The 243,793-nt window shown below is 39.2% G+C and overlaps 1 protein-coding gene and 1 pseudogene across 1 annotated transcript; one reads left to right on the top strand and one right to left on the bottom strand.

The window, feature by feature from the left end:
• Positions 1–11,428: 11,428 nt before the first annotated feature.
• On the bottom strand, positions 11,429–194,787 carry P3H2 (prolyl 3-hydroxylase 2). The gene is made up of 15 exons (XM_066347194.1): positions 194,172–194,787; positions 53,118–53,270; positions 51,971–52,160; positions 44,645–44,776; positions 43,222–43,364; positions 42,807–42,896; positions 40,493–40,533; positions 38,844–38,938; positions 31,689–31,816; positions 31,031–31,126; positions 30,350–30,500; positions 28,800–28,917; positions 27,579–27,654; positions 22,796–22,936; positions 11,429–12,867 (listed from the first exon to the last, which is right to left on the bottom strand). The coding sequence occupies exons 1-15, from the start codon at positions 194,652–194,654 to the stop codon at positions 12,778–12,780; spliced, it is 2,127 nt and encodes a 708-aa protein (XP_066203291.1). The 5' UTR covers positions 194,655–194,787; the 3' UTR covers positions 11,429–12,777.
• On the top strand, positions 101,948–102,287 carry LOC136379689 (metallothionein-1E pseudogene; annotated as a pseudogene).
• Positions 194,788–243,793: the final 49,006 nt, after the last annotated feature.

Genomic DNA, 243,793 nt, shown 5'->3' with positions numbered 1-243,793 from the left:
GACTAGATTACTTAAACTCTTTGAGCCTCAGTGTCTTTACTTGAAAAACGAACCCCATGGTACCGGCTCCCAAGGTGTTAGAGCACAACAAAGCATTCAGTGCAATGTCTGCCATGAAGTAGGGGTGTGATGGCTACTAGCTGGCTCTAAATCCAGTCCATGGCTACTTCCCTGTAGTGGGATATAATTTCCCAGAGCCTTTCTGAAAAGACCGAGGGGGACAAAACATACACACACACACACACACACACACACACACACACACACACACACACACCTAGAACCACCAAGAGGACATTTCAACAGCAACAATTACACTTGCAACATTTACTATTGCTGTGTTACCAAACAAGGTGAAGATAGCAAATCCTATTCAACCACAACAGCGACAGAGATCACCCTGATAATTACCGCAACACCACAGATTTGGTTACTGCAAGTAACTCACTGACCTGACTGGGCTCAAGTTCGTACCTACACAGTAGCTGCACGGGAGAGGCTGAATAACCGGTCTGGTGCCTGGCACTCGAGGTGTGGCAGCCGTAGCACTTGAAAAGTCTTCTTTAAGTTCACTTATTCAGCCCCCTACACCATCCCTCCAGGTACCCTCCCCAAGGTGGTGGCCACGTTTCTCCACCCAAGACAGCATGCAATGGACAGAAAGTGGTGTGCATCGTGAATTACTTTTCTTTTCTGAAGCAATGATACCTTTCCAAGTGAAACAGCCTGGAAGAGCCTAGCATCTCTGTTCTATTAAACCTCTGTTCTCACATGACTAATTAGAGAGTCCACCCACTCTGGAGGCCATTAGGCGGGTGCAAGGAAACATTTCCAAGCAGTGTTCTAATCACAAATTGTATCAGATAGGGCTTTGTAATCAGATGGGGGTTGGCCCGCCCTCCGTGTCATTTTCCAGGTTGTTGGGGCAATGAATCCTTGGGTTGAGTTCAATCCCAGCCCTTAATGAATTGTCTATGTCAGCTTGGCTCAGTCATCTGCCTTCTTTGCATTTCCTCATAAGTGAAATTGTCATGTCTCAAACATTTTTTTTCCTTCATTAGAACTTGTGCAATGTTTCTCTCTCTCTTTTTCCCCCTTTTATTGAATTTATTGAAGTGGCACTGCTTAACAAAATTATACATGTTTCAGGTGCACAATTCTGCAACACATCATCTGCACACTGTATTGTATGTTCACCACTCCAAGACAAGTCTCCTTCCTCCGCCATTCTCTTTCCCTAGTTAATGTTTTCTTGTTTCTGAGCCCTGTTTGATGACAAATTTGTATTCTAGTTTTTACCTATCATTGCCTGGTAGACTTTGAAAATACCACTGCTAGTGCATCCTTAAAAAGAACTGAGTTCAACACCTTCATTTTATAGTTGGAGAAAAGAAGAACTAGAAAGAGAAAGTAGTTTTATCAAAATCATTCAAATTCCCAGTGGGTGGGCTAAAACTTGTGAGTCAGTCAACAGCCCCTTCCACTGTGTTTGTTCACTCCTTCATGTAGTCATTTGCACATGCATCCAATCAGTATTTCTGAACTTCTCTTCCATGTCATGTACTATTCTAAACTCTGGAAATAAAGCAACGAATATAATGACTGCCCTAGAAACTATAGCCTGAGTGGATGTAGACAGACAACAGACAAAATAAATTAGATGAAATGTGCAAAGGAAGTTAGACGGTGGTAAATGCTGTGAAAAAAATAAAGAAGAAATGGAGAGTGGGAATGTCAGGTGGAGGAGCTCAACTATAAAGCAAGGTCATGGAAGACCTCCCTAAGAAGGGAAGAGTGGGTCTTGACTTGATGGACAAGATAGATGAGCCATGAGGGAAGGAGAATTCAGGCATAAACAACAGCAAATGGAAAGGCCCCAAGGCAGAAGCACACTGGGTGTGTCGTAGGAACAGTAAGCTGACAGGAGGAGGTAAGAACAGAGAGGTAATTGGCTCAGAGATCCATGGGCCACTGTAGACTAAGCCAGCAAGATGGAAAACCAGAGGAGTGACATGATCTGGAAGTGGCACAATGACAGCTACTGTGGATAGCAGGGCAGATGGACATACACACTCAGTAATTAGGAGAGTGAGAAGGGTCATGGAAGGGGAATGAAGGGTGGAGCTGGACTGCTCTGCTCTGCTCGGCAGGGAGAAGGAACTTAGCCTGGAGCTCTATTGGGTCAGGAGAGGCTTCCTAGAGGAAGAAATTCACAAGAAAAAAGTGACCACTGGATGGATATAAGGTGACCAACTGTCCAGGTCTGCTGGGGACTCCTGGTTTACAGCACCCTTCTGTCCCAGGAAAACCGAGAGAGTTGGCCATTGTACTATGAGAGTTTCCTGGGAATGCCAGACAGGTGGTGGGTAGTACAAGGGTGTTCTGGACAGAAAGAAAAGATTGTAAACATCTGAGAGGCGGAAGAAGATGATGCTGAGGGTTGGCAGTAAAGGGGAGGAGATGGCAACAGGTCAAGGAGGTAGACAGGGCCTCAAAGTGCACAGCTCTGTGAGCCATGAGAATAAACAAGCCACGGAATCCGTTTTAATGTCAATGGAAGGCTTTTAAGCAAGGAGTGGTAACACTAATAACTTGGCAGTTTTATCCCTTCCCTCAGTTTCCTGACTTGTAACAGAGCTATAAACAGCCCTCATCATTTACAAGTTTCAAATAAAAATGGAAAAGCAAGAAACCAATAAACAGAGTAGGAAATAAATTTGCATCAAAACATTCCAACTGAGTGTTCAGTTGTTCCTTGGAAGTCCTTCTGTCCGATAAGGTCACATTCCCTATGAAGTGAGTTTCATTTTTCACTTTGCTATTTGTATTAATGATGTGATTGTTTTGCTGACCTCAAAAATCTCAGACTCATGATTTTTATGACCTTTCCTTGGTGGTTCTGTCAGCCACTGAGGCCTTATTTATTTTTCCTTCAAAATATCTCTCCTTGGATTTTAACTCTTCCGTCCCACCACCATGAGCCTGGTCAGGCTGTCCTCACCTTGTTCTTGGCCGTGGTGGGCTGAGGGTCTGTGTGTGGGGGAAGGGAGGTGGGGGGTGAAATCAGACCTCCCTGGGTGCAGGCAATAAGTAGTGTGCTGTCTGCAGTGAATAAAATCTCCTCCCCTTTGTATCAGGCTGATCACTCCCACCTCGGCCTGTAATCCTGTTGTATTTCCTTCATTGGTCTCCTGATTCCTGTCCTTTTTCTTCCAATCCCTCGCATCCCAACTTTGCTCTGTAACTGTAGTAAAGAACCACCCACCTGTAGCTTCCCCAAGCCTCAGAAGCTTCCCTGAGGTTGACAAGCTCAAGCCCCAGTACCGCAGCCTAGCTTTCAGTCAAGCCGTCAGTAACCTGAAGCCAGTCCATCCGCTGAAACTTATCCTATTTACCCTGCGTCACGGACCCCATTGGCTGTGAGAATCTGTGCCACAAGAGCTGTGGCTTCCTGCAGCATTAGCTGGAAGGAAACTGCTTTTGGATCTCAGCACTGCCAGAGACTGCTTGTGTGACTTTAAATAAGTCACGTTCTCTCTAATAAACTCAATATTCTCATGAGCCAAATTAGGTTAATATACCTGAGAGCTGAAGTAACAGGATTGTAGGAAGCGCCAAATGAGATCATCATTATGAAATCGTCTGCCCACATGAGCCATGACTTTGATTGTTAAGTAGTGGAAATATTACTTGTCAGACTAGTGGCTGTCACATTTCTAGTGTTGACGTTCATGGCAATGCATGGCTCTGTTTCTGCTGTCCGTTTTTCCTTTTACCTCGTTCATCCTTGCCATTCCATACCCAACTTAAAATTTAAAGAACAGTTTCAGACCAACTGTTTCACAATTCTTCCCTTGCTATTTAAGTCCGCTTTGAACACTGCTCTGTTCAAAAACCTCAAAAGCATACTTCCTTTGTTTACACAGGTACCATGCATATCAGGCAGTCTTCCCCCTTAGCTGTGTTTAGCATTCCCCTCAATGCTGACCATAGCATGGATGTTAAACCGGGACTTGTCAAAATGAATGAATGAATGAATGAATGAATGCATAGAGGCACCTCTTTTGTACCCCTTAAAGCAATATATGCTGATAGTGCCCTCTGCTGCTTAGCAATGACTGTGTTTTCTATACAGTAGAAAAGTAAGTGGGAGAATGATCAGTCAAAGAAATAGGTAAAAAATTGCCCCTTTCAAAATGCTGGGGTAGAGAGGACTAGGCAAGCTGCTGAAAGTCCCGGTGCAGGGACACTAGGACGTCAGACGGGCCAGAGAAGGTGGCTGCAGGGAAGCTGGTATCTTCTTTCTAGATTGGTGATTGACAACCAGATTGGAATTAAACACACCTCTTGATTTTCTATGACAATTTTATCTTCTTTTGTGCCCCTACCTCAGTAAGAAGTGTGTTATTTATGGCCAGAGATGATTTTTTTAAATCTAATTGTATAAAAGTTAACTTTGAAGATTCTAAGATACTTTTTGGGAGAATGCATTAAAAAAAAAAAGTCATGAAAGCTGGAAAAGAATTTCTGGAGAAATCACAGTCCTGTTCGTTTTTCTTCTTTTTAGGTGTTCTGATGGATAGTAAAAATGCCAATTGCCTGCCGTGCATTTGGCATTTTTCTTCTGTTGTCTAAGTTGAATCTCATGACGACTCATCAGCTAGACATTACTAGCCCTCTACAGATGAAGACATGGAAAGCAGGACAGTTAGAACTGTGTCCATTATGACTGAGCTAATAAGGAGCAGTAAGGGAACTTAAGACTGGGTGGCGAAAGCCTGCCCGCTTCCCTGCCACTCTACCCTGACTCCTCTTGTGTCAGGCTACCTGGGTCTAAGTCCAGATTCCACCAGTAACTTGTAGTAAAGTTGAGTAAATAAATTTCCTTTCTTGGCCTCAGTTTCCCTGACTCTAAATAAGAGGTGGTGAACCAAATGCTCTCTAAGGCCCCTTCTGCCTCAGAGTCTGGTATGGCCGTCATTGGCTGACCTCCAAATACAAAGCCTTATTGGGATAATGATTCATTCTTGAGGGCCCACCCCAGGCTCGATCTCCCCCATCTAACCAGCTCCGAATATAGTTTAATGTTGACTTCAGAGAAACAATAACCAAAAACACTCTATGCTTAGCTTTGTAGGACATTTAAATATACTGCTCACAAAAATTAGGGGATATTTCAAAATGAATATGAAGCGATAAAATATCCCCTAGTGTTTGTGAGCAGTGTGTCTTCCTATTAAATTTGTATATCATTCTGCATGTCAATGATACATTTTTTTTTCTTTACAAGAGTCCACAGCATGGTGAATAGTCTATGCTGATTCTGAAGGCAGGGCAGTATGATGTTTTCAGTATGCCCACTGGTCACATTGGACATAATGACAACTACGCTTTAGTTGGTAAGTGCATTGGTGGTCAATGTGTCCCAGGTTGATGGGCCCACCTTGACAGGGCAGGGTCCCCAGGAAAAGCATCTCTGAGTGGTGCTAAGCCTTTAAAGTGGCTCACTGGTGCTGCAAAGTGAGCTCATGGTACAAGGAGCAACATTTGATGTGCTTTTATTACCCTTAGCGACAAAAAACATTACTCAGAAGTCAAATGTCTGGAAGAAAAACTACCCCGTGCTCAGCCCTGCGGCCTGGAAGTTCAAGAGAAGGCTCAAAGCACTCCCTGCGAGGAAACCAGCGTGTCTGAACAGAGCTGTATTCATACCTGGCACGCTCCATGCACTGGCAGCAACTGTCTTGTTGAAGACAGTAGCCTCCCTCTGAATTCCCACTGTGGTGTGGAGGAGTGCTGAGGCTTGGGGTCATGTAAGTTTATAATTCCTCCTGCCTCCTAGCTATTCATTAAAAATTGGTCAGAACTGCAAATTGTCCTTGAAGAGGACAACCACCTATTTTTTTTTTTTTTTTTTTTACTCACGAAACACATCTACTGTGACTTTAAGTCAAATTGTTCGTCTGCCCTGGGTTTCTCATTCCCAATATGTGGATAATGATCCAATCTACTGTGGTGCTGTGAAATGCCTAGTAACCACCATAATAACCAATGAAGGAAAGTGGATCTTCTAAGGAATCTTGGTTGTTTCTAGTCAATGCCTTCATGCATGTTTTTCACTTGGTGCTGAGTAGCTAAAGGTAGAATGAATTGAAAATGAAAACCACTCAGAATGCAATTCTGCTAAAAAACGTTGTTATTCTTTTATCTTGGATACAGGGGGGAGAAAACAACTAAATTGTTTATATTTAATTATCAATATTAACTTCAAGGAAGTATGATTCTAATTCATATTATCCTGTGAGAAAAACATGTCCTAAAACTCTGAACTTTGAGTACAATAGAAATACTGGGGTCTGGTCAGTCAACATTGCTAAACACTGGAATATTATGAAAGCCCAGAATATTACTCTGGTGACCAGAAGCCTTGAAGTTGGCTTCTAAGCCTCAGGGACTCTTATTTATTTGGGATCTAAGCAGTAAAATTGCCAAAGACCTTCAAAGGCATTTGCAAGGTTTAACAAACCAAAAACAGGTACAGAGAACAAACACAGTAAGTGTGTTGGACACGTATTGCTTGGTGTCCTAATAGCTCTCTGGTTGTGAGGCAAATGGACCCATTAACTCCTGTTGGAGATGATTTGCTTCTAAGCATTCCCAAAGCTTCTGACACCTTATTTTGTTGGATATTAGGAAAATATGTCCTTACTAAAGCATTACATAGCTTTCTGGTTTTACTAAAAACTTGACTGATTATACTAAATGCTTTAGGTTCTTCAGACAACACACCTGAATATCCTCAGGTTGTAGAGCTATCGTAATTATCTTCATTTCTGAGATAAATGTGTAAGGGTTGGAGTAAGCAGACTGGTTGCAGGGCATGTGAAGTTTCTTGGATGCAGGGGCAGAAGGAAATGCCACAGGGAGGGCTCACTGGCTTCAGGCTGGATGCTGGGGTTTACTTCCGCTTTCTCTGACAGCTGCTGCTCGTCTGCTTCTCAGTGAGAAGTGCAGTCCTTGATAGCTACACCCCACCCACTGAAATATACCTCCTCACAAGGGAAGAGAATAAAACTTCATTATCTGGATTTTTACTGCCTTCCTTAAAGTGTGCTTCCCAGGGTGATCTCCGTGAATATCCCAATCCACCTCATCTCCAAAAGACTGATTTTAATATGAACTCTCCCAACTTTTCTGAAAGCTTCATATTTTAGATTCCAGTTCAGAGTCAACACATTTTCAGTTGAGGACACTGTGGTAAAATGAGAGGTCATTTGGCTCATTTCTGTTTTTTGGTGGCAGAACAGGGACTCGACACCCAGCTTAACTGTAACCATCTTGGTAAAGCGTTCTCTAGCTCCAGGCACTCCCTTCTCTGCACTAACATGGCCTTTTCGTAGCTGCCTCTGTCAGAACCTTTCTGTCTCAGCACTTACCTCATTTTATGTTTTTCATTTGTTTACATCTATTTCTTCCGGTTTACTTTTAATTCCACAAAGAAAGGGTTCAAGTCTTACTCACTTTTGAATACCTCCCCAAAACCACTACTGAGTAGCCACTCAAAAATTGTCTGAAGACTTAATTCATGAATGACCAGAGTCTTACTATACCACTTTCTCTGTGATTGTTCATTTTTTCTATTCACAAAATGAACATTGCACTGATGTGTCTCTCAAGATAATCGTGCAGTTACGTATGATTGCCAAGTGTCTCAAGACCATAAAAGAGCTTTATAAATGCCTACCATGATTACAGCCTTTTGAAACAATGGGATGTGTGATTTACCAGTGGAAAAAGATGAGACATAGCAGGTCATGCTTTGTGCTTGGTTCTCATTTCTATCCCCACCCACCATCAGATAGTGATTCAGAGGTAAAAACATTACCTTGGGAAGAGCAAGGAGGGGTTAAGTAGAGTCCAGACAGAATTTCCAGGAACCATGCCATTACACTGTCATCAGGAGGGAAGGCACCTAAATCTGACAGAAGGGGTCGAGGGCAGGAGTTCCCAGATAGATCACTGATATTCGATTCACTTCTGAAGTGGAGACTCAGATAAAGAAGGCAGTTGATTGGCCCTTCCAGAGCAGAAGACTTAGGCCAAGGACCAGAAAGGTTGTCCAACTCTGCTGTATGATTGTTCCTTTCGGTGGTGACCTATCAAGGAAAAAGAGGGCTAGGATTGCCTCGTTCACCTTTTTTCCTGCCTCTCATACCGGTGTATCACTTAAAGTGGCCAGAAAAGGTATGTTTTATATTAATTGAACAGAGCACTCTCATTTCCTCCTTAATAATGTGTGCCAAGAAAAGAGAGGACAGGAATGTTTAGTTTGGTTATTTTTCATGTGGGCCCTGAACAAGAGCTCTGAAGGAAGAGGTGACTCTCTAAGCCAACTTCTCACACGGCTGATGTCATCATCCATTGTACAGCAAGCCAGAATGGATCCGATTGTTCCAGACTTGACGTCATCTGGCCTCAGAGGTCAGGAGCAGGCACAGAAAACACTGTGATCTACCAGGGGAGGAGGAATGGGGGGAGCTCTGACGGCAGTGAGCTCTGAAGTGCTTGACATTACTTGTCTCAATGTGTCTGAAGAAATCAACCAGGTCCAAAACAAAATGAGTCCTTACGCCTCATGTTGGAAACAGCAAATTACCTGGGAATAGAGGATTTGTGGGTGGGCTGTGGGACTATGTGGGAAGGTCACTTCACGTCACAGGCTTCTTGGCAGGAGTTAGAGAGGGATCATTAGCATGAGCCCAGTCTAACTTATGGTTTAGGATATTTTGCCAAATGGCTTCTGTTTCCCCAGAGAGTTCTGGATGTGGCAACAGTTCAATTTCTTTTTTTTCCTCACTTCTCAGCCAGACCACTGTCAGTCACCTCAGCTTTTTAATCCTTTGGCATAAGGAACTGGTGAGGTGGGCCCCATTACCTCCACTCTTGACGTCAGTGAGGGAGTTGTTTGCAGTGGCTCTTATGTGAAATAATTCATCATTTGTACTTCAATTAAAATTCATAGGAATGTATTAGTAAATGGTACTGACTCATTCCATGGCTTCTCCTCAGGTGTATAAGTGCCAACAAGTGCTATGTCCACAGACTGCATTAAACTCAAATTTCCTTGCCAAACAATTCACATTCAGGGCTCAGAGAAAGCATGTTACATATCCAAGAATATCACTGTCCTATGTCAGCGTTTCCTCAAGAGGAAATTTAAGTTCAAGATTCTTTCTGCTCAGAGAAAGAGGAAAATGACTCTTGACTAGAAACTTCTTCCCTTTTGGGAGTTTCACGAGAGCCGTGCCTGGCTCGCAGAATTTGCTAGAAACTGGGGCTGATCTAATTGAATTATGCAACCCATATTCATTATATCTCAGAGGAGAGGGGAAAACGTGCCTTCACACACTATTCAGCAGGGCAATAAAAGAGAGAAACAGTTTAAGTGTTATAAAATCACCCATTATTTTATTCACATTAATGCATTATTTAATATTGGATATATCTGCAAACATGGCCAAGAGAGTAAACCAGGCTGATGCTTTATTTCTCCCCTCCCGTTCAAAAAAACTGTGCTTCTGCCCCAAACATGAGCACCCAGCGTTCGCCAATCATGGGCTCTCGCTTGACTTCTCTCTATTTCCCCATCAGCAAAATGGGCATCCTAACCCATGCCCAGAATGCCCCCGAGGTGCCCACTGGTGTGTAAACAAGCTGTGTGTTAGCATTCAACACAATCATGTAGGTAAAAACAAAAGCTTTGTAAAACTTTAGGTTTTTCACACTAGGGCTGGCTAGTCACACAAAGGATAATTCCCGATGAGATATAGATGAAGAGCCCTAGATTTGAAGTCATAAAAATCAGGCTTTATCGCCTGGGCTGCCTCAAGCTCACACAGTACTGCTGAGTGATTAAGAAGGCACCGCTCTGCAGGTCCACAGATTGGGGAGCAAGCCCCATATTCGCCAAATTCTAAAAGGCAGCCCTTCCTCTTGTGGATGCTGCCTGGGCCAGGATTCCTGAGCCTACAGGCCCCCTGGCCAGGTATTTTCATGTCACTCAAATTCTGTAACCAAGAGATCAGTCATTGTGCTGATCTCTGAGCCTCGATCTCCTCCCAGGGGGAAAGATAGAATTGAACTGTGCCTTCTATGGTGTTCCTTCACGCCTTCGGTTCTAAAACCTACCAAAAATTCGAATGGGCTCTTCCAGCACACCGCTTGTAATTTGAGGTCAGATTTTTAAGGTCATCTGATGACACACTCAATTTGAATGAAATTATGGTTTGATGTGGAGCAGATGAAAAATATAAATGCTCTCCTGGATACATGATGTCGCAGGGTAAAACAATATTGGAAACCTACAAAACAGGTATAACTCCTCCACAGCCAGCAGAGGGCGGAAGTGAGGGTCTCCCAGCAGGACATTTATGGAGGCCTTCACCTGCTTTCTGTGGGGCTGAACATTAGAATCCGTGCAGAAAGCCCTGCCTCTCCCAGACCAGCCACAGCACCCAGGATTCACAGCCTTGAAATTGGGTTTAGTTCTAAAATTCTGGTATACCTATAATGTACCCATTTACAAGTTTCAAAATGTTAATAGGAACCAATGTGGTTGTATTTGTGCATATTTCCAAAATCAGGATTTTTTATTTTTATTTTTATTACTTTGTTTTGTACTTAGAGCAAGAGGGAGGGCTTTTAGAAACAAGCACAACCAATTATGTCACTTGCAGAAAAGAAAACAGAAGCCCAGAAAGGGAAGGAGAGGAGCTCCAGGTCAAACAGCAGGGCACTGATTGGGCTGCGGTCAGGATCTAATGCTCATGCTCCTCTCCCATGATGAAAGCACAGCCGGGCGTCTGGGTGCAAAACAGCATGGAAATCACTACGACTCACCGTGTTCAGTGTTCTCACTGCTAACCAAGATCATCAAGGGCAGGAAGTACATGCAATTTTATTTTTATTTAGACAACTAAATTTAACAAGGTGACACTGATCAACAAGAGTGTAAATGAGGCCCTGGCCAGTTGGCTCAGCGGTAGAGCGTCGGCCTGGCGTGCGGGGGAACCGGGTTCGATTCCTGGCCAGGGCACATAGGAGAAGCGCCCATCTGCTTCTCCACCCCTCCCCCCTCTCCTTCCTCTCTGTCTCTCTTCCCCTCCCGCAGCAAGGCTCCATTGGAGCAAAGATGGCCCGGGCGCTGGGGATGGCTCCTTGGCCTCTGCCCCAGGCGCTGGAGTGGCTCTGGTCGTGGCAGAGCGACTCCCCGGAGGGGCAGAGCATCGCCCCCTGGTGGGCAGAGCGTGGCCCCTGGTGGGCGTGCCGGGTGGATCCCGGTCGGGCGCATGCGGGAGTCTGTCTGACTGTCTCTCCCCGTTTCCAGCTTCAGAAAAATACAAAAAAAAAAAAAGAGTGTAAATGAGATTTTTCGAAACATTTTTTGATGTACTGCTTTTATGAAAGGCTACGACCTCTAGCACTGCCTCTCCCAGAGGCCGGCAACCCCCCACCGGCTGGAGGGACAGGACCCCCTCGGCTGGAGCAACCACAGCCCAAATCATGTCTTTGTGGGGTCTTAAAACAGGCACCCAGGACCAGACGGCGTCTGCAGGAACAGCTCCATTCATTCCCCACTTCCTGTTTCTTCTCACGCAGTGTCCCCACCTGCCTTGCAGCCCTGGAGAGTCTGCCTACAAAACCAGCTATCACCCTGCTTCGCCCCTGGGCTGTCCCCAAAGCTCCCGTGGGACCACAGAACCATTACCTGAAGAGAAGCCACCTATTTGGGAGAAGAAAAGCAAATGCCAGATATTAAAATAAGGCTCCCTTTATTAAACAAACCAGACACAGGAACACGTCTGCAGGCTGGACAGTAGCAAAGAGGAGGGTACACCAAGATCTATGCAGATGGAGATTGGAATCACTCAGAAATCCGTTTTTCTTCAGAGCAAAATGCGCCTGCTCACCCATGGGCTCCACTCTCAGGTGACAGATGTGCTCAGATTAAGATGGGATCCCAAGGTTTCTTCTAAAGTCACTGGCGTGAAGAGCCATTCTTCAAACCCCTAAACAACCTTTTTTTAAAGACACAAGTCACAGGGCATTCTTCCGGGAGCACTGTGGAAGGTGAACCGAAGCTTCCAGTGTAAGTTTGTTCTCTGGTGAAAATACCAGAGCCAAAACCTCTGCCACGACCCCGGCAAGGCTGGGCCCGTCCGTCTCAGGTAGCACTCGTCTGAGCGCTTCCTTCTCCGAGCCTGGGGACCCTCCGGCCAGTGACAGGTGAGGCCGGGCAGACCCCGCAGCCACCAGGGCACCTCAGATTTAAACTCATGGCCATCTGCAGTATGAGAAGAGGTGGCGGAAAGGCTCAGAGCCAGGAAGTCCTTCTGAGGCCCAATCACACGTCCTGGTTTTAGAACGACAACGACAGTACACCCGAGGGCGGGTTCACCAACAATGAACTTGTTTTTTCTTCTTGAGCTTTTGGATCTGCAGCCAATAAAGTATGTGTGGTGGTGGTGGTGGTGGTGGTGGTGGAGGTGCTGGTGTGCGCGCACGCTAGGGAAGGGGTGACTGAGCTTCAAGAGATGAACTGATGAAAAACCAAGACAGGCAGACAGTGAGTGGGGCAGAGCAAACATCCTCAGGAACAGAAGGGAGATCTGGTGACTCATATTAACCTGTTAATTTATACCACGGCTCTGTACAAAAATAAAAAGGTTCTCATAAGATTAACAATTTAAATAAATATCTGATAGAACGCTCTCATGTTTATAGCTCATCTTTTGGGTTGATATTCAGTTCATGCTTCCCTCGTTCTTGATCCAGGATTGCGATCACTTCATCGGCCTGTATTCGCTCCTGTGTCAAAAACAAAGCAAAACAATTTCAGCTTTTTTGTTACAAGCATCAGGATCAGCAGTCCCGGTGGCAGGTGCTTCCCAAACACTTCCAGGCATCCATCCGTACAGGGAGTAGGTGTTGAAGCCAGTAAGGACTGAACCTCACCGCATCCCTACACAGGCGCCCACTCCGGACTTCCCTGTGTCATAGCCATTCCTTTCCAGGATTTCTCTTTTGCCAAGAAGTCTTACATATTCAATGGCTCCCTATCCTCTCTGGGTGGTGGTCATCTTGTAGACATTTCCAAGTCAGTTCTCCAATTCAGTATTCAAACTGAATTCACCATTTTCTGTACAGACCCTACTCTTCTCCTCTTCATAAATTCTCTCTCTCCATGAAGACCACCACTGCTCCACCATGTTCCCTAAAAGCCTGACCCATGGTTTCTTGGATTTAATAATTCACCTCATTCTCTCTGCTCTGCTTCCTGTGTCTGCCCCTTTATTTTTAGGGCACACTACTCTTGTTTCTCTTCATATTGTATAAATATTTCGCCTTTTATTTTCAGGGCACACTACTGTTGCCTTAGTTTAGGCCAGGATTCATCAGCCGTGGCACTACTGGCGTTTTGTACCAGATCATTCTTTCCTGTGAGAGCTGTCCTGTGCATTGTGGGATGTTTAGCAACATATCTGGCCAGTAGCACCTCCTCCTAAGTTGTGAGAACCAAAAATGTTTCTGGACATTGTCAAATGCACCTTATGAGGCAAAATAGCTCCCACTTGAAAGCCAAGTTGAAGCTTTCATCAGCTTTCAACTCAATTGCTACAGCAGCTTCCAGATTGATCTGTTCCACACCCCAGTCCCACATGCTTCTAAATGACCCCTGCACTTAACTTATGACCATGTCACTTTTCTGCTCACTGCTTGCAACCCTGGCAGGGGTTCCTATTGCTTGAAGTTCCAGGTCCAGTCTTCTCAGTGTGTATCTGATTTATACCATTCTCTTTTTTTGGCTTACCTGTCCTCTCACTTTTCCTTGCACTCCAACCTCCTAACTCACCTCAAGGTCACTGAATCCAGTACTGTCAGGAGTATTCCCCAGTTGTAGTCTAGGCTAAATGCCCCTCTGGATGCTTCCATTATATTCTGTACTTTTTCTTACCCCCTCTGTCAGTCAATCAGCAGGGCCAGTTGGTCTATCTCCGAATAGCATCTCAATCCTTCTACATTTTTTCACCTTTCAACTACCTTAGTCTACAACATGTTAGCTAAAGCTGTGGGTGGAACTCAGAGCACATTCCTAGCAGCTACAGCTCATGCAATGCTGTGAGAATACTCCAGCTCCCAGAAGCCTCCTGGGCATACCCAGGAAGGAAGCTCACCTGCTATAAGGAAGTGACTTAGCGCCAACCATGCAGCTCCCTGATCTTTTCAGCCATTGGCTATGAAGGACATGCTGTAACATCCTATTGGCTGAACCCATGTATATAAGCTAGTTTACTTCCTGAATAAAGTGGATCTGTGTCAAGGAACGTGGTCCCCCGAGTCAGGTCTTTGAGCCTCTGTCGTCCTCACCCCCAGCAGGCCTTGTCCACAACTGGCGCCCGAACGTGGGGCAGGGACCTAACCAGCATCCAAGGGACGGGTGAGTGACCCTCTGCAATGGGAAACCTTCTCCCCCACTCTGGAGCCCCACAGGCTCAGCCCTGCATGCCCTATTGCAGAGTAGGCAAGTTGAAGTTAGTGAAAAGGATCTTTGTACCAACTGGGAAATCCTCGCAGGTTTCAACCCTTGGCTCTGGGATGCGCCTCTTTGGGAACCCAATACTTGGGCCCAAGCCTTCTGGCATGTCTGTTCAGCGGAACCTTCCCTCTCAGCCTCATTCCTGCCCTGCTAGCAATACATGCCTGCCTGACCAGTGCTCCTCCTGGGGACCCTCTGCCAGTGCCAAAGATATTGCAGGCTGCCTCTCTCTCTGGGGAGCCCCCACCTCCCTATTTGCCCCCTACACTGAGGAGAAAAGTAGTTTAGCCCAGTGGTCCCCAACCCCTGGGCTATGGACCGGTACCAGTCCTTGGGCCATTTGGTACCGGTCCACAGAGAAAGAAGAAATAACTTACATCATTTCCATTTTATTTATATTTAAGTTTGAACAATGTTTTATTTTTAAAAAATGACCAGATTCCCTTTGTTACATCCGTCTAAGGCTCACTCTTGATTCTTGTCTCGGTCATGTGATACATTTATCTGTCCCACCCTAAAGGCTGGTCAATGAAAATATTTTATGACATTAAACTGGTCCGTGGCCCAAAAAAGGTTGGGGTCCACTGGTTTAGCCATTGAGTTTGATGGACTTGCAGCTGAGCGCACAGAAACGAAACCAACCAAATTGCTAACTGCGCCATCAGCTCTGCTACCGGAAAAAGCAGAAGTCGCTACTTCCGCATTCCCTGCCGGGGCTCAGTGCCCCACCCCAGCCTCTCAGATGCCATTTTCTACCCCAGCTTTAACTCCAACACATGTTCCTGCTGTGGACCCATGGGCCAGCCTATATGCCCCCACGTGTCAGCAAAGAGATATTTCCCATGCAGCATCAGGACTAGAGCCCCCTCACCTTTTTCCCGTCAATATTAACCCAACTGCTGAATGGCTGCAAGTATGGTATCCACATGACCAAAAAACTGTCATTACTCTCAGAAAAGCTATCCAGGAAGATGGCCTTCATTCCCCCTATTTTCAGCAATTACTTGAAAATATCAGTGTTGATTTAAATTGTCCCCATGATTGGAAAATGTTAGCTTGAGCAGTCCTTACCATGGGAGACTTAATTCAATGAAAAGCTTTATACAACGAGCAATGTGAAATAATAGGTGAAAGAAATCAAAGGGCTGGTATTAACCTCCCCCTGGAAGCCCTCAAAGGAGAAGGGCAATTTGCTTCCCCTGCCGTACAGGCTTCCAGACCCCCTCGGTATTTTGATCAAGTGCACCTGTGTGCCACTAGAGCCTTTACTCAAACTAATGCTCCTGGAAGGTCCTTAAAGCTTTCCAAATTGCTTCAGGGTCCCAATGAACCTTTTTCAGATTTCTAGGAAGGGTCCAAGAAGCTGTAAAGTGTAAAGTTACGGCCCTGGCCGGTTGGCTCAGTGGTAGAGCGTTGGCCTGGCGTGTAGAAGTCCTGGGTTCGATTCCCGGCCAGGGCACACAGGAGAGGCGCCCATCTGCTTCTCCACCCCTCCCCCTCTCCTTCCTCTCTGTCTCTCTCTTCCCCTCCCGCAGCGAGGCTCCATTGGAGCAAAGATGGCCTGGGTGCTGGGGATGGCTCCTTGGCCTCTGCCCTAGGCGCTAGAGTGGCTCTGGTCGCAACAGAGCAATGCCCCGGAGGGGCAGAGCATCGCCCCCTGGTGGGCAGAGCATCGCCCCCTGGTGGGCGTGCTGGGTGGATCCGGGTGGGGCGCATGCGGGAGTCTGTCTGTCTCTCCCAGTTTCCAGCTTCAGAAAAATACAAAAAAGAAAAAAAAAGTGTAAAGTTACACACACTGATGCGGTCGATGTTCTAACTAAAGAATTGGTGTGGGAAAGCGCCAATGGAGAGTGTAGACAGGCAATAGGGCCAATTAGAGCTTAGATGATTGGGTCCTTAGATGATTGGGTCCTCGCCTGCCGAGATGTGGGCAGCAACTCAGTGGTGGCCCTCGCTACCGCTCTTGCAGCCCAGTTAAGTGTCTTCCATCAGGGAAGCCAACTGACACAAGAAGCCTGCTTTGAATGCAAGTGCACAGGGCCAGCAGCCAATTTAAAGCCTTTTGTTCCCAATGGCAAATCACACACTGCCTTGGCATTCCTTTTAATCCCCAAGGACAAGCCATTGTAGAACAGCGACACAGAGACATTAAGCTTCAAATTCAAAAAGAAAGGGGGGATATACCCTGGGACTAACCCAGAGAAGTACTCCTCAGTGCTTATTCACTCTCAATTATTTAACTTTTGATTCTGAAGGAATAACTCCTGCTTATAAACATTGGGAAGACCTTCATAGCCAACCGACCCCATTGCCGTTAGTACGGTGGAAGGACCCAGCCACAGCTCAGTGGCAGGGACTGCACCCTCTTCTAACACAAGGGAGAGGTTTTATGCTTGTGTTTTTCCAGAAAATAGCCCACAGTTTCCAGCAGTATATTCCAGTAACTGTTCCCTTAGTCTCCCTTGTGACAATAGTGGCTGGGAATCCCAACAGTGGAATGGCACTATATGGGGTAAACTCAGTGACCCAATGCTACTTAAATTTACTCCGAATAATAACACCGTCCCCTTGGAGGGATGGGTCCTCCTTCGAAATCATACTATGGGGGACTTTGCTAAAAACGGTACTAGCAACCAAAGGTCAATACTTGGCCTACAAGCCCTCCTCCCCTAGCTACCAACAGCTGGGTCTGCCCCACTAACCTTGCCTTCCCAGGGTCGCCTCTTTGCCCATTCCTGTATGACGAACATCTAAGAACACTCCCGAGAGAAGGAATTCCCTGGAGAGACTGCTGCATTGCCTCTGGCCTGGATGCACAGACCATCAACCTCAGAGTTTGGCATTGGAGGCTGAGAGATGGAATGCAACCATATGCAGTACGCAGCCCGCAGCAAGCCATCTATTCCGTGTTTGGACGCTGGGACCTTTGTGGGAAGGGGGTGTGCATGGACCTACGTCCGTTTTTTGCAATCAAAATGAAACTGTGGTTAATGGCACCTGGGAGGTCTCTGTAACACAATGGGAGGGAAATGACATCCCAATCCCTAGGAAGAATCCCCCTGTTTAAGACCCCTGCTCTATTTCCTAACTAGTCCAACATTACAGAAGCCTGCCTCATTGTTTAATCTAGCTAATTTATTAGCATATAGTATAATAGGTATTATAGTTGTTTTAGTTCTACTAGGGTTCCATTGCATAATGCGTAGCATTCAGAAGCTACAAGAACAGCAAGCTGTCATTTATCAAGTCCAATTGGCCTTAATTAAAAGAGAAGGGGGAGATGTGGGTGGAGTGCAGAGCACATTCCTAGCAGCTGCGGCTGATGCAATGCTGTGAGAATACTCCAGCTCCCAGAAGTCTCCTGGGCATACCCAGGAAGGAAGTTCGCTCTCTATAAGGAAGTGACTTAGCACCAACCACGCAGCTCCCTGATCTTTTCAGACATTGGCTATGAAGGACATGCTCTAACATCCTATTGGCTGAACCCATGTATATAAGCTCGTTTACTTCCTGAATGAAGTAGATCTGTGTCACTGAACCTGGTCCCCGGAGTCGGGTCTTTGCCTCTCTGTTGTCCTCACCCCCAGCAGGACTTGTCCACATAAAGCTATTCTGCAACCCCTTCATATCCTGTAACTGCCCAGGACTGGGGGAGGCAGGGTGGGTGGGGCACATGGCATACCCTCTGCACCCCCAGTAAAAATACAATTCATATTCCTTAACCAGCTTGTTGAGTCTGACACCTGACTCCTCTGTGGCCTCTTTATACACCAATGTCCATCTTGCTTAGAACATTCTGGCTACTCTGGCTTTCTTTGTTTCTTGACCACTCTAAGTTCCCTCTTCTCCATGGGCCTTATAACCTGTTCTCTGCCAAGAATTCTCTCCCCAAGGCCTTTATCATAGTTGACATTTTGTCACTCTGATGGCAACTTACATGTCCTCAGTCCAGAAATCCCTCAGTGCCCACCCCTTCCCTTTGAGTCTCTAATCAGTTACCTTGTTCTTTTTTCTATACAACACTTCTTACTATCTGAAAATCTCTCAGTTATATATTATTTTACTTATTTGTTGTCTTTTTCCATCAGAAGATAATGCTTCATCAAAGCAGAGAATCTTATTGTTTTGGTCAGGGCTGTATTTCCAATGACCAGAAAAGCTACTGACATTTAGCAAGGCCTCCATGCCATCTGATGAATGAATGTGAACGTGAAAGCTATTCAGACAGAGAGAAAGTCTGTGGAAGGACTCTCTCTCTGTCTAAACTCTCTCCCCCTAAAGAAACTACTCATCCTCTGAGACATAGGTCAAATGTCATCTCTCCAACAAAGCCTTTCCTGGTTTTCTGCTCTCCCTTAAGCACCATGCCTTTGCCTCTAATAATTCTTACTGAACTGTGCCTTGTGTTTAAATTACTCATGTGTGGCCCTAGCTGGTTGGCTCAGAGGTAGAGTGCTGGCCTGGTGTGTGGATGTCCCAGGTTCGATTTCTGGTCAGGGAACACAGGAGAAGCAACCATCTGCTTCTCCACCTCTCTCCCTCACCCTTCTCTCTTTCTATCTCTCTCTTGCCCTCCTGCAGGCATGGCTCAGTTGGAGCCTGTTGGCCCCAGAAGCTGAGGACGGCTCCATAGCCTTGCCTCAGGAGCTAAAATAGCTCAGTTGCTAAGCAACAGGTCAACATCCTCAGATGGGGCAGAGCATCGCCTGGTAGGGGGCTTGCAAAGTGGATCCTGGTTGGGGCACATATGGGAGTTTGTCTCTGCCTCCCTGCTTCTCACTTAAGAAAAATAAAAACAAAATAAAATGAAATGAAATAAAATAAAATAAAATAACTACTCAGGTGTCTGTAATAACTCTCCACTTTGACCTCAAGCTCCTTGAAAGTAAGGGCTATGTCTTACCTAGTTCGTATCTCCTATAGGTAGTCTTTAGCACAATACCTTGCACAGTATACTGAAAAAATACTATTTTGTGACTTAAAACCAAAGCCCCTTTCATTCACAATCTTGCAAATGAAATTGATGTTGATATAAAAGCAACTAAAAGAACCAAATATACAAAATAACAAATCTAAATTGCTGTCATGATGTCTACATAAAATGCCTGAATCCTGAATACCACATTATGAGTATGGGAACAGCCTGCTGCTTAGCAAACTAATGCGCACACAAACGTTCCCACTGGCCTGCCACAGGAGAGAGCTGCAGACAGGTCACTCCCAGAGGAAGGAAGTTTGGGAGCTGGAACTCTGTATACAAGGAACTGAAGCTTTTATTATTGGGCATCTTTAAGAGTTTATGATGCAAAATACCCTTTAAGAATTAAATGCCTTTAAAATAATCTGTAATAGACCCTGGCCAGGTAGCTCAGCTGGCTGGAGCATTGTCCCAACATGCTGAGGTTCCAGGTTCAGTGCCCGGTCAGGTCACATACAATGACGGCATAAATAAGTGGAATAAGAGATATCGATGTTCCTCTCTCTGTGTCTCTCTCACTTTCTCTCTAAAAATTAATCAATAATAAATAAATAAATACATAGATAGCTAGATAGAGAAAATAATCTGTGACAAGCATGGGAGTTGCCAGCTCTGATGATTTATTCATAGGCAGACTTCACTCAGAGATTCAATCTGAGAAGAGATGCCCAATTCAGGGACTCTCAAACTCTGCTGAACATTAGAATCACCTGGGCGCTTATAAAACTTCCAATAGCCAGGTCACACCAAGCACAGCCTGATGTCAGTGGTTCGTAAAATTCCCCAGCTGATTCCAATGTGGAGCAAAGTCTGGAAATCACATCACAGGCTCAATATTTTCTGGTAGTTACGTTAAGAGGCTCTGGTCATTTTTGTTTGCGGCCACTAGATGCCGCTACTGCCCAGAGACTGGAGGCATTTCCCAATACTTGCCCTTCAGAGGAAGGGCATTCCTATTGATGTTTACCTATTAGGAAAAAACAAAGAAAAGGTTTTTTGTGTTAGCTTATTCTGATAGAAAATATCTTGGAAGAGAGGGTTGGGACAATGAATAATGAAACAGATTAACTGCGGAATGGAAGACTAAAGAGAGAAAACAAACAGTAAGGCAATTTTTCAACAAGTTATCTTCCCAGGCTGCTCCCTCATCAAGGTTCCTTAGTGCTGCGGGGCCATGCTGGTGTCTGGAGGCTGAGAGCACAGAGAAGAAAGGAATGACAGATGAAGGACATAGCTCAGTGGCCCTTCAGGGTTTCAGAACTCTCTGCTCTGTTCCCCCAACCAGGACTACGCTTATCTCCTGTGCCTGGCTGTCATCTTCTGCTTCAGAAGTGTGCTTTTAGCCTGCCCTGTGGTGGCGCAGTGGATGGAGCCTCGACCCTGGAACACTGAGGTTGCCCTGGGCTTGCCTGGTCAAGGCACATATGGGAGTTGATGCTTCCTGCTCCTCCCCCTTCTCTCTCTCTCGCCCTCTCTAAAATAAAGAAATAAAATCTTTAGAAAAGAAAAAGAAGTGTGCCTTTATATGCCTTTCTTGATTCTCCTACAGAACTGATACTGCCGTCTTCTCACTATTCCCATGTTGAGCTCCTCAGCTCCTCCTGGTCAGGACTGTGTTTCTTCTCCTCTGTGTCCCCAGGGCCTGCCTGGCAGAGCTCCCCAGCACTATCACAGCTCTTACGTACACGTTTGTTAAGTATATGAAAGAATGCTTAGGAAATATGTGAGTTAGGTTTGATGGCAAAAAGTATAGGAGAAACCGGCTTAATTTTCAACACTTTCTGATCAAACTGGATTCAATTTAGGGATCTAAAGAGGAAAGCTAGATGGAATGTTATTTTAAAGACTAGAATTACATAGCTTCATTAACACTGGGGGCTGGAGAAGACTTTGAAGTTATCCAGTCGAGCCTTTGCTGTGAAATTTCCTTTTCAATTTCAGCATTCAATGCCAAGCAGTTCCTGAGGCTTCGGATGGGAGCGCTCCAGGAACTCACTCCTTCTGAGGCAATTTCACCGAACGGTGGTGACGATTTACAAGGTATTCCTTATGTTGAGCCCAAACTTTTCTTCCAGGGAATTCTATCTATTGGTCCCAATTCAATTCCCTGCAAGTTCACAGATAGTGACTATAACCTCTGCCCAAGCCATCCAGAAGAATGAGATCATGGTCTATTATCCAGGCTAAGTGTCCTCAACTGCCTTTTATTATTTTTTTTTACATAGAATAAGAATAATATTTTAACAATTAAGATTAAATTTGGCCATAGCCGGTTGGCTCGGTGGTAGAGCGTTGGCCTGGCGTGCAGAAGTCCTGGGTTCGATTCCCGGCCAGGGCACACAGGAGAAGCGCCCATCTGCTTCTCCACCCCTCCCCCTCTCCTTCCTCTCTGTCTCTCTCTTCCCCTCCCGTAGCCGAGGCTCCATTGGAGCAAGGATGGCCCGGGCGCTGGGGATGGCTCCTTGGCCTCTGCCCCAGGCGCTAGAGTGGCTGTGGTCGCAACAGAGAGACACCCCGGAGGGGCAGAGCATTGCCGCCTGGTGGGCAGAGCGTCGCCTCCAGTGGGCGTGCCGGGTGGATCCCGGTCGGGCGCATGCGGGAGTCTGTCTGACTGTCTCTCCCCATTTCCAGCTTCATAAAAAAAATACAAAAAAAAAAAAAAGATTAAATTTAATAATAATAAATAATAATGAACGTTCAGGTTTCCTCACCACTTCTACATGTTTCATAAATTACTTAGTGCTCCTTTTAATGATTTGTCGGGAGCGCCTAATCCTAACTACTAGGCCACCAGGGACAGCTATTGAGAAAACAAATCATTCATCCCAGTAACCAGTAGAAAATAGTTCATCTCCCCTGATGCTACAGTTTTCAATAAAGCTTGAGACTAATTAAGGACTGTCAAACACCACTGATGCATCGACTAATGCGAACATTCACTTATTAGAAGCCCATGATTAGGGCTTGTCTTCATAGTCCCTTTTCTTGCCCTCACATTCACACTACAAACATTAGGCAATCAGGAAATTTTTTCTGGCGTAAAAACCAGTGTTAGAAACAAGAGAGAAGGGACTCTGTAAAAGTTATAAAAGGTTTTGGTTTGCTTTCAGTGCTCTCTAAGATTCTTGAAGATTATGAATCAACTGATGTTTCTGATAAACAGTTTATAAAGCAGGTTTATGGGGCATCTAACTGGCCTTCTGGGTGGGTCAGGAACTCACCAGTTCTCTGTAAAGTGGGTCCAGAGTGAACCACAGGGCCACGGCACACCTCTGGCCCCTGGTGACCGCCTTCACCCCGTGCGGGTTCTCGCCTCCCGAGGAGAAGCTGATCATCCGTCCACACTTCGGTTTGATAGAGGCCTGAGGGAAAGAGGGAACGTGAGACTCTCAGTTCCTATGTCACGAACATCTCTATAACCCCCTGTTCTTTATCCATCTGTGGGGTTATATAGATCAAGTTTTGAATAAAAAAATAATGGATCTTGAGGTTGGAGAAGACACAGATTATCTCAATCTCCTCATCTGTAAAACAAAGACAAGCTCAAAATAATAACCAATGCAGAAAATAAAATTATTTAGATAAACTGTTTAGCATAGCCTGTAGCACAGTAATTGTTCAATACACAAAAATAAATTGAGTGGACACCTAGACTGATGAAAAATTACTTTATTACTGATCTAGGTTGTGGTTCTATGGGTATAGCCCTTTAATTCCTTAATGGTACATTTAGGGTTTGTGAACTTTTCATACTGCAAAGATTTCAGAAAGTCAAGTCTAATCCTGTATGATCCTTGAATTTCTGTTACAATAGTCCTGCCCAGTACTCCTCAGCTCCACCAGTGCTTTAACAACGCCAGTCACAAAAACACGCTACCTCTTGGGGTGACCCATTCCACGGCCTCCAGGGTTCCAACATGATTGATGCAGTCCTCTCAAACTTGTGCATCGTTCAGATGGAGCTGTCCAGTAATGTTTAGGGTCAGGAGGGTAGAAGAGGAAAGGGACACGGCTGGGGAGGCCCTGAGCCGGGGTATTAGATCAAACAAGTGGGTTTCCCCAGTCGAGCAAGTTTAAGGATCTGATTATGGGCCTTGCTTCCATGTTTAAGGAAGTGTCTGAGTGTAAGTCAAGTTCATTTTCCTTTCTTGAGAAACAGAGAAACCTTACTCATTCCATAGTAGAGCTTAGGGAAATAAAGTAAAAGCAAATAAGTGGTCGCAACCATCCAGTTTGATAAGATGGGACAATTCTAACTAGCTGTTTTCTGAATTGACTTGAGTGGAGAGATGCCCTTGAGAAGAATCTTTGGTTTCCTTCACCACAAAATGGGAAGGCTATGTTTTTTTTCAATGACAGTTTCTGGAGAAATATTTGGAAAAAGGCCCGAAGTCTAGAAAAATATGAGACCCAGGATAGTGAGTGTGTGTGTGTGTGTGTGTGTGTGTGTGTGTGTTTTCAAGGGAAGAGCAGAAAAAAGCAGTCAGTTTCTGGGTATATGTCTATTCACAACAATTAAGGGGAGTGACTTATCTTTGCTAGCGAGAGTTGCTTTTGTTAATCAGCTTTACCAGGGTGACTTTCTGATGTAAATCAGAGAGTTTAGTAGTTACTGGTTCCCTCAGTACCAATCTGACTTTGTTTTTCTGAAGAGGAAATTTGTTGTACATTCCCACATAAAACAGCAAATAACACGTGACACATATTACATAGAACGGGAAAGCCTTCTTGTACACATGGCAGTGGGATCTTGTCTCAAGTCTTCTGGCTGCTCATTCTCCAGTGCTGGTCAGGGCTCAACCACAAGTGGCTGCCATGGCTTCTGTGTGATTACTGAATCTCGGCAACAACATCTGATAATACTAGAGAAAGGGCGTGGGAACAATTAAATGCTTCCCTTCTACTGGAATGGGAAGAATGGAAAGCATTTCTACACATGAAGAACTTTGGGAGAAGTTCTCAACTGCCTGAAGCACCTGGAATCCATTAAAGGTGCATGAGTCCACAAAAGTGTCTAGGACTAATCTTATCCTGCAGACAGCCTCACCTGTTGTACATGAGGACAGGGAGGAGTAAACCAGCTCCACTGATGACATTGCTTCTACAGGAAAAGTTTGGAAGGATGGATAAATGATTGTAAACACACTTATGGAACACAGCTCCATAATAATTTTAATTTTTCATGAAGCAAATGGAACTCATTAAATTTTATCTTTTGGAAACTTGCAAAGAGAAATCCAGATCCCTAATTACCTATGTTTCACAAATAAATGCTGCTGTTGAAATAATCTGTGTATCTTCCAAGTATGATAAAAGAAAATTCCTTTTGCTCTTCTACTTATGGATAGTTAAACATTCGAGAAGCCTTTTCACTGTACTTGTCTTGAATAAATGTAAGCCTTCAGGTACTATTCAGCTTATTATATTGATATAATTTCCAGATTTTTTAAAAAATAAAGGACTTAGAAGCTTTTGCCTCCTGTGGAGCCCCAACCTGGGTTAATTGCCTGTTCCTCTGTCCCTCCAGGGTCAAGGAAGGGGATGCTGAAAAGGAACGCTGCCCATTTCTCTGTTGTTAGGACTGGGGCCCTAGGGATTTTGATTATCTAATAAATGCCCTAAGAACTCTACTGTATAAATTAATCTAAAGTAGAAATAATTTGAAAAAAATACATCTTCCCACTTGGAGCTTTTGAATTAAGAAAAAAGTTGTTTAAATCGGGTTTTTCTTTTAGTTTGAAGGACAAAGAATGGTTGTATCCAGTAGTTTTTTAAATGGTTGCACCTTTATATTAAAAAGAAAGAACTATTTTTTAAAAGTAGGACGAGGGGAGATAGACAGACTCCCGCAGGTGCCCCGACCAAGATCTGGGGCTGATGCTGGAACCAACCAAGCTAATCTCAGGACCCGGGCTGACACTCCAACCAATCGAGCCACTGCCTAAGAGAGGAGGAGAGGGAGAGAAGGGGGAGAGGAAAGGAAAGAGAAGCAGATGGTCACTTCTTATGTATGCCCTGACCAACAAGCAAATTTGGGATGTCACACCGGGCCAACCCTCTATCCACTGAGCCCACTGGCCAGGGCCAGGATATAACTGTTAAAGTAGAGTATTATCTGCTTTCACATCATTAAAAATCAGAATTTCAGTTAACTTATATGTGGAATATAATGAACAACATAAACAAGCAAAATAGAAGCAGACTCATAGGTACAGAGAACAGACTGACAGCTCTCAGAGTGGGAGTCTGGGTGAAAAAGGTAAAGAGATTAAGCAAAGAAAAAAACTCATAGACTCAGACAACAGTGTGGTGATTATCAGAGGGAAAAAGGGTGGGGGAGATAGAAGAAGGAAAAAGAGGGACAGATGATGATGAAAGACTTGACTTGGGCTGGTGAACACAATACAATATACAGGTGATGTGTTGTAGAAATCTATATAATTTTATTAACGAACGTCACCTCAATAAATTCAATAGAAATTTATAAAGTAAAATATAAACAACAAAATAAAATAAAAGCTCTCAATGTTAAAAAAAAACAAATTCCAGTTAAGTTGCATTCAATAATTAATGAATTACTGACTCACACAGTATTTCAAGCTTCAGTTTCAAACACTGAACATTTCTAAATCTGGCCACTAGATGGAGTAGAAGCAAAGAAATCTTTTCAACCACCTGTGATTTTTTTTCCCCCACTTGCGAGAGGTAAGCGTTTTTAGCCTCAGTTTCCGTGTTATAACACAGAAACCAAACCCTTCTTGCACAGAAGCTCTTCAGAAAATTAGAATTTTGTATAGCGATTTTAAACTCCAATCCAGACAATCAATCTTGTTTGAATTTCTCAGAAAATGAAGCATCAAACTACCCATGTTAGTATTTAAGCTTTTTACAAAAAAGTGTACGCATCGTAGCCTTTGATCAAATGATATAAAATATTATTTCTTAATTATAGCAATGTTTTTGGGCAATTTTGACCAGAATCATCATAGGTTTTCTGTTTTTACAGTAAGACACAGTTTTTTTTATTATCATCTGTTTATACTGTACTAGTGTGTCATGAATGATAAATGGCTATTCCACTATTAAGAGAAAGATGCAAAATATAAGAAGAAAACCATAAAATTAAGAAAATGTTGTGGAAGTTGCTTATATAATGCAAAATCCTTAAAATTTATTACACACATGGCCCAACTATTTAGATTCTGGACAGAGAAAAGAGATATCTGATCATCTATTCATTATTCGATTATCTCCTCAGTAGGAAAAACCTGCTTTTCCACTATAAGCATCTTCTTTGGCTTAAAGACCAAAGGATGCTGCCCATGTCATCTATACGTTCTGCAGGCTGGTTTTCCAAAGGCATGTTTGCTTAGAAAAATGGTTGAATTTAAGTTTTTATTTTTATCTATGAAAGTATGTTTAGAATCTCATCCAAAACATGTCATGTGAAGAAACACACAAACGTGTGTATGTGAATGTGTACATATAAATTTTCAGGTATGGGTTTATACATAAATATAAACATTCATACACATATACACTCACACATACAAACATACGTACAAACACATACATCCCACATATATAATAATTGGGAGAAGTAAGGGTCTGGAAGCCAATGACCAAGCATGTACAACACCAGGCTGCTTGAAAGTCAACGTGTAGAATCATTTGACTTTTCATAGGCTTGGGTGACTTATGTATTAGTGTTTTTATGTTTCCACAAATAATCAGGAGACCAAGGTCCTGGTTCCAAGTCTGTTAATTAGCTATATGAAGATTAGGAAACCTTTAATATCTCTATGCTTTACCCATCTTTAAAATGGACTAGAAGACTTTTATGGATGGTTCCATTTTTAACATTTTATGATGCATAAATTTACTGGGCATCTTTGCACTCCTTGAATTTCTGAGATCAAAAATGTTTAAAATCCAACAGACCAAGGCCTTAGAAAATGGCGAGACTGAGATAAAATATAAATTTGCAAGAACAGGTTTACTTACAGTCACAGTCTTGGCATCCATTTCGGTGAATATGAACTCTCCCCCTTCAAAATCATCATTCATATATAGGAGAGCACTATAAGGAGAAAGGGGAATTCATCGGTACTATTATAATATTGCTTAGAGCAATATTACCACAGAATATTGAAAACTGGTGATACGTTTCCTTTGAAATAGACATTGAAATAATTGACCCTTCTAACCCTCAAGAGTAAGATCAGATATACTTTGTATCATGCCCTTGACATATTTATTTATTCCATTTGGTACGTTAAATCTTTATAGTTTGAAACTCATCTCACATTTCACTTCCTTTAAAGAAAACCAACCTGGATTTAATCTAGCCCTTTGAACCTGCGCACACTACTTAAAACTCTCTCCTTCCTGGGCATGCTAGTAACTCTGAAGAATGTCTATTTGCCCTAACTAGCTGGAGAGCTCCAAGAGGTGTAGCCTCACGTTGAAGATAGGGGGCGCTCAATAAATGTTTCTGCATAGAGAACAGAGAAATAACACTGTCACTTACATCATGACTACAACTCCGGACTCTTCTCTTTACACATTAAAATATCTTTTTTTTTTTTAATACAGAAATATCAAGAAGTGTCTGCTGGATATTCTTTTTCTTTTTTATTCATTTTAGAGGGGGGGGTGAGAGAGAGAGAGAAAGAGAGAGAGAGAGAGAGGGAGAGAGAAACTGAGAGAGAAGGGGGAGGAGCAGGAAGCATCAACTCCCATATGTGCCTTGACCAGGCAAGCCCAAGGTTTTGAACCAGCGACCTCCACATTCCAAGTCAACTCTATCCACTGTGCCACCACAGGTCAGCTAAAATATCTTTCAAAAATAGAAAACATGTTTCCATCCTAAGTTTATCACTTCTTGCTTATAAAATGTAGACATAAATAAGTGATATGATAAGATCCCTATATATAAAGATACGTTTTAGTGAAAGCTAAGCAATATACATAAACTTTTATATTAAAATAAAATGGATATTCTGTGAAATAAGTTATAAAAACCATGCATGGAATTTTTAAGATGAAAATATGAGATGATGAAGTAATTTCTCAGTTGTAAGAGTTGCTTCAAAAAGATTTGAGAATATCTGCTTCACAGAGATGAATGTGATGACAAGCAGAAAAAGGTCAGCTTTCTAGTTTCCATGGGTTTTTGATAACCGCTGGGCAAAAGCTTGGCTTTAAAGCAGGTGCTGGCTGTACCTATAGTCCCGGAATGTGTAAGCAGGAGGCTCCTTCCAACATTCATTGGCCTCTGGATCCAACAGGCAGTTGTCAGCATGGATGGGATGACTGAGGTCATTTCTTCTATCCTGTTGACCTGCCAGGAAAGGGAACAGGGAAGAATGAAAGAAGGAGGGTAGTAATTCCAACAGCAAAACTGACAATCAGACTGTCTTCTCCCATTGCTGCTGCCCTTGCAAATTTAAGGAGACAGAAAGCCGAACAGAATAGATGAAAGAACACCGGGTGAGCATTCAGGAGACTCCGGCTCTACTTTGATATATACTTAGTGTAAAACTGTGAGTGCAGTGTCACACCTGCCACTTCAGCTACAAAAGTTATCTGATTGATAGATATAGACATATAGATATCTCATGCATTTCATGGGTTGTACTTCATGTGGAGCAGTAATAGGAGGAGGATGAAATGAAAATACTATAAAAAAGAAGCTTTGATTCAGCTGAAACTTCCCAAGTGTCAAAGTCTTGTCCTGTGACCTGACGCCTCCTACCCAGTGGGTGTAGAAGAGATGATACAGAGGAGAAATAATGACAGCAGGGAGTGAGGGGTCTCTGGCTTTTTAAGAACATTTATTGGCCCTGGCCGGTTGGCTCAGTGGTAGAGCGTCGGCCTGGCGTGCAGAAGTCCCGGGTTCGATTCCCGGCCAGGGCACACAGGAGAGGCACCCATCTGCTTCTCCACCCCACCCCCTCTCCTTCCTCTTTGTCTCTCTCTTCCCCTCCTGCAGCCAAGGCTCCATTGGAGCAAGGATGGCCCGGGTGCTGGGGATGGCTCCTTGGCCTCCGCCCCAGGCGCTAGAGTGGCTCTGGTCATAACAGAGCGACACCCCGGAGGGGCAGAGCATCGCCCCCTGGTGGGCAGAGTGTCGCCCCCTGGTGGGCGTGCCGGGTGGATCCCGGTCGGGCGCATGCGGGAGTCTGTCTGACTGTCTCTCCCCGTTTCTAGCTTCAGAAAAATACAAAAAAAAAAAAAAAAAAAAAGAACATTTATTGTGGACATAATAGGGGACTGTAATTTCCAAGTTCCTAGGTCCTTAAAAAGCAAAATCTAGAGCAGAAAAGTATTTTTCTGTGTGACTTAAGAAAGTAGAAGAATTTGGCCCTGGCCATGTAGCTTGGTTGGTTAGAGCGTCATCTGGAAGCAGAGATTGCCGGTTCAATCCTTGATCAGAGCACATACAGGAACAGATCAATCTTCCTGTTTCTTTCTCTCCTTCTCCCTTCCTTTCTTAATAAGACCAATAAATATAAAATAAATTTTAAAAAGTATGAGAAGTTGATTTGAAAGGGAAAATAGGCAGAGTAATGGTCGTCTGCTGGTACTTTAGGAGAACAAAAAAGGAGAAAAAGAGGGAAAGGAAAATAAGACTTAGTGAGCTTCTTTTATTTTAGAAATTTAGAATTCTTCTAAACCATTTGTCTATCATGCAATAGGGCGTTGCTTGTCATTGCTTTCTTTCTAATCCCATTGTGGGTAGAAGGGAACAAGTTCCGATTCTGGAATCTCACCAGACAGGGCTGTTCGGCAGACCATGTGTGTATACGAAAAATACAGGGTTGAGTTCAGCATGAAATAGGATTCTACAATCTTTCGGGCCTTCTCGCTGATGTCATAAAACAGACGGGCACTCTTCAGTGGAACTCGGCCTTCATAACCAAACTGAAGGAAAAGGAGAACATCAGATACCACAAGGTTGATTGGAAAACTTAAGAAAAACAGATGCTAGGTTTCAGTAAGCATGCTTGTGGTTTCGGGTCAGAAAACTGAACCATTGAAATAAACCTTCCTAATCATAGAGAAAACATTAAAAGCTAATCACTCTCTCTTCTCTTCTCTCATAACACTCCCCTCATTCCTATCTAACACTGCTTGCAATAGGGAATAATTAGCTTTTTGGGTATGTTTTCACCATTGGACTATAAGCTCTTTGAGAAGTGAGTCGGGAGGGGGGGGCCCATATATTATTTGTCAAGATACTAATTTAGAAAACATTCAGTTTGATAAATTAATGATTGAATGGAAAAAATAAAGAGATGATTAAAAACAATGCAGGTGCCATTTCATACTTGGCCCCTTCAATTGTCCTGATAAAACTATATTCTAAGCTCTTCTCTTTCCTATGTCTGCCATTCACACAGGGTCCCGGTTCAACACTGAGGAACCCAACCCAGAACAGGGTAAGACTTTACTTTGAGTGCTTTCAAGACAGTCGCGCCTTCAAACTTCTCATTGGGTGTATGAGGTGAAGTTTTTCCTCTGTATCCATCACCAACAAGCATGATTCCCTGGAAGGACATAAAGGTGTTTTCTTAATTGTAACCACAAATTCATCAGGTCTACCTTTCTGCCTCGCTTGACAGAAAGCTAAGAACCACAGTCAATACTCAGAATCATCCCCATTTTGTTCCAAGATCCTCGTATCATTAGTTTTTCCAATCAAAAAAGATACATTATTTTAATTTTTATGCTACATTTTTACTATAAAATACTACCACTTTTTGGAGAAATACGGAGAATATAAGTGATTAATATATTGGTTATTATTGATTAAAAGAAAGGGATTTTTCTCAGTGATTTTGTATGGTAAACAAGGGCACATGCTGGATGGCTGCTGGCATAAGAATTAAGCCACTAACTCCTCCAGGTCCACTACTTATATCCAGATCTGGACAGAACTAAAATCATCTCAACCCCAAGGCTATGAAAGTCCCTTCACAAACGATGTCCCTCTCATAAGAAAGTGAAATTTCAGGTCTGGTTCTCTGGTTCCAAGTGAGACCGGAACCAAAGCACTTCCAGGCTCACAGCAGACCGGCAGAGTCGGGCCCCACCCATTCTGGTCCTCACGCTGGCCACACTGTGGAGCTCCCGGCACTGTTCTTCCGACAGGACGTTGTCCAGGAGAACCCGCTGAGTCCCGTTCAGCTGCTCCGAGTTGTAGACGAACGTGATGTTCTCATAGAGCAGAGGGCCACCTGCAGGGGACAGAGCACATTGCTTCTGTTACCTCTGTCCTCAAGGAGGGAAACACAGATCACCCAACAGCAATCGGCAAGGTGCAGCTCAGGAGGGTCAGTTTCCCCGTGAACATTTAGGACTGCTAAGATAAATGACAAATTTGGAATTTGATCATCACAATATGGATTCAGGAAAAAGGCAGCTCCCTTTTTTATCTGACTACCAGGTTTTTCCAAAATGTCATGATAATACATTACATTTGAATAGTACCTTCAGTCTGACAAACTATCTTTTCATTTGATTCCAGTGAGGATCCTGAAAGGCAGACTGGCCATCTCGCAGGATTCTCCTCGGGGAAGACTTTCCAGAAGTCGCTCGACAATTGGACCCACCCTTCTCCTCAGCCCCTGCTTCCTGCCGCTGCTATAACATCACATGCAATTATTTGACTACATGTCTGTGTCCCTAAGAATGAGAGAAACCTCCCAGTTCATGGGTACACAGCAATGCATTTACCAGGAAACGCAGGTAGTAAATGCACCATCAGGACAGTCACACTCAAGTCACCCAACTCCATCCTAGTCTTCTTTCTACCACTGTTTGACTCTATATGGTCTTGCTTTTGGAATCTTTGGTCTATTCTTCTCCCTTCTGTTTCCTGCGGGTATTTCTTTCTCCCTGGATAGTCCACAACTTTATGAAATTAGCCCCACACAGGATCTTCAGAGAATGATGCATCTAGACCATGTTTTAGGTGGTAAAATTATAAAATCTAGACATGACAAGGTCTTTCCTCACAGAAAATAGGATTAAAGGACAAAACCTCTAATGGTGAGGAAATCAGATTTAAGCAGAGTGTGATCATCTTGAACCAGAAAACTAAACAGAAAACACTGTTTTTCTATTCTTTATAATACTCCTAAGGGACCTGGTATGTGCCTGTCAGTAACAACAGTTCAGCTTGAGCCTAAAGGTTGCTGTCTTGAAGCCCAAGGTCGCTGGCTTAAGCTTAAGGTCACTGGTTTGGCCTGAGCCCCTACCCTCATCCCGGTCAAAGCACATATGAGAAGCAATCAGTGAATAACTAAAGTTATGCAACTATAAGTTGATGCTTCTCATTTCTCTCTCTTCCTCCTCCTCCTCCTCATCTTCCTCCTCCTCTTCTTCTTCCTCTTCTCCAACTCCTCCCCCTCCTCCTCCTCCTCCCCCTTCTCTTCCTCCTCACTTCCTCCTCCTCCTCCCACTTCTCCAACTCCTCCCCCTCCTTCTCCCCCCTTCTCCTCCTCCTTTCTTCCTCCTTCTCCCTCCTCCCCTTCTCCTCCTCCTACTCTTCTTCTTCTTCTTCTTCAACTCCTCCCCCTCCTCCTTCTCCTCCTCCTCCTCCTCTCCTCCTCCTCCTCTCTTCCTCTTCCTCCTCCTCCTCCTCCTTCTTCTTCTTCTTCTTCTTCTTCTTCTTCTTCTTCTTCTTCTTCTTCTTCTTCTTCTTCTTCTTCTTCTTCTTCTTCTTCTTCTTCTTCTTCTCTCTCTCTCTCTCTCTCTCTCCCTCTCTCTCTTAAAAAAACCCCCAAAACAATAGTTCACCCAGGAGAGGGTGATAGAAAGTGCATAACTTCTCCCTTCCTCCCCATAGTCAAGCAACAGTCATGAACACACTGATCTCAAACATGTCAGTTGAAGAAAGGATACAATTGAAATTCATATTTGCTATTTCACTTTAACATAGACTTGTCAAATTAAGGAGTAGCACTAAGTGATTATTTGTCTAGTTATAATAAAAGAGTCACTACAGCCTACAATTAATGAAATATAAAATAATGAGGCAGTGTTTCTCGGTCTTTAGTAAGTATGGTTATCTGTTAAAACAAAAGTTCCTTAAGGAACTTAGTGTTAACAAATTATTTGTGCCGTCATTTTACTCCCATATTTGAAATTATAAAATTATGAATACAGTATTTTTATGGTTTCATATAACTATAATATCAAAACCCACTTACAAGGTTAAATAAAACCAAAGCCATAAACCAAATAAATTAAAATTAGCAATATTAATGAAATGGTCAATGCTATTCTGCAGAAACTAAAAAGCTACATTCCACATGAATATTCTATTAACTGATACTGCCCAGGTTCTTTGAGCCAACATTCATTCATTCTTCTAGTACTTCTGTTGGGCAATGACTCACCTTTTCTGTCATATCTTTCCTCTATTGAAGCTTCTACAAAAATCTTTAGTGTACCATGGTGAATTTGGGCCTTCATCTGGTCCTAATGCATTATTCATAATTTGTACTACTTTATTCTTGTTAGTCTTCAACCATTGAATATATTTAACTGCTGCCAATGTATTGGTAACTGCACTCATACCCACAGAGGTATGAAATCTCATGGAAGCTATAAACTGGTTATGCAGATGATTCACTAGTAACCCCTCTTGAATTTCAGGAATAGACCCACAAGTCGCAGTATCAGTACCAAATCTTTTGGATGAAAAGAAAAACTGTATTTTTTCCTATAGTTCAATGTTCATGAAACTTTTTTCTATAGAAAATATTTTTGTTGTTTGTTTTTTGGGGGTTGGGGGAGAGAGAGGGGGGGGACATTGAGCTGCTCCTGTATGTGCCCTGACGAGAACTGAACCTGAACCGGCAACCTCTGCACCTTGGGATGATGCTCCAACCAACTGAGCTATCCAGCTAGGGCTTAATTTTTACGGATTTTTAGAGACACAGAGAGAGAGAAAGGGAGAGAGAGGAGAGTGGGGAGAAAAGCATTTGTTGTTCCACTCAGTCATGCATTTCTTGGTTGCTTCCCATCTATGCCTTGACTGGGGATTGAACCCACAACCTTGTTTCAGGATGATGCTCTTAACTGACTGAGCTAACTGGCCAGGACCTCTACAGAAAAGCTTTTGATTAAAAAGAGTTTCTTGATCAAATGAGTTTGGGAAGAACTGGGTTAAAAAAGTTTAAGATGACTTCTTAGGACAAGCATTGTGAATAGCCTAAGTATCAACACTAAGTAGTACATCTCACCCTTAATTGAGCATAAAATCCAGCCTGCCTTCCTTCCTCCCTTCTTCCTTCCTCCCTTCTTCCTTCCTCCCCACAGCAGGTCCCTCTAGGACCCCCCCTAGTGATCACTGCCTCCTGATATAGGCTCCTTCAACTTGCTTCTCTCAAGTGTGGGCAGGGCCTAGATCTTGCTTCTAACCAATAGAATATGGACAAAGGTGATGGGAGATCACTTCTGTGATTTCACCAGATAAGATTGCAACTTGTATCTCACTAGCAGACTCAGTCTATTGCCTTCTCAGCTTCGAATTTGATGCAGCAAGTGGCTCACATGGCAAAAAAAATTGAAGGCATCTTCTAGCCAGCAACTAATTAGGAACAAAGGACCACTGTCCAATAAGACTTTAAGGACCAAATTCTGCCATCTGAACTTGGAAGAAGATAGTTCCTCAGTCAAGCCTTAAGGAGGTTCCAGCCCTGATCAGCCTATAACAGACCTTGAAGCAACAGACCCCAGCTAAGCGACCCTCAGATTCCTGACCAAGAGAAAGTGAAACAGCACATTCATCATTGCAAGTCACTACATTTGTGTTAATATTTTTCACAGCAATAAAAAAGTAGACTTTTTCTTCCTGCTATAGAACTTATTAACAAAAACACAGTTTGCTTGACAAAGTTGATTGAAAAGCTATCTAATCAACTCTATAGTTGATTATAATACATAGTCAAATTGAGGCAGTCCCTCAAATATTTGGGAGAGTCAACTGAGTATTCTACTCCGATTTCAAAATATAGAAAGAGATTTTCCTTTAACAAGAAAGACAAGACCTCACATGTTCACTGAAAAGCATTTTCCAATATAAAATTCAAATAGAAATGGAAGACAGACCAAGAGTTTAGTGAAGCAGGATAGTTTGTACTCTGCCATGTCTTTTTTTGTTTTCTATATTGACAGCATATTACTTTACATATAATTATCTTATTTTAAAAATATAACTTTAAAAAAGTTTAGTATAACTTTAAAAGTTACTACAACTAAAATATTTAGAATGATTCCTACCACTCTTAAGCTCTGTATAAGCATTTACTATTATTATTATAATAATTATTGAATTTGTAATATATGCCTGATATATTGTGTTAAGCTCTGACTGAGGCATCTTAAAAAGTATAATGGAGTATAGTTAAAAGAGAGCTACTGAGATACTGACAAGTTCCCAACCACATGCCATAGATCAGGTGACAGAGCAGAATGGAGACAGTCTTCAATACCTACACCCTAACAAGAACAGGCAGAATCTGTGCTGGCAATCGGCCTTTCATGTAGCTGACACAGTCACCATGACGCAGAGTTTTATACACAGCGTTACCACACATACATTTAACAACAGCAACAAAACCATGACTCACTAACCAAAAGGGAAAAAAAAAGGCAAATAAACCCTGCCATTCAAAAATGCAAGCTGACCAGCCTATGAATGACTAGTAGCACACCAGACAGAGAAGAACATTAAAATAAAAATAAAAATGTAGTCCAATAAGTTGTGGTTCCTAGGGCCTCATTTGACAGCTTGAGCCAATTCTTAACCACAGCCCAAGGAGATTTCATTCAACAACTTAATTCTTCCCTCTTTCATAAAACATGTGCCTGGCTCTGACTCTCCAGTTGCAATAAAGAGGGGTCATCTAGGAAAACACTCCGTATGCTCACTGTCTGTGGCTCACAGAAGAATCACTTCACTGTAAATATCGCAATGTCAGAAAGTCATGATGGGGGTTTGCTGCCTAACGAGTCCTTATATGAGCACAAGCCTCTAAAGTTTACAAAAGACTTTTCACGTTCATCCTCTCTTACATTGCTGTCCTAGTTTCAGAGATGAGGGGCACAGGCCCTGGGAGATTGTGTCTCTAGTTATCTGTCACTTCAGAGCACGTCAGACTAAGGCAATCCAGGAAACCTGGCCTTCTGATTCCAAGTCCAAAGTTATTTCTACTCTATCTCCACTGACTCTGGGACTATTATCAAGCAGTACTTTTGGAAAATTGATGGCTGAAAGGAGAATGAATAAGTGACAGAATTTTTTTTTTGGAAGTGACTTGTATTTTCCATGGACTGGAGTCATCCTGGGCCATTCCCATCTTAATACTTGGGAGCCATTCAATATTAATATGACTAACTACTGTTAGGTAACCAGAGCCAACGGCAATCTCTTTGTGGAAAATGAGAAAAACTGATGTACATACTCTGTGAGGCACGCATCCCTGCTTGTCTCCCTGACATCTGCTTCCAGCCAGACTAAGATAGGAAAGTGTTTTCTGGTTGGGGACTTTGTCTACCGCTGTTCTTAATTTAGACACTATTTGGGTCCCTAGTGACTGTACAGAAAGCTCTCCAGTGGATTCTCAGAGAACATCCTAAGATCCATTAGCCTAATTCCACTAAGTAAATTCTGCAGAAATGATAGAATTTGGTAACCCAGCCAATCGTAACCTTTTTCCATCCTGTGTAATCTGTTCAACTCTTCCCATTCATCTTCCTAGTCAGTTACTGGACATCAGATTCCTTAATAGCCAGGAAAAATAACTGCTTTGAAATTTGGCAACTGTCCTGGAGTTTCCCAAACCCTTACAACAAAGTTCTGGCTTATCGTCATGTGCTTCCTGGGTGAATTCTTGGCTGAAAAAGCAACATGAACTCTGGCTGACCACGAAGCTCTATGGCACTTATAAAACAGCGTGGGCTTTGTGGCTACAAATTAAGGTCCAGGTCAGACTAGATGAGCGTATTATCCTGTTTACTGCCTCAAACTGACTTGGAAGCTAAGGAAGGAAAGGGCTGGGAAATATGAGTTGTAGAGAGCCAGTAATTTTCAAATCAGCTAGAAGAATGTGCTGACAAGCTTCTTGTCTGAGAGAGGAGTGCTGTACTTTTTCTCAAAGCAGGTTTTTGAAAAACTCTTCTTATCTTGCAGTTATTTAATCCATAGGGTACATTTTTGATATCTAGACACTTCCATGTTGCATAATCAGGTGAAAAAAAAGTGGGGTTTGGAGTCAAAAGCCAGAGTTTAAATGGCTCTTCAACCTATTATGAGCTCTGAGACTTTGGGCAAGTTACTAAATCTCTATGAGTCTCATTTTTCTTGTTCATGAAACGGGGATGCTTTTCTCATGTGGAACGCTGCCAGTGTTAAAGGAATTGCGTGCATTGTAGGCAGTGTGGTTGTCTAACCACTGTGCTACATACCTGAAAGTAATATAATACTGAATGTAAAAAACAAACAAACAAAATAAAACGAATCGTGTATATATTTGTTTAAGAAATTATCAAACATAGAAATAATAAGTGTTAAGGATTACTTCTGCAGTTAGTACCCCATTGCTAATAATTTATTATAACAATGTTTGAATTGATTTAAAAAATGACTTTTGGCAACTCCCCGCTTATCTCCACTAGTTTTGATCTTACTTATGCAGGCATATGATGTTCTGCTCTCTCCATTCCATGCTTTTGTGTCATTTCTTGTATCTAATAGAATGGCTCCCTCTGCATCTCTGTCCATTTAACCTCAATTCTACTTACCTCTTATAACCCTGCTCAGATATGTGTGCCTTAAGCACCTTAGATTTACTAATCTATTATCCCATGCAACCTGTCTCTTCAAGTGCCTCTAATACTCAGTCTATTTCATACTACCTAGCACCCACTTACTTACTATGTGACAGAAGTAATCCACGTGACCTCTCTAAGCCTCAGGTATTCAATTAATTGAGAATGGCTATGATCATATAGTCTCCACCTGGCTCACAGGATTCCTTTGGGAAACAGAGGTCCTTTGGCTGGGAACCGAAGGTAATGATACACAAACCTGGGACATTCTTGGTTTTAAGCCTTGCTTTCAGAATTGTGTGAACTGTACTAGCTTAGCCCTTTGCTTTGTTTTTCAGAGAAAGTGGGTTTTTGCCTTGATCTACCCTAATTCCCATCCTACCCTAACACTACCTCTAAGAGTAAAAGTGCATAGATACTCACCCTCTCTTAGGTCTCGGTCTATCTTGGGTGATGATTTTTTCCCCACTGACAATCCATGAACTTCTGTCCCCTCAACATTCACTCCTGAAGGGACCCTGCTTATTCAAAAAAGTTGAAATAGCAATTTCCCATTGAATAAAAGGTACTCAAAGGCAAAGGATACCTTACCCTAGTAGTCTATGACTCCACATTTTATATGCTTGTTGTACAGAAGTCTACTTATCCTTCAAAACCAAGTTATATGATACCGCTTTCATAAAGTTCTATTCAATTTCTTCAACGAGTGTGCTCTATTTCACTTCTCTAAATCATCTTAGCAACCTTTATTATAGTTTATTGAATCTATAACTTAACCTCCTTAATTTTAGACTTTGAATCACAACAGAGCAGGAAAAACTTCTCATGTGCATCTGTATAGTGCTCAGATTGTCACATCATATGAATTGAACATAGAGTGTTTACCACTGAACAATGGTTGAAGTAAAATAAACTATGTCCTAGTGTAGTGATTCTCAACTATTTTGAGAAGGAAGACACAAGTTTGTGTCAAATTTTCCAAACATACAAAGGATAGCATAATATTCTTTCAATCTACACAGATAGAACATATCCAAATATGCACATCCATTCTTGGGTCTCGTGCAATAATTCTAGGGCACCCAGAGGTGGAGTCCTTGAAGTCTAGTGAAAGACCACAAGATTTTGAATAAGACGATCTATATGCACCAGTGGCGTGGAACACTAAAGGAGAGTCCTTTGCCTTGTCAAGCCTTCAGCTTAGAATTTGAAAACAGGCTACTCCATGTGATCTCAGACATGTAACCCCAACATTTTATGATTCCTTAAATTTTTCATAAAATTAACTTTTGATTTCTATCATTTCACAAAATAAGTTATCCTGATTTCTAACTGGATTACTGACACCCAATATTTTAGCTTGCGATAAAGCTTTCTGAGCTTCTTACTCTTAAATTAACACAGTGAAGGAATTCAGCATTAACCAGAAAATGTCAGTTTTATAGATTAAAAAATCCAATTTTCTCTACTTTAGAATTACAGAATATTTAGCCTTCAGAGATCACCTGATTCAATTCCTTCATTTGAGGAAAAATATAAGACCCAGGGAGGAAAATTAATTACTTAAGTTACACAGATGTGACAGGAACAGCTAGGACCAGGATGGGGAGCTTCCAATTGCCCATTAGGAACTCTTTTAACCATATCTTTTTGCTTATTCATAGAGCTAAGTTCCTTATAATAGATAAGACATTAAGATTTTTTTTTCACCAAAAATAAACAGTTGACATACAGTATTAAATTAGTTTCAGGTGTACAACATAATGATTAGACATTTATACAACTAACGAAGTTATCCCCCAGAGAAGTCTAATATCCACCTGACACCACACATAGTTCCTACAATAGTATTGGTTATATTCCCTACGCTGTACTTTACATCCTCATGATTGTTTTTATAACTGGGGATTTGTACATCTTAATTCCTTTGTCATTTTCACCCATCCCCCCAAACACCATCCCATCTAGCAACCCTAATCAAAAAATTAAAAAAAAAAACACAGAAAACATTGTATACCTTTGAAAAAAAATTTTTTTAAATAAGCAGTTGGTGTACTGAATGGAGAACTCACCGATTTTCATCCTGTCGCCCTCCATATCGAATCCAATAATTCTGTTTTAAATTTATATAAAAGAAAAAACTGTAGTTTTCTCACTACAACATCACTTAAAGAAATAAAACACCCTTAAAACAGTCAAAAGACTTAAAATATTACACAACCTGCATATTATATATTAGTTAATTTATTTATTATTTTTATTTTTTTAATAAATAAATTTTTTATTTTAATGGGGTGACATCAATAAATCAGGGTACATATATTCAAAGAAAACATTTCCAGGTTATCTTGTCATTTAGTTCTGTTGCATACCCATCACCCAAAGAGAGATCGTCCTCCGTCACCCTCTATCCAGTTCTCTCTGTACCCCTCCCCCTTCCCCTTCCCCCCCCCCCCCCCCCCCCCCCCCCCCCCCCGTAACCACCCCATGCCTGTCCATGTCTCTTAGTCTCGTTTTTATGTCCCACCAATGTATGGAATCCTGCAGTTCTTGTTTTTTTCTGATTCACTTATTTCACTCTGCATAATGTTAATTTAAATTATAAAAAGAAAGGCTAAGTTTGATACAACCTTGACAAAAACAAAATAATGCACAGATTTAAAAAAAAAAAAAATATATATATATATATATATATATATATATATATATATATATATATATATATATATATATAGCAGGGAATTATCCCAGACATCCATTCTTTTGTCCAAGCCAGTGATTTAGAATTTGGTGTCAGAAAGACATTTTAAAAAACCAGTCAGTATAACCCTCCTACGTTTATGAATAAAACGAAGAGAAACTCCAGTGTGACTGTTTCTGCAGGACAATAAAGTGACCACGTGGCTTTTGCTGATGTCTATGGGGACAACACAGTCTTGAAAAAAGAAATCATAGGTAGGACCAGATAAAACTATCAGAAATGGTACACTAGGATTGGTAAATAAAAATTAACCTAATTCTTTAAATGTGCCAATAGAACATGACATAATTAAGACAGAAATGAAAAAAATATGTTAAAAATAGGATATTTTACAAATAGTGCTTTTTATAAACATAGGACATGTAAATCCTGTAAAAAGCATATATAATAACCAACAAATATATGAACAAAAAGTATGCCCAGACAATCCAAATTAGAAAAAAGTGATTTATAATAATATGTGAAGTGGGTTTTTTTGCTGGACATCAAAGGATACAAATTACAGCAACAATACTGTATCCATTTTGTATATAATATATGGTTATATACAATATATATATAATATATAATGCAAGTGATTTTAAAATGTTATTTTCATTGCTGAGATGTTTGTAGTAAAGTGGTGCTTTTATGCATTACTAGGGGCAATAAAGATGTCAGAAAACAGTCTTAGAAAAGCAATTTCAAGAACTTTAAAACTACTCATATCCCTGATGGCAGAGTAATCTCACTCCTGGGAATTTATTCTAACAGTATAATTTAATGGAGAGAAAAATGCTTAATGCCGTAAGTATGAGAAAACAAACCAAATGTTCAGCATCAGGAGAAGAGCTTATTTATTATACATCAACTGTATTTATGTGGCTAAAATAATTTTAGGAGCTATAAAAATATAGAAATTGCTTATAGTTTCTAAATTAAAAATCAAAGCAGAAAGCTATCTATACACCACAGTACTAGTTTTGCCAAAAGTACGTTTTCATATGGAGAATGATTAAATGACAGCACGGACAAGTGCAGAAAAGTCAGCGTGCTGGGTAGTAAAATTGTGATGGATTTTTTTGAAGACTTTTAAATGTTTAAATGAAAATACAAAATATTGCATCCATAATATAGGAAATAAAACAAACCTGAGGCAAATTCATCATGTACAAAATACTCCTCTTTTATCCAAATATATTTGCTTTTGACTTCGGATCTCAGGGATATGGAAATCTTTAAAAATCTTTTAAAGTTTATCACTTGTATTGAGTAAACACCACCTCCCCACAGTCACGCACATTCCCAGTTTTTGTTAAGGTAGGGGATTAGAAACTTCAACAAATGAGGCTGGGTGATAAAATTATAAATAAAAAGTTCATTGAATAATTCTTTTGAAAATACTGCCTAGCCCCTTGCTGGGTTGTTCAGTTGGTTAGTGCAGCATCCCAATATGCCAAAGTTGTGGGTCTGACCCCTGGTCAGGGCACACACAAGAATCAACCAGTGAATGTATGGATGAGTGGAGCAGCTGATCTCTCTCTCTCTCTCTCTCTCTCTCTCTCTCTCTCTGACTCTGTCTCTCTCCCTTCCTCTCTCTCTGAAAATCAATAAAAAACAATTCCCTTTTTCCTCTTTGTTCTTACCGGTTCAGTGTATGAAAATCCCAGGCCCTCTGCAGCTGATTTTATTAGTTCTGCTTCCAGTTTATGACGCTTCACAAACATTGTCAAATCCTACAGAGAGAAAAAAAGAAAAAGAAAAATTTATATTTAAATAATAAGAGATATGGTAAATTTTCTAGTGGAAATAGTTTCATCAGACAGTGAAAATAAGCCAAAAAAACATTCAGAGTTGTAAAAAAGTCTCCATCACAACAGATTTTACAAGCAGGCACATATGAGAAAAATACGCTTTTGAAATGAATAAAGTTTGAAAGAACTGAGTTCTAGAACCTTTACTAAATTGTGAGCTATGTTTAAGTGCAGTGTGATGTTTTTTACTAACTCTCCCCAGAGCATACAGCAGAACGCAGCATTTCTTCTCAGGACATTGGCGCACCTCTCTGGCCTCGATGGATGCTGGGTCCACGCTGTCGTCCAGCAAGCTCTCATAGTAGTCCACGTTGTCCAGGACATCCTCATCATCCGGATGGAGCAGAAGATAGGCCTTGGCACACTCCAGGGCTTTCACATATTCACCAACTGAAAGACCAAGGACTGAAGCATTAGAGTCAGCCTAGGTCTGTCTGAAGAAGTTTGAAGGACACTTTCCATGTCTGTGAGAGGTCAGCATTACATGTCAATAAGGGAAGAAAAGCTAAGGATGAGTAATCAAAAATAGTTACAGGTAAAAGAAAGGAAACAATTTGTTTTGCACAAATTATCAAGTTTCCACCTGAAGATGTATTTTGACAACTTATATTATTTAACACATATAAACCGAGTAGATGTTTAGAAGTTAATTCTGATTTTCATACTAAATTTGATGTGATAGCTAATACTAATTTCAGCCATCCAAATTCTATTCATTGCTCTTAAATATAAGGAAAATGTGCTAAATTTCTTTTTCTTAACAAGATAAATGGAAATGACAACTGTATGGAGAAATCAATTTTTACCTAATGAATTGGGGAATATCTGACAATATGATAATATATTTTGTTGATGAGCAATTAAAAATATACTCCACGGAGAAAAAATTGGCAACATCTATCAAAATTATAAATGAATAAACCACTTAATTCACAGAAATCCATTTTATATTTATGTGCAATGTAACATGATATATGTAAAATGTTATTCATTCTTATCATAGCAAAAATTTATAAACAACACAATGTCCATCAGTAAGGTGTCACTTGAAATACATTAAAGTACGTACAATGATATGAAGATGTAAAGAAAAATTAATGAGAAAGGTCACTATGTGCTGATACAATTAGGTTGAATCATACACAATTACCAAAATTTGACCTAAGAAAATGGTAATTTCATAGGTCCAACCAACTAAAAATAAATCTGATATATATTGTTAAGTGAAAAATAAAACAATGTAGAGAACAGTGTAAATAACCTGCTATCTCCTTTGTGTAAGAGGCAGAAATGTCAGTGTGTGTGTGTGTGTGTGTGTGTGTGTGTGATTTCCATGTAAAACTTTTGGAGGGATCAATAAGAAACTGAGCTGCAGGACATAAAATTGGGTTGTGGGGAAAAGGAAGAGAGGGAGTCTTTTATGTATATGGTCTTTGAACCTATGAATATATTACCCTTTAAAACTAAGTTGAAAAAATTAAATAAAAAATTCATATAAAACGTCAGTCTAATATAATTTTCAGAACATCCTCACAGCATTTGCCCATCTATAGTTTTACCTCCTGCTGTTCTTGTCCTGAGTGGAGGTGATACGAGATCAGAGATCAATTTTGTAATGATGAGCACCAATCCCTGCCCCCAAAGGTCTTCACGGATAACCCACGCTTTACCTCGATAGTAGGCAAACTGTAGGTAGTCATAATGCAGGGGAAGAAAGTTCTCAATTGGTGAGAGGCGGCCGGGACGGGTGGCAAGTTCCCTCACGCATTCATGCTGACAAACTAGCACCTGGATGTAGTGATCTAGAAGACAAGAGCCAAGAGGTGGGTCCCTCCAGTCAGTAGAATGTCCAGACTTCAAAGTCAGAGCCACAGTTACCCAGGGCATTCCTCCCCTCAGCACATTCTGAGAACCAAAGCATCAGTCTCCTCACTCCATGACCAGAGATCCTTTACACCAAGAAAGTTACGTGACTTGTCAAGGCCTCCTAATCAGTGATCACTAGAGCAATGAATACGTCCAAGAAAGTTACGTGACTTCAAGGCCTCCTAATCAGTGATCGCTAGGACAATGAATACGTAATAGATTCCAGATCTTCTGGTTTCTGGTCTTTTTTCTGTACTGCCATCTTCCCTTTCATGTATTTTTTTTCCTATATATCTCCTGAAAGTGACATAAGCCATCTCACCCCGCTCACACCTAGCTAAATAAACTTCCCCATACTTAACAACTTTGTTTTGGATATCTGATAGCCTCAAGTGCCCCAGACCCTGGATCATCATCAGTTCAGGTCCTGGTTTTGTTAAGGACCAGTTGAGAGTAAGGAAGAGGCTGCCCTGTCGGTGGGGAGCTCACTGCACAGAAGTCAAGCTTTCTGCTTTTAACATTTTCAGGCAATTTTTCTTGAAGGGAAAATAAAAACAATATTCCTTTACACCTATTGATTAAGAACCCGTTCAGCTCAGTTAGAATTTTGTCCATCACCTGAGATACATTTATCTATAATAAATCCTAATGCTGTGGGGACTGGTAAAATAAGAGAAGGATGAAAGCTGAAGAATTTAAATAGCACTTTGCCTCTTTGTTCTTGTTCCCCTTTCTTTGTGCTCATTCTCCTCGCTTGCAATACAGGTCAAGATTCTGAAGTACGGCATTCTCTTGCTTTCTCTGATTCTGGGCTCTAACTCATCCAAGCATGAGCTGAGGAAACATGAGTGGCTAATGAACCAGAGAAAAAAAGAAAACGCTTCCTATGTTTTGCCCGCACTTTGGTTTTTACAATGAAGATGAAGGTAGTAGTTTTTTGCAGCTGAGTGAGTGGTTCTCTTGAGAAGGATGATGAAACCATCTAACTTTATGACTCTGCACCTGAATTCACCAGAACTGCCTTCTTTCAAAAGGTACTCTGTTAGGCAGAGTTCAAATTGTATCTCAACAACCTTGAAAAAGAACCCCAGAACACAACAGGGAAGAAATGTACATTTTCTGGTGTGTAAGGAAATGTGCCAATTTTCATATAACCTGGCCAACCTAATCCAATATAGCACAGGTAATAGAATTCCTAAAATCCTTAGATTCTTAACTTCAGTTGAGGGACTGCAAGGGAAAAAATGAGTTGTTTATTTGATTAACATGTTAGAAATAAATAGCAAGCTATTTTACTTATTTTATTTATTTTAGAGAGAAAAGAGAGAGAGAGAGGGAGAGAAGGGATTGGGGAGAAGAGTGGGAAGCATCAAGTAGTAGTTGCTTCTCATGTGTGCCTTGACCGAGCAAGCCTAGGGCTTCTAAACAGCAACCTCAGCATTCCAGGTCAATGCTTTATTCACTGTGCCACCACAGGTCAGGTGCAAACAAGCTATTTTATTTCTTAAGAAAACAACAAGCCTGACCAGGTGGTGGCGCAGTGGATAGAGCGTTGGACTGGGACGTGGAAGACCCAGGTTCAAGACCCCGAGGTCACCAGCGTGAGCATGGGCTCATCTGGTGTGAGCAAGGCTCACCAGCTTGAGCCCAAGGTTGCTGGTTTGAACAAGGGGTTACTCGGTCTACTGTAGCCCCCCTAGTCAAGGCACATAGAGGAAAGCAATCAATGAACAACTAAGGAAACTAAAGAGCCGCAAGGAAGAATTGATACTTCTCATCTCTCTCCCTTCCTGTCTGTCTGCCGTCTGTCCCTATCTGACTCTCTCTGTCTCTGTCACACACACACACAAAAAAACAACAACAGGCTCAGGCCAGCTTGCTCAGTGGATGGAGCCTCAGCTCAGTGTGCAGACATCCCTGATTCAATTGCCAGTCAGAGCACACATGAGAAGCAAACATCTGCTTTTCTTCACCTCCTTCTCCCCCTTATTTTCCTCTTTCCCTCTCATAGCCCGTGGCTCAATTGGTTTGAGTATTGGCTTCAGGCACTGAGAATAGCTTGGTTGTTTCGAGCAACAACCCCAGATAGGAGTTGTGAGGTGGATCCTGGTCAGGGCACATGCAGCAGTCTGTCTATCTCCCCTCCTCGCACTTGAAAAAAAGAAAAAGAAAACAGCAACAAAAAACCCTCTACTGTTTTCTCTAGTTAGCTAGTCATTTACATACTCTTTCTAATTCCAAGTGACCAGCAAAAGAAAAAGTTGGAAAACATACCCACTAAGAACCCAAGATCTGAATAAAAGTATTTTTAAAGCAAGATATAAATAGCAGTAAAATAAGAGTGATACAATAATATCCCTTAGGGCTTTGGCAAACATGGCTAGTAATATATAATTGCATTCAGAAACTATTTGTATATTTCTCCAATTTTTAATATTTTTCTAACTCTAAAATTCAAGTAGTCTCACTTTCTAGATATATTTGTATTTTAAAAGCCAATTGTTTTCCAAATTTAGGACAGTTTTGAACCAAACAAGAATTTACATAGTTATAATATGTTAGTTAGTTGTCTTTCTTACTTCTTTTCTATACCAAATGTTATTGTGCAATTAATATGTTTCTAATAAGTTTAGATCCAAGACACTGTGTGCTAATACTTTTCAAAATTTCCATCTCATAAAATATTGAATATGGTTCAAATTCCCAAGACTTACCATATTTCTTTAATATATAATATTTGGCTTTAAAAGACTATGAATTTTTTAAAATTAGTTTTCTTTACTGGAATTGGGAGTCATGGTGCTGGAAGATGTGTTAAGTATTAAGAGCCTGAGTTAGGAGATCTCTATTCTTTCCCAGCAACTAACTTACTATGCTGACCTTGAGTAAATCATTAAATGTTAATCTGTGGGGAATTGTTAGTCCTTTTCCTAAACCAGATCTGGGACATCTGCCAAGGCTGTTTAGTGGTCACTGGTAGACAGGTAGACAGGCAAATGTGGGAGTGCAGGCAGTACACATATCCTCACAAACCACAAGATAGAAAACTATAATAAAGTAAAACATTTCTTTGTAGAGAAATAGGCAGCAATTGAAATATAAAATGCATGAAACTGACATTCAAATGAGCGTTGCTCAGGAAAATAGCAGGCAAATGGCTCTGGCAGAGGCCCAGAGAAACACAACTTTGGGGTGAAAATCCTCAATAATTCAGATATTGGTATTGATTTTAGGTGAATTTAGTTAATTGTATAACAAATTAGTCATTAGACAAATTGATTTCAGTCTAACTTCGTTGTCTAATTTAATATATTCCCCAATCGCCCATTAAAGGACCTTAACAATTTATGACCAGTATTTTCACAAATATGGAGTATTATTAACCCTTTTAATCTCTGCAATATAATTGATGGATATGTCATCTTCTTTGGTCATTCAACCTAGGCATTTAACAAATATTTACTAACAACCTACTATTTGCCAATCACTGTATTTAGGACCCAAGGACTGAGCACTGAACAAGATGAGGCATTAGCCAAGTGACAGAGGAAGAAAATATTTTGAAGGTCTGTAAGTGGAAATGAGCTTGGTATATCCAAGAAATTAAAAGAACTGTAATAGGAGCTTGACTGGTGGTGGCTCAGTGGATAGAATGTTGACCTGGGATGCTCAAGTCCCAGGTTCAAGACCCCGAAATCACTGGTTTAAGCACAGGCTCACCAGTTTGAGCACAGGGTAGCTGGCTTGAGTGTGGGATCATCAATATGATTTCATGGTCGCTGGCTTGAGCCCAAGGTCTCCGGCTTAAGCAAGGGATCACTGGCTTGGCTGGAGCCCACCGGTCAATCATGTATGAGAAGCAATAAACAACTAAAAATTGCTGCAACTATAAGTCGATGCTTCTCATCGCTCTCCCTTCTTGTCTGCGGGTTTATCTGTCTGCCTCTCTCTCTCTCTCTCTCTCACCCTCTCAAATAAATAAATAAATAAACAAACAAACAAACTACAGTAAGAATGGGTCACAAAGAAAAAAAAGGATGAAAACATACACAGTGTGAAGTCATAAAAGTCCTTGTTAAAGGTTTTTTTTAGTTTTATTCCAAGTGCAATGGAAGCCAATGAGGGATTTTAGCATGTCTTTGAGCAGACTTTCTCTCTCTCTCTCTCTCTCTCTCTCTCTCTCTCTCTCTCTTTCTCTCTCTGTCTCTTTTAGGAAGACTGCTCTGTCTGCCTACTGAGTAAAACCTGAAGAGGACATAAGGAGTAGCAAGGCGGCTATCATAGTGGCTTAGTTAAAATACAGGGGTCCTCAGGTTACAACCGTCTTGATATAAAATGTTTTGAGTTTATGATGCTCACTCCCATAAAAACTTTAAAAAATTGAGATGTGAGTGAGTGTTTTGGCTTATGCCAGTAGTGTTGTACTTATGGACTGCATGAGTGAATTGTTTGGTTGTGTGCTGTGGAAGAAGATGCAGTAACGTGGCATGTGATTGAGGGAGCTGGAGTCCCTCAGTAGGCTACACCATTTGGGGCTGTTAAAAGCACAAGTGTTCCATTTGTGTTTCTTTCTTTGGAGACTTGCCTCCTCCCACAGGTCACCCTTTCCCATCTTGCAATGCTCCTTCCAGTGTGCAAGCCAACCACAGGAATAAAGGTCAGGATTGTTTTACACTCATTTTTTGACATTTTTTTCCTGTTATTACAGTACAGTGCACAGTACAGTATATTTATGTCCTTTTACTTTTTCTGTGGCTTAATTGTGTTTTTATGTTCTAGATTATAATTTTACAACTGTGTTAGGATAGGTAAGTGACTTAGGCTAGTGTGTGTTTCGACTTACACCAAAATTCAGGTTACATCACTGTCATAGAAATGGAACTGTATAATAACCAGAGGACCCCCTGTATACTATTGATTTGAACAAGATGGTAATAAAAAGGGTGGAGGAAACCTAAGTGCTACTAGAAGGTAACATCTATCCAAGTCTCCTAACAAAACAGGGGGATAGGAATAGAGGAACATTTTGGATTGAAAGGCTACTATTTTTTTTTAAGTGAGAGAAAAAGAGACACAGAGTCAGACTCCCACATGTGACCGGACCAGGATCCACCTGGTGACCCACCCCTCTGAGGCTGATGCTCTGCCCATCTGGGGTCCATGCCTACAACTAAGCTATTTTTAGCACCTGAGGTGGAGGCTCCAAGGAGCCATCCTCAGAACCCGGGGCCAATACACTCAAATCAATTGTGCCATGGCTGTGGGAAGAGAAGAGAGAGAGAGAGAAGGGGGAGGTGGAGGTGGAGGGGGAGGGGAGAAGAAGCAGATGGTAGCTTTTCCTGTATGCCTTGACCGGAAATCAAACCCAGGACCTCCACAGGCTGGGTTGGTGCTCTACCACTGAACCAAACAGCCAGGAACTGAAAGGTAACTTCTTAAGATTTGGTTTGAGCTACTACATGAGTGATGCTTTAAATAGAGAAAGAAAACATTGGGAGTTAGGGAGAGCATTTTGACTTCATTAATATGCATTTCTATGAGTATCTATAAAGGCAAACATTGTTTTTCATATATTTATAACTTGAAACACACCATATACTCAACATTTATTGGTTAAACATTTATTATTGAATAAATTACCCTTTGCCCATTTTTCAGTTGTGTAGACTTTTAAAGTATGGTCTCTAGGTGAGAAAAGCCTAGCCTTTGATTACAAGTTTCACTTTAATCATATTACTTAAGCTTTGTGAGGTACAGAGTCCTTATTTAAAAAAGAAGAGGGTTAATAACAAATGTATCTATATAAGAAGTTGTCTAGAAATTAAGAGATATAAGGAAGTGTCTAGTATATGGTATCTGCTAAATAAATTTTATTATTACTACTATAGTAAATATCAAATAAATTGCTACTAATAAACTTTTTCATGGTCCATTTAAATATTAAGTATATTAGCTTATTGCCTATAATATTTTGCAATTTTTTGTACTTGTTATTTGTAAATCAGCTTGATTTATTGTATCTTTTGTGACAAGTCTTATTAAAGTCTATCTTTTTCTTTTTTGTGTGTGGCATAGAAATAGAGAGAGGGACAGACAGACAGAAAGGGAGAGAGATGAGAAGCATCAATTTTTCTTTGAGGCATCTTAGTTGTTCATTGATTGCTTTCTCATATGTGCCTTGACCAGGGGGTTACAGCAGACTGAGTGACTCCTTGCTCAAGCCAGCAACCTTGGGCTCAAGCTGGTGAGCCTTACTCAAACGAGATGAGCCCACGTCGAGCCAGCAATCTCGGGGGTTTCGAATCTGGGTCCTTTGTGTCCCAGTCTGATGCTTTATCCACTGTGCCACTGCCTGGTCAGGCTAAGTCTATCTTTTTCTTTATATTTCTTGTTTTTGTCATCCAAAGAACTTTTCCTCTTCTACTATCATACATATGTTCTCCTGCATTTTCTAACAATTTTGTTTTTTACACTTAAAATTTTAATATAAAGAGAATGCATTTTTGTGCATGTTTTCATATACTAATGGTTAACTAACCAATCTCTTCTATCAGTGTAGAATGCACATTACCTATTTTAAATACTACTTTGTAGCACATTAAAATCCCTCATACAATGAAATACTCTTAAATAATTAAAAACTATACAGAAGTATTCACTACTACATTATTTATAATAATAAATTGAAACTTCCTTAACATTCATCAGTAAAGAACTATAAAATAAATTGTGCTGTCCTCATACCATGGAACATTATTCAATCATTAAATACAGTAAGGTAGATCTACATGTACTCACTTGAGAAGAAGTCCACACTGTATTGTTAAGCATAAAACAAAAACAAAAAAAAATACTGATAATCAGTCTTTATAGTATTGTCCTATTCTTATAAAAAATAAAATTATCATAAATAAATACATAAATATTTAGATATGCATCTGAAAATGTTTGGGAGCACAGTCACCAAAACTTAAACTACATAAATTTATCTATAAAAAATAGAATTATTTAGATATATGAGAATCTTTCACCTATCACAATATATACTTGCATATTGTTGAAATATTTTTACATATTGCACATAGCATTTCTATAATCACAAAATAAATGAAAGAAAAAATAAGCTTTACCTGCAATGGTTTCATAAAGACCACCTTTATACCCTAAATACTCATACTCTTCAAATCTCTGAGGCCCCTCACACAGTGTTCGGCACTCCATGTCTTCATTGAAGTATTCTCTCAAGGCTTGTTCAAAGTACTTGATAGCTAGCTCAAAGTCATCGACCTCATAATGTTTGACTCCTGTACTGTAACTCTCCTGCAAAGAAGCAGACAACGTTTTATTTTCAAAGAGCACCCACAGGGCACTTAAATAGCAGGGTCCATGAAGACTCGAGATCATTTAGGTAGGTAGGGTATTGAACTCTTCCGCTGTGAAGTAATAAAGAAGGGTTGCATTGGGAGAGAAAGTGTAACTTCCCTAGCTTCAACTCACTGTAAAGAAGAAAGAACTTGCTAAGCAAGCCAACTATTGTGGCATCAATCAATTTCATTTTCTTCCTGAGCACTCTAGACTATACTTTCTAACAGCTTTAGATGTAGGCAGGGTCATGCACCACAGTGCAGGAAGATTAATGTAAGTGGGCATGACAATCATTACCAAGCATGGCCCAATTAGAAAAAAAGAAGGCTTCCATTTAAAACCTTCCTCTTATCCTTTCCTTCAATCATTTTGGAGGCTACATAATGAGAATAGCAGCATCTCTAATTGTAGAAGCCCTTTCCACATATTGTGATTGTAAGATTTTACTTAAACAAATAATTACCTGGCTTGAAAATTTGTTTTAAAGTAGGTACAATGGAAAAACCACTGGACCCAGAACTGAGAAACTATCCAGGGTGACCTGAGCAATTCACATTAGCTGTAAGCCCCAGGAGTAAAATAAGTGCCAGAGAGGGCTGAAGCTCAGAAAGGGTTATAGACATTTGCATTGTATTGTACTTTTCACCATATCATACTACTTTTCTAAATTACTTTTCATTGTCTCTCAATTTTTTCAACCCTGATAACTATAATATTTCACCTAATAACTCTAAACATATAAAAATGCCACTGTAAAAATAAATAAATAAATAAATAAATAAATAATAAAAATGCCACTGTATTGGAAATCAGGAGCCAATCTGAGGTAGTCATTTCCAGGAATCTGCTTTGAGCCAAATGAGACTTAGGAACACTTAGCTCCTCCTGGTTGGGCGGGTCCGTGGAGCTCACCAGGTGTGGTTTGGCCTCGCGATCTACCAATTGGAATGCTTCACCACCGGCCATCGTTTGGTAATTCTCAATGTTCTGCTGCATTTCCATGTGCTCAGGGTTGGCCATGAAAAATGTGTGGGCTGCTTCCACTGCCTTTTCCAGCTTGTTAAGCTATAGAGACAAACAAAAAAAAAAACATGGATCAAATAAAGGCAAGTATTTCTAAACCAGGTTTAGTACTAAGCCAAGGTATGATAGCTTGAAAGTGGCTGGGCTGGGCTGCAGAGGACCTATGCCCAACTTCCATCCCCAAGAGTGAGAGGTTAATAACTAGTACTCCTATAATGGATGTGGATATGTTGGATATTTTGGCTTTAGTAAGAATGGATAGATGTACTTGTTCCAAGTTCATTTCCCCCTCTCATTTCTAAGCTGTCTTTTTCTGGGAAATCAAATTGGTATGCTTTTGTTTGTTTTATAATTAATAAGAAAAAGTTGCGCCTGACCTGTGGTGGCGCAGTGGATAAAGCGTCAACCTGGAAACGCTGAGGTTGCCGGTTCAAAACCCTGGGCTTGCCTGGTCAAGGCACATACGGGAGTTGATGCTTCCTGCTCCTCCCCCTTCTCTCTCTCTCTCTCTCTCTCTCTCCCCTCTCTATAATGAATAAGAAAAAGTTGCTATGTCTAATTCATATTTTCACATCTTTGTCTTTTATTTTTCTCCTCACTTGTTTTTGTTTCTTTCGCTTTAATCTTGACAATGAAAATTTAACAAACCCATGACTTTCCATGGATGGGATGGGCATACCACTGACTCCACCAAATTTCTTACCAAGTTTTAGAATGTGAAGAACACAAAGTTAAAAAGGGTGAATTATTCCAATAAGAGATGCTATTGATAAATACAGCACACACAAAGTTCTACCACACCCCTTTGATTGAGGTATTTGATTCCAAATTTACGACTGATTCTCATTAATACAAAAAAGTTTTTAGTAACCACTACATAGATACTATACCACTTAATACACTGTTTTCCATGTAACATGCAGTGATGCACTTTTTAACCAAACTGGAATTAAATTTACTCAGTTTAAGACATTTCCCTATGCTTTAATCATAAACAATGTCTGTGGACAGATTCATTAGCCCATATCAGAAAACTGAATATTTACATTAGTAATTTTTTCATGGTAAATTCAAATTATGTTTCATCTATTTTAAAGTATAAAGACATAAAAACTCATTGTTCCTAAACAAATAAATGTAAAATCCTAGAACTGGCAGATAAGATTTAAATGAGTATGTTTTGACAGTCTGGCCACTCAGGTATGAGTAAGGTATAGAAAGAAATGGTAGTTTCCCATGTCCCTGTTATTGCCATCTTGTGATATATAAAGAATCTTAACCCTCACCACAGAAAACATACACTGCCCTATTCTAAGACCTGATACCCTTAACTTTGTCTAATAATAGTAAAATGTTCCTCTTTTGCCTTGAATTTATATATCCTTACCTACTGGTCTTCTTGCCATTAAATCTTGTCTGAAATCAGCTTTCCCTGCCACGTTTATCTTTGTTCTCAATTCTGTGCTCTTCTAATTATTTTGGCTGTCAAAAATCACTAATTTTGGAACAGGTTTCCCTCAATTTAAATCATGGCCCAACTCCAATAAATACAAATTTTGTGGACATCTACATAGTAACAAGTGTATAACTATAGAGGAAAAAGAACAGATTGTAAATTGGGTGTGTGTCTACACATATTGATCAAGTGGATCTTGGAAATGGCATCTAAGCATTTGTGCCTCAGTTCTCCTTTTTTAAAAATGCCCATAAAACCCCCATATCACCATCTACTATATAGTATTTTGGAAGGAATTAATTGTGTAATACATATCAATGTGCTTTCGAAGTCTGTAAAACCCTAATAAAATAAACAATAGAATCCAACTATAAATGATCTTTCAGTTTCAAGGATGTAAATATGTTCTCCTTAATGACAGGTATGGTCTATATGGATACATAATTTACAAAGATTCTTAAGATTCGTTGGTGAAAACTGCTTCCAATGACAAGTCAAATCATAAGTTATGAACAAAACAGATTAGCATTGACGGACTCCAGTTCTATAGCACCAGCCATGACAGTTGATGGAACATAAATCAATATATATTTTTTCACTTTCTTACCTTCATGTTTTGCTCAGGCTGTTCCACTGACCTAGAGATCCTTCATCCCCTGGTCTTTTCTTATTAAAATCTAACATATCCTATAAAGCCAAACTTCAATTCTGTCTTCTCTAAGAGATCCTTTCTCAACCCTACAGCTGTAGTCAAGCACTGCAATGTCATATCGCTTTTCCTCTACTGGTGCGTCTGTGCTGCCATACACTGTATCTACCTGAGAGTGTTTGTTTCTTCAGTACAGGTCTCTGAGGAAAGGGAACACACCACTTATTTATCTTTTTGTTTCCCATCTACTTTACATAGAGATGATATTTATGATATGTCTAAGAAAAAAGAAACTTTTAGCAAGTAAATCTTTTACTCAGAAATCAGAAGGTATGTTAGTATATTCCATGTGACTGTGCATCATAAGCTACACGGTACTAACAGAATGTAAATGTAGCAATACTTCAGAAGTCATTCTTCCTACTGAGAACTTCTAATGCTGATTATCATCGATGAATGTGAGCCAGGAGTTCACACTGTCTGAAAACTGTCAGACAACGTTGATACACTGGTTCCTTTTCTTACATTTAACCACATTGTTTTTTGGGTTTTGTTTTATTTTCTTCTTTGGTGCTTTCTCCATTTATAACCTGGTATTAAACATAATACCATCATCTTCAATACAGTATAAAAATATTCCATGACTTAAAGTTAAACCATAAAACTTATTCATGAACTGGCCAAGGCTTTTAAACTATTGTGAACCAGTTCAGGAAACTTGAATTGGCTGCCAGAGTCTATAAAACAGGCTGTTATTTTAACTGGAGGCTTATATCTTTGTACTCTATTTTAGAAACTAGATACACACATCTAAAGTAGTAAGAAAAGTCCAGATGACCATGTGCGTGCTACATATAATGCCATATTATTGGCTGGAGATTACTATAAGGCTTGTAAGTACTAAGTTTCAACTAAGGAAGGATCTATCCACTTCTCCATTAAAACACACAGAAAGCAAACTGCATTCAAGGCTCCAAACTTGATTTTCTTTAAGACCAAAATAAGACAAACCACAGAAGAGGATAACTCTAATGTGAGGGTAATTCTATGCATAAAAAAATAGTTGCAAAATAAAGAACAACTGAGGAAAAGGAAATAATTTGACAACAAGACGGTAATACTGATATATGAGAAACGGGTAGGAAATGCTTTCAAGAAGCACCAGGTCATGTCACCTCAGGCTATGCAGAACTAGGCAAACATTTTCTCCTGCCAGACCAGAAGTGCGACTGTACGTGGCAGTCATGCTGCATGGAAAAAGAAAGGAATTCTGATTAAATCAATGCCCTGCTGGCACTCAGAAGTGACTCTGTCCACTGGTGAGTGAAGGACTCTTCTGAGACACAAGTGATTTTCCGCAGCTAACACCAATGGAGCATTTCAAAAGTACACATTCACTACTCCAAAACCTTCAGGAGCTATCCATTAACAAAAGTGATTCCAGAAATTGTGTACATGACATTCAAGAACCTTCAGGATTTGTCCCTCACCCTATCTGTATAGCTTAACTTTCCACTATCTGTCATTATGCAAACTTTTCCCAAAAAAGTTCTAAAAGAACTTCTAGGAGTTTTCTAATTGATCATTCTTCTATTCAAGAAAATACACATAGACCCAGAACTCCATTATGCCCAAATTCTTTCTTTAACTCATTCACTTATCCAGCAAATATTTATTTTGCACAGAATCTGTGCCAGATACTGTGATGTCAATGAGAATACTTACATGATCAAAATAAATAAGGACCTCACTTTCTAAGTGTTTACACTCTCATCCAAGGAGACAAATATCAGGTAAATAAATCATTAATGAAAATTACTTCAGACTGTGCTAAGGGCTACAAAAAAATAAATGAACAAAATACTGTAACAGCCTGACTGGTGTTGGTACATGAATGATAGACATTGACCTGGTCTGCTAAGGACCTAGGTTCAAAACCCTGAGGTCACCAGCTTGAATGTGGGATCATAGCTATGATCCTATATGGTCACTGGTTTGAGCCCTAGATCGCTGGCTTGAGCAAGGGGTCACTCACTGGTTCAGCTGGAGCCCCTGGTCAAGGCACATATGAGAAGCAATCAATAAACAAGTAAAGTGACTCAACTATGGGTTGATGCTTCTCAACTCTCTCCCTTCCTGCCTGTCATCTCTCTGTCTCTCTTTCTGTCTCTCTTTCTCTTGCTAAAAAACAAAACAAAACCTCCAAAAATACAGTAAGAGCCTGCTGGGGTTGGAATGAAAGCAGAATTATCATTCAGATAAATTAGCTAAGGAAGGTCTCTCTGTAAAAGAATTTTTGAGATGAAACTAAACTTTTTAGAAGTCAGTCATGAGCAGAACAAGAGAAAGAGTGTTCCAGGCAAAAAGAATGTAAAGTGAAATGGACCTAAAGTGAGAAAGTCTGCTGGTGGGGTTCAGCCTATTCTTGGCAGTTCAGCAGAACCAATATCTAATTTTTTTAATTCAGCAAACTAATTGTTAAAATGGCACTTGTAATCAGGGTTCTCTCTAAGATGGGCGCCTTCCCAGGAATGTGGAAATCACAAATTTACATTCCTTACTCTTTTTTAGTGTTCATCTGCACAACAGAGTATTCTAAGTGTCCATAGTAATGTCCATTCCACCCATACGTGAAAAAAATTGAAAGTGACGATGCCAATCAAGAAGTAATATGGAAATACCTTAAATAACAGTTTTATTGTTTTTTGTCAGGTATTATTTAATTTTTTTCATTACTATTTTAAAACCCTTTCTTATGATCTAGTTTTGTGTACCTCTTTTATTATTCTTATTTAAGTATTAAATCCATGAAATAATAAATTACTTTTCTGTATACCGTTTTTTCATACTTAAAATTGTCATTGGGGCAGAGAACCAGTTGTTAAGTTATTTGAATCCCACCACTGGAAAACTCTTAATATTTTTTTCTTAAGAGCAGAAACTAAGAAGAAAGATTTGAGAAGTTGGAGGAGGACAGGTCAGTCAGATGCTAAAGTAAAGAGTTTGAATGACCTTCTAAGTGTAGGAGAAAATGATAAAAGAATTTTAAACACTGATATGCATTTTAAAATAATAATAATAGTAGAGAATCAATTTTAGGCTGCAGGTCGAACACTACAGTAATCCAGGTCAGAGATAATGTTTTTCCTTTGGAAAAGAATAGGACAGAATAGGTCAGTTTCCATCCTTTTTTCCCTTTCTTTCATTCCTTTCTCTTCTTTTCCATTCTGTTCATCTTTGCTATAGTAATGTTTCTCAATTCTGAGGACAAGCACATAATACAAAAGAAAACAATTCTCAGCATTTCATATTTTAGGAAAAATGTACAAGTTCCCTCTCTTCTGAATTAGAAGAAATATGAACCTCAAATATTTTGAATAAGAAACTTATAAGCTTATAAGACACATGCAAGGAAAGAGAAAGACATTCTAAAGCATATTAAAACATGCTTTCACTACGTATTTCTGAAATTGAATATTTAGGATCACTTTCTATCTTCTGAAGTCTTTTTTATGCAATTAGGGCAAAAACGTCAAGCCCAAAGTCATTTCCATTCTTCTACTCAAACATCAACATGCTCAGGAAGAAAGGGAATTCTTCTCCCCTTTCATCACCCTCACTTTTGGAATTCATCCAATATCATGCATTACATTCTGATAAAGTGCTATAATTTTTGCCTTGGCTCTTTACTTAAATTTCACAATACAGCAACTTTAGAGAATTTTTAACTCCATATGAGGGTTCTTAGCAACTAACAAGAATGTAAGTAGGCACTGAAGACATTGTTTCTAAGCCACAGCAGAATTTTTTTAAAGATTTTATTTATAGATTTTAGAGAAAGACAAAGAGAAAAATAAGATAGGAGAGGGGAGTAGGAAGCATCAACTCTCATATGTGCCTTGACTGGGCAAGCACAGGTTCTTGAACCAGAAACCTCAGCGTTCCAGGTCGACCCCTTATCCACTGGGCCACAGCAGAATTTCTAAGTTTTACTTAGCAGCATAAACACACTGGCTGAAGAGAAAGAAAGTCATCAGATTACAGCATCTACATTATGCTAAACACTAAAAATTTATTGGCTAAAAACTTTATAGTTTTCCTTTTATGGAACAGTAAGATTTTTGTTTTTAGTAATGGTGACACCAGATATATAGTTTTAAGTTTTATCCTGGGCCTGACCTGTGGTGACGCAGTGAATAACCGTTAACCTGGAATGCTGAGGTCACCAGTTTGAAACCCTGGGCTTGCCTGGTCAAGGCACATATGGAAGTTGAGGCTTCCTACCCTTCTCTCCTTCTCTCTCTCTCCCCCTCCCCCTTATCCTCTCTAAAATGAATAAATAAACATTTTAAATTTTTTTAAAAAAATAAATTTTATTCATTTATTTATTTATCCTAGAGAGAGAGGAAGGGAGAGACAGAAGGAGACTGAAACACCTATCTGTACCTGTTTGTGCCCTGACGGGATCAAACCCACAACCTCTGCATATTGGGACAACGCTCTAACCAGCTGATTTATCCTGCCAGGGCAACAGCAGATATTTTTGTAGATATTTTAGCACATGTTAATATCTGCAAATATACCTCAAATTTCTGTCACAAAACCAAGTAAGTTAATTAATTAAAATTAAATTAAACAATATATTAAAGTAATACTTTAAAAATAAAGACCTATCAAATTTTGAAACAAAATTTAGAAGCAGTTTGAACTACTAGATTAAACTAAATTCTACAAATTATAGTATTTCAAATGTAAGCACTAGACTGGTTAATCAGAATCCAATGTTATTTTTGGAAATTCCTAAACATTCCCATATAACGGAGTCAGATTTTTAGAAAGTCAAAAACTAGCTATATGAAAATATGAGACAAAGAAGGATATTTCATAATGATAAAGGTATTAATCCAATAAGAGGACATAACCCTTGTAAACATGTGCGTATGTAATATAGGATCACCTAATATATAAAGCAAACATTGAGGGGCATAAAGGAAAACATCAACAGTAATACAATCATGGTAGGAAACTTCAACACCTCGTTTTAATCAATGGATAGATCTTCCAAGCAGAAAATCAACAAGGAAACAAGACTGTTAAATGACAAATTAGACCATTTAAATTTAATTTATATTTTTAGAGCATTTCACCCTAAAGCAGCAGAACACATATTCTTTTCAACTGCTCATAGAACCAGCATTATTTACAATAGCCAAGATATGAAAGCAACCTAAGTGCCCATGAATGGGCGACTGGATTAAAGAAGTAGTGGTACATACATACCAGGGATTTTTACCTGGTGTGCTGCCAGAATCTTTAAAACATGCAATACCTGACTACCTAGTCAGGGATACTGAACTCTTTTCCCTTAAGTTGTGAAATAAAAAAATGACAAGAGCCAACAGAACAATAGCCATCCAGTGAGAGAATGAATCAAAATTATACTTATTTTATTGATCAGATTGGCAATATATATACATATTTTGGTGTGCCACAGAATTTTAGTAATTAGTTTCTGTGTGCCATAGATAAAAAGGGTTGAAAATCACTGATATATACAATGCAATATTACTTAGCCATAAAAGGAAAGAAATTTTAGTATGTGTGAAAACATGGACATACCTAAAGGGTATTATGCCGTGTTTTTCAACTGCTGGTCCAGACCAGCACTGGTCTGCGGATTGGCTGTTGAAAAACATTATATTATGCTAACTGAAATAAATTAGACAGAGAAAGACAAATGCCATATAAATTCACTTCTATGTGGAATCTAAAGAATAAAATAAATGAATAAACAAAACAGAAACAGACTCAGATACAGAGAACAAGCTGCTGGCTGCCAGATGGGAGGGGGTCCTGGGGGTGGGTGGGGGTGAAGGGATTAAGAAGCACAAATTGGTAATTACAAAATAGTTACAGGATGTAAAGTACAGCTTAAGGGATATAGTCAGTGATATTGTAAAAACTATTTATGGCGCCAGGTGGGTACTAAGCTCATTGGCGCAACACTTCATAAATTATATAAATGTCTAAGTATTATGCTATACACCTGAAACTAATATAAAGTAATATTTAATGTCAACTGTAATTGAAAAAGAAAAAAAAAACATTAGCCATTTGAAAAACAACTTTGCAGTCTTATTTCACAATTTCTGGTGATGGTACTATCCTTTATGCTGTTAATATAACTTGCAGAAAGATTCATATATTGAGTTATTTTAATAATTCAGTTATGGAAAATAACTGTTTTTCTTGACAAATTTATAAAACTAATCTTCCAGACATTGAGGACTATATAATATGCTGTGTTGTCCTTTTTGCCTTGACTACTAGAAAGCTCAGAACTAAGTTGTATTTTTATTGTTGCTAGTATATTTTCCCCTTTTTAGTTTTATTTTTTCATTTCAAAAATCTAATTATGAAAATAATTGTTTTTTTTTTAATTTATTTTTTACAGAGACAGAGAGTGAGTCAGAGAGAGGGATAGACAGGGACAGACAGACAGGAATGGAGAGAGATGAGAAGCATCAATCATTAGTTTTTCATTGCACGTTGCAACACCTTAGTTGTTCATTGATTGCTTTCTCATATGTGCCTTGACCGCGGGCCTTCAGCAGACCGAGTAGCCCCTTGCTGGAGCCAGCGACCTTGGGTTCAAGCTGGTGGGTTTTTTCCTCAAACCAGACGAGCCCGCGCTCAAGCTGGCGACCTCGGGGTCTCGAACCTGGGTCCTCTGCATCCCAGTCCGACGCTCTATCCACTGCGCCACCGCCTGGTCAGGCTTAAATTATCATCTTTTTTTGAAATTTTTATTTATTCATTTTAGAGAGGAGAGAGAGAGAGAGAGAGAGAGAGAGAGAGAGAGAGAGGGAGAGGGAGGAAAGGCAGGAAGCATTAACTCCCATATGTGCCTTAATCAGACAAGTGCAGGGTTTCGAACCGGTGACCTCAGCATTCCAGGTCAACGCTTTATTCACTGCGCCACCACAGATCAGGAAAATAATTGTTTTAGTGAAATAATTCATAGACCTTTTGAATAAAAGAAAGGTACAATTTAATCAAAAACTAAACCTCTGTAGTAAAGAAAATTTCTAGTAATTCAATTCTTTCCTATATTTCAATGTAGAAAATTTAGAAATTTCTAATTCTAAAGAACACATATTAATTCACAAGTTAGATGTTCATACTAAGAAAGTCAACTTATTTTTGCATTTATGGAATGTTAGCATGAAATGTAGTCATGGTTAGAAGTAAATATTTATAGCTTTCAAAACTCTGTTTGGTAAGGATCAGATGGGAAATGACATTTCTGAAGAGAAAATTTTCTCTGTAGAAAAATTGGAAAGGAAGAATATGTCTTTTTAAAGCACTTTCTTTTGCCAAACAGCTCATGCTCTTTTCTTCTATTACTTAGGGTCCTAAGCCTGTAAACATCTTCCTGCTCTTGATTGATATCTTCCCGCTTTTTCTAAACACTTAAGTGAAGTTTTAATCCGATGTTTACAACTTAATGTTAAACAGTGATGGTGCATAGCCACTGTGAAATGAGGTTGCCCTTTTAAGCACAGTGGAACTGACTCTATCAGCTAAATTTGCTAGAAGGTTTCTATCTAAATAAAAACCATCTTCAGGGTAAGTAAAACACTAAAGTGAAGAGGCAGAACTTTTAAACATGGTATTTCAGGTTAGAGACTATTTAAAACAAAAAGTCCCTGAAGTTTTTGAAAGAAAACAAACAAAAAACCCTCAATGTGTCAGTCAAAACATAAGTGCGTGCTTAATTGGACAAAATCCCTCAAGCCATCTGTGAATCGTCTAGTTTCCTAATTAGAGATCAGCCAAGACTTGAAAGCCTGCTGGGTAAGGAGGAGGGAATACTATCTTTGCAATGGAATGTAGGCAAGTAATATCTGCCAAGGATCAAATGAAATTAGTGTGTGTGATTTATTTGTCTGTTTCTATTGTTTTTGGTTTTAAACATTAGGATAGGGTAAAATTGAACAACTCAGCAGGCATCTTAAACTCTGCAGTGTTGTCCAGAAGTCTCCCTTGAGGTGTTGGATGACTAATCGTTACCGAAAAGAAGATTTGTGCCAAGACCTGTCTGACATATGCTTCCTGCTACTGTTTTTGGAACTACAGCTTTAATCCTCTTCAAAAAAAAATTTTGGCAGGTAAATGTCATTCAATTCGTACTCCAGTTTTGCCAGCATCTCATGACTATTGCAGGAGTCATCAGTTTAATTTGTAAAAAAAATCTTCTTTGTGTCAGATTTTGAGATATAAATAAATAGAAGTTCCAATGTCCCCTTCTTTGCAAGCTCAGAACTGTACTCCTGTCCTTTGGGACCCTCATATTGGTGACCATGATATATACATGAGGTTAATAAGAATTTACCCTTGTATATTGTTGTATAGTTTATAAATCAATTAAAAATACTATTAATGAAAAAATGATCGCTTATTGAGGTTCTACTCAATTCCCATTACAAAATTTTTCAAAAAGCTGCAAAATGAACCCCTACCTCACTGTGGGTCCAGGTGACCATTATGTACAAGGGCAATGATGATACAAACAATGAGCAATAGCACTAATGTTGGACAGACTGAGTTGCCCCTAATGAACTTCATGGTACAAAAACAAATTTTGTTATTCTAACCATTCACTCATGCTTTGCTTCTGCCTGGTTTTCATTATGATAAGTGGAGATGAATGTTGTCTTTCCCAAGTGACCCATTAAAAAAGTTCTATCTGGCCATACTTCTCTAGAGCCAACAGCCAGCTCCCTAATTGCTTACTACCGGAATTATGTCTCTGTAGCCATCAGTGGCCAGATCACATTTTCCCTCCACATTCTACAAAGTTGCAATCACTTACATTTACTTGTCAGATATGGTTGCAAGATGGCAATTAATTGTGGATTTGGGTTTTCTGCTTCTAAGACATTCTTAAAAAAAAAATTGGTAGTACAATAGCTTAATATAGACCTAGCACTACTTTTTATGCTCTTGAGCATATAAAAATTTCAAAACTGTTTTGTGTGTCTGCAACATTGTTTTGTGAAATAAAGTGACAGGCCTAAAATATCAGTCATAGGCAAGAAGGAGTGAGAAGCCAGAGGACTGAGAATCAAAATGCTGGTTTATGTCCTGTTTCTCTCTTAGGCACCCATCCTTCCTGAGCGGTTTGGAGATGAAGGCATGTGAGTCAGGGAAAATAAATAAATAAATTGGGCCTTGCCTTGCTAAAAATTGTAATAGTGCTAGGCTAACTCTGGGAATAGCTTGGCAAAATTGATGATTTGGGGAGGACTTCAGGGTTTAGTGAGCATACAGAAAACTGCTGTCATTACTATCTCTAACACCTACCTTTCATTTTTGCCTACTATTTTTTGTTTATGAAACAGATTTAACATGCCACCAAATCACTCTACTGTGAGAAATATAAGAAAAGCAAACAAGCAAATCAGAAGCTTTTCTAGTTGTGCCATTTTGGTATAAAAATGCCATGTTCCCCTGTGAAATACAAACTTTCTCTTGCTCTTATAAGGGTGGGAGATGCACTTCAAAAAGTATTTATAAACATTCACTTCAGCTCATATAAAAGAATGCACCATGGCTGCAAGCCAAAGTGAGTTTCACTCCAAAGATCCTTCTTGGAGGGGACTTTAGGAAGAGACTAAGGTCCCTTCAGGTGTTTAACCCATCAAATTGACCAGTGGGGGATCTTAACCTGACAGGTCACATGGTCTTATAAGAGAGGTAGTTTTGATGACAAAGTTCTTTCAAAGTTTCATGAGCTCCTCTGGCAGCACACCTGCCCTTTTTAAGCATTCAGCCACAGCAGTAAACCTCGGGCTAAAAATTAAATGTCCCAGCTATATACACAGGTTAAATATAAACCCAAACATTTTCTCTGTACCTTTGCCAACAAATGGTACTGGAAAAAAGTTCCAGGGCATCTGAATTTGTGAGGAGGTTAAACGGACAAAATCCACTTACTGGACATATCAGGTAGCACTGATTCTTGTGTTACTTCTGGGGCACCTGCATCAGTCTTATGAATGCTTTTTTTTAACTGAGAAGAGGGGAGATAATAAGACAGATTCCCACATGTGCCCGGCTGGGATCCATCCAGCAACCCCATCTGGGGATGATGCTCAAGAGAACCAAGCTATTTCTAGCACCTGAGGCCAACCTTTGGACTAACCGAGCCATCCTCAGTGCACAGGGCCACACTCGAATCAATCAAGCCATTGGGTGTGGGAGGGGAAGAGAAAGAAGGGGGAGAAGCAGGGATGGAGAAGCAGATGGTCACTTCTTCTGTGTGCCTTGAACAGGAATTGAACCTGGTATGTACATATGCCAGGCCAACAATCTATCCACTGAGCCACCAGCCAAGGTCAGTCTTATGAATACTAACTTTCATTAACCATGGGTAACTGGAGCTAGAAATTCAATTATCTAGTGTCACTGTTACATTTACAGCTGGAGGGAAGATTTGCACTGAAAATTAGTGGCAAGACTATGGTTTCAATCAACATTTTTTATTAAAACATGCATTTGGGATTTTAATCTATTTCAAAATAGAGGTGAGTTTGTGCATATCTGGTCCATGTAACAAGTATTTGCTCATCACTTCTGCCATAAAAAGAATTGTGATAGATGCTCTCTGAAGATATAAAATATTTGCAATATAGTCCTTGACCTTTTTATTAAAACATAGGCCAGTAGAGCAAGGAGATATACACAGACTATTAATATCAATAACTAAGTTCTACAGGATTAGAGGGCAGAGTGTATGGTTAACAGTCAATACAGTGCATTAGATTTTGAGAGAAATTTGAAATCACAGTAACCTGTGTAGGCCCTGAGGAATAAGATACTAAAAAGGGATCTGGGTGGCTAACTTGGCTCAAATTAAACAACAACAACAAAAACAATGAACAATGCAATCAATCCTAGCATCCATTTCTACACAGAACCTCTCATGCAAATTGCACTTCATGAAGAAGCCTGCACTGAACTATCTGCCTCTGCACTGAACTGCCTGCCTGCACTGCACTTCTGCCATCTAAACTGAGACTTTCTGCATCCAATTGGAGCTGTGCAACTATATCCCCATCAGCATCTTCACCAACCAATCAGAGAAGCTTCATTCTGACCAACTGGGCAAGTGCCTTTTGAACCAATCAAACTGTGAGGATTTAGAATCCTCATTTGCATAAGAGCAAACCAATCAGAGACCAGGGATGGGTACTTATCTATAAAGCCAGTACCCACTCCGGCTCTGGGAGTGTATTTTCCCTGCCGATTGAAGACCAAAGATTGTGTTTCCCTGGCTGAGCTGAAACATCAAAGATGGCTTGCTGGAGCAGGGTGGAGCAGACCAGTGCAGTGCAGAACAGACCAGCAGAGCAGTCCAGAAAGGGGCAGAGCTGAGCTGCAGGGGTGGGGCCTGGCCCCAGGGCTGCCCACAGCTGTGCTGTATCACAATTGAGCTGTTCCACAGCTGTGTTGTTTTCACAGCCATGCTGTATCACAATTGAGCTGTTTTTACATTTAAGAAAGTTTTCTTCCTCACTGCACCCTGAATTGGTGATTCCTGTTAGCACTGAGTTGGCACTCACAACCACAGGTTGATAGCTGGAAGGTTCAGGAAGGCCTCACTGAGAAAGTGGGACTGAGGCTGGGTCCTGAATAACAGAAGACATGTAGACATCTCAGATGTAGAAAAGGGGGAGAAGGGAGAAATAGGAATGACTCAGATGTTTTTACAGAATAGTGATTTGACTGACCTGGCTCATCTGGAAGGTCTAGATTGCAGAGCAATGGAAAATAAGATTGAGCAGGGCTGGATTATGGAGATCTTTGAACACTAAACTGAGGTGTTTTGATTTTTATTCTTGGAAAAAGAGAAACAGATGTATCCATGTGTGCATGTATGTGAGTGTAGTCATGAAAATCTCCACTACCTCATTCTATAAAAGATTTGAAAAAAACACTACAATATTTGAGATAGTTATGAAAACCTTTTTAAGTCTCTTTTGTGAGCAATTTTAGATTCATAGCAAAATTATAAGGGAAGAACAGAGATTTCTGATATGTCCCCTGCCCATAAGCACAGTTTCTCCCATATCAACATCACTTCCCAATCAGAGTGGTCTATTTGGTGCCACTAAGAAACCTATGCTGCCACATCATAGTCACCTAAGGTCCATAGATTCCACTCATGCTATTGAACATTCTGTGGGGTGGGAGAAATGTTTAATGACAAGTATATCATTCTTGTGTCACACAGAGCATTTTTATGCCCCCCCCAAATCCTCTGTTCTCCATCTATTCATCCCTTCACACCCCCACCTCTGATCTTCATACTCTCACCATAGTTTTGCCTTTTAAAAAATGTCAAATATTTGGAATTAAATAGCATTGCACCTTTTCAGATCATCTTCTTTCACTTAGTATATGTATTTAGTTTCCTCCATGTCTTTTCATGGTTAGATAACATTAATTTTTAGCATTAAATGATATTCCATTGTCTGGGTGTATCACAGTTTTTCTGTTTACCTACGAAGGACACCTTCATTGCATCCAAGTTTAGCAATTACAAATAAAGCTTCTAAAACATTCATGTGCAGGTTTTTATGTGAACATAAGTTTTCAATGCCTTTGGGTAAATGCCAAGGGATAAGTTTGGTAGACGGTAAGATAAGAGTTTAATTTGTTTGTTTATTTATTTATTTATTTATTTATTTAAACAGAGACAGAGAGAGAGTCAGAGAGAGGGATAGATAAGAACAGACAGACAGGAATGAAGAGAGATGAGAAGCATCAATCATTAGTTTTTCGTTTCAACACTGTAGTTGTTCATTGATTGCTTTCTCGTATGTGCCTTGACCGGGGAGGAGGGGGGCTATAGCAGACCAAGTAACCCCTTGCTCAAGCCAGCAACCTTGGGTCCAAGCTGGTGAGTTTTTGCTCAAACTAGATGGGCCTGCGCTCAAGTCGGCAACCTCGGGGTCTCAAACCTGGGTCCTCCGCATCCCAGTCCGACTCTCTATCCACTGCGCCACCACCTACCTGGTCAGGCGAGTTTAATTTGTAAGGAATTGCCACACTGTCTTCTGCAGTGGCCTCATCATTTTGCATTTCCACCAGCAATGATGAGAGTTTTTGTTGCTTAATGCTCTTGTCAGCATTTGGTGCTGTTAGTATTCTGGATTTTGGTCACCCTAATAGGTCTGTATTGGTATCGCATTGCTTTAATTTGCATTCCTTGATGATATATGATGTGGAAGAATTTTTTGTATGCTTATTTACCAACTGTATATCTTCTTAGGTGAAGCATCTGTTAAGTTCTTTGATTCATTTTTTAATTGGGTTGTTTGTTTTCTTGTTTTTGATGTATAAGAGCTCTCTATATGTTTTGGACAACAATTCCTTCTTTCCAGTGTGTCTTTTGCAAATATTATTTTTTCCTAGTCTGTTGCTTATCTTCTACTTTGACATTGTCTTCCACAGAAGTTTATTTTTTTTTTTAATATTGTGTCCTCACTTCTTTTAGTAAACCCTAAAAAAGGTACTGTTTTTTAGTCTGTTCAGCTTTTTACTTGTTGCTAGAACAGAATGGCAACACGAAACCTCTAATAAGCAGAACCAGGAACCAGAATTCTGAAATACTTTTTATTTCTCAGCAGGAAGAATGGTTGAGAAAGGATTTGTACTATTGAATTGCTAATACTCTCTCATAGAAAGGTTAGCCTAGTTATTGTAGGATAAACTGGAAGTAAGGGGAGACTAGAGAAGAGGCAAAATTCTAGGAACACATTGTAATTCTGTTTCACACATAAAGAAAAACAAAGTTGATTATCTTAGGAAGCTGGGGCTGCCATAATGAAATAACATAGACTGGATGGCTTAAACAACAGCATGATGGTAAGAGCTTTCTTCCAGGTTTGCAGATGACCACCTTCTCACGATGTCCTCACGTGGTAGAGAATGAGAGAATGAACAAGCTCTCTGTGTCTCTTCTTATAAGGCACTAATTCTAATTCTCACCTTCACTAACTCAGCTAAACCTAATTACATCCCAAAGGTTTCATATGCATCCACTGAAGGTGAAAGATTCAACATAAAAATTTGGGGATGGGAGGGGGGGACAAACAATTCAGCCTCTAGTATTAGTCAAAACACATGCAAAAATTAAGGACATCCTTAAAATTTCCAAACTAGTCAATTAAGAATATGATGGAGCCTGACTGGTGGTAGCACAGTGGATTGAGCATTGGTCTGGGACATGAGGGCTCCAGTTTTAAACCCTGAGGTCGCCAGCTTGAGCAAGGGGGTCATTGGCTCAGCTTTAGCCCTGCCTTGGTCAAGGCACGTATGAAAAGCAATCAGTATACTACTAAAAGTGAACTATGGGTTCATGCTTCTCATCTCTGTCTTCCCCCACCTCTTTCTGTCTCTCTCCCTTTAAAAAAGAAAATAAAAGAAAAAAGAATAGATGGAAACAGCAATGCAAATCAGTATTTTTAGGTGGTTCCAAAATTTGGTTGTGGGTTGGAGAAAAGTATCATTCCATTTTGAACTAGTCTGTGTTTGATATACTGAGAAGGCTTGCAAAGGAATACATCTTAGTAGTAAAGAATCTTGACTTGAGAGTTGATCAATTGATTACTGGGCAGGGTCTTCACCTGAGATACACTTGTGATCTTTGGCTCAAAGAAAGCAAAGAAGACTTTCCAGAATGAGGGCATGATCATTTACATATTATTACAAATAACTCAGAGCAGTCCAGAAGGACAAGGGAATTTGTTTTGGGGGCTGTAGTTAGCCCTTATCTCACTAAGAAGTTTATTCCCCTGAGTGGCCATAAGACATAAATAAAAAGTTTTTATAGTTAAGTGTAAGATAAACAAAATTAAAAGTTAAACATTTATGATAATATTTTAGCATATTTACTATGCTACTCTGATAGTTAATTTCCATGAATGAAATATGGTATTCTACATTTTCCTTTTTTTTTTTTTTTTTTTTTTACCAAAAAACAATCCTTCCTGCTTCAGAGTGGCTTAAAAGACTAATTACCCTTCCGAGACTCTACTTTATTGGTATACTACTATACTGATATATAGATATCTATATATGTATGGATACACACACACACACACACACACACACACACACATATATGGCAACCTGCACTTTCGGTAAACTTCATTAATTCTGATGAAAGTATGGCTTTACTTCTAAAATCATCTAAGTGATCCCAAAGTGAAAAGACTGAAATGGTCCTTGAACATCATTTGGTTTAGACTCCCTCCTCTACAAGTAAAAAATTGTACTCAGGGCCACATGAGTCCTAATAGAAGTGCTTAGTCCCACAACCTGATCTTCTGATTCCAAAGTTAATGATTTTGGTAAACTTCATTGTGTCTAGGACTAAGTGGCCAATCTTCCTTATTCAGCAGGAAAATGAAGAATAGACCACTGTGGACAAGTGCATATCAAAAAGTTACACCCGCTTGACCTGTAGTAGTGCCGTGGATGAAGTGTGGACCTGGGCAGCTGAGGTCCTCAGTTCAAAACCCTGGGTCAAGGCACATACAAGAAGAAACTATAATTTGATGCTTCCTGTTCCTCCCCCACTCCTTTCTCTTTCACTTCTCTCTTTAAAATCAATAAATAAAATCTTCAAAGAAAAGTTACATCCAAATTTATCTCTCTAAAAGCCATAACTTTTCTCCATGCCACCCAGAATAAGCCGTATTGAAGTTGTAAAGTGGCTGCTAATGAGTAAAGAAGAGAATTATGATTGTGTTCAATTGAAGAGCCTTGTTTGAACTGAACCACAGCCTAGAAAAATCATATCAAATAGACCATAAAGTTATATTTAGTGGTTAAAAAACAGGTTTCTGATTTTGTAAACCACATATTGTGGTTTACATTGGCTTACTTGTCCTTGAAACGTTATACTGTGGCAGAGTTTACTAGCTGCATGTTCGGTCTGTGCTAAGAAAAGACTGCCACTCTGATCTTCCGCATATGGAGTCCAATATTCCCACTTCATCCGCATAGGGTATTATATACTTTGTATTTCTAGGGACCCTGAAGCTAGGTTACACCACTGTCTTTTTTTTTTTTTTTTTTTTTTTTTTTTTTTTTTTTTTTTTTGTATTTTTCTGAAGTTGGAAATGGGGAGGCAGTCAGACAGACTCTCGCATGCGCCCGACCGGGATCCACCCGGCACGCCCACCAGGGAGCGATGTTCTGCCCCTCTGGAGCATCGCTCTGTTGCATCCAGAGCCATTCTAGTGCCTGAGGCAGAGGCCACAGAGCCATCCTCAGTGCCCGGGCCAACTTTGCTCCAATGGAGCCTTGGCTGCGGGAGGGGAAGAAAGAGACAGAGAGGAAGAAGAGGGGGAGGAGTGGAGAAGCAGATGGGTGCTTCTCCTGTGTGCCCTGGACAAGAATCGAACCCGAGACTCCTGCACGCCAGGCTGACGCTCTACCATTGAGCCAACCGGCCAGGGCCACTTTGTCTTTTAATTCAACCTGACCAACATTTAATCAGAGTCTTGTGCTAAGTATTGAATGGGTGGGGATGGTGGAGAGAAAACTGAGATAACTCCTATTTTTTAGAAGCTAATCTGGGGGATGGAATGGAAATCAAATACCTATAATTCAGGATTAAGTAAGGGACCATAAGAGAAGTAAAAACAAATACTATAAGAATTCAAAATAAGAAAAAGCACTTCTAAATAGGTAGACTGGATCTAGAGAGTTTTTCTGGAGATTTTATTATAAATACATAGGATTCATAACGAGCACTGAGGGATGGTTGGAATTTCAACAGGCAGAAGTTCCAGGGAACGCATTTCACCATGAGTAAGACACTGAGAAAAACTGTCATCCACGTGTGAGGATTAGTTTGTCAGGAGTACAGATGTTGAGACTGGGGTATAGAGAAGCTGAGAATACTTAAAAAGTAGGCTGGTACCACAGTGCTGTGGGTTTGAATCCAAGCAAATATGATGTCATACTTGAAAGAGCACTTGATCATTTCAGAGTATGGAGTAACTTGAATCTTCTGAAAATCTTTTCCAGAATCATCTCCATCTCATTAGAAAGGAGTAAATCTAAAGTACTAGGTTATACTAGCATAGCAGAATGATCTGTCATGACACAGACCGGTTAGGTCAATCCCATTAAGCTCCAGGTACCCGTATACCCAACAACCTCCAGTCAGTCTCCACCTGGCCTCAAAACGGGAGTATTATGGAACCCGGCCACATACTCGCCCTCCAAACGTACTGTTCAGTTGGGCATGCCAATAAAGTGCTATAATGCCACAATTCTCTTTTTTTGGAAAACCTAAGTTCTGTCAATCTAAAACCTTTTATATTTTAAAGACTTCATAGCAAGTCCAATTTTCAACCAGAGAGAAATCCCAGCCAAGTCATTAAAATGAACATAGCCTTCCATCTGGAAGTTGCCAGCTTTACTCTTTCTACCCTGAAGAACATGTGGTCCTATTATTAACTAATACAAGCAGCATTCATTCTTTTCATTTGAAAACACTCCCATGAGGCACTAGAGGATTTCTCACCTGCCTCTACTTGGAGAGCCTCTGTCTACTGTTACACTTTCATTAATGTTTGCTTCCTGCTCCATATGAGTAGAGTGAGTCTTCATGGGAAAGACTACATGAATTGGTAATTATTAACCTTTGCTTTTCTGTTCAGGAAGTGAGAATGCCCAGAACTCTGTGAATAAAAGGGAGATGAATGGGAGCCTAAATTCTACTCTTCCAAATTCGAGCTCTAATGGAAAAGAAGCTAAAAGCAAATGCCTGAGTGAAATGTGCATATTCAGAAAATAAAGAGAGTAAGTATGTATGTATATATCTAGAATGAACAACAATCTCCTACTACTTATTTTATAAATAAATTTAACTTAAATTATCTCAAATTATCATTATATGCAGGTTGGGGGATAGTAATATCCCAATTTCACAATGAGAAAAATTAAGCTCAGAGAGGTTAAATAATAATAATTGCTACTTCTATTGAGAATACAATATGGCAGAGAACTAAAATAAATGTTTTAGATCTATTGCCACATGTTATGAGCTAAACTGCATACCCTAAAATGCATATGCTGAAGCCCTAGCACCCAGTACCTTGGGATGTGACTATATTTGGATATAGGGACTTTTATTTTATTATTTATTTAGTTTTTTTATTTTTTTATTTTTAAAATTTTTACTTATTCATTTGAGAGAGAGAGAAGAAGGGAGAGAAAGAAACATTGACTTGTTGTTTCACTTATTTATGCATTCATTGGTTGATTCTTGCTGTACCCTGAGTAGAGATCAAACTTGCAACTTTAGTATATGAGGACATTGCTCTAAGAAACTGAGCTACCCAGCCAGGGTAATTAAGTTAAAATGAGGTGTTTAAGGGAGGCCCTAATCCCTAGTCCCATCTGACTGGTGTCTTTATAAGAAAAGGAGATGAGGATACAGAGAGACACACTGAGGACTCTGGCACCCACAGGGAAAGACCACACGAGGACACAGTGAGATAAGTCAAGAAAAAGGTCTCAGAAGAAACCAATATTACAGACACTTTGATCTTGAACTGTGAGAAAATAAATGTCTGTTGTTTAAACCACCTGTCTGCAGTATTTTGCTACAGCAGCCTTAGCAAACTAACATACCACATTAAAAAAAATGAAAACTGCTAAGTAGGAATAAATAACTTCATTTACAATTAAGAAAATCATGAGTAATTAAATCTGACTCTGAACCAAATAATGTCTTACACCAGAACTCAAGCTCTTAATGTCTAGGGCAGGTGTCCCCAAACTACGGCCTGCGGGCCGCAATGTGGCCCCCTGAGGCCATTTATCCAGCCCCCACTGCACTTCTGGAAGGGGCACCTCTTTCATTGGTGGTCAGTGAGAGGACCACTGTATTTGGCAGCCCTCCAATGGTCTGAGGGACAGTGAACTGGCCCCCTGTGTAAAAAGTTTGGAGACCCCTGGTAGGGTATATTCACTCAAGTAATACACTGATCAATGACAATGCTAACAACTAAATTGAACATTATAACTTTTAATTCAGTATTCTTTGTACAAAGGTATCATGAAATTACCTTGGTAGACACCTTTAGACATCAAAACAGGCTGGGGAACAAGGTTTGAAGAAACAGAGTTCCAAATGAAAATAAAAATACCTGTTTTCCCTTATAATTTCTTAGAATAAGACTTAAAAAGTCAAGGCAAATGAATCTTCTCATCTAGGCATTTTGAAGTGAGAAGTCTGTTTTTATTTATGGTACATAAACCTCCCATTTTGTTTATTCTAAAAAAGAGTTTGATCAAGATTCTTACTCTGCCTGGCCAGGCAGTGGTGCAGTGGATAGAGCATTAGACTAGGACCCAGAGGACCCAGGTTCAAAACCCTGAGGTAGCTGGCTTTAGTGCGGGCTCACCAGCTTGAATGCAGGGTCACTGGCTTGAGTCCGGGGTCGCTGGCTTGAGCAAGGGGTCACTCGCTCTGCTGCAACCTCTCGGTCAAGGCACATATGAGAAAGCAATCAAGAACTAAGATGCTGCAATGAAGAACTGATGCTTCTCATCTCTCTCCCTTCCTGTCTGTCCCTATCTGTCCCTCTCTCCATCTCTCTCTGTCTCTATAACAAAAGCAACAAAAAAAGACTCTTATTTTAAGCATCTACTTTCATTTTATTGTAAGTAAAAGTTTTCCTGATGCAGAGAACTCCCAAAGGGACATTACTTTCTTGGTATTATTTTAATTAGTGGTAAAGTTCCCCCAAAATACTGAAAATCTATAATACCAAAGAAACAGAGAAATCTGCCTGGAAAATGTCATCTTAATTTTGTGAAAAATTTCTAGGACTCTAACCTGATCAAATTAAAAGCGAAGTTTCCAACAACAGGATGTACTAAATTACAGCACAATCATATAGTAAAATATTATATGCCCACTGATAAGGCACGCAAAGATACTCATGACATATTCTCGAAAGCAAAGCAGATGTATCACACTATGTATAGTATGAATCCAGTTATGTAATATGAATTCATAACACAAATTTTATACACCAAAGTTAATAGTAGCTGCGTTCAAGTGGAGGCAGGGGATTTAATTTAGGACTTAATAATTATTATTTTTTATCTTATTTTTTATTTTCAAAAACACGGTATATGTGTGTTATGAAGAAATAAATAGAAGTTGAGAGAGAAAGTAAACAAGAATCAAGATTTATCATGATTTCCTGAATAAGAATGTATTTTGGGAGAGAAAGAGTTTAATTTTTGAAAATGTTCTGTTACTGTCACCAGTGAACTTCTTTTATATGATTTAAATAAATGTGTGCACATGTGTATGTGCAAGCATGTGCATGAAGGGGATCATCATATTTAGACACACACAGGAAAATAGCTGCGGGAAACTTTCTTGTGAACCCTTCCTCTTAATCTGTTTACCACACAGAAACCAGAATGATCTTTCCAAAATGCAAATCTGATCTTATCTGTCCCTGACTTAAACTTTCAAAAGCTCCCCCTTAGTCTGAAGCTAAAGTTCAAATTCCTTAAGTGACTCAAAAACTCCTTGCTGGCTGGTCCCAGTTTACCTGCCAGACTCACTGCTCGCCATTCTTTGTTGCTTCCAACTATTGTCCTGCTGAATTTTTGTCTCAGTTCTCCTCACTCACTCCCTTTTCTTAGAAAATTCTCCTTCCCAATCTTTGCCTCATTATTTCTTATTCATCTTTAGTAGTTTGCTTAGATGTCACTTCCTCTGCCATGTCTGCCATGAACAACCAAACCCCCAGACTACCACACATAGTGTCTCCCTTACAATCATCTATCTATTGACATGCCTGAGTTCTCCGTAGGTTCTCTGGGGACAGAGTTCGGAAGACATCATTTACCAGTACACAGAAGATTGAGATTTTGCAAGCTAAAATAATAATAATAAAATAAGTCATTTGTAGAAAAACTAAACAGAACTATCTTCTCTTTTTTAATTGAAAGTTATAACCAACTCACAAAAAACTGTGTTCCTATGTCTCTCTGAGTGGCTCTTTGAATAACACTCTTTGGTATATGTTGGGTCTTAGTAAGAACTTGAAAGGCTGTGATGTTCTTGTCCACTCATCAAACACTTATCAAGAACCTCTGACATGTCACTGATTATGCATGATAATCACACAGGGCATGAGTGTATCTCTCAATCCATATCAATATTAATATAATAAGAGATTATAGCATTGTGAAGGGTATAGTGAGTAAACAGACAATAATCAAGTAGTGAGTTATGTACAAAAGAGAGGGGTGTGGGAACACAGAGAAAGGGCATAAAACTCAAAATAGATGCCATTTATCACATTGTCAAGTTTTCAAATTATGGTAGCTGGTTAAAAATTATAGTACTTTTTTGATAGCTGTTTTGCAAAAGGAGTCTGGTTAAACTGGAACTACTGAGTCATTCTTAAGCATTGTTTTAAGATTAAGATAAACTAATGATAATGTTAAATTTTGATTAACTGAAAGGCATTTACTTAAATAGGCATAGACTTAACTAGGCCAGTTACTAGATGATAAATTTATCCATGGAAAGACAACTGGATCTGTCTTCTTGCCACGTGAAATGAGGCAAAGGTGAAGACATGTCTAAGAAGAGGAAAATAGACAAATAAAATCTGTAAATTCCAAAGAGAAAACAGATTTTCCTTGTAAATATTTCCCCTTAGGATTTCTCACATCCTTTAAGGAAATGATGATTTTAAAAACCTTAGCTTTGAATGTTGCTGGGTTTTCAAATATCTTTTCCAGAACCAGAGGGTAAATGGAATAGTTTTGTCTGCCAAGTACTGATGGCCTGAAAGTTCCCAATGAAGAAAAAAATGAGAGAAACAGTCAATTTAATCATCACCTCATCTTTTTTTTTGCATATGACTTTGTGCACTGAGACTAATAATTTAGTGTGGTCAGCTATCAGTAAATATCTGATTCAATCCTATTTTTTTATTGATTTTAATTTATTGTGATTACATAGATTCTAGTGTCACCCTGAATGCATCCCCCCTTTTCCTCATATCCTATTTTTAAAAAATAGGAAAAAATGTGTTACCTTATTTTGGTATTTTTCTTCAAGAAAAATACTCCTCTGGGAATTTACTGTCTCCTGGAGGGGGAAAAAAAGCTTTCGGTTGCAAAACACAGACAATAAATAGCTGATTTATGAGAAGCATTCATTACTTACTGGTGAGGAATTAGGGAGAAATTCCTGAAGAATATAACATTTATGCTGGTCTTTGAGGAAAAGATGTGATTTGGATATGAGAAGTGAGTGCTCAGTGAAGATTGATTATACTAAAAGATAATGAATGAATACCTACTTAAGATCTTCATGAAGTTAGAGGATTTCTTGTGTTTTTTTGGTCATTGAGATTACTTTTTCCAATTTCATCCAATAATTATTATTTCTGAGAAAAAACAACAGGTGACCAACAGGTATGGCTATGTAAGAAAGCACATTACTGGGGAGAGAGAAGTAAGAGTTCATAAAAGAGGGGGCACTTGGGATCAACCTCGATAGATGAGCAGGGTTGGAGAGCTGAAGATGGATAGAAAAAGGTATTCTGGGAGAAATAATCATAACTGACTAAAGCTGGGTGTTCTAAAAGTACAGGTGACGTACAAAGGAGTGTGCTCAAATGAATGTCAACATCAGCCCTGAGCCCATATCATCTTCTGTGGCTTGAGTCAAAATGAGGAGCTCCCTGTCTTCACCATTCCTTGGGCCTTGTATCTTCTCCACTTGGGTATTAAGAAAAGTGTGAGACCAAGACATGGACTCTGGTTCTGGCTCTGCTGGCCACTAGGGTAACTTTAAGCAAGTCAATCCATATCTCTGAATCTGCCCTTTAAGGTAACTTCAAGCGTGCTGTGTTTACCTATTTATATTATATAAATTCCAGGAATGGAAGGCATAAATAGCATAATCAGCTTAATCCATTTAAAAAACTACAGTGTACGCCCTGGCCGGTTGGCTCAGTGGTAGAGCGTCGGCCTGGCATGCGGAAATCCCTGGTTCGATTCCCGGCCAGGGCACACAGGAGAGGCGCCCATCTGCTTCTCCACCCCTCCCCCTCTCCTTCCTCTCTGTCTCTCTCTTCCCCTCCTGCAGCCGAGGCTCCATTGGAGCAAAAGATGGCCCAGGCGCTGGGGATGGCTCTGTGGCCTCTGCCCCCCCCCCATGGGCAGAACATCGCCCCCTGGTGGGCGTGCCGGGTGGATCACGGCCGGGCGCATGCGGGAGTCTGTCTGGCTGCCTCCCCGTTTCCAGCTTCAAAAAAATGCAAAAAAAAAACAAACAAAAAACTACAGTGTAAAAAATTTGAGAGGGTGTTTCAGTACATAACAAGCTTTATTCACAGACCCTTTGGCTCTCCCCACCTGGCTTCACTCCCTGAAGAATAAATCATCCCCATCCCAAGACCTTCCTTTCCTGCCAATAAGAGACTGCATTCTACAGAAGAAATAGCACTGATCTAGAAGTCTGACATGTATTCTCCTTGTCTGTCTTGCTCATCCCCTTTGGACCAACCTTGAAATACTCCTCAAGATGAAAGATCTACTTTAAAAACGGGTCCAACATTTCTGATCTTTCCCAAGCTGGTATTATTAGAGTCTGGTTTAGATCAGCGTCACTGCACTCACCATGGGCTCATCCTACAGAAGGCAGACAGGGGCCCTGAACACTTCAATCTTTTGGGTATTTCTACAAGGAACTAGGATTCAGCCAGTAACTTTGGAGAACTGCTTTTAAACAAAGTCATTATTGCTACATTCTTCCCTGGCTTGCAACTTTCCCCAAAGGATAGGTCTGGAGATAAATGGCCCACTGAAAGTAAACAGAGGAAATCTGGGTGAAGAAATATATGTCATGGGGTAGAGAGTGCCTGCATGCTGCTTCTTGACGATTGTCCCTTTAAGTTGAGGCATGATGGTAGGTCTCTCAATTCTCTGCCTTAGTCATCAGCACTGTATCTATGGCTTACTTATCCTGAAGGGAGAAGAAATATACACTAGTAGTCATTTAGGGAATTTCTTGTTCTTTTGCTGCTTTTGGTATGTGATAAGTCTTAATCTCTCTTAATTCAGTTGCCTCATGTATATAATGGGAAAATGGTGACGCTTACTTTTTATTTTAAATTTTATTTTTCATTAACAGTTTACAGTCCATATTATTTTATATTAGTTTTATTTATTTTAATCTGAATACGCTATGTGGAAAGAATGACAAGTTTGTAAATTACACATCAAACATAAATTTACTATAGATATTCCCACTACTTTTTCCATTGACTCAGAGATCAAAAAGACCTTGAGAATACAAACTTGGCCAAACCCTCACCTTCTCTTCTGGTGCTTGAATCCTTTGAAAAGTTCCATCAATGGTCATGTTACTTCTTCTTGAATGCCCCCAGTGACAGCTTTGAGCATTCTAACATCCTGTCTTATGCTGACTAGAATCTGTTCGAATGTGTACCAGCTGGTCTTCAATCCACTCATCACAACTATTCCAAATAGGGTTCAGGTAGACTTTCAACTCTAGGTATACTCAATTAATGAGCCCTTTCAGTGGAAAATGTTAAGAATATTTTTCGGGTTCGATTCCCGGCCAGGGCACACAGGAGAAGCGCCCATTTGCTTCTCCACCCCTCCGCCGCGCTTTCCTCTCTGTCTCTCTCTTCCCCTCCCGCAGCCAAGGCTCCATTGGAGCAAAGATGGCCGGGGCGCTGGGGATGGCTCTGTGGCCTCTGCCTCAGGCGCTAGAGTGGCTCTGGTCGCAACATGGCGACGCCCAGGATGGGCAGAGCATCGCCCCCTGGTGGGCAGAGCATCGCCCCATGGTGGGCGTGCCCGGTGGATCCCGGTCGGGCGCATGCGGGAGTCTGTCTGACTGTCTCTCCCTGTTTCCAGCTTCAGAAAAATGAAAAAAAAAAAAAAGAATATTTTTATCATGAGTTCTCTATATCTTAGCTCTGAAGCCAGCTGGGTGGCAGCACTCACTCTCATGGAACCTGCCCTCTCTTCTCCTCTGTGTTCTTTTACATTTGTTCTCTAGTCCCTTTCCAGCCGTCCTGTCAGTCAGGAATGATCCCCACATATCCTAAAGAATTTTGTTCAAGGAAGCCGTGTATCATGTGGCAATGTCATTTCTTTTTCCTTCATAAATCAGGCAGCCATGACTCGAGCAGTGAAATTCTACTTAGTAGTTTAAATTCAAGCCACCTCAGCTGCTCTCTCAGGAAAGAAAAAAACACACACACACACACACACACAACCAAAAAAACTATTTTACTGTTGGTTCTCCAGTTACAAAAGTTTGGGAATCATTCCAAAAAAATATTTCAAAAAGAGATATTATTTCCAGGGGCTAAATAGCACACACATGGGATACAAAAGATTTGTTGACTGCATGGAGCCAGCAACAGCATGGTAAATATATCTGACTCCTGACAATAACCAAAACAAGTCCCAAAGACAGCTTGGATAATGGGAAATGGATTTTAAAAGAAATTCTCCTCTGGATTTCTCCTTAGCACATTCTCTGCCAGCAGTACACAGTTATGCCTTTGCCCTGAGTCACGCCCCTAAGCCACAATGCATTATGCATGTGGTATGAGATGTTGAGAGCTGCTGTTGAATCTATGGCCTCTGTTAGTCTTGGAACAGGAGGCAAGCTTTGTGGATCCACACGCAAACAGAGAAACATTAGATCTCTCTACAGTTTAGTTCCTGAAAAATGTCTCTATTTAACTTGAATGATCTTGTCTTTGTAATTAAAGCCAAATTCCTTGGAAGATTGGAATGGTGAAAATTGGATCCAAAAGGGTAGAGAAGTACTTTAATGCCAGAGAAAAACTTGTTAATGCCATAGACACATACACCCTAGATATACACAGACATATTAACCTAAGTATAATAGATTATCTTTCTCACAAATTGTCATAGGAGTGAAGATACAATGGCCAATTCTATAGTTCTTTATGAATCCATCCTCTTATAAATGAAGGCTTTTATTGGAAGTCAGTCAAGAATTATATGAACCTTTTTGAAGAAGTAAAGATCATTTCTCATAAGAGGACATCTACTTGAAGTTAGTTTCTCAGTTATTATAGTCTGTCTTGCTGAACTCCTTATTCACATTTCCTCGCAAGTTGATCTCCTTTGCATACTGATGCACATTTTCGCAAAGATATAATAATAATAATAATAATAATAATAATTAGCACATATTATATTATTGTGCTAAACACTTTAATTATCATTAATTTAGTCTTCTTAACACTGTAAGGTAGGTGCTAATAGTTCCATTTTACAGATGAGAAAACCATGCCTTAGGTAAATTAAATATTTCAGGTCTTTCTAGCTCTACTACTTCATGCTGCTAGTTTATTTTTATATGGGAATAAGGACGGAATGAACTGTAAGTGACTGTGGATATATTTCTGCATGTATCACTTGAGATTGTTGTACTGCTCTATTTTATTTATTTATTTATTTATTTATTTATTTATTTATTTATTTATTTATTTATTTAGAGAAAGAGAGAGACGGACAGGAAGGGAGAGAGATGAGAAGCATCACCTCATAGTTGTGGCACTTTAGTTGCTCATTGATTGCTCCTCATACATGCCTTGATGAGGGGAGTGATCCAATACAGCCAGTGACTCCTTGCTCAAGCCAGCAACCTTTGGGTTCAATCAAGCCAGTGACCATGGGGTCAAGTCTATGATCTTACACTCAAGCCAGCAATCCCCTACTCAAGCTGGTGAGCCTCTGCTCAAGCCTGCAACTGTGGGGTTTCAAACGTGGGTCCTCAGCATTCCAGGTCAATGTTCTATGTGCTGTGCTACCACCTGGTAAGGCTATACCCCACTCCTTAAATTGTCTACTATTGGCCTGTTCAAGTCACTCAGTTGGATAGACTGTTGTCTTGATAAGCCATGTTTGTTTGTGGGTTCAATCCCCAATCAGGGCACATATGAGAATCAACCAATGAATGTATAAAAAAATTGAAACAACAAATCAATGTTTCTCTCTCCCTCTTCTTCTCCCTTCTTTTCTTTCTAAAATTAATAAATAAAAATGAAGTAAATAAAGCAACAACCAAAAAATGTTTTTAGTAATTAAAAATATCGTTCACTATTTTATTTTTTTTTATTATTATTTTTTTTCTTTTTTCTGAAGCTGGAAACAGGGAGAGACAGTCAGACAGACTCCCGCATGCGCGTGACCGGGATCCACCCAGCATGCCCACCATGGGGCGACACTCTGCCCACCAGGGGGCGATGCTCTGCCCATCCTGGGCGTCGCCATGTTGCAACCAGAGCCACTCTAGCGCCTGGGGCAGAGGCCAAGGAGCAATCCCCAGCGCCCGGGCCATCATTTGCTCCAATGGAGCCTTGGCTGCGGGAGGGGAAGAGAGAGACAGAGAGGAAGGAGAGGGGGAGGGGTGGAGAAGCAGATGGGCGCTTCTCCTGTGTGCCCTGGCCGGGAATCGAACCCGGGTCCTCCGCACGCTAGGCCGACGCTCTACCACTGAGCCAACTGGCCAGGGCACTATTTTAAAACAATCAATATTTCTATATTTTCTCTGATATAGATATGTCTACAAATTTATTATGTGGTAATGTATCAAACTGTCATGGAAATACACGTGGAGAACTTAGTGTAACTGTGACTGATATAAAAGAAACTACTGGATTGTACACCACCCTTGTACAAAATACACATGGAAAATTTGAAACACAGTGTGACCAAGGCCTACCTTGAGAAAAGCCAAAAGAACTGCCACTCATTTCAATAACTGAAGAAGAGACCCCTAGGGCTGGGCCTCCTAGTGTCTGTGAATGCAGACTCCACTGTGACAGTGGAGATTAATGATACTGGTGTTACTTTTAAGCATATATTCCTCTAGAATAAGTGCTTATTTTATACCCAAGTATAACGTATTTTTTTCCAATCCAGAAGTATAATGTGAGAGCTTCATAATCAGAATACCGGAAAAAGATAAACTTAGTTTCCAAAACTGAAAAATGGTCAAATCAATGGTATTGATTCAGTGACTTACTGATTTATTCTTACAAGAAAATATCCTGCTATTCCTACATCCATTCCAAAATCTATACATATCAGAACGCTCGTGGTCACTTCCAATACCATCAATTTAGCACTCTGTAATATAGTAAGCAGACAAATGACCTTGGGTCTTTCTTCTACTTGTGGAACCTCAGTGAAGTGACTGTACTGCCCTCCTAGTTTTAATAATCTTATTAATAAAATAGCAATGACTGTCCCTGCTTGTTTTACCTCAAGGGATTGCAGTTAGAAACAAATGGAAAAATATAAACATACACAAAAAAGGCATATTCCCACAATCCTACAATTAATGTCGATACAATTATTTCTATGTAAGTATATATAGCTTCTCTCTATTGTGACAAGAACTTGTCACGCTTCTTGCTATCTTGGGACTTCAGAACGGGTAGACTTTCAGTGGATGTGAATGATATTGATGAGAATAAAACTTAACATGCTTTCTTCCCAGTGGACACAATTCTGCCGATAGTCACTATCACTGGTAGCAGGAGATGGCATAAGCCCGGGGGCTGTGATTAGGAAGTTTCACAGTTGGTTTACTTCTGTAATAAAGTAGGAAGCTATCAAATTAGCTCCAAGTTTCTTCCATTAGCTGAGGCGGCTGCCAACTCCAGAAAGGCTAAGGCATTCAATACCAGGTTTCTGGTAAAAAAAAAAAAAAAAGAAAAAAAAAAAAAGGTAGTGATTTAAGAAATCTGCATCAGATATCTCAACAGCACTGGCCATGAAATCAGGGATAAGTTTCAGCACACACTATGTCATCTTGATAATGCAAACGAGACGTAGGAAGAAGTAAAATCAATTTAAATGTGCCTTTTGGGGAGGAGTGGGAAAACTTTCCTAATAGCCAAGCCTGCCTCTTCTTTAAAATCTTAATACAACATTTTTTCCTTTTTAAAAACATTTAAGCAGTTTAGTGGATCCCCAAATATAGCATCAGCAGTAACTTCAAAGTAGCCACGATGAGTCTTTCAAGGGCCTTCCCTTATAAGCATCTTTTTTTATGGCTTAACAGGCCTGACCTCCAAGTCTCATCTTAAAAGTCAGAGCTTTTCCCTTTCATGAAAGCCTTCTATGTTTGATCAGTCCCAGACACATAGCGAAATTAAATAGGGTCACAGTAAAGTGTGGGTCTTTAATATGAAGCCTATCCAAGGGTGGGGTGACTTTTCCTGTGCATGGTTTGCATGAGTGGCTGCCACAGACACATGTTGATTATTTTAAGTCCACAGAAGTGCATGGTTACTGGCCTAAAGGTTCCTAACAAGTCATTTTCCAAGGAGTGGACTCTGTCAAAAATGTGAAACAAAAGGAAACAATGTCTACAAAACCCCAGTTAAAATGCATAGTGAAAACTGGCAGCTTACGGAGCTGCAAGGAGCTTTTAGGCATACATTAGTCCCAACCCCTCAATTTTATGAAGGAAGAGACTGAGATCCAGATTAGGGAAATGATTTTCCAAAGTCACTTGGGAAGCCTCAGTCCCCAGGACCTGAACTGACCATCTTTGCCTTACATCAGGCTAGAGTCTTCCAGATGTAAATAATGCCAAATTACAGACATCTGGCAACATATGTTTAACAACCCCCAACATGAGATGGTTCCAAATAATCAGAAATTTGGATTGAAAAGTGAATTTAAAAACAAAAAATATTTGGGTGGTTTCAGAGATTTCACACCATTTATGTAAATGTTTTAATCTGGTGGAGATATAAACACAATCAGGAAGCACAAAAGTGGTTCCCTTTCTCATGCATCATTGTAGCTCATTAAAATCATAATAATTTGCCTCTGTCTCTGTTTATTTTTTTGGCATTTCTTAAGTCTGGAAAAGTAAAATTTAATTGGCTTGTTTTTCTTTGTTTTTAAACTCTTCCTTTTTTGATATTTTGGTTTTATAACAATTAGATTTTCAACACTGTTAGAATGCATGAATCCAAACCAAACACATGTTTTCTTTCATAATTTCCTTTTTCCAAAGAATAACTTTCTCTTTTCTGCAAACATTTTATTCTTAGATTATGTAAACTCTTTCTCATCCAGTTTTTGAAAATTAAATCCAGACTTAAAGCTTATATTAAATAAATTTGTGATAGTCATATCACCAGATGCCTATCCGTCAGGCTGCCCATTTGCCAGTCCGTCCATCCATCCATCCATCCATCCATCCATGTAGCCATCCATTGACTTCCTTTCTCTTAGCCTAGTTAGATAAAAATGACATTCTTGAGAATTCTTACATTCCTTCCTCAAAGTACTGTAACATTAAACTGAACTAAGAAGAGCTTTGTACATGTTCCAATATCTGGGTCTCGTTATTCAATAGAAATTTTCTGGGTGTATAAAGCAATAAGATGAAAAGTTTAGGTTAACAGAGAATCTAAAATTTATTTCAAACATCAGTGCTTTCTACAAGCCAAGAACTGTTTACAGGTGATTTACAAATATTAACTCCTTTAATCCACATAACAATCTTAAAAAGTAGGTACTACTGTCATTCTAACTTTACATATGAGGAAAAGGAGGAGCTGAGAAGTAAAAGGAACGTGCACAAGCTAATAGGGTTAGAAATAACAAAGAACATCATTCAAATCCAGGCAGCTGGTTCTGTAGCACGTGATTTTAAACATGACACCTAACTAAATCCTTACCACTTAGTTCTGGAGAGAGAAACTCCCAAACATGTAATAACTTATTAAGTAGGGATGTCATAAATTACCTCAATGTTCTATCCATAATGGCAACCAGACAAAAGTATCACAACTAGCTAATTCCCTGCGATGTAGAATATAGTACATCTGTTAGCATAGGTAGCTAAATATTAATAAGGGAAGGAAGGAAGGAAGGAAGGAAGGGAATCAGACATTGAGCATAATAAACCAGGGAAGAGAAATTAATTAAGCTTAATAAAACTGGAAAGCCTGCTTTAGTAGGAAGTTATAGCATTCCATTTACTAGGAAGTTATAGCATTTATATTTCCGGATACCTCAGGGAATGGCAGTCTTGCCCCTAAGGGGATGAATACCTGCCCCTCTCTCATGTAGGGATGATGGACCAGTTTTTCAGTCTCCCCAGGGTACAACTTGACCATCCCCAGACTATGGGGAGATGTTTCTATACTTCCACTTTAAGGCATGCATAGTAGAAGCCAAGATAACAATGATGGCAATAGAGGCCTGGCAGTCTAGCCTAGAAGAAGGATCTGATTGGTTAGTGGGAGGAACCAGTAGAAGCCTTAAAAAGATTAAGAAGCTGATTGATTGCTTTGAAGGAAAGCTAGTCCTTTCCAGCCCATGTTGATATAAACCCAAATTTAACAAAGAGGTTCCCTCTTCTCTTCTCTCACTTAGAACCACAAACTTGCCTCATTTGTTTGTGTGCCTTCCAAGAAGTCATGCAACTCAAGAAGCTGCCCAAACCTAGCTCGGCTCCAAGCAGAGACTCCAACAACACCAGACTGGGCACAACTGAAAGTCAATGCTGGCCAGATGAGGGCAGGGACAAATTAGATTGAACCATGATACAGAATATAGGGGGTCCTTGGGTTATGACATAGTTCCATTCCTATGATGTAACCCAAATTTTGTGTAAGTCAAAACACACCCTAGCCTAAGTCACTTACCTATCCTGTCACAGTTGTAAAACTATAATCTAGAATATAAAAACACAACTAATCCACAGAAAAAGGAAAAGGACATAAATATACTATACTGTACACTGTACTGTAGTGACAGAAAAAAATGACAAAAAGTGAATATAAAAAAATTCCTTGCCTCTATTGCTGTGGTTGGCTCACACACTGGAAGGGGAATTGCAAGGTGGGAGACAGTGACCTATTGGGAGGAAGAAGCTGGAGAGGCAGGAGAACCTGCAGAAGGTGCTGGAGATACTGGGTCAGGTGAGTCAGGATTGCATAAGGAACATGCAGGAGACACTGCAGAAGATCCTTCCTGTACTACAGGTGTTTCAGCTTAAGGAGAAGCTGATGTAGAAGGTACAGGATCTGCTGTAGGCCTCTCTACCTTCTTAAAGAATTGTTCCAAGCTAGTCTGGAAGGTTGATGACTTCTCTTCCAAAGTCAGCCTATAGCACTGCAAGGCATCCATAACAGCTCTGTAGACCTTACTGAATCTGTCATTGCTGTACGACACTAACAGTGTAAGCTGAAACATTCACATCTCAATTTTTTAAAGCTTTTATGGGAGTGAGAGTCATAAACTCAAAAAAATCCTATGTCAAGATTGTCATAACCTGAGGACCCCCATACCTGGATTCTGGTCTCTGTACTAGGCATAATAAAGACAAGATTGGACTTTTCCCAAAGTGGGACAAATGGAAATGAGACATTGGAAACCTGTGGGTTGTCTTCTATTTCAACCTCAAATCAATTTTACTATGAAAGCCTCACTCTTCCCATACATGAGTTTGTGAAATGCCATTCCTGCAACTCCATAAATTAACACCATTCCCACCAGCAACAAATCCATCCTTAGCCAAGGTGAGAAAGAGTGGTGGAGTACATGAAAAGTCTGAGAATAGGCCCTGGCCGGTTGGCTCAGCGGTAGAGCGTCGGCCTGGCATGCAGGGGACCCGGGTTCGATTCCTGGCCAGGGCACATAGGAGAGGCACCCATTTGCTTCTCCACCCCTCCCCCTCTCCTTCCTCTCTGTCTCTATCTTCCCCTCCCGCAGCCGAGGCTCCATTGGAGCAAAGATGGCCTGGGCGCTGGGGATAGCTCCTTGGCCTCTGCCCCAGGCGCTAGAGTGGCTCTGGTCACGGCAGAGCGACGCCCCAGAGGGGCAGAGCATCGCCCCCTGGTGGGCAGAGCGTTACCCCTGGTGGGCATGCCGGGTGGATCCCGGTCAGGCACATGCGAGAGTCTGTCTGTCTCTCCCCGTTTCCAGCTTCAGAAAAATACAAAAAAAAAAAAAAAAAGTCTGAGAATAAAAGAATTCATTCTGAGGAATTATGACCTGATAATAAAGCACCAGCTTATAGGGAAGGAGGTCACTATAAATATTAGTGATATCTTCACTAAAATAAAATAAATATTGCAATGAAGTAGATAAAAAGTAGTTAATATTTAATAAATTTTAAATACATAACTGATTCATATACTATTAATTTCCATTCATAATTCTCAGCTCAGGATTTTAATTTATTCTTCTCTCCACCCCACCTCCATGCTGGTACCTGTGTTTTGTACACAGATGGTCCTCTGTGCTAGCTCTGAGCATCACCCCCCCTCTACCATTTCAGAATACAGTTCTAAGACCAGGCTCGGTCACCATCTTTGCTCATATTGTTCCCTGAGCCCTCTGAATTCTAGTCCTTGGCCTTTCATTTGAGTGGCTTTTCTACTCCTAACAAAAAGTTTTCTCTATTTCCTTACATTTCTGGAACAGCAACTAATAATTCTTATGATCTAGAAGCCAATTTACAGTATCATTTTACATCATGATAAGATACAAATAATAAATGTTACCCCTATTCATAAACGGATGATTACCATCTTTAGCAAGAGGCTAGGAAAGCATCTTGCTCAGGATACCCTAAAGTGAAAACATGTGATTGGTGTTCCCTTTGAGTCTCTAGTAGAGTACAAGGCCAGTGTGAAGGGACTAAAGGGAGGATTTGGAGGAACAGGAAAATTCATCTTTAACGGCTATTCTAGCTGTACTCTGGAGACTATAAATCCTCCATTCTTCTTTCTAATTGATACACTTGAAGGGGGATGTTCTTTGCTGAGATGCTCTCGTAACCGTGCACCCAAATGAGCAGCCACAACTCATACCAAAGGGGTTTTTTGTTTTACCACAGCTATCTGGGCATAATCTCTGCAGTGCCCTCAACAGAGGTTGATACTCAGTGAATACTGCCAGAGTTAATCAAAACTCTTCATTCTAAATTCTTAGAATAAAGACCCTATGTTCTACTGTGATTTTATTGTTATTTTAATTTTTGTTTGGTTGTCTTAGTTTGCTTACAAGGTTTATTCTTTAAAACAGTGGTCAGCAAACTGCGACTTGCAAGCCACATGTGGCTCTTTGGCCCCTTGAGTGTGGCTCTTCCACAAAATACCATGTGCAGGAGCTACCTCGATAAGGGATGTACCTACTTATATAGTTGAAATTTAAAAAATTTGGCTCTCAAAAGAAATTTTAATCATTGTACTGTTGATATTGGCTCTGTGGACTAATGAGTTTTCTGACCACTGCTTTAAAAGATCAGGTGCATCTCTGCTAAATATAAGGAAATGATGATGTACCTGAACCTGGGATTAACAAGTCTAAGAAGAAGAGAGAGAGAAAAGCACAGGAGAAATTTCCAGAAGCCAAGATGAAGATTGAAAGTCGGAATTACTACTGACTCACAAAATCATTTATATTTGATTTCTTTAGGCCCCGGCCAACTTTGAAAGTGTTGGCCTGCATTTCTTCAGTAAATATCTGATTATCTCTTAAAAACTGGATTAGGGAAGGTTAATATTTACTGAGCATCTATTGTGAATTCAGCGTCTTGCTGGCAGCTCATGTGTATTATCAAAGGTAATGGGACTTTCACTATCTGCAGAGAAGCCAGTGGTCCCAGCAAAGGAGACCGTTGATTTCACTCATCATGAAGTCCTTATGTCAGAAGTATACCTCTTATTTAATCTCTTGCTGGTAATTACAAAGAAGATTTAGGAGATCAACGGCATCCAGAAAAATGTTAAAAATTGCATATAGTTACCTGTATTCAATCTCAGACATCCCTGACTTGACAGTTTCATTTGGTGAGAACTGTGTATTCACATGTCAAGTTGTGGTCAGTCTCTTACAATGATCACTCTCTAGAATGCCCATAAGCAAAAGTAAATTGGTGGCTTTCCATATTTTTTCTTTTTATTATTAAAGTGTCTGATCTGTGCCTTACATTCAACAGAATTACTGACTCAAAATCACACTAGTGACAGAATATTAGAAAAATCCTTATCCAGTGTTAATTAACCCTATTTTAGAAAGTCAATCAAATGAGGTATGACAAAAACTATTATAAAAAGACATAAATTTATATTATTTGAAGAATCCAAGAAAACATGCTGAATTATTAAACTTATTAAGAGTTTTATTAAGTATCTGTATAAAAATTATAATTATATAAAAATGTTTAGCTTTTCTGCATTACTATGTTAAGCAATTTAAATATATGAGAAAATATAACATCTACAGATTCAGTAGGCAAAACTTTAAGACAGTGACTTTCATAAGTAATGTGTTATTGATACACAGAGAAACAAAAATTTCACTAAAAGATCTAAAAAATTAAAAAAATAATTAGAATCTCTTAGAACTACAGTGAGAATCTCTTAGAACTATATAGATACAAAAAAACTAAAATTTCACTAAAAGACCTAATTAAAAAAAAAAACAATGAGAATCTCTTAGAACTGTACCACCAAATGATTCTGATGTTCACGTGAAAAAATAAGAAGGCAAAAGAGATAGCACTTTGGAAAATAAAAAATAATGAGTAGATTTGCTAGAATAAAGCCACAGTAATCAAAAATAATCAATTAGTGAAATAAAATTGGACATAAAATCAAAGAAACAAACCAGATAGATCACAAACAGATCTTAATGTAGACACAAAGAAACTTAATGTAAAAAGGAGACAATATCTATTTATATAAAATCAATAAATCATATTTAAAAATGGTTAATTATTTAGAAAATATCACTTTCATATCATACTAAATAATAAACTACAGAAAGACTAAAAAGTTATATGCACTAAAATGTTTTTCACATTATATACATTTTAAAACTATAATAAAATACATGTGAGTATTTCTGATACCTGCATAAGGATGATTTCTTATTCTTAGAAGTGATAGAAAACATCATCACTAAACTACAAATCAATTAAAGTACTGCCCTAAGATAAACTATAAAACTAGAATATAAAATATGCAGATATTTCTTATTACTAGATAAGAGAGAAGTTTTTTATTAAATTTTCTTCTCACTGATTTGAGAGAAAGAGAGAGGAACAGAAAGAAAGAGGAAAAGGAAAAGAGAGGGAGAGAGAAAAGCATCAATTCATTGCTCTACTTATTTGTTCCATTTAGTTGTGTACTCATTAATCGCTTCTCTGACTGAGGATGGAACCTGAAACCTCAGTGCACCAGGACATTGCTCTAGCCACTGAACCACCCGACCAGGGCCAGGAAAGGTTTTTATGGTTCAAATGACAGAAGATATCACAAGGAAAATGTTTGTCAGTATAAACACACATAAACTAAAAAACAAAAAAACAAAAACAAAACAAGAATAAACCTTTCTATATTTCAAATGACATATTCATGATGAAAAAAATATTTTAAACGTAGGTTATTTATGTTAATATTTTAATATATAGGGAACTTTTAACTTTTAAACAAAATCACTAAAATTCCAATAAGCATAATTAGATCATTCACAAAGTAACAAATACATATTGGTAACAAACATTTAAAATTTCAGCTAAAATTTATGACAAGAGTATTTTAATGACCAGTGCTCATCAAAAGTGCCAAGGTCTTGAAAGACAAATATTGACCAAGAAATTGTCACAGACTCAAGGAGACGAAAGGGACACAACAAAAAAAAAAAATGCAGTGTAAGATCCTGGATTGGATCTTGGAAAAGGAAAATAATAAAAATGGAAAAAGTGGTGAAACTTAAGTAAGTTCTGAAGTTTAGTTGAAATAGTATGGCAGCGCATGTTAATTTTCTGGTTTTGGACCATTGTATCATTGATATATAAGTTAATAACATAAGGGAAACTTGGTAAAGAACATGTTACTTTGCTAGATTTTGGTAATTCTAATATTTTTTTCAAAATATAAAGTTAAAATTAAATTTAACTTTCTTCTCCTTGTGACACAAGGAGAAGAAAGAAAACAATAAAATTGTTGCATATTATTAAAATTTTTCTTGAGAGAAGAAAACTATCTCAGTTACAGAAGATTCAAAGAATAACAAACTATCTATGAATGTCTCAGAAAACAGGAATAAAAATAACTCTACCACAAAAATTATGAACAGGGATTATGTTTTCTTTATTTTTTAAACACCATGTCAATATTATTTCTATAGTCAAGAAAAAAAGTGTCAATACATTCTTTAAGAGAAGAAGAATGAAGTTGCAAAACATATGGACCAACATTTTGGAATTTTTCAAGGAATAAGGACAAACGCTGTTTTTTTGTTTTTGTTTTTTTTTATTTTTTTTTTTTTTTTCCGAAGTTGGAAACGGGGAGGCAGTCAGACAGACTCCCACATGAGCCCAACTGGGATCCACCCGGCACGCCCACCAGGGGGCGATGCTCTGCCCATCTTGGGGCGTCGCTCTGCTGCAATCAGAGCCATTGTAGCACCTGAGGCAGAGGCCACAGAGCCATCCTCAGCGCCCGGGCAAACTTTGCTCCAATGGAGCCTCGGCTGCGGGAGGGGAAGAGAGAGACAGAGAGAAAGGCGAGGGAGAGGGGTAGAGAAGCAGATGGGTGCTTCTCCTGTGTGCCCTGGCCGGGAATCAAACCCTGGACTCCTGCACGCCAGGCCGTTGCTCTACCACTGAGTCAACCGGCCAGGGCCAGAAACGCTAATGTTTAACCGTATGAAGTGCTAGTGCAAGCTTATACTCTCGTCTAGTACAACATAAAAGACTTCTGTCAACGTGTGCCATCAGTGCTGTGGGCCAAGAAGAGGATATCTTTTAATTGAAAAGAGGAAATGTATTTAATTGAACAGATCAAATAATAAAATGAAACGTTGCTAGTTATAAAAAACAAGAAAATTTTAACAAAATATAGAAAAAAATCTTTTTTTAAAAAAACTCTATATTTTCAGATAGAAAAAGCACAGCAATTCAGTTGCTATATAGTGAATCTCACAAGGAGTTAATGTGATCAGACAGGGACTTAAATATCTTGCGTTGATGTCCTCTTCCAAGAATGGTTAGGACAAGTCCCCTGTCCATGAGGAAATAACAGTGTTTAATTGACATTAGCTGACATCCCAGAAACCTATGTCCAGTAATGGAGGATGCATTTTTTCCCCCACACTTTATTCTGAAGTGGGTATTTATAAATAATTTTTTATTTCTTCAAGTCTAGTAATGTTTATGGTAGAACTCCCTGGTCCACATTACTCATTCTCAAAGATAAAATAATTCTTTCAAGTGACTATAATCCTGTGGTGTGGTATCACAATGCTGGTTCATATGCTCAGTGCCTAATTTAACACATGGACTGTCTTAGAATTTGGGGGAGATTTTAAATTCTTTGTCTTAAGGTAACATTTGAAGATTCCATAGTTTCTGGGATTTAGCCTCAAGAAATTTAGAACAAAAATTCAGTATTAAAGTTTTGGTCACACCATAAAAGGAGAAAAAGAAAGAGGAGTAAGAAGAAAGAAGGAAAGAAGGAAGGAAGGAAGGAAGGAAGGAAGGAAGGAAGGAAGGAAGGAAGGAAGGAAGGAAGGAAGGAAGGAAGGAAGGGAGGGAGGGAGGGAGGGAGGGAGGGAGGGAGGGAGGGAGGAGAGGGAAGGAGGGAGGGAGGGAGGGAGGAAGAAAGATAGGAAGAAGGGAGGGAGGAAGGGAGGGAGGGAGGGAGGGAGGGAGGAAGGGAGGTGGAGGGAAGGAGGGAGGAAAAAAGAAGACAGGAAGAAGGTTCAAACATATAGAAGTAAATGTTGGACATTGACTCAGGAGCGTGAAAATGAGTAGCAAACCATTAGCATTTACATGGTACATTTGGAGCTTTGGATTTGCAAGATTAGAATTTGAGGCTTTCTTATTTCCTCCTGGAAACATTCCTACAATTAGATTAACTGTCACTAGATTACAGAGGGCACCTAATCACCAAGATAGACTATTAAGTTTTGGCTTTTCTAGTAAGTGTGATTTAGCTAAACTAGTAATAATGTGAGGTTTACTTTTCATTAATTAAAACCATCAGAATATAAATCTTTATTAAAATTGATATTAAAAATTATAAAGGCATACAAAGAAATCTATACAAGAAAATAAATATCTAGTCCAATTTGGTACTTCTCTCATACTCCCTGACTGTAAATCATCTGATTTTTTTTTTTTACTTTTTGCTATTTATGACTGTCAAGAGAAATTCTTAGTGCTTTCTTTCAGTGTTTTTAGTACTTGTCTACTGCTTCACTGCCCAGCATCTACTCTGTCTTGTTTTAGCAGGAACATTTCTATTTTTCATCTGCAAACCATCCCTTTCTAACTCTTAACAGTTCCCAAGGAATAAAGGCTATTCTTAATCGAGTTACCTGTTCCTGGTTCTACTGGCTTTTAATCCCCATGATTTAAGCAATTTTCAAAAGACTGTAGAAGCCCATCTAGCCTGAAATTCCACATTTTTCTTTTTCCACATTTTTGCAGAAGAGGTAATACTCATATCCTATCACTCATGATGAAATAGGTCTCCTGACAAATTCAAGCTCATGTTACAAAATTCTTTCTAAAGCAATGTTCAACTGAGAACAAATTTCTAAAAGATTTAATGTAACAGCAACATAACACTCTGCATGACATAAGGGCATCTATAAAATTTGCATAGATCTCTTTTATAATTAAAATTGTTCAGAAGGCTTATTAAAGAAGTAGTTGATGTATGTAATCACATATCAATAATTACTCCTCATAATTTCAATTGAGGGCTGTATTTAATAACAATACAGATACTCAAAGAAAATGACAGCCAGACATGCAATTTCAGTGGTGAAAATTATTTCTGTAATTACAGTCTGTAAGCAGTGTAATTTGAAACTGATTTGCTTCAGAGTTTGGACATCAAGTTTTACAATAAATATAGGAATCCAGCAGTTTCTACAAGATTGCACTGTTTCAGATATAAATAAAATAATAGGAAAATAATCACATATTTTCCATGTGATTCCGATCACTCACTTAAAACATTGGAAACACGTAAAGCAGACAGACTCAGAAGGTTTCAAGCTGTTTAATTGCATTTATAGACATCCTGGAATCAGCAAAACTTGAGGAACAAAGATGAGATCAATAGTTATCATGAACTAGGAGCAAGGGAGAGATGACTGTATACAGGCAGCATGAGGAAATTTGGGGGAGGGGTGGTTACTGCATCTTAATATGGGGCGGTTACATGACTCTTTGCATTTGTCAAAAGTAATACAGCTATATACTAAAAAAGTAAATTATACTGTATGCAAATTAAAAATAAACAAGTACATTTTAAATATTTGAAAATATTGGGCTGAATGGCTATTTTCTCCTATTTTTAATTTGCTTCTTTGGCAACTGGGAATAGTTGGTAGAATAAAGAACTTGACATCAGAAGACCAGCATTTGAGCCTTGACTTCTCTATGATTAGTTGCATGACTTTAGGGAAATATTTTCACTTCTCTGGATTATTATATATAAAACTGGTATAAAGACAATTGACACCCTACCACCCAACTGTATTTGGGAATTGAGTGAGTTAATCTATATAGCATGCTATTAGAAGTATCAAATTTTATATAAATATAAAACTTATTAAAGATATATAAAAAAACTTTTAACTCCCTAAGTATTAATTTATTTTTTTTAATTTTTAAAAAATTGTATGATTTTAGAGAGAGGATTGGAGAAACAGACAGACAGAAACATCTATTTCTATAAGTGCCCTGGTCAAGGATGGAACCAGCAATCTTTGCGTGTTGGAGTGGCACTCTAACCAACCAAGCTATCTGGCCAGGACAATATGACAGTTTATATCCTTACAAAATGTTTCCTCTTTTCTTTGTCATTTCTTTTCTTTTTTTTTTTAAGAGAGAGAGACACAGAGAGAGGAAGAAAGAATGAGAAAAAGAGAAGCATTCGTTTCCCACTTAATTGTACATTCATTGGTCTCTTCCTTTATGTGGTCTGACCAGGTATCAAACCTGCAAGCAATCTTGGTGTTTTAAAGATGACACTTCAATCAACTAAGCTACCCAGCCAGGGCCTGTCATTCTCTTTGATCTATATATCAATTCTCTGTCACCCATCAAGGATCCTATGGGTTTCCTTTCTACTTCTGCCTTTTTAATGATACTGTTATCATGCCCTTTGCCTTAATTTACACTAAAAGACAGCAGGGTGGGGGTGTTATACTATTTAAAGAAAAAGCAAATTGCCAAGCACCATCTGTTGAACTTTAGGGGACTTGGGGAATTGAAGCAAACTCAGATCTCATGTTGGAATGTCTTACTGGACTTCCCTAAACACGTGTTGCTAATTAGCAATGAGATTTAGAGTGGGGGCAGTGAACAAGAGGTACATCAGGAATGTGTCCAATTGTTAAGAGTTTAGTTTAAGTCAAACAATAAATGTAGTGAAAAGTCCCTACAAAAAATATCAGTTAGATGAGTACTTCCTACTAATTATTGTATTACAACCACTATCTGTACTGAATCATATTGGCTTCCTATTTTTTCCACGCTCAGAATAAAATTTATTTCTGAAAGTCCCTGTTGCCACCACCAGTTCCTTCCCACCTCTGTTGTTTCCTAATGTTAAGTGGTAATTTCTGTCTTTTTTACCACCTAATTATCCCTTTTCTTCCAACTTTTTTCTCACTTTTTATTTTTTTCTGATGTCTCATTTTAAAAGTTTGCTCTTAACTAATGATGCATTCTATGTTCCCAAATAGTATATTATACATAAGTACAGAATACATATATTTAAATAAATAAAGTACTAGTGAAATTTTTATCAGAATGAACTCCTAAGGGAGTGATCTTCCCTAAAAGGACAAGCAAATCATAAGTCAAAATCTGCATTAGTGATTCTTAATGTTACTAGAGTACTATTTGTGAATCTAGTATAAGTTTTACATTCCTCCCCAGTAAGCTACTTTTATATAGACAATTCTGCATACAATATTTTAGACTTCACAGACCCTTGAGCCTTAACAAAAATATAGACTTCAAGGGAGAATCGGTACCGTGGAGAGTCTGCAAAAAATAATAAGATACTGTGATTTCAGATTTCAGCAAAAAAGCTTTTTCATGCCTATCAATCCTCTTTCCTCTGTCTCAGTACCTCAGTTTCCTAAGACCTATGCATCCTATTTGCATGGTATTGCTTTCTTCATGTATTATAAATCAGCATGCTTTTACAGGTTACTTTAAATTACTAATGCACATTACTTGTTGGATATGCAAAAAATTATTGATTCTATGGTATGATATTTTGATAAAATTAAATCATAAGTAATTTAAATATAGATGCTGTTTCTAATTTTTTGCATCTTTCAATGTCAAATATTACAGACAATGTTTGTTAAATGAAATCATGAGTTTTAATAAGACAATGGATTATTTACATAGCAATGTAAGCTTCAAAATATGGGTTCAAATAATATTACCAATGTTATAACCAACATTTATTTTCATAACAAAGTCATTTTCCAGAGTTTGCTAAAGTTGTACTTCTTCACTGACTTCAAATATCTCCCAAATCTAAGAACACACCTGAGAAAAGCTAGCTCAAACTGGTGACAGAAACTACAATGTGTCCATAAAGTCATGGTGCACTTTTGACCGGTCACAGGAAAGCAACAAAAGATGATAGAAATGTGAAATCTGCACCAAATAAAAGGAAAACTCTCCCAGTTTCACACCTATTCAGTGCAGTTCGATATGGGCTCATGCACAGATTTTTTAGGGCTCCTTAGGTAGCTATCCCGTATAGCCTCTACCACTCATCACTGACTGATGGCCTACCAGAACGGGGTTTCTCCACCAAACGGCCGGTTTCCTTCAACTGCTTCTCCCACCGAGTAATGTTATTCCTATGTGGTGGTGCTTCGTTATAAATGCGCCGATATTCATGTTGAACTTTGGTCACGGATTCGAATTTAGTGAGCCACAGAACACACTGAACTTTCCTCTGTTCACATCTCAACTGGCATGGCCGTGGGCCGCTCCGCTGTATACACAATGTTATGTTATCATCTGCACATGCACACATGCTGCCACATCATCCTACAGAAACTGGGAGGGTTTTCCTTTTATTCGGTGCCGATTTCACATTTCTATCGTCTTTTGTTGCTTTCCTGTGACCGGTCAAAAGTGCACCATGACTTTCCGGACACACTGTATTTTTGGGAGGAAATAAGACTAAATGTGACGCCAAGTTGGTACTGAGAGATATTTAAATTTAGAAACAAATTAGAGCATACCTTCGTTGACACTAGCACCATATTATGAATTTTAAAACTTTATACACTGCTGTTTCAAATCCCCACAAAGAGGCTGTGAACATCCCAGCCAGGTGGCCAAGTGCACTGATGTGATATGGTTGTCCCCTGCCACAAGTTCCCCTTCTTGTCTTCCTCTGACTGTGATCTAGTGACATTCAAACATACTCGCTTGATGACTCTTGCTTATGTACTCTACCCTACCATCCAATAAACTCACTTGTTCATGGGTTTTACACTCTCCTGGTTCCCCAATTGCTTGGTTGAATAAGCTCCCTTGGGGCTCCCCCAACATGGCTGTCTCACAGCGTGCTGTGACTCTCTCTCTAGAATCTGTGAATATAATAAACTTTGTTTTGCATCTCCCCTTGTGGCTGCACCTGACTCACCACTCATAAAAGAATACAGAATATACTCAAACAGTATCATAAGATGCTCATCTTCTGTACCCAATGACCCAAAAAACCAAGGCCTAGAACAGAGAATCCTGATTGGTCCTGAGATTTCTGAAACTGTGAGTGGGTAACATGGTAAGACATGCAGAACCTTCTAGCACTAGAGCCCTAGGCACAGCCCTTCATTATCTCCATCATCTCGGATGTTGTCCTGGATAAAAATCTTTATTATATGCAGCTTAAGTGTCTGTTTGTCTCCGATAACTTATTGGTTGCTTGCGTAACTGTACTAGCCAATGGGGTGAAGTTGCCACGGCATTCAAATAGTCCCGCCTTCTGGCATGCCACTTCACAAATTGAGGTTAAAGATTGGAACAATTATTATGCTGTTAAGAAATCTTAACACCAGAAGGGGTCTTTGCAATGGTACAAGACTAGAGGTTCTTCAATTGAAAAATAATGTCATAATAGCTAAGTCTTTGGCTCCTCTAAAGGTGAAATACATGTCATTCCAAGAATTGATTTGGCTCCATCTCAAACAGGGTTGCCATTTCAATTGAGATGTAGACAATTTCCTGTAAAACTTGCCTTTGCTATGACCATCAATAAGTCTCAGGGCCAAACATTTAAGTGTGTTGGCATTTTTTTACCTGAGCCTCCATTTGGACACGGTCAACTTTATGTTGCCTGTTCAAGAGTTCGTGAAAGAACGGACGTAAAATTAAAAATAATTGATGGTCCTCTGCAAGGCGAGCTTAAAAATGATGGAAAGATCTACACAAGAGGCCTAGCGTGTGGAGGACCCGGGTTCGATTCCCGGCCAGGGCACACAGGAGAAGCGCCCATTTGCTTCTCCACCCCTCCGCCGCGCTTTCCCTCTCTGTCTCTCTCTTCCCCTCCCGCAGCCAAGGCTCCATTGGAGCAAAGATGGCCCGGGCGCTGGGGATGGCTCTGTGGCCTCTGCCCCAGGTGCTAGAGTGGCTCTGGTCGCAACATGGCGACGCCCAGGATGGGCAGAGCATCGCCCCCTGGAGGGCAGAGCATCGCCCCTGGTGGGCGTGCCGGGTGGATCCCGGTCGGGCGCATGCGGGAGTCTGTCTGACTGTCTCTCCCTGTTTCCAGCTTCAGAAAAATGAAAAAAAAAAAAAAAAAAAAAGATCTACACAAGAAATGTTGTGTACAAAGAGATCTTTGACATGTGAATTAACATTTTATTATTTAAATCACCTTTATTTATTGAGCTAGCGGTGGCTCTTAAGAAATGTACCACCAATGGTTTCCTTCATTGCACTCTACTTTAAGCAATTAAGCAAGTAGAAGGGGGAAACCCCGTGGGGCAGTAAGCAAAGGGGCGTCCTTGCCGCCTGCCCTGGATAATTCAGTTTGAATTAGCAGACACCTTTGCACAAATCATTTTAATTACAATTTATAATATCTAGAACAGCGGTCATTTCGTATGACCGCCGGGCTTTCTAGTCTATATATAAACAAGAAGAGCTCATTTCAGAATGAGAAAAGAAAACTGAAAGATATAAGCAGGAGTAGGAAAAAAAAGTTGTCTAAAATAAGAGCTGGTTTTCTTTTCCAGTTTACCTTCCATGTAAAAAATTCCAAAGATGAAATAAGGATAGAACCTGGCATTGTAGGTTAAAGGAAATTGTTCCTTTAGGATGCGTTAATCACTGAAACCGAAAATAGAAATGACTGAATAGGCCATTTATTTCTTCCTCACAACAAGCCAGAAACATACCTTATAGTTTCCTTCCCAAAGCACATACAGTATTTATCGTACCCTGAATGAAACCATATGCCACGATAATTCACATTTTATGGACAAGACAGAGGTTAAAAGTTTTGAAGAATAGACTAGACTTAGTATACTTCATAAGAACCAACTTTTTTATTTTTTCATAACAATTGAGCATTATAAGGAATAAAAGTTTTATGAGACATGTCATTGAGTTCTCTAAAGTACGGCCCCTCAGATTTCTTCACACATTATTGCCATTGTGGTTAAATGGCAACTAATGGTTCAGTCACAGCAGAATTGCAATTTTAGTAAGAGTGCTTCACAGTTTGCAAAATTTAATTAATCTTATTCTGATGTCATAACTTTATAAGATATAACAACTTACAGATGAGGAAAAAAGATCCAGAGATATTAGATTACCAGCTAAATTTCCATAGATTGCTAGTGTCAAAACCATCAATCATTCATTCAATTTAAAAACATGTTAAGTTCATAGTATGTATGCAAAACTATATTGGGAACCAGGCATACAAAGATGAGGAACATAGTAACACACAGTTTTTCCCTTACAGGACTTCCAACTCTACCAAGGAGCATAAACACACACACGTGCACACACTCACACACAGTAAGACAGATTATGGTAAATTTCCAGAAAGACTTTCAGAATTGCATGGAACTCTGCAAAGGAGAGAGGAATCCAAAGAAGACATTACTTCAGTTTATTTTCTACTGATAATGAACTTGTCAAGGGTAAAAAAAAAATAGGACTTATTCATTCTTGTTTCCTCACACAGCCTAGAACATTCTACTGGTGTTTAGCACATGTTGGTTAGAAGGAATCAAGTGAATGCAATAACTTGTTGCCCCTTTATTTCCTTTATATAATAGAGCTAAAATGAGTACTACGTACTCTAGGAATAAGAAACAGAACAAAAACTCAACAGACTACAAATAAATGAAAACAGTGACTACAGCTGCATTAAATATTTATTAAAGGGACTAAGACTCCTCGAAGTCCCAGCGATCAGCTTTGCAGCTGTCCCTGGACTCCAGCCACCACTTGAGCTCGCCATGGATCCCAACTGCTCCTGTGCCACCGATGGCTCCTGCACCTGTGCCGGCTCCTGCAAATGCAAAGAATGCAAATGCACCTCCTGTAAGAAAAGCTGCTGCTCCTGCTGCCCCGCGGGCTGTGCCAAGTGTGCCCAGGGCTGCATCTGCAAAGGGGCATCAGACAAGTGCAGCTGCTGTGCGTGACGTGGGGGAGAGCCGCTCCCAGATGTAAATAGAGCAACATGTGCAAACCTGTAAATTTTTTTTGTATAACCCTGACCCGTTTGCTACATATTAAAAAAATAATACATCATGATCAAGTGGGATTCATCCCAGAATCTTAAGGATGGTTCAACATACGCAAAACGGTTAACGTAATACACCATATCAACAAAACAAAGAACAAAAACCACATGATGTTATCAATAGATGCAGAAAAGGCTTTTGATAAAATACAACACAATTTTATGTTTAAGACTCTCAACAAAATGGGTATAGAAGGAAAATATCTCAACATGATAAAGGCCATATATGATAAACCATCAGCCAACATCATTTTAAACGGCATAAAACTGAGGACTTTCTACCTTAAATCAGGAACAAGACAGGGTTGTCCACTCTCTCCACTCTTATTTAACGTGGTGCTAGAAGTTCTGGCCAGAGCAATCAGACAAGACAAAGAAATAAAAGGCATCCATATCGGAAAAGAAGAAGTAAAGGTATCACTTTTTGCTGATGATATGATCCTATACATCGAAAACCCGAAGGACTCCACAAAAAGATTATTAGAAACAATAAACCAATACAGTAAGGTCGCAGGATACAAAATTAACATACAGAAGTCCATAGCCTTTCTCTATGCCAACAATGAAATATTAGAAAACGAACTCAAAAAAATAATCCCCTTCACGATTGCAACAAAAAAAAATAAAATACCTAGGAATAAACATAACAAAGAATGTAAAGGACCTATATAATGAAAATTACAAAGCATTGTTAAGGGAAATCGAAAAAGATACAATGAGATGGAAAAATATTCCTTGTTCTTGGATAGGAAGAATAAATATAATCAAAATGGCCATATTACCCAAAGCAATATACAAATTTAATGCAATTCCCATCAAAATCCCTATGAGATTTTTTAAAGAAATGGAACAAAAAATCATCAGATTTATATGGAACTATAAAAAACCCCGAATAGCCAAAACAATCCTAAGGAAAAAGAATGAAGCTGGGGGCATTACAATACCTGACTTTAAACTATATTATAGGGCCACGATAATCAAAACAGCATGGTATTGGCAGAAAAATAGACACTCAGACCAATGGAACAGAATAGAAAGCCCAGAAATAAAACCATACATATATGGTCAAATAATCTTTGATAAAGGGGCCAACAACACACAATGGAGAAAAGAAAGCCTCTTCAACAAATGGTGTTGGGAAAACTGGAAAGCCACATGCAAAAGAATGAAACTCGACTACAGCCTGTCCCCGTGTACTAAAATTAATTCAAAATGGATCAAAGACCTAAATATAAGACCTGAAACAATAAAGTACATAGAAGAAGACATAGGTACTAAACTCATGGACCTGGGTTTTAAAGAACATTTTATGAACTTGACTCCAATGGCAAGAGAAGTGAAGGCAAAGATAAATGAATGGGACTACATCAGAATAAAAAGTTTTTGCTCAGCAAGAGAAACTGATAACAAAATAAACAGAAAGCCAACTAAATGGGAAATGATATTTTCAAACAACAGCTCAGATAAGGGCCTAATATCAAAAATTTACAAAGAACTCATAAAACTCAACAACAAACAAACAAACAATCCAATAAAAAAATGGGAAGAGGACATGAATAGACACTTCTCCCAGGAAGAGATACAAATGGCCAACAGATATATGAAAAGATGCTCAGCTTCATTAGTTATTAGGGAAATGCAAATCAAAACTACAATGAGATACCACCTCACCCCTGTTAGATTAGCTATTATCAACAAGACGGGTAATAGCAAATGTTGGAGAGGCTGTGGAGAAAAAGGAACCCTCATTCACTGTTGGTGGGACTGTAAAGTAGTACAACCATTATGGAGGAAAGTATGGTGGTTCCTCAAAAAACTGCAAATAGAACTACCTTATGACCCAGCAATCCCTCTACTGGGTATATACCCCAAAACCTCAGAAACATTGATACGGGAAGACACATGTAGCCCCATGTTCATTGCAGCACTGTTCACAGTGGCCAAGACATGGAAACAACCAAAAAGCCCTTCAATAGAAGACTGGATAAAGAAGTTGTGGCACATATACACTATGGAATACTACTCAGCCATAAGAAATGATGACATCAGATCATTTACAGCAAAATGGTGGGATCTTGATAACATTATAAGGAGTGAAATAAGTAAATCAGAAAAAAACAAGAACTACATGATTCCATACATTGGTGGAACATAAAAATGAGACTAAGAGACATGGACAAGAGTGTGGTGGTTACCAGGGGTGGGGGGAGGGAGGACAGGGGGAGAGTTAGGGGGAGGGGGAGGGGCACAGAGAACTAGATAGAGTGTGGCGAAGGACAATCTGACTTTGGGCGAGGGGTATGCAACATAATTTAATGACAAAATAACCTAGACATGTTTTCTTTGAATATATGTACCCTGATTTATTAATGTCATCCCATTACCATTAATAAAAATTTATTTAAAAAAAATAAAAAAAAATATTTATTAAAGGAATACTTACCCTTTAATCCTTTTCCACATAATGATTTGACATGTGCAGGGGTGGACAAACGTAAGTTTACTGCTGTGAGTATGGGAAAGTTTATTCTTGTATTATTATTTATTAATTATCATTATTTATTTGTATTGCACCTGTAAATCTACTTCTGCCCCCTGTATGTCATAATGTCCATAGTCTTATACTTGGTCAATGGGCATGCAGGAGACCACCAGCTCTAAGACAACTACATATTTGGTAGCATAGATTTCAGGGAAGAATGGAAAGGCCTGGGGCAGGAATGTTTGCAGAGCACTGCCAGAGCACTGAAATAGTTTTTATTGGGTCAAAAAATAATTGTGTTGCTAATGTTGTCCGTGAATCTGTGTGCAAAAACAAGTTACTTCAGGCATGTAAGGAGAGAATGCCAACTAACAGTTATTGAATGTGCCACTTACAGACTAACTTTGGAAAATCAGCCTGTTCCATCGGACTCAAAACACAACGTGGACTGTTTTTACATAAGACACAGTAATGATTCTGATTCTGATTCCAACTCCAATGTATGTGTTTGGTGGGGAGGGGAGGGTCTCCACACCACAAGCAATACTCTGACATCAGCGGGGTGTCCTATGATTCAACTCAATTCTGACACTACCTACCTGGAGATCAAGTCAGATCCCACCGGTTAAAGGTTCAGCCCCACAGAACTCCCTTCTGATCTGCCCCCCTCCACTGCCCACTTCTAGACACCAATCAGAAGTCCAGGTTGTTACCTGTGTTTCTGACTTACTGGCTACAGATCAGAGGTTCTAACAAACCCCTCTAGAGATTTGATTAATGTGCTATAGTGGCTCAGAGAACTTGGAGAAACATTTTATTTACTAGATCACCAGCTTATTATAAAAATATAATACAATAGATGCATAGGGTAAGTTAGGGGAAGGGGCACGAAGCACCCATGCTCTCTCTGCAGTTCACCACTCTCCCCAAATCTGTCTTCATCAACCAAGAAGTTCTCCAAAGTTCATCCTTTGGATTTTTATGGAGGATTCATTACCTAGATACACCTGATTAACTCATTGTCCATTGGTGATTGATTTATCTTCCAGGCTCTCTCCCCTCCCCAGAAATCAGGGGGTGGGCCTTAAAGTTCCACCCTTCTATTCATCTTTAGTTTCCCTGGCAACCAGCCCTCATCTTGGGTCCTTTCCAAAAATCCTCTTCATTAACACAAACCCAGTTTGGGTAGAAAGGGGCTTTTTATGAAAAACAAGACAGGGCACTTGTTTCAGCTTCCTGGTTTTGAAGACATTTCAGGAACTGAAGAAACCAAATTTTATTTTTTTTTAATCTGTTATATTTTTGTTGTTGTTCTTTATTTTATTGATCTTAGAGAGAGAGGAAGGGAGATAGAGACACAGATAGAAAGGTGGATCTGTTTCTGCATGTGCCCTGACTGGGAATCGAACCAGCAACCTTTATGCTTCAGGACAATGCTCTAACCATTTGAGCTACCCAGCCAGGGCAGAAACCAATTATCATAATGAAAGATGCTACCATTGCTCTTATCACTCTGGAAATTCCAAGAGTTTGAGGAGTTGTGAGGCAGAGCTCTGGACAAAGACCAAATATATGAGAAATACATATTTCATCATCTGAATGACCTAATATAATATAATATAATATAATATAATATAATATAATATAATATATATCTCAAAATCTTGCATGCGGGAATTAATCTAAGTGATCATCTAAAGACACACACATATGGGTTACAAAAATTCATATTCATAGCCTAAAAAGGCAACACTTTCATCTTCATGATCATAAATATGCAAAGTAGCATTTCTCTAGGCGTGTTAATGGTTTTGATTTAAACCATCCACATATTTCACTTTGTAGGCTGCATACAAAATGGCCCTCACTTAGGACAAACTGAATTATCATCTGTGGAAAGCTCCTCACCTTGCACATAGATTGTATACATTTCTATTCTGTGCAAAAACTGAGCTGATGTGATCTATTCAACAAATATTTATTGAGCATCTACTTCAAAGCTAGTATTTGTGTAACAGTCATAAACTAACTTCCATATGGCGAGTTGTATGACCTTTAGGTAAGCACTAAAATCTGTGTTTAACACAAGTTCTTCATTTATTTTTTTCATATCCTGTTTCCTTTAAGCTTATTAAGAGTGTGTTTTCACAAAGAGTGGGAGTGAAGAGAAAAAAAAATAACTTTACCACCTGATCAGCCAAACATTCAAAAACCTCAGTTCAATAAGAGGGTCTTGGGAGACTCACAGCTGGCTTCTACTTGGTACACTTACGAATTTAATCCAGCACTTTTCTCAGAGCTTGCTTAAAAGTCTCCATGCCTGACTGCAAATGCTTAAAGAGAGTAATAGCTATTCTGCAACCTGAAAGGCCCCATAGACCTAGGTCACTAAGCTCAACATCTGGTCTGGTCATTGTTTGCCCTCTATTAACATTTTAAAACTTAAATTAAATAATTTCTCCTAATTGCTTTTATATGACTTTGCATGTCCTCAAGTACTGGGAGAAAGAAAATCTGCCTTTACTGGCTACATAGACAATTTTTAATTGTGAAGAAGAAAGAAATACTGTAAACAGAACTTTAAAATTCATGGTCATGAGAAGTTCAACCTTTAGAAATTTCTCAACATTAAGAAAACTAATTACTTCATTTTTCTTACTAGCTTTTCCACAGTTTTCACATCTAGTCCCCAAAGGAAAAGATCTTAACGAGTAAAGTCTGTAATTGCCTCAATGTCATCTGGCATTTAGCTGTTTTAAACACCCTAAACTGGCCCCTATTGTCTGAATGCAATGGTAGAGGAGTGAGGGGGCAGGGAGGAAGAAAGAGATTAATTTTGCTGAACACGTTTCTGGAGTAAGACCCCCTGACAGACATGAATAGGAATCTCAGATTCTGAACTGTGTTTGGGGCTGAAAGGTCACTGCACATTTGATACCTTTTATTTTCAACTGATCCAGCCCATAAAATTTGTTGCAAATGTCCATGAAATTGCAGTGTAAACAACAGAAGGAGTCCAGTGTTAGTAATTAGATAATATGATTTAAAATTTTTTACTTGTTGGCCCTGGCCGGTTGGCTCAGTGGTAGAGCATCAACCTGGCGTGCAGGAGTCCCAGGTTCGATTCCCGGGCAGGGCACACAGGAGAAGCACCCATCTGCTTCTCCACCCCTCCCGCTCTCCTTCCTCTCTGTCTCTCTCTTCCCCTCCCGCAGCCAAGACTCCATTGGAGCAATGTTGGTCTGGGCGCTGAGGATGGCTCTGTGGCCTCTGCCTCAGGCGCTAGAATGGCTCTAGAGTGGCGCTCTAGGTGGGCAGAGCATCGCCCCCTGATGGATCCCATGCCGGGTGGAGTCTGTCTGACTGCCTCCCCGTTTCCAACTTCAGAAAAATACAAAAAAATAAAAAATAAATGTTTACTTGTTTACTCTCTGTGTCTTTGGTCAGAATATTCTACAAATTTCATTGTTTCATATATACAGGGTGGGGCCAAAGTAGCTTTACAGCTGTGAGTATGCAAAGCAGAGTTTATTCTTATATCATTATTTATTAATTATTATATTATTTTCCATATGAACAACTGTAAACCTACTTTGGCCCTACCCTGTATATATACAATATTTGTATGTATATACCCTGGCCATCTATCTCATGGGAGTATTGTGGGATATATCAAAGTATACCAGAGTAGACTATAAGCTTGTAAGCTATCTAAGCAATGTGAGAGTATGTTTCAATGGTGAGGAAAGATTTTTAAAAATTAATGTAGCATCTTCTTCAGAACAACAGTTTGGAGAAAAAATGTTGTATTTTCTATTTTATATCATTTCCAGTCCTTACACTAAACCTTATGGCCTGAAATCAAAGGAATGTTTCCTATTTTATATTGGCATAGTTACTATTCTGTTTTAAGAGTAAGTGGGATTCCAGCATGCTGACTATTCTTAGTAACTAGAGGCCGTGAAAATTTGTCCCCAGAGCTCCACATTCTGGAGGAAACTAGTGAACCCTTCTGTTTGTTTTTCACTCAAATAAAAAAATACTTTGGTAGGAAGCCAGAGTAGGAAAGAAGGTCAACTGCATCTAATGCAGAAAATAAAGGCAGATAGAGGTTTTCATTTGAAATGTAACCATTAAAGATGGTCATTTTACATTTTTTCCAAGAATATTCTCCAATAATAGAACAAAGCCAAATACACTGTGTGTGCATGTGCGCGCGCGTGTGTGTGTGTGTGTGTGTGTGTGTGTGTGTCATGATGGAGCACTGCATTTATCACATTTTCAGTTAATTACAGTAAGACCACGTATGAGGCTTACTACATGACTTCATGGAAATGTAGGCACTTTTCATCCTTTAGGAACCAAAGCAACAGATCAAACATCCTGAAGCCCGTTTGGGGCACCCTGATGAATGGACATGATGAGGCCAGAGAGAGATAAGTGGGAAAAATTCTGGTTTGCTGTGGGTAGTTCACAACTCCCAGTACTTTTTTATTCTCCTTGAACTAGTACCTTATGCAGTGGAAGGGAGGATGGCAGAATGCAGGTAGACTGTAAGAGCTTGGTACAATTTCATTCTATAGAAATTGTCCATTTTTAGGAAACTACTATACTTCTATCAAGCCCTTATACTATCTTTTTGGTATTAAGCAAGAGTTTATATATCATGATTTGGAGCCCTAATTAGAATAATGATAACCAACCTTGAGGCAACATGTTCCATAAGTGCTGACTCTTGTTTCCCAGAGTTCGATGGAGAAGCTTGGGGTTGCAGGTGACACTGTTTGGGCTGAAAGGAAGCACAGAGGTCACCCAGTGTGACCTTCTGACAGGGACCCTGCAGCTGAGAGATGAATGGGACAGAGGTGGGAGGCATGTTCAAGGTTCTCGAGGATCCAGAGCAGAATCAGAGCTAAAACTCCGCTTTCTGACCCATTCTTTGCAGTGTATTCAAACTCTCTTTAATTTCTCCAGCAACTGCAGGCAGAGGAAGTAGGAGATAAGGAAATCTAATTAACTGGACTACTAAATCAGCAAGTTCATTCTGACAGAAAAGGAAAAAACAAAAACTGAAACCAACAAAATATGCTTTGAAGTCAACAAGGCCTCCCTTTGAATCCCAGTTGTCAGAACACTAAGCCTCTATGATCCTTACTTGCTTATCTCAAGTGTAACTAGGATATAGCATATGTATATATTCTGTTCCTAGTTGCTAGGACAACATTTTGCATTCAATAAACAATCAGTAAAGGGCAGAGCCTGAAGGCGGTGTGAAGAAAGAAAACACACCCAGGGCTCTATAAATACTACAGTATAGTCATTCTTTTTCACGTACATTTGCATCAGCACTGTCACTGGACAGTCCAGGCTGCGTGTGAACTCCTTACAGGGTGAGGAGCTCACTGGGTCAGATTTGACTCTGTTGAGCTGCAACCCTGTAAAATCCTGCCATCTGAATTGGTTTGAACTTTTCCAGCCACTTCTAAGCAGTCCTGTCTAATTTCTACCTTTCAGTCATTCCAGGACTTGAAGACAGCTCTCAAATTCCCTTATTATCTTTTCTCCATATTAAACTTCCCAATTTCTTCTTTTTTTTCCCTGAAGTGAGAAGTGGGGAGGCAAAGAGACAGACTCCCACATGCACCAGACCGGGATCCACCCAGCATACTCACTAGGGGGAGATGCTCTGTCCATCTGGGGCCTTGCTCCTGTTGCAACCAGAGCCCTTCTAGCACCTGAGATGGAAGCCATGGAGCCATCTCAGCGCCCGGGCCAACTTTGCTCCAATGGAGCTTTTTGGCTGTGGGAGAGGGAGAGAGAGATAGAGAGAAAGGAGAAGGGGAAGGGTGGAGAAGCAGATGGGCACTTCTCCTGTGTGCCCTGGCTAGAAATTGAACCCAGGATTTCCACACACCAGGCAGATGCTCTACCACTAAGCCAACCAGCCAGGGCCCAATTTCTTAGAGCTAAATGAGCTCCCCAACTTTTTTTTTCATTGGCAACTACTATAACTTGGGCTTGGTTCTCAGGGTATGAATAGACATGCCACTGATGACACAAAACCAATTCAGGATCCCATCTAACCACTGAGGACATCTGAAGGTGAGTCATTTGATGACACTTTTTCATCATGCCCAAAGATGATCCCAAAATTTATATAAATAACATGCTACAGTTTGGATCTCCATCTGCAACATTCCTCTATTTACCATTTTAGATTTACAACTACTAAACCAAATGCAGCTAGATAACATATTCCTTTTATAATTTACAAACATTAGCAAAACTACTAAATATGGGTCAAGGTCAATCACATAAATACTAAGAACATGTAAATAACTGAGTTGTCTGCCTTTATGTGTGCTGGTGATATCTTCCAGGAAGAAACAGAATCTAGTCAATGGAATTATTTCATAATTTAAATAATATTGACAGTGTAGGTGGTCTTAGTGCATTGAGGGACAGACAAAAATTTATATTCATGCAATTGTGTCTTCCTAAAAGCAAATGACATTTGAGGAAACTTTCCCTGAAACCTGAAAACTTACATCTGCAGAACAGCATAAATTACAAATATTATGTTTTGATAATCCTAGAAAACGTATTTTCTTTTCAGAGTTCTAGGACATTTGGTACCTGCTGCCTATGTTATACACCTTTTATGATAATCAGAGTAGGAAGTGGTGAAGTTCCAGGCAGCACATTTCTGATTTAGAAATTCTTAGAGAAGACACAATCATTAATCCATTACCAAAATAGCCCAAATGATATCCAAATAATAATTTACATTAATTCATACCCCTTTCATAGGAGAAAAATATAGGCAATAGAGAAAACAGAGTACGTTTTTTCATAAAATATCTCCTAGCCATAATATTCAAACTTTGAAATTATAATCTGCCCATAAAATGTTTTGAACACACACAGAGTAGCATAAAAAATACACCTTCTTAAAACAAACAAAACTTTTCTAACAAATCTTCCTTAAAAGCACATCTTTGTTATTAAAATAAGAGTTTGGAATGTTATCTGTATGAATTCTGGGGGAAAATCAAATCAAAACAAACAACAGAAGATCCTGCTTTACTGGACTTCCCAGATAATAAACACCTCACAAAATAAATGTAAAAATTAAAAAAAAGTTTACATTTTATTTTTAGTTAGTACAGTGCACATCTGTTAAAATACATGTAGAGTCAAACAAGTAGATTTAGAATAAAAACAAAACAAAAGCACAAACAAGGGAGGAGTAAGTACCCAACTCTATTCCCGAGATACTTTGAAATCTGTCAGCCAGTACTTCTTTAGAACTAGTTAGAAGTCGAAGTTATTCCCCAGATACTCACTGCTTTCTCACCACACTTCATAATTCTAACACATTAGTTTTGGCTGAACCAGATGCCAAATGGTTGTACAGTACGGAGCAGTTAGTGTGGTGGAGTGATACAGACTATTCAGCCAAGACACACCCCTGGGCTCTCAGTTCCCTCCCTGCTGCCACACTTCTTCCTACAACAAATCACAGACCAAATAAAGTTATGACATTAGCCTCCCCTGTGGTCCTACAGAGTCATAAGATATATTATATTTCACTCAGGACTGGAACATGACACACCTCACCAGGGACACTTGATTAATTCTGCAAAAGCACACATTTATCAATAGAGTATATACATACAACTTACAAAAATAAGATCATAAGGTAGCTTACAATAAAAATGTATGTAACAGAATACACTGTTAGAAGAAATGATAAAATATAGTTACATATATTACATTATATTATTATATATAATTAATTATAGCCAGAAAGTAAGCTATGATGCATCCATGCATTCCACAAATATGGAGTAAAGCCCAACCAGATGTCAGTTAAGAGACTTGTAACTCTGCTTTAGTAAAAACAAAAAGAGAATCTTTGTCCCAAAGATGTAGATAAAGTGGAGGTATATGATAACTAGAAAAGGTGTTAAATCATAACAGGTTATTATAGATATTTCTTTTCAGTATAGAAATTAAAATTGGAGAGTGGAATAGAATAATTTGGGAGGTTGCAACTCTTTTAAACAGAGTGGCCAGGAAGGCCTCGCTGAGGAGGTATTTGGGGCTGAGACCTCAGTAACAAGGCCAGAGAGAGAAGACTCGGAGGAAGTTATTCAAGGCAAAGAAAAGTGGCAAAGATTCTCTGGCATCTCTAAGGAAAAGGAAATTGTGCTAGATTATCTGGGACCTACTAATATAAGGTAAGGCTGAATAAGCAAGCAAGGCCTCATCGTAAGGCACTGTAGGCCAAGGTAAGAAACTTGGATTTGTTTCTAAATGATGAGAATATTAACACAATTGGACTTTACAGTTAGAGTTGAGCCTCCTGGAAGCTAAGATCTCTAAATTTGCTTTTCCTTAACAAGAAAAAAGATGGTAGTCATGGTTATAAAGCCATCTAAAAAAAAATCAACTCAAATTTTCTTTTTTTCTTTTTTTTTTTTTTTTTTTTTTTTTTTTTTTTTTTTTTTTGTATTTTTCTGAAGCTGGAAACGGGGAGAGACAGTCAGACAGACTCCCGCATGCGCCCGACCGGGATCCACCCGGCACGCCCACCAGGGGGCGACGCTCTGCCCACCAGGGGGCCATGCTCTGCCCCTCCGGGGCGTCGCTCTGTTGCGACCAGAGCCACTCTAGCACCTGGGGCAGAGGCCAAGGAGCCATCCCTAGCGCCCCCGTCATCTTTGCTCCAATGGAGCCTCGCTGCGGGAGGAGAAGAGAAAGTCAGAGAGGAAGGAGAGGGGGAGGGGTGGAGAAGCAGATGGGCGCTTCTCCTGTGTGCCCTGGCCGGAATCGAACCTGGGACTTCTGCACGCCAGACCGATGCTCTACCACTGAGCCAACCGGCCAGGGTTCAAATTTTCTTCTTTCCATTAACTTGCTTTCCAGGTGATTGGATTTTATTCTTGCCTCCCACCCCCAAATTCCTTCATAAATCCCAGTTTCAATTATGGCAAAAAGAGAAACAGAGAAAGACTGAGAGGCAGAGAGAGAAGAACTAACTATAGAATGTGATGAGAAGTATTATGTGTCTACTTAGCTAGGCTACAGTCCCTAATCAGACATTAACTTAGATGGTGTGAAGAAATTCTATAGATGTGATTCAAGTCCATAATCAGTTTACTTCAAGTAAAGGAGATTATTCTGGATAATTTGAATGGGCCTGATTCAATCAGTTGAAAGGCTTCAAGAAGAGAATTTCTTCTCCTCCCTCCCCCCAAAAAAATTCCTTCTGTAGACAATTTCAGGTTATAGCCAAGAGTTCAAATAAACCCTTCCTTAATGGCCTGCTCTATGAATTTCAGACTTGCTTAGCCAGCCCCATTAACATGTAAGCTATTTCCTTGCAGTAAATCTCTTAAAATGTATCTGATTTATTTTTCCAGTTGAACCTGCTGATACAAATTACACTTATTCTGAAGTCATGCCTTATAGATAACCTGTGAAAAACACCAAAGGGTAAAGATAAACATAATTCCTTCACTTCTGTGATAACACAATATGGATTTAATTATGTGAAAGATGGTGAAAAGAGGAATAACTGACTCAGATACAATGTGACCAAGTCCCATTATTCTGGCCAAATGCACTCATGGTAGATGATGACAAAGACAAGAAAGATCAAAGCCCCAGAGCTCTCACCCAGGTTGGCTGTGTGGGCCACGCTAGTTTGGATGCTGTTGCTGGAATAGCTTATCATAGTGACAAGTGAAAGCAAATAATTAAAAATAAACTTTGCAACATGTTAACCTCACAGCTGAGAATTTACTTAATAAAAACAATGATACAAATACAAAAATTGGCCCTGGCCTGTTGGCTTAGCAATAGAGTACTGTCCTGGCATGTGGGAGTCCGGGGTTCAATTCTCAGTCAGGGCACACAGGAGAAGCAATCATCTGCTTCTCCAACCCATTGCCCCACTTCTCTTCCCTTCCCACAGCCAAGGCTCAAATGGTTCAAGCAATTTGGTCCCAGGCTCTGAGGATGGCTCCATGGCCTCACTTCAGGTGCTAAAATAGCTCAGTTGCTGAGCAATGAAGTAGCAGCCCCAGATGGGCAGAGCATTACCTTATAGGGGGCTTGCCAAGTGGATCCCAGTCAGGGCGCATGCAGGAGTCTGTCTCTCTGCCTTCCTGCCTCCCTGCCTCTCATTTAATGAAAAAAAAAAATACAAAAATTGATATAAAGGGATTCATTCCTCAATAATATTTGTAATTGAATAAAAAGAGGATGCCCATCATTAGAGTAAATTAAAAAAATTGGGATTATTTCATAAAACCCAAGTCATTCTCATTTCCACTGTAGCAAGTTCAGATTATTAAAACACTTTTTGATATTATTCCAGATAGAAAACACAGGTTGCAAACAGTATTAGCAAAGTGATGACCAGTTTTAAAACAAATATTCATATGCATAAGGTAAAAAAAAAGACTGAAGAGATACCTCATCACATTATCAATGCTTATTGTTGGGCATTAAGATTATCTAATGGTTTTTATTTTCCTCTTTTTACTTATCACTATCTTCTAATTTTTATCTTAGACAAAGAAACATATTATTCCTTGGAAGAGCAAAAAACCTTCACATTATTTTAAGAACAAAATAGCCAAAAATATCTTTCACTTTAAAACAAATACTAAGCATTATTTGAAGTTAAAAATCATTGTGGCTAAGAACACACCTTTATGTCCCTATCATACCATCTAGTCATGTTCTGACACATCAGAATCTTCAGACTAAGCCTATGCCTTACACCCACCATGTCTTCCATCTTCCTGATCTGCCACAGTTTCACCAGTTCAATATCAATTAAGGGTCCTCATTCCAAGTGCATCTATTCTTCATCATCCCAGACTCCTTTAACATCAATACAAATCTTCCTTCTGTCTGTGTACCATGGTCACATCTTATTCATGCTCCTTGCTTATCGGTATACTCTGATTTCCAAGTGCTTATCTTCTGCATAATGGAATTTCTGCCTGAGACCTTCAAGAGCCCAAACCTAGTGACTAAGGTCACCCTTAAAAACTTCTGATTCTTCTCTGTCAAGGAGCTCCATCTGCCTACTTATCAGCACCCTAATATGAACTTCCATGTTTCACACCCATTAGGTTTCCTCAGCTATAGAATTCCTTCCCTTCCTACCGTCTTTGATAAGGCACAGAAACCTAATCATATTCCAAGGAAGAAAGCAATTATCACCTATTCCAGCTCCCTGTACTCATGATTAATCCCATAAAATTGTGTTTTTCATTTTACTATGGTACATAAGACATCCTGTTTTCATCCTAGATAATTGAATCCATCTACCCCTTTAAAGCTAGATTTCCCCTCACTTGTTTTTTAATCTCGTATTTTTCTTATAGTAGACACTCAGTGAGTATTAAATGGAACTGAAATAATCTGGAATGTACAAGAAAAAAATCACAAGCATTGAAAATAAAATGATAGGCTGACTAAGCGGTGGTGCAGTTGACAGAGCATTGGCTTGGGACACTGAGGACCCAGGTTCGAAACCCTGAGGTCACCAGCTTGAGTGCAGGCTCATCTGGCTTGAGGGTGGGTTTACCAGCTTGAGTGTGAGGTCACTGTCTTGAGCGCAGTGTCACTGGTTTGAGCATGGGGTCATAGACATGACCCCTTGGTTGCTGGCTTGAGCCCTAAGGGCACTGGCTTGAGCAAGGGATAACTGGCTCAGTTGTAGCCCCACAGTCAAGGCACATATGAGAAAGCAATCAATGAGCAACTAAGGTACCACAACTATGAGTTGATGCTTCTACTCTTCCTCCTTCCTGTCTGTCCTTGTTGGTCTCTCTCTCTCTTGCTAAAACAACAACAACAAAATAAAAGAATAAAAATGATAGACTACCAGGGGTCCCCAAACTTTTTACACAGGGGGCCAGTTCACTGTCCCTCAAACCGGAGGGCCGCCACATACAGTGCTCCTCTCACTGACCACCAATGAAAGAGGTGCCCCTTCCGGAAGTGCGGTGGGGGCTGGATAAATTGCCTCAGTGGGCCGCATGCGGCCCGCAGGCCGTAGTTTGGGGATGCTTGGACCTTCCACCTTGGTTCTCCAGTGTCAGCATCATGCTGGCAATCAAAAGTATTGACTGTATTAGAAAAAAGATCCAGTGGCTGTAAAGTTCTATCTTTTCGTGGGGAGGAAACAGTAACCCAGAACAGTTCCTAAACCTGTGGGCACAAAAGACTCATCTTTTTGAGGTCTTATTCATTATTTTAATTTTTTGAATTCAGATGCTAGAGCCCAACACAAGACCTACCAATTTCGAGCCTCCAGAGATGTGAACCAGAAACTTGTAATTTAAAAAGCTCTAAGTGATCTAGATTGCCCTCCTTGGGAAATCTGACCTAAGAATATATTTGTATGTTTCACTGGTTTGGAATGTAATGACATAAGAAAAAATATATATTAGGTTATGTTATTCAAAAACAAGATAATTTTGTTTTTGGTTCTTGATTTAGATTTGCCCTATATTTTATCACAGAAAACTTATTTCATCCTTCCTAGTTCATACAAGTCTTCTGACTTCTCATATTCCAGAGCAGTGGCTGTCACACCGAGTTCCTAGAAGTACCTCACAGGTGAAGAACACAGAAGAGGGACAGTGTTATCAACACAACTCTTTACATATATTGCTATTTTTTTCTTTGGAAAAAAACCACAATTATTCAAGAGGTTTAATTTGAAAAATGGCTTCTTCTAACTTAAGAAAACTGGTTTGAAAATAATGACACTAGGTTTAGCTTCATTTTATTAGAGATCCTTTTTAGCTGGTAGGTTATTGATATTTATGGACTCTGACACTAGTAAGGGGGGGTGATAAAGAAAGAAAGAGACAAAGACGTCAGCTTAGTATCATGTCCTTGACCTATTTCAAAGCTATTCACTTTCCATCTCTTTGTCTGAGGTAAGTAATATTTACATAAAATATTCACACAAACTTTCTCCTGGAGCAGCTTATCAGATCTGCAGACTTTCTGTGTCTGACTGGACTATAGAAACAACAGCTGGAAATCAGCTACAACATATTCTGGAAGTAGTGTTTCTTCTTGTCAGTATCATATCATTCACAAGTGAAAAAAAAAAAAAAAGTGGTGCCTGACCAGGCAGTGGTGCAGTGGATAGAGTGTTGAACTGGGACACATAGGACCCAGGTTCAAAACCCAGAGGTCGCCACCTTGAGTGCAGGCTCATCTAGTTTGAGCAAGTCTCACCAGTTTGAGCCCAAGGTCGCTGGCTTGAGCAAGGGGTCACTGGCTTGCTCTGTGGTAGCCCTCTGTTCAAGGCAATATATGAGAAAGCAATCAGTGAACAACTAAGGTTCCACAGTGAAGAATTGATGCTTCTCATCTCTCTCCCTTCTGTCTGTCTGTCCCTATCTGTCCCTCTCTCTGACTCTTTAAAAAAAAAAAGGAAAAGTTCTACAAAAGACAGGACAGGGATTCTTCTTGCTTCCTCCTATCTACATGCCATCCCAGCCCTAGAGTCTTCCAGAGGGACAAGGAAAATAGCTTTGCAGGTGTACGCATATGTGTCCACACACATATAGCATTTTCAAGAGCTGAACAGCTGCCTGTCACAGCTGTATTGGAATTTGCTTCAGATTCTGGCTTCAAATTACAGAAGATGTGAGTAAGGACACATCCATGACTCAGTCCTCAACCCTTGCCAAAGTAGTAGTTTTCTAGAAAGAAAACTACAGAAAAAGAAAACAAAGTCAGAAAAAAGAAGAGGAAAAGAAACTGCTATACATTCATAACTCCTGCTCATAACTACATCCTGACAGTACGGTAAGGAGCACCGGCAGGGTCAGAGTGTTTAGGAAAGAGAAATAGACATAATAAAGCCTACCTAGTGTTTCAATAGGCACACATTACTTTCAGCCACATTAATTAAGTTCTGTGCATGGTGCTTGCACATAAATAAAACCAGATGTTTAAGACGTGGTTCAAACCTGTATTCTCTCGCATCTTCCTGCCTTCCCTCACCACTTTTAAGAAATTGGCTTTGTGCCTAAATGGCAGGGGAGGAAATGGGAGAATAAAAAAATATATACTTCTGGGGTTACAGCCTTACCGCTCTACTGATGAGCAGTTGATGTGTGGTGACTGTATGTGGCTTTCATGAGCTCTCTGGGGAAAAGTTAAGAATTGTAGTATTCCTGAGGCAGTTGGGATCCTGAAAGGATTGTTTACTAATTAAAATTACACTATACACACACACACACACACACACACACACATACACATTAACACATGAATGTGTTAATAAATACGAAGAGAATGGTTTCCTGGAACCAAAGTCATCAGGTCTCCCTCCTTGAACTGCATTTCTCAGTGTGTGCTCTAGTCTAAAGCACACTCGTTCCATGAAATGTGGAAAATTTATAAGATTTAAGTTAGTTTGAGTAATGCTGAGATGCACCAAGTTAAACACGTTTCCTTATTATGGGACTGTCAGAGCCTCCAACACACTGGTGCACATTGTGAACAATCATGTGTGCAGTATACCACGTACTGTCTCTCAAAGCCGGTTGGCTCAGTCTTGCAGACTACATTGTGAGTCTGTGCTCTGCAGGACATGCTGTGAGCAATGCTACTCTTAAGTTGATCCAAGGTCTTTGTCTAGTATCTGGTTAAATTTCCCCTGTGTGAAGAAAATAGCTACTTTCCAAAAAGGTCCATTTTGTCCTACGCAAAATCTAAGTCTAACATAATTTGTCCAATATTGAACCATAATCAACTTCCTTATAACTTCCACCACTGCTCCTTTATATTTTGGAAGAACAAAAACAAAAATAATGCAGTCCTTTATTCTTATAACTCTTCAGATATTTTAAGGCAACAATTATATTCCACATAGTCTTCTATTTTGCAGAAAAAAACTCCAGTTCTTAAATACACGTATCAAATTACATGCCCTAATCCTCTGTATCTGAATGTTGTCTTTGAGAAGGCACCCCAAAATGAATATAGAAATTCAGATATGCCCCTATAAATGCAGTCCTAGATCTCATTCATTTGGCAGATATGACTGATCCTTTACTAAAACTTTTGAGTCTTTCTCGTAAGTTTTCTGACTTACGTATGTACATAGACATGAGTTTGGGGGGAATGCTAGACCACAAGTCCATTAGATTCCGTTTGCCCTCCATCACAGATTCTTCTGTTCAATAAACTGGTTCTTGTTTCTCAGAAATCTTATCTTATAAAGTCATATCATTTCATGCCAATTTCATCTTTATTTATTTGTTTATTTTTAGTGAGAGAGAGAGAGAGACAGACACACAGACAAACAGACAGGAAGGGAGAGAGATGAGAAGCATCAACTCATAGTTGTGGCACCTTTGTTGTTTATTGATTGCTTTCTCATACGTGCCTTAATCGGGGGGCTCCCACCAAGCCAGTGACCCCTTGATCAAGCCAGTGACCTTGGGGTCATGTCCCTGATCCCACGCTCAAGCCAGTGAGCCAGTGACCCTGTGCTCAAGCTGGTGAGCCCGCGCTCAAGCCAGCAACCTCAGGGTTTCAAACCTGGGTCCTCAGCATCCCAGGCCAATGCCCCAGCCACTGCACCACCACCTGATCAGGCCACATTTTATTATTTAAGAGAATGGGGTGTACTATCCTGAAGCTTACTACTAGAGTCCTCCTTGCAGTTTAATATTAATTTATTATTTGATACCGCATAAATCTTTTCAAATAGTTACTAACATACAGAATAGCCAGTCATGAATTTAGAATATAATAAAAGATACTGTCAAATATGCCTTCTTAAATTATATTAATCTGTAGTGATTTCCTGATCTACAAATCTAAGTAGCCACTTTCATTGATGTAGGTAATGCAGTTCTTATTAATTCACCACCTATAGCATCAATGATAGTCCCATCAAGTAATTTAATATGAGCATTGTAGGAACATCATGAGGATGATGTTAATTGTGATTGATGTAGATGCAGGTTAGCATCCGAAGGAAGTAGGCTGTCAACAGCTGAGAGATCACCTCAAATGACAGGAGAGAATGCAGCAACTACAGGAAAAATCACCATAGTTGGGATTATAGGCAACCAGTACACACTAGGCCTTTTGTTTTTGTTTTTTCCCTTTTTAAAAACATAGAAATGGGAAAAGAGGTGACACAGAATTTTATGGCATTAAAATGAACAATGTCATTTTAATCTTTGTATTAAATGCAATTTAATATGAAAAAAGTTAAATAATGTGCTCAATTTTCTGTACCATTAGACTCCTTGGTTTTAAATATATATACAGATACAAATCCTGGGTATCTATTTAGTATGTCAATGATAAGATGTTACTTAAAGAAGAGCTAACTTTGAAAAGTTATAACTCAGTCTACTTTCTTATATAAAAAAATTAGAAACAAAGGAAATCTTCCATTTGGCAAATTCAAGTGTCTTATTGTTGCTGGTCTGGAAACCCCAATTTATGAAAACACGGAAAATAATAAAAATCTGCAGTACTTGTCTGTCATTTTAAGAACAAACATTACTTTCAAATCACTTTCCCTCCCCCAGATATAACGTTCCAGATTTCTGCCTACAGTGAATTCTGGCAGCTGGGTTAGGATCCCCCCCACGAAATGGTGTTCTGGGGAGAAAAGCTGAGGGAGGCATTTTGGCCGAGGGAAGCATTTCAGCTCTGGGGGAGGATGAGAATTTCCACGTTTTCCCTGTCAGGCCTAGGAATGCCATTTTGAAAAGCTCCTGCTCCCATGTGTTCTATTTATGCTGCCATACGAGTCGTCTCTTGCAACCAGAAGAGAAAAACAAAAGTTCTTGAAAGGAACACAATTTTGTTCCTGTTAACAGACACTGTCAGAAATAAAAGACAGAGAGGCAGAATAAACAAATGAATAATGTTGGAAATGACCACTGCAGGGTAATACTCGTAGCTAGCTGTGATGGAGACCTTGCTCTGTGCTCAGCACTGTTGTTTTCCAGGAAGGATGTCATATTATATCATCACTTTACACATTTATAAATGGAGGGCAGAGAGGTTATTAACTTGACTAAGAACATTCGGCTGTGTGTAAGTGTATGTAATTATATGTATATATATTTATATACATATTTGTAATGATGTGCAACGTATATGTGTGTGTGTGTATATACATGCAGATAGATAGTGATTACTAAGATATAATTGATGACCAATACACTGCACAAATTAAAGAATGCAAACTGAGGAATTTTAACACACATATTTGCCCACAAAAGCATACCATAGTCAAGATAATGAATATAACCATCACCTTCAAAAGTTTCCCTGTACCCCTTGATAATCCATCTTTTTCTCTCTGTTCATTCTGCAACAACCACTGATTAGTTTTCTCTCTATAAATTAGTATGCATTTCTTAAAGAATTTCATATAAAAGGAATTACATAGCGTATATTTTTTAATCCGACTTCTTTAACTAGCAAAAATAATTTGAGATCCAACCATGTTGTTGCACATATCAACAAGTTATTCTTTACTGCTGAATATTATTCCAGTGTGTGGCAATACTACAATTACTTTGCCATACATTCATTTCTGAGGATCGGGCAAAGTCACTGAAAGCTGCTCAGTCTGACCTGAGAGTTCACATCAGAAGGGACGTCTAACTTCTGTCTTGTCTTTGGGGTATATGTGGGGAGGGGGATGATCATAGAAACTCAGCACTGGGAGTAATACTGCTGGGCTTATAGTTCAGCTGTTTGACATCAGGGTCCCCTTTGTCGTATATAATGTCTTCACTCAGTCATGAAGCTTTGATTGCTGCACTACAGAGGAGCCAATGCCATCACCTTCTCTACCCAAGTCAGCCCATTTGTCTATGGACATTCTTAACAGCTTTAAAGCTCTTCCTCACATTGTGCAATTCTATGATTCTGAAACACTCACCTATTAATCCAAGTTGTGAGCCCTCACAAGGATTCTACCTGCTTGGCCATCAGCACATGCAAACACTCTCAGATATTGCCCTAACCTTCCCTCCCTGACCAGAGTTATGGGTAGGAAGTGAAGGAACTATCCTAAATACTCCCCCTTCTTCACATTAGAGAGTTGGATGCCCCATCCATCTCATTCTTGATCTTGAATAGCCCTACTTTTGCAATATATTTTTAAATGGTTATCCCAAACTAAACACAATTCTCAAAGAATGGTCCCACAAGTACAGTGGTAAAGTCAACTGCCCTGTTCTGTAGGGCCCCCTAAGCCCTTTTGCCTTCCTTGGCAGTCAGAGAAGGACATACACCTCCCTTTCTCTGTGAAGGAGTGGCCTCAATCAATGGGAGGACCTCCGTATGCTTCTCAGCTGTGTAACAAGGCCATCACATGGCAATACTGGAGAACACTGACCTCTCTGCTCATAAACAAGCTGTAATCATGCATTTTAGAGCTAGGAATAATAACCAGGAGCGCATAATATATGATCTCATGATCAGTAGTCTCATTACTTATCCAAGTTTGTTTTGGTTTGGGTAAAAACTAAAAATTTTTCAAGTTGATTTTTCTTCTGCCAAAGAGTGACGTTATATTTGATTTTTGTAAAACTAAGTTTGAAAATCAGAATCCACATTAATGTGTTTCTAATTACATCCTTTTAACTTGAATAATAACTACAATAACAAAAAGGTTTTTAGTTCATGTAACAAGGACCTTTAAATGCTAAACAAAATGTAAGCAAATTCTGGGACAGCAACTTCTGCCAGTTACACAGTGTTATTTTCCCCTTTCTCTGGTTTCACTAAATAGTAAAAGTCCCAGTACTTAGATATGTAAGGCATCTACTAATTACATTTCAAGAGTCAGGCAATGGTCGTAGTTATATTTCACAAAATGATCCTATTTTTTTTGAAGGAAGTCAAAGATTACTACGTGGTCTTTGAAGAAAACATGAATAAAATAGACTGGTTTTCAAAAACGGCATGCAGAATACAATATCATTCTCAATTTTATCCTCCTGGCTTTACTGATTTATATTTTTGGTGGATAAAGAAAGTAATCTTTATAAAGCAATTCTTTGGAATGCAGCTCTATCAAAAAAGCCTCTCTTTTTTTTGACACGTACCACACTTTGTATTTGGATATCATCTGTTTGTTTTGTAGATTGAATGTTTGTGCCCCCCCCCTCCAAAAAAAAAAACCCCTCGTATGTTGAAGTCCAAAGCTGTACTTGAAGACAGGGTCTCTGAGAAAGGTTAAGTGACATCTTAAGGGTGGGGCCCTGATCCATATAATTAGTGTCCTTATAAGAAGAGACATCAGAGAATTTTCTCTCCCTCTTTCTGTGTGTGCGCGCATATGAGAAAAGACCATCTGAGGACAATTAAAAGGCAGCTGTTCTCACCAGAAACTTAGTCAGAGGGAACCCTGATCTTGGACTTCTAGACTTCAGAACTGTGAGAAAACAAATGTTTGTTATTAAAGCCACCCAGTCCGTGGTATGTCGTTATGGCAGCACCTTCAGTTGCCAGCCTGGACTGAAACAAGTTGTTAAACGGCTGTTTCCTTCAGCTGGACAGGCCATGCTACGAGGGCAGCTATCACTTCTATTTGGTTCACAACTGTATTTCTGAGTACGCAACACAGGGACTCCATAGAGCAATTGTTCAATAAATACCTAGAAAAAAAATATGTCATTCTAACCAGAATTTTTTCAAATGAACTTTGGGAAATCTTTACATATTCTCTTTTCATTCAGAATATTTGGTATTGGGACTCTCTGTAACTGATTCAGAGACAGACGCTGATGTGTGTGTCAGGGGCAAGGGGCAGTTTTCCTCACACCAACCTGGCGCCCCACAATTTAAACCAATCCTGACACTATCAACCTGCATGTGGTATAGACTCCATGGGTTAAGGGCTCAGTCTTGCAGATGACAGAGCCCAGCTTGGTCCCTGTACTTCTTCTGACTGACCAGCTATAAATCAAAGGTTCTCAAATCCCTCTCCTTGGGTTTGATTCACTTGCTAGAGCAGCTCACAGAACTCAGAAAACCTGTTTACTCACGGGAGTGCCGATTTATTATGAAAGACACAACTCAGGCACCGCCCAACAGAAGACAGGCTCGGGGTGAGGTATCTGGAGAACACAGAGCCCCCAGCCCTCTGCAGGGGTGCCACTCTCTTTGCATCTCCCCATGTTCAACAATCTGAAAGTTTGCAAATCCCTGTCCTTTTGGGGTTTTGTGGAAGCTTCCTTACATAAGCATGACCGATTAAACTACTGACCATTGGCAATGAGCTCAATATCCGCCCCTCTCCCCTTCCCAGAGATGGTGTGGGGAATGAGGGGTGAGGGCTGGGGTTGACAGTTCTAACCCTCTAATCACAAGGGGGTTCTCTTGTCCCCCATCCTTAGATTACCTACTGGCTTTCCAAAAGTCACCCCATTAACATATAAAAGACATCTTTATCACTCTTATCACAGGAAATTCTGAAGGTTTTAGCAGCTGTGAGCCAGGAAACTTGGACACAGGTCAAATATATATTTCATATAAACCACAATATCACACTTGAAAAGCCATATTTATAAGGAACATTATTTCAAGGTGTGGATAATAATCTGGTTTAATGTATCCCTCTTTAAGAGTTTTAATTCTAATCAAGCTTCAAAGTATCAAGAGAAAAACGACAGAGACATTTTCCTAGCTGCAGGCCCCTGGGATGCCTAAACATTCCAGGCCAGAATCGATTTCCATACCGCCTGGAGACTGGGTTAGCAAAGCATGGGCAGCTGCTCAGGCCTCCCCACATCCTCTGTAGGGAATGTCCTCAGACCCACGCTCTGCTGGACTCTGTCTGACTTACTCAGGCTGCACTTCCCAGGCTTTAACTCTCAGACCCTCCCCCCTCACCACAGACTAGAAGCATGTCTTTGGAAAATGTGACATCATCCCAGGGTAATTTGGGTTCATTTATAGCAGGGAGGACTGATGAAGCTGCTGCCAACCTTCCGACAAGAAGGAGGGGGGAGGAGGAGCACTGGAGCAAAATGAGGTGAAATTTGTACTACCTATAAATCAACTCTGAAAGGTTTGGAAGGTTTGACTTGAAATATCTTCCTATCCTTTTCCATAGTGATGGGCAGTTTAGTCTTGTTCCTCAATGTGATCCTCAGACCAGAAGCAGGAGCATCAGCTGGAAACTTGTTAGAAATGCTCATCTCTGGCTTCACCCCAGATCTGTTGAACTGAAGCCACATCTTAACAAAATCCTAAGGGGGATGTATATGCGCATGCAAGTTTGAGGTGCGCTGGTTTTCAGGGGTAGGAGTAAGAGCTGGAGAAGGCTAAGTCCTAGGAGAAATATCTGAAACTGCCAGCTCTGATTCCTAGTCAGGCCCTGGGATGAACTCTTCCATCCCTTTCACAGGTCCCCTGAGGCCCCTTTCCTTGAGGGCTGGTCCCTTCTCTTGTCCCAGGGAACAGAATCCTGCACCTCTCTGCTATCTGAAGCAAACATTTGCTCCATAAAAGGTTTCCTATAGGTTAAGGATGAGGATGCTGAGAAGAAAGGAGCTGCCACACTTGGCCTCAGGATCCTCCAGAGGAGGCAAATTTCCAAGCTGCTGAAGGGCGGGGCAATAGAACCAGTGCGGTGTGCGGTCTTTGTTTGAGGCAAAATTTTAAATTCATCTCTATTTCAATAAAAACACAAACTTTACCGATGAAGAGCATGTTTCCATAGAAACAAGGGAGTGAAGAGAAAGGTGAAGGAATAGGAAAAGTATCCAGTGGGACAAACCTACTCTCAGAGGGTAAGGAAGATGGGGAGGGTCACCATTAGGGGCTCCTACCCCCCTTCCCTTCTCTTTCTCAGTCATTCCCAGCACTAATGTATAGTTGACCTTCAACCTGAAACAGAAATGAGAAAAGAATTTAGGGTCTGGCTTTGGAAGATGGGAGTAGTAGAGAAGCAGCCGGGGCAGATGGAAAGCAGGATGAAAGGCCCTCATTTAGCTCCCCACCCCACCCCCCACCCGGAAAAAAAACAAAGACTACTTAGGAAAGGATGGACTTTCCTAAGATCACCTCAGCAGTTCCAGATTTAACATAACGGGGAGCGTGCATGTTTTCCTACAGATACCCTTAAGGGGCCAGCAGAGAGCCTTGTACAGAGAGGATTTCAATACAGGTCTGGTAATTGGCTTGTTGAAGACCTACCCCTTTTCCATTAAGATGCTGATAAACTATACTCTCCTGTGTACAGGTAAGTAGCATTTATTCAATTCTTACCGATCCATTTTTTAACCTCATGGTGAAGTTAATGGGTACTGGTGACCTCTCAGGAGGTAAAAGCATGCGGTAAACAGAAGCAAGAATTGCTGGAATCCACAGAAATTGTAAGAGATACACTGTTGGGAGTTTGAGTCCAAGTTCTGAAATTGAATGGGAAGTAATGATCTCAGGAATGTGAGAAGAAACTTGGTAACAGAGTGGATGTGAGAGGAAGAAGGGGAGTTGAACTGGAATGGAAACAATGACATGTTTATATCAACTTAAAAGAGCAAGGGAGACTCAATTGCTTTGACCTGTTCAACAACATTCTGGAAGTTGGGGGGAGAAGGGCTTCGTACTTGGCTGACGCAGACAGAAAGTTATAGGGGAAATGTAATAACGTCAGCAAAATTCAACCTTCACATAAGCTACAGCTGTTGTTTTAACCCTGTGCAAAGCACAGTGCTCTGTCCCTAATAACAAAGAACAAAGGATGCTGGGAAAACAACAGAAAATGCACCACACAAAGGAAACTCGCCAAAGGTCAGATATCATTGCAAGGGAAAGGAACTGGCTTTTGCCTAAGAGTCTTTCGAGTGGCATGCGGTGTGGCTTCCTTCCTGTCCTGCTATCCTCTTAGCTTAATGCATTGGGGAAGGAGGCCATTCTGATGGAAGTTCTGCTTTCAGAACCACCTGGCAACAACAACAAAAAAGGAGCGACATAGTCACCCTGACAAGCTCAGGGGAGGCCTGCATGACCAGCCTCCCAAACTCAGAGGCCAAAAGTAACCCCACAGGATGGTCTGAAAGTAAAAAGCAGGTTATGAGTCACAACAGGTAGTCACATCCTAGGCCTGAGCTTTTTTGACAAAGGTCAATCTGTACCTTACACTGAGCCTGTCTATTGTCTTTTTTGTACCTATGACTACATGTATTTAAAATGTCAGAGTAATCAAAAATATTAAAAGTCAATGAAATGTCAGAGTAATCTCCTTTTCCAGATCCCTCAGGATACAATCAGAGCATGATACCCTAGAACCTCTCATTATTACCCTTTTCCCAGAACACTACCTTTATGTACTCCAAATGTTAATTACTATCCTGAACCTAGCAATATGAAAGAAATACGTGTCTGGTTAACATTTTATCTAATCCCAGAGATTTCCCACTTTGCTTTCTTTCGCCTCCATACCCTACGACCAATGCATTTCATGTAGCCTCGTTACATCTCTTCCTTTTGATTCTAATGTATAAAATAAGCCACAAAACTATCATTCTTTGGATCATTTTTTCAATCCTGCAAGATTTTGTTTCCCAGCAATAGTCATCAATTTGGCTCAAATAGACTTTTATAAGACTCTTTCTTCCACTTGACATTCTTTTGTTGATACACTTTTCTGAACTGCCTCCTGGTACCCAGACCTTCTCTCGAACCAGAGCTGGGTCAGAGAGGAAGCAGGATGACAGGCAGCATGTGCTCGGCAGCTGGTGAGGCTGCAGTGGTGCCATAGCCTGTGCCCCTGTAGCCTGTGGGCACACCTCTCATCCATCCCCCAACCTGCGCCATGCAGCGTAACTATCTGTCTTCATGCCCATCTTCCCCACTGGTTGTGTGCCCTTGAGCAGGAGGCCTGTGTACTCTATACTTTAATAAAGCTGGTGCACACGGTAGGTGTTCAGTATTGGAAAATGAATTGCAGAAAGACAGCCTCCATGAGTGAGGAACTCCCAGCACAGCGGCACCGGGTGGGCAGTAGCCCTCCCAGGACAGCTGCATCAGGCAACATCCAAAGCACATCATTGTTATCCAACACCGGAGAATGGAAAGGTCACTGGTTGGAAAGGTCACTGGTTTCAGTCCTGAAGGCCCTAGGCCCTCCCCTGCATCTCCAGCCATAGTATCATCTTAAAAGAAGCAAAGACCAAGGGAAAGAGAGAGCATAAATAGCCAGAATTGGAAAAAGTGACATTTTCCTAGTCATCATTACATCCTTACCTCACTGCTGTACTCTACCTCCGGGGCCTTTCACCTCCGCTGTGTCCTCCACCCACACCCTCCAAAAACTCTTGCCACTTATTTCCACCCATGCTGGCTTCTTCGTTCAAGAAGCTCTTCAGAATGGGAAATAAGAACTGAATTCACGAAGGGACCAGGACAAATATATTCTTGAACTTTCTTTAGTATCCATGCAAGAATCCTCACCATCCTTTTTATAGCATGTACTTGTTCACAAGCCTGATTTCTTTTTCACACTGTGGAAGTGAAGATCTCTGCTCATAATCTGAGGTTGTGTAACATCAAGGAGTACCATCATGATTCCAAGTTAGTTATACTGGGAAATTCTAACAAGTATCGTTTTATTTTTTAAGAGGAAGGATAAGAGATTTCTACCAGGTATGACAAGGTTATTGAAAGAAAAAATTCAAAGGAATTTTGGATTGCTGAGATATTACAAGGCTTTGGCCAAAATCAAAAATTTTCTTGTGAAAACGTGCTTTATCTAAGTCATTTAAGAATTTTAAACGTTTTAATGAGAACATTTTGCTTAAGTTTAATCCAGGGATTGGGAACCTTTTTGGCTGAGAGAGCCATGAACGCCACATATTTTAAAATGTAATTCCATAAGAGCCATACAATGACTTGTGAACATTACACATTATCCAATAAAAATTTGGTGGTGTCCCAGAGTACAGCTGTGATTGGCTCCAGCCACCCGCAACCATGAACATGAGCAGTAGGAAATGAATGGTTTGTAATACAGGAGAATGTTTTATATTTTTAACGTTATTATTTTTTTTTTATTAAAGATTTGTCTGTGAGCAGATGCAGCCATCAAAAGAGCCACAGGTTCCCGACCCCTGGTTTAATCCAATGCCTGAAAAACACCTGGGTTTCGCAACAAATAGCTGGAATTGTTTGCTCTGAAGCAGCCTTGGAAAGAAAGAAATTTGCTGAAATTCACTGGGGACTCCTAAAAGGTCTAAAAGTTAAGGGAAAGAAACAGCCATTAGAAAAATACAGTGTCTACCACTACTAGTGAAGGACAAGCCCAAATCCTAACCTAGGGCATTTATTTTAAAATCAGGTTTATAATATGTAAGGAAGTTCATTATCTAACTTGTAACTCAGGCAGAAGCCAAAGCTTCCAAGTTTCTGAAAGTTACAAGTGGACACAAAATTAATTCAAATTCACATATTAATTTTGTGGGAATTAGAGGAATCACGAATGCCAAATCTGGCTTAGAAAAATTTCCTGGATATTTTAAACTGTCAATGACTCATGGTAGTAGTTCCCTCTCAGTTCCTTTAATTCCAACTGGTATTTTTATTATTTTTTTTGTAAATGCTTGTCCTTGCTTTTGATCACGTCATCCCTTCTCTCTCTCTCTCTCTCTCTCTCTCTCTCTCTCCTCTCTCAGTAACTGAATGTGAATGATATACTGTATCTTAGTCACAATGGCCTAAAAACTTCCAAGAAATAAGAGGGGATTTATTCACCAAACTTCCTCTCTTAATATTCTACAAATGTAGGAATGATTAAGCTTATGGAACACGAGCCTACTTCATTCTTGATTCAGGGCTTTTTAGCCAGTGACACTGTTTCTGACTATGGGGCATTTATGAAGTGAGACTGAGCTGGAATCAAAAGCAAGACTATAACGTCTTCTTTCCTGCTCTTCTTTCTTCTTACTTCACCCACGACTGCTTGAGAATCCCTCCTCCAGTTTCTTTCCCCTGGGTCCCATCTCAAAACAGCAGTCACATAGCATGCTGTGTGTGGGAATCTGCTGTGCACAAATCTCAACTAAGGGAGAACTGATGTCCTATAAGAACACATTTTCCATTGAAAGGTTGATGCCGGGAGCTCTTGGTTAGATTTTATTTAGTGCAGTAGGGTCTATGCTTTTAATTTAAAACAACAAAAACCTCTGGTAATGAGGTGGAAGTGAGGACAACGGCTCAAGGAAAACTCAGAAATTACAAAGACCAGCAGCAGGATGCTGAAAATGAATGTGGGTATAATCTCAAAGTTCAGAGACAGAAATAGCTCACCTCATTTGTGTAACCCCTCCTTCTACACTGCTGCAAAATCTAAACACTGAGCCTTGCAGAGTCTAAGTCTACAATGTCTTGTCGACTATTTCTTATTCTCATTCCCCTGCCAATGCCCTACTTGATGCTACCAGTACCTCTTAGTCTTGCCTTCTTCCTACACATTAAGCACATTGGTGCCAGTCATCACGTATTCTTCCCCTAAGAAATCTTAAGCGTTCTTCATTACCTTCAGGAGAAACAGAATGTGATGGAAAGGAAGGAGTATATGTTAGGATCCATGCAAACCTGGATCAGAATTCTAGAATATTACCGACTGACCTCTGGTAAGTTCTTTAGTCTGTAGAGACTTTGGTTTTTCCCTTGGTAAAACAGAAAACAACTCTTTGTGATAGTGAGAATCAAGTGATAAAAAGCACATAAAATGCCTACCAAGTATTAGAACCTCAACAGATCACAGATGGACTTTCTTCCTCCTCAAGGTCCTCCACGGGTGCCGTTCTCCCTTTCCAATCTCAGCATGCCTCTGCTCCTCAGTGTGCCCCAGTCAAGCAGAATTATCCTTTCCCCCCTAAATTTCTCCCCCAGCTGCCTGAAGTGTCCTTTATTCCTTATAACAGACATCTTCTCTATCAATTAATTCTGGAATATCATTTCTTTGTTCTTAAATTCTTTCTTATTCTTTTCATCTCTCATCTTTCACCGTGAATCTCAAAGTCTTTCATGTTTACCTGTCCTTGGCAATTCCTGATTCTGTTCAGATGTGTATGACATATCGATATTGGTTCTAAAGCTGGTTCTGGTGGGATTGGTGTAGGGTTCCATGTAAAAAGCATTTTATAAAACCCACACTTGGAGAAGCAGCTTTTGTAGTAAGATTTCTTTGGAGTAGAACTAGAAGGTTGCTCACATGTTCCCTATGTCTTATTCCCCTCTGTTTCACTAAGGAAAAAGGTCCAGTCTTGTCTTTGAGAAGCTCAATATAAAGACTAGAGTCCAGAGATTTTGTGCCATGGTTTAGCTCATATCAAAGCTTAGTCCAGTCCAGGCGCTGCTCAAAGCCTGTCCTTGGGAGATTGCCTGGCTGCCAGCCCACACAGCATGGCTGCAAACTTAACTAGACCGTTTTTCTCAGCAGAAAGGCAGAGGGAAGGGCAAAAAAGGCTGGAGCTCTGTTAGGCCGTGTTTATATTTTAGGATGGGCAAGACTAGCTTTCCTTAAGCTAACCAGTCAGTTTCCGAACCTCCCAGTGTTTCATGTCTCCTGTTCAGTTTTTGACCTCCATTGTGTATGTCCTAAAAATGGAAGAATTCCCCCCTTGCTTTCCCCAGCACCAATTGGCAGTGTCTGGGGGAAACCCCTCCCAAACCTAAGTTTGGAAGGCCCAGGCACAATGGACTCTTGAGAACACAATGGATTCCCAAAACATGCAATTGGGCCTATGAATACTTCAAACCTTCTAGCATTTTTTTTTAAAGATTCTATTTATTGATTTTACAGAGAGAAGAGGGTGGAGGGATGAGAAATAGTTGCTGCACTGTAGCTGTTTATTAGTTGCTTGTCGTGTGTGCCTTGGCCAGGCCAGCCCCGAGTTTGAAAATAGTGACTCAGTGTTCCAGGTCAGTGCTTTGTCCACTGCACTACCTCAGGCCAGGCTAGCCTTCTAGCAATTTACACTACATGGGAGGTTGCAGTTTCCCACTGAACCATATCCTCTTAAAACTTTAATATTTTGACTCCTTTTTTAAAAAAAGTTTTATTTATTGATTTTAGAGAGATGATAGAGAGGCAGATGGAGGCATCAACTTGTAGTAGTTGGTTCTCATATGTGTCTTGACTGGGCAAGTCCAGGGTCTTAAACCAATGACCTCACCGTTCCAGGCCGTTTTATCTACTGCACCACAACAGGTCAGGCTGACTCCTTCTTTCGTTTACCTTTTTCTCTCTGAGCAACCAGCTAACTGCCTACACTAATATCCTCTCTTGCCACAATCCCTGATGAAAACATTATTTAACTCTCTAGCCTCAAAGTTCCTTGCATGAAATAGCCCCATTTAATAAATTCAAATTATATAATGTCTATCAAGAACTACCTCTAATAAATGAAATTCCATAAGCCATAGATTATTGTTGCTCTATCACTGAATGCAGACTATCTATACTTGTATGTTATGGGTTTAATAAATAGGTTTCCAATAAACATTTATTAATTAATAACCCAGGTACTATTATCATGTATGAGTATTACATTTTAAAAGCAAAGCTAAACAGCCTGTGTTGAAATCCCAGCTCTTATTATGATATGACTTTGCTCAAGTTATTTAATCTTTTTTGTGCCTCCAGTCTCATCGTCTGTAAAATGGGGCTAATAATACCTTGCTTCAAAGTGAGTGCTTTCTTCCCCATCAATTCAAGTATCTCCTTTATCTGCAAACCCCACACTCTGCCCGATTCATCACCAGGAACTCCAACAGGGAGCAAATCCCTTAGGCATCAAATGGTGAGAAGAGAGTACCAAAATGGGTTAATACCAGAATTAGGAGCAAGAAGAAGAGTGCGGAGGCAGGCAGAAGTTAGAAGCTACGTTCTTTTCTTGTTTTTGTTTGTTTTTGTTTTTTTACAGAGACAGAGAGAGAGCCAGAGAGAGGGATAAAGAGAGACAGACAGACAGAAATGGAGAGATGAGAAGCATCAATCATTAGTTTTTTGTTGCACATTGTGGCACCTTAGTTGTTCATTGATTGCTTTCTCATATGTGCCTTGACCGCGGGCCTTCAGCAGACCGAGTAACCCCTTGCTCGAGCCAGCGACCTTGGGTCCAAGCTGGTGAGCTTTGCTCAAACCAGATGAGCCCACCCTCAAGCTGGCGACCTTGGAGTCTCGAACCTGGGTCCTCAGCATCCCAGTCCGATGCTCTATGCACTGCACCACCCCCTGGTCAGGCGGAAGCTACGTTCTAATGAACAATTTTCTCTATGTTTAGTTCTGAGCATCTACTATTAAGATCTTTACGTATTTAAAGAAGTTCTGCCAAGCTATTCTTCTATTAAGCCAGTATATTGTGCCCAAATCAAATTTTTCCAACAAATGACTCCTGAGATATTTCACTCTAAAGTTAAGGGTTCTACCTTTACAAATTGCTTCACAATCTATGAAAAAATGTGCCGTGTGTGGACTATAGTTACTGGTAAAAAACAGGCTCCCTCTAGTAATTCAATGATGGATAATATGCAGTTAGCATAAATTGTGGATTATTAAAATACAAACAGCAATTCAGGCATGAAGAGACTCAGAAGTAATCACTTCCATTCGTGAGCACAGACTCCTACTTCCCAAGACGCCAAAGGCAAAAACAAATGTTCTTGGGACAAAGGCCTTTTGCTAAATTCTTGCTCTGATCAGTGTGCATTTGGTCGTTTTATTAGGGACAGACTACAGTGCTAATGCTTCTCTTTAAAGAGGACAAACACACCAGCTACTGCTTAGTAAAAAGTTATTTTTAAAAATCATATCTGCAGTTGCTTCCAGACTTCCATTTCACGTTTTTAAGTTTGAGAGGCTCTGTTTGCATATTTACTGTTTTATTAAATACCAGATGTGTGCTTTTTCAGGGATTCAAATACTAGTACAGTACTGTTATAAAGTTTCTGTCCTGATGTTCAATGACATAGAAACGTGTCAGTGTCCTCCCACCCATCATCATGGTTGCTGATATGATAGTTAATGTTATCCTTGGAGTGAGTAAAGCCTTTGTGGTGACCAACAGAGACCCTCTGAGCTGCCTCTGAAATTCAAGCAATCGTCCAACCTCCACAGGAAAAGGACTGGGAAGAGAGATGTAGAGGTCTTAAAGGGAGTGGCCGCCTTAGAGGAAGGGAGAGAGAAACATTGTTTTGTTGTTCTACTTATTTACACATTCATTGGTTGATTCTTTTATAAGCTCTGACCAGGGATTGAACCCACAATTTTGGCGTAATGTATTAGGACAATGCTCTCATTAACTGAGCTACCTGGCCAGGGCCTGGGTTGCGGCTAACTTCTTAACTACTTTCTACAGTGAAAGAAATGGTGGAGCCTCCATTCTATTTTTGTCATGAGCTAAATTTGAGACTGTTTATATTTAACTAAATACCTATTTAAGCAGTTTAATTTAAATCAACCCTAAACAAAAATTAAACTAATTTTAGAATAAGCACTTTCCTTAACAACATTCTGGACATGCCTAGGTAACTTTGTCTCTGATCCTCTCTGAGGGCGAGTCAGGAGACAGGGTGATGCTGGCAGAGCAATTGAGTTGCATCAGGATGTGAATATTGAAAGGGTAGAGCTGACAGGTTCAAGCAGGTGGATGTTTTGTAACTTGATATAAATGCTTAATATCTCAAATACTTTTCCAGCCTTTGTGTATTCATATATATACTTATTTATTTAACCTATGTTTACTGAGACCCAGGGTGTGCTAGGCACTCTGACAGGCAGAGAGTGCCGAGCAGAAATGGACACAGTCCCAAGCTTCATTGATGGGACCATCTAAATGTGTATAGTATTTACAAAAGCAAAGATGCCCACATTTTAAAAAGATTAAGACTTGAGTTATTGTGTGTCATTTTATAAATGCTCCCTAATTTAACACAGTATCTTGAGCATGCTCCTGGCAGGGGAAGCAACAGGCTGATGTATCAAAGGGCATAAAATAAGCCTCCTGATTTGTGCCAGCCAAGCTTGAGACACAGAGCAAAGGCTTCAGATACACAACAAATTCCAAATGTAATGCAGGCTCATTAGGCACAAATAGAAGACTGGGCTGTTCAGCAAATTCCATCTTCAAGGTCAGGTCTGCTTTTCCATAGAGAGAGTCTGGGCTCTTGATTTCTGGTAGACTGGGTCCCTGGAATTGGAGAACTCCATGCCCAAACCCCTCTTGAACCAGAACGCAAGATGACCAGGGTTTATAGGAGAACATGGACCCCACTAAAGAATCACATCTCTCCCAGGTTCAGTGCAGGCAATGTCAGTATTTCAGAGACTGTCTGGTTGTTGACTGAACCTGCTTTCATCCTGAGAAGAAAGCCAGAGCACCTTTTCCAGCCCCTTTAAATTAATTTGGGCGGCAAGACTGATTTGATTTAGATCATGGAATATGGGAGCAGGTGATAATATGCCAGTCCAGGCCTGGCCCATAAAAACTTCTCATGTAATCCTGCACACACACACACTCTCTCCCTCCCCTTGTCTACCAATCCCACTGTCAATACCCAGGCTGACTTTAAAAGCCATTCACTGAAGATGCCCAGAGGAGCAGTACTCCCACCACCACCCACCACCACTTGGACTTTATACAAGAAATAAACTTTTATTGTTTCAAGCCATTAACATTTAAAAGTTTCTCTTTTATAACAGCCAGAGTTATATTGATTAATAAAGACACACACACACACACACACACACACACACATATCATATCTGTTCCTATGGAATTCTAACTGAAGGCTCGCTCTCCCCAGTCAAACCTTTGGTCACCACAGAATTCAAAACATGCATTAAGTTTGTTTTATTTTGGCATGTCCTTAATCTTATATAAAATGTCCCAGCAATATTCGGTCATCCTATCTGCCTGTGTCACCAGAATATGAGGAAGCTTTTCTGGGCTAATGCATGGCTTTGTGTGTGATCTTCCATCAATATGTCCTAAAATCTATTAACTATACAACTTTATGAAACAAATCTGAAAGAGAAATTCCTCTGCTTAAAATTGTTTAAGAGTTGCCATCTACAGTACAAATTTATTACTGTGCCATTGAAGCTCATGCTTAATCTGGCTCCGACCTTCGTTTCTAGCCTTGTCCATTCAGAGCTCTCTATAAAAGACCAGAGAGCCCTTCCCTGCGCTTTTGTTCAGCATGTTCCTCTCATCTAACTGTCTTCTGGCTGCCTTCCCCTCCTACAATTCAAGGTTCCGTTCAAAGGCCACTGGCTGAACAGTAATTCTCTCCATTTCGTTAACAAGTAGTTTATCTTTCCATTTAACTGTAATTTCTATATTTTTGTAGATATCTCCACTATCAGATTCTTAGTTTTTTGTAGATATGATTTGAGTCAAATCAAGCTTTTCATCCAGTGTAATTCTTGACATACGGTATTTAAAAACCACTGACTGAATAAAAAGAAAATGAAGGGAGTGGGGAGGAGAAAGAAGAGGGAGGAATATAAATTTCTGTGAAATCCTCTTCTAGGATCATATATACTATAGGACCTTGAGCTCCATGTTTTTTGCACAGAAGTAAAGAGCCAAATCCTTAGTGTTCTTTCTATCATTCATTTCTCTAGCATTTTCCTTTTGGATACGTTGTAATTCTGTGTTACTCTCTGGCGTTTAATGTGACTTTGCATAGGATGATGACACATTTAGTTACTAAACATCTTACTTATGGCCGGTTGGCTCAGCGGTAGAGCATCGGCCTGGCGTGAGGGGGACCCAGGTTCGATTCCCGGCCAGGGCACATAGGAGAAGCGCCCATTTGCTTCTCCACCCCCCCCCTTCCTCTCTGTCTCTCTCTTCCCCTCCCGCAGCCAAGGCTCCATTGGAGCAAAGATGGCCCAGGCGCTGGGGATGGCTCCTTGGCCTCTGCCCCAGGCGCTAGAGTGGCTCTGGTCGCTGCAGAGCGACCCCCCGGAGGGGCAGAGCGTCGCCCCCTGGTGGGCGTGCGGGAGTCTGTCTGACTATCTCTTCCCGTTTCCAGCTTCAGAAAAATACAAAAAAAAAAAATCTTACTTACGATTTTTCCCACCCATAAGGACTTGATAAAAATAAAGAAAAAGGTTTCTTTAAATTATTTATAGAGCTGTCTAAGATAAATTTTATGAATAATTTATATAATCCTTTCTTAGACCTAAAAAGAGAATACAATGTTACCAAACATTTTGAAAGGGCCTTAAGATGAAAATTAACCTGGTTGAATTTCAACAAACAAAACTAAAAGCAACAGCTAAAAAGCAAGTAGAGGCCCTGAATAGGAACATAGAACAGGAACAGAGTTCAGTGCCCTGAGGCAAAAGTCACAGTGGCCTCACTGACAGAAAGTACTGAATGCATTACCGTGCTGAGCACAACACAATAGGGATAGAATTAGTAATTCTGATTAATCAACAGGTGGGGATATTTGAGCTACTTCCTTTGCCCTTTTGTCTTCTCTAAAGAAGTTCTTCCTGACTTCCTCATTCTCATCCCTGCTTCTATTTTGTGTTCATCAATAAGTACCCATAAGAGCTAGGGGTCCAGGCTGTCTCATGACACCTGTATAGGGGATTGTGAGGTGGTCTCCCTGGGTCCCTTGGTGTGTACTCCACGTGATCTCCTAGTAGTCATTGTCTCTACAACAAACAAGAACTGGAAGGCAAGTTGGCAAATTAAGCTTGCCCCATCTTCTGAAATATTATAAGATTCCAGATATCTTAATCCCAATGGTCACTCTGCAGGTTCCCAGTGGTCTGGCCATTCAGGTGTGTGCTCAAATCACTGGAAACATATAGATCATAGTGAAAAGTTACCCCCCTCTTTTATTCTCTCAAAAGTTGTTGGGTCTTAAAACACTCCAAACTCTGATGTCAAAACTAAACAGTTCTTATTTTTCAACATTTCTAAGGCCCTGGCAAAGACATGTAGAATAACACTACATAGGAAATTAGTTTTTTTTTGTAAAACTACTGCTTGCTCAGTTGACCAATGCAGTATTCCTCTATGAAGATGCAGACATAGTCAGGGAAGTTTAATAAAAATAAGTTGTAATTTCTTGAGTGAGAAGACTTAGCATTTTAAAGGGTCACCTCTTTTGCTCAGCGGAGAGATTGATATTTACTGGTCAACATAATACATATTTTCTTCTTTGGCAATATTTTTCAGTTCTCCTACATATTCATGTTTTTGTCTCCAAAAAGTTGCAAGTCAAGTATAATTTTTAAGAGTTTTACAAAAAAGTTGCAAATATTTTTTAAAGGACCAGCTTTAATCCTCTATATATTATAACTCTATTGTTATATAGACCATTCCATACCCAATGGTATTCTGAAAACACATAGGAAAAATATTTTATATCAATGAGTTCAGTGTTTTCATATGTGTCACTTTAAATAATTCAAACATAAAAATTTATTCTCTGGTATATTTATCCAAGGCAGCCTCAACCATCAGTGCCTTCCATAGAGTATCAACTCAATAAATATTTGGGGAATTAAGAAATGAATGTCAGCCTCCTTTTGGTTTGGACCCAGACCCTAGAGTACCTTTTAGAGAAAGTCTACCAAAAAGAACAAGAAAGTCTATGATGAGACACTCTTGATTTCCTTCTGGGACATGGTTAATATTCTGATTTGCAATAAAAGGAAATTGCTACCTTTAATATGGGGCCTAATTAGCTCACCAACCTCACTGAGTTGGCATCCTTTGACTTTTCACCGATTTCAGCGCTAGAAAAAAAATAGAGAAATCAAAATCCCTAGAAAATTTTTTCTAGTTTCAAAGTAGATATTATACATGCTACAGGACATTTCAAGTTCCTTCCATAAGTAAACCTCCTCTTTACCTACCTTAAATGCCCACCAAACTGAACTTCTCTGTATAATTTCTAACATATTCCCATTTCCTCCTTTTCTAGTCCTCCTCATAGTCTTTAGCCCTGTGTGTTATAACTTACCCTATTTCTTTAATCACTGAAATATCCAGATAACTCCAACGTTCTGAGGTCCAGCAGAAGAAGAGCCAATAGAGGAGATAGGAAAAAGCTAGTTAAATGGAAGGAACTCTAGCAAGAATGAGGGAAAGGAAGTCTTTCATTACACACCAAAGAGAAGGAAGGGTTCCAAGACACAATGTTTTGAGAGGAAAATGCTGCTGGGAGGTCAAGAAAGCTGAAGGTAGATAACAGACCATCGTCCCTATCAAGTAGTAGACCACTGGAGACATTTACGAGCACCTTTTTGGTGAGTGATATAGATGAAAAGCCAATTAGCATGAATTGTGGAGAAAATAGAGGAAGTGGAAGTAGAGACAGCAAGTACAGGTAAATTTTTAAGTGTATGATATTAGAGGAAAGTGAGATCAAAGGTGGTTTATTGTTTTAAGATGGGTGCCCTAAGCTATGTTTGTGAGCTCTTGGTAACCGTTCCAAAGCTACAGAGAAATTGATGATTCAGGAGAAATAACGATAATTGCAAGCATACAGCCTTTAGAAGACTAAAGAAATAGGCTAGATTCAGGGTACCAGTTAACAATTTTGACTTCATATTGATCTCATATAGAGGTAATTTTATTTCATTTCATATTATTATTACCATTATAATTATTATTGAAATAGGAAGAAAAGCAACAGTATCTATCTACCTACAGAAGCTAATGTGTTGGTGGAATTGATGGTGAGGAGATGTTCTTATTTGATGACATCTATCTCATTTTCTTAGAAGTCATGGTGCATCAAAAGATACAGAAGGATTACTAGAAAGTATAGGGTTCAACTTTTTTTTATTTATTTTTAGAGAGAGATGAATGAGGGACAGAGAGAAAAAGAGAGAGACATCAATTTGTTGTTCCACTTTTTTGTGCTTTCATTGGTGATTTTTTTTATGTGTCCTGACCTAGGATCAAACCCACAACCTTGGCATATCAGGACAATACTCTAACCAACAGAGCTAAGAAAACAAGACCATTGGGTTCAGCTTTCTTGCTTTCTGGGTGATAGATATAGAAATATCAAGTGTGTTCCTGAAGTTACAAAAATCAAATGTGTCTTCTGAAAGACTATGCTGGGACTTCTCTTAGTCATACTACCTCCCCTTTTTCTTCTCCTGCACAATCAAGAGCTGTAAGCAGGAGCACCCCATCCAGGGAAGGAGTGCCTACAGTTACAGCAAGGAGGTAAGAATTTATAAAACAAGATTTATTAATCTTGACGGTCTATATAACTATTTCCACTTCCAACATTAAACACTCTTATTTCTCACAAGCCATGTTAACAGCCAGTCTTCTCAAAAAGTTATCTTTAGAAAAAACATATTATCAGCCTGAAGCAGGAATTTCCATCACCTCAAATTTGCCTCAAATTCCCACCTCTTGCTGCAGCTTCATGTTTCACCACTTACGTGATGCCCTTACTTCATTAACTCCTGCTAATTGAGACCAAAGTGTTCATCTGTAAGCTGACCAGAACAGAACAACATAATTATATAATGAACAGACTGCACAAGGTCTTTTTAAATGACGGAATGGCAGCATAAATTAAATCAAGAAAGATAATCTATTAGAGAAATTTTAGAAAGATGATCTTGGATCTATATCCAGATTCTAGAACATTTTCACTAGCTTAGAAGAGATCCATCACATCTGAAGTATCTAATTTTTCCCAAAATACCAACTTGTTCCAGGATGATGAGGTTATATTAAAGTTGATGAACTAAGCAAAGTCTTATAAGACTGGCTCTAGCTATCATGATGTGCTTCAGACATTCAGACAATACCCAAAAGTTTACAAGATAAAGGTTGAAATAAGGCTTCTTCAAAAGGCTTACATTAATTTTGTAATCTACTTTTGCAAACCACAATAAGGAGGTTTTTCCGTACTAGCCCCTAAGGAATCTCTCACCTAAAATAAACATTCAATTAAACTTAAAATATTCAATAAGGTCTTTACTGGTACATCAGTTAAATTTGCTTGCCATTTTGTGGACATATAAATCCTAACTAACCTCTCATTACATTAATCAATGAGCAAAATATCAGTTGAGAGCCACTATGAATTTTTAATATAAAGAGTAAAAAGGATAATTTTATTTATCCCAAATACTTTAGTGAAAAATTTAAAACCACTATTGGGTCCATTCACTGCTTTCCATTCAAAGAAAGATAATGCTGTCTTCTTATATTATGCATGTGTTTTTCTAGATAGGTATATAAATAAATCATATATATATATATTACTAAGAAAAATAATACCTCAGTAAAATGGACAAAAGATATGAACAATTATCAACATTTTTAAAGATTTTTATATTGATAATACAAATGCATATTAAGATAATTTTTTTTTATTTAAAAAAATTTTTGGCTGGTTGGCTCAGTGGTAGAACATCAGCCAATATGTGTATGTCCTGGGTTTGATTTCTGGTCAGGGTACACAAGAGAACCAACCATCTGCTTCTCCACCCCTCCCCTTCTCCTTCTCTCTCTCTCTCTCTCTCTCTCTCTCTTCCCCTCCTGCAACCGTGGCTTGATTGGTTTGAGGGCATCACCCCAGGCACTGAGGATGGCTTTGTGGAGCCCCCACCTCAGGTGCTAAAAATAGCTCGGTGCGGGCATGGCTCCAGATAAGCAGAGCATCCGTCCCAGACAGGGTTGCCAGGTGGATCCCGGTCCAGGCACATGCAGGAGTCTGTCTTTCTATCTCCCCTCCTCTCACTTGGTAAAGGAAAAGAAAAAGGAAAAAATTTAATGATTTTATTAGAGAGAGAGAGAGAGAGAGAGAAACAGGAACATCAACCTGTTTATGCCCTGACTGGAGATCAAACCAGCAATCTCTGCACTTTGGAATGATGTTCTAATCAACTGAGATATCTGGCCAAGGCTAAGAAAAATTTTTTTGTCATAGTTTTTTTTTTTTTTTTCATTTTTCTGAAGCTGGAAACAGGGAGAGACAGTCAGACAGACTCTCCCGCATGCGCCCGACCGGGATCCACCCGGCACGCCCACCATGGGGCGACGCTCTGCCCACCAGGGGGCGATGCTCTGCCCATCCTGGGCATCGCCATGTTGCGACCCTCCTGGGCGTCACCATGTTGCGACCAGAGCCACTCTAGCGCCTGGGGCAGAGGCCACAGAGCCATCCCCAGCGCCCGGGCCATCTTTGCTCCAATGGAGCCTTGGCTGCGGGAGGGGAAGAGAGAAACAGAGAGGAAAGCGCGGCGGAGGGGTGGAGAAGCAAATGGGCGCTTCTCCTGTGTGCCCTGGCTGGGAATCGAACCCGGGTCCTCCGCACGCTAGGCCGACGCTCTACCGCTGAGCCAACTGGCCAGGGCTGTCATAGTTTTTTTAATTGATGTATATAATCTAGAAATCTTGTAGCAGTGGTGGGATTCAAATAATTTAACAACTCGTTCTCTGCCCTAATAACTGTTTTAAGTATAAAAAAAAGGTATACTGTAAGATAGTTTTTTTTTTTATTTCATGCATTTAATACCTAAATAAGAATAAAAGTACACAAAACTAGATTGTTATGAGTTTTAAAATATTAATAAAAATATTAAATAATACCTGACAAAAACCAATAAAACTGTTATTTAAGGTATTTCCATATTGCTTCTTGATTGGCATCCTTACTTGCAATTTTTTTCACCTATGGACAGAATGAACATGACTACAGGCCCTTAGAATACGCTGTTGTGCAGATGAACATTAAAAAAAGTAAGAAATGTAAATTTGTGGTTTCCACATTGGGCAGCTGCCCAGGTGCCATTTTAACAACTGACCGAACCGCGGGGCAAACCAGTTGAATCCCACAACTGGCTGGTAGTGTTTCTAGGAAACAGATTCTCAGCCTCTGCTTTTTAGAAGATTAAGGGGTACTGATTTTTTAAAGGACGATTTGGGAATATATAGCAAATGTCTTAAAAATGTCATACTACTTAACCCCCAGCATTCTACTGCTAGGAATGTACTTTAGGGAAATGATGAGCAATGAATATTTAAATACAACAATGAGCCCCAAGCAATATTTGTGAGATTGCAAAACACAAATAACTAGGGCAGGTATTTGTTAAATAGATATTATATATATATATAATATATATATATATATATTATATATATTCATATACTACAGGCATAGCTCAGAGATATTTCGAGTGTCATTCTGGGCCAACACAATAAAAGCAATTATCATAATAAAGAGGGTCTCAGGAATTTTCTGGTTTCTCAGTGATTATAAACGTTATGTTACACTATACTGTAGTCCATTAAGAGAGTAATAGCATTATGTCTAAGAATCCAAAGTACATACTTTAATTTAAAAATACTTTATTTTTAAAAACTGCTAACCATCACCTGAGCCTTCAGCAAGTTGTAATCTTTTTGCTGGTGGATCTTTTTAAATTTATGTATAAAAACTGTAATATCTGTGAAGTATGAGGGATGCCTTTAATAAACTATAGCCATTAAAAATTTAAGAGATATAATTTTATATTTTTAATTCATAAACTCTACAGGAAAACATTCATAATTTGATTCAAATGTGAGTGCATGTGGTGTATGTATCTGAAATGGTTGAGTGATGTTGAGTACTGATTACCTATATCTCTTATTTATACCTGCTTCTCTGTATTTTGTAAATTAACTACACTGAACATGAATTAGCCCAGAAAAATTAAATGTTATTCTATTGGAACAGTCACATATCAGAGTTACTACCTTCCTGTATTATTTTACAACTGCATGTATATCACTCTGAAAATAGCAAAAACAAAATTACATGATCTATACAGAGACAATGTAAACAGTACTGTATTCAGCCTTGTGAAAACACTATCAGGATTTGGCACTAATGATCAGAGGTATCTAATTTAAAGCTGTGAAAAGGTTGCAGGTGATGCTAAACAATCTTTGTTAAATGAATGCACAATTACTTGTAAACTTGCACTATTGTTGTGTATATTATACTTCAACCAAAAATATTACATAAAAATAACTACGGCCACTGACCCCTGACTTGCTTATTACAGACTGGCTGCAGAGCTAGAAACTCAACCGCTCACCTCACTTCTTCAGTGCTACAGATAAGAAATGCCACCATGGCTGGAATGTCACTTCCCCACTGGACAGCCCCGATAAAATCTTATTTCTCACAACAAACCACAAGCTGCCTTTTTTCAACTTCCAGGCAAGTCTGAGCTAATCAGCTACAGGCCCGCTTGAGCACAGAAGATCATCAATCACTAAGGACCAGAACGCATTCTGTCATTTGGCTTGGAAACAGCAGTGACCACCGCAGCTCTGGTGGGCATGACTGAAGGACGATGACAGCAGCATGCCCAGAAACTGCTGTGAGGTCTACAAAAGTAGGACAAGTGCAAAAAGTAGGGCTAGAATTTCTAAGGCTCAGCTAATGGCAAACTAAATTTCTTTTTCAAAGTAAAATGGTGTCTGGATGCCCAACACATGCAAGCGCAAAGAAGAGGTGCTCTCGATAATGGAAGCTGACAGTTCAAGGGCAATCAGAGTTTTGCTCTGTTTGTACTATGGCCATACCGCAAGTGAGCTACAAATAAGACTGATGAATCCTGTCTGCGGCTGTGTGGCCTTTGCCTGAATTTTTAAAATTATAAACAAAACTTAACAATACTTTGAAGGGTATTTCACTTTTATGGGGTCAACTATTGAAGCACATCATACACTAAAGGACTTATCATTAAATTAAGAAATACGGCTGCACAAACAGAAGACAAGACACTTAACCTGTAAGTGGACACAGGATTTTAATCATGGGTCTTCATAAAAAAAATCTATATAACTCTAAATCATTCCATCAAGTACTGTTTCAATTTATTCATTAGTAAAATGTATTTGGACCACTTAATCTTTTATTTATATTTTTTTATATTTTGAAATACTTCTTCAATTACAATTTACACTTAATATTATTTTGTATTAGTTTCAGGCATACGCATAGCAGTTAGACAAACATATACTTTATAAAGTGTTCCTCCTGTTATTTCCAGTACTCAACTTGACCACTTAATCTTAAACTCTCATTAATTCCAACAAATCTGAATCTAAAACTAAAACACTATGATTCTAAATGTATAAAGACTACTCTGTAATGAAAAAGATATCTAACTTTTCAAAACATCATGTAATTACCACATTTACAAAAGAAATACTTGTATGAATATTATAAAACCAATGGAATACAAAAAAAGAGAAAGGGTGTGTGTCAAGTGACCACAAGCCAATTGTTTCCTTGACCAGAATCTCCTTTGATTGTCAATCTTATTTCAAGGTTTTGCTTTCTCACTTCTTCATGCACCTTAGTCCCCTTTAATGCATTATAAAAATAAAGTTAACAAAGGAAAGATTTGAAGTCAAAATCGAGAGAGGAATGTATACAGAGAGTCAAACTCTTGGAAAATTGGAACAGCTGTATCTACAATCACTTCTGTTTAAAACCTCTCTTCTGGGCCAGAGGGAATTTCTCCTGGAACTTTGCACAGTGCTGCTCTCCGCTCAGCCTGGATGACAAACAGCATGCCCTCCAGACCGTTCATCCGCTCCCCAATCACGTGTTGGTATGTCACGTGGGTGACACAGGGGTAAACCAAAGAGGCACTCTGTCCTCAAGGAGCTCACGGGCTAGTAGTGAAGAGAAAACCAGAACACAGAACATATAACTGTCAAGCAACATGAGGGGTATGTGAAAACCCTTCTGGGATTTCTGAGAAGGGGAAGCATTCTTCCAAACAGCAGAGCTTGGAGAATCTTCCTGAAATATCCAGCACTGGAAAAAGTCATTGAGAAAAGGGCAGGATTGGACAGGGAGATGAAAGGGAAAGGTGCTTAGAAGACCTGAGAAGGACGAGTGGAAGTTCACGCTGAATGCTAGCATAGACCCAGAAAGCCTTGAATTCCAGGCTAAGGCAGTTAGTCTTTATACGATATAAGAATCTGTTGGGGTCAGCGGATACCCCGAGGAGCTGTAAAAGGAACAGCGTGCCTAAGTGAAACTTGGCTGTTTACTTGCCTGCAGTTCAAGCCTCATTGCGTCCTGAGGTCATTACGCGCTGAGGTGATTCAGAGAAGCATACCTGCAGGTAGTTCTCACTGCCTGTTTGTGCAGAAAACTCCTTTCTATGAATAGGCTTTGTCTTTTTAGCTTTCATGAAATCACATCCTCATTCCTCAGTTTGCTATTCTCACGTATTTTCCCCTATATAATCTGTAACCTGTCTGTAATAAAATGAGACTTGATCAGAATCCTGTCTTGTCTCCATTCTTTGTGCCTCTTGCCTTGTAGAATCCTCACTCCCCACTTAGAGTCTCCGTTGCTCGACCTGCGGGACGGGTCAGGAATCATTACAGATTTTATATCAGAGGAATAGTATGACTGGATCTGCACTTTGGAATTAGACAGACTTCCCCCAAGTTAAGTATTTCTTCTGAAGATGTATTAGCTACCTTTCTAGGAAAATGCCCCAGGGAAATGAAACATAGCTTTGACTTATGCTGCTCATAGTAACATAACCTGTTGCTCTATGCTGTTGTATTAGATACAAATTGAGAGGATTTTATTTCCTCTATGCAGTTAATATTTCTTGAACAAGTTTGTGCCTGTTTATTCCTGGCTCAATCAACCTTCATTGTCAACAGTAGTGGCTTCCTGCCATTTTAAGTTTTAAGATGTCAAAAAATATATATACACACATGTATATGTATATATACATTAAAACTGAAGCAATTAAGAACAAGTGTCCTTAATTTTGTGATATTTATGTGCTTTGGCAGAGGCACACTGGATTTCAAACGCCAAGTGCTCCCTGCTCCCTGGAACCTTGACAAGAAAGAGAACGTGTTTGACCATAAGTTACCAAAAGCCAGAGCATTCCCTGAAGTAGCTTTCTGGCTCTAGGAAGTGGAATGCTGGATCCTTCTTAAATATAGTCAGGTGGTACCCTAATCACACAGAGCTCCAGCACAGTGAGGTGCCTGCTGACTGATCCACACACTCGCCCTTTCTGGTTTACCTTGAGACCTAAGTAGAATGAATGGTAAGTCAACTGAGGTTGTTGGTAATGCATGTCTGTGGTACTGGAATCACATACAGCCAAATGTTCTATAAGATATTATAATCCATATTTTTGGCCTCATTTATCTGAGAAAAAGGATATTCATAGTGAAAACATGACATGGGCAAAGCTGCACTGGCTATCTGGTGCAAGCACAGAGGTCTTTGCAGAGGTCTGTTGCATGCAGGTAAGTATACATCTTTGCTGTGAACAGTGCGAAGAGTTTTGACATTAACTCAGTAGCGTGGATTCATGTGATTAACAATTTAGGCTACCTCAAAGGAACTTGGAAAACAAGCAAGTTAAAACTCTCCTTGGGCTTACTATTTTGGGAGAAAGAAGTTCTCATTCTGAATGATGTCTTAAATTACATTATCATCAACCTCAGGGTGGCACTAAAAATTTCTCTGCATCCCATAACTACTGTTGGTTTTTAATTAAGAATTTGTATATCTAAAAAATAAAAGAGGAGGGACAAATAAAAGGTAGGAGAACTTCCTTCTTTTCTTTTTATTGTTTTATTTTTATTTTCCCTTTTATTGAACTTATTGGGGCCACACCAGTTAACAAAATTATACAGGTTTCAGGTACACAATTCCCCAACACATTATCTGTACATCGTATTGTGTGTTCACCTCCCCCCCGCCCCAAGTCAAGTCTCTGCTTATCACTATTCATCCCCCCTCCATCCTCTTCTCCCTCCATCTCCTCTTCCCAGAGAACTTTCTTGACTGTTCTTAGCTTTGGTTGATTCTGACTCAGCCCACTGGAATGCGTGATTCAACAGTTTGTGTCAAACACGAATTCCAGCCCAGTGCCCTCCATCCGACATGTTGTCATTCTTAAACCTGACAGCAGAACGGGTCTCCTAGCAACCAGGAACCTTTTCTCTGCCTAGTCATCTGTAGCAATTGGCTCTTTTTCATGGCTGTCCTTCTCTTACCTCTGTCCAGACAAACAGAAACCCTTCAATGCCACTAGAGGTGCCTGAGGTCTGAATTCAGATCTGGAAAATCAGTTGAAATTGAATTTCTCCCCTCCCATCCTAGGTCTCCCTCTCCCATTTTCTCTCTTTTCTTTCTCTTACACAAATACACACAAACACACACCAGCAAACAGGATTTGTCCTGAGTGATGGCCACGTTACCTAATACAAAAAGCATGGAATGCCCCTCACCTAGTGGTGAATTTAGAAATGCCTGTTCCCCTTTGATTACCTTGTTGTGTAAAAAGGGGATAACTGTCCAGCTCACAGTGTTCTTGTGAGGCACAAAAGAGATAAATGATGAAGGGTTTCGAAATCAAGAAGGGTGCAGAGATGTTAATAAATTAACTGTATTAACTTTAATAATAAGCAGAGGAAGTCAGAAGTGTCCTTTAGAAATATATTTTAGGAAGAGACACATCCAAGCAACCCTGTGAAAACTAGTCATTTATTCACTTAAGGTCAAACTCTAATCATAATATGACTAGAATTTTTCCTCTCTTCATCATCCAAATGTCAAGTTTTACCAGAGCCTCCCAGGGGCCTAAAGAGAGTACTAATTACAAGTGATGGGAAATATGAGACCAGGAAAAACAAACTGTTATTAAATATAACAATTTTTATGGTTCAAAACTACTCCAACTGGCCCAGTGCTAATCAGTCAAGGACCCTTCTGCCTCCAACATAGCTCAAGGTTTCATGGAAGTTCTGTTGCATAGCTACTCTAAACCTTCTCCATCTCTTCCTTAAGAGATAGAAAAGTAGACCGGATTTAGGAGGTAGGCAGGGTGAAGAAATGCCTAAATGGGAATAGAACTTGGTCAGCCCTCAAAGTCTCTGGGCTATAAGCTCCATGAATCCAGAGATCATGGGGTTCTTTTTGTTTTGTTTTATTTATATGTTTGTTTTATTTATATGTTTTATTTTTATATTATCTTGTGTCTTCATTGCTTAGAATAAGGAGTAGTATTTGGTAACATTTCTATAAATATAAAAGGATAGAAGAGATTCAGTAGTCCAGGCTATGAAACCACTCATCTCATTTTAGGAGTTTTAATTGCTTTTATGATGAATTTGATTAAAGCTAATATGATCAAAAAGAGGGAAATGGCGCCGTGAGCAGCGCGTCCGACAGATCTCCCCAAAATCACAACAAATTTATCAACTAGAAACAGGAAAATTTATCTTCGGAGCATTCCGGAGTTCCACACAAACTGAAAGCGAAAGGACTGTTATCACTTGAATCTGAGAGACAAGGGTGTGGAGGAAGCTACCGCAGGGACGTTCATTCAAGCCGCGAGGAAGTGCGCCTGTGGTGAGTCAGCCCACACTCGGGAGCCGCGAGCCGCCGCCGCTAGCCGCCGCCGCGAGCCACCGCCGCGAGCCGCCACCGCGAGCCGCCGCGAGCAGCGCCCGGGTCGGTTGCAGAGCGAGCACCGCCGCCGCGAGCAGCCGCCGCGAGCAGCTGCGAGCAGCGCCCAGTTCGATTGCAGAGCGAGCACCGCCCACACTCCGGAGCGGCGAGCAGCCGCTGGCGCGCGCCCGGTCCGGTTGCAGACCAAGCACCGCTAACGTTCCCAGCGGCCCGCGCACGGGGAGCGGGAGAGGCCCCAGGGCGGTATTCCCTACTTGGGAGATTCTCTCCGCGGGCGGGGCACCTCACCCAGCCATTCAAGCTAACAATCAAGCGTTGGGGGAGGGGCGCGCGCAGGCAGCCTGAAATACCTTCGGGAGCACAGCTGCGACCCAATTACTGAAATTAACTTAACCCGTGAAATCTGCGCACCCTTGGTTCTAATTGATAAGATCTCTCTCAGTTCAGCGACCCAAGACAAGAGGCGTGATATTTTTTAGTGCCTCTCGCTAAAGGGGCGGGGGCAACTTCTGATTGATAGAGCCTCCATATTCAGGGATAAACGCTAACAAGAAGGACTTGGCAGATAATAAGATCTATACTACACTAGTCGCAAGCAGAGACTAGTGCCTCTTCTTCCCAGCCAAAACAGGCTACAAAGTGTGGAAAGCCTGGGTTGAGAGGTCCAACTGAATGCTAGGTGCTGAACAGTCACCTTGACAACAATTGACTCCCACCCCCGCCTGATTACACTGGAGGCCCTGACTGCCAGAGCCTTTCCCAAAGCCTTGCACTGAGTGGGGATAGAGTGGGGATTTCCCAGCTCTTTGAGCCTCTTACTCCCCAGGCAGAAGCAGTGGCAGCCTTATAGCTGGATCACCAGGTTGCTAATTCAGGAAGGGGGGACTAGGAGAGAGAATCCAGGAAAGCAAACTCTCTTATCGTTGGACCCTGCAAACGCCAACAAGCCTTGACTACCAGCAAGACTAAAGCCAATTATATGACATTGCCATAGAATCCCATCAACTGCAAATCCCTACCTAAGTGTAACACAGGGGCAGAGCCTGGGGTACAGAGTCACCGACCAGGAAGAGGGAGAGAAAAGAAAAAGGAAGAAGTTAACATCTCAAAATCAAGAAAAATCCACAGACTTTACAACTTGTTCCACTAATTTTTTTTTTTTGCTGTTGTTGTTTGTTTCTTCTATCTTATTGCCTTTATTTCCTCCACCTCGGTCCTTCTATTCTCTGCCCATCTTATGCTTCCCTTTTCTTGAACTACACTACCCATAAGTGTTACATTTTATTTCTCTTCTTCATCCTCACCCTCCTTTGGGGTTATACTCCAGGACACTTAACTCTCACTCTCTCCTCTTTTGTTTTTGTTTTTTTTTTTGTTTTGCTTTATTTTGTTTTTTTCTCTTCCTTTTTTATTTCTTCCTTCATTTTTCTCTTTTTCTTATTTTTTCCTTTCTATTCGTTTTTTCTTTTCTCGTTTTACTTTCCTCCCATTTAATCCTCAATCACGAACAAATTAGTTAATTTGGGACTCAAGGCTTTTTTTGGCTTTATTTTTCTTTTTCGCTTTTGTTTTTGTTTTTTTATTGTTTGTTTATTTTTCTGGCATTTTGGGTCCTCCCAACCCAAGGTCTCCATTGTATTTGGTCTTTGCTCCACTTAATACAACAGATTTTTACTTATTATTTTTATTTTTTTCTTCTTTATTATTCCTTTTTTTGTCCTTTTTTCTGGTTCCCTCTTATCCCTCTCATTATATCTCTTAGTTGACCATCACCTGCAGGCAGATCATCTTATGCTTGTCTAAGATTTTCTTCCTTTTTTTTTTTTTTTTTTTTTTTTGCATTTAGTAGGTCCCTACTCCCCTTTTTTTTTGCCCCTTGAACTCTTCACCACAAACCAGGCCCTCCATTATAGGCACGATATTTCCCTGAGGAGGGGAGAGGAGGGAAAGAGAAGAAAGAAAAAAAGGGGGAAATAATAAATTATTACTGCTTTTTTTTGTGGGGTGTTTTACCCTTTTTTTTTTTTTTTACTTTTTACTCTTTATTAATTCTAATTAGTGCTATCAACAAGACCACCCTCAGATGCCAATAAGAAAGAGGAAATCGAATATTATGGATACAAAAGAAAGAGAGGTAACACAAATAGATGTGGAAAAATCTATGGAGAAAAGACTTAACATATTGGAAGCCTTGGAGCTAAATGACAGAGAATTTAAAATAGAAATATTAAAAATACTCAGAGATATACAAGAAAACACAGAAAGGCAATATAGGGAGATCAGAAAACAACTCAATGAACACAAAGAATATATTACCAAGGAAATTGAAACTATAAAAACAAATCAAACAGAAATGAAAAACTCAATTCACGAGCTGAAAAACGAGGTAACAAGCTTAGCTAGCAGAACAACCCAGATTGAAGATAGGATTAGTGAAATAGAAGACAAACAACTTGAGGCACAACAGAGAGAAGAAGAAAGAGACTCAAAAATAATAAAAAACGAGAAAGCCCTACAGGAATTATCTGACTCCATCAGAAAGAATAACATAAGAATAATAGGTATATCAGAGGGAGAAGAGAAAGAAAATGGAATGGAGAATATACTCAAACAAATAATAGACGAGAACTTCCCAAGCCTGTGGAAAGAACTAAAGCCTCAAATTCAAGAAGCAAACAGAACACCGAGTTTTCTTAACCCCAACAAACCCACTCCAAGGCACATCATAATAAAGATGACACAAACCAATGACAAAGAAAAAATTCTCAAGGCAGCCAGGGAAAAGAAGAGTACAACATATAAAGGAAGGCCTATTAGATTATCATCAGGTTTCTCAGCAGAAACTCTACAAGCTAGAAGAGAGTGGACCCCAATATTTAAAGCCCTGAAAGAGCGGAACTTTCAGCCAAGAATACTATACCCATCAAAGCTATCCTTCAAGTATGAAGGAGATATAAAAACATTCACAAATACAGAAAAGATGAGAGAATTTATCACCAGAAAGCCCCCATTCCAGGAAATATTAAAGGGGGTTTTCCAACCAGATTCAAAGAACAAAAGAAAACAACACCACAAGTAACAGCTCCATCAAGAACACAATAAAACCAAACTTAAACTGTGACAACAAAGGAAAAAAAAGGGGGGAGAGAATGGAGATTAACAGTAGCAAAGGACAATGAAGTGCAGAAATATTTATAAGATAGGGTACTACAATGAATATGGTAGGTACCCTTTTCATTACTTAATGGTAACCACCCTAGAAAAAACCACCACAAAAACACATGACTTAAAAAAGGTAGCAACAGAGGAAAGAAGTATGGAACACAAACAGAAACAAATGATAGAAAAACAAAAGAGAAGAATCAAACTAGATACAAAACTAACAGAAAGCAATTTATAAAATGGCAGTAGGGAACCCACAAGTGTCAATAATTACACTAAATGTAAATGGATTAAACTTACCAATAAAAAGACACAGAGTAGCAGAATGGATTAAAAAAGAAAATCCAACTATATGCTGCCTACAAGAAACACATCTAAGCAACAAGGATAAAAACAAATTCAAAGTGAAAGGCTGGAAAACAATACTCCAAGCAAACAACACCCAAAAAAAAGCAGGTGTAGCAATACTCATATCTGATAGTGCTGACTACAAGACAGAAAAAGTACTCAGAGACAAAAATGGTCACTTCATAATGATTAAGGGGACACTGAATCAAGAAGACATAACAATCCTTAATATATATGCACCAAACCAAGGAGCACCAAAATATATAAGACAGCTACTTATTGACCTTAAAACAAAAACTAAAAAAAATACAATCATACTTGGAGACCTCAATACTCCGCTGACGGCTCTAGATCGGTCATCCAAACAGAGAATCAATAAAGATATAGTGGCCTTAAACGAAATACTAGAACACCAGGATATGATAGACATCTACAGGACACTTCATCCCAAAGCGACAGAGTATACATTTTTCTCTAGTGTACATGGAACATTCTCAAGAATTGACCATATGTTGGGCCACAAAGACAATATCAGCAAATTTAGAAAAATTGAAATTGTACCAAGCATATTTTCTGATCATAAAGCCTTGAAACTAGAATTCAACTGCAAAAAAGAGGGGGAAAAACCCACAAAAATGTGGAAACTAAACAACATACTTCTAAAAAATGAATGGGTCAAAGAAGAAATAAGCGCAGAGATCAAAAGATATATACAGACAAATGAAAATGAAAATATGACATATCAGAATCTCTGGGATGCAGCAAAAGCAGTAATAAGAGGAAAGTTCATATCACTTCAGGCCTATATGAACAAACAAGAGAGAGCCGAAGTAAACCACTTAACTTCACACCTTAAGGAACTAGAAAAAGAAGAACAAAGACAACCCAAAACCAGCCGAAGAAAGGAGATAATAAAAATCAGAGCAGAAATAAATGAAATAGAGAACAGAAAAACTATAGAAAAAAATCAATAAAACAAGGAGCTGGTTCTTTGAAAAGATCAACAAAATTGACAAACCCTTGGCAAGACTCACCAAGGAAAAAAGGCACAGGACTCAAATAAATAAAATCCAAAATGAAAGAGGAGAGATCACCACAGACATCATAGATATACAAAGAATTATTGTAGAATACTATGAAAAATTATATGCCACCAAATACAACAATCTAGAAGAAATGGATAAATTCCTAGAACAATACAACCTTCCTAGGCTGAGTCATGAAGAAGCAGAAAGCCTAAACAGACCAATCAGCAGGGAGGAAATAGAAAAAACTATTAAAAACCTCCCCAAAAATAAAAGTCCAGGCCCAGACGGTTATACTAGTGAATTCTATCAAACATTCAAAGAAGACTTGGTTCCTATTCTACTCAAAGTCTTCCAAAAAATTGAAGAAGAAGCAATACTTCCAAACACATTTTATGAGGCCAACATAACCCTCATACCAAAACCTGGCAAGGATGGCACAAAGAAAGAAAACTACAGACCAATATCTCTAATGAATACAGATGCTAAAATTCTAAACAAAATACTGGCAAACCGAATACAACAACATATTAAAAATTAATACATCATGATCAAGTGGGATTCATCCCAGAATCTCAAGGATGGTTCAACATACGCAAAACGGTTAACGTAATACACCATATCAACAAAACAAAGAACAAAAACCACATGATCTTATCAATAGATGCAGAAAAGTCTTTTGATAAAATACAACACAATTTTATGTTTAAGACGCTCAACAAAATGGGTATAGAAGGAAAATATCTAAACATGATAAAGGCCATATATGATAAACCATCAGCCAACATCATTTTAAACGGCATAAAACTGAGGACTTTCTACCTTAAATCAGGAACAAGACAGGGTTGTCCACTCTCTCCACTCTTATTTAATGTGGTGCTAGAAGTTCTGGCCAGAGCAATCAGACAAGACAAAGAAATAAAAGGCATCCATATCGGAAAAGAAGAAGTAAAGGTATCACTTTTTGCTGATGATATGATCAGCATCGAAAACCCGAAGGACTCCACAAAAAGATTATTAGAAACAATAAACCAATACAGTAAGGTCGCAGGATACAAAATTAACATACAGAAGTCCATAGCCTTTCTCTATGCCAACAATGAAATATTAGAAAACGAACTCAAAAAAATAATCCCCTTCACGATTGCAACAAAAAAAATAAAATACCTAGGAATAAACATAACAAAGAATGTAAAGGACCTATATAATGAAAATTACAAAGCATTGTTAAGGGAAATCGAAAAAGATACAATGAGATGGAAAAATATTCCTTGTTCTTGGATAGGAAGAATAAATATAATCAAAATGGCCATATTACCCAAAGCAATATACAAATTTAATGCAATTCCCATCAAAATCCCTATGAGATTTTTTAAAGAAATGGAACAAAAAATCATCAGATTTATATGGAACTATAAAAAACCCCGAATACCCAAAACAATCCTAAGGAAAAAGAATGAAGCTGGGGGCATTACAATACCTGACTTTAAACTATATTATAGGGCCACGATAATCAAAACAGCATGGTATTGGCAGAAAAATAGACACTCAGACCAATGGAACAGAATAGAAAGCCCAGAAATAAAACCACATATATATGGTCAAATAATCTTTGATAAAGGGGCCAACAACACACAATGGAGAAAAGAAAGCCTCTTCAACAAGTGGTGTTGAGAAAACTGGAAAGCCACATGCAAAAGAATGAAACTCGACTACAGCCTGTCCCCGTGTACTAAAATTAATTCAAAATGGATCAAAGACCTAAATATAAGACCTGAAACAATAAAGTACATAGAAGAAGACATAGGTACTAAACTCATGGACCTGGGTTTTAAAGAACATTTTATGAACTTGACTCCAATGGCAAGAGAAGTGAAGGCAAAGATAAATGAATGGGACTACATCAGAATAAAAAGTTTTTGCTCAGCAAGAGAAACTGATATAAAAATAAACAGACAGCCAACTAAATGGGAAATGATATTTTCAAACAACAGCTCAGATAAGGGCCTAATTTCCAAAATTTACAAAGAACTCATAAAACTCAACAACAAACAAACAAACAATCCAATAAAAAAAATGGGAAGAGGACATGAATAGACACTTCTCCCAGGAAGAGATACAAATGGCCAACAGATATATGAAAAGATGCTCAGCTTCATTAGTTATTAGGGAAATGCAAATCAAAACTACAATGAGATACCACCTCACTCCTGTTAGATTAGCTATTATCAACAAGACGGGTAATAGCAAATGTTGGAGAGGCTGTGGAGAAAAAGGAACCCTCATTCACTGTTGGTGGGACTGTAAAGTAGTACAACCATTATGGAGGAAAGTATGGTGGTTCCTCAAAAAACTGCAAATAGAACTACCTTATGACCCAGCAATCCCTCTACTGGGTATATACCCCAAAACCTCAGAAACATTGATACGGGAAGACACATGTAGCCCCATGTTCATTGCAGCACTGTTCACAGTGGCCAAGATATGAAAACAACCAAAAAGCCCTTCAATAGAAGACTGGATAAAGAAGATGTGGCACATATACACTATGGAATACTACTCAGCCATAAGAAATGATGACATCAGATCATTTACAGCAAAATGGTGGGATCTTGATAACATTATAAGGAGTGAAATAAGTAAATCAGAAAAAAACAAGAACTACATGATTCCATACATTGGTGGAACATAAAAATGAGACTAAGAGACATGGACAAGAGTGTGGTGGTTACCAGGGGTGGGGGGAGGGAGGACAGGGGGAGAGTTAGGGGGAGGGGGAGGGGCACAGAGAACTAGATAGAGGGTGGCGAAGGACAATCTGACTTTGGGCGAGGGGTATGCAACATAATCTAATGACAAAATAACCTAGACATGTTTTCTTTGAATATATGTACCCTGATTTATTAATGTCATCCCATTACCATTAATAAAAATTTATTTAAAAAAAAAAAAAAAAGCTAATATGATTAGTACCATTAAACAATATACGTTGACCATTTAGCACTTGATAGGGCCTCAGAACCTGGGAGCTGTTGTTTCATCTTTTACTAGTATTCAATTCAACCTTAATATATTAACACCTGCTAAGAGCAAATGATTTAGAGGAATTAGGCAAAAGGAGTCCCATAATCTAGCAAAAGAGACCAGCAAGCGATAACAGCCCCATGAGACAATAGTGCATGTTTTCACCAACTGGAAGGGACCATCGCAATTTCAAGTGTTATTATCCCTACTCTCAATTTTACAGAAAAGAAAAAATAGACTCAGTTCCCTCAGCTCTGACTGTACACCCAAACTTTTCATTTCTTTGTGTGTGTGTGTGTGTGTGTGTGTTGTTTTGTTGTTTTTTGTATCCTTTATAAAATCATCATTTACTTTGGGCAAACTAAGACTATTTCCAGCAAAGCAGGAAAGAAACCAGTGTGTGCATGTATTAATATTCTTAGTAAAAGAATGCAAAAATGGTCAGACAGCTAGCTCCCTTGGACCCTTCACTAGGAGGTACAGGAGAGTGAAAGGACCTTTTGCATGCACAGTGGTTGGAGGTATGGGCTCTAGTACCCAAATGCGTACCATGATCCTGTCCTAGCTTAGTCACTCACTAGCTCTGTGACCATGAGCATGATCTTAAGCTAAGCTCTAAGCTCTCTGTGCCTCAATATTCCATACTGGTAATGTCGGAACATAACAGTACCTCCCATAAAAAATGTATTGCAAAAACTAATTTAATGCATATAAACACAAATAAACAAATAAATTTAAAATTTATTTTTAAAAGAATATAATTTGGCAGTATCCCTTTGGACATATGTGCATAGCTCATAACACCTTACTTCCTTAGTAAATGATCTTCCTGGGGTTGAGTCCACTATGTCCCAAAGAGACAGAAAGACATTACCCAGTTTTCATCATACTTCCCACCTTTTTAACTAAACACCCACCAACACCATACATGGAACTAGAAACTGGTCTACAGAAATGAATAAGGCACTGAACCTCCTTTTCATTAACTGGCTGACTTTAGGTAGTGTGTTCTACTGGCAAAAAGTCTTGGCTTTAAAGTAGATAAATCTGAATTCAAAATACTATCATTTAGTAACTACATATTGGCCTGGTACCCAGTTTTCCCATCTACAGTTAGGGAAGGAGGATATGAATAGCAAATTCATAGATTTATGGTAGGCTATTTAAATAATATTTAAAAAGTAATCAGGATAGTGCTTAGACTATAAAACTATTAAATAAATAACTTCAATCTTATTATAACAGTAAAGAAAGGCAGATTATACATTATATTCATAGTACAGGCAGAAAAAAAAGTAAAAGGATTCACAGACAATGAATTTAGGAAGTGGCTATGCATTCTTTCAAATCAGTTAAAAGGGTGGTGTTAGGGCCTGATGGCCACAAAGAGTATGGATAAAACCACAGATCCATAACTGAGCATAATGAATCCTAGCAATGCTAATTCTACTTTGATTAGAGCTGCAGAATCTGATATGGACGTGAGCAGTGGGCAATGAAGCTGCAATGTAAGCAAGAAGGCTACATGGTGTGGTGGACCTGGGTGTCAAGAGAAGGGTTTTAGCCTTTACCTCACTGTCCTCAGATGATTTTGTTGACAAATCTGGAAGAGAATGAATGTGATTTGAACAATTTTTCTATCCCCACTCTAAATGGTCTCTGTGATGAAAGATAAGGGAGAATGAAATGAAAATAATGGCCTTCCCATCTGCTGGATTCCCATACACCTAGAACCTCTTAATTAAATAAAAAGAAACATGTTGATGTTTCAGTCCTACACAGACAATAATTTACTTCAAAAGAAGTTCAGGGTTTAAATTGCCATGCTCACACAAGACAGCTAGGGCTGACATTCGTACCCAACTAGACTCTTTAAAGCTGACAAGTGAATCCAAGCAAACAAGCAGCACTTCTCTGCCTCAGTTTCTTGAGTTTCCTGCATAATAAGAAAAGCATATACATTCCTATATTTTTCACAGAGCTACGGAAAGGATCAAATAATCTGATGCATAAAAATCAATCTGCAAACGATAAAGCCTTCATATGTTGTATGTGACATCAATTATAGTAAGTACATGTATGTAAAGCAATTTGACACACAAAAGGCTAGAAATAAATACAGAAGTTACAGAAGTATTGAAAACTGAAACAAAAGTCTGATTTTGATTTTTTTTACTTTAGTATATAATAAAATGTAAAAACTATAGCTTCATGTTACCATTGATCGCCAAATAAGTGGCTATAAGTGTAGGGCTTGTGTTATATCTAAAAACCTGAATGTGAATATAAGTGGATAAAAAAAGAATAATTTGGAAAAGAGAAAAGGGCCTTTATTTTTTTCCAAGGGAATGAGTCTGATTCCTAAAGTGAACTACCATCCAGTTGAATCATTTTCTCCTCTTCAGTCCTCAGAGAACGAGGGACTTACTTTCCCATCCTATCATTCAGGTCTAGAGGAGAGGCACTCAGATACACTTGCTAGCATCGTTTCTACATCTGCCCTAGGTAGTAACACTCTGCATCACATTAAGTTCCTCAAAACCTTAAAATGAGTTTTACTCTAAAGCAACTCTACTTAGAAGTTAAACTAAATTATAATATGAAATGCAGAGAAATCAAAGTGAGTCAAAGAGTCAATGACAGGACAGGGGTGGTGGGAAGAAGAACAATATAAAAATACCTGGTGACCCATTCTAACACAATAAGAATTCCTGGGGGATGAGGATGTTCTGAGTTGCTGAAGGGTTCAGAGACATGAGACTCGAGGCATTCAGCTGAAGAGGCTAAACAAACTCATGTCAAAAACATTGACTTGGTTTTGAAATGAACCTGGATGCAAGTCCTGAATTTACCTTCTCTTAATCCTATATATATGCAAAAAGTTGTCTTGGTTTCCTCACCTATAAAAAGAGAATTATAATAATAATAAAGCTTACCTCAGAATTCTCACGAGGAATGAGTTTATGAAACTTATGTGTTTAGCAGAGTGTTTTGCATAGAATAAAAACTCAAGAATGATTCACTATCACTACTAATATAAACAGTAAGTGTAAATGGAGAATCACTCTCAGGAAAGGATTATATTATTTTTAACAAAAAATATTTTTTAACAGAAATTGAAATTTTATGGTATTCATAATTTGGTTAAAGAACACAATACTCTAAGTTTAAGTGAGTGTGTAGCTATAACCAGAATCCCATAATGCAGAGAACCATGGAACTTGCCTGCATTCACCTAAAGTCATCAAAACCAAGGAGCTAACCAAGGTGTTCAGGTCTTTCCTGATGACAGGATTGATTTTCTAAAGTTTTGAAAACCCAGTTATAGCCTGGGTCAGTTTGCTCAGTGGATAGAGCATCAGCCCGGCGAGCAGAAATCCCAGGTTTGATACCCCGTCAGGGCACACAGGAGAAGCAACTATCTGCTTCTCTTCCCCTCCTTCTCCCTACTCTCCTCCCCCCACCCTGCTCCATCCACAGCCAGTGGTTTGGTTGGTCCAAGCATCAGCCCCAGGCTCTGAGGATAGCTTGGTTGATTCAAGCATCTTCCCTAGATGGGGGTTGCCTGAAGGGATCCTGGTTGGGGAACATGAGGGAATCTATCTCCCCTCCTCTCACTAAAAAAAGGAAGGAAAGAAAGGAGGGAAGGAGGGAGGGAGGAAGAGAGGGAGGGAGGGAGGGAGGGAGGAAGGAAGGAAAAAAGTAAGTAAGTAAGTGAGGGAGGAAAGGAAACCCAATTATATAAATACATAGATTGTAGTCTTCCTTCTTCAGTTTAATTTATCCAAGATCACATTTGGCCTGTGAAATGAAAACCATCTTTAGTATTTTAAGGCAAAGACAGGGGAAAAGGGAAGGGATGCTCACAGGGAAGTCCAACTCAGGGAACACTCCAGTCATCAGAAGTGTGAGGGTGGAGGTGTGCCTCACCCACAGCGAAGGAGAAACACCCAGCCCTTTCTATTCTGGATAAGGAAGAGGACTCAACTCCCTGGTGTGTTCTTTTCCATTAAAAATTACAGCTTACATAAATCTCCTCAAGACTGAAAAACAAAAAAATCTTCATATGCAAAAAGCATCAAACCACTTTCAAAGGATATTTAAATGGTAATGTTTTTTAACTGGACAAAAATGAGGGGGTAGAAATTACATCTGTCATCAAAGAATCCTCCCTTCTAAAAATGTGGAATTGTGGTGTGGCCTGCCCCATCACAGGCATAAAAGCAGCTCTAAATAAAAGTTCTCTCTAAAGTTAACTGAGTATAAAAATTCCCTAGGCACCCATGAGGTTCAATTTATTTTCAAGTCATGTACTGTTTAGCCTTCCAGAAACACTTCGGGTTAACATCAAACCTTCTTACTCCTTTGCTGCTTGTACTCAAGAGTGGTGCTGGGTTCCATCTAAGAGAATCCTGCTTTGTGACCCCACTGGACCTGCAGTGCATTTAGACAAAGAAACTACCGTAATTAGCTTTAAAAATGAACAAATAACCACAAATTTGGCTGGGTTTTTTAATGTTTTCATTAGAGTAATAATTAATAGGTTAAGAGCCAATATAATGTGCTCAGTGTTCATTCTTTTGAAAGAAAAATTATCTCAGATTCAAAAGCAACTTGCATGGTCCATGAGAAGACAAGTTGAAGAGCAGTGTCTTCCCTCAGTGACTTAATCCAGTTCAAACAGCCATTAAAGTGCAAAGTCAGGATTTGTTTGAATCAACCTATGAGGTTAGGACTCAAATGAGCCAATCATATATGTACACTGTATATATTGTGGATACTGTGGATACAGCCATAATTCCTAAATAATTCCTCTCTGTTCACTTTTTTAAATTTTGCACCAGAACTTCTACAACGTGTTTGCAGCTAACAAACTTCATCTTCAGACTAACTTTGTCAAAGTAGGAAGATGACAAAAAAGTTTAGGCCCTGGTCAGTCAGCTCAGTAGTAGAGTGGCAGCCTAGCATGTGGATATCCCAGATTCAATTCCCACTCAGGGCACACAAAAGAAGTGACCATCTGCTTCTCCACCCCTCCTTCTTTCCCTTCTATCTCTATTTCTCCTGTGGCCATGGCTCCATTGGAACAAGTTGTCCCTGGACACTGAGGATGGTTCCATGGCCTTGCCTAAGGCACTAAAATAGCTTGGTTGCAAAGCAACAGTCCCCATATGGGCAAAGCATCACCCCCAAGGGGGCTTGCCAGGTGGATCTCGGTTGGGGCACATCCCAGAGTCTGTCTCTCTGCCTCCCTGCTTCTTACTTAAGAAAAATAAAAAATATATTAAAAAATTTTTTTAAAGACCTCTGCTAAAGAGAAAATGAATGGTAAATTATTACAATGATTTTATAAACAACCTTTGCCATCATTTAAAACAGCATTTTAAGAGCAGTTCATAACATAAATAGCCTTATTTTGAGTCTAATTTACTCAGAAATTATTCTTAATTTTCTCCATCTCTTGGCCAGAAGAGTTACCTTTAGTCTTCATCCTAAAGGCATATGGGAAAGGGAGGGAATTCCAATGGTGAAGACTCTATAAAAGCCAAATGACAACTAAATAAATGAATAATTATGGATGCTAAAAGTAAAATTGTTATTCTGACCAATGGTCTTACAATTTAAAAAAATCTCATTAAATGTTTAAAAATTATATATACAAATATGCCAACTCTATGAAAAGCCTTTATTCTATGACTTTTTTCCATTAACTATAAAACAATGCAAAATGCACAAGCTTTGGGGGCAAACCTTCAAAGGCTTTGGGGACAGACCTCGGTACCAATCTTTTGAATTCTGTGAGCTGTAGTCACCTCAATCCTAGAACAGACTTAATATCTCTCCCATAACTTCCATGGAGATTAAAAAAAAAACCTGTAGGTTTTGGAGGAAAAATTCAGATTACGCTAATCTCAAATGTTAAATTAGAGAGCATATGCAGGCTTTGTTTAAGGACATTTGGGGAATAAACATTGGATTATTCTTATATTGCTTCTGGTAAAACTCTCTTTGCAGAGATATAACTGAGGCCCAGGGAAGAACCATGACTTTTCTGGGGTAACAGTACCTCAAGGGGAAAGAAAGGGCTTGAATCCAGTGTTCTCCCTGCTGCACAGGAATTATTCAGGAATTGCAGCTGTATTGTCTAATGATGCAGTCATTTGTGATGTCTGCTGTTTTTATTCAGAGTTTTTAGTGTAAGCATGATGTTAACCAGGAAGGCCAAAATGATGACACACCAATGTTTGTCAATAAGACATACTTAAAGATAGCTAGTTCCTAAGCTGTTAGAAGTCCTTGGATATATTGCAGTTAAACACACAGGCTTTAAATAGAAAACGGAAGTACCGTCATAGAAAAATAACTGATTTCCCAATTGCTTGACTAGTGCCGGCATAGACTATCTAACCATTTGCAGCTACATGCGGACAAATAGAGTAAGCACACGCCTTGTAAACAAATGACTTTTTAGAATTGTTACTCTTATTAGAGCCGACTACATTTTCCTAAGTGGTAGCACATTTTTCATGGTTCAATAGCAATTACTTTTAACCCTTTTTTGAAACCGATTAGAAAACCTAAAGGGAGAAAATACTAATGTTTACGTCCAAAATGACTTTTGAAATATTGTTATAGTTAGTATGTTTGTGAATGTTCCTCTCTATTCATTAACATAGATCATAAAGATGTGATGTACTTTTATTTTGCTGATAAACTCTTTAATTTAGCTCTAAAATTTTAAAATCCACATTTTCATATATTCCCAGAAATTTTACAAGATCTATAATACATCATAGTCTAATTTGTAAATTTCCAGAGTAATGGGCAAGCAAAGAGAGATGAAAATGTTCTTTTGAGGAAAGGATACTAAAAAAATTTAAATATAATTCATTCTTCATTACTGCTGAAGACTGAATGTTTGTATCCCCTCAATATTCATATGTTAAAACCTAAATCCCAATGTGATGGTATTCCGAGGTAGGACCTTTGGAAGGTGATTAGATCATGTGGGTGGAGCCCTTCTGAATGTGATTAGTCCTCTTATAAAAGAGACTGTAGAGAGCAATCTCCCTCCTTCCACTATGTGAGGACACATCAAAAAGGCATCCAAGAACCAGGAAGTAGGCTCTCACCAGACTCAGAATCTGTCAGTGCCTTCATCTTGAACTTCCAGTTTCCAGAACTGTGAGGAATAAATTTCTGTTGTTTCTAAGCCACTCAGTCTCTGGTATTCTGTTACAGCAGCCTGAACAGACAATTACCAAAACTGACCTCAATGAATTCAGTCCTAAACGTGTTACTCTATAACTGCGCATTTTGATCAACAGCATCACTAACTGCTTCATCACCCAAGTAACAAATGTTGAGGTCATTTTTAACGAGTCATCATCAAAATTCAAGGTAAGTTTTTGAATTTTGATTTTAACTATTGTTAATGCCAGAGATTAATTAGAAAGGTTAAAGTAATGTGTGACGAGAACCTTTCTCATGCATCTTGGATCCACTCCCTCCTCTTATTCCCCAAACCCACTGTCCTATTTTAGCACCTTATTATCTCTCCCTACCTCATCCTCTGAACCCATCATTTAGTAGGATAAAAATTTGTAGGGAAGGTTAGATCTGTTAAGTAGCATAAGTTTTAATTATATGCACTGATGAGTAGTAATAAGTAAATCTGCGACTCCAAATGATAGTCATGCTACTTACTCTACCTTAAATGCCCTGAAAATTCTTACTCATCTATCCAGACCCAGGTAAGTTCACCTTCTTTTATAAGGTCACAGCCCTACAAATGTCACTAGGTAGGACAAACTCTTTATCCATATTTTCAGCACTCTAAATTACCTCTCTAAAGATACTTTTACATATTCTATCATTGCTAGTTAAAAATCAATAGCATTGGTTTTAATACAGAATTATTCAAGGAAAGGTCAGTGTCACCAATCTACATTGTTCTTTAATACTGGTTGAAGATCTTGGCCTATGTGATAAGAAACTGATTTGTAATTCTAAATTCAGTTCTATAAAATTCCATAATGATGCCAATTTTTGAGGGTCTTTTATTAGTTTTGAAGTTGATGATACTTGTGTAGAGAGTGAATGGAAGAAAGACAAAAATTAATCTGAATTATTAAAAATTAAAGGCAGAGCTGACCACTCTCAGTTACACAGATAACTAATCTAAAAAATGCCTCATTATATTTTATATATTAACAAATATTAGAAATAAATGCACCCATCCAAGTTTTTAAAAAGTTCTTGAAAGTAATCTCTGATTCCTCAACATACAAGTTATACTGTGAAAGTTCTGATCAAAACTTATGTGGTGGATTTTCATGTTTAAGGTAAATTTAATAGAGATCAAACATAAAATTTCACAAGGAACACATGGAAATAATCTTTATTTCAATGGATCTAAAATCTCACTTGATAATAAATGAAAACCATTTTTAAAGTTAAAGCCATTTTTAAAGTTAAAGCCATTTTTAAAGTTCTTTCTTAGGTCCTTAAAATATATTTTTCCTTTAAAATTTTTTGAATGTTGCCTGACCAGGCGGTGGCACAGTGGATAGAGCGTCGGACTGGGATGCGGAAGACCCAGGTTCGAGACCCCGAGGTCACCAGCTTGAGCATGAACTCATCTGGGTTGAGCAAAAAAAGCTCACCAGCTCGGACCTAAGGTCACTGAGCAAGGGGTCACTCGGTCTGCTGAAGGCCCACAGTCAAGGCACATATGAGAAAGCAATCAATGAACAACTAAGGTGTCGCAACGAGAAACTAATGATTGATGCTTCTCATCTCTCTCCATTCCTGTCTGTCTGTCCCTATCTATCCCTCTCTCTGACTCTATCTCTGTCCCTGTTAAAAAAAAAAAATTTTTTTTTGAATGTTATCTCTTCAGAATAGTAGTACATCTAATATTACATCTGAATAATCCCGCTGTACGATAAAATCTTTTGGCAATAGTGAGTGAAATATCTGTCCTGAACCATACTGGAAACTTCTGAGATGTCTTGGAATAAAAGGAGAGAAGGAAGACTATTTATTAGGTTCTCAAAAGTTCCACACTTCTTTGTTGACCTGAAAAGTGGTATGTGTGAACCAAGTGCGTTCTTCTTTCTACATGCCTATATTGAAGAAAAATATGAACATCTCCCTTGTGATTGGACTGATTAGAAACAAAATGAGTCACAATTGGGGATGGAAGGATTAAAAACTGTTGTCTAATGTCATATGCTTTTCCCAGCTCATACTGGAGAACTACAATATTGCGGTGAAAATTAATATAATATATGAAACCAGATCAGACGGCTGAAAATAAAGATCCCTGTGCTTGGATATTTTCTCCCTTTTTTGAAAATAAGAAACTAGGCCCTGGCCGGTTGGCTCAGTGGTAGAGCGTCGGCCTAGCGTGCGGAGGACCCGGGTTCGATTCCCGGCCAGGGCACACAGGAGAAGCGCCCATTTGCTTCTCCACCCCTCCGCCGCGCTTTCCTCTCTGTCTCTCTCTTCCCCTCCCGCAGCCAAGGCTCCATTGGAGCAAAGATGGCCCGGGCGCTGGGGATGGCTCTGTGGCCTCTGCCTCAGGCGCTAGAGTGGCTCTGGTCGCAACATGGCGACGCCCAGGATGGGCAGAGCATCGCCCCCTGGTGGGCAGAGCGTCGCCCCATGGTGGGCGTGCCAGGTGGATCCCGGTCGGGCGCATGCGGGAGTCTGTCTGACTGTCTCTCCCTGTTTTTCCAGCTTCAGAAAAATGAAAGAAAAAAAAAAAAGAAAATAAGAAACTAAGAAAAAAGAAAATATAAGAAACTTTATTAACAAAATTCATTTTTATTAATATAAAAAATTTTAGATATCATTTTTGCATTGACACTACCATGAAAACAATCCCTGCAGTATTTGGGATGTTTAGGGATGACTCTTCTGCCACATGCAACATGCAGTGTCTGACCCTCACCTGTACAATCCTTCAACTCCGCCACACTTACTGTCCTGAGTACTACTCAGGGGGTATGAGAGCCAGGGGAACAAGAACCAGTCCTGGTTTTGTTAGAATGCTTCCCCAAGGCCCCTGTGGCTCTACAGTCAAACCACGTACTCTAGTCCTTTATCTCCCAGGACCCCTGCCACCACATTCATACAAAATGACCAAAGAAGGTTCCATCTGAGTGAATCAGATACTAACATTAGTTAAAAATACCAAAGTGGTCCTTTGAAACAAGAGCAAAACAGGATGAGATCCCATGGTCCAAGACCAGATTTTTTTTTTTTTTAATAAATTTTTATTAATGGTAATGGGATGACATTAATAAATCAGGGTACATATATTCAAAGAAAACATGTCTAGGTTATTTTGTCATTAAATTATGTTGCATACCCCTCACCCAAAGTCAGATTGTCCTCCGCCACCCTCTATCTAGTTCTCTGTGCCCCTCCCCCTCCCCCTAACTCTCTCCCTCCCTCCCTCCCATGTCCTCCCTCCCCCCACCCCTGGTAACCACCACACTCTTGTCCATGTCTCTTAGTCTCGTTTTTATGTTCCACCAATGTATGGAATCATGTAGTTCTTGTTTTTTTCTGATTTACTTATTTCACTCCGTATAATGTTATCAAGATCCCACCATTTTGCTGTAAATGATCTGATGCAAGACCAGATTATTAAGAACTGCTTGATCTCTCCTTCCATGTGACCTCGTGCTCCTGCCTTCTCCATCGGAGACGGGACCTGGTGAATGGCCTGTCCCGACTCTAGAGGGTGGTCGTGAAGGCTTGCTTACATTGTGCCCCTTCTCTCCCTCCCCTCCTCCTGTATCTTGTCAGAGCAGGGATGTTGCATTTATAGAAATAAGCCATGGAAACCTTTGAGAGATGTGAGGGGAAGCACGTCAGAAGCAGGGAAACAAGTGCTGGTTGTCCTGCTGGGCCTTCCCAGCCCCACAGAGTCATAACAATCTGGGCAGGACAAGATGGGTGTCCAATTGGTGAGGTCTGCTAAAGAAGACTTGGCTCCCACAAAGCCACCACCCTAGTGCAACTGAGGTTTTCAATCCCATATTTAGCTCTAGTATTGCCTGATGCCTCATCATGATCCAGTCCCAGAGTGAGGAAATGATGAATGGGGGCCTTTGTGGGGAAAGCTCCCTGGGGCTGGCAATGTCGCAGTGCTGGGTGAGGGAAAAGACTTGTGGTCTGGTGTCTGTGCCATGCATGGCGAGCGTGTGAAGGCAGTGACTCCTGTCTGTAGGAAGAGTATCCACGGCTCGTGGGCAAGTCTTCAGGATGTCTCCCTCTGTGTCGGCAGCGTCTTTTCATTTCTCAGTTTGCATCGAGTCAAACGTGTATCGCACCTAAATAAATACCACTATGTCCTCAAATAGTGGGACATTTCTTTAGAAGATACCATGTTTCCTTTTCATTCATTTTTCTTTTTGGGTTTATCAGAGAACAGGCACTAGAAGAACATGTTAAGTAAAATGATTACCAAGAACGAAATATTAATCTGGTCAACAGACTAACATTTTATAGATATGATTTTTGCAGGTTGCCCTGTGTATATAAACTCAAAATCTCTGGACCACATATTACCTTAGAAAATGGACAATCCACTCAGCAAGCATTGACACATCCAAGTCTTTATACAGGTCACCCCTCTTCTATGGAGGGACAAACCTGTGTCCTCTGTCCGGGGACCTCTCACTCATTTGAAAGGCATAACCTCAATGTCGACATCCCAGAGAGGGTTCCTTGGCTCAGCCACAGTGCCTGCGGCTGCTCAGGACTCACACAGTCTTTCTCACGTGCTCTTTCCAATGCTGAGATATGTGTCTGCCTGCTCCTTCCCAAAGCTATGACCTGTAAGATAGGGATTCTGTCATGTTTAGTATAGGATGGTTGTTCTATAGAGAAATTAAATATTGAAGCTAGTTTCTTTTTTTTATTGTGCAAATGAAGAGAAATATCAGCCACAAATAAAGTAAAAAGCAGTTAGAGTTAATCCTCAAATTAGGTATGTTGGCTTTAGTATTATTAATTCCGATTTGAAACAACTTTGCCTTCTAGGAAATGTTTTCCAAGAGACAACATTAAACTTGGATATGCTGACTGAATGCGCTTTTATTCCTATGTAAGGCATTCAGACTGACAGAGGTGGTTTTAAGAATCACATTTGCCATGAGGAAACACAAAGTGAACACATCTGTTACCTTCACAGTAACTTTATTTAATGAACACATGCTCTCAATGTCATGCTTCTCTCAAACTCATTGTTAATGAAATAATATAATGACCCATCCCAGGCTATTTCCCAGCCTAACTAAGAAAAGAAAGAAAACACCATTATACCATGTGCAGAGCAAGTGACAATGTAGGTTAGAAAAAGATGCATCTCAATGTCTACAAAGGGTGTTCAGCACAATCTTACAGACATATCCCAGAAAGATTTTTTTTAATTATTAATGTGTAAAAGTTTAAAAGGAGATATGACAGAAGCCAGACTCCCAACAAATAGACTGTTTGGATCACTGTGGAAGGAATGATGCCACAGGACGTTTGTCAAGAATACAGCAACTGGCAGAGCATTCTGACAGAATGAAAGCAAAAAATGTCGGGAATTCGGCCTCTGTGTCCTATGTGCTTGCATCTCTATGAAGTGGGGCAGGTGGGGTACAAAGAAGTTGGGCTATTAAAGAAAACACTGTAGAAAAGGGAAGAGAGAATCGAACCTGAGATTTATCTTAGGAACCACCTGGAGCCCAGTTTCTACTAGTGTGTCGTTAAAGATGTGCAGCCAGGTTTTGGACTAAAAATATTTTCCAGTAAGTCTTGGCCACTCTGTATTTCTATCCAAGAGGAAATGAATGTTTCAGCTGAAAGAGTCTACAAGGACCATGGGGGTATTCAGAGCAAGCTGCTGCTAAAATAACCCCCGTGTCCTGTGTCACTTCCTAACCAACTCTGTCAGTCTTTGACTTGCAAAACCCGCCAAGGAGACAGTGGGCTCAGCAAAGTAGCTAGGGTTTAAGGCAAGTCATAAAATCTAGAAAATTTCCCTTTATGACTGGCTGTATCTTGCTTCCATGGCTATTTTTAACAATAAGAGGAAGGGCAAAGGATTGATGGCATCTTTCCAAAGGCAGAATGCTGTTCTGGTTATATAACATTAAGACCTTAAACCTGACTTATTAAGAGGATTATCCTTTCTGAATGCCAGCACCTGAACTCTATTCAGTCTTTCTGGTATGTGCCCATTCAATTCAAGCAATAAATTTTTCTCTTTTATTTAAGGTAATTAAGCACAAATAATAAGACTTTTATGAAGGGCAAAGAGGACCAGAAGCAGCAAGAGAGAAGCACACCCTTCATCTCTACTTCCCTTCTAGTACTTCTTGTTTCTATTCACAGATTCACAAGCCACCAGTCCCCCAGGCTCTGAATCTGTGGGCCGATTCTGATCCCCCTCTTTCCCTTTACTTTCCCTCCAGACAAAGGTCCAAATGCTTATTAATTTCACCTTCTTACTGTCTTACCCATGCCTCTCTTCACTTTTCCCAGCAGGCCACCCTAAATTTTGTTCCTTATTAAAACTTTCCTTGCTTACGTAGGAGATAAAGCCTTGCAGAGAATGAAGGATTGCAGATTTGGGGACTACGCATGATTCTGAACATCAACTGGGAGAAAACATTTTGAGCCACAGCAGCCGAAAACTGCTGAACAACACCAGCATGAAACACTAAAACACTGAGCACACAGTGAAAATAAGTAGAAGGCCCCAGAGGCCGTATGACACGTGTTTGCAGTGTTCAGAGAACAAGGCCTGAGCACAGCAAAGCTTGACAAGGTAAAAAGTTAAAGAAATCATGATCTTTATTGCAATGCAAATGACCGCATGTCTCTTTATAAGTAAACAGTTAAGAAACTGGCCATGGAGTTGGTTTGGATGAAAGTGTAAATAAAGATAGGTGAGAAGACCATCACAGGAAGTTCTGAACAACTTGAAAGCTACTAAACGGCAAATCCAGATAAAGAAATGTGAGAAGATTAAAGGAAAACTATCAAAGCCATGTCCTCATGGTTATTGAATTCACAGAGGTTGGTAGCTGGACAAAAGCAGACTGTGATGAAACCACAAACCAGAAGCTGAAGTCATCAAAGAACGTGTCCAGCAGGATGGGAGGAAGATCAATAAACATCTCTGGTGAGAAGGAGACAGAGTATGGGATTTAATGTGACTGCACATCAAGGAGCATTCGTCTGCTTTGTTTTATTTTGGTTCAATATTCTTGTCATCAGGATTAGCAGTAGATAACTCTGGACATATGTGAAAAGCTGGCGGATATTTATAAAGTTTTGCAAAACTCATCACATGACTCTTTAATGAAAATTCCATGAAAATGGAAGATTACATGGTATGAGTTTATATTGTTCGATGAAAAGTTCCAGTGAAAGTATTTAGGTTTCCTTTTACATGATAAAAATTTTACATCCTTGTCTGACCTGTAGTGGCACAGTGGATAAAGCGTCGACCTAGAATGCTGAGGTCACCAGTTCAAAACTCTGGGTTTGCCTGGTCAGGGCAGGTACATATGGGAGTTGATGCTTCCTGCTCCTCCCCCTTCTCTCTCTTTCTCTCCTCTCTAAAATGAATTAAAAAAAAAGAATTCACATTCTTCACATCCTTTCTTCATCATCACCAGCTTTCAAGAAGAAAAATGACAAGCAAAGTCATTTAGATTACTTTTGAGAATTTCAGAAACATTGGATAAGAAGAATGGCAACAACAGATATATCAAACCAGAACTGAGAATGAGCTGATCTGGAAAATTAATCTCTGTTATACTGTCTGTAACTGTACAGCTATATACATTGCAAAAAAAAATGCTAATTAGCAATCTAATACTAATGCTATTCCTTCCTCTAGGAGAGCAAAATCTTGGACCACATCCTTATGTCTACATCAACACCCACATCCATTTTCAGCTGCAAGCAGGAAATTTCAAGCCTTGAGCCTCCTATTTAGCTTTTGTCAGCCCTGTAACTAGCCTTTGAATCTTTGCAAAACAAATTACTGGGGAAGTTATTTTCCATTTATATTGCATATCTGATGACCTTCAGTTCTGTGACCCTGGTTGCTGGTGGCAACAAGTACCATTCTAGACAGCTTTGTCCTAATTTATGAAACAGTGAACCAAATTTAACAGCCAAGTAAAACAGCCCACTGATTCACATTTTCCTTATAATTTCCACAGTACCCAGGCACAGGAACCCAGGCACAGTTCCATAAGCACTGGGACAATGGTGGCCTTGGAAAGGCTGATTCAGGGTCAACAGCCCTGATGTAACAGTTTAGTTGTGCCTGAGTACAATATACCAACAACGAACAGTAGGGTGCCGAGTTCCTTTGACATTCTGCCCAAACCCAATAGTAACTTATAAAGCTAGGATAATAAGAAGTCACATATATGCAGTCCTTTGTAATTTGCAAAGTACTTACATTATCAATATAAAAAAATCTCCCAGATAATTCTGTGAAGTAAGGAGACCAAGTGTAAATATGCCACTTTTCTTCACTACAAAAACATCAGACATAAAGATGTAAAATTTGATTAGTCCAAAGTCATGCAGCTGGAAAGGGAATGAGCAAGACAGTTATCCAGATTTCCTGGCTGATCAGCCAGGGTTGTTTCGTTACATCAAGACAATTCTGCCACAGCCAAGCCAAGCCTAATAAATATCACAAGTTTGAAAAGTTAGTAAAAAAAAAAATAACAGTATATCCCAAAGTTTGATCTATTAGTTTCAATAGAAAAGTTAACGTGCTTCATGCTTATGACTTGCCAGGCTTATCTAAGCACTTTTTGTGAATTAGCTCATTTAATCCTCCTAATACTTCTGGGAGTTGCTCGTTAATCAGACAGGAAAACTGAGACTTATTATGCTCATTTTCCAGATGATAAAACTGATTCTTAAAGACATTAAGTAACTTGCCCAAAATTATAAAACAATACACAGGAGCTTGAAGTTGAACTGTGTACCAAAGACAAACTCTCTCAAAGTCGATAGAACATGAAGATTTACCCCTCAAAATAATACAGTGTTTAACACTCTGCTTATAATTTCCTAATGTGAAGGGACAACATATCCCATCCAAAACAGTTTAACAGCAGAACTTAATTGAAATTTCTCTTGGGCCATATAATGAAGCACAACTAAAGAAGGGGCTAAGTCCATGAAGCTATGTCAACTTAGGAAAAAATTTTAAAAACAGTTCTGAATTCTGATTTAATACCACTCAAGGGAAAGACATGAAAATACTGCATAAAAGGCCAAAACAAAAACTAACCAACCCCAACAAAACAGAGGCAATTGTGAAGCATTTCTTTTAACGTACTAGCTTACATTCTGAAGATCACACAGTCCTTCAGCTGACCAGAGAGTGAAGTCCAGCACTGTACAACGGGGTTGACACCAAGCACACATAAAAGGTTTAGAAACGAACTAACATACATCAAGAACCGGACAAATAATCTAGGTCCATAAAACTGTCACTTCCTTTATGTGACATGGAATATTACTGTACACAGAGGGCTCAAGAAAGCAAGAGGGGAAGTGAGGTCCACTTCAGATGGGACAAGCTTTTGGCTGAGCCCACATTTATCTGTACCACTGTGCTAGCTGCTACCTGCAAATGGTATTCTCACACCCAGTCCTTCCCTGCTGTCATAGAGATGAGTGAGAACAGACTCAACAGAGCCAAAGCTCCCATATATTAAAGAAAGGGGAAAATGACTGAATTATAATATATAGCTTGAAAAGACCACATATTAGAAAAGATAAATAAAGACACAGAACAGTGGCATCATGAGGGTGTTGAAATAGAAACTCAGAATTTATAGCTTGAGGATACAAAGCACTTTTCAAATCTGAACAGACAGCAGCTGTGATGTGGGCAAGAACACTGACCTCGGAGCCAGAAAGCTCCACTGCTCTGCTCTTCTCCCAGCATGTGACGGGACACACCACTGAGCCTCAGCTTTCTCACAGGGCTCTCCCGGGAAAGTGAAGATGTGTGTGTGAACACGCTTCCCACATGTCCCAGCACAACACCGATATGAGAGGTGATTATCTTCATGCCCACTATGATTCTCCCCACTCAAAAGCAAAAAGTAGCAGTTCAGGAAGCTCAGTGCTGAGACATTGTTGGGCAGATAAAATATATTATGCTCACTTTGTTAAAGATGGCGCTGCCCACGTGGAAGCCTGTCGCCCAGGTGATAATATTAATTGCCCTTCTTGCTTGGGATGGGAGTGATTATGTTAATATGAGTTGGGGGAGGGCTTTCACGCCAAAGGTTTTAAAAGGAAGAGAGATCACGTTGTTCCGGGAGAAGAGTGATTGCGTTGTAGGAGGAGGGCAGAGAGCAGGGAGGAGAGCAGAGTAAAGCCACGTGGAAGAGAGGAGAAACAGTCAAGATGGCGGAGTGCTGAAGGAGAAGCCAGTTTGTGCAGAGTTAGTACAGAGAAGGAGATGGGGAAGTGTTGGGCAGATAAAATGTATTATGCTCACTTTGTTAAAGATGGTGCTGCCCACGTGGAGGCCGTTGCCCAGGTGATATTAATGTGTGTCTCTGTGGGCTGTGGGCAGGCAGAATCCTTGTAGCCTGGGGCTTGGTTTTGGGATAAGCCTTTCCCACCTTTTTTGATGTGGGGTGGTACAATCCCATCATGCCCCAGATAAGTGACTTTGTATTAGAGACTTCCCTATATTGTATATTGGATTAAAGGTTTGGATTTCTACACTATAAAATAGGGGCAGAACGGGAGCTTGCTCTCTTGGTTCCTGAGATTAATATTAGAGGAGAGAGCAGAGCAGAGAGCAGAAGGAGGCCACGTGGAGGAGGCCAGGAGAAGCAGCCAAGATGGCGGAGTGTTGAGTGAGAGGCCAGTTTGTGCAGTTTGATGCTGGAGAAGGAAGGAGATGGGGAACAGAGGTGAGTAAGTCTGGTGAGCTAGAAACCTTTGATTCTAGGAAACTCGGATAAGTCAGTAGCTTTGTGAGCACTGAATGAGTTGGTTTTGGAGCCCAGTGTGTGTTTTTACTTGCCTACCGGGTACAAGCTAGTATTAAAGGTAATGGCCCACCAGTTATTGGCTCCATTGTTTCATTACCATCTGTCCGAATCTAATGCGAACCTGCACCGGCCAGGCGGCAGTGATGGTGGCCGTGGCTACTGGCTTTACATTGACATATTATGTATGTCTTGACTCTGTCATTGATATGCTGCAGGACTTAAAAGAAGAAATCGATCTGATTTTTCCAACACGAGTCTTTCCATACATTTAAATATCAGAAATAATGGTACTGACTTCTCATGTACAGTTCAATAAAAAGGTCAATAAGAAACTGACTCATAAAACAAATAAGCTATTGATTGAAAAGAAACAACACTGATATAACTTCAGCCCTATGATCATGCTTCAAAAGTAACAAGACCTCCACTTTCTGCACTAGGGGAGCAACTCAGAACTCCCTCCACATTCGCAGTCTTTCATTTCTTTCCTCCTCATGTCTCATATATACAGTCTTACCTGAAGGCCCAGTTTTTATTGCTGCTAGATTGCCTACAAATTGCCAGATAATCTTTGGGAGCTGATGTTATCATAGGAATTCAAAACAAGAAGTTGCAAATATTCTAACCATTGGCCTTATCAAACAATTCTTGTTCCAAGTGTTGTTTTAAGCAACAGCTCCCACTCCCTACTCCCTACCCCCCAGGGATAAAGGCATGCATGGGTCTGGAACTTATTAAAGGAAGCCAGAGATCTCAAAATTTTAGAGGACAAAAAGAAACCTCTTTACATATGCTCTTCTGTGTCTGCACAAACCATATTTGATTGATGTAAGTTCAAAGGCATTTGGAAAAATACTTTCAAGTCATACTAATGAACTTTATGGCCAGTGTTAATACGTCATTGTTCAAGTAAAAATGAGCAATTTATTGTGGTATAAAAACAAAAGAAAAAAATGATTAATACAGTAACAGTAATTTTATAAGGTACAACAATTTTATAAACCATACATATTCTTGTAGGAATGAAAAAATACTTCGCTTTTACATTACATTTGTATAGAACCTGAACATTTTCAAAATATTTTCTTCAATTTGTATAGTACACCTGGTTATATATAGGTAAATATTGGTAGTATTACCATTTTACAGACAGAAAAACTAAATTTCAAAAAGTTAAAGACTCTTTTAAAGATCTTTGGAATCAGACTATTGTTTTTGAATCAGACCGTGTGCCATTTGTTTTAAACAACGCTAGCATAGAGTTAACCACATGCTATGAAGTTAAAAACTAAGAAAGGAGATCTGTAAAGAACAATTGTCCGGCCAGGGCACACAGGAGAAGCGCCCATTTGCTTCTCCACCCCTCCGCCGCGCCTTCCTCTCTGTCTCTCTCTTCCCCTCCCGCAGCCAAGGCTCCATTGGAGCAAAGATGGCCCGGGCACTGGGGATGGCTCTGTGGCCGCTGCCTCAGGTGCTAGAGTGGCTCTGGTCGCAACATGGCGACGCCCAGGATGGGCAGAGCATCGCCCCCTGGTGGGCAGAGCGTCGCCCCATGGTGGGCGTGCCGGGTGGATCCCGGTCGGGCGCATGCGGGAGTCTGTCTGTCTCTCCCTGTTTCCAGCTTCAGAAAAAATGAAAAAAAAAAAAAAAAAAAAAAAAGAACAATTGTCAAAGTTCTTCTTAGTTCATATAGGCAAGGTATGAGATGGGTTAATAAATAATAGTCCATCAGGAAAATAATAATGATAATAATGTCACATCTTAGGGAAATAATAATAATAAGGTCACATCAGCCAGGTGCTTTTCTAGGCACCTAACATGTATCCTCTCATGAAATCCTCACAAACCCCCCATGCTATGACTTAACCCTGCTTCACAGAGACTTTAATGTGCTGATGCTGATAAGACACCATCTCATATACTTTCTAAATCAGTGTTTTTTAAATATATCAAATAATTCATGGCTTATTACATAAAATGACAACAGCTTCAGACTCAAAAGTAACTTGTTTAGGTATTTTAAATTAGAAAGGTAGGTTTAATTATTCTTTTCATTAAAATCCCAGTTATATTCTTAATAATCATAACAGTCTTATGATCATAGAAGCTGTTTGCTGGACTGCATTGGAAGTTTCCTGTCCTCTACCATTCGGTTTTCAAGGAGCATTTAATCTTCCTTACTTTATATCATTTACATATTGTTCATCATTATTGAATCTCTGGTTTTACCATTGCTATGTTTTGTTACAACTCTATTAAAAAGAAAAGGACATATGCTTCTTGTCATTCACTGAAGCTCAATACTAGAGAAAATAAATAGTAAACACTAGAAGTAAAAATAACTGGTTAAAAAAAGCATTCTTCAAAGTTACACTATTTATAACAAAAATAATTACAGTAAATGTTGTTACCTAAAAACTTACAAATGAATAATACATATTATGATTAGGAAGAAAGAAGAATGAGCTTTTGATAAAATTCTATTTTCAAATGACTTTACAAGATATTATATAATATAATACAATGGGGAAGAACAATTACTATCACATATATAGATATAAAGATATTTCTATTAATACCTGGATAAACGATTAGAGAGAACCATATCTGGACAACTGGTACATATGCGAGAGAGAAGTGGAGAATAACTTACTGTTTATTTACCACTAAAAGGCCAAACAGACTTTGGTGTTCTGGTGTAATTCATGATATTGTGTGAATAAGAACATAGGTGTGTTGGAGCAAGATGTGTTGAAATCAAAATGAGTAACAGAGCACTGTTTTTTGTGTGTGTGTATGTGTGTTCAGCCAAAAAAGTGCATTTCCAATAAGAGGTCTCAAGTGAATGCCAATATGTAAAGTGCTTTAGTCATAGAGAACAGTCAGTATTAATAACTTCCATCCTGATCTTGATTTAGCATTACAGGAAATAGTGAAAATTTTGAATAAATTGAATCTAAACCATTAGCTTACATCATTTCAGAGGAGAGTCTGCAGAACTGTGTAGCAAGTATTTTCTGACACTGAAGTTAGAGAAGAGAGATACAGTTTTTTAATTAAGTGATGAGATCAAAATATTTCTTCAAGCCACTGATACTGCTATAAATGACTGTTTCTATACTTGCAAGGGTCTTGCCCATTTGGCTTTCTTCTCCAATATATTCAGTATTTTATATTGCCCAAGCCTACCATTTTAGTGTCTGCAAATCAAACATGTTGCAGATAAGACACTAGAATTTATTAAGACCAAACTGAGGAGCAAACAATTCAATTGCTGAGATTTCTATAGTTCAGTAACATTTAATAACTTTCTTTATCAAAAGAAATATTATGTCCAACATTAAAATATATTAAAGCTAGTAGAGACTTTCAAGAATATATATTCCAATAACCTCATTTTAGAAACGAAGATACTATGACCTAGAAAGGGCCATCATCATAAAGCCAGAGTTAGTGGCATAGTTAGATTAGAATTAGAGCCAGTTTCCTAATTCCTTACCCAAATACTGTCTCCAATATTCCACCCAAGTTCATATTAATATTGTTACATTGACTTATAAACCTGGTACCCCCGTGAAAGAGCTGTCTTAAAAAATTATAATGAAGTGCACAGAATGGCATTTTTAATTACCCAATTATGAAGAGTATCATAGGGATAACTCATGCTCTAGGACCGTGATGACAAACCTTTTCATCAAAACCACCCACTTTTGCAGTACTGGTCAACCTGGTCCCTCCCACCCACTAGTGGGCGTTCCAGTTTTCACGGTGAGCAGTGCGAGCAACCAAACGGCGCCACGATTGGCCTACCATGAAAGCTGGAACACCCACTGGTGGGCGTGAGGGACCAGGTTGACCAGCACTGCCAAAGTGGATGATTTTTATAAAAAGGTTTGCCATCAGGGCTCTAGGAGCAGTGACAATTCAAATTCAACAAACCTATTGAGTTCCTAGCAAATGCAAATACTTAAACAGTGAAGTCAGCCATGTGTGAATGTTTAGGTGAAAGACTCACACATAGTAACGGGGATGGAGGCACTACTGATTAAAGTAATGTCATATTTGTTCTGGGACAACTGAAAAGAGAAAAGGGGATCATTACTGAGGAACATTTTTTTTTTTCTTATTCTAAAACCTACCTTAAATGGTTTCCCATTCATAACATAGTAGGTAAAACTTACTAAGTGTCCTATTGGGAAAATGAACCAGAATGAACAACTATTCATTTTTTGTGTGTGAAGAGTTCAATAACTGGGTTCCAGAAAGATCTCCTCTATGGACCCATAAACAAGTGCAAGGGCAACTGGCGGCAGCTCAGCTGGGATATTTCACACTGAGCAGGAGTCAAATGAAGTCTTAACAACTTGACAGGAATCATAGCACAGTCCCGTTGATCTTTTTGGGTTTCATTTAGTGGTAGTGAAAGCTGACTAGAGATTTTTATTAGAGATTATAAAGGCTTTTGCAATTAAGCGTTTGTAACATCATTAATCCAGTGTTTTGAGATCAAGTCCACTCAACTTGTATGCAGCATCATCATTATAACTCAAATTGTTTAAAGAGTCTGCAGGAAGATTTCTGGATCTGAACAAGATGATGTAAACTCGTTTCTCCTTTACCTCCCTTAAGTACCCTGAAAATGCTGAACAAACTACAGCAGGCAAGCACAGGGAGACTCTGAAAGGTGGCAAGAAGATAGACTGGCTAGGGACCTGGCACTTGAACACAGTGGTAAATTTCCTGGGATTTCTTTTTGTCTCTCATTATATCTCAGATCAGACTGAAGAAGCCTGCCACCTGCAAATACCAAGGGGAGCAGAGAGAAAAAGTTCTCCTTTCCCCAAAAACCATGCTTTCTGTACTTAAAGGACCTGGAAAGTTAGGCACACAGAACAGAAATGTTTATGACAACACCACTCTACTCCAGGCAAACACCGGGAATAAAAATGTGAGCGCCCATCTCAGGTGTGCTCAGTTGGTAGGGCAGAGAGCCTGGAATTCCACTCCCCTCTCTCCCAAGGGCAGCACCACCTCCTCCCACTGGCTAATAGAGAGTAAAGGAGGGACTTCACAGAGGAGGGGCCAGAAAGAAAGGACCCTTTAAATATTCTCTAGCAATATTCAATGTCCTTTAAATATTCTTCAATATGAAGTCCTGAGCAGACTCCCTAGCAATTCCATATACAAGTGACTGTTGGCAAACAAATTTAAGAATTGTTGAACTACAATGTGGAATATGGCAAGGTTTTCAGATTGGCCTCTGCATAGCCACAGCGGATGCGAATCAGCATTGCCCCGCAAGCATTTCTGTAAATAGAATTGGATTTTCTGAGTACATTGTGATGTGCTTGCTAAGCAGAGTGTACCCACTTTTGATTCCCAAGCGTGCATATTCTGGTCAGTTATTATACATGAACTTAAAGCTCTCATTGGTGTGCTAATCACAACTGAATTCTTTGCAGATGTTATCTCACAGATCCTTGAGCCAGAAATCATAAGACTAACACAGAATCATACACGTGGATGTTGTTACTGCTAACTATTCTGTGAGAGTGTGTTCCTGCGTGTGTTGTAAGGCATTGGTACTTGTTTTGTTTTGATTTTTCCTCCTTCCTTTTTTGAATTATAGAAAGTGTGCTGGTAACTCTGGTCTAAGATTATATCAACCAGAATTAAGAAACAGGATAAAGAACTGTATGTTTGTTTTTCCTATAAAAAGTCTTCAATGAGCCACCATCTGTGGGTATAAGACAAATTCTCATTTCATAAGATCATAGAGTCTTGCCTCGCCTGTGGTGGCACAGTGGATAAAGTATCAACCTGAAATGCTGAGGTCGCTGGTTCGAAACCCTGGGCTTGCTTGGTCAGGCATATATAGGGAAGCTACTGTAAGTTGATGCTTCCAGCTTCCACTCCCTCTTTCTCTCCCTCTCTTTCTCTCTCTCTCTTCTCTCTGAAAATCAATAAATAAACTTAAATTAAAAAATAATAGAGTCTTATTAAGTCTGGATTGGAAAATATGTTAAATCTTATCTATTCAACTTTGTTTTAACGCCTGAACATTAACTATAACCTCCCAGGAGTTAAGCATTTGTCTGACTCATGCTCAAATACTTTTTTCTCAGGTTCCTTATTATATCTGAACAGATGCCAGGGTAGGAAAGTTACAGAGACCTTGTTCTCTGTAAGTTGTTACTTGGTCCTAGCTCTTCAATTGCTCGGTGCCATTAAAATCAAGAATAACTGTCTGCGAAGATGACTTTTCTAAAACCCTTTTTTGTTTGTTTAGTCTATTCATCCCTATTTCAACTGTTTCTCATAAAACAGTTATGAGTGCTTTATCTATTGTTTTGTCCTTCCTGACCATGCCCTGGTTTATCTTGTATTTCATAAAGCACCACCAAATTAGACACCTGTGTGACCATCTTGATAGTGTTCCTGTAAAATGACTGTCCAGAGATGAAGACTAGCTTCAGACACACTGGAAGTACTGCCTTTTTATGGCTTTTTTAAACTCCTTTCATCTCCATTCTAGTTTGTGTTCCATACATTATCTCATTTTTTTCCCATAGGTAGATTGTTGGCTGGCTGTGCCAGTCCACTAAATTATTTTAGAGTCTCTGGCTGACAGAGATAAAAGAGCTCTTATAAACCATCTGGTCCAATGTTGTCCTGTCCAAATGGACACCTCAAGACCTAGAGAAAAAATGAGTGACATAACTTGGGACACAGACTAAATTGTTTGATTTCTACACTCATAACTCTCTACATTTTTATTTGAGCTCCTCCCTCATTTACTTGTTATACAAGAACAGGCTCATTTTTGTTTTTCGTGTAAGATGTTTGTTGATTTCCAAACCTAGGCCATCTCCCATGGGCACTCAAGATCAGGGTGGGGGAAAGCCTTACAGCAGCGGTTCTCAACCTGTGGGTCGCGACCCCAGCGGGGGTCCAACGACCAAAACACAGGGGTCAATATGTATTTCCGATGGCTTTAGGCGACCCCTGTGTTTTGGTCGTTCGACCCCCGCCTGGGTCGCGACCCACAGGTTGAGAACCGCTGCCTTACAGGGATTTAAAACTCTCAAGATGTGTTGGTTTGGGGGGAGAGATTTTATCTATTAATACGAAACAGGTTTGGAATGAATGTACTTGCAAAGAGTCCCATTTTTTTTGAAAAATATAAAGAAGAGCCTACAATCTCATGGAAATTGTGAAATCAGACGGTTGAAAATTGTAGCGGAGAAGAGAGCAAAGGACTTTTCTCAACACAACACCACAAATAAACAGTCCCAAGTTTTTATTAAGAGGAGGTTTTCTGTTTTAGCCTGACGGTGAGAGGAGACTGGTCAGTATGCACTCCGAGGTGCGGATATGAAGTCAGAGGCTCAAACTGAGTAGGTTAAGTGCTTGCTTTGTGTGTTCCCAAGTTTTTTGTACCGATTATGTTAGTATCTTCTCAGTTTTTCACGTTAGATTTGCCTATTTTTTGTTTTCATCTTCCCTCACGAGTTTGCCCTCTGCCTAAAAACAATGAGGCAAGGAACAAGTACTTCTGTGGCACTGCTGACCTAGGTGAACCCAGAATCTTTTCTTGTTTGTTTTGTTGTTAAAACTTCTCACAAGAACCCTGTTAAGTAGCCATGCTTATCATCCCTCTTTTCCAGATAAAAACACAGGTTCACATAGGTAAGCTCTGTGTCATATAATCGAAGTCAGGACTTTTAAAAATACAGAAGTTGGTTTAGAGTTAAAACCCAAGAAGTTATTCTGATCAAGTTGGAAAACTGTTTAACACATTGCAGCTGTGTGAAGTGATGACTATTTTCTCTTTGCTTTGTTGTGTATAGGATTTAGTCTTCTATTAGGGTTTTAATTCATCATCTTCCTTACTCTTCATTTTGTATGTTCATCTCTCATATTTGACTTTCAAAAATATTTTCTCATTTTATCTTTACATCGACCCTGGGAGTTAGGTAGTTTTATTATTGTTATTTTTATTATTAGCTATCTTTTCCCAAAGATAGATATGGAGTCACAAGGAGGGTAGGTAACTTGTCAAACTGTAAAAGGGAGGGTTGAACTACACTAAGGATTTAAAAAAAAAAACTGAATGGCATAATGTCATTTCCTTTAACTAGCTTAAAAAGTCACTAAAACTACAAGTTACTTGAACTTAGCTTTGAGGTGGTACAGTATATTTTATAATTATAACTATATTAAAATTCCCTAAAGAAATAAATTCATGTATTACCATACATTGATTTTTCAAGCTTCAGCACAGCATATATTATTCTTAAAACTATGATCAATCAAATTTAGCCTTAAAACATCCTATGCTATGGATTGAATTAATTCTCCATACATTCTATTATCTATATTTCCAATATTTTTTTCATTTCTTTCTTAGTCCTTTTCTCCCACCTAAAGTTAAAAATTACCAGCTTTTTCTAAATAGAATATCTCATATACAATAATTCTATGTCCTTTATATATCTAATTCCATCGCTTTGAAACAAAACACCCCTGAATTGCCACCATATAATCTGTTATAGTCTGAATGTTTGTATCCCTACAAAAAAAATCAAATGTTGAAACCTAGCCTCCACGCCTACAGTATTAAGTATTAGGAGGTGGGGCCTTTGGGAGATGATTAGGTCATGAAGCCAGAACCCTCATGAATGGAATTAGTGCCCTTATAAATGAGGCACCAGAATACTTCCTGGGCCCTTCCACCATGTGAAGTTAGAGGGGAAAGATGGTTATCTAGGAAGCAGGACTCTCACCAGTTGGCATTCCTGCCACCAGAAATGTGAGAAATATGAGAAATAAATGTTTGCTGTGTATGAGCCACCCTTTTTCTGGGTATTGGTTAGCAGCCTGAAGAGACCGAGACTTCTGACTCTTGCTCCATCTACATGTCATTTTTCTTTCCTCTGACCCCTTACTTCCTCCACTTTCCACACTTCTACAGGTTGGGATTTTGGGTTTCAGTCAAGCTGCTTTCCACGAACATATGTGATACAGAGCTAACCCCAAGAAAACTAAGAGTTGCAGTAAATTACTTTTAAATATTGGGTTTGGGTACTTTCCAAGTTGAATGAAAAATATATTAACTCGAGTTTGGAGTTCACAACTAAAAGGTGCTAGTTTGTATTGCTAAAACAGCCTGCCCTGTCATGTTCAGAGAATAAGTAGAGGGAAGCCAGGCCCTCTGGTCTTCCCTGCAAGCTAGAAGGAGTGCAGCCACGGGAACCAAGGGGGGGGGGGACCAGCTATGGGACATGAGCCCAGAAATTTGCATCTTGGAGAAAGAAGTTCTATTTCCAATGGATTTCCCCTCTTAAAATGTGTCAAGCTGTAGCCAAACTTTCTCACAAATATGATTCATCAATGGGCACATTGCCAGCTAGCGTATACTGTCAAATAATTGATTTTGTACTTAATGTTCAGTTACTTTAAATATGGCTGAATGTTTAAATCAGTGGTTCTCCATGTGAGGTGATTTTGATCCCCAAGAGATATTTTCCAATGCATGAAGACACTTTTTGTTGTCACAGCTTGGAGCAGGGTGAAGTATGCTGATACTGCTGTCTCCTAGATATTTTCCAGAAATGCTGCTAACCATCCTAACATGCTCAGGGCACACCCACCACACAAAGAATTATTCATCCCAAATATCAATAAGCCAAGGTTGCGAAACTCCAGCTTAAATGCCTACTGACCCTGTGGACTCCACTGTGTAACTGAACCCTTAGTAATCCTATAGAAATAATGGTTGACTGTGAAAGTCTCTGTCCCTGCTGGCATGTGAGAGAATCAAATACTGATTGTTGATCTTGGATTCATTCTAAAAAATATTATTAAGAAATAGCTCTTGCTTCAGTGGAGAAATAATTAGTATGGTGCTCTGGATTAGTCTTTGATACTATAATTTGAGATCATTTTTAAAAACAGCCAAATTTGGTTTTAAGGTAATTCACTGTGTCTGTAGCCCTAATTATGTGTTGATTTCTTCAGGCAAGCCTATTGATCTTGGCAGAGTGAAGCTAAAAATCTAGCACTCAAGCAAGAATAAATCGAAATTGGCTCAATTAACTTCATTATGATTCAGGATTTGTTAACAGTTTCTCTGTTTTGTTTTGGGTTTATTTATTATATCTTTTGCTTTTTTTCCATTCCTTCCCAGAGTTTCAGTATAATTACACTGCAATCTTCAGCAGTGTCCCATTACTTGCACAAAAATTGAATCCAATATTTGCAGATAATGAATTCCAGCAGGATCATTCTGATAGCCCTGAACTTCTGGAAAATCTGACATCTTGGATCTCCCTCTATCTGGCTCTTATTCCTTCATTTTCCTTCCAAAGAAGATTCTTTGCCTCATTCATTTTCATTAGGTGTATTGGGGAACAGCATTGACCAAATTCCCTTTTCTGAGTTTTCTCTAGAAGTGCGAAGAATAGTACTTCAAGGAATAACACTGTATAACGAGATGGTAGCTTTCGTTTACAGGGTCTAGTCCATTTAGCAAATAATGTCATTGGCATGCTATGTGTTTTAATTTTGTTGAGTTTACGTTTTCAGCATGGGTCTTATGAGTAGTGGTCATCAGCAATGTTAGAGGTTAGACTCAGGGTTCCCGAATTGGAATCTTGGTTCTGGATAAATGTGGACAGCTTGATTCTCTTTTGGGTTTTATTATCCCATCTGTAAAATGGGATGGTTGGGAAATTAATATTCCATGAATGTAACAGGGAGCAGGTGGCTGAAGGATGGAGAACTGAGAAAAAAGGGGAACACCTTCCCCAACATATTCCCAAGTCTTACACAGGGCATATGAGGAAGAAGGACTCAAAAAGAGTTTCAAATAAGTAGTTGCCTATATCTGTATGTCAAATTAAAAGGCCCTGTGGCCTTCATTATATTAAAGCCAGAAACCTGACATCGCCTCTACCACTAACCTGCATTTCTCTCCCCTCTATTAATCCCCACAACCCTCTCCTTTCCAGATGTAATTTCACATGTAGGTCACCAACAGGACAAGGAATGGGAGTGGGGAGGAGAGGAATAGGGACAGAGTAAGTATAGAAAACGAAGTAAAGCAGTAATGAGTGCAGTCAAGTAAACTTGGCTTCTTCCAACAATAGTCTGTTGCCTTCAGCAGTTCTAAGATCTGGAAATCACACACACAGCACTAAAGTATGCCACTCGGAAGGCTGAATCCAAATCATTGTTTTAAATGATGTGCCCGGGCCATTTGGCAAATGAGAGCCAGGTCTCATGGAAATCACATAGCTCAAAAATCAGACAGTGGATAAAGAAGGATAAATGAAAGGAAAGCAAATAAATTATAAGATAAAAGCTAAATGGAAAATAAAAAGACAGGAGAAATTATTTTTCCTGGTGAGAAATGTAAAATTTTCCACCAGACAACTGTGACTCTTGGCTGAATGGTCTATGTAGCATGTAAAAAAAAAAAAAGTAAGGTGGGCAGGGTAGTGCAGGAAGCTCTATCTTGTGTCTGCCTGTTTCTGAAGGCCAAAGGTCAACTACAGGTCTCAGCTGCACCACTGCCCCTTTATAGAGTCTGCCATGCCTGTTCACATACAGGTAGCCATGGCCATGACACAGAGTCTGGAAAGAGCCCTGGACAATAAGTTGGAATACTTGCATTCTGGACCCAGCTCTTCTTGCTGACCCACCTTGATTTGTCATGGAAGCTGTGAGGCCAGTGTTATTAACTATTAAGTGACAGAGACAGACTTCTTGATAATCTCTGAGGGTCCTTCAAGCTGTAACTTTTACAGTTGCAATAATGACCATTCTCCACCTTTGCTAGACCATATTTCTTGAGCAAAATATGGGATTTATCCTTCCTTCCCTTATTCTTCCTCCTTCATTACCCCAGAGCAAAACAAGATGCTCTTTGGAGTTCCTTCTAGCTCTAAGATCTGTGATTCTAAAACCTCCACAGTTTACTCAATTTCTTAGCAATACAAAAGAACCATTATTATACCAAATCTGATGAGTTTTCATTTTAGGTAAATCCACCCACCTTCCAGAATTTCTCAAGCCCCACCTACAAAGCAAACTGACATTTCATCAAACATTCTCAAAGGAATTCCACAGGGTTAGCCTTCTGGCATTTATCAGTGAGCAAATGATATTAGTGACAGAATACATTTGATTCTCAAAGATGGGATCTGTGAAGAGACACGAGGCATTTACTACTTTGCTTTATTAAAAGCTGTAAAGGAATCCCTGACTCACCAGACTGAGATAGGAGAAAATTTGTAAGTAGTTACTACCCTCAGTTAATTGAATTTTAAACCTCTGTGGCACTATTTGTAACTGCAATGAATGCAGAGATGTCTACACAAAGAATCAGTCAGGTTTCTTTTCTAGGGAGAGGACAGAAAGATGGTGACTTAGGAATTTTGATGATTCGAGCCCCCCAAAAGGACCAATTGTGAGAAGGAAAAAAATATGCTTCACCCCCTGAGGAAATAACCACTTAGGAATATTTTAGAACAGCTATTTCACAAAGGCATAATAAAATCAACTTCCAATTTGAAATAATTGGGGGAACAAAAGGCACACAATGTACATATATAGGTTAAAAAAAGATTTAAATAGAGGATTTGAGAAAGGTTTTTATTCTGAGCTAACAGTATCTACATCATGTAGTCTGGGCCCAGGGTTTCAATTTTTGTTGTTGTTAAGGCAGAGATTCATCTAGAAAAAGAAAGAAGTTTAAATAGCAGAATAAAAGTGAGAAAAATTTTTGAGCTTACTCTTTTCTAGGAACTAACAGAATAGATTATGGTAAAAAATAAAAGGGGGGGGGGGCGGGGAAGCCTAGGAGAGATGACTACAGGAGGGAAAGAAATGTGTCTAATTTAACGCATTTTGTTTTTTGTTCCCCTTTAACCCTGAGAGGAAAAACCAGAGGTTAAATATCACAAAGCACCAACTCAGAAATAAAGCATGCAGAGGCAGGCTTGTTTTAAGTTAAAAAAAAAAAGAAATAAACAGCAGTAAGGTATTATTTTTTTCTTTCTTTCTTAAATGGCTGGAACAGCAAGAGTAAACAGATACCATTCAAGTATTCTAGATTATAAAGCATGCAGATAAGAAAAATAACAGGCTCTCTCTTCATTCATTTAAACAAATGTACATAAAGCAAGCACAAGGTGTCAAGGGTTTTCTGAAGCACATTTCTAGAGAATAAGAATTCAATGAGGAAGAAAAAAAATGGAGAGGGAAGAAAGGAGGTGTGGAATACTAGACAGAATCTGAAAGGAGAAAAGAATCACAAGTCAAACAATCTATAATACCTTCTGTGACTTTCTTCCACCCTGCCCCCCAACAGCCAGGAAACCACGTAACTAGTGTGAGACAACCTCTGGTCGCCACACAGCAATCTTTCTCAACAATATTTCATACCCAAGGAACCAAGTTATTCTTTATTCAACATACACTGATCACTAACTTCTATCGCCCTTTATTTTAGGTATTTGGGGGGAATACAGATGTTAAGGACACTACTCAGACCTACTGAACCCAAATCTCTAATTTTAAGTCACATTTTTAATGCCCAGATGACTAATAATAATCATCCCAATCTGGAAACTTGTACTTTAGGATATGTAACAATTGACTAAGGTGCTTCTTGATCTCAAGAAGCTCACATAGGTGACAGGTACATATATATGAATTTTCCCAAAACAAGATTGACAATGAAACACCATATGAGAGGAATAAAGTCTTTATTGTGGACATTTAGGGAAGGAAGAAATGATAAATTGTTGGGAGTTGCAAAGGGAGTGGAAGAGGACCTCACAGAAATAAGTACCTTGTGTTAGTATAGTTACCATTTAATCATGTAGCAAAGGGAAAATCTATTCTAATTAATAATAAGCAGAAACACATCTCCAGTGTTTAGAGAGAAAGAGGCCCTGTCCTGAGCATTTTACATAAATCTTCTCTGATACCTAACCCAAGCCTGTCAGGTAAGTCTTAATCATTTCTCCATTTTGCAGATGGGGCAAGTAAAGCTTAGAAACTTGATGAAATTTTCTCACAGTAACACCACTCAAGATTGAGGAGCTGCGGTTCAATCCTCAAACTGTCCCATTCCAGAGCCTACATGCCTCCCAAAGAAGAATAAACAAAGCCCAGATGTGCAAAAGTGTCAGACATATAAGACCAGGCATCCATTGTTTGATCTGGCTAGGGAGTAGCAGGGATGGGGGGGGGGCTGGTGCAGTGAAGGGGAGCCAGGCTGTGGATGCTGCATTAAACTAAACAGGATTTATATGGTAGCAAGGGGAAACCACGGAAGGTTTCCCAGAGAATACTATGATAAAATCTTTATTCTAGGGTTTAGGCTATGAATCATGAGTTATATCTTACAATCAGCAGTGATAAAAATCAAAAATTCAAATAGTCTTGCCATGCCTTAAAACAATAAAGTATGCTAAGAGCCAGGTGAAACTGTTGCCTCATAGCTGTTCAGATTAATTCCCAACATGCCAGGTCTTAAGGAAGATCCACAAGGCAGGCCTTAAGATGAATGCAGTGCGTGTCTGTTCTCCTGCAGGATGAGGACTGGCTCATCCCGGAGCTGTCCAAACCTGGCAGAAGGACAGCCCTGGAGACTAGAGCATTCCCTGGGACCTGAGGCGGCCCCATGGGGCAGTGGGCACAGCACAGGCATGGGCATCAGATACTGACAGAGCCCAGACTCCTGAATCCCAATCCTGTGTTCATTTCATCAAGTCAAAGCATGCGACAGTAGACAAGCCCCTTCACCTCTCTGAATCTCCCTTTCTCTGTGAAATGAGAGAGATGGATCTGGACCACACTCAGATTTCACAAACTTTAATTCTTTTCCAACATGTCAGCATAAAGGAGCTGCTTCCATCAGTGGCTCACTATTCAGGATTGGGGGGGGGGGGGAGGTAGCATCTCCCAAGAGCTACCACAGTTTGTAAAGCCCTAGCTGAGAGTAACTGTACTTCCTTATCTCTAGTAGAGAAGCCTGTCAGTTCTGACTCTATTAAAAGATTTGCAATTCACAAATTTGGGCTGCAAAATCCTCACTGAATTCAATCTGGCCCAAGATTATCTTTTTCAAGTGCAAACTGGATCACTGGTCCAAAGTAATTGAACAACAACATGATCATATCCAAGCACATGTAGGGAACTCCTCCTTCTTATCTTCAGGGAATGAACGCCTTAGGACACATGCTTGTCAGAACCTGAAGATATTCTATTATTATTTGAGATTTTTATTTCACTCTGAAAAAAGGGTGTGTGTATGAAATTCCTTGGAAGCCAAGCAAAGGCTAAAATTGTGCGGGAGGGGAGAAAACCATGATATACCTTATTCAACATTTATAAAAATATTCCTGCAAACTCCAATCATCAACAAAGAGATGATCAATTATGTGGATCCAAGAAACATTGCCTATAGAGTAGGGGCAAATATGGTTCTGCTTTTAGAAACATGACTGGTAATTTCTCTTTATATTAATTCACATATTTTTGAAAGAACTTTCAAACTGCCTTGGTTCATCAGACCACACTAGCAGTTCGTCCACAGAGGTGCCCATGGATGACTAACTCCTCTAATCAATTCACTGCAACAATTTGAGGCATGTTAAACCTATGGCTTCACCGTCTTTGACCTCCAACCAGGGGACAGAAGCAGGAGAATGACTGATAAATGTTCACATTACAGTGAAGCCAAGTTTCTAGAGTTACGAAAGAAATGCACATTTTGTTACCTCATGGTTATTTATTTTTATAGGACCTGAGAAAAGAAAATCTGCCCAAGATGTGTGACAGAACTATTAGCAGGACTGGCAGCCTTACATCTCAGACTCCTGGGAAGACTATGCTACACAGACCACCCACGCTCTGCTCTGGGAACTAGCTCAGTGCATCTTCAGCTGTTAGGTATTCAAAGGCCCCCTCCCTGCCATCACTAACTGATTTTTGTAAGACCACCTAAAACTATCCAGTCATTCAAAAGAAATCAGTCTTATACTTAATACATGCCTTTACAAATCTATCAAGAGGTACAAGGAATTAGAAGACCAATCCTGGAGAGGATCAAGCTCACTCCTTATTTCTTGCCCAGAATAATTACAGTGAACTCCTGCACCTTAGTCACAGCCCTGGGACATACGAGTTTGTCTCTGTTATGATTTCCTGAACTCCACTGACAACTGCAAATCTCCTGAGAGCCCTATCACCTGGAATGGAAGAGCTACAAAAAGCATTTGGATATATATATATGCACATGGTGTGTATTTTCACCAGCCCAGAAACGCAGCATGGTCCACTGGCAACTATGAGCTGCCATTTCTCCAACAGCTGTAGAAGAGACATGATACACTGCCATAGAAAGGCAGAAGGGTGGGTGGGGGGCAGACCGTGCAAGTTAAGAGCAAAGTGAGTGAGTGAGAGGGGGGTGGGGTTGAGAAACACAAGCTAAATTCTCTCTGCTGAAGCAACCAGATAGTTCTTCAAAACTGTGGATTTGGGGGAAATGTTAATATGCACTTAGTGTACCTCCTGACACTAAGTTCAGGCAAGTTAAATACAAAAAAAGATTAAAAATAAGAACAGGAGAGCAGTGGGCATCTGATGTTGAATAACCCAGTTCAAAGCTTACCTCCAGAAATTGGAAGCCTCAGTGAGATTGCCTCACACAGACTTCACCTCTTCCAAGCATTCCTTCTCTTTAACCTTTGATCTTAATTTTTTGTAGATGCAGGGGAGAAGAGAGAAAAATGTGTTTCAGAGTAATCCTACTTTTAACTCCTCCATTTTGAGAATGCTTTCCTTTAAACTTCAGAGAAAAGGTGCCAACCAGTGTGTAGGTGGGGTGAAGGAGTGGAGACAGCAAAGGAATGGGAGTGAGGCTACATCAAGGAGTGAAACGAGAGATGACCTTATGCTGACTCAGCTCTCACAAAGTCTCAGGAGTTAGTGTTTAGTGAAAACTTTAAACACCGTATCAGTACAGTCTTTTTTGAGAGAGAATGGTTGATGGAATAGACCTAATGACTTGCCCAGGTTCATCTGAAATTAATTACAGACGTCATGCCACCTGATACTTGAAGCCAAAAACCCAAGCCAAAAACGTTCAAGGATTTCTATGGCCTTATCGTAGTCTGATATTAGGCAGCGTGATTCCTCCAACTTTGTTCTTCTTTCTCAAGATTGCTGTGGCTATTTGGGGTCTTCCATGGTTCCATATATTTTTGGAATACTTGTTCTGCTTCTGTCATTGATTTGGATTCTATGGGCATTTTAATGATGTTAATTCTTCCTATCCATGAACATGGTATATGCTTTTACTTATCTGTATCTTCTTCAATTTCTTTCTTCAGTGTCTTATAATTTCCCCAAGGACAGATCTTTTACAACCTTGGTTAAATTTATTCCAAGGTTTTTATTTTGTTTTGTTTTTGATGCAATTGTAAATGGGAACATTTTCTTAGATGCCCTTTCTAATAGTTCATTATTAGTGTATAAAAATGGAACTGACTTCTGGGTATTTATTTTGTGTCCTGCCACTTTATTGAATTCATTTATCAATTCTAATAGTTTTTGTGTGTGTGTGTGTGTGTGTGTGAATCTTTAGGGTTCTCTAAATAAAGCAATGGTACATTTACTCAATGGAATACTACTTGGCTTTAAAAAGGGGGGTGTAAGGATATCTTACATCTTGGGACAGCATGAAGGGACCTGAAGGTTATTATGCTAAGTAAAATAAGCCAGTCAAAGACAAGCACCATTTGATTTCACTTGTATATGGAATCTAATGAACAAAATAAACAAACAAATAGAAACAGATTCATAGATACAGAGAACAGACTGACAGCTGTCAGAGGCGAGAGGGATTGCGGTCTAGGTAAAATGGCAAAAGGATTTTAAAAAAACCTCATAGACAACAGTATGGTGATTACCAGAAGGAAAAAGAGATGGGGGGAAGTGGAAGAGGGTAAAGAGGACATAAATGGTGATGCGAAGAGACGTGATTTTGGATGGAACCTATATAATTTACTAATCAATGTCTCCCCAATAAATTTAATGACTTTTAAAATTACGATTAAAAGAGACCCAATATGGCAAGGAAACAAGAACAGCGGGGAGGGCTCGAGAGAGCACCTGGAGCCGCAGGAAGCATTAGGTGCGCGCTCTGGGTACCTTGATGTAGGCTCGCTGCAGGTAGTTGTAGGGCACTCGGCGCTGGAAGTCGCTCCGCACATCCTCGCTGACGCGGTAGTGGGACGCGGGGCCCCCGAGGCGCTGAGTCACGCAGCTGCGGTAGCAGCGCGCCCGCTCCAGCAGGGCGCGGAAGAAGGGGAGCTCGGCCCCGGGTCCGGCGCCGGGGGGCGCGAGCGGGCGGCGCGCGGCGCAGTGGCGGGCGCATCGCGTGCGGATCTCCCGCAGGCGCCGGTGGCTGCGTAACGCCGCTTCCAGATCGCGCACCGCAAGCTCGTAGTCCCCGCTATAGTAGGCGGCCACGCCGCTGGCGTAGAGCAGGTCGAAGGGCTGCAGAGGCCAGGGCTCGGGCTCCGGCTCCGGACGCGGGCTTTCCGGGGGGCCGCCCCACAGTGGCCGCGGCGGTAGCAGCAGCAGTAGCAGCAGCGGCGGCAGCGGCAGCGGCGCCCAGATGCGCTCCCGCATCCTCCGCCGCGGAGAGACGCAGGACGGCCACGCTCCCGACACCGCTCCGGGCACCTGGCGTCCCGGCCCCTTCTCCCACCCCCGGCCGCGAGAGCGCTGGCTCTGTCGCGATCTGGCTGCCCCGCGAGCCCCAGGTGACCGCCGGCGCTCGGAGGACTGAGAGGCGGAGGCCGGTCGGCCCGCAGCTCTTAAAGGGACGCCCACAGCTCACACGCTCCTCCTGCTGCCCGAGCCTCCGCGAGCCTCTCGCCGGCGCTCAGCGCGCGCCCTGCCGGCTCCGGGCCGCAGCCGCCGGATTGCCAAGAGCTGCACACCCGAGTGCCCGCCAGAGAGCGAGCGCCGCTTGAGGGCAGCCGGGCGAAGCTCTACGCGTGGTCTCTCTTCTAGATTCCAGAATGGATATGATTATTCCCTTTTTGGAGAGAAAGAAACTCCACCTCAGTTAGGTCAGGGTTCTGATTTTCTGGAATTTGACTTGACCTCGCAGTGTGCAGACGCCTTCACCTTCAGAAGCACTGACGCTCCATCTCAGGCTGGGAGGAAAGCGTTCGAGTTGGCTCTGCTGTGAAGGCCTGAGAAGAGCGATCAGGCCCAGCGTGTAGACCTCTGAAAGGGCAAAGGAAGGCCTCGACCCTGGGCCTTGGGAAGCAAAGCTGTCTGCTCCTTCCAAGAAGGGGGACCTCCCTTACTTTCTCGTCCCACTGTGTGTGGGTGTGTGTCTGCGCACTAGAGCAGGGGTAGGGGCAAAGGAGGAGCAATAAATAGTCTACCTTTTTATGGAGACTGCGTCTTACAGAACCCGGAGACCAGCTGAGGGAAGCTTAACTTCCGCCTCTGCTTAGCCACTGTGTGAACTTGGGCAACTGAGCCTCAGTTCCCGCCTCCCTGCTGCAGACAAATGTCCCAACACATCACATCCTTTTCAGATATGAATTCTTCTAAGAGTTGAACAAAGGCGACTTAGTAAATCCAGTACCCCCCAGGATTTAGGCACTGAGTATCGGTCTAGGAATGGGAAAGCTGACAGAAATGGCTGTCAGATTGCAAAAGGACTAGCTGAATGCTTTCCTGTTCTTCTGCTTCTCCTCTCTCGTAAATACCTTCTGAGCCAAGGTGTTCCCTTCTTTCCTGTTCTTTGGCTCCAGTCTCACAAGGATTCCTGAGAGCTTATGAGCTGGACCCTTGACTCCAGCCTGCCTCCTGAAGGCATTCCTGTGGTCTCATAGTGCCTGGAGCAAATGTTAGCAAAGTCTTCCTGGCTGCTGGGACGGTGAGGAGAGGGAAGGGCAATGGGAAAGAACCACATGGATCATGGAGTTGATAGGCATTTCCTAAAGAAGGCTTTTGTGTGGAATCCCCACCATGCCCAGGGGGTGGCCAGATTTTCGTGCTCATTCCTTCATTCATTTTGTTGATTTTTAACTACTTTGACCATGAACAAACAGCCTTGGCTCTAAAATTCCAAAGGTCACCAAAGAATCATGCTCTGATTATTTTTCCCCATCAAACCTCACTCATTTGGCTCACGCCATTGATGGAAAAGCTCCAGTTTGGAGCTGAGTGTGTGCCGAACGCTTTGGCTATGCAATTTTCCAGAATTTTCACTTGAGTCCTTTGCCCAGACATTTTTTTTTTTAGGGATTTTCTCTCTTTTCAGATAAAGATTTTGGGGTCCAGAGTTAACAATCCACTTGTGGAAGGTTTTGAAGCACACTAGGCTAGAAAGTCCTCCTCTAGGGGGATGCTTTGCCATAGATTATCATTTACATATATATGTAAATGATAATGTATAAATATAAATAATCTACACATTATTTAATATATTTCAATTAAAATCATACCTTTGGATACCTACTCTCAACATAGGTGTTGAGGGAGAAAAGAGACAAGCCAGGGTCTTCATCCCTGGAAGCTCACAGTGTTGTATAGGAAACAGACATAATGTACAGGACTCTGACACAAGATGGAATGTGGTATACATTAGATTAGATGCAAAGTGCTATAGAAATTAGAGCCTGCAGAGACTTCTGGTGGAAGGATCTAGGAAAACTGAGAAGTGACATTGACACAGATTCAGAAACTGTAACTGTACCAAACTTTTTGCTGATCCCCAAACTTACCATGTGCTTTCAAACCTTCTATGTGTCTTACTACTTTATCTCCTTCTGAACCAATCCTACCTGACATTATAGAAAGTGTTCCACTGACATCTTATATTTGCTTGAAAATTATAATCACCTGAGAAGGCAAAAATACTGATAGCTGGCTCTTACTGTGAAATACTGTAATTTAATTTGTCTGGGGTATAGCCTGAGCATTAAGATTCTTAAATAGTTTCTTAGGTGATCCTAACATGAAGCCAATATTGAGAACTGCTGGTCTAAAGTCAATGTCATAGCTCAGAGAGTATGTCTGTGAGTTCAGGCTCCAGGTACTATTGAAGATTCATGAATCTGAGTTGTGCCATCCCTCAGATCTTCCCTTCCCAAGAAGAACAATCTGATTCTCTTTTAACTTGGATCAGGACTAAGGTTCATGGTGATATGGTGGTAAGAGTCATGCAGGATTGAGAAGTTCATTTCAAGCAATGCTCTGCCCATTGATGTGAACTCAGTGTTGAGAAAGACAGTCGTCCCCATTTCTCTCACATTCTTGAATGTCCTGCTGCATGTGTCAAGAGTATACCTCTTCTTTACTTGGGTCATTTCCTAGACAACTGAGTCTCATCTAGAATTTCTGACTTACTAGTACATTTCTAACACGTTCCTTGGTGATGCTGAAGCTCTTGGAGCAAGAATCATACACTGGGAAACACTTTGTCCATACAATTCCTTTTGAACAGTGATTGTCAAACATGTATATGGAAAAACTAATAAGAAAATATAGAGGCCCTGTAAGTACCCCAGGGGTCCTGATTCCCACAAGTGTTTGACAGTCACTGTTTAAGTTAGTGATTTTCCCACCCAAAGACATTGTTGCTTATCAAAATGAGGTTAGGAGAGTGTAATTGTACTACTGGCATCTAATGGTGCTAACCATCCATGGATGAACAGGACAACCTCCCACAATAAAGAATTATTTACCCTAAAGTATCACCAGTTGAAGAATCCTGGGAAAGAACATAATTTGAATGCTGCAAGTATTATTCAATTTTCTTATTTTACAAATGAGGAAATTTAGGCTCACAGGTCAAATAGCTAAGCAGTAAACACTTAATTTTATATACCAAAATATAAAACCTGTACGTTGAATGTCATGGAGCATCAGATGACATAGCCTTGTGAATTTTTTTCTGGTTTTTTATCTTTATTTTTTTTGAGTGAGGGGAGGGGAGATGGTGAGACAGACTTCTGCATGTGCCCTGACCAGGATCTACCCACAAACCCCCATCTGGGGCCAATGCTAAGGTCAGCCAAGCTATCCTCAGAGCCTGAGGCTGACGCTTGGAGCAACCAAAGTACTGGCTGCAAGAGAGGAAGAGACAAAGAAGGGGGAAGGGGGGAGAGAAGCAGATGGTCGCTTCTCATGTGTGTCCTGACCGGGGATCAAACCTGGGACATTTGCACACTGGAGTGATGCTCTCACCACTGAGAAAACTGGCCAGGGCTATGAATGTTCTTTAAAAGAGAAAGAAAAACATATATATATATGTAAGAAAGAAAGAACTGATGGTTTGAGAAAAGGAGCCTTTGGAAGCATAAATGTTGAAGTTTCTGCTAAGGTAAGTATGAACTAGGAGCCTGCAATTTTTCTGTTGTTCCCCATTTCTTATAAATTCAGAGAACAGCCAAAGCACAGGAACATTTATCCAAAAACTTTAAAAGGGATTCAATCACTTTCTTTTTTATTATATTTGGAATGAATCATGACAGAAGCTTGAATTTCCTTTTGACTTTGGTATACAAGTCAACAGCATGATGGCACCAGCTTGCTTTAAGGAATCTCCAACAGGAAGGAATTCAGAAAAGAGATCTTCACATGCTTCTTATTTTCCCCAAATCAGCTTAGCTTTTCAAAGCTGACTTTTCTCTTTCCTGCAAAATCGTTACGGAACAATAAAAAGTGTACTCAGACTTCAGCAGTAGACTTCATTGGTAGTAGCCTCTTTCAATAAGCAAATCTAATATTAGTTTATTTTGATCATGTGTAACCAGGGCTCTTGCTTGCTCCAAACATCTTTGATTTCTTTGAAATGAAAGGAATAATTCTCAAAATGCAACAACCCAACCCTGTTCAGCTGCTGTTGATGCTGGCGACAAGGGAGCTGTTTTTGAAGACTTTTTTTTTTTCTTATACAAATAGGATCATCTAAAGACTTTTTTTTTTCTTCTCCAAGTAAGTAAGTATGAAAGGCAAGCCACTAACAGTCTGTCAACATAAGAGAGGGGAAGAAAAAAGAAAAGGCCTCCCTGGAAGACGAGTATTTTTTTAGAAAAATTAATATTTAACTTACATTTAAAATCAAACAGGAGCCGCTACATTCCAGGACTGGCTGTTCCTTTCCAATTTCCTTAATAGCTCTGCCCCTGTACTTACCTTAATTCCTGATTGGGCTTTAAAATTCCAAATCAAACAAAACACTACAAGTACTCAAACCCCACACTCCTATCATGGAGGCATTCTAACTTTATTCCCTGGGAGACTCACATTTTAGTCAAACAAGCAAAAAGTGAAATAAAAAATACTAATTATTCCCAAAATACTGTAAAATAAAAGCACAATTCAGATTGAAACCCTGAAAATTGGGCCGATCCTCTGTGGTGGGTATCAGGTCAGTTCTATTCAAAAACATTTAGTCACTCGACTTTTAAGGGTCTCTTTGAATAAAGCACTAGTATTATAATTTTACCAGTGAGAAAGTTGGATCTTCTAAAGGAGAAATGACTTGCCAAAGTCCAGTTTGAAAATTATAAGGCCAGGCTTAAAGCCTATGTAGTGTTTTTCCCACTGTACTACACTGCCTCTTCTAAGTCTAAAACTGTCTTCATACTTCCTGTCAAAATTCTGCTTTGGTTAAACTTGTATGGACCACATGTTTTCTTTAGTCACCAACTTTGCTTTATGTTTCTCATTCAGCTAGAGTCACAGGCTTATAAAATATTTTGTTTGAATAAATATGGACAAGGTATGTGTGTGAGAGAGAGAAACCATATGTATCAGAGGCTGAATATGACTCTGAATTTCACTTGATTGGTGACGTAATGCGGTAGAAAGAGTCATGACCACGAGAGTGAAAAGGTCTTAATTTATTCCTGTGTAAGAGATGCCTTGTTGCTTTGGACGGATGCAAAGAAAAACCCTACCTATTAGAAATTCTGGAAGAGAAGATTCTGTATGCCTATGTAATCCATCATTCAGAGATTGCTGCATGCCCTGCCTATCTTTAAAACCCACTTCCCATCTCTCCACCCCTGAATGCTTCATAGCAGAATTTGCTCTGAATTCATGTTCTGAGTCCACATTCTGAATTCATGTTTTTCATTATTCCCTCTTAGCATTAAACTTTAATCCTTGTTCAGGTTCAAGTAGCACTAGTTGAGATTTTGAGCTGAGAACATTTTGTTTTATTTGATCTTTGGGATTAAAGGATGGGGAGAAATTAAGGATATAGTGTTATACAAATTTACAAATAAATCTGAGTAGAAACAGTTCAAGTGTTCACAAAGCAAATAAGTAAGGAAATCAGGACTTGAATCTGAATCCAGAGCTCACTTTTACTGAAAATTTCATACTTCTCTTGTTAGGGTCTCCAGACAGGAATTCTTTTTAGCACCTGTCAACAAAAGATTTAGCAAACCTCTCCAGCCTTCTTCTGGTAGCTTCCAGGCTTATTTTCTGCTGGGATCACAGGGAAAGATAAAGACACAAATATTGAAGCAGTCAAGTTTTAGCTACCACAAGCTCATAAATTCTAGTGCTGGCTGCCTGCCTCTCTCATTATTCTGGCCAGCTTTGCCCGCATTTACCACCTTTCCCTCTCTTTGAACTATCTCCAACAACGTACTCATCATGAATAGTCTGACTTGTGGTACCCTGCTCACTGGCGTCCCCTCTTCTCTGGACAGCATCTAAACGTGCCTCTGGCAAGACTGTTGAGCCTATTCGTTTGTTCTGTTCTCTAGTGTCTGATAGGTACCTGCAGCCCACCCAATCTGCTACAGTAACTGGTCCTCCAAGTCTCAGGAGATGTATAGTCCTTCCCCTTCCCCAGCCCCCCAAACCTCAGCTTCTCATTAGCAATCTTCTCTGTGGCAAATCTAGGATAAACTGCTTTCAAGGAAAAAAATAATTTATATTTTTATTTTCAATGTATATAAAACATCAGTGCCCCATCTTTTACCAAAATCTAATTTATACACACAAAGATTAACAACCCATAGGATTTCTTATCAACTATAGAGTAAAAGGAAATTAGATAACAAGGCAACTACAGATACATTGTTGTATGAGATAAAAAGGTCAGAAGGAACAGCAGTTGGCTTTCCTTTTGAAAATAGAAAAGTATCCTCTCCAGAAATTTTCAAACTGTTCAATAAACTTTAGTAATCAAAATAAAATTATCAAAGGTAAACTACCAAAACATATGTATTTAAAATAGATTATTTTGTTTATCATAGTGATTTTAGGGAATCCATTTAAATGAAAACATTGGCAGAAGCCAGAAAACTCAGCAATGTGGCTCCGCTGGAGAACTTATCACTCACACCTATGTACTTTATATTCTGACCTCACGCTCATTTCGGCTCCCCTGGAAATAGATTCCAGCTTCCTGACTGCCTGACCACCTGTTCCTCACCAGCCTAGCAGGGCGCCTGCCTGTGGTTTCTTTAAGCATGTTGCCCCATACCTCAGCCTGCTCCCAATGTGCTCATGTCCAAATTACCTTTTATCAGCAGTACATGACCATGTGCAGATTGCTAAATGGAAACTCACCCAAAAAGATACCTAATGATCATCATTATCTTAACCTCTTGGGAAGAGATTTGGTAGATCTCAATATTGTGGATGTGCTCTAGAAAATGCTATTTAAATGCATGAACAAAATGAAGGTATTTCAACGGAGACATGCACATAGAATAACCTTGGACAGGAAATCAGAGTGCCCCAGGTCTGGATCTGGCTCTGCCATGAGCTCACTGTAACACCTTCAGGCAAGGCCCTTCTCTTTGGGCCTCTTTACCTCCATCAACAAAGGAAGGTCTGAAACTAGACTTCTGAGAACCCTTCCAGCAATAAGTATTCTCTGATTTTTTACTCTCAAAAATAATGTTATCATATATTTATTGATCCCCCAAAGCATTTCTCCTCTTCTTCCTACATCTATCCATGGGATCAAATTAAATTTTGGTTCCCAAGCAAATGTCCAAGCTCCCTCTGGGGTCATTAAAAGTCTCAGCTTACTCAGAGCTTGTTGGTTTTGCCTAGAAAGGCCAGCCAGCCTCAGCCAGTGGAGTAGGAGACTGGCATTATTGTTTGGGGGAATCTTGAAGCATAATAACAATTCCAGGCAAAGCAGAGTTGATCTACATGCCCTAGCTCTCCAGGGAACTTCCTGCCTCAGTGTGTCCAACATGGGCTTCTCTTTCTGCATTTACCCAGAGAAAAGAGTCCTGAAGAGAATCCAGGATTTATGTAAAATAGTGCATAAAAGAACAGCTACCCTACTTTCCCACCCCGTTTGATAAATTGAGAAAGTAAGACAGTGATGAAATGGCTTGCCTGGGAAAAAAAACACAAACATAATGAATAATTGGGCAAACCAATGTCTTAATTCATTTCTTCCATTAAGTCTGATCTTCTTATCACCTTACCCTTTGAAGGAATTCAGAATGTAAGTAACAAACTGACCTGGACCAATTTCCATTTGAGGGGGGACAATTTATCTTTAAAAATTAACTTAATCTCCAAACCACTTTTGAACTTTTAATTATTACATTTAAGGTACTGTAAAAATATACATAAGTTGCTTGAAAAGTCTATAGACAACTGTTTCTTCTTACTTTCAAGAAAAAGTAGGTTGTTAGTTGTATAAATAAAATTTTATGCAAGTTGTATAAATAAAACCTCCAGTTTTTTTCCCCACTTCAGTTCCAATGTACCCACAAAAGAACATGGGTCACTAACTTGGCATTCTGCCTCTGAAAGACTGCCAGACTTCTAACTCTTCCACACAACATGTAATCAGAACTTGATCTGAGCCCTGACTGATAGGCACAGCGATAGGGCATAGGCTCCACGTGTGGAAGTCCTGGGTTCGATTCCAGGTCAGGGACACAGGAGAAGTAGCCATCTGCTTCTCTTCCCCTCCCCCTCTCCCTTCTCTTGATTTCTATCTCTCTCTTCCCCTCCTGCAGCCATGGTTTGAATGGTTCCAGCAAAGTTGGCCCTGGGCACTGAGGATGGCTCCACAGGCTCACCTCAGGCACTAAAATAGCTAGGTTGCCAAGCAATAGAGCAGCGGCCGGACAGGCAGAGCTTCACCTGGTAAGAGGCTTGCTGGGTGGATCCTGGTGGGTGCATGCAGGAGTCTGTCTCTGCCTCCCTGCTTCTAACTTAATGAAAAAAAAAAGTTGATTTGTTAAAATAAACATAGAAGAAATTGTATAGTCAATTTCCTTCAAAGTAGACACCCTGAGAAGCCATAAACTGATCCCATTTCTAATACCAATGCTTTGGGGAAAACTTGCAGAGAAATTGTGCATATTATTTTATAATCAAAATTGAATTTTTCCCAAAAAAGAATTTTTTAATCTCATTTTGTAATAGGCAGTTAGACAGATATGAATAGAGCAAAGGCTATAAGCCAGATACAGAAAGTTACCAGGGCAGAAAAAAACCCAGGTGGCTAGCAACAGGCAAAACTGGGAAGACAAGGGTTTTGCTCCCAGGGTAACCTTCCCTCCACTAGTATATTGCTGCTCACGCAGTTTAGACAGCCAGATTTCCTCTCAAAGCTCATGTGGTTCACACCCTCCCCTTACCTTTCCTCCCCTAACATGGTGCTGCTCATTTGAACCAGACTCCCCTTGGTAGGAAAGTATATGAGAGGGCCAGAGAACAGCCCTTAAAACATTTAAACCCCCAAGATTTCCGACCCACATCAAATATTTCTAAGCCTCAGTTGTGTTTCTGCTCCAGGGCTCAGAAAAGCAGTAAAACCAGACAAGCGATGTCACGGCTGACCTCAGGACCAGCTGCACTGACTAATGCCCCACCCCTGCCCAATCAGAGGAGACCTTGACCATGAAAGAACGCACAAGGAGAGCTAATGAATACTCTATTGAGGACCTCAGGGAACTTGCAACCAGGGGAGCAGCAGCAGCTTCATCCCCTGATCCTGACTCCAAGGCCCCCTTTTCTCTGATTTCCCAGTGTAGGCTCATTTTTTTTTCACTTTGGGGGGGGGGGAGGAAACATCAGCTGATTGAGTTATTCTATTGATGGATTCTCATATATGCCCTGACAAGGGCTTGAACTTGTGGCTAGCGACCTCAGCACTCGAGCCTCCCCAGGAATGAACCAGTGACCTCGGCACTCTGTGGCAAGGGTCTATCCACTGTGCCATTGGCCAGAGCTAGGATCATTTCTTTCCCGTAAGGGTTCTAGAGTGTCAAAACAGCCCTGCCCAGGTTCTTCTGTGGCTTTTTCTATTCTAGACTCTTCCTTGTTTCATTGACCCTAGCTTTAATAAACTTACCCTCAGAATCACCTAGACTTGTGTTGTGAGATTTTTCCAGCACAGTCAAGAATGCACACATTACTGGCTGGCCCTAGGCAGACAAGAAGGGCCAGGTCCTTGTCCGGTCACACTTTCCCAGAATGAACTTTGGGTGACATTGAGACGTTTCCTGGAGTCAGTGCACTTACAAAAGATAAAGAATCCCTTGCATTAAAAATATTGTGGTGGCTGAAGCCAGTCTTCTAAGGAGTCAGAGGCTTTCCTTTTGATTCATAAATAATTGTTCCATATGTAATAATAATAACTATTTTAAAACAATAACATCTCTTTAATTTTGGTAGTAGTTGAACATTTTTAAAGCCTTTCCACACATTTAAAATGATAGATGCTGTATCTCCACTTCTTCTGGTCTCCCAGGCATTCCTCACACAAGGAATTTGAATTATAATGTAAAGCAGGGGAAATTTAAAATCTCACTGGACCCCAGGATTGTTTAAGGAGAGCAACTTCCTCACCCATACCCAGGGACTAGCTATTCTAAACTAATCAGTCCCTCTTCTGTTTCACCAACCCCACGTGATCTTATTACTGAAAACTTTCTAGGATAGAAAAAAATTAAATAATACAATATACTTAACTTTCTAGAGATATTGCAGCACTTTAAAAGACAGATTTAGCCAAATGATTTTCGAATTTTGAGATAACGTTGAAGCATTACTGTTGAATGTTCTTTTCCTTTATTCCCCTCCCCACTCATTCTTGATATATCCACAAGGAAACAAGCTAACATCCCCACTCGAATCTGAGAGACTGCCAGACTTCAGATTGTATCAGACAGAATTTGGAATTCTCTAGGGCTCTGTTTCTGTATTACTGCAGGATAACAAGAAAGAACAGATGAGAACAGGAGCTTAGCCTTTTGCTATACTCACTGCAAATTGGCAAAACTTAAAACTTTTTTCTTGGAAGATTCTGTCATAATCGACTAAGGCTTTCTGACAAAACTTAACAATAGTAAAAGCCAGAGATAAATTTTTTCATTTCTTCATTTTTCTTCAGTGGTATTCCTCTTAAGAGGCTCTCTTATGACCTTTTAAGAACTGAACAATGAGGCCACATTATGTATTTATTCATAATCTCTGCCCTTTATCCCATGAATATGGATGAAAACTTCTCAAACTTTCCTGACAATAAAACAGACCATGGATCAAGGACTTGTCTTATCTCAATCTCACAGTAAGCCCAGAACTAAGTCAATGAATAAAGTTCCATAACCAGCTTTCTGATGGTGGTGAGCCAAATCATACAGCTTCTTATTAACATACTTATCCAAATTTCCCATGACCTTTCCTACCCCTATAATTACACAGTGACCTATTATTCAAAGGTAGAATTAAAGAGGTTATCATGAGCATATATCTATCTGCTCAGCAGAGAAAAGCTTGGATAGTTAAACTCATGGAATGTTCCAGGATGAAATTTTTAAGATCGTCTAGTATAGATTCCTGATTCAGGTGAAGACCTCTAGACCTAGACTGGGAAATGACTTGTTAGCACACAACATACAGTGATTCAGTAGCTTAATTAGCATGAAAATCACACTTTTGTAGACAAAGCTTTTGTCTTGGGAGAATGACCTTATCAAGATTGACTTTTAAACCATTCATTGCTGGCCCTGGCCAGTTAGCTCAGCGGTAGAGTGTTGGCCCAACATGTGAAAGTCCTGGGTTCGATTCCTGGCCAGGGTACACAGGAGAAGTGCTCATCTGCTTCTCCACCCTTCCCCTTCCCATTCTCTCTCTCTCTCTCTCTCTCTCTCTCTCTCTTCCCCTCCCGCAGCCAAAGATACATTGGAGCAAAGTTGGCCCGGGTGCTAAGGATGGCTCCATGGCCTCCACCTCAGGTGCTAGAATGGCTCGAGTTGCAATGGAGCAACAGCGCAGATAATGAAAGCATCACCCCCTAGTGGGCATGATGAGTAGATCCCTGTCAGGCACATGCAGGAGTCTGTCTCTCTGCCTCCCCGCTTCTCACTTCAGAAAAATACAAAATAATAATAATAATAATAATAATAATAATAATAATAATAAATAAACTATTCCTTGAAAACTTTCTTTAAATTATTGTTCAACTGTAATCTGTGGGATGCTAAGAAGTCCCTGGGGCCTTTTAGAATGTTTGCTCCCACTTCAGCTAGAGCTCTTGGATTTTATTTGTATATAACACAATTAAGAAAAAAAAGATAGTGCTGTTTTGAAACTTGGAAAAAATAAACCCTCATTTTAAATATGCCATAATTCCTGCCAATACACCCTCATAAAAGTTCAGGTAAGATCAGGGTAGAAGACATTCCTGAGAACAACAGAACAAAAATATACAAAATTTCTCAAAGGTCCAAAGTTGTAAACATTCATATTGTTCAACTGCTCATGACTTTATAAACTGCTTTTGCTTTTACTTTCATTTGTGGTATGCTTGGATTTCCATGGAAGAGGATGTTATTTACTCCTAGGCTACAGGTCAAGGTGACCAAGGACACAATCAGAAATGCTGTAATCAGTAGATCTGAATCTGAACCTAGCAGATCTGTAGAGCGTGAATATGAATCTAAACACAAGAAAAATTTAACGAGCTCAGGGATGGACTGTGAAGGTTAATTTTGCATTAAAATGGCAAGCTGAAGAACCTTGGGAAAACCAAGGGAGAGCAGCTAGGTAAATCCAACCAAATTGTTTTAGAACAGCAGAGATATGCAGAAGTGTCAATTTCAATCTTTTCCTCTCAATTTTGTTTGTTCTTTTCTTATCTTCCCCATATCATTAAATCTACCAATGTGCACCTACTGATCAAATATAAACACTAAAGTTATTATTGAGAGCTACTTTCTCTCATATTCAATAGCTAATCACTCAGCTTGACGACGCAAAAATAAAAAATATATTTCCAATCCATTTCCTTTCTCTCTAATGCAAACCACCATTCTAAAGCAAACCACCATCATCATCTCTCACGCAGTAAATGGCAAGAACCTTCTTTCTGATCTCCAACTTTATGATTCTTCCCCTCCAATTTGTTTTTTATAAAACAGTCTAAATGATGTACTTAAACACATAATGTAAATAGGATCATGTCATTTCCCAGTTTAATATTTTTCAATGACTTCTCACTGCAGTTGAAATAAAAATAATTTTCCTACAAGGTAATATATGACAATGCCAAACTCAGCCTTACCTCTTTCAACTTTCTTTCTACTTACATACCACTCATCATTTTTACTGAACACCTTCCCTTTTCTGAAACTTACCCAGCTTTTTTACATCTTCGATCTGTCCTACATGATACTCTCTTTTTGGGGAATTCTCCCATTTTTTTTAAAATTTATCAACCTAAATGATACTTTCACAGAGAGATAGTTCTTGCTCTTTTAATACTAAATCTCTGTCATATTCTATTGCAAAGTACACTGTCACTTTTCTCTGTGGCACTGACCACAATGTATATTTTTGTGTTTGGTTTTGTCTTCCTCCTTTAATAAGTCACAGCTTTATAAAGGCAGGAGTCAGACATTCTGTTCTTCAGTGTGTACCCAGCGACTAGAACACTGCCTACCATATATTAATAGTCAATTGACTAATTAACTGAAAGAACCAACAAATGAATAAAGGAAGTAAACAGAAAGATGCAGCGGTAGAGCGTCGGCCTAGCGTGCGGAGGACCGGGGTTCGATTCCCGGCCAGGGCACACAGGAGAAGCGCCCATTTGCTTCTCCACCCCTCCGCCGCGCTTTCCTCTCTGTCTCTCTCTTCCGCTCCCGCAACCAAGGCTCCATTGGAGCAAAGATGGCCCGGGCGCTGGGGATGGCTCTGTGGCCTCTGCCTCAGGCGCTAGAGTGGCTCTGGTCGCAACATGGCGATGCCCAGGATGGGCAGAGCATCGCCCCCTGGTGGGCAGAGCATCGCCCCTGGTGGGCGTGCTGGGTGGATCCCGGTCGGGCGCATGCGGGAGTCTGTCTGACTGTCTCTCCCCGTTTCCACCTTGAGAAAAATGAAGAAAAAAAAAATAAAAATAAAAAAATAAATAAAAAAAGAAAGATGACAAATATTCAGAGGATATACACCCTGAATACTTCAGAGAAAGCCTCTTTTTTCCATCTTTACGGCCTGCAGTTTCCATCAATTTATTTTTATCATCACCTTTGAGAACAACAGAATAAAAAATTTCATTTAAGTTGACATCTCAGATATTTGTGGGGTTTCTTTTGTTTTTCTTGTTTTGTTTTGTTTCTTAGCAAGAGAGAAAGAGAGACAGACAGACAGACAGACAGAAACAGACAGAAAGCGAGAGAGATGAGAAGCATCAATTTATAGTTGCAGCACTTTAGTTGTTCATTGATTGCTTTTTTTATATGTGCCTTGAGCCAGCAATCTTGAACTCAAGCCAATGACCTTTGGGCTCAAACCAACGACCATAGAGTCATGTTTATAATCCCATGTTCAAGCCAGCGACCCTGCACTCAGGCTGACGACCCCGCACTCAAGCCTCATGAGCTCATGCTTAAGCTGGTGACCTAGGATTTCAAACCTGAATCTTCAGCATCTCAGGTTGACACTCTATCCACTATACCACCTAGTCAGGCTCCCCTCAGATATTTGAAAATGACTTTTGTTGTTTCTGAATGTTTTTATCGTTAGTGAGATAATAATTCCATGGACTTAATACATATCTCTTATGTATCTATTATGTGCAAGGGACTTGCTTGATTTAATGGAGAAAGCAAGAATAGATAATAGACCTTGTCCTCAAAGAAAACAATATAGGGGACATGGAAACAAACATAATTCAAAGTAAAAAGTGGTTTATGTCTTGAGAAACTTCAAAAGATAATATACTTCTAGCTGCTGAGTAGCCAGAGAACTCAACAGGAGAGGTAATATTTGGGCTGAATTTTAGAGGACAAGTAAGCATCCAGTTGAGCAATATGTATCCAGGGAGAGATAATAGCATTTCAGAGAGAGAAAATAGTATGACAGATGCAGGCCTTCAGAAAACATGGAGCAGGTTTTGGAAACAGAAGTCCAGTTTTCCTGGAGCATATGTTATGAGAAGCAATATGATAAAGCTGGCAAAGGAGGGCTGAGGCAATTTCTGGAGGTCATCAATTCTCAGGGCTTAGATTCTGTTCATAGAGAATGACAATCTATTGACACTCTTTTGTATGTGGTAATTGTACATTTAAAAGTTTAGACTGGGGCATGAAAAATAATTGTACTAAAGAAGTGAACTCAGCCCTGGCTTGTTGGCTCAGTGGTAAAGCATCAGTCTGACAGGTGGAAGTCCCGGGTTCAATTCCAGATCAGGGCACACAGAAGAGACCATCTGCTTCTCCCCCACTTTTCTCCCTTTCTCTTCCCCTCTTGCAGCCATAGCTTGAATGGTTCCAGCAAAGTTGGCCCCGGGTGCTGAGGATAGCTCCATGGCCTTGCCTGAGGCACTAAAATCGTTCAGTTGGCTAGCAACAAAGCAGCAGCCCAGACAGGCAGAGCATTGCCTGGAAGGGAACTTGCATGGTGGATCTCAGTAGAGCGCATGCAGGAGTCTGTCTCTGCCTTCCTGCCTCTCATTTAATAATATAGATAGATGATAGATAGATGATAGATAGATAGATAGATAGATAGATAGATAGATAGATAGATAGATAAACCCTGGATCCCTGAACAAAGAAATGTCAGTGCGATGATTGATTACTGCAATTTCTTAGGAAATGGTACTACAGACCAAAAGTAGGAGGTGATGGAAATGGAAAGTAGAGAAATGTTTGCCCTTATTTGTGATAAAACTTACCATGTTCTACACTTTGTGAAATTCCTCCCATGGAATTGAGCCTCCACTGCCCCTGGCAGTAATGTGCTGTATAACACATCTTTCATTAATTTCCTTCCCTTTTCCGTTTTCCCTTCCTACTTCCCTTCTACTTCTTACTGCCTCCTACATATGCTACTTGCTCTCACATTCTTGATTCAGAGTTTGTTTCTGGGAAAACTCAACCAAGTCTGATAATATTAATAATCATTTAAAAAGACAAAAATAAAGACAAGTTAAAAGGAAGAGTTAGGGCCCTGGCCGGTTGGCTCAGCAGTAGAGCGTCGGCCTGGCGTGCGGGGGACCCGGGTTCGATTCCCGGCCAGGGCACATAGGAGAAGCGCCCATTTGCTTCTCCACCCCCCCTCCTTCCTCTCTGTCTCTCTCTTCCCCTCCCGCAGCCAAGGCTCCATTGGAGCAAAGATGGCCCGGGCGCTGAGGATGGCTCCTTGGCTTCTGCCCCAGGCGCTAGAATGGCTCTGGTCGTGGCAAAGCGATGCCCCGGAGGGGCAGAGCATCGCCTCCTGGTGGGCAAAGCATCACCCCTGGTGGGCGTGCTGGGTGGATCCTGGTCGGGCGCATGCGGGAGTCTGTCTGACTGTCTCACCCTGTTTCCAGCTTCAGAAAAATACAAAAAAAAAAAAAAAAGGAAGAGTTAGAAGAAAAGGATCAACACTAATTTTGACATGCTGAGTGAAGTTGGAAATGTTATTGTTATCCATATATAGCTGAATCAAATCCATGCAAAACACAAAGTATACTTTTAATTTATAAGATAAAAATATTTGTAAATGATGCAAAAATGTGAGAATTTTATTTCCACAAATATACCCACACATTCATGTTTTGTTATTAAATGGTGCTTTTCCATCAAACTGATTGAAAGTCAAAACCCCAAGGGCTGTGGTTTATACCCATATCAATATAGTCCAGGACTGAATTCCAAAGATCCTCTGAAATGGCTCCATTTTTAATAGGAAAAAAAAACCCAGAAAAATTAAGTTATTTCCTTATATCAAAAACACCAAATAATATTTCAGCAGAATCAAAGTTAAATGTAAAATCTGTAGCCAGAAGGGGATAGAAAAAATATGGAAGTTAGTATTTGATTTATAAATGGGGGAAGAAGTTCTGAAACTAAAAAACAAATAACTAAGTTACAAAGTAACAGATTAAAAAATTTTACTACATGGATATATTTAAATTTAAAAATTAAATATAAACAATCAACTGTGAAAAATGTCAAAGTGTATTACATACAAAAGATTATTGTCTCTAATATAAACAGTTCTTGTAAATCAGTATGAATGATCCTAGTGTAAAACAACAAAAGATATAATAAGAGTACCAAAAGAAAAAAATACAAATGAATAGCATATAAAAATGTTAAAAATTTTTAAATATATCATTTTCTCTTATCAACTTGGTAAAACTTTAAAATAATAGTGGCTGAAAATTTTATGAATTACTATTCCCATCCACTCTGAGAAGGAATATACTATAAATTGGTATACATTTTCTATCTGTTACCTACAATTTACAAAGTTGAAAGGTTTTATTTAGCTTATTTGGTAACAAAATCAGACTTGAACTGACATGAAGTTATTATTTATCTTACTTAGTGAAGATATTAATATCTTTTGCTAAGAAAGTGTTAATGTGCATATTTGGATGTGTTTTCTTATACCTAAAAATGGTTTTTACCTAATATAAAGTAAATGCAACATATTATCTTTCTAAAGTCCCAAAACTTCTGAATTCCAAAACATATATGACATTAAGAATAAGAGATTGTAGGCCTGGACTTTAATTTTGGAAAGGAGAACAATTTTTAAAATATGTATGTAATGTCTTAGAAAGGTTCTATCTTTGACCTAATAATACATTTCAGAGCTAGTTCTAAGGAAAAATAGTCAGTGACATGTAGAAATATTTGTAAGTTATGATATTCATCAGAGTGCTTTTTCTCATGTTAAGAAATTAAAAAGAACCTATAATTTCATCAACAAGCAATTGTAAGGTAGACAATGGTATCAACATATATTGGAGTATCCCAGGAGAAGCATACTTAAATGAAATTGGATGACAGGTGATAGCTTTGAGAAAAGAACAAAACATATAAATATACATAAATATACCAACTGTATAGTTATAGAAAAAATTGTTTCTAGAAAATTATTACCTTTAGAAAATGAAATTGTAGTTACTTCAATTTTGAAAAATTTCACTCTGTGTCTTATAAATCTTCCATAAACCGTGTGTGATTATGACACACAGTAATAGTGCATGCTATTTAATTTTAAAATTTGAAATCTTCTTAATTTTTGAGCTCAGAAAAGACCTTCTAAATATAGAGGCCCAGGTTTAGACATTTGGAGTAATAGTTGCATGGCTCAGAATTCCAGACTTGATTAAATCATAGACCATATGCTAGCCTATGTAATTTTAAGAAAACACTTTTATCCAGTAATTGTTGACAGACTCAGGCATATATTTTAGACTATTTGTTATTATTTGTCATTTATTTTAATAAAATCTAAAAAAGAACTTTAGACACATTTTAAACCACAAATTAAAACTTACTATATGTTAAGAACATTACCTTATATTTATGTAGCTTCTTACAGTCTTCCCAGCACTGTAACATGTTTTTTAGTTTGCTCTTTATGTGTATTTCTGTAATTCAAGACTTTATAAATATGAAGTTTAAGAAAATGCAAAAATACAAAGAATAACAAATTCTTGACTTTTCTTAACCTGTTATTAAAAAGTGTTTCGCCATCTTTATAAAAAATATAAATATCCTTTGGTTAAAATTAAAGTCCTCTTTGATTATTTCCCTATTCACATTCATACATTCAAGTGGATATACATGTGTGTGTATGTGTGTGTGTGTATGAACAATATATAGAATTTGTTTATGTTTAGTGTGGGTTATTTTAAATTCTATATAATTTTATATTGTACATGTTATGAACTTTATTTTTTATTACAATATAATTTAACATTGTACATATTTTTCTGCCATTTACTTTCATTTAAATATTATATTTAGGTTTTATACACAGTACTATACACACACCATTCCATTACGTAAACTACCAAACATTACTGTCATTTCCTATTCAAAATAACCTTCAAAGGTAGACAAGACAGAGATCTTTGTCTTATTTTACAGATGAGATGCTAAATGAGTTACCAAGTTGTATGACAAGTGGTATAACTGGAATTGTTCTAATGCTAGTTCAGTGTTCAGTATTTCTTCTCTAATAAAAAGCTTTTTTTTTTCAATAGAGAAACCAGATTTACAGAAACACAGAAATCCATATTATTTGCCAATTGATATTGTCCTGGAGAGCATGTGGAGACTTGTCTCTTTTTCTTCAGGGACCAAAAGAGTTGGAAACAATGACTCTAACTTCTACTAGTATTCTTGTACACTGAACTCACCACACAAATGAAATATAACTGTATGTGTCTCCCACTATCCTTTACATTTTAAACACTGAGCATAAACTTTCCTAGGACCAGGGTGACACATTCAGAGGCCCTATGGCTTCAATTCTTGGGTTATAGTCTTACGATTACTTTAAGTGTAGACACAATCTAAATTGAGTCACTGTAATGTTCTGTCCAAGATACTAGCCAAATTCTTGAACCTGTCAGAGCACCTACTTGCTTCCCTGGCTAAAGTTGTTCTACCTCCTTAATGTTTCCAAAGCAGCTTAGGTGGGTTCTGACTCTCTGTTTCCTTTGGGAAAGGGGTAGGCTGAGGGTGTCAAGGCCCTTCTGTTCTCTAATCCCTCCCAGCCTGCTCTTCTGCCCACTCACTAGCCGTTTTCAGGCCTTCACTACTGGAGTCTAAGTAGGAAAAGAAAGAAGGATAACAGGTAGGACATTTCCTACTTGATGAGGTGGCTTTCTGCTCCATTAATATGAGTGATAAGAGCTGAATCCTTTTCTTTGTAAAGTTTGTTGAGTTTTGTGGAGATGCTTTGCTGCCTTTCTCACTTAAATCCTCTGGGTACCTCTATTCCAGGTGGCTATTTGTAATTCTTTTTTCAGCACTTGGTTACCCAAGGTTACACATAGAGTCTCTTTCTCTGAGGTCTTCTTGCCCCTCCCTCCCCAAGACATCCCTTTTGCAAAAACCTTTCTCTCTTATGATGCTTACCTGACCCTTGGAGATGTTGAAGCATTCCTTAGCCAGTGAGGAGTAATGCATATCAATTCAGAAGCCCTCTTCAATGTAGAAGCCCTCTCAATGCAGAAGCCTTCTTCAATGCAGAAGCCTTCTTCAATGCAGAAGCCCCTCTCCCTCTCGGGGCTCTACCATCAAAGCCAGGCCTGCTTTTGTCCTTTAGAAATCCTAGTTTACAGCTTGAGAAAGCTTTCCCAGGAGAGAGGCAGGCCCAGTGCTATGAATCACTCAATTTTTAAAAACACATTTCAAATTTCTTTCAGTTATTGCCTTGAAACCCCTCTCCCTATGCATAGAAAAAGAAGTTAGCCTCCTCCCTCCAAATGAATGGGGTGAATACTTAGATATAACATGTTGCTAAAGAAATTTTTTTGCAAATTCACTGATCGTACCTTCTCTTACAGTCTCTGCTTTTATCGTTGATTTGCCCAAGAGATTCCACAGATCAGGTATCATTTCACATAAAACACTGTATTGATGGGAAAGGGTTTCTACTCTGATAATAAATATTTACTTCACTTGACCTCAGTCAAAAACAAACCAGGGAAAATTCTATTGTAATTTCCTGTGTTACCTGACCAAGTGTCATAGGGCAAATTATTTAACCAGCCTGCAACTTCTCCAAATTTAGGATGAGGATTAAATGAGGTAATGGTATAATAATACTATTTAATTCTTAGGATAGTTATAGTGATTATATGAGTTAATCAATATAAAGGTTAAAATATGTCTGGCTTGCCTTTAAGAACTCAGTAAAAGTTGTTATTATTATTATTCCCAAAGTCAGCTGAATTGAGGGTTCCTAATAAGATTTCCTCAACATATTTGGTCAGTGATAAGCATTCCTTCCTCAGTGATCCCAAAACAGCTTAAGTGCATTCTGTCTCAAATTCAATTATTACATTTCTACAAATAGGTGTATTTATATTTGTCTTCCCCTTTAACCCTTCAAGCCAGGGATTTTGATCTATTTATTTTTAGTTTCCAAGAATTTAGCATATCTGATGAATGAACAAATGGACAGGACAGATAAGATGACTAGACACTCAAAAATAGTTAGTTTAGGTCAGGGGTAGTCAACCTTTTTATACCTACCACCCACTTTTATATCTCTGTTAGTAGTAAAATTTTCTAACCACCCACCTCTTCCACAGTAATGGTGATTTATAAAGTAGGGAAGTAACTTTACTTTATAAAATGTATAAAGCAGAGTTACAGCAAGTTAAAGTATATACTAATAGTTACTTACCAAGTACTTTATGTTGGATTTTCGCTAAGTTTGGCAGAATAAATCTTTATAAAACAACTTACTATAGTTAAATCTATCTTTTTATTTATACTTTGGTTGCTCTGCTACCGCCCACTAGTAGGTGGTAGGAACCAGGTTGACTACCACTGGTTTAGGTAGATCAATTTGCTGTTTGTCAGTAATGACCAACTTTGCTGAAGTAGATGAATGAATGAGTAAAGCCTGAATAGCAAACAAGTCTGTGAAAGCTGACAGGCACAGAAATATGTACAGTTACACATTACTATGCCAATAGTTTTTTTTGTTGTTGAAGACTTAAGACTTTGTAACAAAAACAGACCAAGGAGCATTGGATTCTGCTAGATGTTTAATGACACTGGGCTATGTTCAGAAAGGAAAGCAAATATCTTTATAATCATTTGATGTGGATAACTTATTGAAAAAATATCAGTCTAAAAAATGATGATATCCATTGCTTCCCATTATACTCAGGTAATTACAGTCGATCATTATGCTCCAGGCCTTGAAGACAGAATAGGGAAATTCATAATTGATCAAATTAGTTAGATGATGAAACTATATATTTAGTATTCATACTGAAAAATATGATACAATTAGAAACAGTCTCTAATTATAATTACCTTGTAGTTATAATGACTATGGATAAAAGCTGCAATACACATAGAATTGAATAGAGTAGAATTATATATATACTTTGATTTATAAAGAAGTTTTAACATTAAGTTAATTCTTCAAAAGTAATATAAGGTTAAGTGGGATTGAAAGGCACTCAAACAAAATGAAAACTGATTTCCTTGACATTCAAAAACAATTTAATTATTTTCCAAATGACTACTTTCTACAGTTGTAGAAGGCAGCTGCTAAAAACCTTAATAATAATTAAGAGAAAATGATAATAAAAAGGTTTTGTGCTTTTTAAATTTTTTTCCTTTTTTTAGCCAAAATGTTTCATTTATTTAGTTCCATCAGATCTGAAACTTTTGTGAATGTTTAGAGCCATGAAAAACAATGTTACCTTTCTTAGTTCTCCATGAATTCCTCTCACTGCACAGCTTTGAAAGTTGCTGCAGGAGCTTGGCTTGGAGCCTTGGGTAGGCCCCCTTGTGGAACTGCTGTCTTGCTTGCTCTGGTCCTTCTAAGATAAGGAGCACTGGGGAGGTCTGGATGGTCATATGGAGAATGAAGCCCTAGATTAGACTCGTTCTGCCTTCACCTTGCTATCTGACTTTGGGCAAGATATTTAAGCTCAGCTTTAGTTATAAAATTATTGGTAAACTGGAGGTAAACTTCCCAGTGTTACTTTGAAGCTTAAGGTAGTCAGTCTTTATTAAGTGCCTTAGAAATGTTTTTATACCTGTAACAATAAGTTCATTTTTTCTGGTAATAGATTTTGATTACAAGTAACATAAACTAGTTCAAATAAAAGGATGGGTGGGCAGTACTCTTCTTGGGGGTAGAGAGTTGCCTACTCTGTTCTGTTCTCAACTTTTAACTGGAGTACTAATATACTGCTAACAAAAAATAGGGCGTATTATTAGATGAATATGAAGCGATAAAATATCCCCTAATTTTTGTGAACAGTATATATTCCAGTCCACTCAGAGGGAGCTATCCATTGACTCAACGGATACAGGCACATTTATTTTGGTATATGAAAACTTGAAGCACAGTTTGACTGCATGTTTGAATCAATATAAACAAGACAATGTTTCTCTTTAGACTGGGCAAGTTTTTCTAAGTGACCACCAGAACAACAGTTGGCCAAGGTGCTGAGTTTATTCTTTCAAAAACAGCTCTGTAAATGATCCGATGTCATCATTTCTTATGGCTGAGTAGTATTCCATAGTGTATATGTGCCACATCTTCTTTATCCAGTCTTCTAAATGGTGGGATCTTGATAACATTATACGAAGTGAAATAAGTAAATCAGAAAAAACCAGGAACTGCATTATTCCATACATAGGTGGGATATAAAAGTGAGACTAAGAGACATTGATAAGAGTGTGGGGGTTACGGGGGGAGGGGTGAGAGGGAAAGGGAAAGGGGGAGGGGGAGGGGCACAAAGAAAACTAGATAGAAGGTGACAGAGGACAATCTGACTTTGGGTGATGGGTATGCAACATAATTGAACGACAAGATAACCTGGACATGTTATCTTTGAATATATGTATCCTGATTTATTGATGTCACCCTATTAAAAAATAAAATTATATAAAAAAAACCCCAGCTCTGAACACTTGAGTGCTCCTTCTTTAGATCTTCCCTGCTGGATTATAAGCCACAGACCACCTATGGACCACTCTAAATGATGGGGCCCACAAAGCATCCTAGCACTGTTTCTGTTTCATGACCCCTCTTCTTTCTTTCTTTCTTTTTTAGATATTCTCATTTAGTTTTTTTTGTTCTGTATGAGCTTAATAACTAATCAGATAGAGCTTAATGGCCAATCAGATGGAACCTCATGATTTAGCAACATAAAATACACTTTATACCGTATTTCCCCATGTCTAAGATGCATTCTTTTTTAAAAAAAATTGGGGTCTAAAATCTGGGTGCGTCTTATACAATGGTTGTAGATTTTTTTTTTACTTGCATTTTCTGCTTTTTTGCACTTGTTGATTTTTCAAATTTCAGGCCCCAAAATTAAGGTGCATCTTATACATGGGAGTGCTTTATACATGGGGAAATATGGTACCTTCAGTGAATGTTTGGGATCAAATCATCAGAAATACAGCTGTTGCTCTCTGCTATCTGTGAAGAAGGGTGAGTGATTTATTTTCTTCTCAATACATCATCAGTTGACAACTAGGACTTCTTGATAAAAATTGCAAAAGTAAGTAAATATATAAATATTTTAAAGCCCAAAACACAAGTAGAGTTTCCCAGCACCACAGGCACTGGAGCAGATTTCCAAGTGAGAAAATAAATATTATACCAAGGTCTTACATACAGTAAATCTAGAATGCCAGGCTCTGAGGAGACTATCAGAGAACAAACTGTTTTCCCCATTGTTCCTTGCTCCATGGCCCTCTGTCTCATCCAGCTTCCCTGCATATTCATCTTGCCCATAACAAGAGTGACTGTGATTCCTGGCTATACTTCATGATGTCTTAAGTCTGGCTCTACCTTTGGCTGTAATGGTCTCTTGGTCTTTTTGGTTATGGAGAAATTAGATTGGTCCAATTTAGTGGTTCTATCTACTCTCAACTCCCTGAAAAAAAAAATTACTAAGATAACTAATTGACCAGCAAAATAATCTCTCTTTTTTTTTTTTTTTTTTTGGTAACAGAGACAGAGAGAGTCAGAGAGAGGGACAGATAGGGACAGACAGACAGGGAGAGAGATGAGAGGCATCAATTCTTCATTGTGGCACCTTAGTTGTACATTGATTGCTTTCTCATATGTGCCTTGACCAGGGGTCAGGGGTGGCTACAGCAGAGCAACTGACCCCTTCCTCAAACCAGCAACCTTGGGTTCAAACCAGTGAGCTTGGGCATCAAGCCAGAGACCTTGGGCTTCAAGCCAGTGACCTTTGGGCTCAAGCTTGGGTCTGTAGGGTCATGTCTATGATCCCAGGCTCAAGCCAGTGACCTCAAGCTGATGAGCCCATGCTCAAGCCAGTGTCCTCAATGTCTCCAAGTGCTTTTACATACATTTTCTCCTTCCTGATTTAGAGTTTCCTACTGTCATGCTAATTTAGACAGTAAGCTATGTGTTTTAGACAGTTTTCTGTTTTCAATTGTCAATGCTTGTTGTTATTATAATCAAATGGAGGAAGAAATTATATATCTCATTTCATTTTGAGAAATTAAATATTTATTTTTAGGAAGGTGTATGAACATTGGTACATTTTTTAAGTTTCCTTAGTGATTCTAAAGTTTGTGAAAGTAGTAACCCAATGACCTAGATCATGTTTTGATGCCAAGCCACATAAGTCATATTTATCTATATATCTATTGATATATCTTTGATAGATGATAGATAGATAGATAGATAGATAGGTAGATATGACCACCTAGGGGTTTTCCCATGTTTGATCAGATATCCATCTGTAGTGGTTTGGGAGGAGAGAAGGAGAAAGATGTTGGGTCATGTAAAATATGTTTGTTCTTTCTAGGGACTGTGGGTATGGCAGGTAACTGGAAACTTGTCTACTAAAACTATTTATCATCCTTAGGGAGTGTCTGATCTGAGGTAATAAGTACTCCACCCACATTTTTTATCCAGATATTAACAAGCCAACAACCCTGAAAGTAATAGAGGTTTGAACTGCCAGGACATGAGTGTGTCAGGAGCTTGTGTAGGCTGGATACGCCAGGTGCCGTGGTTGCTGTTGATGACTAGAAGTGGGTGGAGGCAACAGAGGGAATATTGTTGTTTCTGGGCCACAGCCCTGAGGTTTCAAAAAATAGACACAGAAGAGATGATGAATCAGCTAATAAGTGTGGGAAGTGCCAGATCATGGTCTGGAAAAAACTGTGGGAAACGGCAGAAGAATGGAGAAGTAGAAGAATGGCTAGGGCCCTCTTAAGACACAGAAGGGGGTTGGCAGGACTTTAATCCAGTAGCTCATGGTTCTCTTGGTGAGGGAAGGGACTCTGAGTAGGAACTGATGCTGAGGAACTAAGGAGAGCATCAGAAAGAATCTGATCACACATTAGCAGAGAAGAAAAAGGAGCCAGTCTAAGGATAGCTGCTGCTGGTGCTTTGATCTCCTGTCGCTTGACAAAGGTAACTGTAAGGAATATGTATAATAACCAACCACAGTCAGCAGGGAGTAGAGGGTTAAGGAAGGGACAATCATTGAGCAATTTTCTCAATGCTACCGAGACAAAGAACACAAACAAAACTTGTTGAGGCCATATGAATAAAGAGTACCTCAGAGAGCCATTGTGTTCAGGAAAGAATGGGATGACATCAGTTCCATGCAGTTAATAGTTATGGACCAGGAAAATGAGAAGGGGAGATAAACAGCCATAATATTGACCAATAATGATGATGATAATAATAATAATAATGCAAATACCAAAAATAAGGTATGGCAAGATTAGAGAGACACAACTATGTCATAAACTGCTAGTCTATAAAATTCTCTTGAAGAGCAATCAGACCGCAGAAAATGTCCTAACAGCTCCACTTATAGGTATAACTCCTAGAAAATTCTTACACATATACACAAGAAGACATTTATAAGACTGCTCCTTAAAATGTTAATTGTGAACAAAAATTAGAAATACTACCAAGAGCTCAAGAGTGAATAAAATGATTGATATATTTATATGAGGGGATATCATTTATAAATTAAAATAAATACAAACTGTAAGAATTAACATTTATAGATAAGTGAAAAGGAAAATTAAAAAAATACATTCAGTATGGTAGCATGTATATATTTTTTGAAACACATAGAAGAGTAATAATATATTTCATTTATTTATACACACATATATTTAGAAAAGATTTTAAAATATGGATTGCATATATTTTAAATCTACAGAAACAATTACATCTGGAGAGAGAATTGGGATTTGAAATGGTATCTCAACTTGATGTGTAACATTTTATTTTTTAAAATCTGAAGTATATATGATATCTTTTCATAAGTTTGGTAAGCTCATGAGTGTTGTCTATCTTTTCTTTTGTCTTTGTTGCTATTAAAACAAACCAACTAATACAAATATATAAATAGCAGAGCTCAATCACAAAGTGTTTGTCTGAATATTTGATGAATTTTAGTAATTTAATTGATCAAACACAATATAGGGCACTGAGGATGCCAAGGACAACAAGATTTATTTAGTCTATGCCCCCAAAGAGTTCACATCTAAAGCATACATACTTTCACACACACACACACGTGCAGAATTCTATAAAAAACAATCACACACATAATTATAAAAGTAAAATAAACTTTTATAAAAGCACATATGAAGAAGATATTAATTTTAGTTAAGGGAGATGAGTAAAAAAGAACTACAATATAAATGAAACATTTTAGATTGGCTACTAGTGAAAGTAGTTTTTATAGCACCCAAAGAAGAGGTGGTATTCAGAAGCTGGAACAGCATGACTAGAAAGATATAGAGGTAAAAACTTGAAGATACTTTTAATAACTATACTTAGTATCATATAATTAGATCATATGAATTGTAGAGGTAAATGACAGAAAATAGACCTAGAAATTAAGGTGAATTAAGAAAGAGCCCTAAATGCCATTATATTGACAAGTTCGGGGGACAAGGGTGCATTTCAGTAAAATAATGTTAGGATGTAGATGACAGATTCAATTGATGTTAATCTATAAGAAGAATTGCAAAGATGCAAGTAATAGATATTCATCACACATTACTAGATGATGGGCAATATTTAGATAAAGTGACTTCCACTTCAGCCACTGCAAATATAGCCTCCAAACTTCAGAAGTAAACTGAAGGTCAAGACTGGGAGGATTATCCTGCTCATGGCAACTCCAGAGAGGAGCCAATACTGAGGCTCACAATAACCAGAAAAGGAGAGCACAAAGTTGCTCTTTACCCAGTGGAGAAAGTTTTCTGTTGACAATTTATCATTATAAAGAATAAATAAATATATAATCAACACTCTCGGCAAAAGGGTTTTATTTATTGGTGAAGCAAAACCAGCTTTCTTGAATGGTTCTACTCTAAACAGGGGTCCTTTGTAACTGCACCATTAAAATTCTGGTGAACCTGCCAATGGGTGGGTCATCTTGGTTGGAGTGGTAACACAGATTGGCTTCTCCACAAGAAAACTGAGGATTTTCAATAAACCATCAAGGACCCTGAAAGCACTTGTTTGAGTGATATTAGTACTTGTTTGAGTGACATTCTGGCTAAGACAGAATTTTCCTACCCACTCACCTCACCCTGTAGAAAAAACACTGCTCTGGGTGTCAGAGGTTTTTGAGTTTAACTTAGTTACATCCTTTCATCCCATGTGTTATTTATAAGTTGCTTCACCTCACTGGGTTCCAGGGCCTTCATCTAAAAGTAAACTTTACTTCTCTCAACTAATGGTGTCTTGGTCTGGGAGCATGGAGAATGGTAATCATATAGAAATGGGCAAAAGTAGACTTACAGTAGCTCACATGGAAAAAGACATCAGATTATAATGATTACAATAGCTTTATCAACTCAAAAGAACATCACAATGCAACTGTAAACCTACTTTTGCCCACTCCTGTATTATTCATGGGCTTGGTTCAATTTATTGTTTCAGTGTCTTTTAAATCCCTTTCACTAATTCAAGTGCAGGGAGTACAGTGCGTTTAAGGTATTTCAGAAATTTTCTTGTGTGCCTTCTAATCTTTAAAGGGACCAATGATCTAAATGTGGTCCCTAATCTATGGAAGATTTGGCACAGAGCAGTAGTAGTTCAAGACCCAAACCTGATGAATACAGGAGTAATTCAACTGATCCCAATGGATCTGAGAACTTGAACCAGGTGGCTCCCCCATCAGCGTGTGGGGGGACTCTGGCATTTTTGGCTTCCTGGAGACTTCTTCAGGGACAAGCTGTGTGCTTAGCTGCTATCTTAGGCTATTTTTATGATTCTTATTTTTGTTCTAGCATCTGACTGAATAAGAGAATCTTCCTCTCTCTGATGATGAGGTTGAAATATTTTACAGCTCAAAGTTTTGTTAGTGAAGTTTGTGCCTCCTTTATAAAGAAAAAATTTAGAGGCAAACTAAAAGCCCTTTTATAAACATTCTTAGTCTGGCCAAGAGCTTTCAACTCTGGGTTTAGAAGATGGAGTGGCAGTATAGAAAAAGCTTTGATGAAGTTGTTTTTATTACTAGCTGTGAAACTTTGAGGAGATTGTTTACCTTTCAAGATCTTCAATTTATTTATAGTTAAAGTCAAAACCAAAATGCGCCCTGGCCGGTTGGCTCAGTGGTAGAGCGTCGGCCTGGCATGTGGGGGACCCGGGTTCAATTCCCGGCCAGGGCACATAGGAGAAGCGCCCATTTGCTTCTCCACCCCCCCTCCTTCTTCTCTGTCTCTCTCTTCCCCTCCCGCAGCCAAGGCTCCATTGGAGCAAAGATGGCCCGGGTGCTGGGGATGGCTCCTTGGCCTCTGCCCCAGGCGCTAGAGTGGCTCTGGTCGCGGCAGAGCGATGCCCCGGAGGGGCAGAGCATCGTCGCCTCTGGTGGGTGTGCAGGGTGGATCCCAGTCGGGCGCATGCGGGAGTCTGTCTGACTGTCTCTCCCCGTTTCCAGCTTCAAAAAAAGAAAAAACCCCCAAAAAACAAAACAAAATGCTATTATGGTGATCATTTGAAAGAGAAGCTTCATGTAAGAGTTCTGGAACAAACAAAATATCAAACACATTAGCTCACATTACTATACCACTCAGTTCTAATCAACCAAGAAAAAAAAATGTGATTGCTTTCTAGGAGGAACCTCAAATTTCTAATTTACATTTTTGTAAGACATGTTTTCAGGTTCATTTTGAAGTTTGATAATGTTACTATGAATAGATAGTTGTGAATGCAATAGAAGTAGGAGGAGAGATAGTAATTTTACTCTCTCCTTTACTGATCCTCTTCTCAACTGGCACTGTTGACTTCTGTCATGCATCAAAAAACAATGCTTTTCTCTGGGGCTTTTATAGACCTTTTTCTTTCCATTGATCTTTTTGGGTAAAAGTTACCTTCCTGATAACTCCATGTTAGCACCTGAATAATCAAACATAGTTGGATAAGAACAGATAAGATGCCATTAACTCTATATTTACAACACAAATCTCAGATATAACCCCAGCACTACTGATCAATCCGACTACATCCCATGAGTAAATAAATATACCTTCTCCTATCTTTAGACACCTATTTTATACCTATCCCATATCCTTACTGATACATATGACTGCTTTTCATATTCACCTGAAAAAAAGAAGCTATCAAAATAAAGGCTAGCCATCCTTCTTTCAAAAAACTATATCTGAGCTATATTAGAATTCATATTTTATGCCCTCTTTTCCTGTTAAAATGATGAGCTATCCCTGTTCCTAGTCAAAGTCAGAATTTTTACTTTTGCACTGAATTGCATTTCCTCTTAAATTTTCAAGGACTTTACTCTTACATTATAAATTTTACACTTTCTACCAAATTAATTAACTGGGTAACATCTGAAAAGTTAATTAATGATTTCTGAAAATGTTATTGTGCCTCACTTTTCTCACAACAAAAGGGAGAAATAATAATAGTACTCCCACCTCATGGGGTTATCTTGAGGATTCATAGAGGTAATACAGGTAAAGACCTTAAGAAACTACCTGGGATATAGCAAACACTACAAATACAGTATTAGTTTTAATTATTAGCAGAAAAAGCACTAGTCTTCTGATCTTAGCTATGCCAAATGATATTCTATTCTCTGATTATGTATGATGTTGAGAAATATATTTTAATTTCTCTGAACCAGCCTCCATTTTCTCTTCTGTAAAATGCATACATTTTTTACAATATTTTAGCATAATGATGGCTACAAAAGCAGTTTATAAAAAGTTCTAAATTTTACATCATTTATTTTAAAAATTATTGTATAGGGTAGGAAGAATGGGTAAATATTAAGGATAAAACAAAACAAAAACCATACCCAAACACACAAAGAGCAGTCCAATTCAATAGTAGTCTTGTTCTATTCCCTTAATCCTTCCCTCCCACTTGACCTTCCTTTCTCCCTTTTTTCTTTCCTTCTTTCCTTCCTTCTTCCTTTCTTTCCTTCCTTCCTCCTTTCCTTCCTTCCTTCCTTCCTTCCTTCCTTCCTTCCTTCCTTCCTTCCTTCCTTCCTTCCTTCCTTCCTTCCTTCCTTCCTTCCTGCCTTCCTCCCTTCCTGCCTTCCTTGATATGAACAGTCATTTATCATACATTTGTTGACTATTTACTCTCTAATAAGCCCAATGTTAACTATAAAAGCATTTTTTTTATCAGTGGAGCCATTTGCAGAAGCAAAGTCCCACTTCATACTTTGAACATCTATGGATGAATTCAGTCTTTAATGAGTGAACTGGATTAGAGATTCTATAAACTAATGATCTAACACAATTTGAGTAGCTTTAAAAAACTAGAGATCTAGTTCTTGGATCTACCAAATAGGAGTCTTAAAAAAAGATTACAATAATAAGAAATCTTTATTTTCTAAATATTTAATCAAGGAATTCTGATGCAGACAGTCCAAGCATTTGATCAATGTGAAAATATATTAGAAGATTTCAGTGATTCCAATATACAAACATAATAAAAACTTTAAAAGGACAGCTAAGTATTATTTCGGGTTTCAAGTTTAAAAAGAATTAAAAATAGAGTGATTAAACTATTTTTTTTCTATTGTTTTAAGTAATTGCTTGTTTCTAATGGCTTTTAGGTCAATCATTTGGTTATGTCTAATAGTGAGGATCAAATGTTTCCTTTTTTTGTTTTTGTTTTTTTACAGGGACAGAGAGAGAGTCAGAGAGAGGGATAGATAGGGATAGACAGACAGGAACGGAGAGAGATGAGAAACATCAAAACATCAATCATCAGTTTTTCGTTGCAACACCTTAGTTCAGTGGTAGTTAACCTGGTCCCTACCGCTCACTAGTGGGCATTTCAGCTTTCATGGTGGGCAGTAGCAGAGCAACGAAAGTATAAATAAAAGGATAGATTTAACTATACTAAATTGTTTTATAAAGATTTATTCTGCCAAACTTAGCAAAATCTGACATGAAGTACTTGGTAAGTAATTATTATTATATGCTTTAACTTGCTGTAACTCTGCTTTATACATTTTATAAAGTAAATTTACTTCCTTACTTTATAAATCACCATTACTGTGGAACTGGTGGGTGGTTAGAAAACTTTACTACTAACAGAGATACAAAAGTGGGTGGTAGGTATAAAAAGGTTGACTACTCCTGCCTTAGTTTTTTATTGATTGCTTTCTCATATGTGCCTTGACCACGGGCCTTCAGCAGACAGAGTAACCCCTTGTTGGAGCCAGCGACCTTGAGTGCAAACTGGTAAGCTTTTTGCTCAAGACAGATGAGACTGTGCTCAAGCTGGCAACCTCGGGGTCTCAAACCTCGATCCTCCACATCCCAGTCTGACGCTCTATCCACTGTGCCACTGCCTGGTGAGGCTCAAATGTTTCCTTTTGAAAGCAGAAAATAAAATTATTTTGGAACAAGGATCATTAGAAATGGAAGTATTTTAGATTTATCTGTTTAATTCCCTGACTTACCATATGTTTCCTGTGTGTCCTGGAGAAGTAAATGATCAAGTATCACTGGCAGAAATAGAACACAAATTTATCTTCCAAATTCCAGGTGGGTGATTTTTCAGTTAAATAATACCTATGCCAACTAGAAGTCTATTTACTATTTCTAGTCATAAGATTGTTTTATATGAGTTTCATAACAGGTACCGTATATGTATAAATATCTATACATTTATTTATTTTTTATTGAATGTTTTGGAGTGACATCGGTTAATAAGATTATATTGGTTTCCAGGGTACAATTCTATAGTACATCATCTGTACACTGTATTGTGTGTTCACAACCCCAAGTCAAGTCTCTTTCCATCACCATTTATCCCCCCTTTACATTCTTCCACCTCCCCCTCTGTACATTTATTTTGATTTCTTGAGTGCTAAAGCATGTGAGAGCATCTTGGGTCTCTTAATATTTAGTCAGGAATATCTTTTCACTTCCTGCATTAAACATTAATGAGTAGATTCCCATGGAAATTTGGCATTGCTTCCTGAACTAGAATTAAAGAAAGTTTCTACTGAAAAAAACTGGAAATAAAGAACATGTTCTATTCATTGCTTCATACCAAAGCCAGCCTCATAAATCCTTTTCTGATTTTGTCTGGACAAGTCCAAATTAGCTACTACATGACTAACCCAGACAGCCTTTCGTAATCAAAATTGGTTGGTAAATGGCAAGAACTTTGAGAAAAGCTGTGTTTTCATGTGCTCTTATAAATAGTTTAGTTTAGAGAGAAGTGAGAGTTGAACAATTGTTGTTTTTCCTTTTTTTAATTTAGAAATTAAATGTAATGTAATAAAATTGATCAGTAAGAGTACATAGGTTTCAACTGAACATCTCTATAGCATTTGAACTGTTGATTAGGTTGTGTGTGCCCATCACCTAAAGTCAAATCATTTTCCATCACCATATATTTGTCCCTTTATTTACCTCTTCTCCACAACCTCCCCCAGGTAACCACTTCACTTTTAGCTCTGTCCATGAGTCTCAGTTTTATATCCCACCTATGTGGGGGTATATATTTGTCTCTCTTTGCTGTTTTTTCTAATGAATGCTTTTAGAGTCATAAAGTGGTAAAATATATTAGAAAAAAAGGTTCTTTGGTGATCATTTGGTACTGTGTTTCTGTCAAAAAAAAACCAACAGATTTTTTATTTATTTCACCTCAATACCCACCTGTTAAATCTTAACATTTTTAGAAAAATACAACTAAAATGAATTACTAGAAGAAAGATATGCAAAATATATAGGCCTCATGTTTTATCAGATATTCACCAAAAAAATTATACTCTCAGAATACTGTGTATTGTTTTTAAACATTTGCTCTCAGTATCTGTACTCAGCTCAGACCATTAACAAACATTTGAAGAATTAGCACTAGTCTAGGGGTTATACATTGAGTGTAACTAATGCAATTCTCCTGATACTCGTGGAGAAGCGATTTACTCTATCACAGATACAATTGGTACCAGAGACAGGATCTGATCCCAATGTCCTATGATGCATAATCCAGTGCTCATAGTCATTGAGTGTTCTGCCTCTTAATGAGGATACAAGTAGATCACAGAAGATAGTCATACAATTCAGGCGACTGTGCAAGTCACCAACAGAATTTAAACAGATTAAAAACATGTTTCATTTTTATATAAATTATAAAACACTTAGGAGTTGGATTCTTTGACTCTCTCCTCATTAAAAACACAAACTATTTTGAAAGACTAAGAAGTCTAGGAAAACTTTTAATGTCACTTTTATATATTTTTTATTTTAAAAACAAATGTATTACGTTTGTTAAATAATTGTATTGAATATAACCCCTTTATTATTTTCCCCAATTTGGATGCCTTTATTTCTATTTATTTATTTATTTATTTATTTATTTATTTATTTATTTATTTTAATGGGTGACATTAATAAATCAGGGTACATATGTTCAGAGAAAACATCTCCAGGTTATTTTGACATTTAATTATGTTGCATACCCATCACCCAAAGTCAAATTGTCTTCCGTCACCTTCTATCTGGTTTTCTTTGTGCCCCTCCCCTGCCCCCACCCCTTCCTTTCTTCTCCCCCCCCCCCGCCCCTGGTAACCACCACACTCTTGTCCATGTCTTTTAGTCTCATTTTTATGTCCTACCTATGTATGGAATCATACAGTTCTTAGTTTTTTCTGATTTACTTATTTCACTCAGTATAATGTTATCACGGTCCATCCATGTTGTTGTAAATGATCTGATGTCATCATTTCTTATGGCTGAGTAGTATTCCATAGTATATATGTACCACATCTTCTTTATCCAGTCATCTGTTGAAGGCTTTTTGGTTGTTTCTATGTCTTGGCCACTGTGAACAATGCTGCCATGAACATGGGGCTGCATGTGTCTTTACGTACCAATGTTTTTGAATTTTGGAGGTATATACCCAGTAGAGGGATTGCTGAGTCATATGGTAGTTCTATTTTTAGTTTTTTTAGGTATCATCATACTTTCTTCCATAATGGTTGTACTACTTTACATTCCCACCAACAGTGGATGATGGTTCCTTTTTCTCCACAGCTTCTCCAACACTTGTTATTACCTGTCTTGTTGATAATAAATATCTAATCTAACAGGCATGAGGTGGCATCTCATTGTAGTTTTGATTTGCATTTCTCTAAAAGCTAATGAAGATGAGCATTTTTTCATATATCTGTTAGCCATTTGTATTTCTTTCTGGGAGAAGTGTCTGTTCATGTTCTCTTCCCATCTTTTTATTGGATTGTTTGTTTGTTGTTGAGTTTTATGGGTTCTTTGTATATTTTGGATATTAGGCCCATATCTGAGCTGTTGTTTGAAAATATCATCTCCCATTTAGTTGGCTGTCTCTTTGTTCTGTTGTCAGTTTCTCTTGCTGTGCAAAAACTTCTTAGTCTGATGTGGTCCCATTCATTTATCTTTGCCTTCATTTCTGTTGCTTTTGGAGTCAAATTCATAAAGTGCTCTTTATAACCAAGATCCATGAGTTTAGTGCCTATGTTTTTTTCTATGTACTTTATTGTTTCAGGTCTTACATTTAGGAATGTGATCCATTTTGAATTAATTTTAGTACAAGGGGAAAAACTGTAGTTGAGTTTCATTTTTTGTATGTGGCTTTCCAGTTTTCCCAGCACCATTTGTTGAAGAGGCTTTCTTTTCTCCATCATGTGCTGTTGGCCCCTTTATCGAAAATTATTTGACCATATATATGTGGTTTTATTTCTGGGTTTTTTATTCTGTTCCATTGGTCTGAGTGTCTATTATTCAACCAGTACCATGCTGTTTTGATTGTCGTGGCTCTATAATATAATTTGAAGTCAGGTATTGTAATGCCCCTAGCTTCGTTCTTTTTCCTTAGGATTGCTTTGGCTATTCAGGGTTTTTTATAGTTCCATATAAATCTGATGATTTTTGTTCCATTTCTTTAAAAAAAGCCATTGGAATTTTGATTGGAATTGCATTGAATTTTTATATTGCTTTGGGAAATATGGTCATTTTGACTATATTTATTCTTCCTATCCAAGAACAAGAAATATTTTTCCATTTTATTGTATCTTTTTAGATTTCCCTTAACAATGCTTTGTAGTTTTTATTATATAGGTCCTGTACATTCTTTGTTATGTTTATTCTTAGGTATTTTGTTGTTGTTGTTGCAACCAAGAAAGGGATTATTTTTTTGAGTTTGTTTTCTGATGTTTCATTGTTGGCATATAGGAAGGCAATGAACTTTTGTATATTAATTTTGTATCCTGCGACCTTACTGTATTGGCTTGTTGTTTCTAGTAGTCTTTCTGTGGATTCTTTGGGGTTTTTGATGTATAGAATCATATCATCTGCAAAGAGTGATACCTTTACTTCTTCTTTTCCGATATGGATGCCTTTTATTTCTTTATCTTGTCTGATTGCTCTGGCTAGAACTTCCAGCACCACATTAAATAAGAGTGGAGAGAGTGGACAACCCTGTCTTGTTCCTGATTTAAGGGGAAAAGTCCTCAGTTTTATGCCATTTAATATGATGTTAGCTGGTGGTTTATCATAAATGACCTTTATTATGTTGAGATATTTTCCTTCTATACCCATTTTGTTGAGTGTTTAAACATAAAATTGTTTTGTATTTTATCAAATACCTTTTCTGCATCTATTGACAAGATCATGTGGTTTTTGTTCTTTGTTTTGTTGATACGATGTATTATGTTAACCGTTCTACATATGTTGAACCATCCTTGTGATTCTGGGATGAATCCCACTTGATTATGATGTATTATTTTTTTAATATGTTGTTGTATTTGATTTGCTAGTGTTTTGTTTAGTATTTTACCATCTGTATTCATTAGAGATATTGGTCTGTACTTTTCTTTTTTTGTGTTTCCTTGCCAGGTTTTGGTATGAGGGTTATGTTGGCCTCGAAATGTGTTTGGAAGTATTGCTTCTTCTTCAATTTTTTGGAAGACTTTGAGTAGAATAGGAACCAAGTCTTCTTTGAATGTCTGATAGAATTCACTAGTATAGCTGTCTGGCCCTGGACTTTTATTTTTGAGAAGGTTTTTTTTTTAATTTTTTTTTATTTCCTCCCTGCTTATGGATCTGTTTAGGCTTTCTGCTTCTTCATGACTCAGTCTAGGAAGATTGTATTGTTCTAGGAATTTATCTATTTCTTCTAGATAGTTAAATTTGGTGGCATATAGTTTTTCATAGTATTGTAGAATAATTCTTTGTATATCTATGATATCTGTGGTGATTTCTCCTCTTTCAGTTTGGATTTTGTTTATATGAGTTCTTTCTCTTTTTTCCTTGGTGAGTCTTGCCAAGGGTTTATCAATTTTGTTGATCTTTTCAAAGAACCAGCTCCTTGTTCTATTAATTTTTTCTATAGTTTTTCTGTTCTCTATTTCATTTATTTCTGCTCTGATTTTTATTATCTCCTTTCTTCGGCTGGTTTTGGGTTGTCTTTGTTCTTCTTTTTCTAGTTCCTTAAGATGTGAAGTTAAGTGGTTTACTTGGGCTCTCTCTTGTTTGTTCATATAGGCCTGTAGTGATATGAACTTCCCTCTTATTACTGCTTTTGCTGCATCCCTGAGATTCTGATATGTCATATTGTTATTTTCGTTTGTCTGTATGTATCTTTTGATATCTGTGCTTCTTTCTTCTTTGACTCACTTATTTTTTAAAAGTATATTGTTTAGTTTCCACATTTTTGTGGGGTTTTTCTTACCTCTTTTTTGCAGTTGAATTCTAGTTTCAAGGCTTTATGATCAGAAAATATACTTTGTATAATTTCAATTTTTCTGAATTTGCTGATGTTATTTTTGTGGCCCAACATATGTTCAATTCTTGAGAATGTTCCATGTACACTAGAAAAAAATGTATACTCTGGCACTTTGTGATAAAATATCCTGTAGATGTCTATCATATTTAATTGTTCTAGAGTTTTGTTTAAGGCCAATATTTCTTTATTGATTTTCTGTTTAGATGAATGATCTAGAGCCATCAGTGGTATATTGAGGTCTCCAAGTATGATTGTATTTTTGTCAGCTTTTGTTTTCTGGTCAGTCAGAGCTGTCTTATATATTTTGGTGCTCCTTGGTTTGGTGCATATATATTAAGAAGTATTATGTCTTCTTGATTCAGTGTCCCCTTAATCATTATGAAATGACCATTTTTGTCTCTGAGTACTTTTGCTGTCTTGTAGTCAGCATTATTAGATATGAGTATTGCTACATCTGCTTTTTTATGGATGTTATTTGCTTCGAGTATTGTTTTTCAGCCTTTCCCTTTGAATTTGTTTTTATCCTTGTAGCTTAGATGTTTCTTGTAGGCAGCATACAGTTGGATTTTCTTTTTTAATCCATTCTGCTACTCCATTTACTGGTGAGTTCAATCCATTTACATTAGTGTAATTATTGACACTTGAGGGTTTCCTATTGCCATTTTATGTATTGCTTTCTGTTAGTTTTGTATCCTGTTTGAGTCTTCTCTTTTGTTTTTCTATCATTTGTTTTTGTTTGGTTGTAATCCATGCTTCTTTCCTCTGTTACATCTTTTTTCAAATCATGTGCTTTTATGGTGCTTTTTTCAGAGGTGGTTACCATCAAGTAATGGAAAGGGTACCTACCATGTTCATTGTAGTACACTATCTCATGAGTCCTTCTGTACTCTCTCCTCCTTTGCTACTGTTAATCTTCGTCCTCTCCCCTTTTTTGTTTTTGTTGTTACAGTTTAAATTTGATTTTATTGTGTTCTTGGTGGAGCTTTTATGTGTGATTTTGTTTTGTTTTGTTCTTTGTATCTGGTTGGAAAACCCCCTTTAGTATTTCCTGAAGTGGGTGTGTTTTGGTGATAAATTTCCTCATCTTTTCTGTATCTGTGAATGTTTTTATTTCTCCTTCATATTTGAAGGATAGCTTTGATGGGTATAGTATTCTTGGCTGGAAGTTCCTCTCTTTCAGAACTTTAAATATTGGGGTCCACTCTCTTCAAGCTTACAGAGTTTCTGCTGACAAATCTGATGATAATCTAATAGACCTTCCTTTATATGTTGTATTCTTTTTTCCCTTGGCTGCCTTGAGAATTTTTTCTTTGTCATTGGTTTGTGCCTATTTTATTATGATGTGCCTTGGAGTAAGTTTGTTGGGGTTAAGATAACTCGGTGTTTTGTTGATTCTTGAATTCAAGGCTTTAGTTCTTTCCATAGGCTTGGGAAGTTCTTGTGTATTATTTGTTTGAATATGTTCTCCATTCCATTTTCTCTCTCTTCTCCTTCTGATATACCTATTATTCTTATGTTGCTCTTTTAGATAGAGTCAGACAATTCCTGTAGGGCTTTCTCATTTTTTTAAATTTGTGAGTCTCTCTCCTCTTCTCTCTGTTGTGCCTCTAGTTGCCTGTCTTCTATGTCACTAATTCTCTCTTCTCTCTGGCCTGTTCTATTAGCTAAGCTTGTTACCTCATTTTTCAGTTCATGAATTGAGTTTTTCATATCTGTTTGATTCGTTTTCATAGTTTCAATGTTCTTGGTAATATATTCTTTGTGTTTGTTGAGTAGTTTTTTGAGCTCCCTAAATTGCCTTTCTGTGCTTTCTTGTATATCTCTGAGTATTCTTAGGATTTGTATTTTAAATTCTCTGTCATTTAACTCCAAGGTTTCCAATCTATTAAAATTTTTTTCTATAGATTTTTCCTCATCTATCTGTGCTACATCTCTGTCTTTTGTATCCATGATATTCAATTTCCTTTTCCTTAATGGCATCTGAGGGTGATTTTGTTAATAATGTTTGGTGTATGTGTATTTCAGATGCTCCTGGGATTGTTTTTCTGTCTCTAGTTGTTGAATTTTTGAAATTTCAGGAAGAGATATTGGGAGCCCTCCTCATGGCACCATTTCTCTGTCATCACTGAATATGACCCCTTTAATATTAGACTTTATCCAGGAGTTCAAGACATAGCAAGTCCATGAGATTTGCGAATTTCTATTTCATTTTTCTGAATGTAGATTGGTATTCAAACCAAGGGCACTTATTTTTTCTTTCTTACTTAAAACCACCCTGGGAATCAACTACCTAATGATCTTGATAATTTTTATGTGCTGCTATGTACTCACAGATTATTTAAAAAAAAACCCACAGATAAAACTTCATATCAAAAATGTTTGAACTTTTAGATTACCCAAGTAAACTTGTTAGATGAGAACAATTAAGAAGTTAATATTACCCTGACCAGATGGTGGCGCAGTGGATAGAACATTGATCTAGGACACTGAGGACCAGGTTCAAAACCCTGAGATCACGGGTTTAAGTGCAGGCTCACCAGCTTCAGTGTGGGGTCACTGGCCTGAGCGTGTGTTCATAGACATGACCCCATGGTCTCTGGTTTAAGCCCAAGGTCATTGGCGTGAGCAATGGGTCACTGGCTCTGCTGGAGCCCACAAGTCAAAGCACATATAAGAAAGCAATCAATGAACAATTGAAGTGACACAACTATGAGTTAATGCTTCTCATTTCTTCCTTCGTGTCTGTCTGTATATCTTGCAAAAAACCAAAAAAACAAAAAGAAGTTAATATTGAACACAATTTAGCATCATTTATAAAATTATACATGGTATAAATATTCTAACTTATCAATGAGTTCATATATTAATATACTGATATATTAATGATTCAAATGTTAATTTCTAAATAAAATATTTTACAGTGTTTTGTAATTTTCCATAGGAAATAAAATTTATAAATGATTTCAAAGTGTCTAAGTTATTAATTGAATTTACTTTATGTATAATATGTATGGATTATAATACTTTCCTAAGAAAATATTAGAAACTTAGTCATATTAGAAAATATTAATTTTTAAAATGTGCACAGAATTCTCAGAAACCAAAGATAAAACCGAACTCATCTCTAATTCCACTAGGGATGACTTTACTCCAACAGCCAATATCCTCCTTTTAAAGAAGAATGGATTCTTTCTTAGTTCCATATAAGAGACAGTAGCTATCATGCTGAAGGCTGCAGAGGGCAAAGAGATAAGCATCTTATCAAGGAACCCTAGGGCTTGTACTACCTAATTCTAATTAGCTGTAGTTATTCAACAATTGTTCAAAGGCCTGTTTGATCCAAAAGCCTGTATTCTTGTCACCAGAAACATTACAAAAGCATATTTTTACATAGTGGAGTTAATATAAAATAAGTTAAAACCATCTATTATCTCTTAATTATTTTGAACACACAATAGAGACTGAGAAGCTGGAATAATATGTGACCCACTGGGGAAAGTCAAGATGGCAGACAATAAGAACTGATGAGAAAGAGTTTTTAAAAAGCAAAAATGTGAAATAAAAATCTTTTATGAAATCCAAGTTAATAATATATTTTTATTGGTTGTTAATGACCCATCCTCTCTGTGTATGTAGGGATGAAATAAACTTTTCAATAAGTCAAGGCAGATTTACTATGGAATTAATGAAGGTAAACTTTCTATAGACCCTTCCTGAAGCCTGGGAGGAACCCTTGCACTATAATAACCCTATGGTCTTATGTTGTTATGAAGTTTACGAACTGCACGCCAACTTTCCTTCTGTTATACTTACTACATTCTCATGGCCTTGGAGTGGTCACAGAGAAGATGAGTTGAGGATGCATTTAGTTTGGGTTTAGTGGAATATATTTATGTGGCATGCAATTACTTAAAAGTATTTAAGTGCTACACACCAGTAACAATGAGCATATTTAGCACACAGATCTTGGTCTCTAATACCATTTCTATTTGAGATGAATTGGGGCTCCTGGAGTTATGAATGATGCCAGTGTCACAGTAAGTCAAGGTAAGCCTGGTGAACAACTTGTTAGTTCCAAAAGTAAAGTGCCCAAAAAAGTATAGGGGCATGCACAAGAAAACAGGAGGCAGCTCTAAGGACTTCTAATGACCATATATGGGACAATATAATAACCAAAATAATTGAATACAGTAATTAATTATAAAACATAGATAAATAGAAACTCATGACTCCACATGATAATAAATAAGCAAGTAAATAATTGGAAAAAATAGAAAGCATGAAAAATAATAAATACAGTAAAATATTAGCAACAGGAGAATCTAGGAAAACAGTATGGATAGACAGTTGTTCTGTTGCCATTTTTATTTTTGAAAGTTTTCTGTAAATTTAAAGTTATTTATATATTAAAAACAGTTAAAAATACACTAGTGCTAACCTTTCCCCAGGAATAATTTTCAAGAATTCTTCTGCTGTCAGCCAGCAATGGAACATGAAGATCATTTGTGCTACAAAGGGGTCCTATGGCATACAAAATGTGAAATACAGGGTAATGGAAGACAAAAAAGGTTTAATAGGCATTGATTGATCCAGAAGACAGTAAGTAGAAAATTCCTTTGAATATCAGATGTGAAAACTATAAACAGATATTTAAGTTCTCATGAACACCAGATCAAAAAGAAATATCTCCTGATAGAAATGTAATATGACAGGATATGTAATTATAGACATTGTTCTTTTAAAAAATTGTGTAGGAACTGTGTAAAATAAAATGTATCATAATATCTGTGTTTGGTGGGATAACTATTTAGTAATACTACAATAGCGAGTAAATCTGTGAGTGAATATTTAAGTCATGTATATCCCAATAGGCTCATGTCTCAGCATATCTGCTTCCTCTTGCTCTGACAAGTCTGGATTTTCCAGATGAAATAGCATGCAAAATTATCTTTGACACACAGTGAAATGGCCTGAGGAAAAAGCTGTTCCAGTGACAAATCTGTTACACTTCCCATCAATAAGTTAGTATATGTAGTACAGTACTTATTTGATCAGACAATTATGTAACTCAATGCAAGATGTCAGGCTATTTCAAAGGCATTTGAATTGTTTCTGTGTACGGCATATTCAATAGTGAGTTGCAAAGTTGAAAGAAAGTTTTTAAAACTCAATAATGAAAACAAACTTTGATCAATCATGCTAGAGTAAAGATTGAATTCTGCTTATGGCCCATGGGCTTACAGTGTCTGGAATTACTTTTCTTCCTCATACTGCACACATCTGAAATAACTAAAAATCTGAACAAGGTGAAAAAAATGTGAAACAATGGTTTTCAACACACTGGACATCGGGCAACAAAAAGCAGGATTCACTAAAAGGGACAAACAAACGAGCAATTGCCCAGCTTATAGCCTTGAGATTTTCCAAGCTGTGACATGGTAGGAGCCCACAGACTCAATGAATGAGCAGATCAAGCTGAAGTCTGGGAGTTCATAGATACCTGGTGTTCCTGTGGCAATGTACCAGGCAGCACAGCTGTACACAGATAACTCCAGACATCTGCAAAGAGACTCCCTTAAGTAATCCGCAGAGTTCTGATAAATGAATAATTATAAGAAAATTACTTGAGGACAGGGAAAGAACCACTGAAAGGACAAGCAATAATAGTATTTGAAGTTTATGAAAAGTCAAGACAAGTACTTCCTCCCACATAGGCTAGAAAAAAACTCCTAATTTATGGGGCATCAGGGGTGGAGTGCTCAGAAAAAGGTTCTTGTCTCAGCAGTATAGTAAAATTAGCTCTGGAATAAATACCACTCTACAGTTGTCTTTCGACATACCGCAGTTCACTTTTCACAGTCTCACTGCATTGTGGATTTTAAAATTGTATATATTTAATTTTGTATCGTGGATTTTTCACTACATCATGGGATTTTTCAGTATATAGGTATTTTTATATATTTATTATTTTAATTATTTTTGAAGTAAAATAAGCAAAATAATGTGAGAAAGGTTAATAACAATGTGGGAAAGATTTATAAGGGTATGGGGAAGGTTTATAAAGCCTTAAAATATATATAAATAATAAAATAAATTTAAGGTCACTACTTTATGGATTTTCGCCTACGTAGGGGGTTCTGGAGACTAACCCCAGTGATAGATGAGGGACCACTGTATTCTCTCCTAGAAAAGCTTAGAGCAAGACTCAAAAAGATTAAACTGTTTCCAAGTTAACATCCCAGAACAAAGCTCAAAATGATATGAATACAAAAATTTCTATTACTGTGCCTGACCAGGTGGTGGTGCAGTAGATAGGACACTGGCCTGGGATGCTGAGTACCCAGGTCCAAAACCCTGAGGTCACTGGCTTTAACATGGGATCACAGAAATTACCCCATTGTCACTGGTTTGGGCCCAAGGTTGCTGGCTTGAGCACAGGATCACCGGCTCAGCTGGAGCCCTCCAGTCAAGACACATATGAGAAAGCAACCAATGAACAACTAAGGTGCTGCAGCAAAGAATTGATGCTTCTCATCTCTCTCCCTTCCTATCTCTCTCTTTCGTCAATATATATATGTGAATGGTACTGTATTCATTTCCTAAAGTTACCTTATAAAACACCAGAAACTGCATGCCTTAAAACAATACAATTTTATACAACTCAATAGCAAAACGAATAAACAAACAAACAAACCAAACTGATGCAATCTGATTTAAAAATAAGCAGAGGACCTAAATAGATATGGTTTCAAAGAAGACATATAGATGGCCAACAGGTACACAAAAAGATGTCTAACATCAAGATTCACCAGGGAAATGCAGATCAAAACTACAATGAGATAGGTAGAGCGTCGGCCTAGCGTGCGGAGGACCTGGGTTCGATTCCCGGCCAGGGCACACAGGAGAAGCACCCATTTGCTTCTCCACCCCTCCGCCGCGCTTTCCTCTCTGTCTCTCTATTCCCCTCCCGCAGCCAAGGCTCCATTGGAGCAAAGATGGCCCGGGCACTGGGGATGGCTCTGTGGCCTCTGCCTCAGGCGCTAGAGTGGCTCTGGTCGCAACATGGCGACGCCCAGGATGGGCAGAGCATCGCCCCCTGGTGGGCAGAGCGTCGCCCCTGGTGGGCGTGCTGGGTGGATCCCGGTCGGGCGTATGCAGGAGTCTGTCTGACTGTCTCTCCCTGTTTCCAGCTTCAGAAAAAAATGAAAAAAAAACAAACAAACAAAAAAACAAACAACAACAACAAAAACTACAATGAGATATACCTCACACCTATTATAATTACTATTATAAAAAAAGAAATAACAAGTGTTTGTGAATATATGGAGGAAAGGAAACACTTATTATGCACTGTCAGTGGGAATGTAAATTGGTATAGCCACTGTATAAAACAGTATGGAGGGTCCTCAAAAAATTAAAAATAAAACATTTCTGGATATATATCTGAAGAAAATGAAAACACCAATTTGAAAAGATATATGTACTCTAATATTTATTACAGCATTATTTACTTAAGTGTCCACCAATGGATGAACAGATTTTTAAGAATGTTATAAAGTTGACATATAACATTATTTATTAATTTGCAAGTATTAGTTGCGGGTATACAGTATAATGATTCAATATTGTATATATTGTAAAATGATCACCAAAATAATTCTAGGTAACATCTCAACCATTCATAGTTATAATTTATTCATCTTGATAAAGCAAATTAAAATTTAGGACTACAGGTTTTTTCTTTAATCTTTTCTATTTTATTCTTTATCTTTTTTCTTTAACATACCAAAAATCTTGGCTTTCAAGACATCGATGATGATATAATTAGAATACACATCCATTATTTATTTGGTTTATTTATAGTATATATTCTTTTGGCTCAGAAAGCCATAACAACAATATCACCAATATTACAGGTACTGAAAATATTTAAACATTTAACTATGTTATTCCTTCTATTTGATAGATAACTCAGTAAATTGGTTATTTTTGAAAAATTAAAATGCCCAGATTTATTTGATCTTAAATAAAATGTAGGGTTTAGTTTGGCCCTCATGTGGTACAAGAAAGACAAAGGACTTTATAATTAGACACACTGAGCTTGAATTTCTGCACTATCATTTCTAAATTTTTGACTTTGAGCTAGATAGTTTACCTCTTGTAGCTCTGCTTTCCCCAACTGTGAAACAGAGATAATGACAAACATTTCATCATTGTTTTAAGTGCCTTACACCTAAAGTGCCTATCATGTGAAAAACTCTCAATAAATAAAGGTCATTGTTAAATTTGAAAGAAATATAAACATAAGAGTTGGTGATGCTACAAAACCTTTGACATGTTACTAACAAAGATCGTCTACTTTCATGCCCTACAATATGGTTATAAACCAGATAGAAATGATCTAGGAGACATCAATTTTTCTTGGTAAATCTTTAAACACCTTGCTGTCAGACTTTCCAAGTATTGTTACATACATTTTCTCCTTAAATTCTCTTAATGAGTCAGTAAGATATTACTGTTGCCTTTAAAGTAAGGAAATTAACCCAGAGAGTTAAAGAAGATACCTGAGTTAAGTGACCAACATCTACACTTTGGAATTATTTTACTCAGTGCTTTTTTTTTTGTAATCTTCAACACAAGAAGCTCTATATTACTGTGCAGTATATATCACACCAAGACATTGCTCAGACGGGGAATTGCAGATGGCAGAGATCTGGCCTGTTTCCCTTTGGGAGTTCTAGTACTACTGCTCCCTCTCTCTTTCTGGTCTTCAGAACACACACATTGCAGCCAAAACAATGCATTTATTGAGGGACTTTATTATGGACATGGCCGGGAACAGTCACGACAGAGACATTTTACAAGGCTTAGCCAAGGCACCCTGCTGTATTTTCCATGTGATGCATTTTTTAACTGAAGATGTGGTTTTGGAATATCTCTCAGCAGTTGCTACTTGTTAAACCACTTAATTTTCTCTATTTGAGTGGCATATAAAATCAAGTTGCAATCTATTTGTAGTGAAATACCAGAAAAACAAACCACTTGAAGTGGGATACAGATTGGAGAAAAACACACTTTATTGTCATAACCAACGATACCATTGGCTGGAAGAAGATGACTTAAATGAGTTGCTATCTGCCAAACCACAGCATGTGGAAGACAAACAGAAAACAATGAGGTCATGCAGGAGTAGCTCATTATTCCTAACACAATATCAATTTTAATAGAAGCCTCATTGGTGCTTGGTGTAATGTTAAAAAAAACCAACAATAAAAGGAAAAGTCAAGACATGTGGGTTCCAGTCCTAGTTTTACTAGTCACTAGATGTATGGTTTTAGTCAATTCCACTTTTTTGGCCTCAGTTTCACTGTTTATCAACACAAAAGAAGGGGTAAGTTTAGATGATACCCAGGGCCTTTTCCAGCTTGGCACTCAATCAGTATATATTTATTTAGCACCTACTATGTGCCAGAAACTTTGTTAAGTGTTGGACTACATTAATAAATAAAATAGATTTGATTCTTCCTTTCATTTCAACATGAAAAAAGAGCCAACAAGTTGGTTTATAAGACCTTTATAGGGTCTTAAATATTCCTAAAGAATAAGAAAGTCCTGGGCTTTCTATTGCTGTGCCTGAAAGCCACTATATATTTATAATAATACTGAAACTTTACTGTCACTCCCCACTTCATTGTGTCATTACTTCTTTGAAACAATAGCAATCACTTCCGCAACAGCCTCCTTCATCTCAGTCCATCCATATAACCATGAAAATTGCTATCAGTGTTCTAAGAAACTATTACTATCATTCCCTTTCTAAAAAATCTTGTTTTCCCCATGGCAAACAAAAGCATATACCAATTCCTTAGTATGAGGTTCAAAGCCCTTCATGATCTGGTCTGAAACTCTTGATCTTTGTTCATTACATACATTATGCTCTAATAGACTGGAACTGCTTATTTCAATAACCACACTCTCCATCACAATCTCAGTTGTCAGGTTCAGTTTTTGTCACTGCACTGGGAGCTCTCAGAAAGCAGACATAGCTTAATTTTTTTTCCCTTGAGAGAGAGTGAGAGAGAGTTAAGAAGGGAGAGAGAGAGAGAGAGGAAGAAGAGACAATAAGAAGCATCAACTCAGTTTCTTCCCTTCAATTGTTCATTGATTGCTTCTCTTACGTGCCTTGATAGGGAGGCTCAAGCCGAGCCAGTGAGCCTTTGCTCAAGCCAGTGACCTTGGGCTCAAACCAGTGTGACCTTGGGATCATGATGATACTGTGCTCAATTCAGCAACCCTGCACTCAAGCTGGTGAGCCTATGCTCATGTCAGTTGAGCCTGCACTCAATCCAGTGACCTCGGTGTTTTAAATCTGGGTTCTCAGCATCCCAGGTTAATGCTCTATCCACTGCGCCTCCACAGGTTAGGCAGAGGTGGCTTCTTATTATGTGTGAATCCCCATGTGTAAGTCAGCACTTGGATACACTCAGTAAGCACTGTGGAATTAACTGGGTGCCCTTGGTCAAGATCTTTCTTACCCGTTGTGCTTCTCACACTGGAAATTCTCAATAAATAACTGTTGATTGTGACCTTACCAGTAGTAGGAAATGATCTGCAAACTGCTAGCATCAGCTGTACCTGGGAGATGTTAGAGAGGCAAATTCTTCTTTTTTAAGTTTTGTTGAGTTTACTGGGGTGACATTGGTTAATAAAATTACATAGGTTTTCAGTGTACAATTCTATAATACATCATCTGTATATTATGTTGTGTGTTTATCACCCAAAGTCAAGTCTCCTTCTATCACCATTTTATTCTCCCTTCATCCTCTTCTACCTGCCCCTACCACCCTTTCCCTCTGGTAATCACCATACTACTGTCTGTGTCTTTACGTTTTTGGTTTGTTTGTTTTTGTTTTTTTTTTGTTTTTTTGTTTTTTTTTTGCTTAATTCTTTTACTTTTTTTTACCTAGTCCCTTATCTCCCCCCCGACAGCTTTCAGTCTATTATCTGTATCTGAATCTGTTTCTATTTTGTTTGTTAGTTTATTTATTTTTTCCTTAGATTCCACATGCAAGCGAAATCACATGGTATTTGTCTTTCTCTGCCTGGCTTATTTCACTTAGCATGATACTCTTCAGGTCCATCCATGCTATCGTAAAAGGTAAGATTTCCTTTATTTTTCTTTTTTTATGGCCAGTAGTATTTCATTGTGTAAATATACTACAGTTTTTGTATCCAGTCACATACTGATGGGCACTTAGGCTGCTTCCAAAGCTTGGCTATTGTAAATATTGCTTCAGTGAACACAGGGGTACATATATTCTTTTGAATTAATGTTTCATATTTCTTCTGATATATTCCCAGAAGTGGAAGTGCTGGGTCATAAGCCAGTTCCATTTTAAATTTTTTGAGGTAATTCCTTACTGTTTTCCACAATGGCTGCACAAGTCTGCATTCCCACCAACAGTGTAGGAAGTGTCCCTTTTCTCTACTTACTCACCTACACTTTGTTGATTTATTGATGATAGCCATTCTGACAGATTTGAGGTGGTATCTTATTATGGCTTTAATTTGCATTTCTC

The sequence above is a fragment of the Saccopteryx leptura genome, chromosome 8, assembly GCF_036850995.1.
Source record: "Saccopteryx leptura isolate mSacLep1 chromosome 8, mSacLep1_pri_phased_curated, whole genome shotgun sequence".
Classification (NCBI taxonomy): domain Eukaryota; kingdom Metazoa; phylum Chordata; class Mammalia; order Chiroptera; family Emballonuridae; genus Saccopteryx; species Saccopteryx leptura.
This window is presented reverse-complemented; position numbering and strand designations above follow the sequence as displayed.

Bases quoted from the DNA above. Each gene is read 5' to 3' on its own strand.
- P3H2 (XM_066347194.1), bottom strand. From the start codon at position 194,654: ATGCGGGAGCGCATCTGGGCGCCGCTGCCGCTGCCGCCGCTGCTGCTA. The intron at 42,897-43,221 runs GTGCGCCAATGT...TTCTCTCTGTAG, and splicing joins CATCCATCGAGGCCAGAGAG to GATTTGACAATGTTTGTGAA. The intron at 31,127-31,688 runs GTGAGGACCAGA...ATGTCCTTCCAG, and splicing joins AGCTCCACAGTGTGGCCAGC to GGAATCATGCTTGTTGGTGA.